This window comes from Peromyscus leucopus, chromosome 6 (assembly GCF_004664715.2).
Source record: "Peromyscus leucopus breed LL Stock chromosome 6, UCI_PerLeu_2.1, whole genome shotgun sequence".
Lineage (NCBI taxonomy): Eukaryota > Metazoa > Chordata > Mammalia > Rodentia > Cricetidae > Peromyscus > Peromyscus leucopus.
The window spans coordinates 22,393,811-22,682,168 of NC_051068.1; the positions used below are offsets into that span (position 1 = coordinate 22,393,811).

The 288,358-nt window shown below is 40.8% G+C and overlaps 3 protein-coding genes across 15 annotated transcripts; 2 read left to right on the top strand and 1 right to left on the bottom strand.

Moving 5' to 3' along the window:
- The first annotated feature begins 31,498 nt into the window (after positions 1–31,498).
- Jade1 (jade family PHD finger 1) lies at positions 31,499–96,873 on the top strand. Of its 6 annotated transcripts, none has more exons than XM_037206568.1 (11): positions 31,499–31,553; positions 56,887–56,964; positions 66,798–66,884; positions 69,484–69,643; positions 71,499–71,686; positions 74,434–74,645; positions 78,336–78,503; positions 80,867–80,983; positions 83,955–84,473; positions 89,606–89,723; positions 93,156–96,873. In XM_037206568.1, exons 2-11 carry the CDS (start codon positions 56,913–56,915, stop codon positions 94,040–94,042), a joined length of 2,508 nt encoding a protein of 835 aa, XP_037062463.1. In that variant the 5' UTR covers positions 31,499–31,553; positions 56,887–56,912; the 3' UTR covers positions 94,043–96,873. The 6 variants fall into 6 exon arrangements, with proteins under 6 accessions (XP_037062463.1, XP_028750894.1, XP_028750893.1 ...); XM_028895061.2 differs by lacking the exon at positions 31,499–31,553 and adding an exon at positions 38,931–39,109 and having other exon boundaries at positions 66,798–66,883; positions 69,486–69,643; XM_028895060.2 differs by lacking the exon at positions 31,499–31,553 and adding an exon at positions 39,150–39,459 and having other exon boundaries at positions 66,798–66,883; positions 69,486–69,643.
- A 10,641-nt stretch (positions 96,874–107,514) lies between these two features.
- On the bottom strand, positions 107,515–218,857 carry Sclt1 (sodium channel and clathrin linker 1). 5 transcript variants are annotated; one of them, XM_028895054.2, is made up of 22 exons: positions 218,353–218,855; positions 212,990–213,043; positions 210,038–210,105; positions 206,051–206,109; positions 205,499–205,571; positions 200,626–200,681; positions 191,595–191,730; positions 188,829–188,951; positions 187,020–187,085; positions 181,361–181,431; positions 165,858–165,948; positions 163,063–163,154; positions 156,309–156,486; positions 154,499–154,597; positions 149,519–149,590; positions 143,931–144,005; positions 141,213–141,358; positions 137,053–137,245; positions 135,358–135,554; positions 112,919–112,997; positions 110,361–110,456; positions 107,515–107,946 (listed from the first exon to the last, which is right to left on the bottom strand). In XM_028895054.2, exons 3-22 carry the CDS (start codon positions 210,041–210,043, stop codon positions 107,884–107,886), a joined length of 1,971 nt encoding a protein of 656 aa, XP_028750887.1. In that variant the 5' UTR covers positions 210,044–210,105; positions 212,990–213,043; positions 218,353–218,855; the 3' UTR covers positions 107,515–107,883. The 5 variants fall into 5 exon arrangements, with proteins under 5 accessions (XP_028750887.1, XP_028750886.1, XP_028750888.1 ...); XM_028895053.2 differs by lacking the exon at positions 212,990–213,043 and having other exon boundaries at positions 218,353–218,856; XM_037206571.1 differs by lacking the exons at positions 107,515–107,946; positions 110,361–110,456; positions 112,919–112,997; positions 212,990–213,043 and adding an exon at positions 126,844–127,228 and having other exon boundaries at positions 218,353–218,857.
- Positions 218,858–218,925: 68 nt separating this feature from the next.
- On the top strand, positions 218,926–240,456 carry C6H4orf33 (chromosome 6 C4orf33 homolog). 4 transcript variants are annotated; one of them, XR_005091753.1, is made up of 8 exons: positions 218,926–219,029; positions 220,785–220,893; positions 227,818–227,998; positions 230,092–230,152; positions 233,385–233,463; positions 234,112–234,163; positions 234,251–234,450; positions 238,563–238,651. XR_005091753.1 is itself a non-coding variant. In XM_028895043.2 (8 exons), the coding sequence occupies exons 3-7, from the start codon at positions 227,818–227,820 to the stop codon at positions 238,672–238,674; spliced, it is 606 nt and encodes a 201-aa protein (XP_028750876.1). In that variant the 5' UTR covers positions 218,927–219,029; positions 220,785–220,908; the 3' UTR covers positions 238,675–238,716; positions 240,343–240,456. The 4 variants fall into 4 exon arrangements, 3 of the variants coding, with proteins under 3 accessions (XP_028750876.1, XP_028750875.1, XP_028750877.1); XM_028895043.2 differs by lacking the exon at positions 233,385–233,463 and adding an exon at positions 240,343–240,456 and having other exon boundaries at positions 218,927–219,029; positions 220,785–220,908; positions 238,563–238,716; XM_028895042.2 differs by lacking the exon at positions 233,385–233,463 and adding an exon at positions 240,343–240,456 and having other exon boundaries at positions 218,927–219,029; positions 238,563–238,716.
- Positions 240,457–288,358: the final 47,902 nt, after the last annotated feature.

A 288,358-nucleotide genomic window follows, 5' to 3' on the forward strand; every position in this document is an offset into this window, starting at 1 on the left:
TGTGTCTTAGTGAAAGCAATCAAGGTAATTCCCCCACTGGCCTGTCTCCCAGGTAATTCTAGGTCTGTCAGGTTGACAACATTAACCATCACAGTAGCCGATTCCTAGCCAAAGACAAAGCTGCAGCCTAATTGTCTCTAGTGTTCAGCTTTTGCATACATGCCCAAATTCTAGGGTGCAGTAAATAGACTAGAGTAAATGAATCAGTTGTAACATTTCTGCCCAGAGCTCCTTCTCAGAGAACCTAGCCCACCTTCAGCTCAGTACCTGTTTCCTCAGTACCTCCTACTTCTTCCCAACTCATGACTAATTGCTCTGAGTCGCTCTGTCAAGTGATCTCTATGAAATCAGGAATTATGACATGAAAACAAACCAATTAGAGCTGGTATAAAATACATGAGAAAGGCCATGGCAAACCAAAACCAAATGGAAGCTTAGACTCCCAGAGGATAAAAATGCTACAAAGAAAAAAAAAGTCTGTTACTCAAAGAAGCTCAAGGAAGGAGACACACAGGTAAAATCCCTGACCTGGAGCTACAGGGCCTCCAGGGTGTTGAAAGAATGGCCATGGATTCTGTATGTCACATTCTGTGTCTCATACCAAGTGTGCTTTGTTTCTACCCCTGCAGATCTATGATCTATTGCATCTCTCCTTAGCTGTCCCAGTGTGAGGGTTCTCCTTCCTGACCAGAGAAGTGGGCATTCAAGTTACCAGTGGACCTAACAACCAATATACATATTGGACGGAGATCTGCTATCATGAAATGCCAAGAAATGATGGGGCAAGCAAAGTCATGTAAGAAATAGTGATCGCTCTGAGGCAAAGTAAGTCTACTGGAGAAAGAGACACAAATAACAACAACAAAAACATTACTCATCTGTAAGGCAGTGTCTGGTAAATGCCATATATGTTTAAGATCTATTTATTTATTTACTTCTCTTTTGAGATGAGAACGCTTGTAACCAAAGCTAGTCTCAAACTCACTAGGTAGCTACAAATGACTTTGAACTTCTGGTCATCCTACCTCTAGCTCCTGAGTCCTGAGATTCCCAAGTATCCCTCACTGGGGATCAAAGCCAAGCCCTGTGCATGCCAGGCACGCACTCCACCAAGTGGTCTAAATCCACTGCCCATGGCTAAGAAAGTTTAGAAGTTCAATTTAAATTCATTTGTATCAAAGAAAATGAAAGAAAATGCTAAGGAAATAATGTGTACTGTTTCCAAAAAAAGTTTCTGTGGTGAATTTTGACAAATAAAACTGTTTTGATCAGAATTATACTTTGATCTACATATTTGAGGCACATTTTAGCAGAATTTCAAAACTGCTAGCCATGAGGCAAATCTCCTCACATGAAATGAATGCTTCTAATGTGCTTTCACAAGGAGCTGATGGCTATCCTCAGAGTACCCAAGAAGCATTTGAGCTCAACAACAAAGGTCTAGATGAAGTCCCTGGTATATCCAAAGTGACATCTTGGTATTTCCTCAGTACGGGCAGAACTAGAAAAATGCACCATTTGAGCTGTCTCTGTGCTAACACAGCATTGGCTCAGAAGAGCAATCTCCAGAGACTGCCCAATGTGAATATATGGAGAGATTAATCTTTTCCGACTAAGACTTGTTGAAATACCATCTATGGGGCTGGGCATATGGCTCAATTGGCTGCAGGACATGAGAACCTGAGTTCAGAGCTCTAGCACCCACATAAAATGCCAGGTGTGGGGCTGGAGAGATGGCTCACCCTTTAAGAGCACTTGTTGCTCTTCCAAAGGACCCCAGCAGTTCCCAGTGGTCACCTCAATGGCTTCACAATTGCCTGTAACTCTGTCTCTAAGGGATCCAAGGTGCTCTTCTGGCCTCCTCTGGCACATGCATACACATGGTTTACACTCATACAAACACACAGACATACACATGAGTTTAAAAAAAAACTCTGCTTTTTAAAGGCAGGCATGACGACATACATCTGCAATCCCACGATGACACAGAAGAATCCCTGGAATTCAATGGTTTAGTGAGAAATTCTGCCTAAAAAATAAATAAGTAAAATGATAAGTAAAACATGGAGAGTGACGTCTGGTCTCCACAGACATGCAAGCAAGCACACATACATATGCATACTTTCATGCATACATGTGCACATTTATGAAATAAGTAAAATCAATAGGTCCAGGGAGGTGATTCAAGGGGATAAAATCAATTACCAGGAAAATCTGATGACCTGAGTTGGATCCCCAGACCCACACAAAGGTGGAAAGAGAGAACCAACTTCACAAAATTGTCTTCTGACCTCCATATGAACATACCTCCAAAAATAAATAAATGTAATCTTTAAAGTTTTTAAATATGCAAGTAATTTTTAAAAAAGAATTTTGGGGCTGCACAGATGGCTCAGCAGTTAAGAGCACTTGCTGCTCTTGCAGGGTTTGATTCCCAGCATGCCTGCTGGGCAGTTCCAGCTCCAGAGGATCAGCAGGCATCCATATGCACATGTACACAGACTTCCACTCCTTAAAAAGGAGTTTGAGCACAGGTATTATGCTGTGGTGCATAGTGCTTCCCCCAGGCAACACAGATTAGTAAATGAAAATCTCAGTGCCAGGGGTGGACACCTCCCTATGAGTTATTGGTCAGGGCACCTCCGGTGACTCCCAGAACAATACAGGTTTATAGCCATTGCTCTCGGTTGCTGTGTTTGTTACTTTTCTGTGGCTATGATAAAACACCCTGACCAAAGCAACTTATAGAAGGAAGGCTTTATTTGGGCTTATGGTTCCAGAGGGATACGAGTCCATCACCAGTGTGTTGAAGAGCCAGAGCAGCAAGCAGTGTGGCTGGAACAGCAAGCTGAGAGTTCACATCTTGAGACCCGAGCAGGAAACATGGAAAGCAAATTGGAAATGCCATGAGTCTTTAAACTCTGGAAGTATGCCTCAAGTCGCTACTTCTTCCAGCAAGGCCACACTTTCTAAACATCCCCAAACAGCATCGCCAACTAGGGACCAAGTGTTCAAATACATGAACCTATAATGGACCCTCTCATTCAAACCACCACGGTTGTCCACCAGAACTGAATGATAAGACCTTGTCACTAAAGACACAACACATGTTGGTTGCAACCTTCCAGACAAGATGCTCTACTGGCAGGAGAGTAGCATGAAAGTCATGCAGTTTGTCAACGCTGTCTGAATGGCCCTGAGGACTGTTGCACTCGAGGGAATCCATGCCTGATGCAGTAGACATGGCCAAAGGACTCCCCAGCTTGGGAAATCATAGGAAAGAATCTGCTGATCGGCCCAGTCCAGCACAACCATTTCAGGGTTCCCCAGTCTGTTTCCACTGAGTGGTTGTGAGCTTCCAGTTTGATTATGACATCTATCTGCGGCTATCTATTCTTTCACTTTTACTTGCTAGACTTAATTAGGTCACCCATTCAAAACTGAATGTATGGCTATCATAGACCACTCTCTGGACTGTGCAGAGCAATGTATAGTGAGTCTACCCGTAGGAAAATATAGAACAGGGAAATCCATGGGGACAGATAGTGAACCCTAGCTCAGGGGATGGTGCCACCCACATTCCAGGTAGCAATTACACCTCTCTGGAAACACCCTCACAAACTCTCCCAGGAGTCTGTTGCCTAGGTGAGTCTAAATCATGACAATCAACATTAGGTAGCTGTCAGGGGTAGGAGGGCAGTTTTTTTTTTTTTTCTTTTTGGTTGTGAGCCTAGCCTTTAGTGGCAGAGGGCCGTCTCTCCAGTTCAATATTTTCTGGCCTGTTTTGGGGTGGTACAGTGATGGTGAGATGTTGGGGTAGTGTGCCAATGGATGGTCCTATTTTCTCACCACTCACTGCCTTCTTTTTCTCTGTATCTACTGTTCTTCTTATTGTTCTGATGTTTCGTTTGGCTTATGATTTAAGAAAAGACACAGTCCATCGCAGTAGGGGAAATACCATAGCAGGAGCATGCAACTGGTCACGTTGCATCCACAGTCAGGGAGCAGGGAGAGATGAATGCCACTCAGCTCTTTTTATTCAGTCCTGAACCCTAGCTCAGGGGATGGTGCCACCCACATTCCAGGTAGCAATTACACCTCTCTGGAAACACCCTCACAAACTCTCCCAGGAGTCTGTAGCCTAGGTGAGTCTAAATCATGACAATCAACATTAATTATCACTGGAGACTATGTCACACACAGTATAAGGCACAAGGCCATATCTAAACGACAGACATGGACCCTCAACATACAGTTAAACTTTTGTTACCTATTATCTTGATCCAAAATGAAAGCAGGGCTGTGAAAACACACAGCATCTGCCAGGTATGGCGCTACACGCAATGGCAGGTGCATCTCTGTAAGTTGGAGGCCAGCCTAGTCTACATAGTGAGTTCCAGAACTGCCAGAGCTATGTAGAGAGACCCCGTCTCAAAAACAAACATGAAACACACAAAGCACAGAGCACATGCAGCCGATCTTGTCTTCTCTTAGAAGGCAACTTGCAAAATTAAGCCCAGAGCTGGAGAAAAAAAAGCAACAGGGCCTTGGCTCCAGGATTTGAGCTCCAAGTAAAGGAAGGGGCTGGGGCTGCAGAGAGCAGGAGGGTTTAACTCTCCCTCTGCTGAGGTGCCAAGGTGGTAAGTAGTAAACAACATCCTTCCTCGGGGTCCACCCAGGCAGAAGCAAATACCTCCAAACATGGAGCCCACACCAGAAGCCATTTATCTTAAGAGTGGTTAATTGATTAGTATCTCCAGGAAACACTTTCTCCGCATACTGAGTCACAACATTGTAGTCACATACGATGCTGGCCTCCAGCAAGACAAAGGCAAAAAGATGCCACCCTAGTCCTCAAAGAGCTCATTGTCCTGTGGGGACACTGAATAAACAAGTAGTCACTGTACTTTCAGATAACTGCTGTGATAAGTGGGGCATTGGAAGCGCAGACAAGGCCAAGGTAAACTCCTCTGAGGGTCAGAGGCCGCTTCCTGTGCCTGCTTGGGTTGGATTGTGGAGAAGAAGGGATGGATGATGAAATCTCTGGACTGGGTAGAAACCAATGACCACCCCCAAGAGGGCAGGACCACCCCTCAGAATGGTAGGAGCACCCCTCAGAATGGTAGGACCACACCCAGGAGGGCAAGACCACCCCCAGGAAGGTGGTACCGCTCTTCTAAAGTACTTTAACATTAACTTTTCTTTCTCTTTCCCTCTCCACCTTAAAGAAGCCTGCCACTCTGGCTTCCTTGCTTTCTCTAATGTCCCTCTCCTCACCGTCTGTTGTGGTGTAACTGGCCAGCCTCCCTCAAACACAAGGCTTCCCTCCCCTCTCCTCTTTTCCATTTTCTTCCTTCCAGAAGCTGTTGAGATTTACATCTTTCCTGCTCTGGGATTTTTCTTGTAAACTGTAATAAAATTAGAGCTTCCGTGTGAATCCATCTTAGAATTCTTTTATTAGTGAGACTGAACTGAGATCCTGATTTCTCCAGTATCACTCAGCAATCACCAAGGTGACTCCCCAAAGTTCCCAGTAACAAGACAAGCAGTAGAAAAGAAACCTTTTAGGAAACCCCCATTTAAACGGGGGTGCGGGGAATGCTGGTATGGGCTAGGCAGTAGTTCTCAAACATTTTGGTTTCAGGAACCCTCAGACACTTTGGAAACTGTTAAAGGCTTCAAGAGAGTCATCTTACCTAACATCATGCACAGACTTGCGACAAAAGAGACATTAACCATTAATTAATTCCTCTGTTGAATGGAGTCTGGGGCTGTAGCTGTGCTGAGAAAGTGCTTGCCTAGCATGCATCAAGTTCTAGGTCTTGTCCCTAGTGCCACGAAACCTGATGTGGCGGCCCATGGCTGTAATCTCAGCACTCGAGAAACGGGGGCAGGAGGATCAGAAATTCAAGGTCATCTTGGCTACAAAGCCAGCTGGAGGCCAGCCTGGGTTACATGAGATCCCATGTCAGGAAAAAGCAAAAGAAAAGGAAGAAACCAAATGATCCTTCCTCAAAACCCACAGCGGACACCCCCCCCCCCCCCCAGTGCTTAAGCTATTCGTGGAAGACAGAGAGCATCCTGTTTGGCTCCGAGGAGCTAGGCTTGGGCCAGTGTCCAGCCTCCACTGCAGCTTAGCGAGGGAGAAAGTGGGGAGGGCGGGGCTGTGGAGCAAGCAGCTGTCAAGAGCAGTTGTGGGCTTCACCGGTGGAGAAGCTGCCCCGCTCGTTTCCTGGTGACACCTGAGCACAGGATGCTGAGGCACATTGACTGGAGGCAGAGGAAGCCCTGAGGGTCACAGAGCAGGACAGAAGAGTGTCTAGGACAAGGGCAGGACCCTGTAGTCACACGACTGAGTGGGACACTCCTATTAGCTCCCGAGTCACAAGGAAGTCCCTTAGATTTTCCTAGACCTCAGTCTTCTCATCCACAAGGTGAGGGGATTAATTATATCTATTTCTTTAGTGTTATTCCAGGGGCAGATGAGAGATGGTAAATATTTTAGCTAGCACGGACACTTAATAAATGAAGGCTGTTAAATCATTAGTTTTAGTATCAGCAACAATCTGCTTCAGGGATGAAAGATAACCAGATGGAATAGAAGTGAAGAGAATGTTTAAAAACGGAACTGACAGTAAATATTGGAAAAGTTGAATATGTTAAGGGCCGTCATGAAAGATGGTCATGACAGACTTGTCCCTGTCACACTTTCAGCCTCTGTTGTCTCCCAGTGGACAAGAAGACAGCTAAATCCACAAGATCGTATTTACACAAATTCCAGCCAAACCAGTTCCTTGTCTCTGTCAAGCTTTGCAGCTGACTGTGGGATTTTCACCCTACCCAGGGCACTGGGCCTGACTCTTGGCTTTAGTCCTGTGTACTGGCCTGACGAGATTGATCTGAATCTTTGATCTATCATTCTTTCATTAGGCGGCTTTTCCATTGTTAATGCCATCTATGTTTTGATGACGATGTCTTGCGCATTTTGTCCACTCTTATAAATTATAGCAGCTAAGAGATAGAAACGTTCAGAAGGAAAGCAAGTTTTTCCTAAGCCCCATTCAGTCTGTAAAATAAAAATAATTATACATATTTCCCATAAACTCATGATGGGTAAGTGACTCCTAGACACACCCCGTACTGTAGCCAGTATTTAGAATGCTTCAGAGTCTCCCGGCTCTCCCTGCCTTCCACTCTGTCTCCTTGTTCTCTTCTTGCCTTTTGCTCTTAAAACGTTGCTTTAACGCATTGCCTTGCTTATAAAGAGACTCTACTGCTAAAAGAGACTGGAACACTGATGTCTCACACTCCTATCTCCCAGAAGTCATCACCACCACCTCATTGTTAACAACAAACAAACAAACAAACAAACAAAAATAGTGCAAAGCTTCAAGCTGGAACCAAAGATAAGACATTAGAGACCAGGTGTGGGGAGTGGATAGAGGGCCTAGCCAGTACGTACAGAGCCCTGGGTTTGATCCCCAACTCAGTAAGCCAGGCACGGTAGCATGCCCTGGTGATCCCAGCATTCACAAGGTGGAAGCAGAAAGATCAGAAGAGCAAGGTCTTCCTCAACTAGATAGCAAGTTCAAAGCCAGCCTGGGCTATATGGACCCTGTCTGTCAAAATGAACAGACAAACAAAGACACAATCCCCATTCATTTGTGAACTAGAAGCAATGTCTCTTCTTGTTAAGATCTAATGAAGTCTCTGTTTTCCAGAAAATTAGCAGTCTTATATAAACAGCAGGGGCAAGACAAATAGAAAAACCTTTCTGGATTGTTGCTCTCCTGCCGGGCAGCACACATCTTGTCCAAACACATATCTGCCAGCAAACACTGATTAAGGCCTTGCTGTGTGGCAGGCATGGTGATAAATGCTAGAGATGCCGTAGTGAGCAAGCGTACCAATTCCAGCCACTCATTGGAGAGGAACACCAGGGGGGAATAAAACGAACAAAGCAAGTGTGACATGGAGAGTCTGAACAAGTGACAAGCTACTGCAGGACTGTATGGCTCTTTTAGACCAGGTGGGCAGAAAAAAAAAGCCCCTCGGAGCAGATGACAGCTGAGCCTGAATCACAAGAAAGAACCAGTCACACTAAGATCTAAAGAACATTGCAAAGAGAAGAAATATGAGTGTGAAGCCGTGATGTGGGGAATCCAGTCGCTGTGTTCAGAGGACCAGGAGGAGGGGCGGTGGTGTGATGATAAAGCAGGAGAGCCAGGGGCCATGGCACATGCCATGGCCTGTGAGCATCTCCCAGGGAGCCGCAGAGCCCGGCAGACCTCCTCCAGAGAGTCCAACGCACTTGATCAAAAGTTCCCCGAAGAGTCCCCTGTGCAGCCAAGTTGAGGCTTACTGAGGTCTGGAGTTTACTCTGATAGCTGGCAGCGTGGGCGTCTTCCTTTTAGGTAGGAAGGGAAGCCACTAACTGGTATTAAGCAGAAGAGAAATGAGATTTGAGTAATTTACTTAAAATATCCCTCTAGCTGCCCTATGAAGATTGGATTGCAATAGGAGAGACGGAATGCAGCTCAGGGGTAGTATCCTTGCTGGCAATTCTGAGGCCCTGGGTTCAAGACCTAGTATGGCCTAAAATGACAAAGAAAAGGAGAGGCGAGAAGAAGCAAACTATTATTTCCTTGCTCTTTAAAAAAAAAGTTATATTCATTTTGTGTGTTTGTGTATGCTTGCTTATCAACACACACACACACACACACACAATTACAGACACAACACAGTATGAGGTCAGAGAACCACTTGAAGGAGTTGATTCTCTCTTTCCATTTTATGGGATCTGATGATTGAACTCAGGTCTTCAGGCTTGGTACACACTGCACATGACTTCATTTCTCTCCAATAAACACCTGGGAATGAAATTTTAGTAACAGTCTAGGACAAAATGTGAATAACCCATTGTGCATGGAGTGCACGCCTGTGACCTCAGCACTTGGGAGGCTGACACATGAGGACTGCCACAAATGTGAGGCCAGCTTGGTCTACACAGTGAGTGTTAGGCCAGCCAAGGCTACATATGGAAACCTTGTCTCAAAAAGCAAAAGTGAAATGAAACACCCCACCCCCCAAGGGGCAAATAAACAAGCATGTCATGCTCATGCCATAAAATATTACTCCACAGCCAAAGCCAAGAACTGCTGACATATGCAAAAACATGGATGGATCCCAAAACCCTTCCGTTGAGAAGAGGGGAAGCTGTCGGCTCGGGGCTTGGTGGCTCCCAGCTGTTAATTCCGGAACTTGCAGCCTGCTACATGACAACAACAACCAAACAAACAAATGAGGGACGGAGGAAAGGGAAGAGGGCCAGGGAGGGAGGGGAAAAAAAAAGGGAAAAAGAAAAGCAGATACGCAGGTATCGCAGAAGATGCTCTGCCTCTAGTCACAGGGAATGGCTGAAGGAGGGTGTTTTCATTTCCCTTGTTTCTGTGATGAAATACTCTGACAAAGGTAACTTAAGGGAATACAGTTCCTCATGGTGGAGAAAACTCATGGACCAGCAGGAGCCGGAAGCTAGGCGGTCACATGGCATCCCCACACAGGAAGCAGAGAGAATGATAAACCCAGCTCTCTTCCTCTGTGTATGTAATTCGGGATACCCTGCCGAAGAACGGTGCCACCTTGGTTACTCAGGAGCCCATCTCCCAGGTGATGATGCTAAATGCTGTCAAGCTGTTGACAAGTAACAACAACTATCGCAGAGGGTAATAACTAGAGGATTTGGGGAGTAACAGAAATGCTTTGTATCTTAATTCATCATTGTAAATGACCATCAGTACCCCAACTTGTGTATTTAGGATCAGAATATTTCAATATTCTGAAATATAAAACCAAAACCAAAACTTCAACCAAAACCATCCCAAAACTAAGGCAAACAAAACAAAAACCTAGTATTTTAAGATGACGTTAAATCTATATTTATATTTAAATATGTATACATATATATGTATACACACACACACACACACACACACACATATATATGTGTGTGTGTGTGTGTGTGTATGTATGTATTTAGAAGGGCCACCAAGCTGGATCACAGGGTAAAGGTGCTTGCTCCCAAGTCTAACCGACTGAATTTTACTCCTGGGATTCACCTGGTGAAGGTAAGCGCAAAGGTGTTCTCTGGCATCCATATGTGTGCTACAGCATACACACAATAAATAATTTTTTAACATTCTTTTTTAAAATGGAACAAAACAAAGAACCAACACCAAGAGCTAGAAAGAACAAGTAACTGTTGGACTCTCGTATGTTGCTGGAGGAGACACAATAAGAAATGACAATCCTGCTTTGGAAAATCGTTTGGCAGTTTCTTATAAAATTAGGTATTCACCACCGGATCTAGTAATGCCTCATTGTAGATAGCTACCTAAGAGAAATGAAACATGGCACCCAAAGACTTGTATGACTGTTCCCAGTCATTTTATTCACTTCAGTAGGAAGGCCATAGCCCTGATGAGGCATGCTCTGGAGCCACAGTGAGGGATGAAGGGACACTACTGGATTTGGGATGTGCTCTGGAGAGAGTATCTAAGCATACTGGAGAAGGACTGAGATGACTCATCAGCTGTGGCTGTGGCTGGCTGTGGTTGTGGCTGTGGCTGTGGCTGGCTGTGACTGGCTGTGGCTGGCTGTGACTGGCTGTGGTTGTGGCTGTGATTGTGGCTGTGGTTGGCTGTGACTGTGGCTATGGCTGGCTGTGACTGGCTGTGGCTGACTGTAGCTGGCTGTGTTTGTGACTGTGTTTGTGGCTGGCTGTGGCTGTGGCTGTGGCTGGCTGTGGCTGTGGCTGTGGCTGTGGCTGTGGCTGTGGCTGTGGTTGGCTGTGACTGTGGCTGTGACTGTGGCTATGGCTGGCTGTGGCTGGCTGTGGTTGTGGCTGTGGCTGTAGCTGGCTGTGGTTGTGGCTGGCTGTGGCTGTGACTGTGGCTCAGTGACAGAGGCTTGCCTGAATGCACAAAGCTGGGTTCAATTTCTAGCACTACTACAATCTCCAGGCATAGTGATACATACCTGCAATCCCAGAATTTGGGGGAATGCAAGAAGATGAATTCAAGGTCATCCTCAGTTACATAGCAAAATTATATCTGGGCTAAATAAGACCCTGTATTCAAAAAAAAGGTGGGGGGGGGACTGGCCAGATGACTCAGCAGGAAAGTCACATCCCACCAAGCCTGACCAACTTGAGTTTAACCCCTGGGACTTACATAATGGGAGGAGAGAATTGACTCCTAAAGGTGTTCTCTGATCTCTACTCAAGTGCTATGGCATGTGGACATACGCACAGAAAGTAAATAAATTAAAGGTAATAAAAAACTTTTTGAAAAAGAATGCCTCTTAAGTTTTGGCATAGGCAACCTAATAATAGATGATAATGTCATTGACAGTATTGTAGATTACTGGAAAGATGTGTCTGGAGTTGAAGGTGCTCCAAAGCTCTGTTACCATGAAGAAGGCTGTGACAGTAGCTGGACTTATGACCATGTTAGCAGCAGATTTCTGACAAAGATGTTTCCCACTCAAATATAAAGTCTTGGAGCTTAAGAGATGGCTCAGCAGTTAAGAGCCATTAAGTGTTCTTCCAGAGGACCCAGGTTTGGTACCCAGCACCCACATGGAAGCTCACAACCGTGTGTAACTCAAGTTCCAGGGGATCTTATGTTCTCCTCTGGCCTTTGCAGGAACTTGGCATACAAGTGTGTAGACAGAATATTTTTGGGCCACCAGCTCCCAAAAAACAACATGGAGACCTATTATTAATTATGAAAGCTCGGCCTACGCTTAGGCTTATCCCGCTAGCTCTTATAACTTAAATTAACCCATTTATATTAATCTACATTTTGCCTCATGGCTTTTTACCTCTCTTCCATCTTGCACCTCCTGTTTCCCCTCCATGACCTCTGGCATCTCTCTTGCACCTAGATATATTTCTTTTTCTCTCTTTCTGTCTGGCAGTCCCACCTAACCTCTTCCTAGCTATTGGCCATTCAGCTCTTTATTAAACCAATCAGAAGGTACCTTGGCAAAGACACATATTCACAGTGTACAAAAACGATTCTTCCACAACACAAGTGGTACACAGACATACAAACAGTCAAAACACCAAATTGTATAAAATAAAGCAAAACACAAACCTTTAATCTAGTCAAGTGTGGGCTGTTGTAAGGAGATGGGCCAGTAGACTGTCAGTCATTGACGGTGTGATAGCAGAGTGAGTGGAGAATTAAGTTTGTAAAATACTGAATTCAGTATAATTTTGTGTCTCTGCGGAATTACAGACAGTTGTGATAGGAAAAATGGGAAAAGAAGGCCCGTGAGATGGCACTGGGGCCTGATGCTTTGTGTTTCATCTCCAGAGTACATGAGGTGGAAGGCGAGAACTCACTTCTGAGGGCTGTTTTCTGACCTCCACACGTGTGCTGTCACACTTGGACACTCAGAAAGAAAGAGAAAAAGGGAAGGAAGGACACATTTCTAAAAAATTAAATTTTTTTTAAAAAAGATAGCAATAGGCAGAGTTCTGTGCTAGAGTACCTGTACTGAGGCCGGAGGCCAGCTGTGCCTACATAGTGAGTTCAAAGCCAGACAGGTCTACATACATAGACCCTGACCCAAACTGACCCAAACAAAACAGGAATGAAAGACTTTAGGATGGGGTGAAATCATAGTCTTTATAACTGTCTGTCTGTCTGTCTGTCTGTCTATCTACCTGTCTGTCTGTCTGTCTGTCTACCTGTCTATCTACCTGTTTGTCTGTCTATCTATCTATCTATCTATCTATCTATCTATCTATCTATCTATCTGTTTATTTATTTTTGAAGTTGCCCAGGCTGGCCTCAGACACCACAACCAACCTTCTGACTGCGACTTTCTAAGTGCTGGTACAACAAGCTTGTGCTGGCACCCAAGCCTTAGGCAATAGTTTAATCAAGCGGATGGTGTTATCCTGAGTGAAGGTTTATAGGAGCTAATCTGCCTCAAAAATTACATAATACAATTTAGATTTAGGGATGTGTGTTATTTATGAGTATGTGATCCTCTTCTGGCCTATGCTGCCGTGTGTGTATGGATATGCCCACTCCCACACCATGGTACCTGTGTGGTTGTGCACCTCCCCCGCCACTGTACCACAGTGTGTGTGTGTGTGTGTGTGTGTGTGTGTGTGTGTGTGTCTGTGTGTCTGTGTGTGTGTATGCCCCCCATGTATGTGTGGATGTATCCCCCTGCCCTGTGCCATGGTATGTATGTGGAGGTCAATGTGGGCCCCCTCTTATGCCATGGTATATGTGTAGCTGTGCACACGCACACACCACTTCTGTGCCATGGTGTGTGTGTGTGTCTGTGTGTGTGTCCCACCCCCATGCCACAGTGGATGTGTGGATGTGTCCCCCATGACCTATGCCGTAGTGCTATGTGGAGGTCACTGTGGGCCCCCTGCCCCAAGCTTTGATGTGTGTTTGAGGTTAGAAACAACTTGCAGTTCTGGACTGTCCTTCTACCACGTGGGTCCTAGGGCTCAAACTCAGGTCCTCAGGCTTGGCAGCAACAGCTTTTGCCCTCTAAGCCTCTAGCCAGCCTTATGTGACCATTCATCATTTAAGTCATTGCTATGTAGTAAATGAACTCCAGAATGTACACCGGGTTTCTATAGATGAGGAATTTGAGAGAACTTTATTGTTTGGATCTTTATTGTTTGGGATCTCTGTGAGGGGCCAAGGGAATAAATTTGGTTAGTTTTGAGTCTCTTGAAATGTGGGCCAGGGCTGTGGTAATCTGAAGGCTTGCTTAGAGCTGGGAATCTGCTTGCTGGCTGTGGGTCCGTGTAGTTCGGACTCTCAGCAGACCAGGCCATAGGGCTGTGTTAGCAGTCAGCTTCCACCAGAACAAAGGATCTAAGACTCAAGGTGGAAGCAGCCGCGTCATTTATGACCTGACCTTCAAAATTCTCGATCCCTCCCACCATATCCAGTTGATTACACCGGGGAGTGACGACTGGGAGGTGAGACGTACTGGGGATCTGTCTTTTCAGAGGCTGCCTGTAACTCCCGTCTGTTTTAAGTCTGCCACACAGTAAGAGAACAAGGCAGAAGTGGCGTACCCTTGATGATCTGACAGACTTAAATGCTATCCACGGCATATAGCCTAGTCCACGCTCTCGATGTTTCTTTGGCTGGCACTTTGTTGATCTTCCACAGCTCGGCGACATCATTAGTGAGGGCCCTCTGGAAATGTCGCTTCTCCTGTTCTGCCTACACTTCTTCCTTTTTTTGTTTGCATTTAATGGACACAGTCTCGAAACATTACAGAGTAAAAGCTCAGGCGTCTTCATCTCTGGTGATTTAAGGGGAAAAAAAAGGAGTCTCAGGGAGTTGGTGTCTAACTCACTTGGTAGAGTTCTTGCCTAGGATAAACTGGGTTTGGTGGCACACACGTGCAATCCCAACACTCAGGAGGTGACACAAGAGAATTAGAAGTTCAAAATTACCCTTTACAACATATCGAGTTCAAGGCCAACCTAGGATACACAAGACATTGTTAGGGAGAGGGAGGATGGAGGGGGCAGGAAGAGAGAGGGGGAGAGAGGGAGGGGGAGAGAAAGAGGGGAGACAGAGAACAAGTGTGCAGGCATGGTGTTACATGTCAGCAATCTTAGTATTGGGGACGCTGAGGTAGGAGGATTACAAGTTGGAAGTCTGCCTCAACAGTGAAATCCTGTCTCAAAACAGGAGAGGGCAGTGGAGGGGAAGGGGGAGGGGAGGGGAGAGGGGAGGGGAGGGGAGAGGGGAGGGGAAGGGGGAGGGGAGGGGAGAGGGGAGGGGGGGGGGAGGGAGAGGGAGAGGGGAGGGGAGGGGAGGGGGGAGGGGAGGGGGGGAGGGGAGGAGAGGGGAGGGAGGGGAGGGGGAGGGGAGGGAGGGGAGGGGAGGGAGGGGAGGGGAGGGGAGGGGAGGAGGGGAGGGGGAGATAGACCAGGAGAAAAAAACCCATGCTGGCAATATAGTATCCTGAGCAAAATATCCCCATATGTCTGTGGTTCCAGGTTTAATGAACAATTCAACCAGTTTGGCAAATAAGATGAGAATAACTTGAAAAAATAAACTTTAAAAAAGCAGCAACTTTTTTTTTAAACACTGGGAAAGTTTATGATGAATATGTAAATATTTAAGTAAATCACACACATTGTATTAGTAGTATTTTTGTATAAAGAAATCTGTATATTTAGTGATTTAAGTATTTAAGTAATATTTCAAAGAATGTGGCCTCTTGAAATATGTTAGACATGCAGCCCTTATTTAAAATGTGTAATCTAAGTAATTGATTTACATTTGTGATTTTAAGTGGAACTATTTCAAAATGTAAATGCAATATTAGACATGTATAAGAATGTAAGATTAACATATTTATAAGATTAATTTATTGGCTATATATGAATCACTTAAGTACTCCGTGAAGATTTGTTAGTCACGCAACTGAAGTACTCAACAAAATAAATTGAATATATTAAATTTATAAATGCAGTTAAAATATTTAAAGAAGGCTAATTAAGGGAATTTGTAAATGTGACCAAACATCAATCAAATGCCCTCTTAAAATGATTGTTTAAATTTAGTCACATCTATAAAATTTATGTTTAATTTATAAAGTAACAGGAAAATTCTCTAAGGTTTTGATCTTGTAAAGTTAAAAAACACTTTTCAACACTAAGTAACAGGCGGAGAGATGTTCGGTAAGTAAGAGCACCTGCTGATCTTGCAGAGCCTTGGAAGTTGGTTCTCAGCACCTGCATAAGGCTCAAAGCTACACATAAATCCAGCCCCAGGGGCTCTGAGGGACTCCAAGACCCTCTTCTGGCTTCTGTGGATGCCCAATCCACATGTGGCATCCATGCACACACATCCACATGAATAAAAATGATTTTTAAAAAATATATACTAAATGTTTTAGAAAAACACTGACTACTGAAAACAATAACAACAACAACAACAGCAAAAACCCAAAAAGCAGCTGGAAAGTGGTGGTGCACGCCTTTAATGCCACTCGGGAGGGGAGGCAGAGGCAGGTGGATTTCTGAGTTTGAGGGCAGCCTGGTCTACAAAGAGAGTTCCAGAACAGCTAGAGCCACACAGAGAAATCCTGTCTTAAAAACAAAAACTAAAACAAACAAAAACAAAAAAGTCTAAGTAACTTGTTTTTGGTTTTGGTTTGTTTTTTTGTTTTTTTGAGACAGGTTTTCTCTATGTATCCCTGGCTGTCCTGGAACTGGCTTTGTAGACCTGGCTGGCCTGGGTCTCACAGAGATCCACTTGAAAGGCATGCACCACTGCCACCTGACTCCAAGTAACTTTTTAATAGTGTTTTTTTAAGGTCTTTTTTTTTTAATTACATGTATTTATATGTGGGGAGGGTGGGTACCACAGTGATCTAGCAGAGGTCAGAAGATGACATTTGGGAATTGGTTCTCTCCTTCTACCGTGTGGTCCTGGGGGTGGGACTCAAGTGGCCAGGCTTTGCAGCAAGCACCTTTATCCACTGAGCTTTCTCACTTTTATGAATAATTTTTCATGTGCAGAAGTCACCTTTGAGAGCTGGGTTGTAGCTCAGGTAGTAGATGCCTGCCTGGCCCGTAGTCCTAAGTTTGATCCCAGCACCGTAGTCCATGCGGCCACTTACGAGGGGAAGGCAGAAAGAAGATCAGAAGTCATCCTTGGCTACACGCTGAGTATGACACCTTGAGCTATATGGAACTTTTTCCATGGATATTCTAGGCCTGGACTGTGTGAGCTTGGCCTGACTCTTTCTCCTCAATGCCAAAGCCAAGGGAGTGAGGAAGGGAAACAGGGAGTCCCTCCCTTGCCTGGCTGTCTGTAATCCCACCTCTTCATCAGTAGGATGCCCCATGTAGGTAATAAGTGAGATACTTTCCCCATTACCAGCTTGCAGCATGGTGCTTGCTCTCCCCAAAACAGCCAAGCACATGGCATAATGGTCTTTCTTTTATCGTTACTTGATTGTCCAGAGGAGTCCTAACTGACCTTCAGGACTAATTGTGGCTGCATTCAGCAGAGTACAGGAAAAAATCTGCAGCGTCCTTTGCATAAAAAGTGCCGCCAGTTCATTACACTGCAGTAATATGGCCAATCACTCAAGACCAAAGTATACCCATTTTTGTTGGTTGATAGTGGGTGCAGACCCCCCACACTTAGTTCTGTAGATTGCTACAAAACCCCTACCCAGCTGGACTGTGGAGAGGAACACTCTTGAATTCCCTATAACCTGTGCTTTTGTGTCTTCCATCAAAATCTAGCTTCTGGCCATGCTGCTTTCCTGGTGCAGACAGAATGTCTCAGAAGTCTATGATGTCTGGAGGATGGAGTGACATTCATTTGGGGTGGTGGATCTTTGCGCACACTGAATAACATAGGTTTTAGAATCCACCATGACTTTCCAGTTGGGATGTCTCCTGGGGGCCTCCTGTTCCCTCCCCAACCCTGGCAGGGCAGCTGTCTGTGGTGCAGTTCTGTTGTAGCCCCCAACCTCAGAGGTTCCTGGTGTGGTCTAAGGCAGTGGTTTCCTTCTAGAACTCCACCCAGGGGGCAGGCCCTAAGTCCAGCAACTTCCAACTGACCATCACTTTGTTTCCTAAGAGGGGGCCTAGCTGTTTATGGAATCTTTGTTTCTCCTTTACTTTCCCTGCCAAAATCTGGAGTGTCTATTCAGCTGTCAGCTTTTGATCTCATAGCATTTCCTCTGCAACTTGGGTAAAAAGCTCATACTTATGTCCTCATGGATCCACCATAGTGATCTAGGCCCTTCATTCCCCACCTGCCTCTGTCTCCTCTTCCTTCCCATGTTGAACAGCTGGGATTCTGGGAGTGACATTTTCCCCCTGGGCACTAAGATCTAAGCCCCAGGGGTAGTGGCTGAAGAAGGCTCTTCTATTTTGTGTCATGTGGCAAGGTACAGTTTGGGTCCATCTATGCCTGGGGCATGGGGGGAAACTACATACTCTGGGTCCAAGATGAGTCAATAATGTTTCTATACATCCCTAAGCTAACTTGTGAGTCAGGTTTTTAAGGAGGTGAACCATTTCTTTCCCGCCTCCTTTCCAGCCAGTGGTTTCTGTGAGAATCGCAGGACTACCCGATCATACCTGCTGATCAGTGAATGCTAGTAGAATTCTCATCGGACAGGCCCATCGCTTCTTCCTTGGTGCTTTTTGGTATTGCAAATGAGAAAAGGCAGTCAATTTCTCTTTGGATATCAAAGGTTGACTCCGGATCTATGGATGGCTTTGATCTTGAGAAACAGAAGAAGAGGAGGTGGGTGGGGGAGAAGAAGGAGAAAAGGGTAATGAAGTGGATACAAAGGGAAGAGTGTCATAAGGCTCAGAGGCATTTCTGCCTTTGGGTTCCCTAAAATAAGGTAAAAGCTTTATCATAATTTTTCTTTTTCCTTAAGCTAAATTGAGGTGGTTTTTGTTGTTTTTGTCGTTGTTACTATTAAAAATCTGCTAACTGATCCAGGTCCAGTGGCTCAAATCTATAATCCCAGCTATTTAGGAGGTTCAGACTGAAGGATCACAAATCCTAGCTCTTCCTGGGCTACAGAGTGAGTTCAAGGCTGGCTCTAACAACTTAGTGAGACATGTTTCAAAATGAAAGCGAATGGGAATAAAAGAAAGGGGGGAGGAAAAGGCTGGAGATACGGTTCAGCCGTGAGTGCTTGCCTAATAAGCAGGGAGCCTGGGGAAAAAGTCCCAATGCTGGGGGACAAGGGACAGAGGACAGGGTGCTTTTTGACCAACTGTAATATAAAATTTACCATACACTCGCTGTCTTAAAACAATAGAAATTAAGCCAAGTGTTTGGCACTGGCCGGTAGACCAGCACTCGCAAAGTAGAGGCAGAAGGATCAGGAGTCAGTGTTACCTTTGGTCACACAGTAATTTCAAGGCCAGACCAGCCTACAGGGAACCACACAACAGAACCAATAAATTAATTATTTCAGTCTAGAAGTCAGGGTGTCAACACAACCCTAATTCCCCTGAATACAAGAAGGACTCTCTAGCTTTGGGCAGCGGTGGGCTGTCCTTGGCATTCCCTGTAGCTGAGTTACTTCATTCATTCCCTGTAGCTGAGTTACTTCATTTCTGCCTTGTCCCTCTTGATGTCTCTCTGTGACTTCCCATGTTACATGCTTGCGCTCACGCTCGCGCGCACACACACACACACACACACACACACACACACACACACATTTCTTGTGAAGATTCCAGTCAATGAGTCTCATCCATCCTCTCAGTGCTGGGATTAAAGGTTTAATCACTGTGCCTGGTCGCTACCCTGATTTTGTTCCTGTGTGCCTTTCTCCTGATTCTCAGCTAATAATTTAGGGAGACAAGAGAGGTATAAGAGAGGATCAAATAGAGCAAAGATTATTGTCATTTATTATCTTTGAATTTTATTTGTATATGCTATTCCCTGTCCTTTGTTACTAAAGTGACCTAGGCTGTCACTAAACTGTTATGAATTCTCTAGTTTTATCTTAACACCGAAGCGAAGTTTCTCATTTTATCAAGGAAAATACAAAGCGCCCTCCATTACCTAGGTAAGCGTCTTGGCTCTGTGCTTTCTTAGATGTAGACATTCAAAGAGCATCAACCCTCCTTCTCGTGGTGCAAAAGAAAATTCAGATCTTGATGCAATGACTATCTGGTACTATGATCTGTGACTGGATAAACAGGAACCGTCTCCGCTTTCCTCTCCTTTCAGCTCTGGCTATTACAGTCCCAATGCTTGGGCCGCAGAATCCCCACGTGAGCAAGGCCTTTACCTAACATTTTTGGTATTCTTGGCCTCGGATGGCAATGGAGTCTCTTAAAACCAAAAGGGCCTTGTTTGCTTTAGTGGAATCTGCCCACCTTGGAGATCTAAAAGTTAACTAACCAGCTCGTTTCTCCCACCCCCTGCCCCCAGAGGGCTTTGCTTTGGTGGCTTCCTGCCAGCTTTTACGGTCACGTTGAAAATAGTTCTTTTTGTCTGTTTTTCTAGAACATAGAATTCATTACCCCTGGATGCTTGCCAACAGTGTCCCTCTCATGTTTTTAAAACTAAGATGACTGTTGCTGCAGGGCCTACAGGCTGGACCCACAGTGGGAAGTCAGGCAGTAATATACTAGATGTCTACACCTATGCTTTGCTCTGCCTAGGGAGGCAGGCAGGTGAATGGGATTCTGGGAACACAGGAGGGCATCCTGGGTGGAATCTCCAGGGCTGGATTGGAGAAATCCCATTAGGGAAAATTTATCTGCACTTCCTGTTGCCCTTGGAAGGTCTTTGGTGGTCTCTACCACAGAAAAGGCACTGTCCCTCGTCCCCATTGGTCGCCTGTGTAGAGACAGAATGTTTGTAAAGGGCTCTGTGTTTTTTCCCTCATTTTCAGCTCCTCTTTTCTGTCTATCTGTGCAGCTCTGTCTGTCTGCTTTCTGTTAGCACTGGACTTTCTGCCCTCTTCCCACAGAGCAGAGGGCTCAGCGGCATGCATCACCACAGCCCATGGCCACACGCTGGGCTCTGTTGACTGACATTGATTGGGTCATTCCTTCACCTTTCAAGTTACTTCCTAGGAATATTTTAGTGTAATATGTATTTAATTGCAGTTCTAATTTTGATGGGATTGTAGATTCACGTGCACTTTGAACGGGGAGATCCTGTGTAGTCTCCATCTAGTTCCCCTCATGGTACCATCTTTCAAAACTGTAGTAAACATGACGGCTGGGATGGCACCATGGATAAGATTGAGACTGATGGAAACCTGGTCATCACAAGGTCCCGCATGATGCTCTTTTATAGCAACATGCCCTTGTCTCCGGCCTCGACTTTCTTGTTACCTCCTGGCTGCCACTGGTCAATTTCCCCTTTCTGTAATTTTGTTGTTCAACAGTGCTGCATAAAAGCAGTCATGTGGTGTGAACCCTTCTGGTACCCTTTCTGCTCAGCACACAACCCTGGGGACTCATACACACATGCGAGCAGGTCGTTTCTGCTTACTGCTGAGTGATATCTGTGCTATGGTGTCGTTTATTTTGTTTTACTATTCATTCATTGAAGGACATCTGGGTTGCCTGGAGTTGGGTCTATTACAATTAAAACTGCTACAAACATTCTTGCTATTGGCTTTTATAGGAATGTTAGTTTTCGTGTCTTTTGGGTAAATGTGGAAGTGTAATTAGCGGGCCATATGGTACTTGTATGTTTGTGTTTATTTATGTATTGCGTTTGTTTGTTTGTTTGTTTGTGGTTCCGGAGGTTGAAGCCTAGGCCTTGAGCATGCTAGACAGGAAGTAAACAACTCAAAATACCTTCAGAAAGTCCTTGAAATTCAATAAAACTTCATCCCCCGCCCCCATCAACTAGAGTATATCCTAGGCTCTGTTTGCTTGGCTTTATTGTATTTTAATTTAAAAAATTATTACTTTTCATTTATTTACCATGGGGGTGGAGAATGCATGTGTGATAGCACATAGGTAGAGGTCAGAGGACAACTTGCAAGAGAAGGTTTCTCTTCTTCCACCATGGAGGGTTCTCTCCTTCCACCATGGAGGTCTCAGGGATTGAACTCTGATCACTGGGCTTGGCGGCAAGTGCCTTTCCCTGTATGTTGCCTTACTGGCCTGTTTTAGCTTTGTATGAAGCTGCCAAAGGGTTTTCAGAGGACCGTTTTTTCCATTCTCACCACCATTAGGAGGGAGGCTTTAGTAAATTTCAAGGACTTCTGAAGGTATTTTGAGTTGCTTACTTCTTGTCTTAATAAGCCTCCCTGTGGGATGCACTGTTTCCATCTTGGCGGGAACTACTACATAACATGGCAATCTACAAAAGAAGGGCTCTCTACAAACCAGCCCTGACCCTGATCATAGACTTACGATCTCCAGTCTGAGAAGGAAAAACTGGCCTCGGATGTTATCACCTTTTAATCTTAGCCATTCTGTGGTGACATCTCACTGTGGTTTGGCCTGCGTTGTTCCTTGATGGCTGAATGCTGAACATCCTTCCATGTGCTTGCTTGCCTGATAAACACTCTGTGGGATGTGCCTGTTCTTAGCTTCTAACTAAATTGTTTGTTTTAATTGTTCAAGTTTTAGTAGTATTTTATATATGTATGTGTGTGTACACACATAATATACATATAAATCACTACTACTACTACTACTACACACACACATAAATTATTTATTTTTTATTTTATAAGTGATCTCCTTATATAGTTCAAGCTATAGTCAAGGATGGACTTGAACTTCTGATCCCCCTGCCACTACCTCCAAGTGCTGAGGTTACAGGTACAAATCCTCACACCCACTGGTGCTGGGCTGAAAGCATGCATGCTCAAGAAGCACTCTATTAATGGACCCATCATTAGCTTCATGCTTTCCTCACCTTTTACACAGGAGTCCTTTGTTGGATTCACAGTTCAGAAATATCTTTACCAATCTGTAGTTTATATTTTCACTCTCCTTTTCCCCTCAGACATTTTACTTTTGAGAGATTCAGTACATTAATATTTTTCCTTTAAAGTCGAGCAGTGGTGGCTCATGCCTTTAATCCCAGAACTCGGGAGGCAGAGACTGAGGCAGAAGCTGAGGAAAGCAGATCTCTGAGTTCAAGGTCAGCCTGGTCTACAGAGGGAGTTCCAGGACAGTCAGGGTTAAACAGTGAAATCCTGTCTAAAAGAAAAAAAAAAAAAAAAAACCTTTAAAGATTGTGCTTTCAATGTGGACTCTAGGATCATTTTTGTATAAGTTCACTTCCACATATTTTTAATTAACCATTAAGTCCTGCTTCATATCTCTGCTGTCAAAAATAAGTCATAGTCTGTGGAGACCTTTCTGTCCTTACAGCCTTCCTCAGCGAGCCACTGAGCGGCTATGACTCAAGTCACTGATATTAAGTTGTGTACACAGCTCCTGATTACGTGATTCTGACTAGGTAGTGAGTCAGTTGAGTGATGTCCTCAAGAACATGGCCTCTGGAGCCAGACTGCCTTGGATCAAACCTGGTGACACCTCAAAATAGCTTTATGATCTTTAGCACGTCACTTGAACCTCTGGACCTTGAATTTTCACATCATATACATCCCTATGAAAATAATAATACTTCACAGGTTTGTCCTGAGAGGTAAATGGAATACTGTGTGTAAAATGCTTAGCACACCGTCGAGCGAATACACAGGAAATAATAACCACAAGCCCTCTTCCCATGTGCCCATGTGAAGATCCCCAGGCACTACTCTTTGCCCAGTGTCCTTTCTCTCTGTCTCTTCTCAATATTTTTTAAGATTTACTTTCATTATTTTATGTGAATGAGTGTTCTGTATGCATGTCCGTGCACCACATGAGTACCTGGTGCCCAAGGAGGTGATAAGCCTCCATGTGGGTGCTGGGAATCGAACCCAGGCCCTTTGCAACAAGCGTTCTTAAGCACTAAGTCAACTCTCTAGCCCCCTTCCTCTCCTCTTTACCTCTTGGTACAAATTAATCTAGTTCCTCCATGAAGCCTTCCCAGTCAACCTCAGCATCCGATGGAATTGCTGATTTCATATTTGTGTGACAGCTTTGATCACTCCCATCTGTTATAATCTCTATATAACCATGTGTCTCCTGTGGGCATACTGTGTCCAGCCCACTTCAGGGTGCAGCTCTACACTATGAAACTCACCTCGTTTCTAACGTACTAATAATGGGGGTCTATTTGAACAAAATTAAACATTTTTACTGCATGTTTGTTCATTTGTCTAGTTGGTTATTTTGTGTTTGAAGGCACGTGTCTGTTCCATGGTGTGTGTGGCGGTCAGAAGAAAGCTGTGGGTTCTGTCCTTCCACTATTTGGGTCTTGGGGATTGAACTCAGGTCTCCTTGGCTGGCAGACACGGTTTCCAGCTGACGTAGCTCACCCTTTCAACATGTTTTGTAAAAAGCAATTTGGTAAAATAAACCTTGAAAACCTTAAACCTGAGGCTGGGGATGTAACTCAGTGGTCCAGTGTTGGCCTAGCATTTGGGAAGTTCTCTCTGGGATGGAAACCTAGAACCACCAGAACAAAACAAAAAAACAAACAAACAAATAAAAACCCTCACTCTATTTGACCCAGTGTTTTACTTTTTTCCAAGAAATTTATAACTGGTCAGACATTTGAAAGAAAAAATATGTGATAGAAATAATTATTTGTAAAAAATAAGCACTTGGAAAACTATAAATGCCAATGATAAAAATATCAGAAATCATGACAAATTCCATTTATATGGTGGAGTATTATACTGTCAATACAATTTTAAGCAAAATTGTTTCATGGATTATATGGCTGTAAAGGCATTTCTCTGTAAATGCAAAAAAAAAAAAATAACCTTAAAGTCCAACCAGTGGAAAAATTAAGTTGTTAAACACAGAATTACAATACCACTTGATGTGTTTAAACATCTGTACATGCAGCCTCGTACACAAACACCTAGGACAGGAGTGAATGGGATGGCAATAGTCTCCCGGTAACAGCTTTTTGGTGATTTTCATTTCAGCCACGGCTTCTCTAGGACACAGCATCTATTGTTTTGACAACAGAAAACAAGATTGAGGCAGGCAAGATGGCGCAGCTGGTGGAGGTGCTTGGCGCCGAGTCTAACTGGGTCCCATTCCTGGAACCAAGGTGGTGGACGGAGAGAATCCACTCCCACAAGCTGCTCCCCGACCTTCACACCAAGCCTCGGCACACTCACTGCCCCTCTCCACACACAGACAAAATAAAAATGAAGGTCAAAAAAATTTTAAGGCAAATAAAAATGAAAGCTATAATCCCTTGTGAGTTTTTATTTGTTGGCTTTTCCCCCTGCTATAGTTTAAAAGCAGGGTCTTACATGTTTGCCAGGCTGCCTTCCAGACCAATTCTCTTGCCCCAGCCTCCAAGTGTTGGGGTTATAGACATGCACCGTGACAGGGGATCATAGTCTTTTCCTTACTATAATTATTTGATTTCTTCATGTGTCACTTTTATGATCTGCATCAAAATGACAAGTAGAAATGAGGCTGTAGTGACCTTTCTGTTTTTAAGTGTGATTTTCACAACCATGTTTTACTTTCATCAGGATAGAGACTTTAAAAATACCTCTTTTTAAAAGCACCTACTTGTTATGGCAGATCAACGGGTGTCTTACGACATTTCGTTCATGTAAATAACATACTTTGATCATATCCACCCATTACCCTCTTTTGTCCCATCTCCCACCTTCCCAAATCATTCACCTTCTACTTTCCTGTCTTTTTTTTTTTAAATCTGCATTTTTGCACAATAAAAGAAAACATGGAGTATTTGACTTTCTGAGTCTGGCTTATTTTGCTTAAAACTAAGGCCAGACAGGGGAATCTATGGAGATATGGGAAGGGAAAGGAGTCTCTCATCCCCAAATCTAGTTGAGGCCTCTAGCCAGCTGAAAATAAGGATTCTAACACAAAACCTGCAGTTCCCCAGGCGTCTCAACAGAACCCCCTTACGGTCAAAGGGCATGGCCAAGGTTGCTTGTGCGACTCCGTGGCTCCTGATTTTATCTTCCCAGATTGCAATTCCACCCAAGGCGCCCTAGGAGCTACTCAGTAAACCCGGTGATCCATGGAGACAGACGAGGGACTGCCTCTAAGGAACTCACTGACTAATCAAATGTCAAAGGTTTCCAAAACCCTACAGAAGGCCATCTTGATGGCACAAATGTGACTCTCCTTTGGGAAGCTCACACATTTCTTCCCTGTTGGCCTCTGTGCCGAGATCTGTGTTAAGAATGTCTTCAGACAACCTCCAGCTGCTTCATGATGGCTCATGCTGGAATTCTTTTCTTCAGCCAAGACAAGAATGCACCTTTACTCTAGTGGAGGAACCCCTCAGGCAGCTGGTGGCAGTTCTTTCTTATCTGTGTCTCCTGCTGCACAGCCATGGACAACACAAGGTCTCTAGTTTTCTCCATTTTCTTACCAACAACACGCATTTATTCTTCATGCTTGAATAGGCTTGAGTAACACTCTACTCTGCATATAGAGACCTCAGACCTTTTTGTTGCTGCTTTTGTTTTTTCTTTCTTTTCTTTTCTTTCTTTTTTTTTTTCTTTTCTTTTTGAGACAGGGTTTCTCTGTGTAGCCCTGGCTGTCCTGGAATCAGCTCTGTAGGCCAGGCTAGCCTCAAACTCAGAGATCTGTCTACCTCTGTCTCTGGAGTGCTGGGATCAACCGCATGCACCACCACACTGGCTTCACGAAGATATTTTAATACAAGCTTTACAGGGTTGGATTTATAGCTCAGCAGTTTAAAATGGTTACTGCTCTTGCAAAGACCTAGGTTTAGTTCCCAGAACCTACATGGTGGCTCACAACTGCCTATATAACTCCATTTCCAGAGGATCCATGCCCTCTCTTGGCGTCCTCAGGCACTGTTCTCATGTGCTGCACATAAAGTCACATGGGCACAATGAATGAAGGAATCAACCCTTTAAATATACATTTAAAAGATATATACATATCTTTAGATATCTAATACATGTAGATTATATCTATCTACATATGCTTTAAGCATGGGGGTTAAGAGAAAGAGTTGCTCAGAAGGATATATGGACACACCCAAGAGTGTGGGTGTCGGCTTCTGTGAGAGTCCCATTAAAGATATTTCGGAGACTAATTATACAAATGCAGCTGTCTGTCATGCCTACCGACAGGCCCAGTGACACAAATGACAAGGTCCTGGAATAAACAATCTAGTGGGCTACGTAAACATCGCTAAACACGGAGGAAAACGAAAACGCAGAAACAAAGCGGAGTGCCCAGGAGGCCAGAGAAGGGCGGGGCTGGCGAGAAGGAGCAGGTGTTTGGTCATGACTGGGCTAAGTTATACCGAGGAAGTCTGTACGGAGGGAAAATGCCCAGTCTCAGGTGTGAGAACTTGCAAAGACTCTGAAAGGTTGGAATTGAAGAAAAGCGACAAGGCTTTAAGCAGAGGAGGGGTCTGGATGAAGGATGAGCAAGATGAAGCAAGAACAGAAAAGCAAAGCCCTCAGAGACTTTGTTGGGGACTTCGAACTTTTTACACTTAAGGTTCCTCTTGTAAGAAAAACGGGTGTGGTGGCAGGAAGCGCCTGTGATGCTGTCATTGTGGAGACTGATTGCAAGTTGGAGGCCAACCTGGGCTATGTAGTAAGACCCCATTTCAAAAAAACAAACAACAATAGCAAAACCCATAAAAGTAATCAGGCAAAAAAAAAAAAAAAAAAAAAAGAAAGAATGAAAAAATGTCAATTGTTTTCAGTGTAATAACCATTTACGATAATGATAAAACTGCATGAATTTTGCTCTAGAAAGATCACACTGACTTCTGAATGGAGGGATGAATCAGGGCAGCTAGGCAGCTAAGGCCACTGAGATGATGGCAGCCATAGGGACAGAGAGGGAGGAGAGCTGGCTTGAATGTGACTTAATGGTAGGTTGGGCTATGGTATAGAGGAAGAGGTGTTGGGAAAACAGGCATCAGTGTTGACAAGTTGGCCCTTAGGATTATCAGTGGTAGGGATGGAGGTTTGTTTGTTTGTTTTTTAATATATAAGATGTATTTTTTTATGCGTGTGAGTGTTTGCCTGCATGTATGCATATGCACCATATGCATAATGCCCGTGGAGAGTAGCGTTGGATCCCCAGAACTGGAATTATACATGGATAGTTGTCAGAACCCGGCTCCTCTGCAAGAGCAGCCAATGCTCTTAACCACTGAGCCATCTCTCCAGCTCAAGAGATGGGGTTTTGTTTTGTTTTATTTATGTTGTTTGTTTGCTTACTTATTTATCTATTTTGTTGGTGTTTTTTTATTTTTTATTTATTTATGTTTTTGAGACAGGGTCTTGTTATGTAGCCCTAGCCAGCCTGGAATTCACTATGTAGATCTGACTGGCCTCAAATTTAGAGACTTCCTGACCTTTGCCTCTTCAATGCTGGGATTAAAGGTGTGTACCACCAGGGCTGGCCAGGATGGAGTTCTTTTTGAGAGACCTCCACTTAAGCAAAATTTGATCCTCAGTCAAACCATTGCTAGAATTTCAGGTCAAGACAACATAAAGCAGAATTGGAGTTTATTAAAAGTAGAGAGTAAGGAATAGCTGAGTGTGGGCTCTTCTTTGAGGAGTCCTGGTTAAGTGTTCCAGCGGTGATTGCGCATAGGTTGGGGATTTTTGAATTTCATTGTTCAGCAGGTTTCTAGGCCCTCTCTTCTCTTTGTCTCTACTTCCTTTATTGATCATTGAGATTATAGAGTGGTTCTAGAGGAGCCTGGGGTAGGATTACAGCCAGATAAGATAAAACCAGAAGTCATCAGGGTTGCACCAGGGGCTGAGGAGGACGTGTCATTTCTGCTGTAAGCGGAGTTTCTGGCGAAAGCCCGGGGAAATGCAGTTAGAGATGGGAAGGGAGAAAGGCCTTAAGCGAAAGCTGCTAATTGTGCTTGAACTCTGGGTTCTCAGCTGGTGACAGAGATGCAGGGAAATCCAGGCCTTTTGTGGCTCCTAGGCTCAGTGATAAAAGAATTTAGCAATGGACTCAAGGGGAAGCTCACAGACAATTTTATTAGAGTTTAAAAGAAAAACCCCAGGACGGGTAAGCTGTAAACCTCAGCAGCTGCCTGGACATGGATGGAGGAGGAGGGAAGGGAAAAAGGTATGTCATTGACGGCAGGCATGGAGGCCAGGCACATGGGCCAACGTGCCGCCCCAGGGTGGGAAGGCAAGTTTTAGAGAGAGTCAGGAAGTCCAAATGTTGTGGGGCAGGGGAGCCTGGAGTGTTAAAGAAAGCATGCTAAGAGATAGAAAGCAGTGAAGTCAACACTTTTCTGAATAATTCAGAAAAGTGACAGGACATGACCCTTAGGTGGCTGTGGTCCCTAAGCTTCTGCACTAAGGTAAGGGATGCTGTGAAGGAGAGTACAGTATCTTATTAAAGGACTAATCATTCAGCTTTCCTCTCTAGCACGACTTGAGGTGAGCTACCTTGTAGAGGTGGTCCTAGGAACTAACTGAACCAGGCTAACTACAATGTCAGGTCTCTAACCTGGGCAGATACTCTGTTCCCTTGACCAGGAGTTTTTCTGCTCAAACAAAAGCCTTCAACTAGATATCAAGATAAAGAAGTCTTTCCCTCCCAGTTCCTGAGGTCCTTTTCTCCTGCCTCAAAACTTGAGATGGTGGATTACCAAACTGAGACAGAGAAGAGATAAAGAGTCATGAAGTGGTCGGTCCCAGCACTCGGGAGGCAGAGGCAGGCAGATCTCTGTGAGTTTGAGGCCAGCCAGATCTACAGAGTAAGTTCCAGGACAGGCTCCAAAGCTATACAGAGAAACTGTCTTGAAAACAAACAAATAACAAACAATAACAACAACAACAACAAAAAAGAGTCATGGAGTGGAAGGAAGATTAATTCTGTTTAGGTAGGCTGAGCTGGCAAGGGGTGTTTAAGAAGCTGTTGAAGATATGAAATGAGCCTCGTCAGCGTAGTGTCCTACCCTTTAATCTGGGCACTCAGGAGACAGGGGCAGGTGGATTTCTGTGAGTTCAAGCCAGCTTGGTCTACATAATGAGTTCCAGGACAGCCAGCATTACATAGTGAGACCATTAAAAAACAAAACAAAACAAATCCGCTTTAAAAAAAAATATTTAAAAAAAAGGTATGAATTGAAGGTCAAGACGAAACTGGTGTTGAAGGAACCCAGGCGATCTAGGATTGGGAAATGACTTAGGAGAGAATCCTAAAGGAAACTAACATTTAAGAGGGTGAGAAAGAAAATGGGCTGGAACTCGGTCTGGGACAGAGAGTTTGTGTGTCATGTAATTCACAACTCCTTCTGGGAAGCAATTAGCATTCTTGATAAAGTGTGTGAACAGTTCTCTGACAGACTTTAATAAGACAGAGAACTCCTTCTGGGAAGGTAGGGTTACCTGCTCTGCCGACTGACTAGTCTAATAATCTTTAACCAGATGTTTTCTTTCCTTATCTCTCTTGTATCCATTATAAACATCATCAGCCAAACATTTTTCTTCTTATAAAATATCTCAACTAAAATTACCCCTTCTTTGACATTTTTCAAAAAGCCTCTTCTCGTGTGTGAGGCTTGGCCAGGGAATCAGCAGAGAGGCAAGAGAGGAAACAGAAGAATGAGCAAGCGGCCGTGGAAGCCAGGGGACATTTCAAGAGGGAACGAACCAGTGAGGTAGCTCAGCAGATCCAGGACCCACGTGGTGAAGGAGAGAACCAACTTTACCACATTGTACTCCGGCCTCTGCATGCCTGTATGGCACATGCACACTGCTTCTCTGTAAGTGAATAATAAAAAATTAATTTGTAAGAACTATCTGCGTATTACAGACGGCAAAATTAAACTAAAAAAAAAAAAAAAGATGAGTTGCAAAGTTTTTGCACCCCATAAGCTTCTCTGCCGACACAGCAATCCAAATCAGACCATATCAGACCTAATTAGAAAAAGCCCCGGTTTAATGCGTAAAGCATTCCCGGGTGATTCTCCAGCACCCCCAGAGAGGAGACAGGGAGGAGAGACCAAAAAACCACGCAACTGTGTTCTGGGGTGTGGTTTAAATACCCTGTGGGAGTGGTCTTGACCATCTCTGGGGGAGGAGCTGGGTTTGACTTTCTGAGGGGTAGGATCTAAGCAGAGAGGTGGGGCTTCTACTAGAACATTCCAGACTCTTTGGGGCTGAGGTGGAGCTCCACCCTAGGCATGCATGAACAATAGTGTCAAATTTGGTGAGGTCCAAAAACTTAAGCACAAGAGACTTTCCTGGGGTCTTCCTTCCTTCCTTCCTTCCTTCCTTCCTTCCTTCCTTCCTTCCTTCCTTCCTTCCTTCCTTCCTTCCTTCCTTCCTTCCTTCCTTCCTTCCTTCCTTTTTTTTTTTTTTTTTTTTTCCCGAGACAGGGTTTCTCTGTGTAACATCCCTGGCTGTCCTGGAGCTCGAGTTGAGACCAGGCTGGCCGCGAACTCCCTGAGATCCTCCCGCCTCTGCCTCTCAAGTGCTGGGATTAAAGGCGTGCGCCACCACCGCCCGGCTGTCCTGGGATTTACCTAGATGTCAGTGTTAGTTCTGTCTGTCTGTGTGTCTCTTTTTGTGTCTTTCCCTCTCTGGCGGACCCACTGTTTTTTCAGAAAGTGTGCGTGTAAGGAGTAGGAGTTCGGCACCATTTTGTATTCAAAAGTACGGGCAAGGAGTCTGTAGCCAGAGAGTGGAGGGTGGAGTTGGAGGCCAAGAAGGGCGGCGGGGAGGGGCTTCGGAGCTTGGGGGTGGGCAGGTGGGTGATGTGATGTGTGGGAAGGTCAGCTCCTCCCACGGGGATTGGAAAGACCAGGGGAAAGAGCCTGCTGGGAGGATCACCTGCACTTTGGGTACTGAAGGGCAGGAGACATCTTGTCCAGTGGCCTGCTACCTCCGAGGAAGCCAGGGACTCCGCTCAAACTACTGAGGTTGGTGGTACAACTTTGAGATGGGTCCTGGGGAGAAGGGGAACTTGGTTAGGGAAATGAGAGTAGCTTCCGAGATTGTTGAGGTAGAAGGTAATGTCTATATCCTAGAACCGGGGAGCCGTAGATCTCCGGCAGTCAGCACGGCTCTGTGACTTCCCTTTCTCTTCTCTCCCGCTTGCTCCACCAACCTTGTGTGTGTGTGTGTGTGTGTGTTGGGGTTTCTCTGCGTAGCTTTGGAGCCGGCCTTGGAACTCGCTCTGTAGACCAGGCTGGCCTTCAACTCAGAGAGATCCGCCTGGCTCTGCCTCCCAAGTGCCGGGATTAAAGGCGTGCTCCACCATCGCCCCGCCGCTACCAAGCTTTGGAGACAAGGTCTCTGGTAGTCCAAACTGGTGGCACAGGCATTGAAGCTGAGATGAGATGGAATTTGTGACGCTCCTGCCCTGGGCCCCGACCTCAGGGGTTGCAGGCACGAACTACCGTACTAATCCGTGCTGTGCAATGGACGGAACACAGGGTTTTGCGTGTTAGGCAAGCACTGTCCCAACCGATGCATCTCTAGCCCCACGATTCTCTCCAGAGCTGCTTCCGGTCCAAATTCAGTTCCATGAGGAACTCTAATATCTTTGGATGATTCCAGAAGAGTCCTCAGGAAGACCGCGGAGCCTTGCAGCTTGCGTGTCTAGCCTAGGCCTCAAACGATCTGTCTCATCCACCTACTACCACAGCCTATTCGTCTCCGGGCTGTAACTCTGACCCCACTGTGCCCTCCGGTGCCGTGCTCCTCGTCCTATCTCTTCTCTACGTGTTTGGGATGGCTAGATGTGTAGTCTGGTGTCACGTAGGAGCCGCAGCCTGAGCCTTCTGCAGCAGATCGGGAGCTTGCAAGGGCTTGGTTGACCCGTCTGGTTTGCCGCTGTCGGCCCTTAGCTTAGAACTCAATGACGATCACACACAGGAAGGCATCCGAAGACCCGGGAGTCTTCGCCAACTTCCTTTTCGTGCTGGTACTCAACTCTTGCCCAACCTAGATGCCCCAGGAAAGCGCTCTCTCACGCTCGCTCTCTTGCACGCACTTCTCCCCCGCACCCCCACCCCAGAAAAGTCTGTCACACCTAGACTTCCCCTCCTTTGCTTCATTAACAAGCAAGCAAGCTAGTAGGAGATGGCTGCCCTTAGAGCTTTTCTTCATCTCCCAACTCTCAGCCAGTTCTTCCTCAGGAAAGGAGAACCCCGTGTTGTGTTTTCATTTGCTAACGAAGTGGGGTCGGGCCATTAAGGTGTATGGTGGAAGAAAGGGACAAAATGGAGCCCTCGGGTGAAGGCATAAGGAGATCACGAAATGGCTACTCCAAAGGGCCCCAGGAGGCCCCAGGGGAGGAGTCTGTGGGAGGAGGAGCCCATTACCTGGGAGGCTCTGCCTAGACCCAGTTCTAACTGGATTCAGCCGCCGCCCCGGCCGCCATTTCTCCTCTGCTTCTCCCGCGAGCACCCCTGCAGTGACCCAGGACCCCTGTGTCAGCGCACCCTCCGAGAAGAGGTAGGAACAGAGAGAACCCACGAGGGGTGGGAAGAGCCCTTGGCAATGCCTTGTTTCCTGGGTGGTTAGCCTGCCGTCTCCCAACCATGACCACTTCCCCACCAGACCCCGTCATCTCTTCTCTGCAAGGACTCCAGACTCCATTCCCGACTTCAGACGGCCCTGCCAGCCTTTCCGTTCTCCATCCTCAAGTCCCAGGGTTCACGAAAAAAATCTAGCGCTCCGGAGGCAGAGGCAGGCGGATCTCTGTGAGTTCGAGGCCAGCCTGGTCTACAAAGCGAGTTCCAGGAAAGGCGCAAAGCTACACAGAGAAACCCTGTCTCGAAAAACCAAAAAAAAAAAAAAAAAAAAAAAAAAAAAAAAAATCAATGTTCGTCTGGGTGTTGTGGTACAGTCCTATAATCCCAGCTTCTGTAGAGGCTGAGGTAGGATTGTGAGTTCAAGGCCTGAACCGCCGAGTGAACCCTAGACAGGCATGGACAACTTAATGAGACCCTGTTTCAAAATCAAAAGTAAAAATAGGGCTGGAAATGTAGTCCAGAGGCAGAGTGCTTGCTTCTCTTACACAGGCAAGGCCTATCCCTAGTTAGGTTGGGGTTTGGCAATGCATATTAGACCTCCATCTTCCTCTGAGGAATGAAAAATAGACCAGACAATTCAGAAAACAGTTGGTTAGATTGTGAGGGGCAGGGGCAGGAACTACAGAGAGTGGTTCTCTGCATAACACAGTCTGGCTCTCCACTCGTGATCCCCCTGCCTCAGCCTCGCAACGACAAGAATAACTGGTGTGCACCACCATTCCTGGGTTTCATGAGATGATTTCTGAAACACCAGTGGGTAAGTATTACCGAGAGGCTTCTGTCCAGTAGAAGGCTGGGTTTAACTTTATAAATCAGGTCTGAGCGGGGTCAACAGGAATGGGTTTCTGACTAGTCGTCAGTGCTGCTTGATGTTAGGGCTGGTTAGTGATCACCTTTTCAATGACGACTTTTCTAGTACGATGATAAGGATGTATGGCAGGCTAGAGTCCTTTCTCAGATTAAAAAGAGCCGATAGGGTGGCACACAAAGGTTTTGGAAGTCTTAAAGGTGGTTGTCAAAAAGGCAGATAATTGAGCTTGATGATAAAAATATCAGACATTTCCACAGGCTCATGAGGTCCAGGGACTGTGAAGTGTCCAGCAGAGAAAAGTATGAACAGAGGTAGTTAAAGACCGGAAGTTAACAAGCACCCACCAAATGGAAGAAGCCTGAACAAAAATGAATACTGTAGGTTAAAAGGATGTTCGGCATCATTCCAGTTTCAGGAAAATGGCATCAAAAAAAAAAAAAAAGTGGCAATGTTTACAAAAGTTACGTCCATAATTGCATTTCTTTCATATTTCTGAAACTTGAAAGTTCTATGATGTTTATAGCTATTAGATGACTTTGGTTATTTTGGACCCCCTCAGCCTTGATCATTTCTACCTGGCTGGATTAAGTTATTCACGTCTCCCGTTTCAGACTTATTTCTCTGGGACATACTGTATTAAAATTATGAAGCACAGCAGAGTTAAAGCGACCAAAACAGCAACAACAGAGAACAGAGAAAAGGAAAAATCTTGAGAAAAAACAAGCAAACTGTAGTTGGAACCTATGCCAACGAAAGTGTTGTGGGTGGATATTGGGGTTATCCGTCATCCCATAGTTGAAAACTGTCATGACCTATGTGGAGTGGCCATAGTTGTTCAGGAATGGTGACCTCATCCTCTAGGCGAGCCAGGAAACTAGTCCAATCTCTCACCCTATCATCTCCTGCTTCTTCTCTTAGGTTTTAGACAGGAACTAAAGACGGTTCTTGACTTGTTAAGAATCCTATACACTCATTCTGCTATGAAAATAGAGCCCTCCTCCATGTAAATATAATCCAAATAAGTTAACAAAGTGATCCTTGTCAGTCATGTAGTGGTCAAGATTATTCTCAAAAATCCCTTTTGTAACACCATTTATTTAAGAAACAAATCAAATTTAAAGTAAAAACAAACAAACAAACATGAATGGCCTTTAGACTGTATCCCATTCTATCTAAGGCTGATCTTGTTTAAAAAAAAAATCTGCGTCATCAGACATACCAACTAGCAGCAGCGTTTGCCTGTAGGACTTGCTCATTTACCTCCCTGAGGGAATGAGGATGCACAGGACTGCCTCTTGTTTCAGACACACACAGTGCCCTTTTTTGGTAGTACTAGGAATTGAACCCAGGGCCTCATGAGTGCCAGGCCCAAGCTCTGCCACAAAGCTGCATTATCCTGAAATATGAACAATTCATCTCTTGCCAAGGCCTTTCAATTCTTTTTTTTTTTTTTTTTTTTTTTTTTTTTTTTTTTTTTTTTTTTTTTTTCGAGACAGGGTTTCTCTGTGTAGCTTTGCGCCTTTCCTGGAGCTCACTTGGTAGCCTAGGCTGGCCTCGAACTCACAGAGATCCGCCTGCCTCTGCCTCCCGAGTGCTGGGATTAAAGGCGTGCGCCACCACCGCCCGGCTTGCCTTTCAATTCTTGACCTGAAGAGAAGTGCACACATGAGATGACCCAGTGAGTGTTCAGAGAATTTGTTATGTCTGGTTTTCTTCACCAGGAGTAGGAATACAAATATCCAAGTTTTTATTTTGTTAGAAAAAATCCACTAATGTGGAAGAACATGGCTGAGCGGTGTCTGACTAGGCATTGCATTAGCACATGAAAACATATCTGCTAGGAAAGGAGCATCTTGGGACTTCTACCACACTGTAGCAGTTTTCGTGAACACCCTTCCGTCTCTGATAACACAGAGGGAGTTCACAGAATGTTCCAGAGACTAGGCAATGGTGATCTGGATGATTTGGCAAGGGGAGAGAGACAGAGAGGAAGGAGAGTTTCATTTTCCTAATTGTCAGTTTCGCACGTACACGCGTACAGGGCTGGCTGCGTCACTCAGAGCAGACCATGTCATCGCCTTTCCCAGATTAGAAGGCAGTTGGTTGTATGAGAGTTTCCTTTGCGGGCTGATGGCAAAAGATGTCTATTATTTTAAGAAATGCCAACTCTGATCGTGAATGACAATTTTTTTTAACCTGTTCCTTGCGGTTTCGAGTTGTCCTCCATTTCTTCAAAGAATTATCACTTTTGTAAGTTTGTTAATCAACTTAGGTAGGTGTGGTGGAGCATAGCTCTATCCCAGCATTGGGGAGTCAGAAACAGATGGATCTCTGTGAGTTCCAGGTCCGTCAGGGCTACTGTATTTCTCTCCCTCCCCCAAAGTCTAATCATCAAATGTTAATGAGGAAAGAGACCGTTAGATATCATCATTCCTATCATCTCAGGGGTGAAAACAGGGTCCAGCGATTTCAGTCCTGAGTCCTAAAGTGGTTGGTGGGGCGCTTCCTACTTCCAGGCGAGGGCAGTGTATAGCCTGAGGTACTGCCTCAGTTGAGTATCCCAGACTAGTCTTGAACTCCTGCTTCTATTTCTGGGATTGAAGGTGTGTATCAGATCCTACCTACCTACCTGTCTGTCTGTCTGTGTCTGTCTATATTCTATGTGGTCATGGGGATCAAATCCTGGTCTTCCTGCTTGCTAGGCAAAGACTGGGCCAGCTGAGCTACGCTCCCCAGCCCTGACCATATTCTGAATCTGTCATAATTGACAGAATGTTCTGGCCACAGCCTCTGTATTGTGGGGAATTTGTGTGCCATTTTACATTTTTTGGTCCTCTACTAATTTAATGTACTTTGATTTTATTGTCTGATGTTTTAGGCATGAGACCAGTCAGGGAAAAAGCAAACAAGCAAATCAGTGGTTTTATTTTATTTTTAAAAATATCCTTCAGTTTATTTATTTTATGGTATGGTATGAGTGTTTTACCTGTATATATGTGCCTAACACCCACGGAGGTCAGAAGAGGATGTTGGATTCCCCGCAGGTGGAGTTACAGGTGATTGTGAATTGATGTGTGCGGCTGATGGGAAGAACCCAGGCTTCTTCATGTTGAGCAGTCTCTCCAGCCCAAACAGAGGTTTTTTAAAAAGTGTTTTTATTTATGATAGAATGAGTAAAGGCTGGCTGGAGCTGAGAATGGTTGCAGTTGGTTTGTCATGGAGAGACGATGAGGAGGTGACGAGGAGGTAGAGATGGCGGTGGGGAAGCAGAGGGCTCCTGTGAAAGCCGACTCCTGGACTCCCACTGGGCTATCTCACTTCTCATTTCTCTTTGTGTGTGTGTGTCCCTCCTCTGTACTCTTTCAATGAACTATTTCCCCAGCCTGCTTTTGACTTTTCATTTTGAGACAGGGTCTCACTGAGTTTCCTAGTCTGGCCTTGAACTCACCCTATATATAATAGGCTGGACAGGTCTTGAACTTGATAATCTGCCTCTGCCTCTCAAAGTAGCTGTGGTGACAGGACTGCACTCCCAGGCCCAGCTTATCTCATTCCTCACACAGTTCTCCAGTTTAAGGGCCAAGCTTTAACATCATTCTATTACCCAGGGGGTGGAAAAGCGAGGCATAGAATAGAGAAGTTCCAAACCCCACTCCATGGCCACACAAAACAAGCAGGCTATGGAGCAGAACTCGATCCAATCCAGGATCTCTGCAGTGTGTGTGTTGTGAAGTAATAGTAACTGTAGGCCACTCAGAACCAGTAAGGGTTCCAACCATCCTTAGCATAGTGCCTCGCCTGTTCTGAGCAGGACTGAGTGAGCCCAGCGGCCCTTCTACCAGGGAGTGAGTCTTTATGCTTCTCTTATTAAGGGAATGGCAGAGGACGAAAGAAAGAGCACACACAGATATTTAGGATTTCCGCTGCTTTACTTTGTTTCCTGAAAATAATTGAAAGGCACAGTTAGGTTTATTCTCCAATTGATCAGACTATGATGTTCTGCATGTATGACTGTGTGAATCAAACCTGTTTTGTTCAGAATTATGGTTCCAGTGCATAAACATGTCTTTTGGGTTCAATATCCGATTTTGTAATTAATAATCATCGTTCCTATTTACTAAATGGGAGTTTTAATGTGTATTTTCTCCCTTTGGATGTTGAATGTGAAATATGTGTATTTCCTCAGGGTCTCCATGAAAATAATTATTCTCTATATAAAAGTTAGCTTGTAGTATGTGAAAAACCAACAACCATTCATTTTTAAACACATGAATCAACATGAATTTTTGGAACTGCTTTTATATTGGTCTAAAGTACTAGTTTTAGCATTAGTCCCAGTCCTATTTGGAAGGAGAAAATATTCAGTTCTGACCAGAATGCTCTGTAACATAAAAATAGTAACAGTTTACAGAGGATGGTTTTCTTTTAAGGTATTAGCGCTAATTTGCAATGAGTTCAATACGAATTTAGGTAAAGCTGGCCTTTCCCCTTCCAGAACTGGATTGTCTGTGCCTAAAACTGTCATTCGAATTAGCAGCTCCTTCAAACCTGTTACTACAAAAACAACTATTTTGTTATTCGGCCTAAAAATAAAACATTTCACCCTAACCATAGTTTAATAACCACCTGATTTTTAATCGACCTGATTTAAAACTAATTTGCAAGAAATGCATTTCTGCATGTCGCCCAGAGTTGGAACTGGGACAGCAGTTTGGAGGGGGTGATTTTAAAACCCTCTCCCTGCTAGGAGACACCTGAAGGGCTTGCTGGGGGAGGGCTCCCGAAGTGGGTGCAGGGGGCGAGCCCCGCTGGCTGCAGTCAGGACCCGAAGAGTTAACGGGAGCGAGCCCCCGCCAGCGGCTCCCCGCCCCACCGTCCCCACCCTCTCCTTTTGGCTGGGGATTAAAGTGCTCCCCCCTGTGGCAGCAGTGACCCAGAAATGAGTCTGCGTCCCCGCGCTTCCTCCGCCGCCAGCCGCACGCCCGACCGGGAGGGCCTGGGCGCGCCGGGCCGGCGGAGCGCGCGGGCGACAGCAGGGGCCCGCCCGGCTCCCCGCGCGGCCTCGGTGGCCCGGACCCATGCGGCACGGCGCGCAGCCCGCGGAGGCCCAGCCCGTGCGCAGCAGGTACGCGGGGGCGGAGGCGCGGGGGCGCGCGGGTCGGGGTGCGCGTCTCAGGCCGCGGCCGCGGCGGCTGCAGGACGAGCCGAGAGGCTCAGCCATATTTGATGGTTTTGTTGCTTTGCTCGGGAGTTCTCGGGAGTAATGTAATGCCGAAGGTCGCTGCCTAGTGGAAATAATATAGTACGTCATTAATATGGCGCCAAAAGATTGGGCTGTGGATCTCTAGCGCGGAGGGAGGAGGCGGCCGCCCGCGCCGCGGCACTATCCCACCAGCAACTTGGGCATCGCCGGGCGGGGGCCGGCGACGAGGCCAGGATGGCCGCGGAGCCCGAGAATTGATCGGTGTCGGATCAGTAAGTTCTATTCCGATTATTATTGTTATTTTCAATCGGAGGAGGGCGAAGGCTTAGAGCTTTTCCTTTTAAATGTGCGAAGAACATGAGGTTTTCAGGTGATTCATCAAACGTTTTCAGCAGCAGAAACCCAGTTTAGTTTATACATTTAAAAAAAGAAAAAGCCAAAGTGCCTTAGGCTGCATGAAAGTGGAAAGCATAGTAGCAACTTGGTAGACAGATGGTTATGGCAGAGCGCAGGTTCGCGTACATATATGATTCCAGAGTGTGTGACAGTGTGTGGGGGGAAGGAGGGTATGAGGGTATGTTTTTCCAAACATAGGTGTGAGGGAGTACATCTGTGTGAAGTGGCCGCAGCCCTGGTTCTTGTCACCGCGTCACCACATGTCCAAAATATTCATTGCATCAATTCAAGGGCAGTGAGAAGGGGGCGAAGGAAAGCTTGGCAATTAGATTTTTCTAGAATGGGTTTCCAATGATGAGACCTTTTACTTCCAGCGAGACTGCTTATAAAGTGTAAAAGACTTCATCGGTGGAATTGGGAAGGACTTCATCGGTTGAGCAAAGTACCTATTAATCATGAACTTAAAACGGATTGCAGATTGCAACCTTTGGCACCATCTGCAAATTGTGGGGGTGGGGTCTCTGGGTCTCCTCGCTGCTTTACGTGCACGTGCACATGCACATGCGGTGTGCACCCCAGGACTGCAAGTTGCAAAATCTTCCCGGTGCACGTGTCTGGTGCCTGTGAGTGTGTTTGCGAGTTGGGTGCTGTTGTTCGGTAGCCGGTAGGCTTTCCGGGTCGGCTCGGCGTGGGCTTGCAAATGCGGGAGAGGGATGGAATGTGGAATGTTGACCGGAGAACCGAATCCTTTCGGAACGGTCCCATTTGCTGGAGAAATTCGATACCTTCCACCTCCTACCCGCCCCCCCCCGCCCCCGCCGCCCGCCTTCGGCAGGAGGCGGGGCCGAGGACGCCGCTGCTGCTCAAAGTGGCGGAGCGCGGCGGCGGGAGGCAGGTGCACAGCACCGCCGGTGGGGGTGCCTCAACTTCCGCGGGCGTTTAAATAGCAGCAGGGCTCCCCTCCCACCGGTAATAGGTGACCTGGCGGCCGCGGGCGGCGGGGGAAGGGACCGGGGACGCCGGGGCACGAGCCTACGCGGCACGTGGGCAGGTGCTGGTTGGCCCGGGGCCAACTTTTGCAGCCCGCCCTCCTGTACGGGCGAGAGGCGGCGGGCGTAGAGACGGGGCCGGGCGGCGGCCCCAAGGCGGCTCCCTGCCGCGGCCCGAGCGTCGTCTAACGGTCCCAGGCGCTCCAGGTCCGCGCGGGGGTGGCCCGGCCCCGTCCCCACGCCGGAGCCCCGCACAAAGCCCGCGGCGCGGGGTGGCCGCCGCCCGACGCCGTCCCTGTTCCCGCGCCGCGGCGGCCGCAGGCGTTTGTTTGTTGCTTGCGCGCCGCCCTGCGCGCCGGATGGCTTCCTGTGACAGAGGTGATCCACAGTTTCCAGAACTGTCTGGGGGCGGGAGCGCGAGCCGAGCCCGCCGCGTTGCTCCGCCGCCGCTCTGCTGCTCCCCGGGCCCGCGGGGAGGCCGGGGAGGGACGGCGTAGCCGTTTGCAGCGGCGCAAGTGGCGTGCGGACGCGAGGGAGCGTTTGATTTGCAACTGGGGCCGAGCGGATTGGTGCAGCTGGCGGCGGCGGGCGGGAGCGGCGGCGGGGGGTGGCCACTTTCAAACGCCGAGGGCGGCGGCGCGGGCGCGGGGCCGGCTGCGCCGCGGGGAGGCGGTGTCATCCCCGCACCGGGGCCGGAGTTACTTTCCCCTCCTCCCGCGCTGTTGTTCCTGTCGCCTCGGGAGGAGCGGGAGCGCGAGGGGGCGGCGCCGCGCGGTGCCGGGCCCTGCGCTGGGCGGGCGGGCGAGCGGGAGGGCGGCCGGGATGCCCGCGGTCCACGGCCCCACCCCGGGTCTCCAGCCGGCTTCCCCACCCCACCTGGGCCTTCCCCAGCCCGGGTGCGGAGCCCTGCACCCCTTGTTTCCGAGGCCCCTATCTCTCCCCTCCCCCATAACCCCTACTTTCCAACCCCTAGAGCTTCCCTCTGCGGGCCTCCCCACTTCCGACCCCCCAATCCTGGGTTCGTGGCCTCCCATTCCGACCTCTCATTCCCTGGCCCGGGTCCCCTCACACACCGAGACCCTTAGTCTGACCGCCTCCGTGGCCCGCGGCTTCCCGGGCTCCGCATCCCCGCTCGGGCTTCACACCCGGGCTCCCCCTTCTGGGCGCGCGGGGGCGACCGCACTCCAGGCGCCGGTGAATTGCTGCCAGCAAACAACAACAAAAAAGCGGGCGATTTAAATGTGCCTTCGAATCCAGTTAGAGCTCGTCATCTCTCGGGGACCCGTTTAAAAGCAGCTTTAGGTGACTTTCTAGAAACGTGGTGGCGAAGGTCTTCCGCCCTTGTGTTGACCCCGGCCTGGAGGGGATTTAATATTTCCTTTTGTGAAATGTTAGTTTTGGCTTGGCCACGGAGTGGAAGAGGACCCGAGTGAGGTCCCCATTCCCGGGAAAGTTTGTGGGGTTCTCTCCCTAAGGCTCCCTTAGGTGGAGTGTTTTTCCGTTTTAGAATACCTGCGGTGGAGGGTACCTCTCTTGGCTGCTTGTTGCTTAAGGCTAGTACCTTTCAAAGCTAATGAACTAGTTTGAAGACACAGGGAATAATTTTCCCGAAAGCCGATGTAAGCAGTGATTCATCGGTGGTTAGACCACACTAGTTAGGAGAGAAGGGCATCTACCTGGAGAAAGGAAGGGTTCATTGGACTTAACCCACTTCACGCTTGGGATTTCTCATGGGTACCGGCGGCGGACCACATCTTCAGGGGAGGTGACATACTCTGCAGCTCAGAATTTTCAGTCTTTTTTATCCCGAAGATTTTAGTCCCGTTCACTATAACCTTTTTACACATTTTAAAATCCTTATTACACTTAATATTGTAGGACTGTGGTTGACTTGGATACTGTCACAGAAAACTGAAAAACGTGGGTGAAGGGGAGGCTGTACTGTGTCTGGTTAGATTCAAACCTATATTAAATGATATAAGTGGCCTCTTCAAAATGTCCAACCGCAAGTGAGTTGTAGCTTGGCCGCTTGCATATGAATATAGCTCCCCCGCCCCAATTCTGTCCCGGAGTCTGGCATTGTTATCAAGTACTGAAGTTAAGAAGACCATTTTTTGAATGTCTGGTGTTTTATGCTCGTTTGTAGAGTTTACACATTTTTGTAAATGTATTTGACTTGGAATTTCATCTAGAACATACATTTTTTTCCAGCTAATGTACCGTTTCCCCACGTCTTTATGCCCATGCTAGCGGAGTGAATGGTTGCTCCCAGAATGTGCAGCAGAACTTGAATTTCGTTCTACTTTCGAGTCCTATGCTGCTTCCTAGCACCGGGATTTTAATTGTCGGAGAAAGCTGGGTGGGGACTGTAGCAAAGAGGAAGAGCTGCTAGCCTATGCTGCACGAAGTCCTAGGTTCAGTCCCCAGCACAGCCAAATGGGGAGGGGGTTAGCCTTTCTCCTACCATGGCTTAAAGCTTTGTAGCCTATAAAAAGCTTTACTCTGGTTACCAAAGTTGCAAGAGTAGGTGGATAGGGAAGGTCATCCCAAGTGGTAACAGACCAGGGAAGGAGTTTAAGGAATTGTCATTTAGAAGCGAAGCTTGTCCAGCCCAATGATGTAACGAACTAAACATGGAGATGCTTCATGTGCCCCACAGGTGGTAGAGGGATAGCCCTTGGGTTAAGAAGTTATTGGGCAATGGTCTTACATGATACTGAGGAATAAGACACATGGCTGTCACCAGGAGTCACCACTGGGTCACTGCACAGATGATGTTTTTGTGTGTGTATGTGCTTGAGTCAAAATAAGGTTTACATGCATACTTTAAGGCACTTTCCCCGTCCCGTAGCTTGGTACACGGTTTCATTGATTACTAAGGCATACTTGGTTTCTTCCTTTGACTCGGATGTATCATAAGGCCAGCTGTTTTGAAACCACTGGCCTTTGAAGGACCATTCATTGCATCTGGACCTAACGTTTTGACCAAACACCTGATACTGACTGAGGCGAGCCTTTGGCCATGAAGTTAATTGAGTTAAAACTGTCAATTCAAATGTCATCATTGCAGTTTGGAAATTTTAGATTTGGAAACCGTCTGTTTGAAAAGTACTGGAAGGAAGTGTGGTTGTCTGATGTGTGTATGCTCAGCTTGCCCAGGAAAAGGGTTGTCGTACATTCCAGTTGTGAGGCGGCTGGAATAGCCTGTGCTGTTCTTGGATGGGGATTGTGTCCTTGTCAGGGTGGGGAGTGAGGAGGGACTAGATGACTGTCTATAACTCCCCACCCCCCCACGGCTCTCCCTGGTGGTTTAGTATTAAGGGCACCTGTCATATCATTACAGTCAGTGGTCTGTCAGAGTTGGCACTGTTTTTCCCACAGGTTTATAGATTGGGTCGTCCCTAAAGGTTGTTGGGACATTGCAGGCAACATTTGAGTGGTTTGAGATGGCATGGAGAGGCTTGGCTTGATAGACGCACTGAGCATCCTAAAGGCCTCCCTTGCCCGGGGGCTCTCACCTGAGGAAACTGGCGCTGTGCACAGTGTTCTCTCCTTGCTCCCTTCCTTTCCCTCATGGCACTGGAGATTGCTTGGGAGTCCTCACTTCTTCAGAAAGCATATGGGCCTCATAACAAACAACATTAATGAGCGAAGTAGTTTCATTGTAATTCCTTGTTTCCCTGAAAGTTTGCTGTGTAAACTTATTTCCTCCCTTTTCAGGCTCTTGCAGCATTCTGACCATGCATCTAGAAGTTTAGGGCTGGATGAACACCTCAGTGGGACAGTGCTTTTCCTAGTGTGGCGTGACTCTAGGCTCAGCAAGGGAGTGTGAAATGTGGGTGGCTGCTGTGTTCGATAACTACTGTGTGGCTGTTTGATTTCTTTTTCCCCTGTGCTGGGCATTGGACCCAAGGCCTTGTGAATGCTAGGTGGTAAGTACTCTACCACTGAAACCTTCCCAGCCCCTGCTACTTTTATGTTTGCGGAATGTATCTTGCACTGAGATTTTGTTGAAAGTGTCTTGTCATTTCTTGGACATTTTTCTGAATGAAGTTAGGCCTGTCAAGTAGGTGTATGTTTTGACTTGGGGGGGCGGTCGGTTGGTGGCACAGCTGGGGAGGTATTCTGCTTTCTAAATGCAGGCTTGGCCCTAAAGGCCCTTTGGCCTGCACCTGACTGTGACACTCAGATTTAGCAGGGTCTGTGTCAGACATGAACACCAGACCTTTTCAAGCCCAGGACTTGAGTGATGACGGGGGAGTTTCTACTCAACCCCAGCAGCAGAAGTGAAAACACTAGCCTTGGAACGGACCGCTGGGCCCCGGGGGAGGGGCTGCACATTTTCATCTTGGACTCCTTTATTAGCACTAGACCAGTGGTAGGCACTGTGCATTCAACAGATGTTCAGAGACCAGTTTGGGAAGAGCCCCTGGGCATCTTGTGGTCTAAGCAGGTGTTCTACCTCTGAACTAAAACCACAGCCCCAACAGCAACCACACTTCCCTCTGGACCTGTCTTTATTTGCCTTGTTGCTTTAGGCTCTTCAGGTAGAGACACAGTCAAGTGACTGAGACTGTTGAAGTCTCTTTATTCTTCGATGACTTTGCAGTTTGCTGCTGGGGGTGGAACTCAGAGCCTCACACATACTAAGTAAGCACTCATCGCGTCACTGAGCCCCACCTCCGCCTGTCCTTTAAGTTGGGGTTCTAACTTTGGGTTCTCTGGGGCTATTTGCTGAGGAAATTAAGCCACAGTTTGCTCTCGTTGAATGCACTCAGTTGGAGTAACTGAAGCAATACCAAGTGTCGGATATGCGGAGTTTCCTTAACCGAGACAGTTTCTGCACAGTTGTTGAAGTGAAGGCTCCGGGGTGGGGTGGGGGGAGAATTCAGGCTGAGGAGCACATCGAGTCGTTTTTATTCCTTCCTACTCCAGGGTGACAGAGCAAGAAATAGAGCCAGCTTAGCGGCTTCTTGAGGCTGCAGTGCCTGGTTTGCGTCTATTCAGCGCGCTCAGACGAAGTTTAAATTTTCTCCGTTGCGCAAGGCTCTCTTTCCAAGCCCGGGCTCCGGGGCTGGTGGCTGGTACCTGGTGGCCTCCAGAGTCCCCCGAGAGGGTAGGAAGCACAGACTTGTGCATGTTCTCTTTGGAGCTCAAGGTCCCTTTCTGCGTTTGAACTCTGGTGACTTTGTAAAGGTTTCTCTCCCTCCCTCTGCCTTCTGTCGTTGTATTGCTATCTGTCTGGAGCGCTTGCTTTTCTGTTGGCAGGAAAATCAGAGAAGCGGTTTGTGGGAGGTTTTTCGTTACAGAGGGTCCACTGGTTCCCAGCAGGAGCCTGCAGGTTGGCCTTTGTGAGAAATTCACAGCATTCTGGATGGCACCTGTGTCTCAGCTGCTCACCACATCCTCGTGTTTGTTTCTTGCCTGTGTTAGTCCAGGACTTCTTATGGACTGAGCATGTTGGGCCCCAGGATCTGGTAATTGATTCCTCTAGCCAGACATACCCCGTGTTATAGACATCACGTTGCCAGCCTGCTGATGGACGGGAAGGGCCAGTCAGAACTTTGGTGAAAGGGCAGGGAATCGGCACTCTAGGTTCTGTGGGCCAGCTTGGCCACCGCGGCTACCGCGCAGCTGTGTGAGAACGGCATGTGGACAGCAATTTGAATCTTGTATCATTTCCCCTTCACTGTTTCAGGTATCTGAAAACAACCCATAATCGAAGCTCTACAACAGGCTGGTGACCTCTTGCCTCACACTAAGACAGTGTTACCTGTCACCTAACACCCACAAAGCCCTGAGTTTGGTCCCAGCACCACATAAAAGTAGGCATGATGGTATGTGCCTGTAATCTCAACATTCAGGAGGTGGAAGCAGGGGCATTAGAAGTTCAAGGTCATCTGAGGCTAAGGGAGTTGGAGACCATTCTGGCATATAGGAGACTGTCTTAAAAAAGTTTGATAAATAGAGAGGCGGTCCTTCTTTCTTTCTTTCTCTGTCACCTGTCAATCAATCATCTTCAACCTTAAATGACTTTATTGTGTAATTTCAGACTGGAGTAACACTCCATTCCATAGTATGGAATCAGTGTACTAGAGTTGTGGTTTTAGGCTCCCTCTTGAGGGATGCTGTATGCCTACATAGTCACCTGTGTGAATAAGGGGTCCCGAGTGAGCACAGACACTCAGATTGGCTTCCTCTGGAGACGGAGGTGATGCCAAGCTGAGTGCATGTGTCCTGCCAAGCGGTCTGTGCCTGCTGCTCTGAGGGCTGGCTTCCTGTGGTGGCTAGGGCTGTGGAACTTCTAATGTACTCTTCCAGCTCTGCCTTGGTCTGCTCCGCTGGGCGGAAAGGCAGTGGCAGCCACCTTTCCCTTAGCTTGCCCAGAGCCATGCTTCATTTGACAGATTGCTGTTTGCATTGCACGCTGCTGGTCTGCCCCCTGATAACACAGTGTGGCTTCGGTCTTCTAGAGAGCCTGTTCTCAACCCAGCAGCCCTCCAGGAATCTGGGAAGCCCAGGGTCCAGGACCCTCCAACCTGGTGAGGGGGCTTTGGTTCAGCTTGTGCCCTCGCCCTGTGAGTTTTCTCTATGCTGCTGGCCCTCTCCAGGATTCCACGTGCTCTCTCTAAAGTTGGGACAGTGCCCCCCATTTTTTAATCTCCGGGGTCCGCTTCAGCTCTGCAGTTACGGCTTTACGGTTTTTGTTTGGGAACTTTCCTGTAGCTGTGTAGTTGTGTTAGGCCTTCTGCTTGAGCCTCATGCTTTGCAGACCTTCTGCGAGGTTTTCAGACCATCTGATGTTTCTGCAGCCATCTCAGCACGGCGTGCGATTGCGATGAAATGTTTGTTCTCACGTGGAACTTGTGATGTGACGTGCGTGTTCGCGAAGTGTGCTGTCTGGGTCTTGGGACACACACACTGCGAGTTTTTCTTGCTTTCTTTAGGATAGTGCTGTAAGGTTTTTTGGTGCCTTAACATGGTTAGTGGTAAATGATCGCTTTTGACAATTGGCTCTAATCAAGGACCAAAGTTCCTTAAAAGCAGCTGCATGTCAATCTGCACAGCATAATTGTCATTAGTTGTTCGAGCCTGGTTTCTGCAAAGGCTGCTTTGTATAACCCCAGTAAGAACATCTGTTTGAGCATTTAAAAATCTTTAAGTTACCCCGTACCTACTGTATCTCTTGCCTTACTCCACTGAGGGTGGAGTAGTGGGTTTGGAATCCTTCCCTACCCTTACCTTGGTTCATTCATTCTTTGCTTAAAACGTGATTCTTTGATCTCCTGGTGTGATAGAACCTGGTTCAGAGACCTCAAGGCAGAATGGAATGGTAGCTTCTGAATGCTTTGGGAAATCAGCTTTTCTCCTGTGTCTTTCTTCCAGGAGCTCTCGAGGGAAGTCTGTAGTGCCCCGTCTGAGGCAGGGCGTGCATGTGTGCTTTCTGTCTAGAGCATGACTGACCACTGCCCCCTTCCTCAGAACCACCGTGGCCCTTTTCCATTTCCCCGAAGTTGCCCTGGAGTATAGAGTATTGTCTGAATCCCTTGCCCTCCTCCCGTATGTAAGCGGCCTCTTTCTTGTTGGAATTTTTATCCCCGTAGCTTGCCTGCTTAAAGTCTGTATGGGCACATCCTTCCATATGTGAGCACGTCTCACAGGAAGGGATTCCCTGTGGACGGAAATAGGACTGGGACCGGTGAGGCCAGGGTGACTACTGATGCTGTTTGGCTTTGCATTCATCTACTTGCGTGTTAAATGGGGTTAAGATATATCATGGCACCAAGGCACCCGTGACCCACAGGGCTCCTGTCACAGCTGCTCTTACTCAGTTACCTCCCCCCCCCCTTTAGTTTTGTTTGTATAGCCCAGGAGGCCAACCTGGAACTCCACTTTATGTAGCCCAGGCTGGCCTTAAACTCCCGTCTCCTTGTTTGAAAGTCCTTTCTTGGCCTGCTTTGGTTCAGAGTCTCAATTGAGTGCTCTGTCATAGACCAGGGGTTTAAAGGATTGTCTTAGGTGTAAGCAGTGATTGAATCATTTATAAATTGGCAAGTGGGAGCAGCTTGTGATTTGTTCTGGAGCACTCATTTATACATTCCTCAAGATTCTCCTCCCAGCTGCTTTTCCTGGCTTTTAAAACCCGAGTTCAAGCTACCAAAGAATCCACGTGAGCTGGTGTTTACAGCTCCGGGGTGGTGGTAATGTTTGAGACACCGGATATAAGAGTGGGTACTTGCTCAGTTGTCCGAGTTCTCTTTCCAAGGATGCATTTATTGCTGACATCAACTCCACTGCAAGGCCCGATGGTAGCTTGGGCAGCATTTTCTTTAAAGTTTCATGCATGACATGCATTCTAAAAAGCTCATTTATTTTTGTAGAAATACTTAGATTGCAGTGCCTGCAAGTTTAACTGGGGTCTAGTTAACTTCCTGATTGTTTTTGAATTAGGTAGAGCTAGATGTGCTATAGCTTCGCCTTTTGGTTAAAAATGGCAAATGTGGTGTGAGCTGTTGGCACCATTAAACTGAGCATATGGATTAATTTTGGTAATTTGGGTATTTTATGTTCTTTTGCTTTAAAAATTAAGATCAGATACCACTTGATTTTTTTTCACATTAATTTAGGGACAGGCAGACAGGTTTCACTGTGTACTTCTGGTTGCTTGGAAAGCTGTACCCTCTTCAGAACAAAAGGTGGCCCAGGAGGAGAACACAGAAGTAATCTGTTGGGGGCTCATTGTTCAACTTGAGAGTCAGTTGTCAAGTAATCCTGAAATGTGTGAATGTGGCTAACAGAGTAGTTGACATGATTTCAGCTTTGTGTAAGGCCACCTGGTGTTTGAAAGCACATTCCTTAGGAGAGTATGTTTTAGTGACAGGATGGAAGGACACCAATAAGTTTCACACTAGCATAACAGATGGTACTCCAGTGAAAGGTCAGTTAGATACCCGAGTGGTGAGTAAGGCGAGCAAGCCTGTGAGCATAGGCCACGACCATGTGAAGGAACTCAGCCCTTTATCCAGGAGGTAATCTCAGTACATCATCCTGAACTGGGTGATATGATGGCTAAGGAAGTGTGTGGAGGTTTTAATTGAGTACCTTCTGGAACTTCTTGCCAGTGACATAAATAACAATGGAGACGTAGTGCATAAAATTGACACTTTGAGGAAAAAGGCAGCCTTTTTGCATATGAGCCATAAGATAGTAAAATCACTGGGGTGTGATCCGTATTAGAACTGTGGAGTTTATGGTCTGATAAATGGTCCCTGCCTGTTCCAGTCCTGGCTGGTCTGTCTCTTCTGTGAGTCCCTTTCCCAGGAATAGTGTTGAATAAACACCCTCCGCATTCTTAATCGTGGGTAAAATTCCTCCTCCTCTTTCCCCAGGGCCACACTGGGGCCACTGAACTCAGTGACTCGAGTGAGTTCTGGATCTATTTTAGGGCGGGTCAGTCAGCTGCTGGCCCTTTCATCTCACTGCTTGGCCACTTCCTCAGTTTCAGTCAGAGGAATGCTCTCACTGTACAGACAGTAGCTTCCAAAGTCTCCCCATCCAGGAAGGCAGCAGTCACAGCTTGTTCACACTGGAGCATCCTCCCTCCTTGGTGCAGTTTTGAGTTGATATGTAGGTAATAACTGCTTTAGTCCACCTGAAAGAGAGGGTTGAGTGTGTTTTGTCCTCTGAACTCTTGCCACAGCTGGCCAGATGTCTTGGCCGATCTCACCCTGCAGTGAACAGAGATGCCAGATGGCTGTTTAGTGGTAAAGCCAGGTCTTTGGCCAGCTACCTCTCCTTAGCTCTCTAAGAAGGACCAATGATGTTCTCACTGAAACCCGACTTCCCGGTGCTCTTCAGGAAATTCAGTCCGCAGTGCCCACTACCCAGAACTTCATCCAGCTGCCGTCTTTCTCACAGCAGGTAGACTCTCTGGGCTCCTGGACATTGGATTCCTTTAAGTCAGGTTTGGTGGCATTGTTAAAAAAGTCACTGTTCTGCAGAAACTGTAATCCTCGGGGGCACTCTGTAGGGAGCGCAGAGGAACACCATAGGCTGGTCGGCAGTTACTCTTTGACCTCAGAGTGCTCTGGTCCTGCCTCTCTGTCCTTGTCAGTGTGTTAAAGGAAGAGATCTTGAGGGAGTAGGGGAGGAAAGGCCAATGGAATACATGTCCCATGAAAGCAGAAATGGAGACTGTTTGGGGGGGGGGACCAGCAAGAGGAGGCCATTGGGGCGCAAATAAAAACAAAGCATAGCAACATAAGTATGGAAGGGCCATAATGTAACCCATTGCTCTGTATGCTAAATTAAAAAAAAAAAACTGCTTAAAACACAGAAAGATAGGCTGGGTGGTGGTGGTACACACCTTTAATCCCAGCAGAGGCAGGCGGGTATCTGGGAGTTAGAAGCCTGGTCTACAGAGAGAGTTCCAGGACAGACAGCCAGGGCTACGAAGAAAAACCCTGTCTTGAAAAACCAAACCAACCAAACAAACAAACCCACCAAAAGATAAATGGGGGATGGCTCAGTGCTTTAGAGCACTGGCTTCTTCTCCAGGAGACCCAGGTTTAATTCTCAGACGCGCAAGGCTGCTCACAAGTGTCTGTAACTCCAGTTCCAAGCAGATCTGACACCCTCTTCTGGTCTCCTCAGCCACCAGACACACAAGCAGCGGTGCACAGACATACATGTCAGCCAGACACCACACACATGAAGTAAAAACGGAGAGTTCCGCTGAGTCAGTCCAGTAAAAGTCACCTGCCCTTATGTTCGGGCACTAGCTGGCCTGGCTGGGCTTTTGAGCTAAGCTTACCAAGTCGATTTAACTAGAAGCCCTTTCCGGAAGTTCCCTCAGAGGCCTTGGCACGGATCCTTCCTTGTTACTCCACTGGACTGTGTGCTGCTCTGGCCTTGACCGCATCTTCTTCTCTCACTGCAGTACTAGCTGGTCCCTTCACAGTCTGCCATGGTCATCTGCTTGGAAGAGATTCCCCTTAATGTCTTTTCTTTTCCATTATTATTATGGTTACTTTTTTTTTTAATTACAGGTGTGTATGTTCATGTGTCTGTGTGTGCATGTGTGTGTGTGTGTGTGTGTGTGTGTGTGTACATACAGTGCCTGCATGTGTGTGCTAGTTCTTTTCATCCACCATGTACGTTCTGGGCTTCAAACTCAGGCCTCTTAGGACTTGGTGGCAAGTGCCTTTACTTGATGAATTATCTTTTTTTTTTTTTTTTTTTTTCGAGACAGGGTTTCTCTGTGTAGCTTTGCGCCTTTCCTGGGACTCACTTGGTAGCCCAGGCTGGCCTCGAACTCACAGAGATCCACCTGGCTCTGCTTCCCGAGTGCTGGGATTAAAGGCGTGCGCACACGCGGCTTGATGAATTATCTTGATGGCCCCAAGTGTGTTTTTTTGAGAGAGGATCTCCGTATTGAGCTCTGACTGGCCTTAAGCTTGGAATCCTGCACCTGCCTCCTGAGTGCCTGGGATTACATGCATGTGCCACCGTGTCCTGCTCGTTAACTGTTCAAGTAAATAATGATCTTGCACAGCAACTTAACAAGATCCAAAAGAGGAAAATTATGGAGCTGAGTGGTGCAGGGTGGGCTGCATGGAATTAGATGGAGGGTGATGTTGACGTCTTTGAACTTGGCCCTGGGGAAGAGGGCAGCAGAGCGGCACCCTTGCCCCGGCTGAGACCTGGGACCCAGATGGCCCATCCAAGGTGCTGTCTTGGGGTTTCTTAGGATGGATGCTTGGGTACAGCTGGGAAGGGTCTGAGAAGCCAGGTTTATTTCCTCCAGGACAGGTTGCAATTTGGCCTTCAGTGTGGACTGGAGAGGGAGGTTTGTTGGTCTTGAGGACATCTGAGGGGCGCTTCCTTTCCTGTCATTGGTTGTGGGGAGGGAATCGAGGTGTTTTAGTCTCTTTCCTGTTGCTACAGTAGAATACCTGAGGCTGGGTAAGTCAAGGGCAGTAGATGTTTATTTATTTAACTTCTGGTTTGGGAGGCTGCAAAGTCCAAGAATGAGGGGCTGCATCTGGAGAGGGCCTTCCTAAAAAGGTAGAAGATAGTTCATGGTGAGTGAGCCGAACTGGCCAAGTTCACTTCTGTGATACCCAGCGTGGATGTAGAAGAAGTATTCATCCAGTCATGAGGGTTCTGCCTCGGAATATCTCCCATGAATCCCCACCTCTCCACACTCCCTCAGACATGTTTTCTTTTTCAGGGATGAATTCAAACCATAATAGTGGTCGAAGACTAAATCCATAATAGGGGGATTTGACAGTTACACAATGTCAATCATTAAACTCTGGCAATCACATATAAATAAGAAGAAATATCTAGGAGCTGTTGCCATGGCTTAATTGTTAACAGCACTGGCTGCTCTTTCAGAGGACCTGGGCTTGAATTCCAGCACCCACATGGTGGCTCACAGTTGTTTATAACTCCAGGCCCAGGGGACCCCATGTCCTCTCTCATGATCTCCTCAGGCACCAGGCATGCACGTGGTGCACACTCATATATGCAGACAACACACCCATACACACTAAATGAAAAAAGAAAAAAGGATTTCTACGGTAAAGGAAAACACCAAAGTCTTGAGTATGGAGAGGGTGTCCCGAGTCATATGTAGAGATGTGCTTTCTGGCTACTTCACCTTGGTGGCGCTCCTTGACTCTTTGAACCTTCAGGGTTCATATAGACTCTTGTGTTCACCACTGTTGAGCACTAGGGATGCTGGATCTCTGTTGTGTGCCTGTATTCATTGAGTAGGCCAGAAGCTCCCGAAGCCCGGCCCCGCCTGTTCAGGTCTTTGTGGGTGCCTCGCCTGCTGTTAGGTGTCTCAGCTGCCTTCTCTAGAGTGGTGTGTGTGAGTAGCCCTTTCAATTGATTATCACTTAGCTCCCTACCATCTGTGTAGGTAGCAATCAGCCAGTGCTCCCGAAGTCAGGGATAGTGACGCAGAGGCTCCTTCTGACTCTGTCTGGCTTTTAGTGGACAGATGCTTGCAACCTGTAAGTCCCCTGTGTGTGTTAAAGATAGTAACTCACACTTTGATTTTTCTGATACAGTAAGTAACCCTGGGTGAGATAAATCAGCCTGATGTCAAGGTTGAAGTACATTAGAGCCACAGAGGAGGGGAGTTTGCTGAACATTAACCCCCACCCCGCCACCCACAGGAAGAGCACACTGTTCTCAGCTCTATCACCCAGGGTCTTTCAGGGCGGACAAGAATGGACTTCACGAGAAGGAAAATACTAATTTTACTTGTACTTCAGAATATCAGTCTCGCTTGGGGGTTTGTCTGAAAGCTGGGAGGAAGGCATCTACATGGGCAGGGATTCCGAGTTCCAAGCCATTCTGTTTAGGGAAAAGAATTGAGTCAAGAGGGGGCAAGCCCTGCTTCCTTGTTCAGCAGGCAAGGTCTCTGGGCTTCTCTTCTGCTCCCGAGATGGTGAACGTCCTTCAGGCTGGGCCGCATCGCACTGTTACCTAAGGAATTCCTCTTTAGGTGGTAATTTTCAATTTTTAGAAAACTCCTTCTAACCTATGAGGCTTTGTAGAACTGAAGCTGGTGTGAGGAATGAGAGGTGTTTCCTCTTTTCTCTGTGCCCCAGGGGAGCAGGGGTGTCTTTCGAAGGTTGGAAGAGGGTGTGGCTGTCAGCACACACAGGTGGCAGGGGAACCCGTCATTGCAAGTGGGGAGTGTGTGTGTGTGTGTGTGTGTGTGTGTGTGTGTGTGTGTGTGTGAGCCATGGGAACTTAGGGCACAAGTGGTCAGGTTGTAGGTTGCTGAGTGTCGGGAGTTATGGGTGAGATATCTCTGGGGAGGATGAATGGGTGGATCTTGGGATAGTGGCGGCCCATTCTGTGAATGGAGCTGTAGCCCACAGATCGTGTCTCTGGAGGTGGCTGTTGGCTCCATTTGGACTCCTGGTGGTGACAGTAAATTCCTTTACTGGTGTGTGACTGCACATGTGTGCCTTTGAGCTGTTGTTTGTTGGCGACAGGGTTTCTCACTGACTGGCCTACCAGGGGGTCCCGTGGGGTCTTGCTGTCTGCCCACAGTGCTGGGGTTACAAGTGAACCCTGCCTTCTAATGTGGGTTGTGGGTATTGAAATGATGTTTGCACTTTTGCTACAAACACTCTATCAGCTAAGCCATGTGTCTCCGAAGTCCCCTTTGACTGGTCTAGAGAATCGGTTGGTAAAGAAAAGCCCACAGACTTTAAATTGGGTGGATTTCTCTGGAGGATCATATAAAACATTGCATTAAAGTTCAGGAGTCTAAATATCTGAGTGAATCATGTGGGTCCATTATTCCAGAAGGGGAAACATACTGCCCTGTACTATGGCTCTGAGAAACTCAATACCCACTCACGGTCACTTAGTGGTAGCCTGTGAATTGTTGACAACAGAAGTCTCAGGAATAAAGGCAAATAAACTTCATTTGTGTGCGTGTGTGTGTGTGTGTGTGTGTGTGCGCGCGTGCGTGCGCGCGTGCGTGCGTGCTGTATGTCACGTTAAAAAAAAGTGAAGACACTCCAAAGGTATTAGATATGGAGATAATAAACTATTGTATTATTAAGAGATTTATTTTTAATTATGTGTCTGTGTGTGGCTATTAGCACATGAGTGCATGTGCCCAAAAAGGCTGGAGCCAGAGTTACAGATGATAGTGAGCAGCCCCTGGTGGGTTCTGGGAACCAAATTCTGCTCCTGTGCAAGAGCAGTATGTACTTCCTCACAGAGCTTTTCTCCAGCTCCTCAGATGCTGTTCTTTAAAAAGAGCAAACATTTTTAAAGGACTAAATAAAGGAAACGGGGGTTTGGACTTTGAGGGAGGCAAGTTGTAGGAAGTTGACCTTGAAGTTTGAATTAATGGTAATTGAGGGTTGTGCATAATTAAGAACTGTATGGTCGGACACCTTTATAAGTGAATTTCCTTTGTAAGGGAATTTATGTCTTGCTGTTGGTCAGGGAGGGAGAAAGAGACTCAAAATAACCCTTAGACCAGAGTGGCCTCTTTCAGCCCCCCACAGTCTGGTGTTTTCTGCCTCTTGACTGCCCTTTTACAGGTCTGTTCAGAGTAGAGCTTTGGGTTTTTAATCAGCACATTGCTGTGGGGTGTTGGCTGTCCACACTGCTCCTCTTTACTGAGTGTTCACTGGAAACAGACCTCATTACACATGTGGTGATGCCCGCAAAGGTTGGTGGGATGGCTAGGTGAAGGGCTACCATTCTTCCGGCTTGAAAAGCTCTCCATTTTTGGGGGGAGTCATTGATCTGGCAGTAAGATCATGGCCCCACAGGTGCTAAGCCAGTCAGTAATTTTAGTTTTGAAAAGCTTTTTACTTTTGTTGAAACAGTGTTGATTTCTCTGTACAGGTTCAGTAACTGTCCCTGTAGTCTCTGGCCGCTACCCTCTTTCGTAAAGGCAGTCTTTTTCTTAACTGAGATGTGCTGGAGCCCTTTACTGAGCTATCTGGAGGCCTGGCTGGGTGGGCTGGGTTTTTTTTTTTTTTTTTTTTGTGTGTGTGTGTGTGTGTGTGTGTGTGTACACACGCGCGCACACTGCCTGATTTTTTTTTTTAAGTTGAATTTGTTCATGCTTGCCCTGAAAAGATTTGGGTAATAAGGAGTGTGAGTTTACTCTCCAGAGTGACCTTGGAGAAGTCACTGTAAAGGGACAGAAGGGGAGGGTCTGGATCAGCGTTCCTGTAGTCCCCTCTAGTTCTAGCTGTGGACCTCTGAGGGGTGGGAGAGTGGCGCCTGTGTCTCCCCGTTACCCCACTGGTTCTTTCTAGAGCCACAGGTTGTTACTTAGTTCATCTTAGCAAAATTTGGGGCTCGTTTGCACAGAATTTGCCGAAGAAGCCGAAGGATGCCCAGTGCAGTGTGTCTGAGGCAGCCCCAGCCCCAGCCCCGCCCCCAACATGCACATCTGCATGGGGCTGTCTGGGGAGGGAGCACTGCTCCTTGCTGTGGACTCTTCTCTGCAGTCCTCCCTGCCAGGGCCCAGGAGACTCTGGAGTAGTTGTAGTGATGTCTGGGGACTGTGGAGGGAAGGGTGGCACCTTTGGGGGACCTGCCCACATGTGACTTCACCCCTCCCCCGACTCTTAACCTGGTCTGTTAATGATTTCAGCTAATTATGTGTCTTTGGTCTTTTCACTGTTTGCAATTCAAATGCTCCTTGAGGCCCTGTGTTTGCTTTTGTTTGCGGCATCCTGGCTGCCATCTGAAGCACAACTTGATGACCGCCTGTTACCGGCTTGGGTTAAGTGCTGTCTCATTGCTTTGCAGGCTGCCTGCTGTCTCCCGGGGAGATCATGAAACGAGGTCGCCTTCCCAGCAGCAGCGAGGATTCTGACGGCAATGGCAGTAAGTCCTGGTTGTTGTTCTCGGAGGAGCCTGCTGGGGTTTGGGTCTGTGCGACAACAGGATGTTCCAGTATAATGCTGTAAATAGCCAGGGCCTTCTGCATGCCAGGCAGGTCGGAGAAAGGCAGGGCCTGGAGAACACCTCTGAGTGCCATACTGCAGGACTGTAACCAGATCTTTGCCGGCAAGGTTGGCTGCAGGCAGGCCTGCTGCAGGCTCCCTGTGTGTTACTACTCAGGGAGAAGAATTCCGGTCCAAGAGCCACCAGTGTGCCTGTTTTCATTAAACATCATTTATGGCACCTCACATTGCTCTCTATGAAGAGGGAACTTAATTCAAGCCAGGTAATTATTAACTAGCTCAACCTGCCTGGGGCTCCGAGGGCAGATGGAGGACTGCCTAGTGTGATGTGAGGGTACCAAGTCCAGGATCTTCAGAGATGGCACATGAGTCCCTGTCCTGTCCCGGGTTTAATACCGTCACTGTCTGCGTCTCAGCTCTCTGGCAACCTCAGATTTTCATAGTGCAGCTGAGAAGCAGGGGTTAGTTGGCTTCCAGGCAGTCAAAATAAATGTCACACGGTGTCTGTGTTAAGGAGCTAACAGACTGCCGAGAGAAGCGCTCCCTGCAGACTGCAGAAGGGAATTTTGTACCTAGCTCAGTGCCTGCACTCTAGCCCATTAGCTTAGGTTTGACATTACACATTAAACTCTGGAAGCCTTGAAAGAAAGCTTGCTGTGCTGGGAGGCGGGAAGGGAGCCAGGCCTGCTTTCTAGGCACTTTGCCTCAGACATTAAGAACAGCTCTGATGTGAACACAGCTATCATGACGTGCTGTAGAAGTGGGATGTAGGAACTCAAGAGAGGAGGTCTGGGGAGAACCAGGCAGGAGGCGGTGTTTGGGCAGTCCCAGGGATGAAAAGCTTTGGGCACATAGGGTTGTTTGGCTGCCTGATGTCTCAGGCGGTCAGCATGGGTTTGGTTATGCTGCTGTGGGGGCCACGTGGACAGCCACGGACAAGGTGGGAGCGCTACAAACCAGCCATGCAGATTTTGACTGTCCGAGCTGTGGGAAGACATGGAGCAGTGGGTATAGAACCGAGCGAGAGTGATGGTGGGCCGGTGTGGAGCTGAGCTGTGGCCAGATGTGACAGCTGGGTGAGAGACTCAAGGGAGCTCCTGTGAAGGGGAAGTGGGGATCAGGGGAGGCAGGAAGTTGTCTCCAAAGGAGGGTTTTTCTCTTATTTCCTAGGGGGCCATTGAGGTTTCCACCATACATGCAGGCAGGTAAAGCCACCTGTGTGAGCTTGGGAACACCAAGTTGGGTGGGAGGCCCTTGACTCCTGCTTTTTAGTTTTCTGGCAAAAGTTTGGTGTTTTTTTCTTTGACTGTCTGTGACGCCTATCAAAGTGCCTTAACCTGCCCCTGTCGCCTTTTGTACACGACTTTGTCCTGAAGCTTTTTTTTTTTTTTTTTTTTGAAAGTTGGTCTTTTTTACGTTTAGGAAGTTCCCCCTGCAAGTGTGTCCAGGGCTGGCAGAGTGGTCGAGGCATTCGCTGCCAAGCTGGGCAGCCCATGTTCCATCACTCAGACCCAAATGGAGAACCCATCCCTGCACCTTGTCCTCTGACCTCCACACGTGTGCTGTGGCAGGTGGCTGTGCATGTACACACACACACACACACACACACACACACACACTCAGAAATGTCCATGCCCGAACCTTGGCTGGGATAGGCCATTTTCTTCCTCCTGCTGTGTTCCTGTCTGTTCATCTGGGAGTTTCTAAGGTAGGATGCGATCAAGCACCGCTCTTGCCTGCACACGGGACTCTGATGGTGGTTGTGGGGAATAGAAATGACAGTTGCTAGGTCACCTGTAATTTTGCCATACAGTTGGTTCAGTACAGAAGCTGGTGGTGCTTTATGACCACCTGGTCAGGCTTGGTGACTTGGTAATTATGGTGAATGGTGATAGTGGTGAGCAAGTAGCTCTTCCTAAATGCCAGGTCCTCCGGCAGTGTCTGCATAGTTCAGCTCTGGACTCTTCCCTCTTTCCCTAGCAGCTAGTTCATGATGTAGGCCTCTGCCACTAAGCCAGTAATTGCATTGGGACCCCTCCCCTTGTGTACACTCGGGTCTGGGGGTGGTAGTGGCATCTTGTGCTCTTGCAGGGAGGTCCACACCTGTGATAGCTTTCCATGTCCTGAGTCTTGTTTACAACAAGGGTCTGTGCAATGGCCTCCTCCCAGCCTCTCCAGCCTGCAGGCCTGACTGGGATTTTGGCAGGATGTCCAAGTGGAGGAGAGGCAGCTGTAGACGTCAGCATGGGGCCACAGCACCAGCCACGGGCGGAGCTGGGCCTGCTGGCTTCTGAGTCTGGAGCCCGTCGCTTGGTGTTCTGGCCTGGCCCAGGGGAATAGCAGTGTGGTATTTACAGTTGGGGATGGCTGGGCCTTTTCTGGGCCAGGAGTGAGCCCTCATCCACTGTAGTTCAGCGTTGTTGGTCTTCCTCCAGCCGCCCTGGAGGCCCAGCCCTGCAGTTGGATGGAATAGTGCTGGGGAGTTTGTAGGCAGGGTCTGTAATTGCTGGGCTCTTGGGACTGGTAACCCAGCCAAAGTCTGAAGTTATACCCTGTGCCTGGGTGTGGCCCGGGGAAGCAAGGCCTTAGCTTCCTGCTTCCCCCAGGGTCCTTGGTCCGTAGGAGCCTGACAAAGGTGGGAATAGGGTCCACCAGATAGTTTTCTTATTTCTAAAGATTTCAGTCTATCTGCAAAGACTAATTAGAAAAACGTCCCCTTTTGGGTAGGAATATTATTGGTTGTCTGAGGCTAACTATAGTTCTGATCTATATCCATCCTTACATATTTTCCCTACAAAAGTTAGAGAAGTTCAATACTGTTTAAGGAGTACTGTCAAACCTGCTTTTCACAAGGTGGGAATAGATTGGACGATGGAGGTTGGCTGCAGGAGCTGTAGCAGGTGTTAGGGTCTCCTCCCAGCACGGACAGCAGGTTGATCTGATGCTGTTGGGTAATTTCAGTTGAGAATTTATGTGGCCATTGCTTTATTTGTCCAGGGCAGTGTGCTAGGTCTGCAGTCTGATGCTGTGACACTGGCCCATGGCACTCAGTATTGCTAGACCTATGTTACATGTTAAGTCGTTTTACTTGTAAGGGCAGAAGCATGTCTCCGACATGGAGAGTGACCATTGGGTTGGTGGGGAGGGCTTTCATAGTCTGTTTTATGGTGGTGTGAACAGAGTCTCTGGTTCCAGAACCTTTCTTGCACAGAACCTTTCTGCTACCTTTTATTTTTGGTGGTAGTGGTAGGGCCTAACTCACAGTCGGAACAGCTTATTACACGCAACTGATCTAAAACTGGGGGGTGGCGTGCAATGTGCATTAGATTACTCCTGAGGCTTTCCCCTTGTTTTATCTCCAGGGCAGGCCAGCAGGGCTATTTTTAATGTTTCAAAGGGGGGGTGTGCTGGCCGTGTCTGGCAGGAGCAGAAGGGGCTTGGTGCCTGCCTAGGCAGGGCCCACTGCCTGCTGTGATCTTGGAGCCTTTTGTAACTGTGCTGGCCCCAAATGTTCTGTCCTGGTGGAAGCTGGGGATAGTGAAAAAGACAGACTCTCCCTCCCATTCTTTTCCGTGTCTGAGATAGTTTAACAAAACTTTTTCCTTGGACAGTGTGCACATAGAGATTTTAAGTCAGATTTGCCAGTAGAGAGGACTTAGCTTTAGGAACCACTTCCTTACCAGGGAGTGACCATCATTTTAGATGTTATTGTCAAGATCATTTCTTCTTGCTGAAGGCAAGCAGAAAAGGGAGCCAAAGTTGACTTACTGTGTCTTTATTTTGAGACTGGGTCTCAGGCTGCCCAAGCTGCCCTCAAACTCTGTGTTGGGAGGATGACCTGAACTCCTGGTCCTCCTGACCGCAGCTCCCCAGTGCTGGGATGGTGGGGTGAAGATGCCCCAGCGGTCAGCTGTTGGACACCGCCTCAGCGAAGTCACTGCAGGGTTTGGCAAATGCCCTGTCTTGCCTGTAGCATGAGTTACCTGCAGACTTTGAGGCTTCTCATTTCCCGGTTGGTACCCCCCCCCCTTCTGAAAAGTATTTTGAACAGTATTTTATGCCATAACCGTTTAATTATTGAGGAATGTAAAGAATTACTGTTACTCTTTCTAGGTTTTTGAGACTGGGTCTTGCTACCCCACTCAAGCTGGCCTGGAGCTTCAGACCCTCCTGCTTTAGTCCCGTGGTGCTAGGACAGCGGAGCACCACATACCAGCTCCAGAGCTGCTGTTGCTTTGGGGGTATTGTAGGAGTGTCCTGGTGATAGCTTCATCAGGTACCGTCAGTCCCACCCCAGGCCTGGAGGGCACAGGGGAGGCTGCTGCCGTACTACTGGCCAGCTAGTGGCTTGGGTCCTTTTGACTTTCAGAAAGTGGTCGATGGACAGGCGTTCCTCAGGACCTGCTGCGAATGGTGTCTCCTTTTCTGGGAGATCAGAGACATCTTTGTCTTAGGTCAAACAGGAGTGTGTCCCTGCACCTGCCGTTGCAGCTCTAGGCTTTCTGTGATAGTTTCCGTAGAGCAACACTCGGTGACTCTTCTGAACGACACTTTAAGTAGACCATTTATCTGCTTTTCAAAAATCTATTTACTGAGGGTATGCGCTCTCTCTCTCTCTCTCTCTCTCTCTCTCTCCCCCCCCCCCCCCCCCCCCGTGTGTGTGTGTACTGACTGGGTTGTGCTCTTACAAACTCTGTGCCTGTGCTTGCGTATTCTCTGTGAGACAGCGACTTGTGTTGAACAGGAAGGTCAGAAGGAAGAGGCCTCAAGCAGAGATACTGGGGCAGGGAGGTTCGCTGGGGTCCCCACCCAAGTCAAGGGTTCCTGTGTGGAAGGTGGCTGGAGTCTTTCTTACTGAGAATGGTGTGCTGTGTTAGTGGTGATTGCCTTCTCATAGTTTCCTGATGGGTAAGTTATGTACAGCAAGCTGCACATATTCCAAGTGTGTACTTTGAGAGGTTTAGCCATGTTTACATGAATTATGTCATCAAAATCAAAATAATCTGTCCCTGCGACGCTGCCCCAGGCAGCCACTGATCTGCTGTCAGTATAGATTAGACTTCATTTTCCTGGACTTCACATCAGTGCGATGTACCTTTTTCTGGTCTGGCTTCTTTCACTCTGTGTAATTATTTCAGTATTTATCCGTGGTACATGAAGCAAGTGTTTCTCACCCATCTGCTTATAATGTGTTCCTTTTTATTGCTGGCTAGTGTTTCATTGAAGGGATGTGTCATAATTTATTTATCCCTTTTCAGTCTGGTGGTGGATTTTTAGGTTGTTTCTGGGTTTATTTATTTTTATTTTTGGGGATCATAATATATTTACACCATTTGTCCTTTCCCTTGTCTTCCCTCCAACCTGCCCATGTCCCCCTGCTCCCCGCTGTCTCTCAAATTCATGGCCTCCTTTTCTTTAGTGTATGTGTGTGTGTGTGTGTGTGTGTGTGTGTGTGTGTGTGTGTGTGTTTCTAAGTGTACAAACATAACCTGCTCAGTCTTTATAATATGAACTTCTCTGTGTGATGTTTTCAGGGCTGACCATTTGGTATAGGATACTCAGTTGGTGTTCTCTTCGCTGGGGAAGCCTGTTTCTACTGCTCTATAAATTCCCTAGTTACCTGCAAATCCTCCTCTGGGGTTGAGGCCTCCTGCTCTTTCCCCATCCACTTGGACATGTCTCTTGTCCTTGTTCAGCTCATGATTTAGAGTTTAGATTGTCATGTGTGACACAGGAGACAATCTCAGAGTGAACTCCCTGGTCCTCTCTCTCCCACCATCTCTGCCCTCTCCCCCACCGTCTCTGCCCTCCCTCTCCCCCACTGTCTCTGCCCTCCCTCTCCCCCACCGTCTCTGCCCTCTCCCCCACCGTCTCTGCCCTCCCTCTCTCCCACCGTCTCTGCCCTCTCCCCCACCGTCTCTGCCCTCCCTCTCCCCCACCATCTCTGCCCTCCCTCTCCCCCACCGTCTCTGCCCTCCCTCTCTCCCACCATCTCTCCTCCCTCTCCCCCACCGTCTCTGCCCTCCCTCTCCCCCACCATCTCTGCCCTCCCTCTCCCCCACCGTCTCTGCCCTCCCTCTCCCCCACCATCTCTGCCCTCTCTCCCACAGTGTTCCCTGAGGCTTAGGTGCTGGAATTGTAGATTTATCAGTTGGGACTGGGCTCCACAGCTCTGCATTTTGATTGGTTGTGGTTTTCTGTCCTGGTCTTTGTTGCAAAGAGGTGTTTCCTTGACGAGGGGTGAGCACTACTGGTTTTTAGTTGTATTGTATGTTGTATTGTGAGCTACTGAAAATATTGTGTCAGTGATAATTTGAATTAAGTTCTTTCTCAGTCTTCCCTTCTGCAAATGGGATAGTCTGTTTCTTGTTCTCATTCTTGTATGATATTGATTGACACCAGATACACTAAGAGGATCCAACTGCTTAAAATGGGGTATCAGGCTGGAGTTACTTCTTGCTAATATGGGGTACCAGGCTTATAGCAGCCTTGGGTGTCTGTTTTTTAAAAAATGAGGTACAAGCAGATTTTCAACATCTGCAGTTTCCTAGTATCATTGCGTTCTAAGCCCACACAATGACAAACTTCAGTGGAAGCTTGGACGGCTTGGGAGGGGTCCCTATATCCCGAGAAGACACCGAGGACCATGAAACCCAAGAATGGACAAATAGTTCATCTGCTTCAACTCTGGAAGCCTAGGGCCTCTTCACTTCCTGTCTTACAACCATGTTTAAAGTACAGCAAAGGAATGATTCTTTCTAAAGCTTTTGCTTTGGTTCTATTCCTGACATATAACTCTTTCCAGAGTAATTTAAAGTCAAGGGTTTAGGCTGGGCTCAAATACTTGCCCCACATTCAGGGCCTGGGCTCCACCCCAGAACCACCCAGAACAGCTGAAGGGACCATCAGTCTCTGCCCATCTCTTGGACCTTCTAGGAATCCCACGCATACATGTGATCCCCTTTACAGTCTGTGGACCTACTAAGGTGTGGCTTCCTAAACAGTGAATTGTGGGTTCTTTAAAATGTTTTCCTTTTTTTAAGTGTTTATTTTATTTGTATGGTTCTTCTGTCTGTGTACTACATGTATGCCTGCCAGAAGAGGACATCAAAGCCCCTGGAACTGGAGTTCCAGATGGTTATGACCCATCATGTGGGTGCTGGGAATTGAATCTGGGTCCTTCAAGAACATCAAGTGTTCTTAACCCCTGAGCAATCTCTCCAGCCCTTAATCAGTGAGTTGTCACCCCACAAGTAACTGAATGTGGGGCCATGAAACATTTGGCAACAGTAAAAGGTTTTTAAATGTGCAATGACAGAAAAATAAAAGAAAGCGAAAGAAAAAAATCAAAATATTGAGCAAACTGAAAATGTAGATTCTCAGTGTTGCGGCATACCAAATATTCAACCAAAATTTAATTCTTTACATAAAAAGTAGCACATTCATTTTATTAGTATGCAGATTTGCTTTAGTCAATAAATAGAGAAAAGGGTGTATACTAATGGGTGTTTTTAAGCTGAATTTCTTTAGTTTATAGTTGGTAAATGTTTGATTTTTTTTAATGCCTATTTTATATACCTGTATATACTTAGGGTTGTGGGTGGGAAGGTGTACGAATCCATATGCTAGAGGAAGGCCCTGGTCCACAGGGAGTCCTCTGTGGACTTGAGGAACAACCACCCAGGCACTTCTTTCTGCTCTGTGGTGAGCAGACTTAGAATTTCTGCAGTCTGCCTCATTGGCAGGGTGCTCACACTAGTGTGTGTGTGTGTGTGTGTGTGTGTGTGTGTGTGTGTGTGTGTGTGTGTTCGTTCCCATTCAGTTTTAATCTGAGTACCATTATTGCTGTGGAGTTGGGACTGGAGCCTGGGGCCTGGAGAATGCTAGGCAAGCACTGCGCACTAGGCTACCCACCAGCCCCGCTTCTGCTCCCCACTTCCTGCTCAACCAGAGAGTCTTCTGAAGCAGTCACAGGAATATCACGAGTCACCTATAAGGACTTGCATTCCACAGAAGGGACAGCAGCTAGATGCCTTAGTAAAGGGCCTCGGACTGCTACTCAAGGGTAGCTCAGTGGCCTTCCTAGCCAGAGCCCACACTCTCCGTTAGTTGTGGGCATTAAGAACTGGATGAGAGGCAAATGTAAAGGATCTGTCCGAAGTCTGCCTCTGTGCCTGTTGATTCTGCCGTGATAAGGGCTTGAGTGACAGGTGATTTTGCTGGTAAAATGGTGGCCTTCTTTGGCTTTTGTTTTTGAACATTGTGGGGTTTTGCCAGTTTCTGAGAAATGATAAGGTAGGTAGATGTTCTGTGCCTGGATGTTGAAGTTATAGACAGAAGGCTGAAAGGAGTTATCAACAAGTTAGGCAGAAAGTGGAGGAGGTTGGGATCGCTGTTTCTGTTCTGGTTGCAGTGTGTGCCCACGGAGCCAAGGCCACTGTGCTTGTCCACCTGACAGACAGGTAGGAAGCAGGGGCAGTGGCGGCGTGGGCCAGAGGAACTAGTGTTCTGAGGCTTTGGAAGGTTGGCATAGGACTTGGCCATTGACTGGCTGTGTTCTGAGCAGGAAGGAGGACAGTCCGGATAACTTGTGGGCTTCTGACCTCAAGTAGAAAAGGTGGTGGACTCGTCTCAGGAGGGATAGAAGAGATCGAAGTAGTTCAAGCGGAGCCTGGACTTGGTTTTTATGTTGCAGAGTTGGCAGACCTTAGACTGATTGAGAAGTTGGTGTCTACCACCAGGGTGATGCTGGGTCTACAGTGAGTCCAGAGGGAACTTAGTCTAGGAAGGTAGCTCTCACAGGCTTGCCTGGGTGTTCTGCTTAGAGACTCAGCTACATAGGAGCTGTTTGGAAATGGAGAAGCCCAGAGAAGAAGGACCCTGGGAAGGAAGGCAGTGTGGGCATTTCAGGCAGGAGGAGCTCTCAGTGTTACAGAGAAGTTTCAGGCCCCCAGAATGCTCAGTCTGCTCAGTCTGGGTGGCACTTAGGAATCCTGGGTTTCCAGAAACCATTGGAGGGGGTTGGAGCATTTCCGGAAAGAGGCGCAGTAGATGATGTTAAAGCTGTGCAGGTTCTCTGCTCTTTAGGGAATGCTAAATTTCTAGGCCTTGTGGAGACTTTTTTTTTTATGTTTTGGGCATGGCCTTAGGTTGAGCCCAGTGATCCTGGCATTGGACACTCTGCTGAAGACTTAGGGAATGTTTTCTTGTTTGCTGTACCAGTGTGGTACAGCCCCCACCCCTGGAGCGTGCTGTGGTGCTCTCTCTTTTGTGTGCTGTACATGAGGCAGAGCACCCCGCACACAGGAGCCTGCTGTGACTGACTGCCTTAGGTGTGTTTGGAAATGACAGGAAGGAACTGTGAGGGCCAGGAGACGGCATTGCAGGTTGTCACTGGAGGTTTATTGTGGGGGTAGGACCCCCCTCTTACACCTCCTTGACCTGCACAGTTTTTTCTTGTATGCTGTGTGTATGCATCTGTGTGAGGATGTGCTCACCTGTGTGGACAGATATGGAGACCAGAGGTTGATGATGGCATGGCTTCCACCTTCCTTCATTAATCCTGAAACCCAGCATTGCAGCTAGACTGGCTGGCTGGACCTGCTTGCACACACCACCATGGCAGCTTTTTCCTTGAGTGCTGGGGATCTGGACTCAGGTCCTCATGCTTCGGCAACTAGCACATCACCACTGAAACACTGACCCTGCGCGTGTTTTTTTTAATGGTTCCTGTTTGGCTCTTTGTTTCCTTAGGCTTGTCAACGACGTGGTCCCAGCATTCTCGATCCCAGCACGGGAGGAGCACCTGCTCTAGACATGAAGATCCAAAGCCTTCTGAGGTACTTCTGAATGCTTGCTTGCCTTGCTCATGTGTGCTGTGATATGTGTGCATGCAAACCTGCTGCCCACGTGCTTGCCTCATGCTATGCAGGTCTGGGCAAGTTGCTTAACCTCTGTGCCCCACTTTATACCCCAGGAAGATGGTGAGAAGCAGATGCGTGTCTCTTTGGAGTCTCCAGAGGAATAAGTGGGCTAATACATGTAGGTCATACATGCAAAGCATGGGGCACGTAGATAGTGAGCAGTGAATGTTAGCTATTATTATTAATTGTATTCTTTTTTCCTTTCCTGTTCCATCTTCGCTGGCTTCCACCAACTTTTCCTCTGGCCAGGAGGTGAGCGGGTTCAGCTGCTGCCAAGTCCTTGTCAGCCTCAAGTTAGTTTTAGCCATGAATTTGTGGCTTATTTGGCAACAACCCAATGTAATTCTGGAAGTTTTGTTTTGGGGATTATGCTTAGGCTTTCCCCCTCTTTCCCAGTTTGTTTCATATTTTATGTTTCTCAGGTGCCCCACATTTTGTTGTTCATTTTCCCTGCTAAAACTGCTTTTAGAGGTATCTCCCTGCTGGCCTTAGTTCGTTGGGGTCCCGACGTCCTGAGGTCTGTTTTCTCTACAACCTTCACTAGACTCTGAGGACTCAATGCCAGGTGTGTCAGCCTGTCACTGGTCTTCAGGGAGAGTTGGGGAAACTACTGTTGGCATCTGTCTCGCAGTTTGTGGGATGACCTCAGTTGGCTTATGGTGCCATGGCCGCACAGGGACAGGTGTTTCTCAGGGGCCCCTCCCAGGTTGCCCTCGGACACAGAGGGGTTTCTTGGTGATGGTAGATGCCTGTTCCAGGATCAGTTCTGTGGGCGGGTGTGGGAGATGCCGTGGGCCTTGTGCCCATTCCGGCCCTCAGTGCTCACTTCATTTTTATAGCATTGGAACATCTCTGCTGCTGTATTTACTCCTCTTATGAAATCCCGAGTTGCCCCGTAATTGCAACTGGACCTTTTTGATGTCCATACTGTATGGCTGTTACTTCAGCCTAGGAGTGTGAGGAGCCCTCCGAGCAGCAGGCGGCACTGTGCTCGCTCGGCCTGTGTACAGCACTCGGGTTATCAGTCCCTCTGCCCTTGTCTGCTCCGGCACCTGAGCTCTGGGCCAGAGCCTCTCCCAGGTCTGTAGGAATGAAGGTGCCTTTTATCATGTCCTTTCCCAGTCTCCTTTCTTTTCTTTGTTTTTTCTTTGTACAGCTTAGCTGGACTCTGTTTTACCAGATTTGCTTTGTGAGGGTATGGACTCTTGGCTTTGACCTTGAAGACCTTTCCCTTGGGGTAGGTGGTACTAGGCCTATCTCCAGGTCCAGGGGCTCTGTGTCTTGGGACCTTGTGTCCTGTGATCTTTGCATACCGTACATAGCCGGGGTGTTGCTTGATGGGCCTGTAGAAGTTAGGGGTGACATCCAGGAGGAAGGCCAGCATTGAAAAATGACAGCCAGAGGAGTGGACTTCTTTACTGAGACCCTACCTCACGCTTTCCTAAGACAGGGTTTGTCAGAGAGGCTGTCAACCTGAAAAGCCAGCAGACATGCAGTGTGACCCGTGCTTAGCAGCACCAGAAAGCTTCCTGTCCTGAGTGAGGGAGTGAGCCCTTGGCTGTGTCCATGGAGGACAGCCTACAGATTCAGGCTCATGCTGTGCCTGATGTACGGCAGGGCCTGCTCATGCCAAGGTCAGGGCTTCCTGGTGCACCCTCAGATGAGTGGTTGAGGATAAGGTTGGAGAGGGAAGCAGCTGAGCAGCCCTGGCTGCCAGACGGGGTGTGCTGTACTGATGGTCAGCCTTGTTGATGTGGATGCCGAGTGCCCATAGTCCACAGAGGAGCAGAGGCGCGGGCCGCCCTTCCTCACTGTCCCTTTCTTTGCTCTGTCTTAGGGTGGGCTGGGTGCTTTCTTGGTAGATGGACACGTGCATTGAATCCTGACTGCAGTGAAGACAGGGTTCTGTCTGTCCGCAGACACTGCCTCCTGGGTAGACGACAGGGCATCCTCTGACTGGGTACCAGAGTGACTGTTGCTTCCCTCCGAGATGTCTGCAGGCCTGCCTTTCTGCCTGGTGTTAGCAAACGTGGACCTTGCTCTCGCTAGCTGCCTGTTCTAAATGCTAGCTAGCACTTGAGAGTGTGGGCTGGCTGGCAAGTTAGTTTAGAAGATAGTGAGTGACCTCCACCGGGTAGTTCTAGGCTTTGCCTTGAGGTTAATTGGCTAATGAAGTTTTGTTTTTAAACATGGGCTCCAAAGGGCACCCCCGACTGACTCGTCATCATTCCCTGAAGGATTTCCAGCAGCCCTTGGTGAATTGAGAGGTCTTAAAGAGGGGAACAGTTGTGTTGATACAATCACTGCTGCCCCTGCTTGTGCTGACTGAGGGAGCTGGAGCCACCCCAGGCCCTGGCGAGGGAGAGGAGTGTCGGGAAGGAAGGGTTTCTGTAGTAGGGCTGACGTACTCTGTGTTGATACAGTGACCTTGTTATGGTAGCTCCATGGTTACCTTGCAGCTGCCAGTGCTCCGTAAGGACTGCAGATACAAATATCCTTGTCCCTCTCTTCCTCCCAGGTGTTTAGGACTGACCTGATCACTGCCATGAAGTTGCATGACTCCTACCAACTGAACCCCGATGAGTACTACGTGCTGGCCGACCCCTGGAGACAGGAATGGGAGAAAGGAGTCCAGGTGCCTGTGAGCCCAGGGACCATCCCGCAGCCCGTGGCCAGGTAGAGCTACCCTGAGGAGACACGTGCTTCTCTCCCCACCACTGCCTTTCCTTCCAGCAAGCCAGGAGGCGGAGAGGAGACAGGTCTTTAGTTAGTAGCGTGGTGACGTGAGACCTGACCAGAAGTGTGGTAGGAACACTTCAAGCACTGGGGAGGGTGAGTCAGGGCAGCGGGCTTCTGACTTCACGGGAGGCATTGCTCTCTTTCTGGAGATGAGAAGGCCCGAGGCATTTTAGGGAATGGCTGCCTGGGGCTGTTTCCCTCTATGTATTCCCTGGGACTCAGTGTGGCTTTGTGGGAGCACTGGTGGCCTGGGTAGTTCCCAGGCCAGCAGTGGCTGCTTTAGGAGATGACAGGGATGAGGAGACCTGCTGGACAGCGTCTTAGATGAGGAGTTTGTTTGGCTAGTTGTGCTGTGGACAGGCTCTTTCGGGAGGCTGGTGCTTCCCTTCGTTTCCTGCCACATCCCTTGCCGCTCACGGCATGTCCTCCCTGACGTTCCGCTGAGATGGGCTGTGGTGTGTTGGTACTTTTTTTACTCTGGTAGCCTTTTGGTGTAGTGTGTCCTTTGAGAGGTTGGAGTGCCCAGTAGCTCTGCTGGCACACCTGGCTTTGCTGCCCTGCTGTCCGCTGGCTCCTTGCGGTGTGAAATAGCCTCTTTTACCAAGGACAGGTACGGACCAAGTTCACCTCTTGACCCTTACTCCATGTCTCTCTAGACACTTGGCTGATTTGAGTGTCATCCTTTTGGGATATGTGAGGTGTATGGAATGCTGACGGGTGTTCAATTTGTATTACAGTCGACTGTGGCCGGGTAGGCATAGGCGACCCCCAGGCGTCACCTCGCGATGTGGGTCTTGGCCGGTGAAGCAGGGCTCATGGAGTGCAGGGTGTGTCTAGTCCTCTTTGACCCGCACTGGCAGGCTGTGAGTCCAGGAAGCCTGTGCTGGATGGTTCCGTGTAGTGCCGAGTCAGGATGGACATGCCTGGATAGACGGGAGCTTTTCACTCGACACCTGTTCTTGCTCAAGGAGGAGAAATAAGTCCCTTCAGCTTGCCCATCTCTGTCCCACAGATAAGTTCATCCCGTCAGTTGCAGGTTTAAACCTCTAAACTCTGGGCACCCTGCTGGCGTGAGTGCCCATGGTGGAAAGCAGCTGTGGAAGTGCTGTGACCTCAGCCTCTCCCGGCCAGAACCCGCGCTCCTCCGCGGAGCGGGTGTGCTTTTTGGCACTGCCCACCAGCTTGGCTAGGGTGATGTTGGAAAGCACTTCTCCGGGTGTTCACAGGTTGTGAGAGAGGTGGAAGAAGGGTTGTTCTGGGGTCATACGTCACGGAGCATGGGCTCTGGCTCTTAGTAATGGCGACAACCCACTGTTCTCGCTCAGTCTTCTTGGGAGGCGCGAGTTCAGAGGTGTCTCCTGTGGTCTGCAGCCATGTGTTGTACACACCTAGCTTGTGACTGTTCTTGCCATCTCTGTTCCTGAGAACTCTGCTTAGCAAGGTCTGTCTGCTTCGGACAGCTTCCGGGGGCAATGAGCATGCCTGATTAACGGAAAGGGATGTAGACACCAACTGTGGAAATACCATGGGTTTTGGAGACATGGATGGTGGTAGGGTCGGGTCATGTGCTGGGGAGGAAGCAGCTTTCAAAGGCTGCAGCATCTGCTTCCGTTCTGGTGCTGGGGCCTGGAAAGATTCTAGCTGAGGGTGTTGTTGATATCTGGGTTCATAGTCTTTATGAGCATAGGGGTGGTCTGGGCTTGAGGATTGGAGGAGGAAGTCGTACCTGGCCGCTGAAACTTCTTGTACATGGCAGAAAGGGTAATCTGGCTCTTGTTTTCTTGCTAAACAGGGTTGTGTCTGAAGAGAAATCTCTCATGTTCATCAGGCCCAAGAAGTACATCGCATCATCTGGCTCTGAGCCTCCAGAGCTGGGCTATGTTGATCTCCGGACACTGGCGGACAACGTATGTCGCTATGACCTCAATGACATGGATGCTGCGTGGCTGGAACTAACCAATGAGGAATTTAAGGAGATGGGTGAGATTATGTGTTATTACATTAACTCACATCGAAGAAAGAGCTGTTTCTGTCCGTAGTGACTCATATGAGTCCTGTGAGAGGTTGAAGCCCACCCAATCACAGGATCACAGCTCTTTGGAGACTGTGTTATCTGGCTTTGGCACATGTGATGCGATGCAGAGTCCACTTGGGGCTTCTTGAGCAGTAGTGGGCTGATGAGGAACGGCTCTCTGGGGTGGAAGCCAGGCTTGTTTTGGCTGCAGTGACTGGATTCCTGGCCCACCCGCTCCCTCTTGATTTTAGCTCTTTACACTCTTCTGGCTTTAGCCCAGACTTTGAAGGTCTCTCCTGGTTGGACTGGCATTTCATAGTGTGGAGGCTGGGATGGTACATAAGGTCTCCTCACATTCCAGCCTTTCTTTCCCAAGGTTGCTTTGAAGGTGTGTCTTGAATGTTTACCTTGACACACTGTGGCCTCAGTGTGAAAGACTACCTTACTGTTGTGGTAGCAGGGTCGGGAAGTGATGGCATGGGCTGTTTGTACTCCAGCACATAGTGAGGAGTCCCGTGTTCCCCTGGAGCCTGCCTCTGCCTGGACTCTGATAGCAGCTTGTCCTGTTGTGGAGCTCACCAGCCAGTGAATGGGACTGACTGTGATGGAGCTGGGAATGTTGCTATTTTCTACTCGTTCCTTACTAGACGTGTTGACTGAGTAGATGTTCCTGCTCTTGTTCCCTGCTTTAAATATTAGTGGTCAGAACAGTAGCAAGCCTGGAGTCACTTTAAAATCTGTTTAGAACACTTTGGGGAATGGCATATTATGTGTGATGTATATATCTGAGTGGTCTATTATGTGTGATATATGAGTAGTATATAATGTGTGGTGTATATATCTGAGTGGTGTATTATGTGTGGTTTATATATCTGAGTGTTATATGTGGTATATAAATGAGTGGTATATTGTGTGTGGTATATATATCCGAGTGATCTATTATGTGTGGTATATATCGGAGTGGTATAATTATGCCGTTGTAGAAGTTTCAAATGCTTTATACTGTCTGTATAAAACCACTCAAAAGACAGTGTGAAGCATTTGGCCGGCTGTAGCTGTCCATCTAGTCCAGGGTCCTTTCCAAAGACTCAACTAAAGACTGGCTTTGCCGTGGTTTAAATCGTAAGAACTCACTTGGCTAGGGCATTAGGTAAGATAAGCTAACTTGACAGAATAAATCATTTCCTTTGATATAAGTTAACACCAGTTTAAAGATGTTTGTCTCAGCTGCTACCTACCTTTTTGTGATAAAGGTTCATTAGAAGGCAAAGAGAAGTTAGGTGTATCCACAAGTTAGGAGGCGCTGGGTGAACAGTGCCCTGTGAAAACATTTCATCATTTTAATCTGTGCCGCGCTTACCACTATATGTCCTCAATATGTTCTTCCTTAAAGAAAAGATTTATCTGTGTGTGCACATGGGAGTATATAGGTATGAGTGCGTGTGGGTGCTTCTTACGGGTTCAGAAGAAGGTGTTGGATCCCCTGGAGTGGGAGTTCCAGGTGGGCGGGAACTGCCCTACGTTGGTTCGAGTACTGAACTCAGGTTCTCTGAAAGAACAGCAAGTGCTCTGAACTGCTTCTCAGCTCATTTCCGAAGTTTTACAACTTGAGAATGTGGTGGTGTTAATTTTTCTAAGAATGCCATGTAAGTTATAGGCTCCACTTCCATCCCCCACCTTTAAACTATGGTTCTCGCTGGCCTGAGACTCCTTATTTATTGTTAAGGAGTTCTTGTATTACAGGCATGAGCACCATGCCTGACTCCTGAGTATTTCTTTAGACCTCCTTTCTTTACAAATGTTTTCACTATAGGCAATTTGGAGAGCCTTTGCAGAGAGAAGAAAATAGTTTTTTTCCCACCACTAAGGCCACAATGACCACTTTTATGGGTCCTTTTTTCTTTCTTTTTTTACAAGGCTTTATTTTAATTACATGTATGTGTCTGTGTGGGTGTGTGTAGGTGCTAGGGTAGGTCAGAAGAGGGTTTCAGGTCTCTTGGGTCTGGAGTTAGAGACAGGTAGTTGTGGGCCAGCTGACATGGGTGCTGGGAATCTCGCTCAGGCCCTTTGCCGTGGCAGTAGCTGCTCTGACCACTGGGCCACCCCCTAACTTCCTCAACGTGTGTTTGATGGTTCTTGGAGAAGTGAGTTGTATTTCATTTGACTCATAGTGAACTGGGCTTCTTTGCTCCAGACATTTCCTCCTGTTTGCCTTTCATGGATCTGATTATGCATTTCAGCTTGGTGAATTCCAAGTGGAGAGGGATAAGCCAGTTAAAGACATTTGGATGTTTGCTGTGAAATCTGCTTCAGGGCACTGTTTTAAGCAGCAAGAAAGAAAATTAAAAACAAAACAAAATAAAAACCCAAAAACCAAAACAAAAACCCAAACACCATAATATATGGTCCTGGCTTTCTAAGTTAAATTAGTGTCATAGCAACAATGGTGCATTTAACAGTGTATGTATTTATATCCTAGAATGCCTCTGAGATGGTTTTCAGTTTTTGCTTCTCTATTCTATCTTCCATAAGGAACACACTGGAATGGAGGTGTTTATCTGTGGGTTGGTCTGAGTCACTGCATGGAAATTTCTCTGGCACTCAGATTTTCTCTTATTTATGTTTTATTTAGGAGTTTAAACAGGCCAGTGTTGTTTCATTACAATAATTGTTAGTGTGCACTTACTCCAGTGTCTGGGATGTTTTCCTTCAGGGATGCCTGAGCTGGATGAGTACACCATGGAAAGGGTCTTGGAGGAATTTGAACAGCGATGCTATGATAATATGAATCATGCCATAGAGACCGAAGAGGGCTTGGGGATTGAGTACGATGAAGATGTTGTCTGTGATGTCTGCCAGTCACCCGATGGCGAGGATGGCAACGAGATGGTATTCTGTGACAAATGTAACATCTGTGTGCACCAGGTAAGTGGGGCAGCAAAGCCCAGAAAGAAGGAGCCTGGGGTTCTGGGGTGAGCCTCTCAGCCAGCCCGTGCTTTCTGTAGCCCAGATGCTTGCCAATGGGACCACACCCTCACAGTTGTGGTTTAGGAACGTCTTATTGCCGACCCCAATCCTAGAGGATAGTTCTCTACCTTTACAACCTGAAGGCACTGGGATCCAAGTGGGAACACTGACGAACAAATCCTGGAGAAGGTGATTAAACCCCACATTAGTTCCCCGAGTACCACCAATGGGGTGACTATCTTCGGGATAGTTCCCCGAGTACCACCAGTGGGGTGACTATCTTCGGGATAGTTCCCCGAGTACCACCAATGGGGTGACTATCTTCGGGATAGTTCCCCGAGTACCACCAATGGGGTGACTATCTTCGGGATAGTTCCCCGAGTACCACCAGTGGGAAGTTATCTTCGGGAACACTGTTTTGTTCTTCCTTGTCTCTTCTTGGCTTATGGTGGCTTCTTGTCAGTCCGTGGTATTCTTGGCTTGAGTACCTTGAGTTCTCATGCTGTTTTCCCTATGTGGCTGTGTCTTCAGGGGTTACCTTCTTAGACCGTCCCTAGCTAGTCCTGTTGGATTGGTGCCTGCCCACAACAAACAGTGCAGTCTCATTCCAAGTAATTCCATGTCCAGTGACTGTTCTAAAGGTCACTTTTTAGGTGGTGGTGGAGACTTCCGCATGTCTTTGGGGATATAGGGTAATCCATAGCATTAATACGTGTTTATGTGTGAACTTGGCTACTGAAGGAGGGTCAGGCATCCTTTTATTTTTCATTTTAGATTTTGTTTAATTTTATGTGTATGGATAGTTTGACTACATGTAATGTCTGTGCACCATATGCATGCCTGGTGCTCACAGAGGTCAGAAGAGCACATCAGATCTGGAACTGGAGTTAATGGATGATTGTAAGACACCGTGTAGGTGCTGGGAACTGAACCGGGGTCCTCTACATGAGCAGCCAATGCTCCTGACGCCTGAGCCATCTTTAACTCCAAGAGCACCTTTGCTTGAGCGTTATTCAAGGAGGCAGTAGAATATGGTGGCTGCTTGTTCCTGTCCTTCCCTCCACTGTGAAGGTGGGCACTGGGTCATTTAGAAAGCTTAATCATAGATGTAGGGCCTCTTATCTCTCATTTCACTTAAACTTATTAGTATTACCTTTTTATGTGTGTATATCTGTTTGAGTGAATGAATGTCTGAGGGAGTCCCAAGAGGAAGTCAGAGACAGTCCTGGAGCTGGGGTTACAGGTTGTGAGCTGCTGTGAGCCAAACATGGGTTCCTGGAAGAGCAGCAAGTGTTTTTACACTGAGCTGTTTCTCCAGTTCCTTATTTCACTTTCAGTATGGTACTGAAGTGGTGTGGATTTGTGGGGGACATGTGCACCAGTATGTTGATGATTTAGACAGGTGTCCTGAGGTACTTTTCTCTGAGGCCATTGGTGATACTGAAACCTAAAGCAAGCTCAGAAAAGTGCAAGGGTGGCTTGGGTGACCTCTGAACTTTGTTTTGTTTTGCTTTTTTGAGACAGGATTTCTTTGTGTAACAGCCCTGACTGTCCTGGAACTCACTCTGTAGCCCAGGCTGGCCTTGAACTCACAGACATCCACCTGCCTCTTCCTCCTGAGTGCTGGGATTAAAGGCATGTGCTTCTACTGCCTGGCTGAACTTTGTTTTTCGTTGTTGTTCTTTGAAATAAGCCCTGGTTCGTCTGGAGTTCAGTGTATAGACCGGTGTAGCCTCCGACTGAGACAATCCTCCTGCTTCTGCCTCATGAGTGCTGAGATCGCACACGCTTACTTTCACACTCTGGAGATCTTGATGATCCTTTCCTCTCTCATCTGCCTTCTACAAAACTGAAGACCTCACCAGCTGAGACCTCAGCTCATCTTCACAGGAGTCTTGAGACCATAATGCTTTGCTTTAGCCCATTTTGTATCTAGACTTTGAAATGGTCCAAAAGGAGTGTCTTCTTGGCCTTTGGAGTCCCTGTGGCGCTGGTGTGTTAGGATGGGAGGCTGGTGCTTCTCCTTGCCCTGGTGACCCTGCAGTCCTCTTACATTTGCTCAGTGACAAGATTTCTGCTGGAAATGGAGTTGTGCTCTGTGCTTCACAAGTGTGAGCTGATGTCAGGGCTGCCTGCCAGTGCCTTAGCACGGAGGTGGCAGAGTTGGCCCTGGTACTCAGGCTTCGGTTTCTTCTGCTCTTGACACACTTAATGTTCACTTCATTTTTCTTTTGGTGAAATCCTTCATGATTTGTCTTTAAGGCATACTTAATTAGTGTAGATAGGCCTTTCCAGTAAATGAAATTCTCTCTTCAAAGGCAGCTCTAGACTGCCTGGTGCAGAACCTTATGTTTGAAGCCTTCAGAGTCCTGTTTAGATCTGCTAACAGAATCTCTTTTTCCAGTAGACTGTTGACAGCGGCTTATTCATGGGCCTGCCAGCACTCTCAGGGCCCCGGTATTAGTGTTCTTTTGCTGTGCTCAGCTCTTCCCTGTGGTTTCCTTTCTTGTGTCCTGGGCATTCAGATTTCATGGTGGTTGTGCTTTTTCTGTCTGGAGAAACAGAGCCCCGTTCCTGTGACTCGCCATCCTGACTTCCAGGTCATTTAAGGATAAAGTTGTGAACAGTTTGGGTTTTATAGGGCTCTGAATGCACTCCTGGTACCATTGTGGTTTTGATTTTTCACTCTGCTTACTGAAACATTTGCCTTTTCTTTCTTCAAGCCAACATAATGACTTCAGTTGTAAAAGCCTTGATTTCTGCAGTTTGTGCTGTCTTGTGTAATTATGCCAACTTGTGCAAAACAGGCTTTGTTTTAAACATCAGTTAAAGAAAGCAAGTCCTCATTCTGAAGTGTCTTGTTTTCTTGCGGCCTTTTGTTCACGTGGACAGTGCTGAACTCTAGTTGGTGGAATGGGTCCAGCTTGGGCAGCAAAGCTCCTCAGGTGGTTTCTCAACTACTGCCACTTTAGCAGTCCCACGAGTCTTGACTGCCTTGCCCCCGCCCCTCACCCCCCGGCCGACTTCCGTATCTTGCCCATCATGATGGCAGACAGGTCTCGTGTACCCTCTCGCAGCCAGGTTGGAGCATGCTGCTCAGTGGTTGGAAGCTTTCTGTGGATGGGTCTCTTCTGCACCACTGGTGACTTTAGCATCTTCCTTTTCAAGTGTTGGGGACTCACTGTGCTCAGTAAGCATGCAGCTTGTCTTCAGAGCTCAGGCACATGGGTGCTCAGAGGAGGACTGGCATATTTCCTCAGGGGTTAGGATCACAGTTAGGTGGACACGGGCATGTCTACTTTGGAGGTGGAGGTGGGTCTGTGGGAATCTTTCTAGGTGGTTTTTAAATTAATTAATAGGGCTCAGCCATAAGAGCACTGGCTGCTCTGCCAGAGGACAAAGGCTTGATTCCTAGAACCCATTTTGACAGCTTATCACCGGCTATAACTCCAGTTCCAGGGGATCCAATACCCTCTTCTGGCCTCTGCAGGCACTGATAATGTGGTGCAGTCATATATACAGGCAAAAGACCTATACACATAAATAGACAGACAAACAGTAAGTAAGTAAATAAGTAACTAGATGATCATCAAATAGGAAACAAGTCTTTTCTCTTTTCCTTCCCTGGTGATGTGCTGTGCCTTACAGGCTTGCTATGGAATCCTCAAGGTGCCAGAGGGCAGTTGGCTGTGTCGGACATGTGCCCTGGGGGTTCAGCCCAAATGTTTGCTGTGTCCCAAGAAAGGAGGCGCCATGAAGCCCACTCGCAGCGGAACCAAGTGGGTCCACGTCAGCTGTGCCCTGTGGATCCCTGAGGTAAGCCTGTTTCCTAATAGCCGGTTAGTTGAGATGGCCCTGGTTTTCACCCGGAAGTGGGCAGGTGGGTGGGAGTGATTCATAGACAGCAGGAGAGTGCCGGATCCTACACACCTCTGTCCCCAAACTGCTCCTGAGCAGTGCTACCACCTCGCCATGTCATCGTATGCAGGTCTTAGAAGGACTGCCTGGAAGCATCAGTGGCTTGGGCTACAAGTTGGTGGTGTCCACAAATCACCCACCAGTCCTTTTTTGGGAGCCCTCACATGGCTGACGCCACGCACAGGGCCAGGCCTGGCACCTTCACAGCTATGTCCGGAGGGTGGCCATGCATTGTCTCTGCCAGTCTGTGTTTGTGGCAAACTACATTTGCAGTACCACGGTGCTCTGGGTCACAGGTCTGTGAGTACATGAGCAGTACACAGTGCTCTGGGTCACAGGTCTGTGAGTACATGTGCAGTACCATGGTGCTCTGGGTCACATGTCTGTGAGTACATGTACAGTATACAGTGCTCTGAGTCACATGTCTGTGAGTACATGTGCAGTACACAGTGCTCTGGGTCACATGTCTGTGAGTACATGTACAGTACACAGTGCTCTGAGTCACACGTCTTTGAGTACATGTACAGTACACAGTGCTCTGAGTCACACGTCTTTGAGTACATGAGCAGTATACAGTGCTCTGGGTCACATGTCTGTGAGTACATGTGCAGTACACAGTGCTCTGAGTCACATGTCTGTGAGTACATGTGCAGTACACAGTGCTCTGGGTCATACGTCTGTGAGTACATGTGCAGTACACAGTGCTCTGAGTCACATGTCTGTGAGTACATGTGCAGTACACAGTGCTCTGGGTCACATGTCTGTGAGTACATGAGCAGTACACAGTGCTCTGGGTCACACGTCTGTGAGTACATGTGCAGTACACAGTGCTCTGGATCACATGTCTGTGAGTACATGTACAGTATACAGTGCTCTGAGTCACAGGTCTGTGAGTACATGAGCAGTACACAGTGCTCTGAGTCACAGGTCTGTGAGTACATGTGCAGTACACAGTGCTCTGGGTCACATGTCTGTGAGTACATGTGCAGTACACAGTGCTCTGGGTCACATGTCTGTGAGTACATGTGCAGTACACAGTGCTCTGGGTCACATGTGTGTGAGTACATGTGCAGTACACAGTGCTCTGGGTCACATGTCTGTGAGTACATGTACAGTATACAGTGCTCTGAGTCACAGGTCTGTGAGTACATGAGCAGTACACAGTGCTCTGGGTCACACGTCTGTGAGTACATGAGCAGTACACAGTGCTCTGGGTCATACGTCTGTGAGTACATGTGCAGTACACAGTGCTCTGGGTCACATGTCTGTGAGTACATGTGCAGTACACAGTGCTCTGGGTCACATGTCTGTGAGTACATGAGCAGTACACAGTGCTCTGAGTCACAGGTCTGTGAGTACATGTGCAGTACCATGGTGCTCTGAGTCACATGTCTGTGAGTACATGTACAGTATACAGTGCTCTGAGTCACAGGTCTGTGAGTACATGAGCAGTACACAGTGCTCTGGGTCACACGTCTGTGAGTACATGAGCAGTACCACAGTACTCTGGGTCACACGTCTGTGAGTACATGTGCAGTACCATGGTGCTCTGGGTCACATGTCTGTGAGTACATGAGCAGTACCACAGTACTCTGGGTCATACATCAGTGAGTTTTATTTAAATTCTTAACTCAGTCTCAACCTTGTTAATTTCAGATCTGGTCTAATTTATTTCCATTCCCAGACCTTAACTAATTTAATTTGCATGGCTTGCAATGAGAATATCATTTGTGATTCAAATTCCAGTATTTTTGGTATGTGATTTGGTGTGTGTGTGTTTTTTCCTCCAGAGGAAAACTGCCTGAGTATGATTTACATTGAGGTTTCACTGGTTCGCTATTAACCAGTGTGCAGTTGAGCAATCCAGACTGAACTGGGACAATACCATATTTATCTTGGTAGATTTTTACTTTGAATGTAGTTGTATGTTCTGATGGAATACGATTAAGTATAGTTTATCTATTTGCTCACTCCAGGATTTAAATACATTCATGATGGGGCTTTTTTCTTGACAAATTCTTGTCAATCTAGAGATTTGGTACACTGTGTTATAACAAGACAGGTGTCTTTGCCATCAGACACTTGAAAGAAGTGGAAACTCGTAGATGAGTTTTTATAGACTGGCATGCTGGAGTCACGTGAGGTTGAGCTCTGGGTTCTCCTGCTGCTAGTCCAGAGGTGGGTCCTGGGACTGTCCTTAGGTCTTGTGTTAGGATTCTGATGAACTGTTTCATCCTCATCTTGCTCTTTTGGATCTCTAGGTAAGCATTGGCAGCCCCGAGAAGATGGAGCCCATCACAAAGGTGTCTCACATCCCCAGCAGTCGGTGGGCACTCGTGTGCAGCCTTTGCAACGAGAAGTTTGGGGCATCCATACAGGTAACAGTTCAGCAGGATGGCTTTGTTTTCCTCCCCTGAGTGGTAGGGAGCAGGACCGGGCCTGGGTGGGCTGACTTTTGCACATCATGGGTTGGTTAGGAGAGGAGAGCTTTTCTGGAAATCCACCTGGGTGTGGAGGCAGTTCCAGTTCGCCTGCCCTAAGCCTAGTGTTCACTTCTTTCCACAAGCAGCCATTCCTGGTAAGAACTGGGTTTTAGATGCTCCTTGGCTGTGGAACTTGAGAGTTGCCTACCTTCCTACGTATAATCACATTACACCACACAGACCCAGAAGTCCTCTGGACTGCTTCCTGGGTATGATGCCAGTAGCTGAGGTGTTGGGCAGGCCTATGCTTTTACACTGAGAAACGAGTCTTGGAGCACTGGCTGGATAGAGGGCATGGGCAAGCTGCTGTCCTGGGTGCTCTTTGTGCGAAGGATTACCTGATCTGAATACAGCCTGGACTGTATGTATGTAAAAATGCTGATTGCATTTGCATGTTCAGGTACAGGTAAGTGCAGGAAGTCCTGAGGTCGGTGGAATTCAGGGGGAAATGGTTTCTGTGCTGTCTGTGTCTTCATATTGTCTGAAACAAAAGAGTAATCAATTTCTGGGACTCATTGATATCTAGTCAGTTATGATTTGAGGCCTGGATTGCCGTGTGTGGCTGAGGATTTAAAGATAAAGTCTGACTCTTCCTTTGGGATGCAGCGTATGCATCAGATATCCCCTCCCATCTGTTGGAATCTGGGGGGCAGAAACACTATCTGGGCAGCTTCTGATGCAGAGAATCAGAGAATACAGCAGGTACAGACATGAACTTGACAAGTGTGGTCCTGGCTTTAAACAACTTACTTCATTTGGCAGAATATGTTATATTTTGGCTGATGAGTGATTCTTTGAGTAAGGTACTCAAATCACCGATTGATGGTATATATTCTCTTCCATTTTTAAAACAAGTCCAAAGTGGTTTTACTTTTCACTATTACTGTTTCTACTGGTATTCAGGCATCCAAAAACATTGATAGAAATATCAGGGCCGGCATAGGGCAGCTAAGGGGATCTGGTTTCAGGACTTTAAAGTAAGTTGGTTTTTTTTTTTTTTTTTTAGGTATCAGTAGAATTTGTTGAAAACCAAAATGATAAAGCCTCTGGCTGAAGTTTGAGTTGGGCAAAAAGAATGGAGGGGTGGTCAGAAAGGACTTGAGTGCTTGTGCATGTGTGTGGCACACACGCACACAGGTTTGCTCGTGGCATAGCTGGGTAAATGGCTGTCCCTGTGCCCGTGTTAACTGCTCTTGTGAGCACACCAACCCTGCTCCATAATTGACGTTTCATGGGAGGCAGATGGGAGTCTTGTTTGTCTTTCACGGAGAGACGATATAATGACTTTCCTATTGCCATTGACCTCTTTTCCCTGAGCATTCATTTGAAGAAGGGGCCAAGGAAGGCTGATGACTTTTCATATCTTCACAAAATAGATTTTTATTAAGAGAATTCCTCTCCGAAATGTCTGCAGCTGGGAAGACTCTGGTTTATGTTTCTGTAACATCTGTTTGCTGAGTCAACCTGAATAGGAAACCCCAGAGGAAGGCTATTTGGCGTCTTTTCAAAGTCCTGTATAAATACTCTGCTGCAGCTCATTTCTCTTGAAGGTTCGAATGCCTGGGTTAAGTGTAGTTTAAGCCAAACACAGATTGTGTCTCAGTCATCTGTTCCCACTTTGACTTCCCACTCGGCTTCGTGCTGCTGGGGAGAAGTCGTGTCTCTTCCTGATAGTGGCCAGGTGTGTCTGCGTGTGTGTTCTGCCACCAAAGCTGATTGCACGTTTCTTGTAATTGAGGTTATTTATAAAGGTACAGACTAATCTTAGTGCATATGTTTTAGGTGATTGGATTGGGGGTGGTGGAGGGGCTGGATTTTTATAGTAAAGGATTAGAATGTGGCTGGCACTGAGCTGTATCTTAAATACTGAAATGATGAGGGGGAAATCCAGCTCGTCTCTACTCTCTGTGGTTATGTGATGCAGGGTCTGTTGAAGGAGTTTAATTAAGCTTTTCAGCTGTCCCAGAGCACAAACTCCTTGGTTGTCTGTGCAGCCCTGGCATGCCCCAGGGATCCCTTGGCCTCACACAATACAGTTGCTTTTACAGGGGCTGGCTTCAGCCTCCAAGAGGTACCTCTTTCTAGGGATTTGCTCAGTGAGATCAGACGGGGAGAAGTTAATCACTTTGCTCCTGCTGGCCAGAGGCTTGTGTCTGGATCAAAGGCACTAAATTGTAGCCCTGTGCAGGCGGGGAGGGAGCAGGGTGTTCAGTGCATCTTGATGAGGCCTGGCCGCCGCCGTGCTGACTTCCCTGGGGCCCACAGGAAGGGAGCCTCTGATGCTGTGGTGATTCTGCACTAGCAGGGGACCTTTCTCCATCCTTCCTGAGCTGGCTTCTTGTCTGCTAGTCTGCCTTCCTCTGGTGTGATCCTGGATGCTGCTTCCAGGAAGTCTGCTTGTGTTTACCTGAGTTGGGACCTTTTCCAGCTGGGGGTCGTACTGAATATTCATTCTTTTTAAAACTTATCAGGAAAGTGTGTGCTGAGGAGATTCCTGTTCTCATTTTTTATAAAACTACACGAGCTCAAGTCTTTGAGAATTAGATTTATGCCTCAGAGTGTACTCTGCACATAGAACACATGTCTTTTGAGGGCTGTACCACCCTCACCTACAGGGGCCAGTTGTACGCCACGCCCAGCCCTGAGATTCTAGTGCCGTGACTGTTTGAAGCAAGCTATAGTTGAGGCTATGAAGGTTTTACCTGCGTCGTGCATTGTTCCCCACCATCCCTGGCCGCCCCTCCCTCTTCATCCTTGTCAAGCTTTTCTGTCTCAGTGAGTGTGCCTTTATCATCCTGTGTGGTGGCTAGCACTAGGGACTCTGGTTGCTGCTGCTCCGGTAACGGTCTCCGTGTGTTCTTTGCAGTGCTCTGTGAAGAACTGCCGGACAGCCTTCCATGTGACCTGTGCTTTTGACCGTGGCCTGGAGATGAAGACAATTTTGGCCGAGAATGATGAAGTCAAATTCAAGTCCTACTGCCCGAAGCACAGCTCACACAGGAAACCCGAGGAGAGCCTGGGTGAGGGGGCTGCACAGAACGGGGCCCCCGAGTGTTCTCCTGGGAGCCCTCTGGAGCCCTTTGCCAGTCTGGAGCAGAATAGAGAGGAGGCCCACCGGGTGAGTGTTCGCAAGCAGAAGCTCCAGCAGCTGGAGGATGAGTTCTACACCTTCGTCAACCTGCTGGATGTGGCCAGGGCCCTGCGGCTGCCTGAGGAAGTAGTGGATTTCCTGTACCAGTACTGGAAGTTGAAGAGGAAGATCAACTTCAACAAGCCCCTCATCACCCCAAAGAAAGACGAAGAGGACAATCTAGCCAAGCGGGAGCAGGATGTCTTGTTTAGGAGGCTGCAGCTGTTCACGCACCTGCGGCAGGACCTGGAGAGGGTAATGATTGACACTGACACCTTATAATGACTTAGAGAAGAAGATGTAAAGAGGCGAGCACTTGCCCAGAGCAAGAGATGATAGCCAGTCATTACTCTCAGATTCTTGTACACACTACAGCATGAGGTCGTGTTGGTTAAATATATTTATGGGCTGGTAAACTCACTGCAGTGTGCAAGACTGCCAGTGTGGGAGCTGCTTTGTGATTATTTTTCTTTACACACTTTCCCATTAATCTTTACTGTTCTGCAAGATCAGATGGGGCCTACCCCCTATCCCCCGCTCCCCCATCATTGTAGAGCTGGAGGGAATTGAGCACCAGGAACACGACCAAAGGGTTGACTCAGTATTGTTTACGGCCTAATTTTGAGAGCTGGGATGTGTCTGACTTACAGGGGAGTGGGCAGCAGTAGGGGAATTTCTTGTTCAACCTGGGGAGACATTTCCTAGGGGCTGATGGCTGGATGAAGGGGGCTCATCAGAGCTAAGCACTGCCTCCCGCCGGCCCGTCTTTGCTTCTAGGCTAATTCACAGGGGCGTTCCCAGCTCTGTTGTGGAGCAGAGCAGGCTTTGGGTGCTGATGTGTGTGCATGGACTTCTACACACACCTGTTACAGAAGACACTCTTGGCAGTGAGGTGCTAAGTCATCACGGAGGTTGTGTACATACAGTGTGTGTGCTTGTGTGTGTGTGTGCATCCCTGTCTGGGTTATGTCTGTGTGTGTGGGTGTGATTCCTGGTGCACAGGGCCATGGGTCTGTCTGTGGAATCCTTAGCAATCTCAGTACACTACATGCATATACACAGACTTACATGTTTATCACACTACTGGGTTGCTGATTAAGTGGCTGTTGGCTGCCTGGAGCCTCAGCTGCTGGCACTTCCTCAGCTGTTTGCTGCTTGGTGCCTCCCCCACTCTCCATTACCTCTGGAGTCCCAGTTTGGACCTCTCTTCCTGCTGCAGGAATAATTAGGAGTGGACTGCCCTCCCCAGGGTCTCCAGCTCCCTTAGGTAGTTTTGACTGAGACTTACTAATTGGGGATGTGTCTTCAGCACCTCTCACACCTACTCCCCTGACTGCTAGCTACCTATTAAATTCATTAGTGTGGCAGAGGTGGGATGCAAGTTTTCTGGCCTGAAGCAGCCTGTGCTCAAAGGCACCCAAGTGGCCTGAAACAGTTAATGCTTATCTCCCTTAAGCCCCTCACTTATTAGAGAGGAGTGATTCATCACCTGCTCGGCAAGAGAATCTGACTCATAGATGATTTGAAATGAGAGTGTAGGCAGGGCAGGGATAGACTGCAGATGTGCTTAGCCAAAAGGATCAGTTCTTACAGAGGCCTCTATCACCTTGTTAGAGATGGGGTAGTTGTGAAAGTAGTGTTAAGTGCTCATTAGAGACCCTTTTAGTACACCATCTAAAGCTGGCTTCTTGTGTTGTCCCTTTCTAGATGATGTTAGGATTCTGGCTAAGGTGGCTGGTGTCAGGCTAAGGGGAGGCAGGAGCAGGTTGGTGAGGCTCTCATACACCCCCTGGTGGTTAGTGCAAAGAACCACATGCATTTGTGGTATGTTACTGAGAAAGGGTTCAGGGTAAATGGGTTTTATGGTGAGAAGCTGCCATCCTAACCCAACAACTGCTGTAATTGGGGTGCATGGAGTCAGATAGTCCTTGGGAGAAGTCTCATGTTTTGACTTGTGTTTGTTTCACAATCACCACAGAATAAAAGTGTAGAAAATGCTTGTGGTGTACTAACTCTCTTTCTGTATTTAAGTTACTGAGATTAACATACACTTATAATTAAATTCTGAACTTTTTTTGGAGTCGTCATTTTGCTTTTAAGTAGAATAATGGCTACGATGTATAAGGGAATAAATCAGGATCTGCGCGCGCCCGCACATGTGTATGTGTGTGTGGGTGGCATTACTTAACATTTATTATTAAAAAGTCTAAAGTTTTAATGAATTCAGTGTCAGTTTAAAAGGGTTTATTTATAATGAAAAGTTATGTTTTCCTCATCTGCTGTGAGGACTGTCTGAAAATGCTGAAGTCTATGTCAGACCCTGGAGATTTGTATAGTGCTTTGCAATTATAAATGAGTATCAGGCCAAGGGCTCATCAGGGCAGGCATGACAAAGGAAAAATCCAACCTCACAATGAACTTGTTTTCTCAGTAAGTCAGTGATCTGCCTATTTATGCAGTATCAGTACATGACAGGCACTCAAGAACCAGTTAACCCAGGTGACTGGAATTGAGGCATGTGGTCATTCCTGAACTAACAAGTGAGTAGCATTCATTAGAAATGCAGGTGACTCAGTGATTATGGTTAATTGCTCTTTCTGGCAAATAAACACCTCGGGGGCCTTGCACACCTGGGTACCAATTCTGGCCCAGAAAGTTAGAGGAATGGATATCAGAAGGCACTACAAAGAGAACATGGTTGTGATGTGATGAGTGGGACTTCAATTTCCATAGGCTGCCACCTCACTCTTAAAGGATTCCTGACCACCTAATTAGCTCAGAAATTGAGTACTACTAGTTCAGATAAAGACATCCTCCCTCTGCACTCTTTGTAGTTGTATGGAAAGGTGCCAAGTCCTGGGGGACAGTCATACATTTGTCACTTAGTGGAATGGAACTTTTTGAAAACCCAGTTGAGACCACAGTTGTCCCCTAACAAAATGCATATAAGGCATGGTGTGGCCAACATTGCTTAGAGTTCAGAAAACACACTGCAGCTATTCCTGGCTGTTAGGCCGCTAGTTCTCAGGATGCGGTTCCATGATGCAACAGGAACATTCTGGAAATTTAAAAGTGCAAACTGGAATCAAGTATCGTCAGCATTGTTTGTTTGTGAACTTGCTAGAAGGGGAAAGTGTGACTTGGATTTAGCCTGGTGTCAGGGGACATGAAGTGTTGGGTGTGGATTCTGGCTGCTAGCAGCTGAGGGGAGGTGAATTGGGGATGTTTGGTTGAGTGGGATCAGTCTAGTTCTCTGGGCAAAGGCCATGAGTAGATTCCTGCCAAGAATGCTTTTTTTTTGGGGGGGGGCTGGGGAGGGGTGTCTACTTTGGGGTACTCAGCTCTACAGTGGTCAGTCAGAGCTGGATCAATTAGGCCTTACTTATCCCAGCTGGAAAACATGGCCTTTTTGCTTTGCGGGTTTATTTAGAAGCTCTTCATCTGAGGTCACTGGAATTAAAGAATTTTTCCTACTTAGAGGCCATGGTAGATTCTTCCCTAGCATACAAGCTACAAAAGTTGAGATCCCCTGGTTTCTCTACTTTTATTTTCCTGGATCAAGAGTTTGAGATTTGTCTGCTTTCCATCTGAGTTGAATATGAGCATAAACTAGAATGCCTGTTTCATGTTTCCAAAACTCAGATTCATCTTTATGTAAAAGCTGTCTTATGTGTACTGTCCAAAGTTTTGAATTTGAGATGAGGATTTAGGTTTGATTTTTTAATTTTTAGTTTTTGAGCTTCTACCCATAATCTCATCTGGGTGGAATATGTCTTATCAAAGAGAATGAATAGCCTGTTAGTCATTTCTAGCCCCATGCTGGTTAAGTTTTATCTAAGGAACACCTACTTCCTTGCCTGGGATTGTGGCTGTCAGAGTTAGCTAGGCCCAGTGATGTTATATTTAACTTACACAAGGAGAGTGAGTTCCTTCTTAATTTTTTAATTAAAGCCTATTTGTAACGGCATTAATAATGTAAATGATTAATGTACAACTAGAAACAGGAAGACCCTGCTAGTGAATCTGTCAGGGTCAGCAATGCCTGGTAGTGTTTCCCTTCCTATCTCATGTCCTCATGTAAACTGTACTGCCTTGAACACAATCCTCTAAATTGTGAGGATTTAGAAGGGTCTGAAGACTGAGCCCTGGTGGTGGTAGGGTATCTGCATAGTAAGTCAGTGTGCAAAATAGCATGGCTTGTGCCAGAGAAGCAGCCTGTGACTTTTGAACTTGGATTTACAGTATGGTACAAAGAGTCTGCTCAAAATGATATATTTTTAGGGTGCCATTGATCATAAAAGGGAGGATGTAGTCATTTTTCACTTCTGCCATTGAGGTTGTTGAGGTTTTTATGGGCATCTTCCTGAAAAGGTTCAGCTATTCAGTGGTGGGATGGAGCTGACATTTTGTCTTTAGGCCCATGTAATCTAGTCACTTTTTGTTTTTTTGAGACAGTTTCTCTGTGTAGCCCTGGCTGTCCTGGGACTCGCTCTGTAGACCAGGCTGGCCTTGAACTCACAGAGATCACCTACTTCTGCCTTCTGAGTGCTGGGATTAATGGCATGCGCCACTACCAGGCCAATCTAGGCAGGAGACTTTAGGACCAAGGGATCAGTGACTTAATTCTTTAGTTTTGTACTTAGTGATGACAGGTGGTTTTAAGAGTAGGGAATATTGATTATGGAATCACTAGTGGATGTGTTCATGATGTGAAGCAGTCTTCTATATCAGACATGAGTGGGGAATCTTAGTACTTGGTCTTTCAGTTACAAATGAACTAGACTGAGGTTAGTGGCAGTTGTAAGCTGACGACCCATAGATTCATAGATTGGTTGGGGATGCTGGGACAGTCCCCAGGCATTTGCATACTCCTCTCGGAACACACTGCACTGCTGGTCTGGCTTTGCAGAGTTGAATTCAGTGGACCAAGCAGCTCATCTGATCTTCCAGAGAGCCTTTTGCAAGGGGTTCCTCTTATGCCAGTGGCCTGGAAGCTGCTTGATAAAAGTGTGTGGGGAGGTTGCTTCTGAAACTCCTCTAAATCCACTGACAGTAAGATTGCGGGGATGGCACTGTTGGATGGTAAGCAGAACTCTTGGGCACAAGGCAGCAAGTCCTGAGTAAAGAGTGGAGGTCTCCTCGATCCTGCAGACTGGTGGGGAGGACTGGGATTCTACGTTCTCCTCAGGGTTTACTCCGTGGCTGCTGCAGACACCAAGGGAATAAACAAACAGAATCTTCCTCGTGGCAGGCTTAAAGCACATTTTGATTTCAAATGTCTGTCAAGGCCCTAGTAGGGCCAGTATGTCTCAGGTAAAGGAAAACTGAAAGCACTGAAGTATCATTACTGTATTGCTCACTTAGAATCTTTATTCTCTACGTTCTAGGTTCGGAACCTCACTTACATGGTGACCCGCAGGGAAAAGATTAAACGATCTGTGTGCAAAGTCCAGGAACAGATTTTCAGTCTTTACACTAAGCTCATGGAGCAAGAAAGAGTTTCAGGTATGCATTAAGCCCTAGAAGGGCAAAATTTAGGGCAGGGGTTTGTAGCCTTAACACTGCTATTGAGGGAAAACAGTTGCTCTTTCTTCTGTCCTGTAGGAAGTTTAAGTAGTACAGCTGTTCATATTTAAAGAACACCTTTAAACATTAAAGGCATTATGTTACAGGGAAAGAGCTGAATTTGGCCTTAAATAGGGTTTGAGACCTATAGCATCTCCCTGCTGACCAAATAGAAGCAAGTTGTAAACCTTACTTTTCTCTCCAATTTCCTTATGTAAAGTGGGGATGCTATTTCAAGCTACTTCTTGTAAGTATCAAGAAATTAAAATGAAAGCGAGAGCACATTGCAGTGCTCTTGATAAACATGGGGACAGCGACCAAGGCATGCATTCTCTAGCCTTTGGATCAACCTAACATGTAAATAGATGGAAAGACTCCTTACTGACCACATAAACTCATTTCATAACACTTATGGTGGACTTCCGAAGCTATAAATGTAATTCGGAGTGTGCCGGACATTTATTTAGTGTCTTCTACATTGTTCTGGCCAGCCAAAAAGGAAGATAAATGTGGGGTATATGCTTCCTCTGCCAGAGAGTGGCTGAGTTACTTGAAGACCATGTGTAATGCTGGGCAAGTGGGATTCATTTGCTCTTTAATTAGTCTGGTGTAGAATCAGGACCTCTGAAGTGTGCTTTTAGCACCAGTGTTCTATGATGGCAAGCCCCAAGAAGTAGGTAATGTAAGAGTTTCTTGGAGGAAGTCTGTCCTGGGAACTTGCTCAACACAAAGACCTGAGTCTTGTGGGTTTTGGGCTGGTGAGTTTTGGGCTGGCCTTCAATGGAAAAGAATGAATGACTCCACTTTGGATTGCCCTTTAAAGTCACAGCAACAGCACACTTGACACTTGGTTGTGTGTTGAGTTGTGGTCGAGTCACTCTTCTCTTTCTGATTTTGTGGTCTTTTCTATAGATAATAATGGAATACAAACAACACATATGTTGTTTGAAACTGCTGAAATCCAAACTCTGCCTTAGAATTAGATACATGTGACTAGAGATAACTTGGTTCTAAGACCAAGGGGAATTTTCAATAATATTCTTAGTAACATTAACTTAGATGTGTTCTTGCTAAGATTAAATATTTTCCGGAGAGATCAAGTATCTTTCATTATCTGGAACTTGAACTTAAGCTGCAAAACTTCAAATGTAAGGTTTTCAAAGTGCAGCTTCATAAGTAAAAGTAGTGCAGTTTAGATCTTTTAAGGCTACCCTCTGTCTCTTCATCCTTCCATTGGAAGCTGCTGTTACCTGGGATGGTTAATGAAGTGTACCTGTAGAGTTCTGCCAGTTGAAGCTTTTGGTACTTGAGGTGGATTCAGTGATTGATTACCCATAAAGGATTTTTGTGTGGCTTGAAAGGAGTCATTTTTTATGGGTATCACAAGCAGCCTCTTGCATCAGAGCTGAGGTTTGTACTTGGGTGAGTGAATGAAATTCTCTTCACAAGGGTAGGATGTATTTTGAGTTATAGAACTGTAGTGTAGATTCATCCAGAATTCCTGCTGCTGCTGAGCATGGTGGGTCATGCCTGTAATCTAAGCATTCTGGGGACTGCGGGAGGAGAAGTGCCAACATTTCTAAGTCATTCTGGACTACATTGTGAGTTCTAGGTCAGCCCAGGCTACAGAATGAGACCGTGTTTATAGAAAACAACAAACAGAAGTACAGAAAAGAGAAGCCAATCTTTCCTTCATTTTGAGTTGAGTAAAAAGTATGGTCAGTTGGAATGACTTACTTTTTTGTGGGAGGCTATAGCAAATGCAGCTAAAGCCCTCTAGGGTGGCTTTTCTTTCTCATTTCTAGACTCTGATGCTTAAGACAGTTTCAAGGGAGATGACCATGACTTTACGTGTGTTCTTTAGAATTCATGGCTCAAACTGTTGTGGTTCTGGAAACAAGTAGGGTTGTTCTGCAGAAGGAGAGCATCTTTGGTAGAAATGGTGCTTATGGGAGGCCTATCATTAGATACTTTTGAGAGATATGGGCTCCAAATCCAGTAGACAGAAATTAAAGTTCAGACAACATTGGACTCTCTTCACCTGTTTCCTGTTGGGTATTTCAGTTAAAAAAACAAACAAACAAAACGTATTTCACGTGTGGCTATCCATTGGTTTTTGAGAAAGCAAGCATTTCCAAGACAACAGCTTGTAAAAAGGACCTCAGCTGTGTTGCTTGTGCCTACATCTGATGGACAGTAAGGTCTTGTGAGGGCTCCTGTGACACACTGGAGCCAACTCTTATTCTCCTGGTAGTTCATATCTTAACAGGAGACACAAAATGTGAGATTTGCTTTTTTGTAGCTGGTCTTGATACTCTTGCAAAAACATGGTCCTTATGAATTCACCAGCAGTTTTCAGACCAGAGTTAATGAGTATGAGGGTATGAGATAAATTTGGTAGGTCATGACTAACATACAAAATACAAAATAAGTATGAAGTAGATTACCAAGTGTCAGGCTGGAGAGATGACTCAGTGGTTAAGAGTACTTGGCTGCTCTAGCATTCAAAGGATCTGGGTTTGATTCCCAGTACCCACATGACAATCCCCAACTATCTATTATAACAAACTCCAGTTCTAGAGGATTTGACACCTCTTCTGGCTTTCATAGGCACTGTACCCATGTAGTACACAGACATACATTCAGGCAAAACACCCATACACATAAAATAAAAATAAACAAAAATAATTAAAAAAATAGGAAGTGTCAGTTTCTATCAAGAGATGAGAATTGATATTATTTCATAAGATTTTACTAGGTTAAGCTATGAAACTTAAGTTTTGTGATTTGCATAAAAGCCTAACTAATCTTTAACTTGGATGGCAAGTTGAACCCAAATAGATTTTGCATATACTGTACTTTTTTTTCATATTACATGTCCAGAATTATGTGAACACCTACCTTTTATTCAGTTTATACATTTACATGTATTTGTCCTCAATGGCCCTTTGGAGAAAGAACCTTGAAAGCTCTAGTTAAGTCTCAGAAAGGAAAGTGATGGATGGTGACTGGTAGATGGTATAATTGCTGCTATGTAGCCAGGTAGAGGAAGTGGCAGCCATTGGAAGGATTCTGAATGGATTCCCCTTTGAAAATCACATCTTTGAATTTTGTTTGTCCTTGAATAGATAGTTCAGAAAATTTGTGTTTTAGTGGTTTTGGGGGAAAAAAAAAATGTAGTATACTGACCTCTTAGATTGAAAGCAGATTCTTGAATCAGGTCATGGCTTTAAAAACACTTTTTTTTTTTTTTTTTTTTACAAAGTGCTGGTGACTCTTGGGTGGGAAGTTTGTGTAATGATGCTTCAGGTCTAGAACTTCATTATTTGGCTTTGCTTATGTAATTTTTCCCTTGTGGTTTTCTGTTTGTAGGTGTGCCTTCTTCCTGCTCCTCCTCACTGGAAAACATGCTTTTGTTCAATAGTCCTTCTGTGGGCCCCAATGCTCCCAAGATAGAGGACTTGAAGTGGCATTCTGCATTCTTCAGGAAACAAATGGGTAGTACTTCCTTGGTTCGTTCGCTGAAAAAGTCCCATAAGCGAGATCCTTTGAAGAATAGTCCTGGGAGTGAGGGCAAGACCCTGTTAAAGCAGCCAGATCTGTGTGGTAGAAAGGAGGGGCTGGGGGTCCCAGAAAGCTATCTGAGCTTTGAAAAGACTTTTTCAGAAGCACGTCTCATATCATCAGCACAACAGAAAAACGGTGTGGTGACACCAGACCATGGGAAAAGAAGAGACAATCGTTTTCATTGTGATCTCATTAAAGGAGACTTAAAGGACAAATCTTTTAAACAGAGTCACAAGCCTCTCAGGTCCACAGACACATCCCAGAGGCATCTGGACAACACAAGAGCTGCCACCTCCCCTGGAATAGGGCAGTCAGCACCTGGCATGAGGAAGGAGATTGTGCCCAAGTGCAATGGCTCCCTAGTCAAAGTGCCTACAACAACACCTGCCAGCCCAGTGAAAAGCTGGGGAGGATTCCGGATTCCAAAGAAGGGTGAACGGCAGCAGCAAGGAGAAGCCCATGGGGGGGCCTGCCACCAGCATTCAGACTGTCCCCACCTGGGTTTAGGCCGAGTTCCAGGCAAAGAAAGGGCAAAGAACAGGTTAAGAACCGACAGTGAGAACGATGGGTATGTCCCTGATGTGGAAATGAGTGACTCAGAGAGTGAGGCCTCGGAGAAGAAGTGTATCCATGCCAGCAGCACCATCAGCAGGAGGACAGACATCATCAGGAGAAGCATCCTGGCCTCTTGATGAAACAGACGGTGTGGAAGCATGTGGCTTGTTGCTGGCCATGCTGAGGAGAGCTCTGACATGGGGGCAAGCAAAAACCCATTATTTCTGAGCTACACAAACATATTTCCTTGCAATTCAGATTGAATTTTTTTCCAGAGTCATTTACAAATCATTTGTTGTGAGAAGTTTGTGTTATTTGCAACTTGTTGAGGAAACAGTAGGTTGTAACCACAAGACACTAAGATTAGAACCTGAACTAAACACTAAAAATGAGGTAACTCTAGAGAGGGCCAGGCTTGAAAGGCACCGTGCATTACTGCCCTCTACATTTTTTCCAAAGCACAAACTCTTGGATACTCTGAGTACAGAATCAGATAGAATTCTGTGTTATGAATAAATCCTATTTATAGAAGCCTTCACATACTATTTATAGCCCACAAAGCTTATTTTCTAGGAATGGTAAATGCTGACAGCATTTTGGCTCCCAGGCTGTTGGTGTGAGTAGCTGGGACTCGGAAGCTTCAGCAACACTGGGATCTTGCACACGTGGCATCCAGGGGAAGAGTTTACACAACAGGCGTTGGTGGAAGGCTGGAGGGACAGAGCAGAGCTGCTCAAGTGAGACTTTGGACCTGTGTAGCAGGTCCTGCGCCCCCGAGTGGGCTGTGGACATATGGTGGGTGGAGAGGATGGACCTGGTCGAGAAAGTTCTGTGAGAAAGGGCAGCTGAGGCCCAAGTGTTACTAGTCCTCTCGACCTTCCTCTTTCCTAACTGCTGGTCCTCGGACCCAATTGGGATTTCCCTGGCTACTGCCAGTACTTGACCACCTGGCTTCCAATAACACAATGACTATTCAAGTTCAAGTGATGAACTTCAGACTCTGGTGACTCACTCCCCAGAGTCGACCACTAGTGCGTGTTTGGGGAATCCAGGCTTCCACCATGAACGGATTCCTTAAGCAAAAAGGAAAAAAAAAAAAAGGTAAAACAGGTTATATTTTAAAACAATAGAAAGGCAATATGTTGCGTCAAGCTCTTATATTGACCAAGGCTATACAGGAAAGAAGTCAGTGTACCCTTGAATAGGTTTTTTGGAGTTGGAGTTCTAAACTCTGATTTGTAACTTGGACTTTCGAATTGCAAATGGCAATAACTAGTAAATTATCAGCAATAATTTACCATTAAATTTGAGTACAATGTTCTGTTTTTGCACTTATGTAGTGCGTATGTATTCAGACAAGTGGATAGTGTTCAAGTCCTGTTATTTTCTTTGGCATTCAGTGTAGTTGTGAATCAAATTTAAGAGAAGGAAATAACAATGAGATTTAGATTTAAGGGTATTTCGAATAAGCCCAGTTTCCCCTAAATTACCCTTAGTTTGTTAATATCAATGTTTGGATTCCCATTCATTTATACATCTGTTTCCATGTGGCAGGGACATTCTGATATTTAATGAGCAATGTTTTGAGTTTGTAGAAGCTTTCAAGTCTTCCAGATGATTGTCAACAACAGAAAAGGCTTATTGAATTCCATCTTGCTATGCAAGTTTTATCAGATGATCAAATGACAGATCTGATGCATCCCATTGTATGTATGACATTTTCAAACCAAGTCTTAACTTCTCAAGTACATTGTAGTAGCTAATTCAGGGGCGGGGAAAGGATGACCCAGGTTTTAGATTGACTATTTTTGAGCTGTGGAGCTCCTTTTGAGACTGCTGCCCAGATCAGCTTGTTGCTACCGGTATTTGAAGGTTCTTAGGAGTCCAAGTTGTACTTTCGCTTGTAGCTTAATTTAAAAATGAGATGTTTTGCATATGAACAAAACCCTTTTGCTGGATACAGGAAAAGGTTGGACTCTATCTAGTTATCTTTTGTTTGCAGCAACAGTACTGGGTGAAAATAGAATTTATAGAGGAATAATTTGTGAAGCCATAGAAAGAAACCCTAAATTAATCTAGTGAGTATATAGCCTCTCACCAGTTTAAGAGGCACCAGATCCATTTGCACTATTAGGAATGCTAGTTTTGTGCAAAAATAATGCCTTACCTGTTTTCCCCCCACATTTAGGTTGAAAAGCTTTCAAATGTTCCAAGTTATGCTGAACCAAAAAACAAAACAAAATAAAAAAATAAAAAAAATTTCCCCACAAAAACAAAACAAAAAATAAAAGCCCACACTTTTTATTACTGCTTTGAAATGCAAATGGTATAGAGCACGGTTTCTGACAGTGTAACGATAGCTTTGTAAGTTAGTTTCATGTCATGCTGGGAACTCTGTATGAGGCGGCCATACACAGCGACAGCCCACCTACCCACTTGCATTCTATTAGTATGGAGCTTTTTTGTTTGTTTGTTCTTTTGAATCTTCCTTGTGCATCCTGACCAAGAAATATCTTTGATTATGATCAATGTATTATGTCAAAATGTAGGCTAGTTAAACTTTTGTAAAGTTGCCTGGAATGTCATTTGTTAGGTTATAAACACAAAATTTAAATGAAGGGTTTTATGTGTTGTGTACAAATCTTAATTATTTTAAAATGGACAAACTTGTCATTACATTTGTAACCTTGTACAGAGGATTTTTCACTATGTGCCTAGCTTGGTGTCCATTCAGCTAAAATTGAAAAGAAAAAAAGGTGCATGAAGAGTTAAAATCAGAAGTTAAACAAAGTATATGTAGAGATGACTATTTTATATTACATGGCCCAATCCTGTATTTATTTCTACCCCCTTTTTGAAAGTATTTATAAAACTAGTTGAAGACAGCTGTATTTTTTTGTTGAACTATTTAGTAGAATTTGTGCCTTTTTGTCTGTATGTGAATAAATGCTGTACATTTTGCAATACATTTTTAAGTGTCTGTTCTGTTAATCTGCTTTTGGTTAAGGGCCCTCACAGTGGGTTTGTCGTCTCACTGTTACATGGACAATGAGAACTGTAGGGGACACACCTACCCAGAGGACATGGAATCACTGGGCTGGTTTCTAGACACTGCTACTAATAGTTGCCCTGTGTGTTGTCCGTTCCCCACCACCCCTCCATGCAGCACTTTGAGCGCTTTCCAAGATAGAATTTGGATCTGAAGCAGTTTTTGAAGCAACACAGACTAGGGTTTAAAGGCCGAGCTGTGGTTTATTACTCACATAACCAGTCAAGTCTTTAATCCTCAGTTTTCTCAGAGGTGTTATGCTTCCTACCTCAACCTCCCAGGCAAGGTGGTATATGCCTGTAATCCTGTAACTTGGGAGGTTGAAAAAGAATCACTAGGTATTATTTCAATGATCTTCAAAAACAGCACCCCTAAAAGACATATTTGCGTGTACCTCCAAAAGAGAACACTTGTCCAGTGTGTGCAAGACCATGTTTCTCTCTCTACTGCTGCAAAGACAAACATTTTGGTGTCTTACTGGAGTTGCAATATTTAGAGCATTTCAGAGATCTTCTGCAAAGCACATACTAGGCATCGAACCATGGTAAGCCATCGTTTTTCACCATTAGGATGCTCCAGGAATCTCTATGATTTGGTAAGCCTGTCCAGGTTAATGCTATTCCCGAAGGCTGTATTTGTGAAGTATGAAGTGCTTAACAGTTTTTCAGAGTAGTTTCATTAAATCCCTTTGAGTACAGAATACTGGAACAGTAGGTCAAATAAGAGGGACTGACCTACATTCCCCAAAACAGGATGTCTAAGATCACAGCATTGGGACTTGGCAAAACTGGGCCTCCCTCAAAGTTTTAGTTTTGAATATTTGCTCTGGGAACAGTCTTACACAATCTGTCCAGTCAAATGCACCCTGATGTTGGGGCGGCAAGCCTGATGTAGTGTACCAGGTTTCTATCTCTACTGCTGCAAAGTGTAGTGTAGATTATGATTAGAAGCAGCGATAGCATGCCATTACTGCTCTACTCGAATTTATAATTTTGAACAGTCTCTTCTAACATGAAGTGACAATACTTGGCTAAACCTTTGTTTATTTCTCCTTGTCCTCCTTAGTGACTATTTACTTCCATGTTGTTTGCTCTCATAAGACTCCAGAGAGAAATAACTGTGATTCTTCCTATAAGGTCTTCAAGTTGAATAATCACAATAGCTCCCTAGGGAAATTAAGTTCCCAGGAGCCAAAGGAAGGGCCCGGTGTTGGCAATTCTGTAATCTGTGACGGGAAATGTGGCACCAGGGATTTGAGTTCATGTTTCCACCCAAATCAAGGAGAAAATGGTTCTGCCTTTGAAACATTAGCCATCTGCATTAAACTGCCGTTAATTGCAACACTGAAATCTTTCCTCCAGTTTCTCTTTAATGCTCAGTACTGCCTTAGACATTCAGCCTCGTCTATGCCAGTTCAGAGAGCTCAGTCTCTGAGAAAGATTAAAAGCCAATCTAATCTGTCCTGTCCATTCCTTGGTTTCTGCTGTTCTCCATGTAGCCGAATTCTTTTTCTGAATGTACTGCTTTCTCAAGGGGGAGTAATTCTCTGATTATACAGATGCTTCAGGTTTGGGTATTCAGTTTTTCTCTCTTGTTTTAGGCAGCGACACCCTGGGAATCCATTGTGAATCCTTTCTTCAATGGCCCATTGTTCATCAAGGTCTCTACCACTCCAACAATTTTCGTTTCTTGGGGTTCCATCACCTCTTCAGGGTTCTTCATTTCTTGCTAGATTGTTGCAGCAGCCTAGTCTTGTTTCCTTGACTCACACTGTGCTGAAATGAACTGTTTCCCCTAATTAGCTGTAACCTTGCCAATGCTATCTCCACAGTAACAACTTCCAAATGGCAGATTCTGTCATTCGGTACAGCTTTCAGAGGAGCCTCCAAACTTGGTAATTAGACTGGGCTTATCAAGTGGCAAGCACTGGTCTGTACTACATATACTCATTTGTTGAGTCGTTGGGCAGGCACTGTTCTCTTTTTGCCAATGAGGAAACTGAGGCTCACCATCTGTGGGGAGATCTGGAAACCATTTCCAGCTAGTCTGAGACAAAGTCTCCAGGCTCTGCTGCTTTCAATATGAAAGTAGTTCACATAAAACAATTCACATGCTCTTGAGGACATATAGCCCTATATATGTGAACTTTACTTCATCAAATCATATATAGTAAAATCAACAGTTTTGGCTTTGTATATTACATTATGAGACTATGAGCATGAAATGACAGAAGTCCAGTCTGTTAAAAACTATGTTCTGCCTTTTGCCAGGAAGAATGAAATTACTTTAGCTATACACCTTCATGTAACACACATACTTATGGCACAACAAATACACATATGAATAGTATTAGTATTCCTAATACTGCTATTAGGAATGCAAAGGATAATTCTCTATAGTCCAACAATGTTTGGAAGATAAAATTATTTAAAATTAGTTTCTGGTATGAGGATTGTTCTGACACTTTAAATTGAAATAATGCAATAATCTCCAAATCAAAATTTTTTTTGTGATATTAGGCATAACAAGCCTAACCATTTCTATAAATGGATGAGCAGTGCTGGCAGGTATGGTGGTGAATGTCTGTAATCCCAGTACTAAGGAACTGAAGCTGAAAGACTGAGTTTGAGGCAGCCTCAAATAAACAAAACAAGTAATGCCAAGTCAAGCAGCAAAGCAAAGCAAAATGAATGGCACGTCGTTCTACTGCACTGCCAGTCTGTTCTGCCAGTCTCCATGGCTAGGCTTGTATATGATAGAGCTTTCTTAGCATATCTACCAACTGTGGGTCAGCTGGCTATTTTACCTACTTATCTGGCTGCTGGTTCTAATTTCAGAATTATTTCCAATGTAAAACAATGTTTATCACGAAGCACACCTTTTCCTCTGTTGTTTCTCATACAGCATCCTCAAAGGCAGACTTTCCTCTTTTCCTCCCTAGTGGTGACTCTGCTCCAGCTCTAGCGTTTGAATTGTTCTTTTTATTTAGAAAAGTAGTGTTTTCCACTACTTGACTGCTATTTAGGATATGGACACTTTGTTTTCTGGGTTTAGAAATATTACCAAATAAGTTCCACTAGATATAAAGACACAGGGAAGTTTTCAAGGTACTAATGAAGGGCTCTTGGATTAGGGTTTGAGTCAGAAAGGGCAGGATATGATACCAAGACTCTTGAAGATGGCAGGTGAATGACATGCACATGCAGATATTTGGGAGCTCCAGGAGACAGGAACCCTGTGAGGTAGATGACAACAGAGAAACCTTGCTTTCAGTAGCAGTGAAAGGAGGGAAACCTGGAAAAACCTGAGAGTTCAGTGTGTACTCAGGAGGGCTCCAATCTGACTGAGGAATGCTTTTCCCCCAGTGAGTGACACAGAGGACAGGGACTTCTGCATATGACAGGGCTTTCAGGAAACCCACACTGCACATTCAATAACAGAAATGGGAGGGGAGGGAGAAGTTTGCTTTCTCCACACTTTACTTGAGCAGTGGCAAGAGGTCATTTAAAAAAAAGAGCCCTGCTGAGTGGGCTAGGCAGACACTGAGGCAAAGGCCCCTTTGGGAGCCCAGACAAGTGTCAGTGGGCCTCTCAGCATGGCCTGTAGAATATAGTTAGCCTGGAGAAGGTATGGCACCTGTACCTAGGTGAGAGATGACATACAGACCTTGGACCTGCACCCAATACTCTTTCCTTCACTTCTGCTCTTCCCTTAGTTAATATCTAATTTAAATTTAATGGATGTGTTTATTGTGGACTATTAATTTAAGATGTGTTACATTTGTTTATGCTGTAGAACATTTGTTTAATGATGCAAAGATGTACTGCATTCTTTTATGTTGCATGTATTTAACTCTGTGAAGCTGTGTTCCTTTGCCTGTCTAAAACACCTGATTAGTCTAATAAAGAGCTGAATGGCCAATAGCTAGGCAGAAGAGAGGAAACAGGTGGGGCTATTGGGCAGAGAGAATATATAGAAGCAGCACGAGAAGAGGAGGAGGAGCAAGAAAAAGGAGGAAAGAAGGATGCCAGAAGCCAGCCACCCAGCCAGCCATGAAGTAAGAAGGGAAGAAAGACATAGAATAAAGAAAGATTAAAAAGCCCAGAGACAAAACAAAGAAGAGAAATAGGTTAATTTACATAAGAAAACTGGCTAGAATTAAGCCAAGCTAAGGCTAGGCATTTATAAGTAAGAATAAATCTCCCTGTATTTATTTGAGTAAACAAACAAACAAACAGAACGACACATGCTGGCTAGTTTTTTTATGTCAACTACACAAGTTTACAGTCATCTGAGAGTAGGGAACCTTAATTGAGAAAATGCCTCTGTAAGATTGGGCAGTAGGCAGGCAAGCCTGTAGGATACTTTCTTAGTGATTGATGTGGGAGAGTCTAACCCACTGTGGGTGGTGCCACCCAAGGCTGGTGGTCCTTGGTGCTATAAGAAAGTAGGCTGAAGCCGGGCGGTGATGGCGCACGCCTTTAATCCCAGCACTTGGGAGGCAGAGCCAGGCGGATCTCTGTGAGTTCGAGGCCAGCCTGGGCTACCAAGTGAGCTCCAGGAAAGGCGCAAAGCTACGCAGAGAAACCCTGTCTCGAAAAACCAAAAAAAAAAAAAAAAAAAAAAAAAAAAAAAAGAAAGTAGGCTGAGCTATGAGGAGCAAGCCAGTAGGCAACACCCCTTCATGGCCTCTGCATCAGCTCCTGCCTCCAGAATCCTGTCCTGACTGCTTTTGATGATGTTACATGGAAATGTGAGTGAAATGAACTATTTCCTTTCCTAGCTGCTTTTGGTCATGGTGTTTCATCACAGCAGTAGTCATCTTAACGACGGCAGTTGACCAGTTTTGACCTGTCTTATTCTCATTTGCCCTTTGTTGTTGGTAAGTTTGTCCAAAATACAGCTCCAGACACAGGAGGTGGGAGCTGGAGGTCTTCCTGCCTCAGCTGCAGTACAGAAGCTGTTTTAAATGCTACCACTGCATCTCTTTGTTCTCTTCCTTTCCCTCTAGCTGGAGCTGTCTTAGCGTCCTCCTTCACTGAGTATTTTCTCTCTTCTCTCCGGAGCTCCAGTACTCCAGTCATGCCCTGCTCACTCCCTTGCCATTCCTATCCAGAGGAAACAGGTATTTTAATATACACTCTACTATCCTTGTTCCTCTACGCCCTCTCCAGTTATTGGAGTTCAAACAATGATGGTTTTTATTGGCTATGATGTATTTTCATCTCTTGGTGTGACAGTTCTGCAATTTGTATGCTGCTCTTGGAGAACAGCTGGTAATCAAGCCTAGTACCCTGAGCATAGATGAGGGTTTAGTTACTGAATTATACCCCAGTCAGCAGAACAACAACTGAGTCTGATCGGAACATCACAGATACACCAAATCAAAGAATATGGGTGACTTGAAACAACAAACAAACACTCAACCAATGAGAGCCCAAATGCCAAGGCAGAAACATAAGAACAAACATAAAAAACCAGGGCAACACGATTCTTCTGCAAATTACTAATTCCACAGTATGTATTCCCATGAGAGTGAGTTAGGTGAAATCTCAAACAGAGAATTCAAAAGAATCACCTTCAAATATGTTCAATAAAACCAAAGATGAGCCGGGCGGTGGTGGCACACACCTTTAATCACAGCACTCGGGAGGCAGAGGCAGGCGGATCTCTGTGAGTTCGAGGCCAGCCTGGTCTACCAAGTGAGTTCCAGGAAAGGCACAAAGCTACACAAAGAAACCCTGTCTTGAAAACCAAAAAAAAAAAAAAAAAAAAAAAAACCAAAGATGACACAAAATAAACTTCTGAATAAATTAAAAGAGAACAAAAGCAGTTGAATGAAATAAGTCAATACAGGATCCAAAAGAGGAATTTAGTAAAGTGATACAAATATTGAAGAAAAATTAAATTTAAGTTTCAGAAACAAAAACCTCAATGTAAATAAAAAACTCAGAGGGAAGTTTCATCAATAGAGTGGTTAAGTGGAAGACAGACACTATGAGGGCTTTAAAAGAAGGTATCAAGCCGGGCGTTGGTGGTGCACACCTTTAATCCCAGCACTCGGGAGGCAGAGCCAGGCGGATCTCTGTGAGTTCGAGGCCAGCCTGGGCTACCAAGTGAGTTCCAGGAAAGGCGCAAAGCTACACAGAGAAACCCTGTCTCGAAAAACCAAAAAAAAAAAAAAAAAAAAAAAAAAAAAAAGAAGGTATCAATACATTCAGAGAATGAAAGATGTAGTAAAAAATATGAACAGGACAGTGGATAACATTAAAAGACCAAATCTATACAAATCATGGGCACAGGTGAGTGTGGGAGTTTAAAGAAGAAATGTCTCCCACAGGCTCATGTATTTAACACTTGCTGCCCAGCTGATGGCACTGTTTGGGGAGGTTTTGGAATCTTAGGAGGTGCAGCCTTATTGGAGGAAGACTGTCACTGGGGATAGGCTTTGGGGGATCATAGCCTTGCTTCACTTTCTATTTACATTCCCTGGTTCTTATGTGCAGATAAAGATGTGACCAGCCAGGTGCTGTACCATGCCAAGAAGTTCCCACCATTATGTACTCTAGAACTGTGAGCCAAAGGAATCTTTCTTCTTAAGTTGCCTTGGCCATGGTACTGCATCACAGCAACAGAAAAGTAAACTAATGATGAGCTGGTACCAGGGAACTGGAGTTTTCGCTCTAAAGAACCAGACTGGTGTTTTTTTGAGGAATGTGATGGACTTTGGACCAGAGACCTATATTTTTGATGAGCACGGACCTGTGACCTAAAAAGAGTGCTATGTTACCTAGTCTCAGAGAACACCCAGATGTGAGTCCTATCCCAGGCACCAAGAACATTTATAAAGGCTACCACTGAATCAATGCCAGCACACACTACAAACTGAAAGGTGCTGTGCTGCAGAGTGTAAGGGAGTCTGGTTCTAAACCCAGCTGTGGCATTTGCCTGTGATATGACTCTGGCAAATATTTAATGTTTGCCATACTTTCCATTATTGGGAAGGAAATCATCTCTACCAAGCAGCAGTGTTGGATTATATGTGATAATAAATGCAAATGCCTACTACTCCATAGATTATCAATAAATATATACCAGTAATATGTATCAGCACATTTATCACAGATCCGGAACAATTCTCCAATGTTACTTTAGGTAAAACTTCTCTAATATTATTTACACTCTATTAGTTTACATGAGAGGAGATGCTAGTCTCTTCCTATTTTCACAGATCTAAGTGCTTCTTCCTCACATATCATACTAAATTCTTCTGACTTTTTCCTTTCAAGAAAGGACTTGGTTACCATCAAGTGAAAATATTGAATGAAAATTTCCTTAATGTCTTATTAAAACAATTAAATGGTTTCAATAAACACTAAAGGAATGAATCACTATGACTAGGATGCTACAAGGAGTTACTAAGAAGACTAGCAATTTTGTTGATCAGGATTATTAGATTAGGCGTCAGAAACATGCCTAGTGTGGCACAAATGGACATTTGCAAGGCCAAGGATGGTTCTTTCTTGGTGTTCTAAGGATAAGGTACAAGCAGCAACAAAGACTGGACTGGAAAAACATATTGAGCAACCATACCTGATGGGCTCTGCTTTGTTATCAAGTAAGGTAACTGTGACTGAAGAGACAACGGGGGTCAGTGTGCATACTGGAGCGCCTGTAGGAATGTGGAGTATGTGGGGGATTTTTGCTTTTAGCAGTACTGGAGACTGAAACCAGGTTCTCATGCACACAGGCAAGTACTCTTCTACTGAGCTATACCCACAGCCCACTGAAAAGTTTTATGGTAAATTCTTGGGCTAAAAGGTGACAGTACTGTAAAAAATTACTTTCAAGATGTCTTTCTTTTCCTATATATGTACATAGTTATTTTTCTTCTTCATATATGATAGTTTTAATATTACCACAAATGCTATAAAATGATAGTATTAATACTACCACAAATGCTAGTATTAATATTGCCACAAATAATACTAATAATAGTATTAATATTACCACAAATGCTTATGTAGTAATGATCAGTAAGAGAAATCAGTATCTTTTTGCTTGTAAAACCTTAAGTATACTCATATGGTTAGGGGAACTAAACACATTTTTATTTATGTTTAGTTTTATGTGTGGGTGCTTTGCCTACACGCATGTGTATGCACTCATTGTATGGATGCAGTGCCCATGAAACCAGAAGAGGGATCAGATCCTCTGAAACTAGAGTTACAGATGGTTGGTAGCTACCACATAGGTACTAGGAACCAAACTTGGGTCCTCTGGAGGAGTAGCCAGTACTGCCCTTAACTGTGGAACCATCTCCTTAACCCCCAAATAAATTTATTTTTAAGAAAAAAGTTTACTACAAATTTATTATTTTACTTCCCCAAATACCATTTTCTTTGTTATTTTTATTTAAATTTTTTGTTTTGAGACAGGGCTCACTCTATAGCTTAGGCTGACTCAGAATTCATGATATAACCAGGTTGGTTTTGCATTCAAAGTCATCCTTCTGCCTCAATATCTTGAGTGCTGGAATTGCAGATGCAAGCCACAGTACTTAGCTAGATTTATTGCTTTGCTTGTTTGCTTTGAACTTTTTATTTTTTTGAGGATTTTTCTACATGAGTACTGTGTTTATATTTTTAAAATCTGTTATTTTTAAAAAAGGATTTATTTTAGTATTAATTATGTGTATGTCCTTGTATTGTTGTGTACACATGAAGTACCCACAGAGGCTAGAAAAAGGAGCTGGGTCTCTTGGATTTGGAGTTTAGACGGTTGTGAGCTGCCCTCTGTGGGTTCTGGGAACTGAACTTGGAGTCCTGAGAAGAGCAGCAAGTGTCATAATTGCTGAGCCATCTCTCCAACCTCAAAACTTGCTATTTTGGAAAAAATGCTCAAATGTGCTCTGGCCAAAGAAGAGATTTATGTAATACTGAAATAATTTTCATGGTGACTGCTTGAGAGTTGCTCTAACAAGGCAGTGCAGCAAGGGAACCATAGCTGGTGAATAAATGAATGGCTGAATTGCTGCTAATTTTCTCCTGAGTGGAGGACTTGGAGTTCTCACCAGAGGAGAATTAGGAGCTACTGACTGCCCCAATTTGCACATTTGTACACAAAGGGAAGAAGCAGTAATCACATCTCCTTTCTTTCTCAGGCTGACATAATAAAAGAGACATGAATAAATAAAATGAACTAGCTATGTGGGCTTCAATTTTAGATTTAGGTAATTTCTTTTCCTTTCCTATTCATTTTCCCTGTCTCCTAAAACACAGTTCACAGAAATGATACTGTCTTTGTAAATGAAGTTAAGACTGACCAATACATGAAATGTTAAAATTCTGCATTTTCACATTAGAAATTATTAACAATTTTGGAGGCCCGAGTGACATACTCACTCTATAGCTTGTGCTCCTCTTGGAGAATACTCGGATATTTAGGGAGAGAGCTAACTGGAGGGTTGTTGTTAGATGCTAAGAGTAGTTCTCAGTTCAGCTAACAAATAGGCCATTCTGCATGACCCTGTCTGTACTTAAAACTTAGGTTTGTGGACAGTTACTCCACACTCTCAACATTCCAGGAACACAGCAGGGTGCTAAGGATATAGTGGTGAATGAAAATAGATGTTAGCTTGTCAGGACCTTCCAAAAGTAAAATAATAATAATAATAATAATAATAATAATAATAATAATAATAATAATAAATAAAAAAAGGCCAGTTAATTACGAGTACTGACAAGTACAATGAGAGAAAAAAAAAAAGCTCACTATTAATAACAGTGTAACAAGAGAGGGTTCACTTAGTCTCAAGTTAGAGAACTCTAATCTGAGGAAATGATATTTGAAATCTGAAGGTTTCATATAAATGCAAAAGCATATGCAGGCTTTGTTGATTGGAGGAAGAATGAGGTACCAACAGAATTAAAGGAGGCCACTAAGTTTAGAGCACAAGAAAGAGGGAAAATGGTGTGGGAAGAGGCTGAAGCTGCTAGCCATATCATAGGAGACTCTGAGGCAAACTCCTCCATTCTCAGGACTTCAATTTGCAGCTCCTTGACAAAGATTCCTGTGATTATGTCAGTTTGTTAGCACCATTCCTAAATTTTGGGGGGTGAACACATATACAGAGGTATTTTCACATTGCTCCAACTCATTTAGAAAACTGTTAAAGCCTTCTAACTGGTTATTCAGCTGTAAACCCGTCTGCTGTACCAGTGTGCAGGAAACTCAAACCAGAAAAAGAGAGTAAGCATAGAGATCTATGCAGCACTGCAGGACTACAACAACTCAAAGCTACACAGACTTGGAATTTAAGATCTCCATCTGATTAGTAAACTTTGAAGAAAAAGAAAGGATAAAAACACCTTCTAAATGTTTAAATATTGTCAAGTTCTATAAATACATAAAACTAGGGTTAAAAATGAGTCATTACAATTATGCATTCAAATACATGACAACATTTTATAAAATACATAATTTATTACATTTATGAGTTATAGTAAAATAGAGAATCTTAAGAACTATAAAAATGACTTAGAAATAACAAAAAGATAGTAAATCTCCAAATCTTAGAACCTGTAATACCAAATTCTAGAGTTTTTATTTAACTTCTTTTGAAAATACTATGTTCTCCCAAGATTAAAAAGGGAATTAAGAATAGACACATTGATGAAGGCAGTGCGTTCTTCTCAGCTGGCTTTATTCTCCACTGAACCTCAAATATAGGATTATATATATATCTATATTTTTACTTACAGGAAGCTGTCACTGTTCTGTTTTCCAATAACCCTCAAAACAGAATGGAAAATGCTTATGCAAAATGACACAAGCTTTCCCCATTCTCCGCAGGCTTCTCCATGTCAATACACTTTGGTACAACAGCTTTCCCAACTCTACGGTTCTGTCAGTGAACTATGAATATGTTTAAATATTTTCCAGATTCATCATGGAGGCTGCTTTTCTTCTCTGCACTGTTATCACACTGAGCTGCAAACAAAATAAACAATCAGTAAGCAGTTTCTCTGCACAAAGCATAGTGTGCTGTATCACAACCACCAGTTATTAGTTAGTCTGAGGAGAAAGGTCTTCAAAGAGGTCTTTTTGGTGTGATCATTCTATTTTACTCTTGAAGCGTCTGAATCACATTAGAGAAATGCATGCCAAATATGACAGTCCATAGCACAGAGTGACACTGTGAATCTCTATATTCCACAGATGGTGAAAAAACATTCTGATAAAAGTTAATTAGCAAAGTGTCTTAAACGCAAATGTGGTCTAGGCAAATATAAAGCAGAGCTGGTAATCAGATCATTACAGATTTTAAGTAAGACAAGTCTAAGGGGAAAGTTTGAATATTAACTGAGGTTAATTATATGTACATATGATAATAAATTAACAATACAATACAATACATAGCATAAAGCAAGTGTCCTTCCCCAAACCGTCCTTCACTCTAGTTATCTCTTCAGATACAACCTCTACCTTCAGTTTATTTATTTATTTTTGAAACAGGGTCTCACTATGTAGTCCAGACTAGTCTTTAACCTTGTGATCCTCCAGCATCAGCTTTCTGAGTCCCAAAACTATAGGTAAAAGCTACTATCTCCAGCTACTTGCAGCTTTGAAGTCTATTTCTTTATATATTTTCTAAATGAGCACACATACCCCTTGGTAGCTAGAAAGTCTGAATCTACTTCCCTTTCCTGCTTAGATGATCTGCCTCAGAAATAACGGCAAATAGACTGACTTTATTTTTCTTAATATCTGCAAACTTCCCCTATCTGAACACAATTTTATTCGTCATTTACTGTTGAGTATTTGTATGATTTTAAAATTAGAGGGAAAGTCAGGTGTGGTGGTACATGCCTTTAATCCCAACATTTGGGATTGACAGACAGGTTAGATGGAGCTTTTTGAGTTTGAGGTCAGCCTGGTCAACACAGTGAGTTCCAAGGCAGCCAGGGCTGCACAGAGAGACCTTGTCTCAAAACTAAAACAAAACCCAACAACAAGAACAAGAACCACACATAGCTACTAGATGGCAGCATGCCATGCCATCAGTAACTAAGAATAATACTGTGATGGTAACAGTACATTTATACCTAATATTAGTTAATAGTATGTTTGACTTGATTTGCTTCGTTGTCATCATTCCTTCCATCCATCCATCATCTGTCCATCCGTCCCTTCATCACTCCCTCTCCCTCCACCCATGCACCCATCCATCCATCCATTCCTCCCTCCCTCCACCCACGCATCCATCCATCTGTCCCTCCATCACTCCCTCTCCTTCCACCCATGTATCCATCCATCCATCCATCCCTCCACCCACGCACCATTCCATCCATTCCTCCCTCCCTCCACCCACGCACCCACCCATCCATCCATCTGTCCCTCCATCACTCCCTCTCCCTCCACCCATGTACCCATCCATCCATCCATCCCTCCTTCCACCCACGCACCCATCAATCGTTCCTCCATCACTCCCTCCACCCACATACCCATCAATTCATCCCTCCCTCCATCCATGTACCCATCCATCCATCCTCCCTTCATCCCTCCTTCCCTCCCTCCCTCCACCCACCCACCCACCCATCCATCCATCCATCCATCCATCCATCCATCCATCCATCCATCCATCCATCCATCCATCCATCTCAATTGTCTAAATGCTCACTGAACTGGTCTCTACTCATTCCTAAAAGGGAGGAGTTATTGCTCCTAATTTAGAAGAAATGGCTCATTTTATTTATATGATGTGTGTACATTATGAGAAATTACTCTTTACTTACTCTAGAATTTCACTGATATACTACATTTTCCAAATTATTTCCCAATGGCTAAGTTTTTATATTGTATTTTCTTTTTATTTGGTTATATACAAGTGTACATTAAATAAAGGTAACTTGTACCTGAAATATTGTTTCTACTTAAAACCTAAAATAAAAGTACAGTTTGAAACATCAGAAAGATACTTTCAAATATAGACACAAGTACCTGACTTTGGACAGAATGTTATGTCCAGTTATTATCAGCAGAAACTTTTGTGCAATGAATAATGTTCTGTACCTGCTCTTTCCAATCTTCCTGTTAGCCAAGTTACCAAACACTTGAAATCTGGCTAGTACGACCTCAAATTTTTATTTCATTTAAAAAAGTTGTCTTTGGTTACTAACTACTTTACTAGAGATGGTAGTTCTAGATATAAGTGTAGATAGAGGATACCAATGTTTATTTCATATATAAACTTTACTTTTCCAACTGCAAGTCCTAAAGAGACTAATTTTGTGGAGGTTAATTGAGTAAAGATCGACTATTAGTTCTCCGGGAACTTCTGAGGACTCTTGTTTTTCATCTGTGAAAGCTGTTTGTCATCTGTGGATAGTGAGGATATTCCCTACCTGCTGGGATGCTGAAGCAGCTCTCTCTTCTGCCTGACTTAGACGTCTTTGAAGTCTGTTGGCTTTTTCTTGATGTTCCAGAATTAACTTTTCATTCTTTTAAGGGGAAATATAAAACAAATTCAAATCCAAATGTGATATGGGCATGTTTTATGGAATAGCCAGTGAAAAATTGGGACATCATTTCATTACTTGTAAAATAAAGATAACATTATCTCCATATTTACATTTTCCAAGTTATGAGCACCATATTACACAGTTGATTTTATTTCTTCCTAAGTCAGTGGTTCTCAACCTGTGGGTCAAGACTCTTTGGAGGGTTGGATGACTCTTTCACAGAGGTCGCATATCAGATATCCTGTATATTAGGTATTTACAGTATGATTCATAAGAGTAGCAAACTTATGAAGTAGTGATGAAATAATTTTATGGTTGGAGGTCACTACAAGATGAAGAACTATATTAAAGGGTTGTAGCATTAGGAAGGTTGAGGACCATTGTCTTAAGTTATTTCCTTCCCTCATATCATCCAAGACCCGATTTGACAAATCTAAAAGCAAACTGAATCATAAATGAAAACAAAACTTTTTGAGTTTTTGGCCTGTTAACCTTGTGGTGCTTGATCATTGATTGCTTAGGGCCACAGAAGCCAAGCACTGGGCCTTATAACCACAGCCTCAGCAAGGGATGAACTCCTTTTGTGTGCTCCCCAAGACATCTGCATCCTGCAGAAGCTATTAGGGTCCAAAGGGTTATTAGACATTATTATGCATTGAATTCTATTCCCCCAAAGGTGCTCCAGTTCTAATCCCTTGTAGTTGTGAATGTGACCTTACTTGCAAATAATTTTTGCAGATGATTCAGTTAAGGGGATTATAGTGGGCCATACTGCATGGCTGATGTCTTCATGAAAATGGCAAATTTGGACACGAAGACAGATAAATACAGGGAAGATACTGTGAAGATAGAGAAAGCACCACTCATAAGCCAAGGAATGCTTTGAGCTGCAAGAGCTGGGAGAAAGGTGGTCAGAGTCTCTCAAGAAGCCAACTATAGACACTTTCTTGCCTCTGGAACCATGAGGACACAGATTTATGTTACTTACACAGCCTAGTTTGTTATCTTATGATATAACAGGAACTATGAGTATCATGCTATCATTATATACTGTCATCCCAACAAATTAAAAACAATTTGTCAACCGAAATGTGTTCTTTTTCTACACTTACCTGCTTGGTACAATACAGCCTAAAAAGACATTTTTGTACAAATAAAATTATTATATAGGTTTTCTGGCATTTAACTGAATCCAGAGAATATAAAGCCAAACAGGAATGGCTAAAACCCCCCTTTTCTATGAAGCACTAGATAGTTGTTTATGTCCTAGCACAGAAGGGTTAGGTTAGAGTGAATGCCATGCCTAGTTACATGTAACAATGAGAAAAACAGCACAGGGTTAAAATGAGCTTATTATAATTAATAGTGTCAACAAGCAAAATTAAATCTACAAAGAGAACTGTATCAGCTGTACTAAACAACCAAGTTGTTTAATTATTAAATTTTTAAATTTAAGTTTTAAATTGTAAATTTTAAAGTTTTAAATTTTAAGAGGCACCTCATACACTAGAGAAAACTTGTGGAGAGATCCCATTATCTACAATAATCACTTTGATATCTACAATGAGACTATATATAATATATCTTTCTATATGGTTACCATAATGGTTAAAACAAAGTGCAGACTGGGTAAATCTGATCTTTTTTTTCCTTTTGATCAAATATTGTTAACTGTACTGTACTGAAAATTGTGTGTGTGTGTGTGTGTGTGTGTGTGTGTGTTTACTTACACAATGTATTTTCAAGTGGAACATATATCAAGGAACATTTCAATATCAAATCTTTAACTATTTTATAAGTGTCTCCTATCAACAATGCCATGATGTTCAAGAGTGATGATCTCACTATGTCTCTTGTAGATGACAATGGAAGAGAGGCCATATACCCTACTAATGAAATTCTACCACACATATCTGAAGCTAGAACATCAATGAAGAATCAGAGCTCTGGGAAGCCCTAAATGTAGAAACTAGTTGCTTTTATAAAGCCACAAGAAAAGAAACGAGGAACTCTTTCTTTGCATACAATTCTAAGGTAGTTCTATCTTAACAGTATTTTTGCATATTCTATTAGACAAAAGTATTTTTGATGTGCCTTCTGTGATGGAGTAAAACAAATGAAGAGGAATTAGGTACATAAGACAATCTTAGAGATTCTCATGAAAAAAGAGGATCCTAAAGTATACAGTCTCTAAAACACTGCACAAATTATACTATTAATACCAAATAAGAATTCTACTTGTAATGTATACAAAAGAGGAATCACTGGTTTTCAAAGCTTTTATTCACATTATATTAAGTGTGAACATTTAGGGGTGATTTGTATGTGGTTATTTCCAAGTAGAGAATTAATTTGGATTTGGTGCATTTAAAATGCTACAGTGTATGTATCAAGCTGCAGTAGAAAGTACTTCTTTGGGGGGAGGGGAGTCATTTTCTTACCTCAGCTACCTTTTCATTTGCCATTTCCAGCTGAGAAAGCAGCTCTTGGGTATGAAGTTTCTGTCGACTCAGCTCACTCCTATTAACCGAGAAGAGGAAGGGAGAATATGAGAACTGATCAAAACATAAAACTAAAACAAAAGGAAGAGTTTGGAAGCATATGCAAATATAAAATATACACTTAAAACTTAAGTTTAAAAAAAGAATAAAAATTAAGAATAAAACAACCTAAAACTAAATCTTTACTAATGAGATATGTTTATATTTTGAACAAAAGCTTTTTTTTAATAGCAAATAACTTACTATTTTTTTTAAAAAATAAAATATGGTGGTTTGAATGAGAATGGCTTCCACAGGCTCATGTTTGAATAACTGGTGCCCAGTTGGTGGAACTGTTTGGAAAGGATTAGGAGGCATGCCCTTGTTGAAGGAGGCGTGTCACTGGGGTGGGCTTTGAGGTTTAAAAACTCACACTATTCCCAGTGTGCTCCCTCATAATGTCCTACTTGCAGATCAAAATGTGAGCTCTCAGCTATTCCTGCTGCCATGCTTCTGCTATGCCATCATGAACTATAACTTCTGAAACCACAGCCCAAATTAAACGCTTCCTTTCATACATTGCCTTGGTCACGGGGTTTTGTCACAGCAATAAAAAAGTAACTAATACATAAAATAAATATACATATATTCTAGGGTAGTTACATTGTGGATATACTTAACACTACTGAACCCAGTAAAAATGGTTCAGAAGGTAAATGTAAATGATGTATATTTTGTTATAATTAAAAATTATATCACAGACAGGTTTAGGGGTACACATTTTTAATCGCAGCACTCATGAGACAGAGGCATGTGGATCTGTGAGTTTGAGGCCAGTCTGGTTTAAACAGTGAATTCCAAGCTAGCTGGAGCTACACTGTGAGACCATGTCTTGGACAAAAAACCAGACAAACAAACAAACACACAACAACAAAACATGTATCATGGGCTGGAAAGACAGCTCAGCAGCTAAGAGTACTTGCTGTTCTTGCCTAAGACCTGGGTTCAATTCCTAGCATCTACATAAGGCAGCTCACATCTGTCTGTTCCAGTTCCAGGGGTTACAATGCCCTCTGTTTGTCTCTGTGGGTACTGCATACACATGGTACATGCAAAAACAGGCAGGCACAAATACACATAATTAAAAATTTTAAAAAAATGGGGGCTGGAGAGATAGCTCAGCAGTTAAGAGCACTGGCTGCCCTTCCCAAGGACTCAGTTCAATTCCCAGTACCAACATGGCAGTTCACAACTGTCTGCTACTCCAGTTCCAGGGGATCTGGCATCCTCACACAGACATACAGGAAGGCAAAACCCCAATGAACATAAAAAATTAATAAATCTTTAAAAAAAATTTTAAAAATTGTTATGCTGGGTGTGGCGACAAATGGACAACCTGTAATGCCAAATATTAGAGGTTAAGGTACAGGATCACAAATCTGAGGCCAGCTTGGAGCTACAAAAAGGAAACCCTGGCTTATACATCCACAATCAAAGACATAAACAATCAGGTCACAATTTAAAAATCACAATTTATCATATGGCAAGTTTATGTATGTATTATATGTATATATTTTGTTTTTACCACAAAAAGACAAATAAAATGATTTAAAGATATAAAGTTTCATCAATTTTATTTTGAGATATTACTAGGTATTAAAATAAAAGTATATCTTGTTAAACACAGTATTTGTCATAAATTCATAAATCATTGTGCTTCTACAGTATTTATACTTGAGATTTACACACAAAGACAAACATGCTTCTAATACTAGGTACTCAGAAGACTGGGGTAAAAGGACCACCTTGAGTTCAAGATCAGCCTGGGGTACAGAGTGACATCCTGTCTGAAAAAGCAAAACAAACCAACCAACCAACCAACCAAGGTTCATGTATAGTGTCTCATGGCAGAGTTTAAATCTTGCAAATTATTAAACATTAAAATGTCATTTGATGTAATAAATTGTAACTGTGTCTATGTACATGTAGCATCTCTTTATCACTATTTATTATGCGTCATAAGATGAAGTTATCTGAAGCACAGAATTGAGGTTACCTCCTCTTCCTCCTCTGAAGCAGGCTCTCACTATGCATCTCGGTTGGCCTGGAACTCAATTATATAGACCAGGCTGGCCTCAAACTCAGAGATCTGCTTGCTTTGCCTCCTGAGTGCTGGGATTAAAGGTGTGCCACTATGCCTGGCATCATCTTTTTGATTTAAACATACAAGCATTATATTGCCCTGGGCCAAGATAATTCCTAAGTCTCAGATTGAGAATAGATATAATGTAGTCATACAAGAATGCAGGGGTCTCTGCAATCTCTAGGCCAGAAGAGTGATAATACATGGGAGGAGGCAAAAGACAGACAGACAGACAGACACACACACACACACACACACACACACACACACACACACGTATTTATACATACATATATACACATATATACATACATATATATGTTTTTGAGACAGGGTTTCTCTGCATGGTCCTGGCTCTCCTGGAACTCATTCTGTAGCCCAGGCTGGCCTCAAACTCAGAAATCTGCCTGCCTCTGCCTCCCAAGTGCTGAGATTAAAAGCGTGTGCCACCACTGCCTGGCTATTTTAAGCATATTTAAGTACAGCACAATTTGGTGAAATATTTTCTGGGGATAACTCAACCCTATGTGCACAATAAAGCATACATCCATCTCTTGAACAAAACAAGCTAATAAAAAACAAAACACCAAAATAAAGACTGGACATGACTACACTGAAACTCTTTGTAAAGTACATGGACACCTTCGAAAAAGATAGGTTCTATAGATTGACTGAGAAAAACAAGCTTATGATGAGGGTCTAGGGGAAGATCTGGTGTGATCTCAGGCAGATAACAAAAGGTCACCAGGATAGAATGCACACATGCTCTCAACTGGTATTACATTTCTTGAAGGAATAACCCTGTGTATAAACATTCTGGGTTCTCCTACTGCTTATCTGTGAGCACAAGGACCTCCATGCCTACACAAGAAGTCAATCAGAACAAATTTCAAATCAATTTTGTAGTATTAAAATAGCTAATTCAGTACTGGCTTTTGTCCTTTAACTTTATATATTTCTAAAATTAAGCAACAAAATAATACCAAATAGCTCCAAATTTTGTATTTTCAAATGAGCCATGTAAACAGTTTTAGAACTCAGTAAGTCCCTAGGGTCTACTATTTGACACAATAGCTGTTAAAATTAGCAAGCTATGTGTCATAAATACAAAAGCAGAATAGATTCGTGTTACCACTAACCAGTTCCAATAATAGTTATTGACCACTTATCACAGGCTGATGTGGGACAAACAGTGGAGTCATAGTGCTCCCACCCCCAAACCCGCATTTTGAAAGACCACTGCTCACGCCCTTTCAATGATGAATTAACTTAGCTTCACAATGAAGAAGGCTCCTAATAGTGAAGTACGTTTGGGATACAACTAGGAAGACTAGTATGTTCTAAAGCCCCACACTTGAAATAGAAATTATTCCTAAGAAGCTTATTTTAAAAAGTTACTTGAGAAAACTCAAACGTATACAGTAATGAGCAGATTGCTTGGTGATACCTAGTTTTTTTTTTTTTTTTGGTTTTTCGAGACAGGGTTTCTCTGTGTAGCTTTGCGCCTTTCCTAGAACTCACTTGGCAGCCCAGGCTGGCCTCGAACTCACGGAGATCCGCCTGCCTCTGCCTCCCGAGTGCTGGGATTAAAGGCGTGCGCCACCACCGCCCGGCTGTGATACTTAGTTTTAAGTGTCTGTTTTAGAATAACCTTGGAGGAACTACAAAGTTCACTTGTTGAATGTCCCACACTCTGAGAAGTGAGAATTTGCACTGGGAAGCAACCAGGATTAAGCTGTAGGTAGGAAATGTGCTGACATGTTCATGTGCTAAGGGAATACATGTGGATGGAAAGTCAGGGGATTAGAGCTGTCTCACCAGAGGAAGTACGCTTGTAAGCTGTTACATGAAAGTTAAACAGAAGTTGGATGGACAAAGGCAGGGGAGGAAGTGTGTAACAGACAATCAAATCCATGTGTACAGCCAGGGGCAAGAAAGGGCAATACATTAGAAAACTGTAGGAGGTTCAGTATGAATGGGACACACTGTGGTTACTAGTGTGTGTGTGTGTGGGGGGAAGATAGAGGTAAGAGGAAGAAACTGGAAATACAGGCCACAAAGGATTTTATATGTTGGAACAATTGGGATTTATTTTGCACACATTGGAAAGGTGCTGATGTTCTTTAAGAAGAGAAGTGACATGATTAACTTCCAGTTTCTAAAAACCTTGCTGATTGCAGTGGGAAAAACAGCAAGGAAAAAAGACTGCAGTCAAATTCAAATAGTAGTAATCAAGATGCTTAATGTTGATAGCCTCAACTACAGTGACTGGAGAGAAACAGCCAGGTTCCAGATACAGGCAGGCGGACTTTAGAGTGCAATAATGACACTCAGAATTCCACTCGAACAACAGGATGGATATTAACATTTATGGAAATGGAACATACAGGATGAGATAAAACCACTGGCCAGGGTTGAGCACTGAGTATATAGGATGAGATAAAAACACTGGATAGGGTGGAACACTGAGTATATAGGATGAGATAAAAACACTGGATAGGGTGGAGCACTGAGTATATAGGATGAGATAAAAACACTGGATAGGGTGGAGCACTGAGTATATAGGATGAGATAAAAACACTGGATAGGGTGGAGCACTGAGTATATAGGATGAGATAAAAACACAGGCCAGGTGAAGCACTGAGTCTGATGCATCAATAGAAATGTTTGATGGAGAGCTGGCCATATAAATGGATTTCAAAAGGCCCGCATTTGGGGCTGGAGAGATAGTTCAATTCCCAGCACCACAGGGTAGCTCATGACTATCTGTAAATCTGGTTCTATGGGATCCATTGCCCTCTTCTGGCCTCAGATGGCAACAGACACACACTTGGTGCACAGTCCTACATATAGGCAAAACACACGTATACATATAATAATAATAATAGTAATAATAATAATAATAAAAGTAAAAGGTCAGCATTAAGTATTTTATAATAATAATTAGCCCCTTTCAATTTGTCTCTAAGAAACAGATATCCCAATCCACACCCACAGAGAGAATTTCTTTTCTTTCCTTCTTTTTTTTTGGTCCAAAATAGGGTCTCACTATATAGCTCTGACTGTCCTGGACTTAATATGTAGATCAGGCTCGTCTCAAACTCAAAGACAGCCGCCTGCTTCTGCTTCCTGAGTGCTGGGATTAAAGATATGTGCCATGATGCCCTGCTCAGAGTATTTCTGTTATTAAGTGAATTTCAATTTTAAGTTGCATTGCTGTGTGCTGTAACTGAGTGATGTGGCTGAAGAAGTACTGGAAAGGAGCCACAGGCAAGGTTTCCCTCCAGTGTAACAGCCTTTTGAAAGTACCACAAATACTATAAAAAAAAAAGTTATATTCCTTAATGCACTTAGGTAAGAGGTTCCTATCTGAAACAGGGGACTGCAGATGGCTCAATGGTGTAAGCGTAAGGACTGGATTTGGATCCACATTATGTAGATTAATGCTGGGTGGGCATGCTGACTTGCCTGTGATTCTAGGGTCATTTCAAAGGCAGAGACAGGGAATCCTAAGAACAAGTTGGCTAGCTAAACTAGCTGAGTATAATTCAGAGACCCTGTTTCAATGAAGGCGGAAAGTGATCAAGGAAGACACTGGATATCAACCTCAGGCCTTCATACATATGCACTTGCACACACGTGGACACACAGACACACATACATGAGGAAATAGAGAGGTCTGCATTTTCAGCCTTTACAAGTCAACTAATCTAATTGTTCCAATCACTACTATTGAGGTACATTTCAAGACAAGGTGGTGCCATGTAGAGTGTGGTTACTACAATATAAGGGAAAAGTCCCCCAGAGCATGAAAACCCTTCCTGGAGACTGAAGATTAAATCACCAAAGGTTCTATTCAACAATGTATGAGAAAATTAAAAACAAAAGGTGTACTATTCATCTTAGGGAAATGATGGATTTGCCAGCTGCAGTAAGTGCTTTCTTTGAAATCCTCTCATGACAATTTAACACACCATTGCCAGATGTTTTTCTATTGAAGTATACTATAATATGCTTCAGCTACTTTTAGTAATTATGCATTTGTAATCTGCCAGTACCTGCAGCTGCTGCTCATCCTGTTAATTAAAAAAAAACCTTCTTTTAAAAACAGTTATAGTAGTCAGACATTACAGATGTACAACCAAAAAATTATGTTTTAGAAAGTAAAAAGAACTCCTTGGGCTCAAATGCTATGTGATTAACTACACACAGACACAGACAGACAAACACACAAAATAGTCTCACAGACATAAACAAAGAGTTGAGCATTTCTAATCTGAAGAACAGAAATCTGAAGTCTTTTCAAGTGTTAACATTATGCATAAAATAGTCCCAAAGCCTGAAAAATAGTAAAGCTTAAGTCTGGGGAGCAGGAAGAGGGAGGAAGGAGCAGGGTAAGAGAAGCTTATACTATACATTTTATCAGCTGTTCGTTCAGTACTTGAACACAGTGGTAATGAACAGCCTGTTTCAATCTCATTGACTGTATCAGATAAGATGTTAGCTTACAGGTCTGTCAAAGTCACAGCAGTGGGTAGTTTCTCCTAAAATTCAGTGACATAAAAAGACTGAGTAGGCTAGTAGGGAGTGTAGTGTAGGAAAAGGAGAGTGTTTTAGGGCAATGTGGAATGTTTTATACAGCAAAGGTGGTATTTGAGTTGGGTCTGGAGAGGAGCTGGGAAAAGATAGGTACAGAAAGCAACAGCATGTACAAAATGGCCCCATCACCTTTTACTCCTAAGTGGGCCTTCTTTTTTCACAGTTTGTCTTTCTGGGTCTGGGTTACTTCATTCACTACTATGATCTTTTCTAGTTCTATCCATTTGTCTGCAAATTTCATTATGTCATTGTTTTTAACAGTACTATTTCACTGTGTAAATGTACCACATTTTCTTTATCCATTCTTCTGTTGAGGGATATCTAGGTTGACTCCAGGATCTGGCTATTATGAGTAAAGCTACTATGAACATAGGTGAACAAGTGTCCTTGAGGTATGATGGAGCATCCTTTGGATATATGCCCAAGAGTGGTATAGCTGGGTTCTGAGGTAGATTGATTCCCAATTTTCTGTGAAACTGCCATATTGATTTCCAAAGTGGCTGTACACGTTTGCATTCCTATCAGCAATGGAGGGGTGTTCCCCTTACTTGACATCCTCTGCAGCATGAGCTGTCACTTCTGTTTTTGATCTTAGCCATTCTGACAGGTGTAAAGATGGAATCTTAGTCTTTTTGATTTGCATTTTTCTGATGGCTAAGGATGTTGAACATTTCTTTACATATTTCTTGGCCACTTGGGATTCCTCTGTTGAGAATTCTGTTTATATCTGTACCCCATTTTTTAATTGGATTTAGTTTGTTGATGTCCAGTTTCTTGAGTTCTCTATATATTTTGGGAATCAGCCCTCTGTCAGAAGTGGAGTTGGTGAAAATCTTTTCCCATTCTGTAGGCTGCTGCTTTGTCCTACTTATGGTATTCCTTGCCTTAGAGAAGCTTTTCAGGTTCATGAGATATCATTAAATAATTGTCCATCTTAGTGCCTGTGCTATTGGTGGTCTGTTCAGAAGTTGTCTCCTGTGCCAAAGTGTTCCAGGCTATTTCGCACGTTCTCTTTTATCAGGTTCAGTATATCTTGGTTTATATGTTGAGGTCTTTGATCCACTTGGACTTGGATTTTGTGCAGTGTGATAGATATGGACCTATTTGCATTCTTCTACATGGCAACATCCAGTTAGACCAGCACCATTTGTTGAAGATGCTTTTTTTTTTCTATTGTATAATTTTGGCTTTTTTGTTCAAAGCCAGGTGCCCATAGGTGTGTGGATTTATGTCTGGGTCTTCAATTGGATTCTACTGATCCACCTCTCTGTTTTTATGCCAATACCATGTGATTTTTATTACTATAGCTCTGTTGTAGAGCTTGAAATCAGGGATGGTGATACTTCTGGAAGTTCTTTGTTTTAGCTGTACAAGATTGTTTTAGCTTTCCTGGCTTCTTTGTTTTCCCATATGAAGTTGAGTATTGTTCTTTAAAGTTCTGTAAAAAATTGTGTTGGGGTTTTGATGGGGATTTCGTTTAATCTGTAGATTGCTCTGCCTTTTGGTTAGTTTGGATAAGGGTTTATCTTGTTGATTTTCTCAAGGAACCAACTCTGTTTCATTGATTCTTTGTTTTATTCTTTTGTTTCTATTTTATTGACTTCAGCCCTCAGTTCGATCATTGCCTGCCATCTATTCCTCTTGTGTCTTTGCTTCTTTTTTTGCTCTAAAACTTTCAAGTGTGCTGTTAAGTTGTTAGTATGAGGTCTCTCCAAATTCTCTGAAGGCACTTAGTACTATAACCTTCCTCTTGGCACAGCTTTCATTGTGTCCCGTAAGTTTTGGTATGTTGTACGTTCACTTTCATTGAATTCTAGGAAGTATTCAATTTCCCTCTTTATTTCTGCCTTGAACCAATAGTCATTCAGTACAGAGTTGTTCAGTTTCTATGAGTTTGTAGGTTTTCTGTTGTTGTGAAGCTTTAATCTATGGAGGTCTGACAGGATGCAGGGGGTTATTTCAATTTTCTTGTATCTGTTGAGAGTTGCTTTGTGACTGAGTATGTGGTCAGTTTTGGAGAAGGTTCCATGAAGTGCTGAAAGAAGGTATATTCTTTTGTGTTTGGGTAAAATGTTCTGTAGATATCTATTAGGTCCATTTGGTTTATAACGTCTGTTAATTCCATTATTTCTCTCATTTCTGTCTGGATGACCTGTCCTTTGGTGAGAGTGGGGTATTGAAATCTTCCACTACCAATGTGTGAGGGTCGATGTGTGATTTATATTTTACTATTTTTTTTTTTTTTTTTTTTACAAATGTGGGTGCCTTAACATTTGGGGCATAGATGTTGAGAATTGAAACATCATCTTGGAGTTTTCCTTTGATAAGTATGCAGTGTCCTTCCCCATCATTTTGATTAATTTTGGTTTGAAGTCTATTTTGTTAGATATTAGAATAGCTACACCAGCTTGCTTCTCAGGGCCATTTGTGTGGAAAATCTTTTCCCAACTTTGTACTCCAAGGTAATGTCTATCTTTGATGCTGAGGTGTGTTCCTTGTATGCAGCAGAGGGATGGATCTTGGTCTGTCTTTTTATTCAAAATTGAGTCAACTGATATTGAGAGGTATTGATGAACAATGATTGTTAATTCCTGTTATTTTGTTGTAGTTATTGTTGGTACTGTGCATGTGTGTGTGTTTTCCTTCTTTGGGTTACAATGGTGTGAGATTATTTATTGCCTGTGTTTTCACAGGTGTAGTTAACCTTCTTGGGTTGTAGTTTTCCTTCTAGTAACTTCTGTAGTCCTGATTTGTGGACAAATATTGTTTAAATTTGACTTTATTGTGGAATATCTTGTTTTCTCTGTCTATGGGATTTAAAGTTTTGCTGGTTATAGCAGTCTGGGATGGCATCTGTGGCCTACAGCACATTTGTCTAGGCCCTTTTGGCTTTTGAGAAATTGGGTGTTAATTCTATTAAGTCTGCCCTTATATGTTGCTTGGCCTTTTTCTCTTGCAGCTTTTAATATTCTTTCTTTGTACTGTGTGTTTAGTGTTTTGATTATTATGTGGCAAGGGGACTTTCTTTTCTGGTCCAATATATTTGGTGTTCTGTAAGCTTCTTGTACCTTTATAGGCATGTCCTTGTGGTGATATACTGTGTACCCAAATAAACTTATCTGGGGATCAGAGGACAGAGCAGCCACCAAATTAGACCTAGAGGTCAGGCAGTGGTGGCACACACCCTTAATCCTATCACTTGGGAGGCAGAGATCCATCTGGATCTCTGTGAGTTCAAGGCCACACTGGGAACAGAGCCAGGCGTGGTGCAACACGCCTTTAATCCCAGCACTAGGAAGGAAGTAAGATGGTAGGGCACAGAAAGGTATATAAGGCGTGAGTAAACAGGAAGTTTCTCTCTTGAGGGTGAGGAATTCATAGAGGTAAGAACATGGTTGGCTTGTTCTGTTTCTCTGATCTTTCAGCTTTCACCCCAATATCTGGCTTTGGGGTTTTTGTTTTTTGTTTTTTTTTTTTAAATAAGAGCATTTAGCAATTTGTGTTACATGCCATTATTTATGTCAGAAAAAATTTCTTCTATTATTTTGTTGAAAATATTTTCTCAGCCTTTAAGCTTGGATCCTTCTCCTTCTATTCCTATTAATCTGAGGTTTGATCTTTTCATAGTTTCCCAGATTTCCTGGATGTGTGTGTCAGTAATTTTTTAGATTTAACATTTTCTTTGATTGTGGAATGTATTTCTTTTATTGTGTCTTCAATGCCTGAAATTCTCTCTTCCAAATCTCTTGTATTCTGTTGGTGATGCTTGCTTGTGTCTGTGGTTCCTGTTCACTTACCTAGATTTTCTATTTCCAGAATTCCCTCAGTTTGTATTTTCTTTATTGCTTCTATTTCCACTTTCAGGTCTTGAAGTTTTATTTGTTTTCTTCATTTTTTTTTCTTGGCCTTCCTGACATTCTTTAAGGGATTTATTGATTTCCTCTAACTTTTTGATTATCTTTTCCTCAATTTCTTTAAGGGATTTATTTATTCATTTCCTCTTTAAGGACCTCTATCATCTTCATAAAGTCGGTTTTAAGGTCACTTTCTTCTGCTTCAGCTGTGTTAAAATATTCCTGTAATGGGATGATGGGGTTATGGTGATGACATATTGCCCTGGCTGTGGTTGATTGTGTTCTTACACTGACATTTTGGCATCTAGATTTGGCGTGATTATAGGTCTAGGTGCTGGTTTCTGGGTTTGTCTTTGCTATAGGGGTGTTTTCCTCCTTGCTTTCTGTTTCCTCTTTGGTCTTCTGGCTGGAGTGGCCTAGTTTTCAGGGAGTTGGCCTAGCCTCTGCTGGGGTAGAAGGCTTCTGCCAGAGGTATGGGTAAGTATTCCTTCTTATCCTATATTCAACTATCAAAGAATCTTTACTAATTCTAAAACAAGACCCAAAATGAATCTGTCTTTCCCTTTCTTCTTCTCAAGATACTACCCCCTATCCATTTTAAACACATATACAAATTGAGAAATTCTAACCTTAAAAGTTTATTTTTGGGCTGGAAATATGACTCAGTGGTGATCAGTGGTACTTGCTGACATGCTTGAAAACATAATTTCAATTCCATTACCCACATGGTGGAAGGAGAGAACTAAATTCTGCAAGTCATTCTCTGACATCTGACACATGGTGCTAAGACATACAAGTACCTCCACTCTCATAAAACACATGAATAAATCAATGTGAAAAGTTTATTGTTCTATTTGCTCTAAACAACTAACTCATAACTGCAAAAAAACCTGTGGGATGGGGAGTGATAATTCAAACATGCACAGTGACCTAATTGTGCTGTGACACAGTGGAACTTACTTCTTGCATGCAACACTTTGGTACCCGTTATCCAACTTTTACCTTCTTTCTCACTCTGCTGCTTGGCCTAGTGACCAATATTCTATTCTCTTCTTACATGTGGCCAAGCTTTTAGCTTTCACATATGAAGTTCTCATGTTCCTTTCTGTGCCTGGCTTAATTCACTTAATATAATATCTTCCAGCAATTCTATAACTGATTTCATTCTTATTTTAGGACAGATTGGTATTCCATTGCAAGCACGCATATAAGTAGACATACACTTTTTATTCATCCATTCAACCACTTGTAGACATTTGAATTGTGCTCACTTAGGTTATTATGGATGATGACCAACACACATGGGACATGGGAGTATAGGACGTCTTTGATATAGCAATTACATTTTATTTCCTTTGGCTCATACTCATTACTGTGTTAGGTGTATCACACTGCACTTCTATTTTTAAGTTTTATGGATGTCCAAGCTTCCCATCATGGCTGCATTAATTTAATTTCCTAAACCACTGTACTCTCTTACTGATGTTCTTTCAATAGCCTTCTAAGGGAGTCCCAAACTTTTCACTTTATTCTTCTTATGATTACCAGACTGAGCTTTCCCAGAAAACAAAATAATCAGATCAGGTGACTCAGCTTCAAAAATTGTCCAACAGCTTTCTTTCATAGCTACAGTAAGGTCCTACATAATCAGGCTCCTGACTGTAGCTGAGATACACATTACCTGTGGTCCATCATTGCCAAGACTCCTGTGCTCTATGCTACAGTGGGTCCAAATGACTGATTCTGGCCAAAGGAGGTAAGAGGAAGTGAGCTGAGCCAGTGAGGACTCACTCCACTTCCATTCTTCTTCCCCTGTATCTGAAATCTCAGAAAAACATGTTCAAGACAGTGGAAGCTGTAGCAGCAGACCTTCCTTAGCCAATTATCTTTTGCATGCCAATGAGGATGAAAAACCTTCTACTGATTAGTTCAAGATCACACTTTGTTTGTCACTGAACTTGGGATTAACACACTCCTGAAAACTGACCTCATCTACCATTTCTGTCTTTATTTTGCATACCAATTCTTTCACATCTGACAAATCAAGCATATGCCTATCCTGGATCTTCAAACTAGCTTGGAATGCTCTCTTAGGATATTTACACAGATACTTTAAGCCATCTTAAGATTCATTTCTTTACAGAAACTTCCTTGTCTACTCATACACAGGAATTTACTCATTCATCATTATATTGGCTTACTTAAAATTTTTGGCATAGCACTCATTTTCTGGTTTTAAATGTATATGTTTGATAGTCTTAAAAAGTGGGGACTCTGGTCTCTGCTAAATCCTTATTATTTCCTGGCCAGTGGCTTTTCAATAAATATGAGGGGAATGAGAGATGTGAAGACTAAGCTACTGAAGAAGGGCTGGCCATTCATACTTGGTTTAGATGTGGTGGTTAAGAGTGGCTATAACACAAGAACACACCAGAGATAGAGAAGCAGAGTACAGGTAAGTAAGGCAGAGGGAAAAAAATCATGAAAACAACAGCAATAAAGCTGTCAAGTAGCCAGGGCCAGGAGCATATTTACTTCTTAGAAAAGCTACTCTGACAGCTGTATAGAAGCCAGAACAGATGTGAGAAGAATGATGGGAGATGAGACTGAAGTAGGTTTGTTTTTTTAAGAGCTGTGGTCAAAGACTGGGCCTGATTGACTGCACAGACAGAAAGTGACTGCATGTTAGCACAAGTTCTGCAACATTATCATACAGAAGGATTTGCCAGTTCACATCTCCAACACTGCCTGCCTTTTCTTTCTTCTCTAAATACTTGCAGACACTGGATGTCAGCTCTAAAAACTGACATTTTGACTAGCTTTCTGTATAAAACTATTGTTTAGGTTTGTATCTTTTCAAGGCAGAGTGAGGCTGAACTTGCCTGGATATGTTTAAAGGTGTCTGCATTTCTTCTGAGAGCTGGAGGTTCATGCATATGTCCATTCTTCTCTTAGGCTACCCACCTTCCTGAAAATTAACCTGTGCTTCCTTTCCCAGTATGCTATTTGTCTTTTGTCTTTATTTAGTATCATTCTTCATAATGGTTTTCAGTTCTACTTTTTTGGCTAAGTTAGTTACTCTTTTCCTTTTTTGGGCTTTCAGTTTTGTTTTGATTACAAAGAATTCTTTATTCTAAGGAAATAAAAGCAATACATCTTTTAATACAGTCTTTTTTGATATTTAGTTCTTTTTTTTAAATTTTTTTTTTTAAAATTATTTTTTATTGATTATTTGGGAATCTTATATCATGTACCCTGATCACATCTCCTAGTTGTTCTGTGTCCAGCCCCCTGTGCCCCTCCCCACCCAAAACAAGTCCATTTCTGTTGTCCATATATTCAGTGGAACATGATCAGATTCCTAGTGGCCAGCCTCCCACAGGAGGATGAGTCTTTCTCTGGCTGGATCGGTGCCAGAAGCCATCAGCTGAGAAGAGCCGTGAGGCGGTCAGTGTCGGGTGGGGCTGGCTCACACACCCACACCACTGCTGGCACCCCCAAGCACATTTTAATAAGAGTGTGCACTGCTCCCACAGAGGTCTCAAATTCTGTTCCAAGCATCCATGTTGGATGGTTCACAACTTCCTGTAACTCTAGTTCCGGGGGAATTCATCATCTCTCTCTGGCATCTTCTGGCCAGATATTTAGTTCTTTAATCCATTTGGAATTTATTTTCTATATAAAGAATAAATTATTTATTATTTCTGTAGAATCATCTTTCACCACTGACTTGGAAATGCTTCCATTACCATGAACAAAATTACCAATTGTATCCAGTTACTGCATTCTGTTCAACACACAAAACACACACACACACACACACACACACACACACACACACACATACACACACATTTTTTTTTCTCCTTGAGACAAGGTCTCATTTTTGTGTCCTAGGCTGGCCTTGAACTAATGGTGACCCTTTTATTTCAGTTTCCTGAGTGCTGAGATTACAGATGTGAGCCTCCATACCTAGCTTCTTTAATGTTTCTCTGTCCTTGACTTTCTTTGAAGATTTATTTATTTTATTGTTTATGTGTAAGAATGTTTTGCCTGAATATATGTCTTTGTGTCATGTAAATGCCTGGTGCTTGTAGAAGTCACAAGATAGTGTTGGATGCCCTGGAACTGGAGTTATGGATGATTTTGAGCAACCATGTGGGTGCTGGGAATCGAACCTTGGTCTTCTGCAAGAACAACAAATGCTCTTAACTGCTGAGCCACCTCCACAGCTTCTATGTTTTATTTTAAAAAACATTACTGTCATTATTAATAAATTGTCTACAAGATTGAAGAGCTGACTTACTCTGAAAATATAACTACATCTAGGGAGAGAGCTCTAGTTACTTTCGCTGTTGATCCACACTGACCAAAATCAACTTGGGGAGGCTTACTACATCTTACAAGCAAAGTCCGTCACCAAGGGATGCCAGGCATCTAAGGATGAAGGAGGATACTAGTTTGTGTGTGTGTGTGTGTGTGTGTGTGTGTGTGTGTGTGTGTGCATGTGCGCGCATGCACGAAATGGAGTTGTACCACACATTGTGATAATGCTCCCTGTACGAGCCACAGACTAACAAATATCCCTAGTGCCAAGCAAGGAACATCTCCCTTCAAGTTATTGGTCCCTTGGATCCCCCAAACAATACAGGCTATTGTCACTAAACTAGTTGTACCCCCAAACTTAAAGGCAAGAACTTTTTGCTGAAGACATCATACACTCTCGACACAGGACTTTGACACAGGACTTGGCGCAATTAAGCTGGTACTGACCTGGAAGTCTTCTTCCTTAGAGCTAGCTTTCTCAGTATCCAAAGGTGCTATATTAAGCTGCCAAGGTAAGAAAGTAATCAGTAATCCTACCTAGCTATAAAGCCCATGACCATAACAATGACAGACCTGGCAAGATACTCCCAATGGTGCAATAGTGAGGGTAATCAACAGTTGTCTAATTGGATTTAAGGCCATTCAATAGGAGAAAATTCAAGCCTGGTATTGTAAATCTAGCAAACTACTCAAGGCTAGAGAGGTCAAAGAATACTAGAAGAGAACCTAATACTGCCATTTTTTCTAAATCAATATAGCTTTTAATTGTATTTCAATACTTACCCTTATACCCCTAGATTAAGTGGCATTCTCATCCTGCATCAAAGCTTCTGTGTGAAGAAGACAGAGGCTACTGCAGAAATCCAAAACGGGTCAAAATGCAGAGAATAAGTGACTGTGGGGTGCCCAGTTCTCACCTGGTGAGATCAAGGGCTGGAAAGATAGTTCCTCAGTTAAAGCCTAGGATCACAACCAAAATGTCAACTGGTCTATCTACAACACAATCCCTATGCCTAGAGCTCAAGAAACACTGTGGAGAGGTGGACTGAAAAAGCCAGAAGATCAGGATCTAAGCTGCAAGACAGTGTCTTCTATACATGACAGGGATGTTGCACTCATGAAATCTAAACAACATGGCTGCCTAAGGAAGACCTACATAATGACCACACCAGTTGTAAGGTCAACACGGGTGGGGGATTTTTCACAAGGTTCAACCCTCAGATGAAAAGCTATAGATGATCAATGGTTGCTGAGAGAGGGAGAATCAGTTTTCTCTAGGGACCAGCTCTGAGGCGGTCCAGTCTTTAGTGGTTAGCCTTGAACACATGTACATACAATCAATGCTAAATGGGACTTAGTACGTTGTAGATGTGTGTGTGTATAATACAATAATAAAGGTCATGAATTTGTGAATGAGCAGGAGTGGGATGACACAATAGGAGTTTGGGGAAGGGAGAGACAAGAGTGGTATAGATGCAGTGTTCATATATGAATCATAGGAATCATTCTCAAAAGAAAAAATAAAGGAGTGCTTTTCATAGCAGGGGTAACTTGGGTTAATGTACCAGTTCTTTATTCCTTTTTTTTTTCCTTTGGACAGGGTCAGACTGCCCAGGCTTCTACAATGAAATTGCTATGGAGCCAAGAGTGACCTTGAATTTTGGATGTTCCTGACAGAATGCATCAACAAATGCCTCCCTAGTTTAAATGTGTAAAACAAACAAATAAAAAACAACCAATCTTACCAATGTTTGATGTGAAGTGATGGTTTAATTTGAAAGAAATATTCTATTTCCTTTTCTCCCTTTCTCTAAGAGGTAAAAGAAATCACCAAATCACTAAAACTTGGACAGTTTTAGCTTACTTAGTGTATTCATTACTTACTATTACTGTGATAAAACACCACAACTTAGGAAACTTAGCTAAGAAAGCATTTAGCTTGACTTACAGTCCATGATGGCAGAGCAAAGGCATGGTGGCAGGAACAATTGAGAGCTCACATCTTGGACCTCAAGCAAGAGGCATACAGCACACAGGAAATGGCTTCTGAAACCTAAGCCCCCCAGTGACACACTTCTTCCAACAAGGGCACACCTCCCAATTCTTCCTAAACAGTTCCACCAACTGGGGACTAAGTACTCAAACATGAATCTAAGGGGGTATTCTCATTTAAGCCACTACATCTTGAGTTTAGCAGGTCATTTAAACAAGATTTGGCTTTAAAGATGGACAGAAAGGAAAGCTTTGAAATAGAAAAACAAAAACAAAGCAAGATCCCAGTCGGAGTTACTGGATTCAAGTATATAGTTAGAGTCAATTGTCTAGGCAGGTGGTAGGCTTGTTACACATATGAACATCTGGGAGTATCTGAGCAGCAATGGTGAAATATCCAAAAAAATTTTAGGCCAAGATTGTATTTAAGTAGGACTGCTCCTTGGAAGGTTGGTTAGTTTGTTTTAAATTGTTTATTGCATGGAGTATTTCTATTTATTTCTCTCTCAGTGTACTTAACTACTATATGATGCTATGCTATTTTTAAGGAACAATGACTTAAAAAGGATGCTTTGCTGGGCATTGGTGGCGCACGCCTTTAATTCCAGCACTCGGGAGGCAGAGCCAGGCGGATCTCTGTGAGTTCGAGGCCAGCCTGGGCTACCAAGTGAGCTCCAGGAAAGGCGCAAAGCTACACAGAGAAACCCTGTCTCGAAAAACCAAAAAAAAAAAAAAAAAAAAAAAAAAAAAAAAAAAAAGGATTCTTTGTATTTAATTGGGACTCCAAGAAAGAGGCATCGTAATGAAACAAAAATGAAATCTCGGGATGACTGGAGAGGCTGGCTTACACTGGGGCCTGGACACCCACTGTGACCGCAGGGAAGATGAGAACAGATGCAAAGAATATAAATGCAATAACACAAACTGAATCCTCTTTTGATAGTGTCTCTTTTCTCAATGAAACAGCAACTGAGGTTATTGTACTAGTTACTTTTCTACTGCTTTGATAAAACACCAAGAGCAAGGCAACTTACAAAAGGGAGAGTTTATTTGATGCTTAGGGTCCAGAAGGAATAGAGTCCTTCACCATTATGGCGGTAAAGTGTGGCAGCAGGCAGGCAGTGACTGAAGCAGAAAGCAGAGAGCTCACATGCAGAACCCCAAGCAGAAAGCACAAAGAGGAACTGAGGATGGTGAGAGGATATTCAGTCTCTGGGGACCTGTGTGGGGTGCTGCGCTCACTCAAGAAACTGAGTATAACCAACTGAAAAACTCCATTTTTCCTTCCCAGATCTGCATCTAGCTTTACCATATGTCATACAAAGTAAAGATTTAAAATATAAGAGCATATTAATATTTTTTAGTCAAAGATCAACTGTAAATGTTCTTTAATTCAAAACAATGTGGCATAATACATGCAACATTAGTTTAAATGATCCTGATATTAATTCCCCATAGTTCTGATAATATTCTGCAGGTATAGTCTATTTTAACTTTCAAGATGCTGCCACTGGCTGGCCACATGATCAAGTAACCTCCAGTTTGTAGCAAGACACATGGACCACTGTACTAAATGAAATGGAATATTTTAAAAAAATTATTTTTACTGATTCTTTGTGAAATTTTATACCTATATACAATGTATTTGAGCAAATCCACCCCATCCCCCAACTTAATGTCTTCTGTCTTGTTCTGAAAAATTCTCAGAGTCCAATTTGTGCCACCAATATATGTACAGGAGTGGGAACATCCACTGGAGTATGGTCTCTTCCTCCCCAAGTAGCCATCAACTGTCAATAACTCTTCACTTAGGAAGGGGAGGCCTCATGAGACTGTCCCCCTCCATGTTGGGATGTTGACCTCAACATTATTAAAATGAAAAAAAAAAAAAAAAGATAAAAATAGCATATCCAAGCCCTAAGATAATGCCTGAATGAAACAAAACTAACAACCAGAAAACCAAGTAGAACATTGGAGCCAGCACTTCCTGTGCCATAGGGTACGTTTGTTTACCACATTTCACACTTGGATGTGGTTTTGTTGTCACTCAGAGAAAGGAGTATAGTGGAGGCATCCTACAATTGACCTGGGGTTCCAGAGGTTTTCCTCTCAGGGAAAAGGTGAGACACACCTGAATCCATGCCCCTGATATACTATGAGGCATGCCAAATAATCATGCAAGTAAAAAGGTACCTCCTATAAACTTATCAAAGTAAACTGGTAACATATACCCTCTAAAATCATGTCAAAAAAACAGGACTGACAACTTATCAACATACACCAGACCAACAGCTAGTGCAATATTCTCACCTGTACTTCAAGAAAGGGACACTAACCATGGAGATGATCATGGCTTCAAGGCCTGACATTTCAGCACTGTGTGTTTGTGTGTGTGTGTGTGTGTGTGTGTGTGTGTGTGTGTGTGTGTGTGTGTGTCTGGTAGGATTCACAGGCAGAGAACTCCTGACTGTCTCTGGGGCTGGGGCCTGGTCCTACTGCTCAATGCAGTCCATTTGAATTTCTGTCCTATCTATTCATCTGTTCACCCATCTATCCAGATCAGTCCTGTATCTCACCGTGAAGGTTCTCTGTCTATGCAGCTCTGCTTGACCCTGCAATCCTGGGGCTCTCTGTCTCCCACAGCTCTTCAAATGGTCTAGTTACTATCTTATTAATACCTGCTGTGGACCTCTTTGTATGTGTACCAGCTCTCTGACTCCAGCAAGGGCTTTGAGCTCTGTGGCTTCTTTATTCCTTTTATAGTCACCTGTAATCTCTGTCTACACACACACACACACACACACACACACACACACACACACACACACACACACACACACACAGAGTGTGAGAAGTCTAATGTGTGATCTGAGAGTTAATATTAGTAGTGATGACTGGAATAAAGTAACCTGGGATTGTCAATGGTCAGCTACAAAAGGAAATGGGAATTATTTGACAAACTGAAGCCAATGAAACTAACATTGCTTGTGAACTTACTGTGAATATTCTGACATTGTGGAAAGACACAAATGTGTTTATATTTCTGGCATAGCACACTCATAATATTCTCATTTTAAGACTTTAAAGATAATGTGTATGTCAATGCTTCTCACCGTAATTTACAGCTTCTGTTGCAGTCCTTCCTCTAATGCTACATCTTTAAGAACAGGTAAGAGCCTGACTTAAATGTTTACTGGGAAGCACATAGTCAACATGGCCTAAAGAAACTTCAGTTATTTTCAACACTTTAAAGCTTAGTCCTGGGGTTGGGAAGATGGCTTAGTGGGTAGGTGCTTACCGTACAATCATAAGGATCTGAATTTGAAACCCTGTACCATATTAAAGAGCCTGTTGTGACTGTGCATCTGTAGACCCAGAACAGTGGGGCAGACAGGAGGATTACTGGAGTTCCCTGGATAACTAGATTAGCCGAAACAGCTCTAAGGTTCAATGATGAGACCTTGTCTCCAAAGTAAGGTGGAGAGTGAATGAGAAAGACACCAATGCCAGGTTTTGGCTTCCAGAGGCACACATGGGCATTTGTGCACCAACCCAACATAAACATTTATATACCACCCTCACACCAAAACTAAACAACCCAGAGCCCCCAAACCAAATCAAACCAATCAACCAACAAACCAAACAAAATCCCACCTCATCCTATACCCTCCTCTTTTTGGGCTATTACAGTATGGGTCTCTTTACCTTTGCACTCACTCTACCCATTATGGTCTGTTTTTAAAACACACTTTATTCTTTTTAGAACAATGTTAAGTTTTCTGCAGTCCATTTCATAGCATCTACTGAACTTTTAAGTGGACAGAAGAAACTCAACAGTTTCATCTTGAAACTCTTGAGTATTCCAGGTCACTGGAACAATCTTAAGATCTTTCTGAGGAAACATCAGAAACCTTTCTGATTATTATAAATAATTATAAATAAAATTATTTATTTACTGTGTGTGCCCTTGGTGTGGCCACAGTGTGTTGGGTCAGAGGAAAACTTTATGGTGTTAGGTCAAACAGCAGGCTCTCCAGAATGGCAGTGCTACTGACAAAGTCCTAAGATGATGGCCCAGGACCTAATCAAAGCCAAATTCTTACCAGGTAACCAGAAGCCTTCTTTTTTTTTTTTGGATTTTCGAGACAGGGTTTCTCTGCGTAGCTTTGCGCCTTTCCTGGAGCTCACTTGGTAGCCCAGGCTGGCCTCCAACTCACAGAGATCTGCCTGGCTCTGCCTCTCGAGTGCTGGGATTAAAGGCGTGTGCCACCACCGCCCGGCACCAGAAGCCTTCTTTATTGGGTAAACAGAAACTCAAACTCTGCATTCCTCAGGAATCCCATGAGGAAATGTGTTCCTAGTGGTTTAGTTCAGTGGATTCACTGCAACTTGCTTACATCTGGTGTCAGTTTTCTCTTCCACCTTACGTGGATTCCGGGGGACTGGACTCAGGTTGCTGGGCTTGTGCACAGCACCTTTACACACTGACCCATGACACTCGCCCATGAAAATTTTCTTAAAGGGCTAGAGAGGAAACATTTCAGGATTCATAGGCCAAATGAATTCTAAATGTTACATGTGCTAAATATATATATGTTAAGAGTCTATACTTCTGTGTCCTCCCCAAGCCACTGTATTATGTAGAATATTCACTAAATTAATAACAACAAGGTATTTTATTTGATTTAGAATGCCAATTTTTTCCTTTCTCTTTTTGGTGTGTGTGTTGGGGGGGGTAACCACATATGCTTTTGTGTATGTGTTCATGCAAAGGTCAGAGGTCAACAGCTGATGTCTTGCTCAATTACTCTGTATCTCTCAGTGAATCTGGAGCTTACTGATTTGGCTAGGCTGGCTGGAGGGTCAAGCCCTATGATGCCCTCTTCTTTTGAGCGTTGGTGCACACCACCATGCTTAGCTTTTGACTTGGGTGCTGGGGATCTGAATTTGGGTCTTTATGATTGTGCAGCGAGCACTTTAGCCACTGAACTTTCTCACTGGCCCCATGCTTAATATTTTATAGTACTTCAGTAAATACTTTCTGAGTAAAAGTACAACATCCAGACTTACACTCCTCGCTGTGTAATATGTGCATGCATGTGTGTCTGTCTGTGTGTGCAGACAGAGGGAATCCATGGGTGTCATCTACTATTTTTTTTTTTTTTTGAGACAGTCTCTCACTGAATAGGAACTAAGTAAATAGGCAAGGATGGATGGCCAGTGAGCCCAAGTATCTATCTGTCTCTCCATGGTATTACAAGCACATGCCACCATAACTAACTTTTTTTCTTTTAATGTGGGCTTTGGGGATCAAATTTGGGTCCCTATGCTTGCTAGTACTTTACTGAGAGAGCAGAACAGTAAACTACAGGTTTAAATTATTTCTTCTGTAAAACATCAATTGTTAAACAATTATTAATAGTAAACTTACGTTGTATTGCTGGTTTGCAAAACAAGTATCAAGCAACTACTGACAGTGAACCTACTTGAGACTGCTGATCCTCATTTCTGCACTTTCGGTAAGTTTCTTTGTTTCTTCTTTCCACCTGTTGGCTGCCTTTTGCTGAGCTGCCAATAGATGCCTCAGTTCAACAACAGAATTCCGATTACTGTCCTCCATCTCTCTCAACTGCACTTCAAAGCCGTGCTCCTTTATTGAGAACTGATGCTCCATTGTGCTGACCTGAGGAGTAAAAGGAACCGTCACTTTCCTCTCAGGATTCTAGGAGCTATGTCAGCCAATGTCACACACAAAAGGAGTAATCCACTGTGCTCGAGATTTAGAAACCTTTGGGCGAGGCATCCAAGTAAGCAGTTAAGCTTACAATTTGTCTCTACTACAAATGAAATCTATGTATACTTTAGTGAAAAATACAACTACCGTGGACTGTAATTTTGTGTGTGTGTGTGTGTGTGTGTGTGTGTGTGTGGTTTCTCTGTGCAGACCTGGCTGTCCTGGAATTCACTCTGTAGACCAGGCTAGCCTCGAACTCAGAGATCCAACTGCTTCTGCCTCTCACATACTGCGAATAAAGCTGTGTGCCCATATATTTTATTTTTAAGTCTGTAAGATAGCACAAATTACTTTGCATATATGGTGTGATGAAATGTCATTTTATCTTTTAAATATGGATCTAATTGGACTAGTATTATAATTATAAAGATAATTCCTTTCCTCTTGAACCACAATGTGCTTCTGCTACAAAATTAGGTCTTCATTAAAATGAAATTTATATCTGGACTTTATTTTGTACTACTGAGCAATATGATTATTCTGAAGTTGACAATACTGTCTTAATTACCGTAGCTTTATATTGATATGGTTCTTTTTCATATTTTACTGAGTAAAAATATCTTTGTAAGACACATGACTATTTTTCATTTAAGATTTCATATTCTTATAAATGCCTACAGCCCTGGATACCTGCAAAAGAAGACAGTCAATAACTGCAGTTGACGAGAACTAGGTCAGTACATGACTTTCTTTCTTCCTTGCAGCAGCAATAAGCAAAGTGAAACAACAGTAGTGCTACTTTACATCCTCACTGCGAGCCTGGAAGATAAGGATCTTTACTATAAAAACCTAGTGCCATTCACAAAAATGGCATGGAATGGAGGGAAAAGAGATGCTGATGGAATACCTGTTTCTTGAAAGTGCCTTAAATGGATTATCACAGAGTAAAAAGAGAAAAGGGAGAGAAAAGAAAAGGTAAGAATTTTTCTCATATGAGCCTTTTGCCCTGTGCATTCTTCTTGCTGCTGTTTTTACACTTGCTAGGAGGGGCTCTCAGAGAAAACTGATGGAACATCCTCTTACTGATCTTGAAGAAATTCAGTGTCTGAGAAGCTGGAGGATAGAGTATGGCAGACTATAAAGCTGTGTAAGCTACAGTTCTGTTAGTGCTGTTTAACTTGCTTTGGCAGGAAGAACTGTTTGCTGCATGGTTGGAAAATGTGTTTTTAAAAATTGTGTATATATAGAGAAGACAATCAGGTTCCAGAACACTTTGCAAGTTCTACTAGTTAGTACTCTGAATTACGATTTCATATTATTTCATGAGAGGTACATGCGTGCCACACGCACACGCACACGCACACACACAGGACCTGAAGAATGTTTTATTAGGACTCTAATGCATATTCTCTATACTTTGAATTTCCCAAGAATACATTAAATATACCTTTAATTTTGCTTTTTTTTGGGCCTCCAGAGCAATTTTTCTTAAATCCTCAGTTTCCTTCTGTAGTTGCTCATTTTCTTGCTGAAGCTTTAGCCTTTGCTCACTGACAAAGCCACAGTTCTCCCTCTCAGACTCTAGTACAGTTTGAAGTTTTTGGATCATTTCATGGGAACGTGATATCTCTTCTGAGGAACTGTTTTTTGTTTTTTGTTTTTTTTTTAAACAAATGAAACAAAACACAAAAGATCAAGACATGCACATTTTACAATTTAAATTTGTTTTCATTATTCTGAGTCATTTCTTTTCACTTCAGCATGATCTTGGAGATTGAACCCATGGCTATATCTACAGCCCTCTTTTTATTTAGAGTAATGTGGTTTCAAAATGTATGTAATACCAGGTAAATGCATCTAATTTAACAATTTTAGGTAAGGATAGACAAGTTGACTTGCTATTACTCTTTTAGAAAATCAACGTGAAATATCTTTCAATTTTTTCCTGGTGTTAAGAATTGCTACACCAAGAGAACAATGTGGACCCAACAGTAGACAGATGAAACAGCTGCTAGTCAAACTTTTACTTAATGTTAGTAGCATAGGAAAACACAACAGCTGACCACCTCACAAATTAAAGTGAAATCAATCTGCAATTTCCTGTTATACACCTTAGAACAGGGCTTTATAAATTCAAATTAAATAAGCTTATTTTAGCACAGGTTAATAAGTTGTTTTCTTGAATTTTCTCAGCCATGGATATAAGATCAGGTATTCTTTAAACATTTGTTTCAATCAATAGCTAATTTTCATTCCTATTTTCTGAAATTTACATCTTTCAATTACAGATAACCAATCACTCTGAACATACTCTGGTTTCTATTTGCAGGAAATATAAAAATGCTACTAATATTGTGATGGCTTAATAGAAATATTGGTGGGCATGGTGGTTCATGCTTGCTATCCCAGCCCATGGAAACCTAAGGCAGGAGGACTGCCTTGTGTTTGAAGCCAACCTGGGCTACATAGTAAGTTCCAAGGTACATATGCTATAGCATGAGACCTAGTCTTAAAATAAAAAGCTAAACAACTCAATTATTGGTTAAAAGTAACTTATAAGGAGAGAAAATTTTAATATGCATAAACAGTTTTTACCTGATGGCAGTTTTACTACCATGAACCATAGTTTATGGTTCTATTCCAACTCTAACTTCCCCAATGCTTATGATTGACTCTGAACTGATTCATCTCTGTCCTGTTTAGAATTTTGCTTTCCTAATTCTTCCCACATTCTTGTAAGTTTTAAGTTCTATATGAAATCATTCATTTCTATAACATAGTTTTAATTCTATATAAAAATTGTTCATCCCTATAACACACATAGCTATGTTTTCTTTTTAAGTAGTAAAGTTCCAATAATCAACTTTCCAATAAAATAGTATACACAGGCATTGGTCATAAAAGGACATTAGTATCGAAAGATGCTGCAACAGAAGCAACCACATGTGTACCTCCTAACAGAAGTTCATAATACCACAACCACCACCACCATCACCACCCAACCACCACCAACCAACCACCAACTACACATCAAAAAGAACATTCAACATAAAAGCATGATTCAACATGTATTCTACAAATGTAATACATTACAGTTATAGATTCAAGAATGGAAATAATGTAGTCATCTTAATAGATGCAAAATAGCCTTTAACAAAGTTCAACTCCCTTGATAAGAAACCAGGAATTCAAGGATCATACCTCAACATAAGAAAAGCTACCCATGAAAAATAGCCAACATTACAGTAAATGGGAAAAGGCTTCATGCACTTCCTTGAAAATCAGGAATGAGACAGTGCCAGCTCTCTCTACTTTATTTCAAAGTAGTGACGGAGTCTTAATAGCAGTAACACAAGAGAAAGTAATAAAAAGGATACAAGTAGAAAAAGGAGCCAAGTTATTTCTATTTGCAGATGTATGATGTCATACAAAAGGGAACATAACAATTCAACACAAAACCTCTTAGAACACTTTCAACACAGCACCATGATACAAAAATCAATGCAAGAAACCAGTAGCTTTTTAATAGACCAATATATAACAAACACTGAGAAAAACATAAGGGAAATAATCCCTTAAAAAAAAAAAAAAAAACCTTAGTAATATAACTAAGCAAGGAAGCCAAAGATCTCTACAATGGAAAATGTAAAACTCTGAAGATACTGAAGATACTAGAAGATAGGAAAAAAAATTTTCAGGCTCATGGATCAACAGAATTAACATAGTAAAAATGACTGACTTACTTTAAAGTCACCTACATATTCAATGCAATCCCCATAAAAACAATTCTACTGGTATTCTTCACAGAATTAGGAAAAAAAATCCTAAAATTCATAGAAGCACAAAAGACGCTGAGCAATGCTAGAAGTATCACAGTATCTTATTCCAAGTTACAGTACATAGTCACAAAAACAGAAACAGCATAGACACGTAGATGAAAAGAATAGAACAGAGAACCCAGAAATAAACTGGTCACCTGATTCTTGATAAAGGTTTCAGAAATATACTTCAGAGGAAAAGAACCAAAACAAATGAAAACAAAAAAACCTCCTGGATAAGTGGTGCTGGGAGAATTGGACAGTCACATGTAGTAGAAGGAAACTAGTACTTTTCTTTCACTTTGTACAAAAATCAATTAAAAGTAAATTAAGAACCTTAATGTTTAAAATTGTTAGGGGAGAACATACAAAAAATACCTCAAGATATCAACATAGCAAGAATTATCTGGAAAATACAGTAATAGCTTAAGAAATAATACTAAGAATTGATCTAAGAGATTGCATGACCTATAAAAGCTTCTGCAAAATAAACTATAAGTGAAATCCAGGCTTCATATTGCACAAAAACATCTGTGCTAACAATTTATCTAGAAGAGGATTAAATCTAGAATCTAGAATACATAAAAGAACCTGAAAATGAATTAAAAACACTAAATAACATAAAACTAATCATCTGATCAGTAAGGTGGTTAATGAACTAAGTAGATCTCAAAAGAAATATAAATGGTCAGTAAATATATGGACAAATATTCAACATCTTTAGCAATCAGGGAAATGCAAATTAAAATCGCTTTGTGATTTCTATCTCACCCCAAGAAAATAAAACAAAAGCTGTCAAGGCTGTAAGGAAGGAAGAGCCCTCAGTCACTGATGGTAAGAATCTAAACTTATGCAACCATTATGGAAATCAGTATGGAAGTCTCCTATTGGAAAAAAAAAAAAAGAACAAATATAATCCAACTTGGAGATATATACATATATATGTACACACATACTCATATTCTAAATCAACATACCACAGAGATACTAACACATTCTTTGCATCTCTACTCACAATAGCCAGGAAGGAAACGGAACAAGCCTAGTTGTTCACCAACAGATTAATAGATAATGAAAATGTTCATAAATACAGTGGTGTTTCATTCAGCAATGAAGGAAAATGAAATGATATTTTCAAGAAAGTTGATGCAACTGGAAATCACTGTACCAAGCCAGGCAAGCTAGACCAAGAAATATATTTATTACTATGTGTATAAATGAGGTGTGTATGTGCATGTGTGTGTGCGCGTGCAAGAGAGATGGAACAGAATCCTGAGAGTGCTAGGAGGATATCTTAGGAGAGGGGGAAGACTATTTAGGGTGTGGCAAGAAAACCAACCATAGGGTAGGCAGGGGACATAGAAGAGGGCAGTGTGGGAGGGGAACAAATTACAAGATTATGATTCATGAGTATGAAAATGATATCACTAAATGCATTATTTTGTATGCCAACTTAAAAACTAATAATAAGAGAAATTATTAAAAAACATATTTGGCTGGGTGTGGTGGTGGTGGTGCATGCCTTTAATCCCAGCACTAGGGAGGCAGAGGCAGGTGGATTTTTGTGAGTTCGAGGCCAGCCTGATCTACAGAGTGAGATCCAGGAAAGGCACAAAGCTACACAGAGAAACCCTGTCTCGAAAAACCAAAAAAAAAAAAAAATAAATAAAAAAAAAATAAAAAAACCACATTTGACTGTTTTAATAAGGTCTATAAAAAGATAAGTAATTCACCAAAACCTATGTGAATGCTTAAAATGTTAACACAGGAAATATAAAAGAAAACTTACTTAATTTCAAGTTGTTTTATTCTATTTTCTGCACTCTTTAGTTTTAGCTGAAGATCATCTTTTGAACGCTCGGCAGCAAGACATCTTTGATGCATTTCTTCCAGTTTTCTGTAATCACCTTCATCCTGTTTGCCTTCACGGTAAATCTGAGGGAGAGGCTTATAAACATTACCTTATAGGAAGAAATTATCTCAATAAACAAAAATAATGTGAGAAATAAAGTCATGACTGTGTATTCATTTCTTCCTACTGTAAGAAGTTTTTTAAAGACACCTATGATTGATTCATTTACAAAATAAAATGCTATAAACTGGCAGCTAAAGAGTTTGAAATCATGCTCACTGTAAACTATTTAACTAATACAGAAATATAAAACAGCTGCTAAAACTTTTAAAAAATGCTTAAAATGCCAATTTAAAAACAAGTAGTAGTTGGGTTGGGTATGTAGCTCAATGGTAGAGCCCTTCCTAAGAATGTACAAGGCCCCAAGTTTCACCCTAAAACATCAAAGAAAGAAAAAAAGTGCAGTAATTAATTAGTGAATATTCTTCAATACAATTTTCTGATGAAATACCCAAAAGGAAGGGTATGTTTTACTGTAACTAGAGATCTTAAAGTTCTAGAACTTTGCTCTGGGTTATCTGGGCAACAACATAGCTAAAATCAGAGTTACCTTTCTCAGGAGTAGTTGTGCTTAAGGTCAGCTAGAGTCTGGGCTTGCTCTTGTAGCACAGGGCTACTTATAGCAGGCCCTGAGGTCCAGGTCACATTTTAGGACAAATAGTTCATCTAACTGCCCTCCCAAGAAGGCTGCTTTGCTGGGTCACCTATGTTGTCCACACTGGCAAGACAGTGCTGTCCTTTCTACAGAGGTTGAATAGCAGTATGTCAGTACTCTTTGCTGGGACATTGAGCACCACTGTAGTCCTACGGTGCTATGGCTTTGGCTCATTGCTGTGTGGACAATAGAGAAGTGGTTGCTGTGCCTTCTAAGTTTTCCACTGCACTAATATAACCTATGCCATGTAATATTAAAAAAAAATCAGCCTGAAGCCTGATATATGTCTGGCAACATTCTAAATAGAACTTACTAAATAGAATGAAGGAAATCTGGAAGGATCTACCTTTAGGAGGGTGGCAGCCAAAAGTGTTTACCTTGGAACACATGTGCATATGCTTTTTTCCCCAAATGAAGCCATATTCTAGGTTCTACTTTGTAAATACTGTTTTACTATCTGATTTTGTCACTATTTTTGACAACATGGATATATCACATACTTTGAATGCCATGGAGTTTGTCTTTCAAAGTTAAATCCTGACTTCAATGCTTAGTGTTTTTTAACACTGTGACTTATTTGGCTTTTTGAGGCAAGTTACTATCATAGTACCTTATATGTGGTAAGTGCTCATATTTGGTTGCCCTTTCTTTCTCAAGGCACTTAAGAACAGTGGGATATTCACTGCTAATGAGAAAGCATGCAACTGTTTTTTTTTTTGTTTTTGTTTTTCGAGACAGGGTTTCTCTGTGTAGTTTTGCGCCTTTCCTGGAACTCACTTGGTAGCCCAGGCTAGCCTCAAACTCACAGAGATCTGCCTGGCTCTGCCTCCCGAGTGCTGGGATTAAAGGCGTGCACCACCACTTCCCTGCGCAACTGTTTTTTTTTTTTTTTTTTTTTTTTTTTTGGTTTTTCGAGACACGGTTTCTCTGTGTAGCTTTGCGCCTTTCCTGGGACTCACTTGGTAGCCCAGGCTGGCCTCGAACTCACAGAGATCCGCCTGGCTCTGCCTCCCGAGTGCTGGGATTAAAGGCGTGCGCCACCACCACCCGGCTTCAACTGTTTTTTTAAGATGTAGTTTTTACTTCAAACATCATTGGGGGAAGTATTTTATCTACTTATTATATTCTTTAAAAATATTCTATCTTTGTGGATTTCTGTGGGTCTCTCTAGTACTTTGCTTCCTCCTATTCCTGTGAGGTCTTCATTTATCATGGTCTCTCTTTTCTTGTTCTCCCTCCCTGTTCTTGATCCAGCTGGGATCTCCCAGTCACCTAAGCTCTCTTTCCCCCGACGCTTGCCCTTCATTACCCACCCTCACGTCCAGTTTGCTCATGTAGATCTCATCCATTTCTCTGTCGATGGGTGATCCCTGTGTCTTTCTTAGGGTCCTCTTTACTAGGTAGCCTCCCTGGAGTTGTGAGTTGCAGTCTGCTTATCCTTTGCTTTACATCTAGTATCCACTTATGAGTGGCAGAAATTCATGTTACTTCTGGGGTTGCTGGCCTCTATATACACATGTATATCTGTGCGCGCGCGCGCGCGCGCGCACACACACACACACACACCACACACACACACACACAAAGGTAAAATTCATAGCAATCCTATGATATTTTGGTTGTATATACCTATTATGCCTTATTCTAACCTCAGTAAGTTGGCATAAAGTTAAAAAAAAGACAAAATGAAAACTACTTTTGGGATAAGGTTAGAGCAATAAATATGGATATTTAAGAAAGTTATACCTTGAAGTTCAAAGTTCAAAGGATATGGGTATTCTTAGAAAGAAATGGACGTAGGTGATAGGAATATCTAAAGGAGACTTTAGTTATATTTGAGTAACACCGCCCAGAGCACTTAGAAGGCAAGTGTGAGCGGAGCAGGCAGCAATGCAGTAGAAGCCTGGAGCCGCCTTAAGGCAGCTGTACTTCCTTCTGACCTTCTCGAGTTCTTCTTCCACAGCTCTTTTCCCTCTGATGGCTCGATCGATTTGACCTTGCTTTTCATCACAGTCCTATAAAATCAAGTCAAAATGCAAATAAATGTATCTGGTGAAACATTAAAGTGAGAAAAAAATGGAAAAGTAAAATGGTTTGTTCATAACAAGAATATTACAGTTAACTCATCAACTAAGTAAGGCCATAGTACTTAGGTACTTATGTAAATACATAGTACTTACAACTAAGTTAGGCTTATTACTGGGCATAGTAATTGTCAACCTTCAAAAAGTGATCTATCCCAGGATTTCATTAATTCCCTTTGGCTTGAGGATATCAAGAAATTAACAGAATAAGTAAGAGGCAGAGACTGGCACACTCATGTGAGAAAAAAAATGAGCTTTTTTTTTGTGTGGATATTATAGGTTCTCTTTTCATATAATATTACCAAATTATCTTGAAAAAGGAACCAGACAGTGTCACAATATGCCAAGGAAAACATTTGGTATACAAAGTGCAGAATTCTAACAATTTTTCTTTACAAAATATCCAAAATCCAGGGAAATCTATTAGCATGAGCATAAAATATTGAAACATATATACTTAAAAGACTTTGTGTATCAAACATTTTACTTAGTAGTTTAACAAGTATATCAACTAATCCAATTATTCTGCCAAGATACTAAAAGCACAAGAATCAACCAGTGAGTTCTTCATAATTATTTTTCTACTTATTTGAGATTAAGCATAGTTTTATTGTGAACCTGCTTTGTTGACTGTACACCACTAGTGATATACATTTTTTTCATAATTATACAAACATCCTCAGTGTTTCCAAAATTTAAAGCCAAGCTTTTAAACTGTGACCCAGAATTGATTACCTTGAACTCTGTTACAAATAATAAGGTAGGATTTTTTGTTGTTGTTAAAATAGGACTCAGTTTGTAGGAAAATCATTTTTAATGTCCTATACATATTCATATATATGATAAGGTACTTATCTATAAAAGGTTTTGTTTTTCTGGGGGAATATTGTTCATAGTCTCACTACATGGCCCAGGCTGCCCTCAAACTTGAACTCAAGATCCTGTCTCTCTGTCTGCTGAGTGGTAGTTTTATGATGCTAACCTGGTGACTTCTGCTATGTTTATAATGCCACTGATGTAACTGGAATACATATGTGTGCTAGTTAGTCTTTGTCAACATGACAAGACTAGAGTCATGACTCTCAACCGAGAAACGGCCTCCAGCAGACTGGCCTGTGGGCTTGTCTATGGGAGCATTTTCTTGATTAAAGAACCACAAATTGTGGGTGGTGCCACCCTGGGGCACATGGTCCTAGGTTGAAAGCAGGCAGAGCAAGTCATAAAGAGCCAGTAAGCAGCATTTCTCCATGGTCTCTGCTTTATATCCTTCCCTGGATTATGGACTATAACCTACAAGCTAAGCTAAACACCTTTCTTCTCAAGTAGTTTTTGTCAGTAATTTACCCCAGCAACAGAAAGTAAACTAGGACAATATGTTAATAACACAGATGAATCTTACTTCTTGATCTGGAAAGTGGCCTATGAAGAAAAGAGTCACTATGCAAATATCTATGCCCCTACTTATATCACGGACATCAAGGGATAGGGGTCCGGCAGTATTTGGTTAACCTGGGTTAAAAATGGGTAAATGAAACAAGGAAGTTGAAATATTTATAATTACCATACTATTATATAAGTTCTATTAAAATGTACTATAATATTAAAATGAACTTTTAAAGTTTTTATTAAAAGCTTTGCTCATAACCCCTGATATACCTGCTTTGGGAGATAAATTAAATTTTTTAGCATTTGTGAAGTATTTCTAAAATCATACTTTATAAAGGGTTAGCAAATATTAAAACTGATAGCACAGAGGCCACACTCACCAGCTCCTATTCAAACAAAATAGAGATCATTAAAAAAAGAGACAGTCTAAACCTCCTCATTTGGAGACTCAAAAACAGCTACACATTTCTTAGAACTACCTGTCTTTGCTATATTCTACAGGCTCTCACAAGATGGACTTTTATATTCATTTGATTCTAGAAAGCTTTAAAGTTCTATGGACTTCTTCAATGGTGTACTTCTTACATATCTGCAGTTTTCTTTGTAATTTCCCTTACTACTTATTTCTAGTTTTATTATCCTATGACTTGGTAAGTATTAAGAATTATTTCAATTATTCTCTATTTTTTAAGAGTTGCTTTATGGACTAAACTGTGATCTATTTTAGAGAAAACTCCATTGGCTGCTGAGAAAATTGTGTGTTCTATAGAAGTGTATTGCCTAATTTACAGTGTAGTTCAACACTGAAGTTTCTTTACTGAATTTCAGTCTGGAAGACAATGTTGATATGAAGTAAGTTCTCCATTATCATTCTATCAGGACCAAACTGTACATTTAATATCAGTTCATGAAACTGGATGCCATGTTTCTTTACTTATTTTATTGATGAATTCTTCCCTTTATAAATATGAAGTGTCCTTCTTTATCCCTTCTATGTAATTTTTGCTTGAAGGCTATTTAGGTCAGATTTGGTTAAGGTACATCCTGCTTATTTTCTGATTCCACTCACTGGGTGCATCAATTACCTTTCGTTCACTTTCGGCTTGTCTTTGCCAGTAAGGTGAGTTTCTTACATTTACAGCTAGTCTGTATCTTTTAATTGGAGAACTAGAACTATTTGCATTTATTTAGGGTTACCAGTGATTCTTGTCATTTTGCCAATTGTTTTCTAATTGGTTTGACCATTACTACTGTCTTTGTCCTGATTTACATGATGATCTTTGGTGGTTTCCTGAGCTGGACATGGCTAATTCTTTCCTACTTCTTATTTGTTTATTCCTCTTACTGAATTCACTCTTTGCTGTGTTCTCCTGAGTTAGATCTCTCCTCTTCTGTGTACAAGTCTCCTTTTAGTATCTTCTGAAATACTGTCTTGGTGGTCATGAACTGCTTTAGTCTTTCCTTGTCATGAAAGGTCTTTATTTCTCCATCAATTTTAAAATGTACATTTGCTAGATACAGTAAAGCTGGCTGGCAGTTACTCACTTTCAGAATATTATCTGAAATACATTGTTTAATGCTTTCCTGACTTCCAGTACTCCTGATAAAAAGCCTTTTCATTCAGGATATCAATTCTACATACCCAGAATAATCTTCAACTTCTGGTCCTCCTGCCTCACCTTCAGAGTGCTGGGTTTACAAGTGTGTACTAACACACAGTTTATGTGGTGGTCATGGCTTCCCACATAGTAGGCATACATTCTACCAACCAGGCTACACTCCCAGCCTCTAAGAGGGTGTTTCTAATCCACCCTAAAAATCTTCCTTTTTTAAAAAAAATAGCTTTAATATTTAAATTAATTTTTAACCAGACAGCACAATTTTTCCATAGAATGAATGTAATATTAGATAATGTTACATATCTTTTAAAAAATCATTCAGGTACAGAAGTATTTGATATATAGTATAAAACAGTTGTTATATAATGAAATTGCCAAAATAGAATATAGTGAGTTTTATAAAGAGTTGGTTGTGGTGGTATTGTGTTTCCCAAAATATTGTGTACTCTAATAAATTTATCTGGGGTCAGAGAACAGACAGCCACTAAATACAAAGGCTAGAAAATGGTGGCACTCACACCTTTAATCCTAGCATTCCAGAGATAGAAATCCCTCTGGATCTCTGTGAGCTCAAGGCCACATTGGAAATAGCCAAGCATGGTGACACACACCTTTAATCCCAGAAAGCCAGCCTTTAATCCCAGGGAGTGGTGGTAGAAAGTAGAAAGATATATAAGGCGTGAGGACCAGAAACTAGAGCATTTGGCTGGTTCGGCATTTGGCTGGTTAAGCATTTGGCTGGTTAAGCATTCAGGCTTCTAGCAGCAATTCAGCTGAGAGCCATTGGGATGAGGACTCAGAAGCCTCCAGTCTGAGGAGACAAGACCAGCTGAGGATCCAGCAAGGTGAGATAGCTGTGGCTTGTTCTGTCTCTCTGATCTACCAGCATGGACCCCAATAACTGGCCTGGGGTTTGATTTTATTAATAAGAACTTTTAAGATTCATGCTACAGTTGGTTGTTATACCATTGTTTTAAAAATCCCTAGTCTTAGACAGTCCTCATTCTTTTTGGAAAACAGAACAGAAAGATTTGTTTTTATACCATTAAGTTGTAAATGGTATAAAACCACCAAAACCACCAAAGATCATCATGTGAATCAGGACAAAGACAGTAGTAATGGTCAAACCAATTAGAAAACAATTGGCAAAATGACAAGAATCACTGGTACCTCTAAATGCAAATAGTTCTAGTTCTCCAATTAAAAGATACAGACTAGCTGTAAATGTAAGAAACTCATCTTACTGGCAAAGAAAAGCCGAAAGTGAATGAAAGGTAATTGATGCACCCAGTGAGTGGAATCAGAAAATAAGCAGGACGCACCTTAACCAAATTAAGTTGTACATGGTATTAAGTTTACAAATTAAAGTTATCTTTGACGGTGACAAAGAGACATTTTTCTTTCCTTTCACAAAGATGCAAGTTTTTTTTTTATAATCTATGAAAAAGAACAAGCAAAATAAGACAATTTTATATGACCAATAGGTCATACTGTATCCCATTGGTTTTACAAACTGTTTCTACATCATTACTATAAGTGAAACTAAGTAAGAAGAAAGTAATCATTCCTGGTTTTTACATCCAGGACCTTTATGAAATGATTAAGGTATAGTAAAGTACACTACATGGTGTGTAGCTTTCTGGAGGTATTTAAATATTATTCTATGGTGATTATTTACTTTAAAATATATTGTGCAAAAATAGTGCTAGGCAACAGGGAAAACTAAGGACAATAAAAGACTCTTACTTTGGGGTGTTAAAATCTATTAGGAGATCTCCTAGAAAGAGCATGGTTGCACAAATCGTTATGTGTTGAACATACATTAACACACATTATTTATGAGAATACACAAAATATTCATAAATTTTATAACAGATTAAAAGTGATGGAAGGATTCAGAAAAGATGTGTGTTTGTGAAGTTATAAGTATCTTTCTAATTCCTAGAAATTCTAGTGTTTGGATCTTTTGGGAACAGTCATTACATTTCATTTCATTAAATCTTAAAGTTAAATTTAAATTTCTAATCTCTAGTCACACGAAAACACTTTTCCTCACCACCCCCCTTTGCCTACTCATCCTTATTTATCTATTTGAGGAAGCTTTACTGTCTTTCTTCTTTCCTACTGACATACATAGCTTTTCTTCCTTCCTGGTCTTCCAGATCAACCCAGCATATGGCAGGACATGCAGCTGGTTGGTTTAGTGGCCCTGTGTTCTGACAATGACAAACGAAATGTGATGAATGCCATTTGTCCTACTCAACTACCACAAGCCAATGACAGCATAAAACACTGCTGTGGACTGTGACTTTCTTTACTAGCACCTAGCACAGGTCATGCTTAACAAATGTATAGGGAACAAATGAATTCCCAATATCATACATACTGGTCATTAAAGCGGGTAATATTTGGAGGAAAGTACAAGATTTTCTAACATACCAGCTGAAGGGCTGAAAGTTCTTCCCTTAATTGTGAAATAAGTACTTCATACTGTTTTTTTGTGCTTTCAACCTGTGAATGAAGACATGATTCAGGGAAAGAATAAAAAAATGATTACTGTCAAAAATTTAGCATGATGAATTTTATTTAAAAAAGAAACAACTTTTATGCTATAAAAGATAAATAGGATATAATGTATGAGCTGTGTGTAGTGAGCATGCACACAGGTGGCTGGGGCAGGGAGATTTTGTTCATTCTGTCTGGACTATATCCTGAGTTCAAAGCTATCCTAAGTTATACAACAAATCATATAGACCAGAGGACTGCACTTGTAGCATTGGTTTAGTATAAAAGGCTCCAGAATCTTCAGCATTGTAAAATAAAGAATGGTCATGAGAACTGAGGATAGTACTGGATGATATATCCAAAAGGACAGTTGCTGTAAAGCATTTGGTCTCAGGATACATTTACACTGTAAAAACAAAGCTTTTGTTTATAATGGATTCTTTTGACCAGCATTTTACCATTATTAGAAATAAAAGCAGGAAACTATAAAAGTTTTATTATTATGTCCCCCAAATAATTTAATCATTACCTTAGATAGAATAAGTAATTTTAATGAAAATAAATATATTCTCCCAATCTAAAATTTTTGAGGACAGTCCATTGTCAATTTTTGTACACTTCTTGAATGTATGGCTGGACAGGAGACAGCTAGGCTCAAAGGCGCTGGTGCACTCCACCTGCTGTGCTAGTGTGCGGCACACAACCTCCGCAAGTAGCACTTGGCACCCGTGAAAGAATGAGTGTGAAAAGCAATGTCTGCAGACTCCCTGAATGCTGCCAAATGTCAGAGAACAAGGAGGAGAAAAGCAGAATCATACACCGAACATGTAATTAGTACCTTTTAAAGCATTTATGTTCTCTCTATAGGATCTTTTCACAATGTACACTAGACACTAGTGGTAAGTAATTGAGTGTTCAAGGAAAGCTTTGAACAAACACTGAGATTTTCAGAAACAGAATAACTGGTGTGCACAGAGCATTTTGAAAAATTCATTATACTTCATCAGGATGTCTGCGACAACCATTTTTCCTACGAGCTTCTCAGGGTCTTTATAGGACTAAGAGGATTACTGATGACGATATAGACCAAAGGGAAACTTCTATGATCTAAAAGCCTTTGGAAACTTTTTTTTTTTTTTGTATAAAATGACCTATTAATGATACAGCACAAACTTTCCTTAGAATACATTCAGTATTGCCTGCTATGTACTTTGTTTGGTTAATTAATATGAGTTATCTTTTTGAAGGCCTGCCAAACAGTGTATGCGGCTCAAATTCACGCTTTACTTGTGCTATAATTTATGCTAGACAAACCAGGGATTAGGACATTAAGGGCTAATCTATTTTGTTTACAGGTCAGTAATAATATGAGCACAGTATTTGTTGAGGATTGCGTGCAGTGTGTACTGTTCAGAATGCTTTATGTGTATCATATCATTGTTCTTACAACAGCCCCATGAGTTATTACCTCCATTACAGATGAGATTAAGTGCTACAGTTTCCAGTTAGTAAAGGCTTGGTGCCCAGCAAGGCCCTACTGGGAGATGGTAGAACCTGTAAAAAGTAGGGTCTACTGGGAAGTCTTCAGCTCATTTGAGGCATGCATTTGAAAGGGACACTGGACCTGTTATTGCCCAGCTATGTGATGAGTGGTTTGGCTCCACCATGTGTTCCTGTCATGATAAGCTGTCTTGCCGAAAGCCTGACAATGGGACCAGCTAATCACAGACCACAGCCACTGAAACTGTGAGCCAAACTAAGCTTTTCTTGTTATAAGTTAATTCTCTCATATTTTTGTTATAGCAATGGAAAGCTGACTTACACAGCAATGGACAGAAAAATTAAGCTATGAATATTTCGTGTAGCATAAAAATTTGAGTTCTTAAAAGTATAGTTTATCTGTCTCCCTATACAATTTCTAAACTGTGTTCTTTTCAGTGTCTAATACTGATACAGGGGTTGGGGATTTAACTCAGTGGTAGAGTGCTTGCCTAAGCAAGCACAAGGCCCTGGGTTCAATCCTCAGCTCCCCCCTTCAAAAACAAATATTGATACAACTAACTTGAAGCTTTACGACAATAATAAGAATATATTTTTAGCTGGGCCATGGTGGCGCACGCCTTTAATCTCAGCACTTGGGAGGCAGAGGCAGGCGGATCTCTGTGAGTTCGAGGCTAGCCTGGTCTACAAAGAGAGTTCCAGGAAGGTGCAAAGCTACACAGAGAAACCCTGTCTCAAAAAACAAAACAAAACAAACAAAACAAAACAAAACAACAATAAGAATATATTTTTAATTATTTTGAAATGCTGCCAAACTCAGCTGAATCAAAGTATACTTTCTGAAAAAAATTTTCTGAGGTAGTAACACTGTTTTATTATCAGTAAGCTAAGACCTAAGGTTCACAGAGAATTTTTAGCAGTAGGATCTGATGAAACAAAATATGAGACTGAGGAAGTTTACAATAGGTAGGACTCTGAAATTTATATAGAGACTAAAATCTCTCTTATCCTATCCCTCTGTATTTCCTTTCCTCCTTCCTCTCTTCTCTCTTTCTAATTTCTTGCCATGTAGCCCAGACTGGTCTTGAACATACAAACCTGTGTGTCAGCCACCCAAGTACTAGGATCATATGCTGTGTCACTACACCCAGTTTTTTTTATACAAACATATAAACATATTTACATAAACATCTTCTTTTATAATTTTATGAATAATAAGGATAGTTGTAAATGAAATACCAACTGACTAGAAACTAATTTTCTACTCAATAAATAGACAATAAATGGTCATATACTAACAATAATGGCCAACATTTTATTTAAAATTTTTTTCATTAAAAAATTGAAGTACCTGAGAGATAAGCCATTTTTGTTCTTAAAAAGCAAACTTTTTTAATTTTCTCATTTTTGTTCAATTTTATAACTAGAACAGAAGTATATGAAAATATGTTCATTATATCTACTATAGTCAATAAAATAGAGACTTAGAGCAATTTTCAACTGCAATAAATAGGGAAATGATTGATAACATGGACATTTTCAAGGAAAATACTTTCAGGTATAGCTAAATAATCAGAAATAAATATACATTAATATTTACAGTGCTTACTATATAAGAAATAGAATATGATTAAGTATAAGCTTTATTTATCAAAATATTAACTATTCTCTGAAATAACAAACACTATAGGAATATAAAGACGTAAATAGTAAAGGCTTTCATGATTCTAATATTTACTTGGTGATACATACACATTTTTGTTTCAGATATACCATAATAATTCAATGAAAACCCAAATAAGAGGCTATTAAATAGTGTAATTTCAATTTTCTTTTGCTGCTATTATTTCATTTCTCCTCAACATGTAATAATTTTTAAAGTTTAGATATAAAAATTGGCAACAGTGTGGAACCTCCAGAAGGCAGAGAACAAATGAAATGCTTGGCACATGGGAAATGTTAAGCAGATACTCCTTGAGTGAATACCTGCCATAGCAGGGGAAGGCTGTCTTTAAGAAAACCAATAGGTACATGCTCGAAAGGAAAGGTCTGGGATTAAGAGAGTATGTTCAGTTAAGACATGATAGACTCAGATATATACCTGGGCTGCTTACAGATAGGAGGTTACTAAGGTTAGGGCACAGACACAAGAGTCTCCGATGTCCACTTGGGCGGTTTATAAGACGAGGGAACACACAAGAACGTCAGGGCAGATGGGGAAGTTACTAGGGCTAGGGTACAGACACAAGAGTCTCCGATGTCCACTTGGGCTGCTTACAAATAGGAAGATACCTAGAGTTTAAGAGGCAGCTACTATAGTTTATAAAGGTGTTTAGAATAAATATTGAGACCACAACACTTTTAAAAAATGCACTGAAATTATAGGTTAACATAAATGAAACTTCAATCAGCCTTAAAAATCAATGTATTTTAATTGATCTTAAAAATGCAACTAGAATGGTAAAATAGGATAAAATACTTGGATAAAATATTGTTACAAAGGTCCTGAAGACAACCAATATTTATTATTAGCCATTTTTTTAATGTCTAATAGTATTGTCAAGAGTATTAAAAGATGTGGTCCAAAGTTAGAACATTCTCAAGCTAACGTATAGGGAACTCTTGCAGGAAGGATTAGAATAAAAAAGGCTTTCGTTTGACTCTGTCTTAAATTTGAATTTTTACTTTGGGAAATTATCTAATTTCAATTCATAATAAAGTGCAGTCACACATCATGTAACAGGGTTTGCTCTGAAACATTATTCAGGTAATGTGGTTACTGTGAATATCAAGAGTGTATTGTATGTGCATAAACCTAGGAGGTTCAGGGTTCACAGGCTATGAAACTATACAGCATGGTAATGTATAGAGTAAGGTACACACTGTGGTATTTGTCTACTACCCAAATGGATTTTAGCCTGAAAGGGTACTGTAAAAATACCAGGCAACAGGTGTTGCAGCTCTATTATAATTTCATAAGATCACCATCATCATATATAGCTTGTCCTCAACCAAAATGACCTTACATGGCATGACTAAAGAATATTTCTAAGGCATGTATTTGCATGGAAAATGAAAGCTACCATTTAGTTGTTAGAAAGCAAATATGTTAACTTTATGCTTTTAAATTATAAAAAAAAAATACTTGAAATTGTAGTCCACTAAGGAGAAAAATATTGAGCACAGAAAATATAGGTAAGAAAACACCCACTTGAAGTCAGACTGTAGTACATTACACTATACCCCAGTTCAGTTTAAAGGAAACAAACACCAGTTTTTAGCCACTTACGCTAATAGTTTCACACGGTCTTTGAGAGTCAGCACACAAGGTTTTAATTTTAAAGTATTTAAGCAGCATTTAGTCTTAGTTAGGACTTAAAGTCTGTATTTGAAGTATAATTTAAAACTCCTCACTTCTTTCCTTGCTTTTAGGGCAGCATCTTGTATAAGCTGGGAAATTGTTTTCTTCATTTTCTCTCTGTCATCTTCTTTTTGCTTCTCTTCAAGCAGAATCTTCAGAAGACAATCAAGGCATGTTAAACATCACATTTCACTGGTAAGGTAACACACTCTTTGACAGCACGGTATCATTCTTGACTTCTGGAATGCTTCCATTGGAAGATCTTGTGTTAAGTCATGAATGATAAAGGATCTCCCCAGCATTGCCTACCTTTTCCCAATTAAATCTTTAGTATTTATTTCAGCCAGAGTTCCCCAACATTTTTCTCATCTCCACAACTGAAAGTCTCAGGGTCATTCTGAACTGTTATTCTTTTTATACATAAATAAAAATAAATAAATCTTTAAAAAAAGAGGAAGAGAATCCTAGATTTTGAACCAGCAACCACAAAATGGAAACCCTCTAGCAGTTAAGCAATGAGTCAAGAGGGAAATTAATACAATAGCCATAGGCTGCTTCGGAAAGCTTTGTTTACTTAGGACTGAAGTGAGACAGGCAATGGTGCCCTGTCTCCTCTCCATTACACACCACACAACATCAGCTAACTTTTTACACAACTATGCTTCAGAGGGTAAAAACAAATGACTTTGTCCTGTTCTTAAATTTTCTAGCTAACTTGGGTATTTAGAACAGTTTATGAGCATAATATGTCTATTGTGGGTAGTATTCTACTTTTGGTGGTACTAAGGATAAAATCAAGGGCTTCACACGTGGTAGAAAAATATTCTGCTACGGAGCTGTATCCCAAGACCTACTGCATACATTTTAATGATTCCAAGAGTGGAGAAACAGAATTTAAGCCACAGATGGGAACACTAGCTGAAAGGCATAAGTGCTTTAGCATTTCTGCAGTTTAGATTTGAAGAGATAATTCCTTATCTTTCTCTCTCTCCTTCCCCCTCCCCTTGTGACAGGGTCTTACTATGTAGGACCCAATGGCCTTAAGTTCATTATCCAACAGCTCCACCTCCCCTGAGTGCTGGGATTATAGATTGCAGGCACGTGTCACCTCATCCAGCTTCCTTTTTACTAGGTTTGTAATATCCAATTTATACTTTTTGCATTTTTTAGTGTCTCTCTTGAAAAATTTACCACTTCAATAAAGAAACCTAAATTAATGCACTTCCTTTATACCCTGTGCACTTCCTATTGGAGTACTCTGCATATATTACACCATTCATAAATGCTGGTATATACATTAATGCTATAATGAGTTCTACAAAAAAGGAGATTAACATTTAAAAAATTATCTACTTTCTGTCTTCTATAGATTATACTCATTTATAGGGAAACAGTACAAGACAGAAAGCATGGTCCAGAATAGTATAGAAATTAAAATGGTTAAGGGGTTGAAAAAAAAAGCACCAGTTGAAGAATCTATCTAATCTTTTGAGCTACATTTAACTTTGTCAATTAGGCTTCTGCTTGATGAGGGAACTGTACAGGTAAAAAGTAAATCAATATGACCAAGAGGTATCTGATTAAGTACACTCTGGTAAAGGACTATGACAGTACAGAGGATGACGGATAGTGACTCAGGATATAGGGACATAACAAGTCTGATATTTAAATACTATTTTTGAAAAATGACTAACATGTGATATTTATGATATTACTCTTACCATCTAAAATATAGTATAATTACTTGATAATGGGAAGTGTAGTACTTTGTTTCCATGCATTAATTCAGAAGCTGATGATCCCTTTAGTGTTAGGGCATGTGAAGATCTTATTCTTTATAAACAAGTTTGCATGTTTTCTTACCTGACTCTTTTTAAGGTTAGCTTCTTCTAAGAGTTGCATGCTATCTCTGGCTCTTGAAATAGCCTCATATTTCTCATTTTCTGATTCATTGCATTTTGCTTGTAGCTCTTTGATTTGCTTTTCCAAATGTGTTTTACCTGTTCTTAGTACGTTGGCTTCTTGAATTGCTATACATAATCTACAAATTAATAACCATAATATGGAAGTTAAATATTTTAAAGAGAAGAAATGACACAGGAGGTTTACTAAACATCACCATAGGGTTGTATTATGACTGTTATTTGTACATGTGTTTCTCATTTAAACCTTGCTCTATAGATGTAGATTTTACTATCTCCATTTTAAAGAAAACCAGCCAGGCGGTGGTTGCGCACGCCTTTAATCCCAGCACTCGGGAGGCAGAGGCAGGTGGATCTCTGTGAGTTCGAGGCCAGCCTGGGCTACCAAGTGAGTTCCAGGAAAGGCACAAAGCTACACAAGAGAAACCCTGTCTCGGGAAAAAAAAAAAAAAAAAAGGAAAACCATACCCAGAGAGCTTCAGCTTTTGATTATCAATAAAAAGAGCAGCAGATCTGAGACTGAAGCAAGATATTTTGACTCTAATTGTGTGATGATATCTATGGTTTTTTTGGTGTCTTTTTAATTTTGTGAAAATTTCATAGATGTATACAATGTATCTTGGTCATATGGATCCCCTATTGCCTCTCTCCAGCTCCACCTCTCCTCCCTCGACCTCCTAATTTCACGTCTATTTTTTCTCCCACTAAGTCCAGTTTGTGCCACCCATATGGAAATGTGTGTGAGATCATTTATTGGAATGTGCTAAGTCTTCCGATGGCCACACCCAAAAAGAAAAGTTAATCTCCCTCTCTTAGCAGCCATCAAATGCCATTAGCTCCCCAGCTAGGGATGAGGCACTAAGAGTCCCTCCCTGTTCTTTGCTAGATTTTTAAACTGGCTTGATCTTGTGTAGGTCTTATGCAGGGAGCCACAGCAACTATGAGTTCTTGTTGTATACAGAAGCCAATCTTTTATGGTACATCTCCTTATCCTCTGGCACTTATTGTCTTTCTGTCTCATTTTCTGTGATGTTCCCCGAGCCTGGGAGTAGGGGTAGAGTAGGGATGTTTATATACTTGTTCTACCTACTGCTGAGCACTCTGAGAAGAACTACTTATTCTCAGAGCTTTGAAGAGTTATGAGTCTGTGCAGTAACCACTCCCTTCTGTAGTGATAAGCTTCTCTGACCAAGGTTGAGAGCAACACAAACCTGTTGGTATATTCAGAGTTGTAGACAATTTCTATGCAAAACAGACTACAATCATGTATTCGACTTTCAGCCATAAATACAATGTCAATTTATAGACTGTGTATTTAATCTTTCATAGGATACTAATTACCATTTTCAAACCCTCAATGGAACATTACAGATCTAGATAGAATAACAAAAACAAAATATTCTAGTATGTTTGTAGTAAGACAGCAATTTAAGACAGAGCTATAGAATATATTTTAAAAAGAAGCTCAACTCTTCAGAGATAATTTAAAAAGTTATTGCTCAAAAAAAAAAAAAAAAGAAAACAACTCGAGGGAAATTATATTTTCTCAAGTACTTTTTCCCTTGTGTAACTACATAGACATAGATCTTTTTAACATATAATTTTTATTCAACTTCATTATCCTTTTATTTTCTGCTTTAAAATGGAAAGAAAATTTGATTCTGAAACTAAGAATGGCTATGCTGCCTTGGGGAAAGGTAAAGGCAGTAAATAACTTCCTTGTATATGAAAAAGATGCCTCACAGTTTCCTGAATTATTCAATATGTGCTTTATATTCTGTACCTTAAGATTTTATTAGCTGAAGTTCATGTTTTGGACATGGTCTGCTATGTATCCAAGGCTAGCATTGAACTCATGACCTCTTGCATTACTTTCCCAGGGCCTATACTGTCTCCTGTACACCTCTTCCTGATGGGGATCTGCATCTGACTTCCTGAAGCAGCATCTGTATTTTCCTCCAGCAACCAAACATCGCAGGATGTTATCAGACAGCACCTGAAACCTGCCTACTGTTTTCATCACTGCATTCCTAAAATGCCTTCATCTACGATTTTCTATTGTTTTATGACTACAGAAGTTTATGCTATCTAGAGTAATCTGAGTATGTTCCTAGGCCATGGCTACTCAAGTTTAGCTCAAAACAGACTCACTCTTATTCTTTTTGATAGGAGAGCTGTGATTTAGGTTGGCAGTTAAAGTTCTTAGTTTATAAGAAAATGTTGTTTCATTGATAAGATGTTTAAAGTTTTATTCCCTAGAGAATATTTAGACAGCTATTATGTGAACTGAATAGTCTACCTATCCACTGTTAATAACTATTTTTTCATTCTTCATTTCAAACCTTTGGTGCACTAGTGGTGTTACACCTGCTGTACCTGACCTTTGTTCTTCCCTTATGTTGATAATGCTGGACTTCATTTGAGGCCTATGCTCCCAGGAAGACAGACACACCTAAGTGTCTTATTCTAAAAAAAACTCCTTTGTTCCTTTCTAGAAAGGGGCAATCCCCGTACTCACGTATGCAAGACCTTTCTGGTGTCTTCTGTAAGACCCATTCCTCATTTGTTTGTCTGCCTGTGTGAAATCTCTTTCTAATTTTGAAAAAGAATTCCCTATTATGAACATCCTCACTACTGCAAAGTCTGATTTGTCTGGTGCTTTTGGTCTTTTACAAGGCTAGAGTCTCCTTAATATACCTAATCAAACCTTAAATGAAAAAAATTAAGATTTTATTTTTATTTTTTAAATTATGTGTCTATGTAGATATCTGTGTGTGGTTATGTGATATGTGTATAGGTGACCACAATAGCTAGAAGAGGGCATTGAATCTCCTGGAGCTGGAGTTACAGGTGGCTCTGAGCTGTCCAATGTGGGTGCTGGAACTAAATGTGGATCCTCTGTAAAAGAAACAAGAGCTCTTAACTGTTTAGTCATCCCTCCAACCTCAACAGAAAGATTTTCAAAAGAAAATTTAATGTTTACATCACTTTCACACTACTGCTCTTAAAGGCAGCAATGTTTTCTATCTCTAAGTGGATACAATGATTATTCAATGAATGTTGAGCAAATGGTTTCACCTGTGAACACAGATGTTGCTTTAAAGAGAGTGTTAAGATTTTTTCTTCAGGGTGCAAGAGATGGCTCAGTGGTTAAGAGCACTGGCTGCTCTTCAAGAGACCTGCGTTTGATTTCCAAAACCCATGTAGTGGCTCCAAACTGTCCATAACTCCAGTACAAGGGGATCCCACACTCTCTGGCCTTTGTGGGCACCAAGCAGGAATGCAGTGCACAGACACATATGGAGATGTACCACCCATATATACAAACTTTTTCTCCAAATAATGAATGGAAAATTATACCTAGTCTCCCTGGGATTTATTTTAATTCTTTCATAGATCTCTCGGCATTATCCCTGCTCTGTAGGCATACTAATAAGAGTTCTAAACACACCTTACGAATATTTCCTGAAGCCATCCAAAACATAACTGTCAAAACAAACTGCTTACCACTTCTCCTTTTCTCTCTCTCAGATACGATCATTATTGATTCCTTTAGTTTTCTTCTGCCTATTTCAGTTATTCTAAATCTTAAATGGCAAAATTTTTAGCATAAACAGTACATTTTGAAGTTAGGATGGGCAGACATATTATTGTCAATTTTATTACCATGAATATGTCAACTATAAAATTTTATTAAACAAACATTGCTCATTTTATAAGTAAATAAAATCATTAAAGTTCTTGGAACATACATATATACACACATATACAATTCAATCTCACATCATTTTTAACTTGAGCCAATTAAAAACTTTAAAGGAATGTTAAAGTAAAAATATGAACTATCAGGGTCTGGAAAGATGGCTCTGTCAGTAAGAGTACTTTCTATACAAACATGAGGACCTGTGTTTGAGCCATAGTATCTACATGAAGGAGCCAGGTGTGGCAGTGTGGTCTTGGAATCTTAGTGCTGTGGAGACAAGGACAGAAGGAACCATGGTGTTTGTCAGTCAGCCAGGCTAGCCACATATGGGAGCTTCAGGTACTATGGGAGACTCTGCCTCAAAAAATAAGCTAGAGAACAACAGAGGAAGACACTTTATGCTGACCTCTGACCTTCACAAATGTGTGCTCATGTGCATATGTACCTACAGAAACAAATATGAAATATCAGAAATGAGTATATATCATTAATCTACTAAAATAATGTTTCAGCTAAGATTTAATAGGTCAAGTATTAAAGTAAGGCTACACCACTAACCCAAGAATACTCAACCAACATCTAAAATAGGCCATCATTTTAGTACTGGTATCATGTTAAAGCTACTTCGTAGTTTTCAAAAGGAAAAATATTTATTCTCTCTACTTAAAGTTTACAATCTAATTTTCAAGCTATGTTGCTCAACTGGTACAAAGAAAGGGATTAAGTGAAAAGAACTCAAGGATTATTTTGATACACCCTTGTTCTATAGTTCAACAGTCTACAATAAGAGGGTATTGACATTTGAGATCTGTGGGGGATCTTTTGGTGGTACAATGGTAAGAGGAACGGCTAGAATTTAGTGGTTGGTGCCTGAGATACTAGGTATCTCATAATTATTGGCACAGTTTCAAAGAATTTTAAAGAAGGCCTCCACAAAAGGTGAATGGTATTGTGTGTGTGTGTGTGTGTGTGTGTGCGCGTGCGCGCGCGCACACTTTAATCTTATACTCTTTGGGGACCCACCACCCAGCTCCAAATAAATACACGGAGATTTATCATTACTTATAAATGGCCTGCCTTAGCTTAGCTTATTTCTAGCCAGCTTTTCTTAACTTAAATGATCCCATTTGTCTTTTGTCTCTGAGCTTTTACCTTTCTATACACCTTTCTTTACTTCTTACTCCATGACTTGCTGTGTAGCTGGGTGGCTGCCTCTGATGTCTCCTCTCCTTTTCCTTTTCTTGCTCCTCAGTCCCCTCTTCCCAGATTTCTCCTCCTATTTATTCTCTACCTGCCAGCTCTGCCTACCCCTTATCCTACCTAGCTATTGACCATTCAGCTCTTTATTAGACCAGTCAGGTGTTTTAGACAAGCAAAGTAACACAGCTTTACAGAGTTAAACAAATGTAACATAAAAGAATGCAACACATCTTTGCATCATTAAATAAACATTGCACAGCATAAACAAATGGAACACAGCTTATTATTCGACAACAGTATTGTCAAAAAATATTACACCATTTTTATAATGGTCAGAAGGGAGAGATCAGTGACTGAAAAGGGGATGAAAAGGGCAATTGGAGATTAGTGTTCCCAAGGATACAGGAAAGACTGGTACTGGCAGCTTTAATTCTAGGGAACAATAAAGTTAAGGACCAATCTGCAGCCTACAGGGCTTCCTGTCATATTGAACCTAAGAAGCACAAATAATCTACAGCATTCAGCTCTTAGAGATAATCCTTGCAGGGTTTATGGCCTAAGAACATTAAAGAATAATTAAAAGCTGACATTTTCATTGCTGTCTGTTTCAATGGTTATTTAGACTTTGACTATATTACTTGTTAAAACACAAAATTATGGAGGATTTGGGGAAGTATCAAATTTTCTCAGATATTATGATTTAGAAATTTTAAACATTTTCCAGAAGGGCTTTCAGTTTTTAAAAATAACTAGAAATACTTCAAAATCTGTAATCTTACTTCAAGAGGACTGAAAATGAAGATGTCTTTGGTGCTATAGTATTGTAATAGAGGTCATAATGGAAACCAGGTTGGTAGAGAAAGTATTTCTCATTACAAACCCAAGCCCCTGGTGCCAACTTACCTTCTTTCACAGGCACCTACAGTTAAATCTACACATTCCTATCTTCTGGATTTAATTTCATCTTTTGTCTAAGTTGTAGTACTGTTAGAGAGTTGCAGAGACAGACTGAAAGTTGCTCCCAGGTTTAGACAAAACTCTTTATCTATCTATCTATCTATCTATCTATCTATCTATCTATCTATCTATCTATCTATCTCTATCAATCATCTATCTATCTATCTATCTATCTATCTATCTATCTATCTATCTATCTATCTATCTATCTACCTACCTACCTATGTACCTACTACACACACACACACACACACACACACACACACACACACACATATCTTTCCATTTACATATTATATATATTTTTTAATGTGGGTCAGTGCTCAGACCCAGAGCCAGATTTTATAGATAGGAGCTCTAACCATACTAACACAAATGGCATTATAACCAAAAGTTTATTTTGTTTCAAAAAAAGTATTAGATTGAATTTGGTACAACTGTGTTCTCTTTCAAAAGTGTGACAAGAATCAATACTTGAGTGTCTAGTGCTAGATGCATTACATAAATAATTTTTTTTTTCTTTTTGAGAGTCTACATACCAGCTATTCTGGGAGTCACTATGTATACCAAGCTACCCTCAAACTAACAGAGATCCTCTTGTCTCTACCTCTTGAGAGCTAGGATTAAAAGTGTGAGCCATCAGGCCCAACTAAATGATTTTTAAACTTATGTTCAAAGTATTACAATACTATATTTAAAAAAAAAATGTTCAGACTTTAAGCCCATGGTTATAGTTTTGATTTGGAATTTATAAAATAGCTATTCTAATAAATATAACTGAAACTCTGCTGTGTAGCACATATATGAAGCGTAGAAACACAGTTAGAGGCATTACCTTGACTCTAACTGTTTTATACTTGACTGCAACTGCTGTACTCGTCTATCCGATGCTTCTTCTTTTCCCTGGGCAGACATAATATCTTCCTCCTAGAAAGTAAAGAACCCGAAGCTTACTTGAAGCATCTGATAATGCAACAAACAAGCACCATTTTACAGCATGATGAACACAGTGGACTACAAAGTTATGTTACTAGAATTCTCATGTGTAAGCTTAAAGATGATAGACTTTGTTAAGTAAACACATATAGTACAAAGAGTTTGGGGGCAAACTTTATCACTATCACATTATACAATCAAAAGAGTTACTGCAAGTACATTTCTGGCAATGTTTCACAATGTTTCCACTGCACATCCAGCAAAACAAGGCGAAGGTTCCTTTGTGGTCACTCTGCTGTTATAATATGTTCTTAACTATTTCTCATGATCTATCAAAGTATCACAGGGCATTCCTGACAGAGTGATGCTTTGAACTATCAACAGGTTTTATTTAAGTCATCTTTCTAGAAAAACTTCTTGCCCATCCTTGTTTGCCTTCCTTTATAGTATATACACTTTTGTCGATATCATTTTTATTGATCCATTGTTCTTAACGGTATCTTTGAAAAAGTGTTTTTGCTCAGACAGACTTCTCCTATATTGTGTGGCTAGTCTGGAACTCACTGTGTAGACCAGGCAGGCCATCAGTTTGGGGCAGTCTTCCTGCTTCTGTTTCCCAAGTGTAGGATTACAGGTGTGCTCTACCATGCCTAGCTTAATAGATTCTTTTAAAATTAATTGTTCCCAGCAGTAGTTAGATGTACTATTTTGGATTTACTATTTGTTGTGGTTTATTTCCTATATCTGAGTTGTTACCTACTACCATTTCCTTTGGCCTCACAAACATCTCAGGTGAAATAAAAGCAGCAGGTATGGAGAAACATGCCTGTAATCCCAGCCTTTGGAGTTTTCAGATGGGAGTATCAGGAGCTCAGACTCCAGTGAGACACTGTAAGCAGCCTGAGCACAGTCTGAGTTCTAGGAGATCCTAACCCAAGAAACCAAACCAACCAAACAATAAATAAACTTCCTTCAGAATGTTTTGAAATTCAAGTCTTCTGAGTACAAATTCCGTTTATTTATTTGGAATGTCTTACTTTCATTTTTTTTTTCTTTCTTTTTTTTTCCCCCAAGACAAGGTTTCTCTATGTAACAGTCCTAGCTGTCCTGGAACTCACTCTATAGACCAGGCTGGCCTCGAACTCATTCAGATCTGCCTGCCTCTGCCTCCCAAGTGCTGGGATTAAAGGTGTGTGCCACCACCGCTTTCATGTTTGAAATGCAGCTTCACTGAATATAGAGCCTGTTGAGAGCTGTTCTCTCCCTCAGCACTTTTCATACGTTGGAAATGTTTTCTGCCTTCACAGCTTCTTGTGGAGAACTTAGCCATGATTCCTATCATCCTTCCTCTCTCCAGGTCACCAGTCTGTTCCTGCATTCAATATCTTTTCTTTAAGGCTGTCTATCAGTGTAATGATGATTCCATAGAGATGGTTTTGTTTGTTTATCCACTTTAGGGTCATTAATATTCTGGCTAATGTTTTCTCCTAACTTCAGGTTGTTTTCTGCCCTTCTCCCTCCTTTCTGGAACTCCAACTGCACTTATGTTGGACTGGTTCATACTAGTCCACAAAACTCTTAAATATTTGAAACTACTTCTTGGACAAAGCAATTTTTAATGTTCTCTGTTGAACTTCCTTGCCTATCCTAAGGTTTTAATCTAGTTTTGGGCCTATCTTGTATGGTGATATATTATTTGTGCTAAAATGTGATTTTATCTGTATATTAGTAAATAAAGTTGCCTAGGGGTCAGAGCTAATAGCAAGCCATAGCAGAAGTCTGGCAGTGGTAGCACACACACTCAATCCCCGATCCCATGACAGGCAGATCTCTGTGTGTTCAAGGACACCACCAGCATGGAGACACACACCTTTAATGTCAATACCAACCATAGAAGACCTGGAGGTCTGTACAGACAGGCAGTGACGAGGAGGTCATGTGGTTGGGTTTACAACCAATGAGAAGGCAGGACAGAAAGTCAATAAAAAGACAGATACACAGGAAGTAGGTCTCTTTCTGAGGGGAAGGATGGCCGCGGCAGCGATGGGTAAGAAGGCGGTTTTAGTCTCAGCTCCTAGCTACTGCTCTGACCTCTTGGGCTTTTAACTCTGCATTTGGCTCTATGTTTCTTATTTAATAAGACTGTTAGATCTACAATCCAGTGAACTTTTTTACAGTTCCTGTAAAAGCTCTAGAATTTTTATTTTGAAATTGTTTTCTTGCTCTCAATCAAAATTCTTTACCTTTTCCTTCACTTAGACTTTATTTTACTCTAATTTAAAAACAAATTTTAAAAAGGAATAATTCCTTGAGCAGTCTTCTTTTTTTGTGACAGTCTTACACAGTAGTATAGGCTGGTCTTAAACCCATTCTGTAGCAAAGGATAGTCATACAGATAGTAGCTATCATAACTAGAATTTCTAATAATAACATCATCTAAATCTCAAGCCTGACATCTCCTTAATACCTTTCTAAAATCCCCCATTGTTTACAGAAAGAATAAGCCTATTATGACAATAAAAACTTGAATAAACAATATAAACTATGGTATTAGATTTTTTCCCTCTGCATAGAACAAGTTAAGCAAAACTTGACTGTAAACTGCATTTTAACGATATGTTTATACTGACTATGATGTTTTAATCCACTAAGTCGATGGAAACAGTCTTCACTAAGTGGTTGCCAACACTATACCTTCTTCAGCATCTGTTCTTGAAGACCTTCAGTCACTTTAGTTAGCTCTTCCACTTTCGTTACTGCAACTCTCAGATCCAACTTGGCTTGCCTGAAAAAAAAGCAAATTCATGTGTTATGTTAGGAGACCATAATGAATGGAAAGTTCATAATCTAAATTTAGTAAAATCATTACTACTGTCTATGTAACTAAAAATAAATCCCAAAGGTAAATTCTGAATGATTTTCTTATTGCTAGTAAAATACATGTAAAAGCAAATAGGAAAATATAGCTAATTATAGAGGGTATAAAGAGGAATACTTTATTTGAACAAATTACATTTAATGTACAAGCAATCCAATGTTTTTAATGAAGAAAAATTTGACCATCTTTAAACAAGAATTTTCAGTATAGTAAGAATTTAACTATGTTTATACTTTTTTCAATTTATATAATTAGAAAAATACTTCTGATTGGCCTCTGTGAGAATGAAATTAAAGCTTGAAATCTATCAGTCCCTGGAGCAGTGATTATAAACTTGGGTAAAATCTGAATACACACAGCAACTTGGTTTTCTTACCTTCAGAAAGATTATAATGCTGCTTTTTCTATTTGTTTCATGGGTTGCTGAACAAGTGAAAGTAAGGTACATTAAAGTGTCTAGTAAACTCTAATCAAATGTGAGATTGAAAGCATTTCAATCTGTTGGGAGAGTCTTAGCATTCGAGTACTGGCATCATGAGTCCAGTGCTGTTACTACTAGGATGAAAGCCATCCGACTAACTGCCTTCAGAACAACAATTCTCTTAGTAATAGAGCTTTTCCTTATTTTGATCTGATTTTAAACAGTCAACTTCTAAACTGTATGTCAAGTTCATAGTTCTGTTTTTATGGCCCAAACTTGAGCACCCTTATCACTTCCAAGGACTGATTCCCTCAACCTCTCTTGGCCTGAAAAATGAGCCTACCCCCAAGTGTTGAAATTAAAGGAAGGTGGCACCAGGCCCAGCTTCAGGCTTAAAATTCCACCTTAAAATTTATTTCTAGATTTCTCAGTCAAAATAGAAAGTTTTATTTTCATTATTTTTGAATGAAACTCTATACTATTGTATATGGAAAAAAAGGTCAATACCAGTCAATTCCAAAATCTCATCTCCTGCCAGTTCCTCCCATGTTCTCTGTTAAACCTTTAACAGAGAACATACAAATCATGTGTTTCCTGAACACACTCTTCATTTTTCCATTTTTATTGTACAAGTCCCTCCCTCTTTTCCTAATTTTTCAACATCTGTCAAATTACAAGTTTTTCCTTGTCAAGTCCTCATTGGTTTTGTCTACACAATATCCCAATTTGCAGTTTGTAGCTGGAGTTTTCTCCAGTCCTGCCTGGCCCACAGTCAGGACAAATCTCTCTCACCTGCCAGTCCCCCAGGTGCTCAGACCCAACCGAGTAAACACACAAAGACCTATAATGCTTACAAACTGTATGGCCACAGCAGGCTTCTTGTTATCTAGTTCTTATATCTTAAATTAACCCATTTCTATAAATCTATACCTTGCCACATGGCTCATAGCTTACCAGTATCTCACATGTTGGTACTAATGGCGGCAGCTGGAAGCATCTCTCTGCCTCAGCCTTCCACTTCCCAGAATTCTCTCTGCTTGTTCCACCTATACTTCCTGCCTGGTTACTGGCCAATCATCATTTTATTTATACAGAGCGATATCCACAACAGCAGTCCTTATAATACTAATTCTTTGTACATTAATAGATCACACTGCATTACAATTACTACTACATGGATTCTTCCTTGTGGAATATGAATTCATAGAAGATGGAATACAACTCAAATGCAGTGACCACACTTTATTAATTTTTAACCCTTTTAGAGACAAGTAAGAGCACCATCAATCAGTGCAAAAGAGAAGATGAAAACATCAGCTATAAGCAGCACTGTGTCTTCAGGTTTTACTCATTCAATGTTCATGTATAGACAATAGTAGAGTAATGATTTGTGGAAGCCTCAAGAAAACACAAACACACACACAATTTCTTTAAAGCAGATCTACTACTATGGAAGTATTGGATCTCTCCTATTAGGCTGGACTGGCTGGCCAGTGAGCCTCAGGATCCACCTGTCTCTATTTTCCCAGCACTTTGATCATGGGTGTGTAGCACCCCTGCCTAGCTGTTTTATAAGGGTTTCAGGGATCGAATTCAGGTTGTTCTCATGCTTGCATGGGAAGACTTTACTAACTGACCAATCTCCTCAGCCCCCTAAACTAAGATCAAAGAAGCAGAGTATCTGTTATTAGCTAGGTAAGGTGGTACATGCATATAATACCAGCACACAGGAAGCTGACACTGGAAGATAACAAATTTGATGCTAGTCACCCTGGACTACTTAATGAGTTCTAGGTCAACTTGGGGCTACAGAGCAAGACCTGGCAAAACAAAACAATAAAAAACCCAAATAAACCACTGACCTAGTCAATTTTGAGGTCAATAAAGCAGATAAATGCTAAATATGTATTTGGGAAACATTATTATTGACTGATATTAATGAACTTAGGTAGTGTAGACTTAAGGAAAGGAGGAGACTGAATAAAAGGGATAGACACTTAAGATATCAATTTTCAGTGGATTGGGTAAGGAAATCAGGAAGACAAAGGAGACCAATAAGTGGCTGCAAAGAAGAAAATCAGAAACAAACACAAAACAGAAGAGGAAATTCCACAGTAAGTAAAATAAACAGATTCTTCAAGGCAATTTCAGAGGATAGAAGAGGAAAAATATAACCTGAGCAACTGTCAGTAAGTTCTGACCTAGGAGGATTCAAAAGAAGCCTGTAAAAGGGAACTAAATCTTAAGCATACAAGGCATAGTATATAGAAATGATATGAGAAGATACTTTCCTACGTAGACAGACTGGATGCTAAAGGAGAATGATGTGCTCTAAGACAGTGTTAGAGCCCACTGTACACTGGAGAGGAAGGCATTTGAGCTCTCCTAGAGATGAGGAAGCTGAACTTCATGCACATAGCAAGCTGTCAAAACCCTCCATCAGTACACAGCTGCTAGTTTGAATACACTTGTCCTTCCACAACCCATATGCTAAAATCCTGGGAAAGTATAACCCTCAGAGAGTCTCATGTGATGGTATTAGGAGGTAGGATGTTTGGGGAGGTGATGATATTATGATTGTGGAGCCCTCAAAAAATGGGATCAGCAACCAAGTAAGAGGCACGAGGGAAGCTGCTTGCCACTTTCACCATGTCAAGAACACCAAGAAGGTGTAATTTGTAAATCAGAGCCCTCACTGGACATGGAACCTGCTGGTGTCTTGATCTTGGCCTTGTCATCTTCTTGATCTAAAAAGAAATAACTTTATGGTGTTTCCAATCTATTTCACTCTACAGTATTTTGTTAAATAGCTGAATGGACTAAGGCAATGCAGGAACAGAATGTAAAAGTAGGGCTGAGCACACAGTCTACGATTCTCACACAGCATACCACAGCAAAGCACAATCTAAAGAGGTGCAAAAGTGCAGAATATTTGCCAAAGACTCTTATAAATATCAGTAAAACATTCTTACAGTCATCTATTAGTAGCTGCACAACTTCTGGACAATGTTATAGAGTTTTGTTTGACCTCTGTCCTACTCCTGAAATAAGAAATCTTAATATTAAATAGTTGTTGCTAAGCTATACTCATGACCCATGTGCTCTACAAGTAAAACAGGATATTCTTTGTTCCTCAAAGAGTAAGAAAAACAAAAATTTAAAAATAATGTATAATAAAATCATCCCTTAGATAACATTAAGGCTAAACATTGTAAAGAGACAGAAAAATGACAGGAAAACCCTATCCTCATCCTGGAACCTGTTTTCGTTTTCTATGCTCAGAAAGATAGCTGCCAACACATAAGGAACTGTCTGGCAATTCTATGACTAAGCACATCTGCTCAAGGCCATTTCTCACATGGGAGAGATTCCAAGAGACACCATGAATCAAAACTAGTAGTACATGAATTCCAGATTTCCACAGCATTTTATAATAGAAGACACAATATTATTCAAATTGAAACATGAAACATCTGAGAAAAATCTGTTATCTCAGTTAAAATAAAACCATTACCTGGCAAAAGTACATTTTAAAAATAAGCAGAATATAAAAGTTACTGGCAACACACTTTTGGAGAAAAAAGTATGCATTTATAAAAATGTCTTGAAATGAACACAATGAATATACATAAACTTCAATTTACATAATTTATATATTACATTCACTATGATAGCATAAAATCAAGAACTGCATTTGTATAACATCAGTTCTTATGTTCTTCAATAAAACCATTTACTTAAATAATTTCATGATCAGTTTTAAAATGTCTGGGATTTTATTTAAATATTGACAGCACTAAACATTCTGTCTTTATCACTCACTGAAGTTTTGAGATTATTGATAATAAAACAGACAGAAAGGGCAATATAGCTTAAAGGCTGGATCTGTAATAGAAAACACAGAATGTCTTCTGATTTGAACGGTACAATGCTTCTGTTTACTATATCAAAATGTTTGATCAGGTGTGCTCATTTGGAAATCACAGGACTAAGCTGTCACACCATTCCTGAGTAGCTAAATAAAGAATATAATACAAAAATTTTCTGAATAATAAAAGACTAAGAAAGCAGTTGTGTCTCTGAAAGTTTGAAGAGCAAGGGACATGAACAGAAAACCCATATAATTTATTTTATCCTTTTAATAAAGGACAAGTAAGTTATTTAATTTGGTAAGTTAATAACTCAATATTTTCTTATCATCTTTCATGGATCCTACAGGTTAGTGAGATAAAAATGTACTAAGTTACATATAATAAAGTGTTAATAATACTATAACAGACCAGCATGTGGTCTTCAACTGTACTATAGAAGAAGCATGTTGGGCTTTGAAGGGATAGAAAGAAAAAGATTTAGAAAAGGTTATCTAGCCGGGCAGCAGCGGTGCATGCCTTTAATCTCAGCTCTCAGAAGGTAGAGCCACGCAGATCTCTGTGAGTTCGAGGCCAGTCTGGTCTACAGAGCAAGATCCAAGGGCAGGCACCAAAACTAGAGAAACTCTGTCTCAAAAAACAAAAACAAAAACAAAAAAAAAGGTTATCTAAAATTAACATGACATTTGAGCTGAACTTTTAAATTGGGATGACATTTGTTAAAGGAAGGAATTTTAGACAATCTGAATAATTTGAGCAAAACAAGCTACAACATGGTTTGTTTGGAAAAGTGAAAATAGTTTAGAAAGTTGAAGTGAGGAATGGCCTAGGGTCAGACCATAGAAGACTGTCATTCTGGGCAGTCATTGACATGAAGGGGCTTTGTTGACTCCCCATGGGAGCCCTTACCCTTTTGGAGGAGGGGATAGGGGAGGAAAGCTGGGGGGGGGAGAGGGATGAGAGGGGGATCTGCGCTTGGTATGTAAAATGAATAAAAAATTTCTTAAATAAAAAAATGAAAAAACATATTTTAAGTAAAGAACACGAGGGGGCGGTGGGATGGAAAGCTTACGTGGGAGAGGCTCAGCAAGGGCAGTGACAATAGTGACAAGAAAGTGAGACACTTTAGGGTTGAGAGGCAGAACAAAGTACGATGTCTCCTGCTTTTCTGAACTAGCAGCTGGATGGCACCACTTACAAACAGAAAAAAGGCTTGCAAGATAAAACAATAAGCTCAGCTCACAGCCCACTGTGGTTTAAGTATCTCGGAGCCCCTGGGATGGTGATAATCTAGAGAACTCTGAGTTAAGAAAAACGTAATGGTATCCCTCTCTCAGGAACTACTGAAGAAGTCAAGGATGAGATGGCCAACCAATGTGAGGGGATCACGTCACATCACCCATAAACTTACAGAACTTTTGCTGGCTTCAGTGATCATGTTACATAGTTAAATCTACAATAATTTTTGGGACTAGTACAAAGGAGTAAACTCAAGGTTTTGCATTTGTCAAATAAGTACCGTATCACTGAATTACATACCCCGCTCCCAATTCTCAGTCAATACTGATTAGCAAGTTATACAATCCTTATGTAAAAATATTATCAATGTATGTCAATGAGTGGCTAAAATTAATTAAAAATATATATATATTATCTGGAGACCAGACGTAGGGCACGTATCTTAACACCATATCAAATCTACAGTTACTTAAAATTATTTTAAATAAAGTTACTTAAAATTGTTTTAATTCTTACCCCCTTTTGTTTTTCTTGTTCTTTCAAAGACACCCACAGGCCAGACTGGGTTCTCACAGTCCAGACTAGCTAAAGAAGACATCCATAGGCCCATCTGGCACCTTGGGACACTGGGTGGGTAGGTGCCATTATGAAGAGCAAATATATGGTGGAGAAATGGGAGACAGAGAAACAGAACAATTGATGTGCTGTGGAAAGAGGCATAACTGAAGAAGCGAAGGTAGTGACGAACAGGCTAAGGTAGGTGGCCTGCTCTTCACCTGGGGCCAAGGTAATGCCAGAGCCTAGGGCTGCTGTCAAAGGCCACTTCTGGGTCCAGATACTGCTACAGGCGGAGTCTGTGTTGACATCCATGACCCATGTTGCCACCAAACGCTACAAGGATGCCCAGGGTCTGGGCTACTACCTGTGACCATTTGGTGTCCATGGGTTGTACTCCTGCTGTGGACCATGCTGATCTGAGTAGTATGTGCTGTCACCCAGGGATGATGACATCTGTACCTGAGCTGCTGCCAAGCGCCATATCTGGGTCCATGGCCCTACAGCAGCTAAGATCTATGTTGATGTGTGGTTTCAGTAACCACTGAAGGCCATGTGAACGCCCAGGGTCTGGTCAGCCATCTGAGTCCATGTTGGTGTCCAAGGGCCATGCTACTGCTGAGACTATGCTGAACTGGATGGTTTATGCTGCCACATGGGGCTATGGTGACATCCAGGCCTGAGCTGCTATCTAGGGCCATGTCTGGGTTCTATGGCCCTGAAGCAGCAAGGGTCTAAGTTGGTGTCCGCAGCTTGTGTTACTACAGGGGCCCTAGGAACTATGCATGTTGAAATCTGTGGACCATGCTAAGCTGGCCTCGCCCTACACTGGCCCTGCTCCTTTCTGGATGCTGCAGCAGGAGAGCTGCCCCCACCCCCCAGCATTAGGGGAGATGGCTGCACCCCTCACCACAGGCATGGGAGAGCTGGCTCTACCCCTTGCCAGAGGGAGGGCAGTCCCAGCAGCCAGGACTGACCAGCTCAGCTACTACCCAGACCCACCTCCTGGGCCTTGGGTTGGTCCACCCTAACATCTACCCTACCTAACATGCATGAACGGGTTGATTGTGCAGAACGATAGCCACAGGATCTCCATGATTCAGGGCAACAGCAGGATATCAGAGAGGAGTTTTGGTGAGGTTCCATTGATGGTGGTGTGCCAGAGACCACACACAGGCCTTGAACCAGGGCAATGACTCACTGCAATGAACATTGGAAGGTGGAGCTGATTGGACATAAGGATATACTACGCGACACCACAGCTACCAATGCCACTAGCAAGAATGAAGAGGTGTTGGAGAGGAGGGGAGATGGAGGATTGAGGTGATTTTTGTTTGTTCTGAATTAACTTTGGGGGGAGGTTTCTTTGGGGGGGTGCTGCAGGGGTGATGGGCAGATATGGAGGGGCTGGGAGGTGAGCAGGATTGGGGTTCATGATGTGAAATTCCCAAAGAATCAATGTGTGTAGCTTGGTCTGCCTAAGGGGCCCCTGGCAGTAGGATCAGGATCTATTCCTGGTGCATGAGCTGGCTTTTTGGAGCCCCGTGCCTATTGTGGGATGCCTTGTTCAGCCTTGACGCAGGTGTAGGGGCTTGGACCTGACTCAACTGAACGTACCAGGCTTTGCTGACTCCCCTTGGGAGGCTTTACCTTTTTGGAGGAGGGAATGAAGGGTGGGTGGGGGGGGGGACTGGAGGAAGGAAGAGAAAGAGATCTGTGGTTGGTATGTAAAATGAATAAAAAATTTCTTAATAAAGAAAAAAAAAGTTTATGTTGTAACACAATTCTTAAAAGGTCTTATTAATAGAAAAAAACCCAAGCCAGATATTGGCATAAACGCCGAAAGATCAGAGAAGCAGAACAAGCCACAGCCACCCTCACCTCACCAACACCTCAGCCAATCCTGTTTCCATGACTCCTCAGACTGAAAGCCTCTGAGTCTTCACTCTGAGCATCTCAGTTGAACTGCTGCTTAGCTCCTGTCTCCTCACACATTATATACCGTTCTCTGCCCAGCCATGTCACTTCCTGGGATTAAAGGCATGTGTGCTTCCCAAGCAAAGACAGGAGATCCCAAGTGCTGGGATTAAAGGTGTGTGCCACCACGTTTGGCTCTGTTCCCAGTGCGGCCTTGAGCTCACAGAAATCCAGACATATCTCTGCCTCCCAAGTAATATGATTTAAGGTATGTACCACCACTGTTTGGCCTCTATGTCTCTCTAGTGTCTGGCTCTGTCCTCTGATCCCCAGATCAGTTTATTAGGGTATGCAATATATCAACCCATTGTTATAAAAATATTCTTTCAAAAATAAAACTAGATCATATCATTTCATGCCAGTAACTACCCAGAATGGCATCAAGTCTTCCATGATCTGACATCAGACCATTCCTCATTTCAATTTTCTGAACAATTTTTGTTATGTTTGAGAGGTTAATATGAACCTGTATGCCAGTGTTTCGGGCCATCTTTAGAGCAAATCCTTTTACACTGATAAAACTCATCATTCCTAAAAGATACACTCAAATGACAATATATATATATATATTAAGATAAGGTCTCACTGTTAGAACTTACTATGTAGTCTAGGCTGGTCTCAAATGCAGAGATCTGCTTGTCTGCCTCCCCAGTGCTGCAATTAAAGGTGTGTGCCACCACACTTGGCTCTCTTTCTTTCAAAAACATATCCAAGATGCAGAATTTGAGCCTACTATGCTGGATATGTATTATAAGCAAATATAATGAAATGAAAAAGCACCTACAGAGAAATAACATAAAATTTCAATTAAATGAGTGAGTGCTAAGTAGATCTGCAAGGATAAAAGGGTAACACTGTGGTGTAATGAAGGAGAACACCTTCCTGGAGAAAGCCAAGTGTAGCCAGAGTACAAATTTTCTGAGAAATAGAGTAATGATCAAAAGGCACAGAGAAGAAAGCAAGAGGTTTTTGAGAAACAGCAAAGTGACACTTGGGGCACTTTACACTACAGGGTTAAGGAGGGCCAGGTGAATAGAGGTTGTAAGAAAACACACTGAACAGTTTCATTTGCTATGGCAGAGTATCACCAAAACTCTCAAAAAGGAAAACAAAAGAAGCTTTAATTATACATTCATATGATTTTAGTTTTTGGAATCATATTATCAGACAACAAATGAAGCTATGTTTCAGTGTAAGTACAAATGTGTTTAAAGAATTTCTAATTTACTTTTTCTTGGCATGGTAATATAGAGCATTTCAAAACTGAATTTTGGTAATGTCAATATGCCCATCATTCAGAATCTGTCAAACTTGAAAGCAACATCCTTTGCCTCAAAGAAGCATCTGCTTATCCTTATGTTCCTTCAAATCCGTGGCAGGAAAAGCAGGCACAGTTTTATGTATACAACTCTCAACTGGTTAATGTTGAGCTATAGAATACCACTGGTAAATATTATGGCAAAATTGGGCAGTGCAACATTCAAGACCTTTTAGGCTTCAGAGTACTACAACTAGCATTATCATTCTCAACTCATTTAATCTCAAGTTATAGTCTTTACACCAAATGTCCAAAAATCAAATGAATCTTCCACACAGATGTCAAAAATCAACATACCCACTCATCATCCTTTCTTTTCCAATCAACTCTCATGCTTGATTCTTTACGGCTGTGAATACTGTCTGAGAGCCAGGCTTAGCAGCTCACTAAGATTAGCAATGAAAAGATTATGAGCTCCAACTTGGCTCTTCCTTGAGTCTGTTGGGAAACCCCGGGTGAGACAGTTCAAGCATTGTTTGGCTTCGTTTCTTTATAACATTAAGAAATTGAAAAAAAAAAAAAAAAAAAAGCTATTAAGATGCTGTCTGCCAGTCCAACTTGTAATAATTTACCTTAACCTCTAGTCCCTAGTTCTCCCATTTTACCTTTCAACATGGGATCTTCCATATCCACTTTTATTTCTTAGTACATGACTGCAGGTCATTATTTCCTCACTCATCTTTCTTCCAGGATCTGTCTTTGCATTCTAAGTCATCCTACTATGCTACAGATGTTTTTCCTTGCAATCTTTTCTGAGCCTTGAATTCAGAGTTAAGCACACTGTTAGATGACTCATTGTTTTCAACCGTCATGACAAAGCTTTCAGTTGTGTTTGGTGGTTCCTTTTCTTTGTTTTTAAGTTCATGTCAAATTGTGATATATGTTGTTAGCACGTTTTTATACTAAAGATCCCTATTTGTGTAATGTAAACATTTTTGATCTATGTTTTAGCATTCAATTATTGATTTATATGAAATACTCCAATGCTTGTTGTTGATGCCTAGTTTTCTTTTCTTTCTTTCTTTTTTTTTTTTTTTTTTTTTTGGTTTTTCGAGACAGGGTTTCTGTGTAGTTTTGCGCCTTTCCTGGAACTCGCTTTGGAGAGCAGGCTGGCCTCGAACTCATAAAGATCTGCCTGCCTCTGCCTCCCTAGTACTGGGATTAAAGGAGTGCATTACCACTGCCCGGCGATGCCTAGTTTTCTATACATGTAATTACCACATTCCCTTGGTAATGAACAAGTAGGCTGCCTGCTGTTGGTGGATATTGGATTGCACTGTGAAGCCCAGGTTTGCATTTGCATTAATTAAATAAAATTAACCTTGGGTCAGTAGGCCGAGTTAGCAACTAGCTGACAGAAAGTAATTATAGGGCGTCAGAGGGCATCGAGAAAGATAGATTAATGCACAGAAGTAGTCGGGAGGGATTTGGAATAGCATGAAAGGATGCTCTCTTTGGAAGACACAAAGAGACAAGGTTAGCTAGATGCTACTGCTATGTCTCTTCTCTGAGCTAGCAGGTTTTCACCCCAGCCTTCGAATCTCTAATCTTTTGTTTGTTTTGTTTTGTTTTGTTTTTCGAGACAGGGTTTCTCTGTGTAGCTTTGTGCATTTCCTGGAACTCACTTTGGAGACCAGGCTGGCTTCGAACTCACAGAGATCCGCCTGCTTCTGCCTCCCCAGTACTGGGATTAAAGGCATGTGCCACCACTGCCCGGCAGAATCTCCAACCTTATTTATAAATAGAACAACAGAGATTTAGTTAAAGCCACCTTTAGTGGCAGCAACAGGGCCAGTGCCTGCAGGAACAGAATTCCCGCCAGACTGTGGCCTGGTCGCAGGCCTCTACCAGAGAAGCAGGTCCTTAACTGCACAGACTTAACTGCTGGCTAAAATAGTAGCCTAAGACATAGCCACTGTGCTGAAGTTAAACAGCAGCCTGCAGTTCCCAACTTCTACAAATAGCCACCATCCACAGAAACAAGGACCAACTAAGTTAGGGATTATAACTGCTGGAAACGTTTTTATTTTAGAAACAAATAAATATATGTAATACATACTTTGTTCTTGTACTATACATACTAAATATGGATACATATCTCTATACCTAAAATGTATTTTCTTACAATGTATCTATGACTTAAAATAAGAAATATTTTCTTACAATGTATCTATGACTTAAAATAAGAAACATTACTCCATGAATAGTACACTATTCATGTTTTAATGTACCACTTAAAATGAATTTAAGTATAAAATTAAAAACAGAAATATTTTCCTAGCAAAATCTTTAGATTTTATTATTAAAAACTCTGTGAAGTCTTGCTTTTTAATTTAGATATTAAGCCCATAAGCCTTTATAAAAAATAATTGTGGAAAGGAAAACTCTTTTAAAACTTTCTTATAGATGGAACTATTCCCAACATGATGATTCCCTACAAACTCATAATGTTAATTCTGATATACTACATTTCCATGAATATGTTTTGTTTGATCAATCTCACACAGTAAGATTTTTTTTTCTATATAATAATCTTGGTAATTGTCTTACTATTTATCAAGGAGAAACTAGATTACCATACCTCTTTCAGTCTCTTTCTGTCTCTCTCATTCATACACACACACACACACACACACACACACATACACACACACACTCTCACTCTCTCTAAATAATTTATTCTAACTTACATTAATTTGAAATATAAAGATGTGGGAAAATATTCTCACTAAATAATTGAAGTTTCAGCCGGGTGGTGGTGGCGCACGCCTTTAATTCCAGAACTCGGGAGGCAGAGCCAGGCGGATGTCTGTGAGTTCGAGGCCAGCCTGGGCTACCAAGTGACTTCCCAGAAAGGCACAAAGCTACACAGAGAAACCCTGTCTCGAAAAACCAAAAATAATAATAATAATAATAATAATAATTGAAGTTTCTCATTCTTGTGTAGTAGTTCTCAATTTTGTTTTGTTTTTAGATTTTCTATATCTTTGCTGAGACTTTATTTGAGATTTTTTTTATTAAGAAATTTTCTATTCATTTTACATACCAACCACAGATCCCCCTCTCCTCCTGCTCCCCAGCCTTACCCCCCCAACCCACCCCCTTATTCCTACCTCCTTCAAGGCAAGGCCTCCCATGGGGTGTCAGCAGAGCCTGGTATATTCAGTTGAGGTGGGTTCAAGCCCCACCCCGCTGCACCAAGGCTGTGCAAGGTGTCCCACCATAGGCACTGGGCTCCAAAAAGCCTGCTCATGCACTATGGATGGCTCTTGATCCCACTGCCAGGGGGCCCCCTAAACAGTTCAAGCTAAGTAACTGTCTTGCCTGTCCAGCTGGCCTAGTCCAGTCCCATGGGGGCTCCACAGCTATTGGTCCACAGTCCATGGGTTTCCACTACTGTGGCTGGCTATCTCTGTACATTTTCCCATCATGATCTCGATGTCCCTTGCTCACAGAATCCTTCCTCTCTATCAAGTGGACTCCTGGAATTTGGCCTGGTACCTGGCCATCTACTGCTGATATGTCTTAATCTATCAGTGCAAATTTCTATTTCTGCAATTTTACTTATTTATTTTGAGTAAGATGTCATGTGTTTGCATATGTGTGTACATAGATATATTTGTCCCTATTCACATGCACACATGTGTAGATGCCAGAGGAGAACACCAAATCTTTTCCTCTACTGCTCTCTTCCTTATTTCTGGTTTCTCAAGAAAGCAATGATCCCCATTTTCTCAGATAGGGTAAAGGCCAAAAACCCTGCCAATTTTCCTCTTCTCCCCTCTCCAATATTGGTGTTGTAGCCATGCATGGCTATGCTCAGCTTTTTTATCTCTGCTAGGGATCTGAATTTAGGTTCACATGCTTGTAAATCTTATCCATTGAATCATCTCCCCAGTCCCTATCACTTAAATTGTTTGAAGTTGTTCCTAATTGCTTACTGATTCATTTTGTTGTGCTTGTTTAAAAATCTTTGCCAAAAAGAAGGCAAAACAAACAAACTAACTAAACAAAAAAGGATAGCCAATTTATATCAATGAAGGAGTCAAGTATAGCAAAAATATGTGCACTCAATATTACCACACCCAGTATGATTAAATCAAAAACTACTGGTCATAAAGGCCCAGACTTCAAAACAACAATAATGGGTGACTTCAATAATATTTCATTCTCATCAATAACTAAATCATCCAGATAAAACAGATGAACAAAGAAACTTCAGAGTTAAACTATACTATAGATCAAATGGACTTAATAGACACCCACAAACTATTCTACCCCAAAGCTGCAAAGTATACATTTCTGAATGATTAGTGAGTCACTAAAGGAATCAGGAAGGAAATAAATTCTTAGCATCGAATGAGAATGAAAGCACAACATACTAGAACTTGAGGGAAACACAAAAAAGCAGTCATAACAGGAAACTTTGTAGCCACAAATGCCTACATTAAAAAATTAGAGATCTCTAATAAATGATTTAATAATAAAACTCAAGGTCTTAGAAAAGTTTATCTCCAAATCAGCACAAAGAAACAAATGATGAATACCAGAGTTTAAATTCATGAAATGGAAAACTAAAAGAACAATACAAAGGATTAATGAAACAAAGAATGGGTTCTTTGAAATGGAAATATAAACTGAGAAATGGTAATCCTTAGCAAAACTAATCAAAAGATCTGTCAATAAAATTGAGATCAAAGGGGGATGTTACATTATAGCAGTTTTCAATGATAATTACTAGTGAATATTCTGAATTTATATTATAGAAAATTAGAAAAATCTAGATGCTATAAAATTACTCGTCTTGAAATCTGTTTGTTTTTTTATTTGACATAGTGTTAGGGCTGAGTGTGTAGCTCAGTGGCAGGGACTAGCCTAGTCTCTGCAAGGTGCTGGGTTTGATCCCCAGCAACTTTATTCCTCCATCCCCAATCCCACCTCAAATCCCATCTCAAAGTTGAAAGTAGCTCTGCTGCGCTAATATTCCTCTCAATAGGTGTATAGTGTTTCATAGATGAAAAACATGCTCACAGGGGGTTGGAGATTTAGCTCAGTGGTAGAGCGCTTGCCTAGCAAGCACAAGGCCCTGGGTTCAGTCCTCAGCTCTGGAAAATTAAAAATTTAAAAAAAAAAAATGTGCTCACAGTTTGTTTTTTTTTTTTTAAATCAACTTTGATACATTTAAGAGTCATCTGAGAAGAGGGAAAATACAGGAATTTCCTCTACTAGATTGCCTTTAGGCAAATCTGTGGGGGATTCTCTTGTTTAATAACTGATGTGGGAGGATCTAGTCTGCTGTGGGCAGTGCCACTTCTGACCAGGTGGTCCTGAGGTATGTGAGAAAGCAGGCTGAGCAAGCCATGAGAAGCAAACCAATAAGGAGCACACCTGCATGGTCTCTGCAATAGTTCCTGCCCTGACTTCCCTCAGTGATGGGCAGTGCCACGGAAGGGCAAGCATTTAAAACAAACCCTTTCTTTCCCAAACTGCTTTTAGTTTGAAGTTCTTTCATAGAAATAGAAAGCAAAGTAGGACAGGAAGTCAATGGCTATCTATACGAGGTACATCTTTTTCTTCCCAATCTCAGTTCCCCAGTCCCTTGCTGGTACTTCCTGTGACTATCTGCTAAAAACAACAGGTTTTGGAGCTCCTTTTCCTCAGGCAGAAGCCCAAGGAAAGACAAGATGTAGAACACTTTTCTAGGGGAGTTAGTTTTCTCCTGTAGCACTGGTTTACTATCCCTCCACATACATGTCATATTGTCTCCTGAGTGACTGCTTTCAGTCTCCTCTCATGGCCAATGCTCATATACACAGAATGTTTGTGGTAGAGGTTTAATAAAGAAAGGAAGAAAACAGATGGGAAAATCTATGGCAATAGAAGGAAGTTCCCCGAATGAATATAATTAATAATAAAAACTAAATTCATGTCTGAAAATACCTAAGATGTTTTCGAAGTTTCTCGATCTCCATATTTTGTTCAGTTACTGTTTTCAGGAAGTGTTGGTTAGTCTGCCATAAGAACAAATCAAAAACATTCAGTATTAGAACATTTATGAACTGTATTTTCAAAGATGAGATAAAGCATATAAACAAAAAACAAAACAAGAAATAAAGTAAGATTCTTGATAATTACGCTTTTTTCAGGGCAAAATGTACCTTTGGGTCTTCCTTTCTTACCTTTACTTCCATGGATCCTGTTCCAACTACCAGACCCTGAATTCCTGTCTGAGGGCTTTCTCTGACTGATTTTTTTACTCATCTACATGTGCGGGAAACTGAAAAACGTTATAGATTTTGGAATGAATGTTGAATCTTCTATAATAGTCTAACAATATTGATGTGACTGAGATATAAGTAATGCAAATCTCTGTGTTCATGGGTGGGATAAAACCTATGTCTATCACTGGGATTAAGCTCTAGAAACATGGCTAATTTAAATGGTTTATTTTTTAAAAAAATGAAAATCACATGTATTTATTGGAGGAAGGCACATGCTACAGCACTTTAAGGTCAAAAGCTAACTTGTGGGAATCAGTTCTCTCCTGTCACATTGGTCTCAGGGATTAGACTCAGGTCTTCAGTCTTGGCAACACTACCTTTTCCACTGAGTCATCTTTCTGGCCCAATTTATTTTATTTTAAAGTCAATTAAAAAAAAACTTGACAGAGTCTTGTTATATAACTCAGACTGATCTCAAACTTTCCATCTTTCTGACTGCTTCCAGAGTGCTATGATTACAAGAATATTCATCTGTGCCCAGCTCATTTGCATTTTTCTGCTTTATTTTCATTATGTGTATTAATTGTTTGTATAAAATAATGGGTTTCATTATGACAACTAAATGTATAAAAAGTGCTTCAATCAGATTTACCCCATATATTATAATTTTTTGTGGGAGCCCACAGAGGCTACTAGTGAGACCTTACTCAGGGTCAGAGAATCTGAACTTGCTTTACTTAGCAAGGTTGCATAATGGGATGATTTGGCCATGGGCATGTTCACCAGGTGTTTGGAAGGGTCTACAGTTGGCTGCATGGTGTGCTTTGATCTTGCAAGGGGGAGGTCTTTTGCCTCTCCCCTTGGTATATTATAAAAAGCCCTTTTGAATACAGAACTGGGCTGTTGGGTATTGACCCATGCCTTCCTGAAGCTATCCTGTGTCTCTGTCTCTCTTCCTTGACGTCTAGGTCTATCTTTCTAATATTTCCTAATTCCTCTCTCCCCCATACAAGAACCCTTTAATAGGTGGGAGCAGGTCAGAGCTGGACTCCAGCAGACTCCCGCAATTTCTTAGTCTGTTTTCTCCTTTACTCTTTTACATCTCTATAATGTCTTTAAAAATTAAAATATGACATCATTTCTTGCCTCTCTCTCCCCACCCCCCATATTCTATCCTGTATATCCCTTTCAAATTCATGGTCTCTCATTCTTTATTATTATTGTTGTTGTTATATGTGTGTGTGTGTAAATGCAATATTCTTTTAGAAATGGCACTTTTGATTAGATAACCATTTAGGGTACTCATCCCTGGGGAAGACAAATTCTTCTCTAATCTCCTTTCAATCACCTGTAGCTATTAATCTAGGGGATATCTGTTAAGTCTATTTGGCCCCTTGTATAATTTCACTCTGAAGTTTGTGTTAACTTTTTCATCTGGATGATCTACCTACTGATATTGAATGGGGTACTGACATTTCCCATGATGATTACATCCCTTTATATCTAGTGATACTTGTTTATGAAACTAGGTACACCAATATTTGTTGCATACATACAAACGGCAGTTACATTTTCTTTATGGATTGTTCCCTTTGTCAATATGTAGAAATCTTCACCTTTTCCGATTAGTTTTGGCTTGAAGTCTACACTGTACATAATGGGTTTTTGCTGTTGTTAATCCTAGAGGGTTGCATTTTTTTTTTCTGAGTTGAACATGCAGGATTTGTTTCTAATTCTTATTTGTTCATCTTTCCTTGTGAAAATTATTCTTAGGTCTCATGATTCTCTTTTCCTCATTTCTGCTTTGGGATAGTTTAAATAGATTCCTTAGTGCTGCCTTAGTTGGCATGTGTTGCTTTCCGTTGTGTTCATCTTGGAAGGGCTTTATTTCTCCATTGATTTTAAATAACTATGTTGGATATGATAATCTTAGTTGGCAGTTATTTACTCTAAGAGACTGAAATAAATCATCCCATGTTTTCTTGGATTAGAGTTTCTCCTGAGAAGAGAGGTCTGATGTAATTCTAATGAGTCTGTCTGTAGGAGCAACTTGGGATTTCACTCTTATAGCTTTCACTATTTTGTTTTTGTTCTGTACTCTTGGCATTTAACTATAATGTGACATGGAGACATTCTTTCTGGTCCGATTTGGAGTTCTTAATGGTTCCTATTCTTGGAATACCATATCTTTTTGTAGATTTGGGAAATTTTTGGCTATAATGAACATGTTTTATACATCTCTGTTTGCTTTTTTAATCCCAGCTCCTTCTTTTTCCCTTAAAATTCTTCAATTTTGCTAGTTATTGAAAATTGTGGTAGTTATTTTTTTAAAATTATCTCTAACTGCTACCGGGAATTAGTTCTATAACTTACCTTCAATTCCTGATTCTGTATTTCTATTTGATTTATTAAGATTTTTAATTCCTCTCTTTGAATTCTCTTCTTTCCTTTGATCTAAACTCCTCCAGTGAATTTGTCAGGTTAGTGTATAGTGCCCTTTAGTTTCATAATTTATATCCAGAATTTAAAAAAATGTTTTCTTTGTTCAAAGTTTATGTTTCATGAAATTTTTTTCCTTGAGCTCAATGAGCATCTTAGTAAGAGTTACTTTTATATTCTCTATCTAATATATCTAGAGATATATATCTAAACCCTGTCCCCTTACTTAGGACTGATTGCTGAAGATTTATGTGGTTACTTTGAAACATCTTTGTTTTTTCACTTTTTTTTGGTGATTGTTGTGTTTTCTAGACATGAAAGAAACTGGAATCATCCTGGGCCTGAACGACCAACGCCTTCCCAGAGAGGACCTCCGCCACTCAGCTGGGGAGGTGGCCAGGACTACTCTCCACCCCCAGAGAGAGTGGCAGCGATAGCATTTGTGTACTTGCTCTGAGATAAGGAGCAAGGCACTGTGGCATGCATCAGTCTATGTCATAACCCTCCATCCCCCCAGGCAGCTACACTGTGCTGGACAAGGCACCAAGACTAACATATTTCTGGGAAGCTTTAAGAAGATAAGGTGCTGGATGCAAAGATCTATTCTTTCCTGCAGGAGGAAGTCAGAGCTGAGCTTTCGTTCATTAGCTGGTAATGAGTAAGGTGATGGACAGGGCCAGTGACATTTACTAGTCCCAGCAGCACCACACTGTCTAGGAATTGCAAGAACTCTAAGACAAACAAGATGGATGGAAGTCAGTCTTTTGAGGCTGAGGCTCTAGGTGTACACACCAATCTCTTATTTCCTCTGGAGGAAGCTGGGAACTACAGAGTCTTATTATATCATCTTATGCTGCTACACTAGGAACCATTCCTGTAATAAAAACCAAAACCAATCCACTAGTTTTACTGAGTCTGGTGACATCTTCTCCTGGGATGCAGGAACTTTTGAATGGGTTCTAGATTGCTGAATCAATATGTTTGTGGGGAAAAGGAGTCAATTCTTTCTACTCTGACACCTTCCTCAGGTTTCACTACAATAAACTTGATTTACCCTACACTTATTACTTTACTGTGCATCTAGAGGAGCCTAGTAAATGATCTTTTTAAATGGGAACTGATCGTCTCTTATAGGGACTTTTGTTTTGATCTTGACTCAGATTTGCTCCTGCAACTAAGCTCTGAATGCTCTTTGATTTGTACACAATTGTTTCAAGACAGTCTTCTTGCTTAGTAGTTAATTGACACTCACTATATACATTAAGAAAACTGGGAGCTGGACAGAATGGTACATGCCTTTAATCCCAGCACTCGGGAGGCAGAGGCACGTGGATCTCTGTGAGTTCGAAGCCAGCCTGGTCTAAAGAATGAGTTCAGGATAGGCTCCAAAGTTATATAGATAAACCCTGTCTTGAAAAAACAAAACACCAAAAACAACAACAAAAAAAACCCCTGTATTTTTGTCTGACACTATCAAGTTTTTCTTTTTATAAAGACAGGGTCTCTCTCATTATGCAGACAAGCATGGTTCTAAACTGAGAGAGAGCTGCCTTTCTTTGCATCTGGATTTAAATGCTGGAATTAAAGGTACCACCATGGTTTACTATATCCCATGAATACTCAAACATCTTTTTCCTATGACTTTCCTTAAAAATATTTAGGGGTTATTGAAACAATAAGGTGTCTGTAGCAGGAATCTTCTACAGTCCTGGGAGATATAGTGAGAGAAATGATAAATAATTCTTACATTGGGTTAAAGTACTAGCTTCCATGTAGAAATAGATTATTAAAAGCCTCTCTTAATTACAGAACTCAGCAATCCTTTTGTCTGGGAACATTTAGCTTGAATTTTAAGGCTCCTCAGAAATATATTGTAATAGAACTAAAAAACAAAAACCACACAAACAACCTATGACTAGAAATTCCAAATATTAGCCAGGTGTGGTGGCTCATGTCTACAATCCCAGTACTAGGTAAAGTGAGGCAAGAGGACTGTCAGGAGATTGAAGCCAGCCTGAGTAAATGCTGTCTAGACCTAGCTAGTCTACAGTATGATCTGATGTCTTAAAATAATACAAACAAACAAACAAACAAAGGAGATCCTAAAAGTTAGCACAAGAGACATTTGAATAAAGGGTAATAAAACAGTGCAAAAAAATGGGATGACTTACTTTTGATGACATAACTCTACTCTTAAGCATAGATATTGTTTCGGGATAAACAAGAATTAACAGAGTAACCAGGGAAGAATGAAAAGCAAAGGAAGGGATCACCCAGAGTGCGATGATTCTATTACTCAACAATGAGTAAAAATAAAATTCCAAGATGGTAAGGAAAATAAGAGAATTAAAAGTGGAACTGAGAGGCTGAATTGTATTTGTTTTAGAAAAATGTAGGTGAATTTATATATATTAGGTTAATGTTGACAGTTAAATTTACAGATAGTTCTTACTATTTTTTTAAAAGAAGCAATTCATCCATTCAATAAAGAGTTATGTTATTTTTATCACATTTCTGGCTGTGGGTGATAAGAAACACTAAAAGTTAGGTTATGTGCATTACATTCAAGGATGTAGATCACTCTATTCTCAAGAGACTTTGTCAAGTACCCTAAGAGAGTTTTCAGATTAGGATGTAGTTCAAATACATGTTGGTTATATCTTTAAACGCTACTACTGTAAAGTATGCTCAGTTACTGAATATGTAAGAAAATCAGAAAAGATACTGCCTATGTTTTTTTTTTTTTGATCTGAGGATCAAACCCAGGGCCTTGAGCTTGCTAGGCAAGCGCTCTACCACTGAGCTAAATCCCCAACCCTGCCTATATGTTTTAATAAATACAACATGATTATTGGCTTGTTGTGAATAAGCATAAATAAATATAGTTACAGTTTCTAATTTATAAAAATTAGGTACAGGAAATGTTTATTTCCACTTACCATTTCTATGTTCTCATTAGCAACGTGAAGTTTCTTGGTTAGTTGTTGAAAATTATTCAGCTGATCCTAATAGGAAAGTAAGGTGAGTCCATAGTGTATTGTTTAAATAAAACTAAAATCAGATTCAAAATCATATACTTAAATTTGTATGACATCAGCATTATATCTTCTATCGTTTATCTTATTATAACTTAGTGTGAAATAAATAAGAAAAAACTTTCAATGATTGAAAATTTAAAAGGAGGCAATGGTTATACTACTGATTTATGTTTTATGTAAAATCATTAGTACAAACTTATCCACTGGTAAATACATTTTAAATATAAAAGACATGCACTTACAAACATTTGTTAAGTGACTAGAAATTTCAAAAGCTAGACAGTACAAGCATGACACTGGAAACCACACATTCAAACACATCCAAAATGGGTAAGATAAACTGTGCAAAGGAACCACTGTGGCTATTGTGCAATGGGTGCAAAGCTCCCACGTTCCCCAATTTAAAAGCATTTGATCAGGTCATAGGGTCCTTTCATTCATTCATTCATTCATTTAGTTAGTTAGTTAGTTTTTTCGAGACAGGGTTTCTCTGTGTAGCTTTGCGCCTTTCCTGGATCTCGCTCTGTAGACCAGGCTGGCCTCAAACTCACAAAGATCCGCCTGCCTCTGCCTCCTGAGTGCTGGGATTGGCACCACCCGGCTATATTGTCCTTTTAAATATTACCTATACAAATAACAAAGTTGGAACAGGTTGTTACCATGTTAGATAACATGATTAGTAGGCAACCAGAGAAATAGAGATGAAGTATTATTTGTAAAGTTATTTACAAAAAAAATGATATAACTACAGTAGAAGAATGATTTTATGTGGAAACAACACAATAATTTAAGAGCTTAGTTGTTGCCTTGAAGAATTTTATTAAAAGTGGTTTATATTAGATCTCAGAAGTACAAGATCTATAGATCAGAACTTACTTCAAACCAGAACATGAATAAAAACTAAAAAGACACCTTGTAAATTACAGTATCATATAAATATCATTAGGATTATTCAGGTAGAAATTCACTATGATAAGAGTATTCACAAACTTGAACTTGGGGAATTTACAACTAAGAGTTAAGAGAACCCACTTATTTAAACAGATACTTCTCAAGATCTACAGAAAACGCTCAGAACTGAAATCTGTCCACAGTACTCAAATGTACTTAGCAGTAAAAGAACCAACAGAAAAACAATGAAGGTAGATTTCCCAATGGGATAGGAGGTCTTTATGAAATAGTTTTGTTAACAGAGGAATAAAACAAAAACTAGATGCTCATTGTAAAAACATTCTTGCTTTAGACAGAAACACGTCCTCAATATCGAATAAAACTTCTTCCTATGATGAAACTATATTATAATTAATTTATAGTCACCATACTGGACATCTATTTTAGTAATAGGTCTCATTTAATAGTGTGAAACTGCTATTTGACAGTGTTGTCACTGTATCTGAGCAAGTTGCTCCATTCACCCTAACTCAATGAACAATTTTTGTTTTGTTTCAAAAAAGGTAGAAAATTAAGTAATTAAAACTCGAGATCAATTTATAAAAAATCTTTTATTTCTTCCCCAAACTAATACATCTTTTATTTCTAATCACATTAAAACAACAACATGCACAGAGGAAGTTCTTTGATTACTCATCTGTTGAAAAGATTCTAAGATATATTTATTGTTAAGTAAATTTCTTCCCAAACTAGTTTTATTTTTCACGATTTTTATGATTTCTGACTGATATTTAAGAAAATCATGAAACCTAGGTTTACCTTTTGCTTTCGATTTTCAAACACATGAATCTGGGCTTCAGTCATATGTTCCTGGTAGAGTTTCTGTACACTTTCCAACTCCTGAGAAGCAGTCTGCCAGAGTTCGAGAGCCCAAGTTTTCTCCTATCAAACAAACAAATATTGATAGTTTATATTAAAGTATCAGCAGGCTATTTAATGATAATATAAATGGATCACATTCTTTTACAAACGGGTTTTTTTTATAAAGTTACAAAGTAAAACTAGAATATATATAAAGGTGGTAGTCATGCATTTTTTAATGATGGGAACACTTTCAGAGAAATGTACTATTAGGGAGTTTAACCATAACAGATATGCTTATCATAAACTACTGTGACTAGTCATCACTAGGTATGTACTCAAAGGGAGTAACATTATATACATAGTCCACCATTGACAGAAAGGGTGTTACGTGGCATGTGATTGTACTATAATAATAAAATGATTTAACACTTTTAATAGTAATTTAGAGAACAAATTTCAAAACTAAAATTTTCTTATTTTGAAATTTTATTTAGAGGTTTAATAGCTAAAATTGTTATCAGTAATACATATTAAAAACTACTCTATTTGTTCTACAAAAAAAGTGCAAATTAAGCCTTGACATTACTAAAAGAGAAAGTTCTGAGAAAGTTAAGTATGATTTTCTGATTGTAAAGAGTGCTAATTGTATAAAATTAGGAAAATATGAAAAACAGAAGCAATAAAGAACAACTTGGAACTTTAGGTATTAGTCCTGGTAATAAATACTACTAATATTTAGATATAATAATCTTTATAAATGTTGACTCTGTTCATGTCTATACATTTTTTATAAGTGTGTTTCTGGGATACAATTTTTTAAGTTTTTCTTTTAGCAAAATTATAATCACATAATATATTATGTGTTACACGTGATGTAACACTATTTCATTTGGCATTTTATAGTGAGGTTTTTTTTTTTTTAAATTCACCAATTAACTTTTTAATACAGTCTTACCAAAGTATGGTAAGGGGGCTCAAGGTTTAAGACTTTCAGAAGATCTTGAGGTCAAAATTAGGCTCACAACAATAGGAAGACATTTGCTATGTCACAGTGGAATTTTCTAAAATATATAATATGTCATTCCTGTGCTGAGGTCTGGTAGAAAGGTCATTCCTGTGCTTATATCACTATTCAAAAAATAAAACCTGTTAATTTACAGTAGACTAAATATTGATAGCTATAACTCACAAAAAGTACGTTAGGATACTATAATAGGTAAGCGGTCTGGGTAGAGTATTAAAACCACAAGGCTAAGAAATGCTAATTTAGTCCACTGAGATCATAAAACAGCAAACAGCCTAGGGTCCTTGCCATGTTTTGACTAAGAATAGAAAACAAAATACAACATTTTCTCTTTGTTGTTAATGGAATGATAAATGTCCCCGTGGGCACCTGTCTGGGCTCTGGGTCCTCAGTTGGTGGTGCAGTTTAGGGAGGTTACAGAAACTTTAGGAGATGGGCCTTGTTAGAGGAAGTCATCACTGGGGGTGGGTTTTCAAAGTTTCTATCTTTGTCCCACTTTCAGTTTGCTGTCTGATTCTGATGTGTAGTTGAGATGAGATCTCTCAGCTTTCTGTTCCTGCTGCTGCCTCCATGGCTTCCCTGCCATTATGGAGTCTAATTCTCTAGAACCATAAGCCAAATAATCCTTTCTTCTTTAAGTTGTTTTTGGTCATTGCACTTGATTACAACAAGAGAAAAGTAACTCATACATTCTTTGTCTCTAAAGTCTAAGCTTTGGAATTCCAGGTGAAGGCTAGGGAATTACTTTTCGTATTCCTGAGTAGGTAGGGCTAAAAGATAGGCATTTTGGTCCATACTGAGTATACTCTCAGAATATAGGATTTTAAGTTTCTATAAAATGATTACTAAAGTATAACATGCAGTCAAAAAGTGTACAAATGATCCCCCACAATCCCTTGATAGTGTCATAAACAGTTTCAAAGTTTTTTTTCTTAACCTACAGAGCTACAAAGTAGAACAGAGATTCAAACTCATACAAGGTCTGAGATACAGGGATGTAAAATTATAAAGTAAAATAAAGTTCCCTTATGTACAAATTCACAAAAAAAAATATAACATTGAAAAATAAAATACACAGGACACACAATATAAGAAATTTCAAAAACTATGAAGGAAGAAAAAAAGCCTGAGGAAGTATAATTTTAGAAGGATAAGTATGTTATAATCTTTGAAAATTGAAAATGGTATCAGAAGAAAACACACAAAACATGTAAATTTAAGGAAATTAAATCACTGATAACTCTTTTCTTTAGAATTTTCTTTTAACATTAATTGTTCTTAAAAGACAAAAATATACAAATGACATATGATTCAATTAAAATATATTTGAAGCTATATTTATAACAGTGAGGGTATTTATTACAAGTTTCAAGTCACAGAAAAATCAAGTGCTATAAATTTTGTTAGTCTGTTCAATACCAAAATGTCAGCCCAGAATAATATATACAAGTGACATTATACAGACTGAACAGGTTATATTTAGAGTGTATATGTATGTACATATATGCATGTAACAATGAATGAAAAAAGGTCATCAATTTCAAAGAGAGCAAGGAAGAGTATATTGGAGGGTTTGGAGTAGGAAAGGGAAGAAGGGAGAAATGATGCAATTATAATATCAAAAATAAAAAAGTCAAAGATTTATACATATTTCTGAGGACTTTAAACTTAGTAATTACAAATAATATGTCACTTACTTGGTTGGCTAGTTGCAATTGTTCCTGAAGGTTCCTCACAGTCTCATCATCTGCACAGATGTCATTTCCTATCCCTGTGCCAAAGGGAAGGGCTTCCAATTGCTTTTCAACAGCATCTTTTAATTTATTGTGCAACCTTTGTGATAAGCAGTTAACATTATACTCATCTTAGTAACAGTATAATTACCACGGGGGTGGGGTCATTAAATCAACATGGGTCACACATAATTCTGTGCACAAAATCATTTAAGTAGACTTCAAATGGAAATAGAAGGGCTAACCATTAAGTATTATGTGAATAAAAATATGAATATTTTCTGTCTTTTTTTTAATTTTTATTATTTTCAAGACAGGGTTCCTTTTTTAAGTTTTGGCAGGGATGGTAAGAATGCAACTTAGTATGGCCACTATTGAAGCTGAAAACAGAACTACTGTATGATCCATCTATACCACTCCTGGCGATATACTATGTTGGGATATAAGTCAGCATATAGCAGATACACTTTCATACCATTTATACTGTGGCAATATTTACAACATCGAAGTTGTGGAACCAACCCATACATGTCTCAGCAGATGACACAAAAACTGAATTTTACTCGGCTTCAAGAAACAAAATGGATGGACTATGACCCACAATAATATTTCAAGTTAAATTTAGATTTTAAAGAAATACGTAAGGCATAAAAATAGGAGAGACTATTTGGGAAGAGGAAGGAATTGTGCACTCCAATATTTGTGAATATTTGCTTTTACTGTTATTGTGAGCAAATACCTGACGAGAAGCAGTTAAAGGAGGAACGGTTTATTTCTGGTTCATGACATACAGGCCATATAACAGTGGGGAAGGCATGGAGCAGGTGGGTCCATGGTAGTATAAGTATAAAGCTATGTACTCAACTCTAAGTAGATCAGAGAAAGCACAGAAATGGGAATGCCAACACTCATCTGGCTTTCTATCTTTCCCTCTTTATTCAGTTCAGAACTCATGAGGTGTTGCTGTGCACATTCAGTGTGTCCCTCTCTGGAGAAGCCTTCAAATAAAATGATCGTAAATCCAATCAATTTGGGAAAGATTAACTATGTATGACTATTTTACTGCTTCACTTAACATTAACTCAAAAGATACACTGTTCTAGATTTCTGTTGCAGCTTAACAACCTTTCCTCAGGGAAGCAAAGGTCTTATCACCTTTTCTTTCTTAGTCTTGCTGAGTCTCTGAAATCTGAGGTGATGGTTAAACAGTTGTCTTTAAGTGTGTGTTCCCTGGTAAGTTAACCAAGCTCCATTGCACACACCCAAGAATCTTTGGGCAGCACAAAGAGTTCTTGATTAGGGGCAGGAGTGTAAAGTTGGGTAAGTAGAGAAAGGAGGTTGGATTTCAGGAGAGCTGGGGAGGAGATGAATATGATTAAAATGCAATGCATAAAGTTCTCAAGGAATCCATTTTTAAAAATTTATTTCTTAAAATTACAAATAAGAAATCAAAAAAATTTGCAAAGCACCACAATAGACTTTGCTTACATTTATTTTACTAAGGGTTATATGACTATCAAAGAAAAAAAAAGGCACTTGTATAGGTAACAAATGATGACTTTCGTACCCTTAATATGTAAACATAAAAAATGAAAACTATTTTCAACATGATCTAAGCTATAAAGAAAAGACATGAAAACAGGACAAAAGAAAGGTATTGTCACTTTTTGTTTAGTATCTTTCTAATAAAAATGATTTCATTATTTATAGTCAGTTCCTATATACTATATATCCTTACACAAACATTAAAATGTTTCCAAAATCCAATACTGTGGCATTGTACACAACTGCATAACCCAAGCCACTGCTAATTTCCAGTATTTAGACCCAAACATGTATCATGTATACTTTTCTTAAAATATTTTCCTTGCCGGGAGGTGGTGGCACACACCTTTAATCCCAGCACTCGGGGAGGCAGAGCCAGGCGGATCTCTGTGAGTTCGAGGCCAGCCTGGGCTACAGAGTGAGATCCAGGACAGCCACCAAAACTACACAGAGAAACCCTGTCTCGAAAAAACAAAAAAAAAAATTTTTCTCCCTCATAATTCATAAGTTATTTTTATTTGGCAACCACTAGCTATGATATGTAACAAAAGTTCATTTTTTTCTCTACAGATATAATTAGCAGAGTTCACTTTCAAACCTGGTAGCATTTTCAAAAGTGCCTTTAATAAACAGAGTCCATTTTTCCCATTTTCCCATCATAAAACCCAACTGCTGCTATGGTTTGGATATAGCTTCTGTCAACTCCTGTGTTGAATGTGATGCTTTTTGTAACATTATTTCAAGATAGTAGAATCTACAGGGAGTGATTATATTTAAGGGAACTAGATATCGAGAACAAACTAGGTCTTTTGATTAGACCGATAGCCATGAAAGTGACTGTTAGGAAGTATGCTGACCAACAAGTCCTTTCTAGTTTGCATTTCTCCACTATGATATGGTAGCATGAGGCCCCGACCAGAAGCCGAATGATGTTAGTGCCATGTTCCTGGAACTCCAGAACTCTGACAGTTAAATAAACATCTTCTCTTTATGAGTTACTCAGCATAAGACATTTTTTATAACAAAAAACTCACATTTAGATCATTACATTACTTTGAACTAAGTAAAAATTTGAAAGACAAGTTTCAAGATATCTGCATATGAAAGGAAGAATGTTCTAAACAAATATACAAAACAACCAAATGGTTATGATCTTTACACCATAAAATGTCTTGTCTTCTCAATACATTAAAAATCAAGTTCAACCTAAGTATATTGGTGATTGAAAAATCATTGTAATATTCTTTACTAGGATATTAAAAGTCTGTTTAACAATAACTATTTTGAAAAAGAACATTAAAGCAAAAAATAGATTTAAAAAACATAATGAATGAAAAATTTAAACCTAATTTAAAAATGTACTCAATTGTAAAACTTAATAAAAATCCGTAATATAAATATAAGAGGGTTCCAAAATTAGAAAGGAGAATTAATAAAAAACATTTTTTAAAGAGAGAAAATGATAACATAAAGTTAAGATATAATTCCATTGGAACTTTATATAATTTTAAAGAACATGTGCTGGTTAGTTTTTTTGTCAACTTGACAGAAGCTGAGGTCACCTGGGAAGAGGGAACCTCTATTGAGAAAGCCTCCCTCAGACTTGCCTGTAAGCAAGCCTGTGGGCAGCCCACTGTACACAGTGCCACCCTGGCAGGTGGTCCTGGTTGTTTAAGATGGCAGACTAAATACATCCTGGGAGCATTCCTCCAGGGTCTCTGCTTCAGTCCCTACTCTAGGTTCCTGAACTACCTGATGCCTATCCTGTGTCCTCTAATGATGGGCTATGAGCTAAGTCAATTAACCCTCTCCTCCCCAAGTTGTTTTAGGTTATGGTGTTTATTACAGCAATAGAAAACAAACCAGAACAACATGAATTCATTTAAATACAAGTACATTAAAATGAATATAACAATAAAACATAAACTACTATACACTATGGAAGAATACAAACAGAAGAAAGTCAAACTTTAAGTAAGAGTCCATACATTGAATGAATTTAGGACTTAAACATGCCTGCTGCCCCCACAACATGGCCATGATATTTTTGGTTTAGTTATAAGTCAACAACAAAAGATATATCAAATTTCTACAGTTTCACATTTCTTAATGTTAAATTTTGGAAACTCATACATAAAATTTAAATATTCTTGATGATCATGTTTTAAAATTCTCTTTAAATGCTCAGAGAGGACTAACTAGTGGAGAGACAAAATAAAGTAATCATAGTGAGGGACTTTACTGCCTTAAAATTTAAAGAAAAAAATAGAAAATTATTTCATTAAATACATCACAATCTGGGAATGGATATTTGAAATATCTATTATCTAGAATTTGCAATGGACAATCAGCACTCTTATTTATATTGCACATATCTGTATCTATATAGTACCTGAGAGTCTAAAACTATATATCCGAGATATCCTCAAAGATAGTGCAGAAAAGACTAAAATTTTACCAAATGAGGCAATTAAAAGAGATGGATATATCTTATTAAGAAAAATAAATAAATAAAAAATTGAGAAATGAGATGAATAAACATTTCATGAGAAAAGTATATGAAAAATGGTCAAATATATTAGTATTTAGAAAATGTAAATTAAGATCATCAGGAGAAATTACTTAACAGTAAAAATAATAGTATTTAAGAAGTTTAATTAGAGCTATTGCTGGAAAATATAGATCAATGTGAATTAAAAAATACCACTGGTGAGAATGTAAACCAGCTGATACAAACAAGTTATAAATTGACATTAAATTACAAACCTATAACCTAGAAATTTCAACTCCTGAATTTTTCATACCTGTGCATGATAGTGAAGAGAGTTAAGTCTCAAAATACTGGATATGATTTTTATAATTTAAAAATGCAAACCTAAACAATATATTACTAAGCAGAATTCAACATAGTGTCTACTTTTAGTAGAGGGAATGAGGATAGTAATTAGAAGGAAACCATGGGTAGAGGCATCAAAGTTGGCAATATTTTTAGCTTTTAAGCTTGTTGTTTGTTTATATTTAATCAGTATGTTTCCTGCTATACATATTTTTACACTACCTTATTTTATAATAATAGTTATAAAGTATTTATGTGCCCTATTTCAAGCTATTCCTTCCTTCCTTCCTTCCTTCCTTCCTTCCTTCCTTCCTTCCTTCCTTCCTTTCTTTCTTTTTTGGTTTTCGAGACAGGGTTTCTCTGTGTAGTTTTGGTTTCTGTCCTGGATCTTGCTCTGTAGACCAGACTGGCCTTAAACCCACAGAGATCCACCTGGCTCTGCCTCTTGAGTGCTGGGATTAAAGGCATGTGCCACCATTGCCCGGCTTATTACTTTATTTCTTACAGTCAGCCCATGAAAAAATGTTCTTCTGTCATAGTCTATTCAACAAAAACCTCAGTATCAAGCATGAGAATCTTCCTTTTGAGACCTTTGTGGTATTGTGTTCCCCAAAATATTGTGTACTCTAATAAATTTATCTGGGGTCAGAGAACAGACAGCCACTAAATACAAAGGCTAGAAAATGGTGGCACTCGCACCTTTAATCCTAGCATTCCAGAGATAGAAATCCCTCTGGATCTCTGTGAGTTCAAGGCCACATTGGAAATAGCAAGCATGGTGACAACGCCTTTAATCCCAGAAAGCCAGCCTTTAATCCCAGGGAGTGGTGGTAGAAAACAGAAAGACATATAAGGCGTGAGGACCAGAAACTAGAAGATTTTGGCTGGTTAAGCATTCAGGCTTTTGAGCAGTAATTCAGCTGAGACCCATTCCGGATGAGGACTCAGAGGCTTCCAGTCTGAGGAAACAGGACCAGCTGAGGATCCGGTGAGGTGAGATAGCTGTGGCTTGTTCTGTCTCTCTGATCTACCAGCATTGACCCCGATAACTCGCCTCGGGATTGATTTTATTAATAAGAACTTTTAAGATTCCTGCTACAGACCTTGGTCAGGGAGTTCAAAGGACACCCCATCCCAAGAACATAGGCTATTGGTGTTGTCCTTTAGTTGTGTCTCAGAATTTGGAGTTAAGTATCTATTGCTGAAAACAATACACATTTTGGACACACAACATGAAGGAATTGAGCTAGAACTGAACTGGATATACTAGGAGGTGCTATGTAAGCTCCCAAGGGGAGGGGGAATCAATAGTCCTATCCAGCTGCAGTACCTATAAAACACAACAATGACCAGTATAACATAGCCCTAAGGGTAAAATAGTAGCACTTCTATCTTGTGAGTAACCAAAAGGTATCTAATTGGACATAGGACCTGCTCTATAGGAGGAAAGATTCAGACATAGTACTATAAACCTAGTCAACTATCTAAGACTGGTGAGGCCAGGAAACCTAGAGAATCCATTACTGCCACTTTCCTAAAGCAGTCTAATCTCTAACTACATTCTAAATACTCATCCTTTCAACCACAGATAAATGTAGATCTCAGCTCTCATCAAAGTTTCTCTTTGCAACAGATAGAGATTACTATAGAAAGCTACAACAGGTCAAAATGCAGAAAATTGACTGTGAGTTGCCCAGCCATGTTCTACAACACTACCTCTATATCTGAGACTAAGGAACAAAAAGGAAGAGGAAGCAGAAAGATTTAAGAGCCAAAGGACCAGGAAACCTGCTAAGAGACTATGTCTTCTATATAGGTCAGGGAAGCTACACTCATGAAGTGTCAACAACATGGTAACCTAAACAAAGATGTGAACAATGACACCAGTTGACATGATGATATGAATAGGGAAAAATCTTACAAGGCTTCACCCTTAGAGGAAGACCTATAGGCTAATAATTAAGGACTACTGAGAGAGGCAAAATTAGTAGTTATCCACTGCCATGTGGTCAACCCTAAAAATACACATGAGAGCAACTCTAAATGGACTCAGTAAGTATGTGTGTGTGTGTATATGTATATATGTATATATACATACATACACACATATATATATATTAAAAATCATATGAACCTTTTGCAATTTCTTGGCGAGATGTTACAAGAGAAAGAAGTCAAAAAACTTGTTTAAAGTCACAGTTAATGAAGCCAATAGTCAACAGAACTTCAAGCCCATGAGTCTGCACTCTAAACCACTGTACTCTATTGTAGCTGGAGTTTTCTCCAGTCCTGCCTGGCTCACAGTCAGGACAAATCTCTCTCACCCGCCAGTCCTGCAGCAGCTCAGACCCAAACGAGTAAACACACAGAGACTTATATTGCTTACAAACTGTATGGCCGCAGAAGGCTTCTTGTTATCTAGTTCTTATATCTTAAATTAAGCCATTTCTATTAATCTATAAGTTGCCACATAGCTCGTAGCTTTCCAGTATCTTACATCTCGCTTTTCATGGCAGCGGCTGCCAGCGTCTCTCTGCCTCAGCCTTCCACTTCCCAGAATTCTCTTCTCTCTTGTCCCGCCCTATACTTTCTGCCTGGCTACTGGCCAATCAGCATTTTATTTATACAGAGCGATAGCCACAGCACTTCCCCTTTTCTTTTTTTTAAAAAGGAAGGTTTTAACTTTCACATAGTAAAATTACATATAACAAAACAGTTATCAAGCAAGAATTACAGTTATCATATCTCGTCTATTTGTATTTGGCAAAATGAAAGAAAATATTGTATCTATCCTATATTTGTGCATCTAAGTTTTCATATCTAACTTATCTTTTATCATAACTAAGGAAATTATAACTATCTAGTCTTCAACAACATCAAAGACCCCAGAAGGATATAGTGTTACCTGAGTAACGGGAAAAGGATGCAAGCAACTTTTGGGAGTCTTGAATGGTAGACAGAGACAGCTGGCAGCCTGGACAGTCACCTAATGTTCCTTTCTCATTAGCATTGAGAAAATTCAAAGCTTTTATTAGCTTTTTTTTATTAGCAATTAATAAAGCATTATGCAGTCTATTTCTGGGGGGGGTTGTTACCTCTTTCTGTTTATTTAGCATATCCTTTAGAGTTCTGTTTAATCTTTCTATAACTGCTTGGCCTGTAGAATTATGTGGTATACCTGTAATATGCTTTATATTGTAATAAGCAATAAACTGTTTCACTTTAACAGAGACATATGCTGGAGCATTGTCAGTTTTAATTTGTGCAGGTATACCCATGATGGCCATAACTTCTAGCAAATGAGTGATTATAGAATCAGCTTTTTCAGAACTCAAAGCAGTTGCCCATTGAAATCCTGAGTAAGTATCAATGGTATAGTATACATATTTTAATTTTCCAAATTCTGCAAAGTGAAACATTCATCTGCCAGATTTCATTCCTCTGAGCACTCTTTGGGTTACATACTTTGCTTGGCGAAATGGTCCTTCAGGTTCCTGCTTCACAGAGGAAACTGCCAGACATTCTACAGGACACAGAGAGAAATGACTGAGAGACTCTAGGCCTGTGGGCTGAAGACAGATGCCCCAACTTTATAAAAGAACTTTGGATGACTGTCCAGGCTGCCAGCTGTCTCTGTCTACTCTTGCAAGACTCCCAAAAGTTGCTTACATCCTTCTCCTGTTACTCAGGTAATATTATATCCTTCTGGAGTCTTTGATGGAGCTGAAGACTAGATAGTTATAATTTTCTTTAGTTATGATAAACGATAAGTTAGAAGAAAAAAAAGATAAGTTAGATATGAAACCTTAGACTCACCAATATAAGATAGATAGGATATCTTCTTTAATTTTGCCAAATACAAATAGATTAGATATTATAAATAGACTAGGGCTGGAGAGATGGCTCAGAGGTTAAGAACACTGACTGCTCTTCCAGAGGTCCTGAGTTCAATTCCCAGCAACCACATGGTGGCTCACAACTACCATCTGTAATGAAATCTAGTGCCCTCTTCTGGCCTGCAGGCATACATGCAGGCAGAACACTGTATACATAATAAATAAATAAATCTTTAAAAATAAATAAATAAATAGACTAGATATTGTAACTGTAATTCTTGCTTGATAATTGTTTTCTATATGTAATTTTACTATGTGAAAGTTAAAACCTTCCTTTTTGAAAAAAAAGAATAGGGGAAGTGCTGTGGATATCACTCTGTATAAATAAAATGCTGATTGGCCAGTAGCCCAGCAGGAAGTATAGGCGGGGCAAGCAGAGAGGAGAATTCTGGGAACAAGAAGGCTGAGTCAGAGAGACGCTGCCAGCCACTGCCAAGAAAAGCAAGATGTAAGGTACCAGTAAGCCACAAGCCATGTGGCAACTTTTAGACTAATAGATATGGGTTAATTTAAGATATAAGAACAGCTAGCAAGATGCCTGAGCCATTAGGTCAAACAGTTTAAATAATATAAGCATCTATGTGTTTATGTTATAAGTGGGCTGTTGGACTGCTGGGGTTTGGCGGGACCCAGAAAAAAAACTCTAGCTATACTCTATGTATCAAAGAAAAAAAATAAAAGTTATCTAAAGCAACAAAAGACCAACTGGCTGGGTTACCTTTCATTTTCAGTGATGACAGTTTCAAGTTGTAGTTTCATCTCACCCATGTGTTTCTACAAGAATAAAACACAGTGTAGTAATACATTCTCCAGACAATTAGATCTCCATTTAGTACTCAATTCACATGCAAGCCAGACAAACTTTTTGATATTTACAGATAAAATTTATTCATGACATTTAACAAGTATTATCACAGGTAGGTAGTTTAACAATGTACCAAACATAATAAGACATTCAATTTGAATAGATTATAAATAAATAAAAACATTTTATGAAATAATTGAGAAATATTTAAAAATATACATCCAGGAAAACAAAGGAAGATACACTTCAGTATAATAAAAATACCAGTTGAGTTGTACATGGTGGCATATGCCTTTCATACCAGCACTTGGGAGACAGAGGCAGGTAAATATCTGTGAGTTGGAGGCAAGCCTGGTCTACAAAGTGAGTTCCAAGACAGCCAGAGCCATTAGAGAAACCCTGTCTTGGAAAATAAAACAAATCAAACAAACAAAAAAGCAAAAACCCAGTTGATTGTTATACCTTGAAAATATATTGCTGTGAGATGTATTTCTGTATACTGTGAATATGTGTGGCTCCCATTGGATAATAAATAAAGCTGTTTTGGCCTATGGCAAGAAAGCTTAAAGCCAGGAGGGAAATTCAAGCAGAGATACAGAGAGGATGGAGTTGAGAGAGACACCAGCTGCCGCAAAAGGAGCACCAAGATGCTAGTGGATGGATAATGCCATGGCTACATGGCAACATATAGAATAGGAATGGGTTAATTTAAGATGAAAGAGCTAGCTAGCAAGAAGCTGAAGCCATAGACCATACAGTCTGTAATTAATATAAGCCTCTGATTACTTTATAAGCAGCTGTGGGACTGTGGATGGAAGAGATTTGTCAGGACCCACGGCTGGCTGGGACCAGAGAAACTTCCAGCTACAATATATCTTGATTAATGTATCTATTTAGGGGAAGCCCATATCAGTATGTAGGTTCTCTCCTACTTCAAGAGGTAAAATGGGAATGCTGAAAGAGAAAATTAAGGTCTTCTTTAGCAATTATTCACTCTCTACCTCACCATCCTTAGCAATTATCTGAACCTGTTCTAAACAAGGTTGCCATGGTAAACAGATATGGTCACTGACATATTTTGCAGGCTAGATGACTTAAAAACCCACTAACTAGAATGCAGTGAAGATTACAATCCATACTGTAATGAGAATGAAAGTTTCACTGATTTTCTCTGAGATAATAAAGAGATTATTAGTATTTCAAAGGGAAAGGAATAGGGAATTTAATAAAAGAAAAATGGCAAAATAAGGAGTCAGTTTTCAAAAAGAGCTAGTTATGGAAACATGTTTAAAACAAAGGTACACTCAGCTCAAAATACATCCATCAGTCCTGATTGTGCACTCAAGGGTAAAGGAGATGAGCCAAGCCTGGAGCAGACCTGGCAAGAGATGTGTGAACAGGCAGCTCTCTAAATCTGTCTGTCTCCTACTCAGAGAGGCTCAAAGCAGCTTGGCTTAAGAAATCACTAACCACCTTTTAATATGAACTTGGCATCAAAGCTGAATTTTTCCCAAGTTCCGGCTAGGCCAGAATTTCAGTTAAACTAAAATGAATTAATGTACTACCAGATAACTGACTATTGATCACATTTGCAAAAATACTCTAACTTGAAAAGTATCTAATACTGTAAATGATTATATAGAAAAATATATATATATTACATAAGTCACATTAAGGACTTTACTATAAAATACTTGAAAATATTTAATTATTTGGAAGGAATGAAAATCTACATAGTACTTCTTATATCATCAAAAATTTCCTATTATACTTTTTTTGGGGGTGGTGGTGGCTATCTTTATACATAGAATTACAGCATGCCTTTCCTACTTTGAAGGTATACTATTTCTTGGTCATGTCTGTAATCCTTTTCTTTCTTTCTTTTTTTTTTTTTTCTGAGACAGGGTTTTCCTGTGTAGCTTTGCTCCTTTCCTGGAGCTCGCTTTGTGGACCAGGCTGGCCTCGAACTCACAGAGATCCGCCTGCCTCTGCCTCCCGAGTGCTGGGGTTAAAGGCATGCGCCAACACTGCCCAGCTTTTTTCTCTTTCAGTGTGTTAGATTTTGTTTGTTTGTTTATATACATATTTATTATTTATTTATTTATTTATTTATTTATTTATTTATTTATTTATTTATTTTGAGAGTCTGTCTATGTAGTCCTGGCTGTCCTGAAACTCTCTATATGTCACTAAGTCTGGCTTCAAACTCACAGAAATCTACCTGCCTCTGTCTCTTGAGTGCTAGAACTAAAGAAACTTACCACTATGACCAAATACATCTATAATTCTTAAAACTAGCTTTACTTATTAATTATATCTATGTGAGTATAGATATGCTATTATTAGAAATAGATATCAACATCCTTTTTTTCGTCTCTAAAAAAAAATATAGCACTATTACTCTCATTGAAGACTCTTGGGCTTTCTTGTGTAGCTTCCTTCTATAACGAATTCAGTAATCACCCATAGGTGGTAAGAACACCAAATGAGAAACTTAAGTCAAGCACTTCAGAAAACAGCTCATTAAAGAGACCCAGGAGTCACAGAGGTTATAAGAGATTTTAAGAGCGTTTAATTTCCAGACAACTAGCTGTTCTGGAACAACAGAAGTACACAATGTATCATCATAGCAATTCAGAGAGTGAATTAAGTAGCAACTTTAAATCTGTTAGTTCTAAAACGAAAAGCAAAACACCATTTACACCAAAAGGACTTTTGTTGTTCTTTAATTGCCCATCTAAAGGAAAAAAGACATTGTTGTGGATGTTTTAAGTCTAAATGGCCAAAGGCTAAAATTCTTTACACTATAAAGATTGGGAAATGAATTAACTTAAGAATTGTCTTAAGATAATACAGATGTACCACTATACCTTCACTTAATTTATAAGTTTACAAAGGAATAAACTTGGAAGTGAAAAGTCTACATAAGTCTTTATGTAAAGAAAATATCTAACTTTACTCTTAGGAGTTGGAAGCGTTGTGTTTTCTTAGTAAAGGTATTATTAATTAAATGTATTAATTAAATGTAAAAAACAATTTAGCTCTAATTCTCTTGTTCTCATCAGCCCTGGGATTTACCAGATATTCAAAGGCCTATACTAAAGTTGAGAATAAAATGCAATTTTATTTTGCATAGACTTATATTTTGGAAGCTTATGTTCAGAGATGGGAACCTGAGAAGAGACTGCATCATAAGGGCTCAAACTTCATCAACAAATTAATCCATAGCTTAATGGACAATTCAGAGACACTGCTTATTTGAACACACAGGTCACCAGGGGTATGCCTTCAAAGACATTTTGTCATGGCACCCCTCTTTCTTCTCTCTGCTTCCCAGGCACCATGAAGTGAGCAGCCCCTCACCATGTTCTCCAGCTACCATGATAGTCTGTCCCTTCTCAGACCAAAGTAGTAGAGCCAGGTATCCTGGATTGAAACCATTTGCCAAAGTCCACCTTCGCTCCTTTAAGCTGATTTTTCTCAGGTATTTTGTAAGAGAGATGGAAAGCCTTCAAAGCTTACTGTGTGCTACACTTTAAAGCACAGCACAGAATCTCTTCCTGTCCATGCAGTAAGAGAAAGTCAATGGGCCTAGCATCTGCCAGTCCCACAGCAGCGTTCTGAGAAAATCAGTCTCCAGGGGTTATTTTTATACAAAGTCATTATGCTTTCTCACATTTGCATCAAATTAACCCTGCTTTCTTTACCATTAGTGAATTGATTCAGGGTTTGGTATCTAAGCCAAATACAATCATTAGTAGATTCAAGCTCTAACAAAGAGCAGCCATTGTCAGCTGGCGGGCTTAGCCTGAGACACAGAAGTTCTGATTAAGAAATACTTCTAAATATTTATCTGCCATTTGTATTTCTTTTGTTTGTGAATTGTCTGTTATTTGATTGGCAGCTTTGTTTTTCATGTTTAATTTTTACAATTCTTCATTCATTCTAGAAGGAAGCAGTAGCAGCAGCAGCAGCACCTTTAGAGAAGACAGTGGGGAAACCAACAACAGAAGTAGGGCAGAGGGCAGGTGGGAGAGGGAGCTAAGGAAAAGTGCAAGTACTCACGGAGGGGGAGCAGGAGGGGTCAACAAAAACAAAGTATGGAGGAAAACCCCACATGGAAACCTATTACTTTGTAAGCTAATTTTAAAAACAAAGTCTTTTAAAAATAAAATACTTATACTGTTATCCTGGCATCAGAAAATTTGGGAGGAAAGGTAAAATACATTTATTTCAATTCAAAGAAATGAAATGTGGGTAACTGAAATAACAATCCTATATTATGTTTCGTTTTACATGACTTTATCTCAGAAGCCCCGAGACAGGCCTGCCTATAGACAGCTTCCCGAGTTTATTTCCATTATTCTTAAGATAAACTTACACTAGTAATAGAAAAAAAAAATCTACTAGAAATGAAGCCTATATTGGAAGTGGGTTAATAATATCTTATCTAAAAGACATAACATAAAGGCATCTGACAGAAATAGATCTGAAAATGGGGGGAAACCATTCTGCAAATAGTGACAAATATGGGTAGGATAAGGGTAAAGTATGAAAGGCTATGAGACTGTTCTGAGCACAGAGATACAAGCAAATAACAATGCAATTATGACACAGCCCCAAGCTTCTAAAAGATGCCTCTGCCAGAGAGCAAGGACAATGGAATACCGTATTTAAAAGGAAACTGAAGCTAATTTCTAAACATAACATTTACAGATGAATGAGACTTTCAAATTTTCTTCTCATAGTAAAACCATTCAAAAGCTTAGCAATTATGACTTTATACCTGGTAATAGGTCAGCTGTCTGCTTAGCTCTTCCAGATGTTTCTCATACTCAGCAATAAGAGGAGGTAAAGAACTAAAGGAAAATACAGAATTAAAAGATGGTGTATTCAGTCCCATTTACTTTAAGTATCTAACAAGTAAAACAAATCCCAAAATAAAAATTTGTGTTTAGTAGGAACCAATAATTTGCTTTTCAATTAAACCCTTAAAAAAGTAGTATTTTGGACTGAACGCTCCTTGACTGTCTGGAAGGGGCGGGAGGAGAGAAGGCTTGAGCACTGAAGGATGACAACAGCTTTTCTGGCTGCCACCCAGGAAAGTCTCACTTTCCACGGGGTTTACTTGTATATATATTACCAAATACCCTGAGGGGCAGGCAAGATCATCCTCCATTACAATCCACTTTTACAGACTCCGCCAATATTTTTATGAACAATAGCAGGTCATTAATGCTTCATTACAGTGGACCGTAAAATAAACATCCCTAAACTAAAGGAACTCTTTCAATGATTAAGCATTTTAAAAAATAATATGTATCTGATAATACTTTACCTTTGGTCATCTATTGAGTTTACTAGTACGTCACCTCTGCCTCCTTTGGACATGCTGTTCTATAACAGAAAATAGGTTTTTAAAAAGGTTTTCTCTATTTAAAAAAAAAAAAAGAAAGAAATGTTTTCTCATATTACTCTAGCTAAAACTGAAACAGGCTTAAAATTAAATGTCATTAAAAGTTTTCAAAAAAAGGGAGAAAAGAAAAACACTGAATTGCATTTGGTAAATATAACAATACAGGATAAAAACTGGCCAACTAGAACTATAAAGAATTTTCTATTTGATGAAATATCTACCAGCCATCAACACTCATTATCGTTATTTGTGGTGAACAAGGGACGCTTACATTAAGTTCAGTAACAATGCAAGGCTGCTTACTATCACTGTTAAAAGTTCTGGTCAACACGGCTGTAAGGAAGATTTAAAGGCAAAAGAACAACATGTGACACTATTATTATGTACAGATAATTTAGTCATTTACCTAGAAAACACCACATAATACAATAAATGTTAGGACAAATTGGAGAATACACTAAGTCCTAGAAAGAAGAAGTTCCTTTGTTCTCACCCTCTTTTGCTTTCTTTACTGTGATTGATGAGTTCTACAAATAGCATGTTTTGATTCTCTTCTCTATCACTTGTGTATCTACGTGCTTTGGCTTTGTATTGAGCATGAAACATACATAAACATCTCAAACTTGTAATAGAGGAAGCTGTTTATAACTGAACTTTTGGAATGATGTAAAAAAAACTTTATATTGTTATTCTCTCCCATACAATTAAAGTTTCCAAGTTACAAACTATTGTTTTTATGTATATTCTTCAGGAAATAATTGTAGCTAAAGTTGCTTTTAGCATTTCTGCCTTTTAAGTTCTATACAAGAATTAAAGTGACCTAAAGAGCACAGTGGCAATAACAGAATATTCTTGTAGGTAAGCTTTACTTTCATAGTTAACATGGTAATAATCAGTGCTATTTTATTTCAGCTTAATCAAAACTGTCTTTATAATTTGTTGCAGTTTTAGGGTTATGAAGTCTCTCAGCTATTCTTTATCTCTTTTATTTCTAATGGGCAGTTTTGACAGGTAAATTCTTAATTGACAGTTTTGTTCTGTACTTGAAATAAACCACCCCACCCTACCTGGTTGTGAGGTTTCTGCTAAAGAATTTACTGACAACCTTAGGAAGTTTAATTTGTATATAGTGAGTCATTGTCTAGTGCTGCTGTTTTCAAAATTCTCTGAATACAAAATTTCTGAACACTCAATTACAATATGTCTTAGGGGTTGAACCTATTTTGAAAACCTATGATCTTGGATGTCTAGATTTATCTCGAGTTTTATTAAGTTTTCCTTATTTCTTTAAGTAACTTTTGCAATTCTTTTTATCCTCCTCCTGATACTTGAAGAAATTTGCATATTATTTTTCTTGGTTGTGTCCCATAAATGTTTTCTTCATTATTTTCTATTTCTCTGAAAAGATAATTTCAGATGTTTTCAAGTCTACAGGTTACTTCTATTTCAAGTCTGATGTTGAGGATCTATTACATTTTAAAAATCTTATGTATTGTGGTTTTTACCTCTAAAACTTTCAGTTTGTCTTTTTATATTGTTACCTTTTGTTACACAGACCCTTTTTCTAAAATTACTGAGGTCCCTATTGGTATGTTTCTGTTGCTCACTGAGACCACTCACTACATTCTTACTCTCACCCACAGGAGGAATCATAGGCTGCCTTGAGGGAGGGCTAATGTGGTAAGGTGAAATAGTTTTTACTATCGTTGATGCCGCTAATCTTCAAGTTCATTTCATTTAGTTTTACTTTGTCTCACAGTGTGCTGTAACTTCTCTATTGAATTCTTGGACTCTTAAAAAAGGACTTAATATTGTCTGTGGATGGTTATAAAAATCTATGTACTACAGAAAGATGATGGTATAAAATTCTCATTCTGACCTTTTACTTATTACCTACTATACAGATTTCTTTGAACTCCAGTCTCCAAAGTTTGTGCACCAAAAAGTGTCCAAATGGGGGATGGGTGACCATAGAGAGCCGGCAAAACACAAGACCACTAAGTTTCACACTGGAGAGGGAGACTAGAAGGAACACAGCACTCTCTGGCTCTCACACTCTGCTCAGCTGTAAAACAGTGTGGGGAGAGGAAGCTGAGGCAGCAGAGTAAACTGCTGAACCTGAGTTCAAGGCTCTCAGTACTGCGGGTAGCAAGCCAAGAGGCAGCAGTCAGACAGCTCCAGAGGCCAAGTAGTCTGAGATCCATGAGTTAGTTCTGTAACCCACTGGAAACAGACTGGCTCCTTGCCAGGGGCTGGGGGCTATCATCCACTATGCCCTCCACAGCCTGCGCTCTGTGCTCCTTAAATTTCTTAGCACATCCATATCTACCTGCTCCCCACACCCCAGCCCTGCTACTTCTCCTGCCTATCTTCTACCTGGCCCTATGTCCGCAAGCTTCACAACTTATGACTGCTCCTTATTTTTGCATCTCTAGAATGCTCCATCTCAGACAAAAGCCTCTTCTCAAGGTAGCACCTATCCAGAGTGTTCTTTGATATTAAGAGCATTGCAATTGCTCTCTTTTCCAATGCTAGGCTACCACACAGGAGGACTTACGGCTTTCAAGAACTGTGGGTTTTACCTGTGGGTAGGACTGCCAGTCTGTCATTAGGACTCCCTGCATACTTTTTGCTTGTAGCCCTAGCCCCTCTACCCTCACCACTCCACTTCTGGCTCCAGGGCTGAATCTGCAGACTGTGTTCTACTTTTCTCCATGCTTTTTAGCTGTACAAGGATAACGAATCTCCAAGGGATGAACTAAACATGGTAAAGATTTAGACATCACTGCTAGAGAGGAGCTCGATACCCATTTTATGTTACCACATCACCTCTGCTCTCACCACTGCAAAGTACACAGGGAAAATCAAGACACCTGTAATGGAAGTCTGGGAGGTATGGAAGAGTACACAGGAGTTGGGAGACAGAAACATATTCTGCCACGAAGATTAAGAAGAGGAATCAAGATTTATGATTTGGTTATAAAAACTGCACATGTAGAAAAGAACCTACACCTGCTAAGGATTAGAGCAGGTGTAGTCTATAACAGTAGGGAAGATGTGTGCCTGACTGGTTTGCTACCTTGAGGTTTCCAATAATTAAGATCACATGCATAACACAGAAACCACTGATGGCTGTCTTGCATTCATGGCTGTGTCACTAGGAAAAACACGTCCACGATCAAGCAGCTGTAGCTTCCAGCGGATGTGCTGCAAAAGCACCCAGAGAGCTTCTGGAGCTTCAAAACTCTCTCTTTTGCTGCTGCTACTGCTTCTACAAGCTTTCAGACCCATGCTATAATATATATTTACCAGATTAAGTTCACCTTGTTGATAAAATCTAAAATCAAAGTAAAAAAGCAACACTTCAGGAAATAAACATTAAAAATCAATGCATATATTATTATTATCTGTGTTAGTTTATGTTTCAGTTATAATTTCTGGGTTTTTTAATTGAGGAGATAGGAATCAAACTTGGGGCCTTACACATGCAGGACACTTAACCAACATTCCCAGCTTTTTCAATGTTATCATAATTTGCAACAATTGAAATAGTTATACAGCTAGCCACATTTCGAGAAATAACTTTAGTATGTTTCAGAGCTTGAATGAATTCCCATTTCAGACCTCAGCTACTTTAACATATATAACATTAGTTCCACAGATAGAAAAAAAAATTGAGCAATTTCTATGGACAAAGAACTTACTTTCAGTTAGCAAAATCAAATTTTCCCTTACAAGAATCAAAGCTATAAGCAAAATTTCAAAGATTATAGGCAACTTCAAATGTGAATAATTCTAAGTAGAATTCATATTGAAGATTTAGATTGACTGTAATCAATAATTCATAAGGATGTAGAATATATTTACAACCAAATTTTAATCTAGTTTGTTACAAATTATTCCACATACCTGCATAGTTGGGTCTTTGAAAATATGTTCAATATGATGCTGTCTAAGAATATCATTTAGCTTATCATCTGAAAAAAGAAAACCAATTTCAATAAGTCTATTTTGCAAAACTAGACAAATAGCAGCTACTATCTGATATATCCAATGAAAGATTTCTAGTCTCTAAGATTGCTTCTCATAAGATGAATCATCAATTTCAGCACATCATTTCAGAATGTAAAATTAGGTCTTTTTAATATTCATAAACCAAATAATGACTCCCAATTGGAATACAGAACAGTTACAAAGAACTAATCTTTTCTTCCATAAGTTTGAATTATCAGTCTTTTCTGGCAGAAGTGGAAACATTCTCCATTGTTTTTTTGTTCCCACTTCTATACTAAAAAGGATTAGGAAGATATGAATCATATTCTTTCTTCTTTATTTCCTTTCTCTTCCTTTCTCTCTCTCTCTCTCTCTCTCTCTCTCTCTCTCTCTCTCTCTCTCTCTCTCTCTTCTTTCTTGAAGATAGGGCTTCACTTGGGCTAATCTAGAACTCATATGTACCCCAGGCTGGCCTGACTTACTGGAATCTTCTGTCTTTGCCTGCTGGGTGCTAGGACTACAGGCATGAGCCACCACCACACCTAGCTGTGGACATTTAAAGTCAGTTGAAAAGATTATCCATTCTATACTGAAAAGAAATTGTAGGACACAGAATGCAATTTCAACGGGAATGTCACGAGACCATGAAAAAGATGGCCCAGAATAAGGCTGAGAGTTCTTACTAATATGCTATATCTGTGTGCACATCAGGAAAGAAACAGGGAAAGCAAGATGGCTCAGGAGATAAAGGTACCTGTCACCAAGCCAGACTACATGAGTTCAATCTCTAGAATCAACAGGGTAGGACAGAGCCACTCCGTCATGTGACTTCTGTGTGCATTCTGCGTGCACGCACACACGCACACACACACACACACACACACACACACACTTACACACAGTCACACATGCACACATCCTCTGTGCACGCCAGCACCTGCATAAATAAATGAAAATTTTAAGAGGGGCTAGAGAAATCACTCAGCAATTACAACACTAGCTTGTTCTAGAGAATCTGAATTCAATTCCCAGCACTCACATGGCAGCTCACAACTGTCTGCAACAGCAGACTCATGGAATCCAACACTCCTTTGGTCTCCACCAGCAATACACGCATGTGATGCATAGATGTTCATGCAGGCATATATATATATATGCATGTACATATATATATATAATTTTTTTATTAAAAAATAAAGAAATTAAAAGAAAACATAATAAGATACTACCCAACAAATACACAATCTTTCAAGATGTACATGCAACAAAGCAAAGCTCAATAACTTTCAAAGAAATAGGAAAAAAAAAAACCTTCATGTTATCTGATTAGAATACTAACTAAAGCTGGGCTGTGGTGGTGCACACCTTTAATCCCTGCACTGGGAGGCAGAACCAGGCAGAGCTCTGTAAGTTCGAAGCCAGCCTGGGCTATAGAGTTCCAGGATAGGCTCCAAAGCTACACAGAGAAACCCTGTCTTGAAAAACCATACACACACACACACACACACACACACACACACACACACACACACACACCTGGGCTATAGAGTGAGTTCCAGGACAGGCTCCAAAGCTACACAGAGAAACCCTGTCTTGAAAAACCATACACACACACACACACACACACACACACACACACACACACACAATATATTAGTTAGATTCACTAACAAAAATAGAAAAAAGAAGTCAATAGGGAGAGTCTACAGATATATGAAAGTTAAAAAACAAAAACCTGCTTTTACATAACCTTTGGGTCTCAGGGAAGAATTACAAAAATATGTATTCTGAATTAAACAATAGTTTAAATGTGATGAATCATAACTTAATAGTATAAAAGTTCTATATCTTTGATTCAGAATTAAATTGCCTTTGTTCTTCAGGTTTAGGAATCGTTTCATAATTTAAAAATATTTGATTAGACTTTATCTGTTGAACACTTCTAATCTGGAAACCCAAATCCAAACTACCACAAAAATCTGTTATCATATTAGCACTCAAAGGTTCCAGATTTTAGAGCATTTTGGAATCTGAATTTTCTAATACAGGCATGCTCAATCTGTATTAGAAAAAAAAAAAAGGCTTAAAGAAAAAAAAAGGCTTAAAGCAAAAGGTTAAAAAAAGAACAGCAAAATAAACTCAAAAAAGGCACATGAAGGAAGCAATAGAAATAAACCTGGTAAATAAACTCACAAATAAGAGGATTAAAAATATAATCATTTACTATTTTATTTTTAACAAACATTTGATGAACTTCAAGATATATTTATTGTAAGTAAGACTAGAAAGACCTTAATAAAACAGATGCTTACACATCTACACACACACACACACACACACACACACACACACACACACACACACGCTCAAAACCAAAGAACTACACTTCAAACATCACACCTTAGGGGAAAAATGTTGAAAGCCTTTCCCTTAGGGCTAACACAAAAATAAATTCTTATGACATTTATTCAACACTCTGGTGGAAGTCCAGGTTAATTAATGCAACATTGAAACAGTTAAACAGATGAGAGGTGTGATGGTTCAATGAAAGAAGAAACTCTTGTGTGTTAACCACTCCAAAAAAGTCTTAAAATCAGGAAGTAAATTTAATAATGTTGTTAGTTACAAGGCCAAAATGCAAAATTAATCATATTTGTATATACTGACACCACAAATTTTAAATAACGAAAGACAGTCATTTCTAGTATCATCAAATATAAATTTCACAAAAGGAGTATAAAACTCCTATAAAAATTTTGTATTTGATAAATTAATCAGTAGAAATTAAAGACCTAAAGAAGTAAAGAGAGAATTCACAGTATGAAGTCTGTCTCCTAAAGCTAGTTTCCCCCAAACTGGTCTACATACCCAATGATATTCGAATCAATATTTAAAAATAGTCACAGGAACTGAAAGCCAATTCTGAAAGGAAATAGAAAGAGAACTAAGACAATTTTACAAAGAACAAGAAGATCAGGCTAGCTCTATCGGATAGCAGCATGCATAAGGTTATAATTTACAGAGCTTGATAGTGGTAAGAGAAAATGTTCCGTCCCTGTGATGAAATCCCCAGGAAAATAACTTGAAGAAGAGTTTTCTGTGGCTGGGCGGTGGTGGTGCACGCCTTTAATCCCAGCACTCAAGAGGCAGAGCCAGGCGGATCTCTGTGAGTTCAAGGCCAGCCTAGACTACAAAGTGAGTTCCAGGAAAGGCACCAAAACTACACAAAGAAACCCTGTCTCGAAAAAACAAAAAACAAAACAAAACAAAAAAAAGTTTACTGTGGCTCATGGTTTTGGCTCAGTTGCTTGGCTCCATTGTTATATGTAAAATGAGCATCATATGTCCTAGCAGGGACTGCAGTGAAGCTGAGCTATCCATGGTAGCCAGGAAGCAGAGGAAAAGAGCCAGGAGCTAGGGACAAAATATATCTTTCTCAAGAAAATTCACAGGCACTAACTTCCTCCTAGAGTTTCTACAGCCTCCCAATAGCATCATCAAATGAGACTAAGCTTTTATGACACAGCCTTTGGGATGCATTAAGAGTCAAACTATAGCAAAGAATAAACAAAATTTGCAAATTAAAAGGTATTTAGAATGCATAAATATAATGATACACACTTATACATACATGTTAATAAGTTAGGATCAAAGAGATAATTCAGAACTGGGGCAGGGGTAGATGTAGAATGTGTTATCTTTTTGCTTATGGATCCAGGTCAAGCAGACAACTGTGGTAAAATAATATCATTCGCAAAAATCAATTCCAAGAGAACTGTAAACTTAAATACAAAATAATAAATTTGTATAAAAGAACCAAGAAATACTTCTATAACCTTAGGAGAAAGACTTTTTAAACTAGAGCAAAAAAAAAAGAAAAAAAAGAAACGAACATTTGTGGTGGTTTGAATGAAAATGGCCCCTCCAGGCTCACAGGATTAGGAGGTGTCACATTGTTGGAGAAGGTGTGTCACTGGGGTAGGCTCTGCGGGCTCAAAAGCCACAGCCATTCCCAGTTAGAGCACTCTCAGCTACTATTCTAGAGCCATGCTGCCTGCCTGCCACCATGTTCCTCACCGTGATGGTTATAACCCTCTGAAACCATAAACTCGCATAAACTGTTTCTTCTGTAAGTTGCCTTGGTCATGGTATCACATCTGAGCAAATATGAAAGTAAGACAACATTTAAAATAAAAAATACCAACAAACTGGACTACATTATAATTAAGAACTTACAAAAAAAAAGAACATTAAGAAAATAAAAACAAAAAGCATAAACAGAAGACATTTCCAAGATATATAATGTATCTAAAATAAAGAACTTCTAATCAGTTGAGAAACAGACAAAATGGATCAGTATATAAAAGTATTCTGAGGAGTTCAGCTAACAGAAAAGGAGCTCAAGCTCAGTAGACATCAGGAAAGCATAAATGAAAACTAGTACAAATTCAAATTCAAGACTGGCGAAAACAGGGCTAGCGGGGGAGTGGCTCTGTTGGTAAAGTACTTGCTTTTCAGACTGGAGACTTGAGTTCAATTCAGAGTCCACATAAGAAAAGTAGGACTTAGTGAAGCACCCTTGTAATGTCAGTGTTGGGGAGGTGAAGATGGGGATCCCTGGGGCCTCCTAACCAACCAGCCTAGGCTATCTGGCAAGTTCTAGTTCAGAGAATGTGTCTCAAAAAAGAAAGAAAACAATACTCAAAGCCCAAGAAAGGACATCAGAGGTATCCTCTGGCCTCCACAAGCACACACATCTGCAACCACACAGAGAACTGGGGAATATGTGGAACAAACTGAATTTCCAAACATTGCTGATGGGAGTTAAAAATCACTAAACTTTAAAATTAAATATAAACACAATTCTTGGCAACATAACCAACCAAAATGTGTGTAACTGGACACAAGAATCATGAAAAAAAAGTACCAGTATTATTCCTAGTGACCCACTAGCTGGAACTATCTCGGATGTCCATCAAAATAATAGGTACGCGATTAATTTAAAAACTGCCAAGTGTGTATGCAATTAAAATGAACTAATTCTATCTATATGTGATGATATAGATAAATTAAAAAATATCATGAATGCCAGCTGTGGTGGCGCATGCCTTTAATCCCAGTACTTGGGAGGCAGAGCCAGGCAGAGCTCTGTGAGTTCGAGGCCAGCCTGGTTTCTACAGAGAGAGATCCAGGACAGGCACCAAAACAACACAGAGAAACTCTGTCTGGAAAAAACAAACAAACAAACAAACAAACAAAAAACTAAAAAATATCATGAATGATGAAGCACAGAAGAATACATGGTTCATGATCTTACTTTTTAAAACTAAAACACAGAAAAACTAAATTAATAAATAAAATTAAAGAGCCACTATGGGGTTAGGGAGAAACCTGGTACAGGGAAACTCTCAGGAATCTAAAGGATGACCCAGCTAAGACTCCTAGCAATAGTGGAGAGGGTGCCTAAACTGGCCTTCTCCTGTAACCAGACTGGTGAATACCCTGTCATTATAGAGCCGTCATTCAGTAACTGATGGAAGCAGATGCAGAGATCCACACCAAGCACCAGGCTGAGCAGGGAGGAGGGATTATATGAGCAAGGAGGGTCAAGACCTTCATGGGGAAATCTACAGAGACAACCAAACCAAACTAGTGGGAACTCCTGAACTTTAGACCAACAGTTGTGGAGCCTGCATGGGACTGGACTAGGCCCTGTGCACAAGCGAGACAGTTGTGTAGCTTCATCTGTTTAAGGGGCCCCGGCAGGGGGATCAGGATCTATCCCTGGTACGTGAGCTGGCTTTTTGGAACCCATTATCTATGGTGGGATATCTTGCACAGCCTTGATGCAGTGGGGGAGGGTCTTAGACCTGCCTCGACTGAATGTAACAGGCTTTGTTGACTCTCTATGGGAGCCCTTACCTTTTAGGGGGAGAAAATAGGGGGTGAGTTGGAGGGGAAGACTGGGGGTGCTAGCAGGAGGAGGGAAGAGAGGGATCTGTGGTTGGTATGTAAAATGAATAAAAAATTTCTTAATAAAGAAAAAAAATGAAAAAAGAGAGAGAGAGTGGTTATCTTTCACTGTCATTGAGGAAAAGGGAAGGATAAGTTTTTAGAGGTTCTAGCCATTTCTCGACTTGAATTGTATTACAAGAATTTTTCACTTTGCAATGATGCACTTGGCTTGTTTTCTCTTGTGTATGTTATAAATAAACAAATGCACATAAATATGCATATGTACTAGCCAGTTGCTTTTGTAAATTTTGGAGACATTGGTGGTATCATGTAATACTCAAGTTTATTAATGTATCATTTTTTTAGTACCCTGAAGACATAAAGATATAATCTTATGGATTTGAAAAAATTAAAGATTTATTGTATTTTGTTTGAGGCCAACCTGGGCTACACAGAGAACTGAAGGCCAGATCTTCTCAAAACAAAACAAAACCAAACGGAAGCAGTGAGAAGTAAGACTGACAGAAATAGAGAGCAGGAGAGGCGGATGGGAGGATGGACAACATTCATCTGTGTCTCAGCAGGTAGTGAGATGGTGTGGTTACTAGGACAACTCACATCTTTAACTGGCACCCCAGGTTTTCATGTCTTCATACACCTTACAATTCCATGCTCCCTTTCCCTAAATATATAAAATTCACGAAGGCTTTGCTGCTTGTTTGAGAATTTCTTTTTCTGCTCTACTGGTCTTTTACTGAACTACCATTCAGTTTTCAATTAAAAATAAATTGTCTTGCTTAGGGTTTGCTAGTACTTGGAACTCAATTTTTACCTAAGAATTACAGTTGCTTTATTCTTCTAAAATTTAGATATCCCTCCATCATGCAAATTCACTCATACAATTCCGGTCCCACATCAGATTGTGGCCGGTTATTCATCTTTATTGATGTGAAGTTTTTCCCACTTCAAACCTAAGAAATAACATCATTGTTGTAGTGTCGTGATTTTAGTGTGTGCGTGTCAGGAAGGAGAGAGACAGGCAGGCAGAGAGAGATACACACAGACAGACAGGGAGGAAAGAGGGGGAGCGAGCACCAGGCATTAAACATGTACTAGTTACCAAGCTAAGGGCTTCATTTGTATTGTCCCAATTAAGTCTCACAACTCCATAGAGTTAGGGTGTTCTTACACTCCTAAGGGAAAAACAACAAAAACAAAACCAGAGGCACAGGAACCTAAGAATTTTGTCCAAGATCAAACTTAAGTGTGAGAGCTTACAGAAACAAATTTAGAGATTATGTCCTTAACCTCTGGTCTATGATACTTCCAACGCCGTGCATGTTCCCCTAAGCTTCCCTGTTGCTCAAGTCAAGAACCCGAGCTGCTCTCTCCTTTTTTTCCAAACCTCTCAGCTTTCAATCTCTGCATCCTCCTTAGGTCACTTCTTACCTACGATGACTGTAGCTAACTGACCTGTACGCCTCTATAAACCTCTATATCCTGTTCGAGCCAGCCTGGCTGTCTTTAAACAAAGCATACTCCCAGTCCCTCCAAAGCTGCAAATACTTGGGATACCTAAACCACTCTGACCAGTGAACACATACTGCTAAGTCAAGTTTCTGTCCAAATCTCCTCTGGCCATGGTTTAATAACTATGTATGTCAATGTTTGTTTAGCACCATGTGTCAGATGCTATTCTCCTTTAGAGCTCAATGTTTACTCAATAATTTCATCAACTCTACTCGGTAACTGAGGCAAACGAGTCAGCTGCTGCTGCTGCTGCTGCGTCAGTGTATTTATGGGATTTATGTATCTCCCTCCGCCAATGGCATGCTTGGAGAGCAAGAATATCTCCATCCTTACATCAGCTATGTTTGTATAGCACCTGGCACGTAATAAAACAGTAGCTCAACAAACATCTTTTCCACTAATGACCAGAGCAGTGCCTGCAGGTCCCTAACTGCACTTGGAAACTCCTCCTGGCCCATCAGCCCTCGAGTTTCTTCGAGCCCCAGAGAAGCATAACAAACCGATTTCGTGTCTAGCCGACTCCTAAGCACGCTTAAGGAATCCACGAGTATTTATCAGCGGTTCTGCTTCGCTAAGTACAGACATAATCTCATGTACATCACCAAGCATTCTGTGAAGCGGACTTCTCTTGAGTTTTTACATATTTCCACGCTGGGACCCAACCACAATCAAAACATATCAGTAGGTCAACGACAGCGACACTGCACCTTGCAGATGAATTTTCCATCAGGGAATAGGGCGCTTACTTTGGTCTTTCAGTAAGTCGAATTCTGTGGCCATTTCGATATTTTAGTTTGGAGTTTTCATCACCTTTATCGATTCCTTGGGGGGGGGCAATAAGATTAAAAACAAAAACAAAAACAAAACCCCAGCCTCCCGCTGTGAGGGAAAGCAAACAGCTAAGGGGTCGCCGTGGCAGCCGAGCCCCGGCGCGGAGGCATCAGCATCCCACTCACGCGGCGGCGCAGCCCGGCCCGCAGCTCCCCCGAAGCCAGGCGACGCGCGTCAGCCTCCGCTCGGCCGGACCCGGGCGGGGGAAGGGGCGGCGGGGCGGCGGGGCGGCGCGCGGCCGGAGGGCGCCGGGCTCCCGTCAGAGCGCGCGGGACGGCGGTCCCGGGACGCGCCAGGCTCGGCCGCGGCGACACGGCGGGGCTGAGGGGCGACGCCAGGACGCGGGGGAGCCCGAGCCGCCGCCGAGTCCACTCGGCCCGCCCTGCGACTTTGAAAGCGGTGCCCCGGACCGTTCCTTGGAGACGGTGACGCCGCGTCCGTCATCACGCGGGCGTCGGCGCCTGCGTCATCGCGCTGCCTCGGGCTCCGGCTGGCCATTGGCTGTCCGTCAGGCGCTGGGCGGATCCCTAAGCGCTCCGGGGGCTGGGTCGCTCGCTTGGCGCCTTCCGCAGTGCCGCGGCGGGTGTCTGAGGTAGTGTGGCGCAACTTGAATTTTTTTTTTTTTTCTTTTTATTTCTTTCTCTTGGTAAGAAACCCGAAGACTGTGACAGGAGCAGGCACTAGATACACATTCTCGTTGCTCCCCGAGTCTTGGTTTCGCAGACACTACGCGTCTGTGGGGCGTGTGCAGGGAGGGCTGTGGGTCCTGGGGCTGAGGCGACTCAGAGTCCCCTCCAGTCAGCTTCCAGCGGTCGCTTCTAGGTCTGGAAGTAGTGACCCTCCTGCTCCTAGCAGAGAGAGCTGTTGTTGAATATTTAACCCTGTCACGTAGTCGGGATTCAGGGTAGCCTGCAAATCCTGCAGGTACGTCAGAGATGTTTCTTCAAATCTAAGGAAGGATTAAAAAAAAAAAGGAAAATTTGTGTTGGTGGATAAATTGCCATTCCCAGGTTTAAGACGTGATGTTGTGCGGGTTTGAGCCGTAGAGCTTAAAACACACAAGCACACATACACAAAAATGCTGGAGAAAATGACATTAGCAAAAAAAAAAAAAAATGTACTTGTAGTTTATTACTGGCTTTATAGAGCCTTTTTAATTGATTATATTCTTATGCATTGAAGTAAAGTTTCACTAAATATGTCCTGGTCCTGAAATGGCTCCGTTTGGTTATGGCGTGCTTGTCTGATTTGGGATTCCCAGCACCCACATAAAAAGCCAGGCAGGGCCCTGTGTGCCTTTAATACCAGTACTGGGGAGGAGCAGACAGAAGGAAAGGGATGCTCTCTGGCCAGCAGCCTAGACAAACTGGAAAATTCCAGGGTCAGTGAGACACTGTCTCAAAAAGTAAGGTCAGGTATGTTAATAAGATTTCTTTTTCTGTGAGAAAATAAAGGTTGGGGAAAAAAGGTGAATAGCATTTGAGAATGACACCCCACCTCAACCTCAGTACGTAAACAGGTGCAAACACACTCTCCCACAGGGACACACATATAAACAAAACAAAAGTCAAGTATGTTCTGGATGAAGTTCTGTTGAACGGCTTAAGTTTTGTAACCTTGTACCCATAAAATAGCATAAACTGTGTTAGCCTTCTTCCTCTAAAAAGACTAGCTTTAAAATGTATATATGTCTGCAATAACCTCACACAGGTTTAAGTTAGCATTGAGTAAGTAGCTATAAATTTAATATTTACACTCAACATTAATAAAATATATTGGTGTGGAAAAAGCAAAGTGTGACTTCTATATAAAAATGAATAGTTTTTGTCTAAATTGAATAGTGAAATAGAACTCTTATGTTTGCACTTGAAGTGTTTGGTTTTATACGATCATGGTCAAAATAAACACAAATCATTTGAACTTTCATACATTGAAAAATCTAACTACTAATTTAACTACTAATTATAGATTACCTGAAGAATATCCAAAGTTGGAGTTTAAGTAAGCAAATTTCAAATGAGCTCATCACACCAAGGATTTGAGCCCAGAAAGTATGATTTCAATATCACAACCTTTAACTACCATGTAATATAAATTATATCTAATGTTTTAATGTTTATAGTTTCTAGTTGAAATAAATGAATTGCTACTTTACATATTTTACTATAATCTCAGTGATTTACAGTTCATTTTCAAATGGCTTTATGTTTGTATTGCTGAATTATCCTAGCCTCTTAAAATAATAAAAGAAGTAAACGCCCAGACTTCAATTGTATGCTTAAAAACCTTCAAATGTTTATAGGTCCTCAAGACATTTTCTCTGAAAAATCCGGTTTGTCACTTTCAGAACTCCAAGTCCCTCCCCCTAGAACGTGTGCTGGGCGGAGCCTAAGAGGGAGCCCTCTTCTTCCACCTGGGCCAGAGACCTCAGCAGAGCTGGAACTGAGAACTTCCAGGTCTGTGTTCTATTGGTATGTCCTTTTATCTCCTCTTTAAAGTCTGCTATAAGCTCGTACTAAAAACACCTTACTTTCCCTCTGCCTCCTGCTGGCACAGATTTCTCTGACTTCCTCCTTCCTTGATTTCTTTTAGAAATGTGTGGTGCTGTGCAGCATGCAAACTAAAAAGAAGTATGCACTGTAGAAAAAGTAAAGGATTTTTTGGTAAATAAAGGAACATGGAAATATTCCTTGAAAATGGTTTTATTGAAAAAGCGTTCTTTAAAACCTTTCTTTTAAGCTTTTTTGTTTGTGTCCTGAATGAATTCTCCAGGAGTCTGTCTTTTTTTTTTTCATTTCCTTATATAAAAATTAAAAGAATTGAATTTTTAAAGTGTAAGTTGAAGAAGATAAGCTAAAGATTAACAACATTGTTTTAAGAAAGCCAGAACAGCTGATAGTAAGATTGCATACTGGGATAGTGAACTCCTAGGTAATATTAATTCTGACTCTGTAAATGTTTCATCGTAGTGCTAGTTAAGAGATTTAGCCTTAAATTGGACTCTAAAATAATCTCAAATTATTCATTTATAATTTTTTATTGTAACAAACTCACAGATAAGCAGCTGCTAAAAACACATAGGCATACACTCCCAGTCTATACATCTCAGTGCAGTAAACTTCAGACATTAGAGTGGCCATTCTGAAGCCATGGATCTTCATTCAAGGTTTTACCCTATTATGATCAATCCACGTGAGTCTATTAAATGAGTAACAGAATTTATTAAGATATAAATTGAGAAAATACACTCACGATTACAAAACGGAGTAGACAGCAGAAGTCATCTTCTGATCTGACCAGGAGTGAATCCACCTGGAAGGCAGGAGCAGAAGGGGCATGTGACCCTTGTCCAACTCCCATTAAGAGGTCACATAAAATGGCAGGAAGCACCGCCTCCTTTGGGTTGTATAGCCCAAGGTCATGGGTGGAACAAATACCACTACATTACCCCTTCACTATCAGTTACTTTTTTTTTTTTTTTAGGTTTTTTGAGACATGATTTCTCTGGGTAGCTTTGCAACTTTCCTGGATCTCGCTCTGTAGACCAGGCTGGCCTCGAACTCACAGAGATCCGCCTGCCTCTGCCTCCCAAGTGCTGGGATTAAAGGAGTGCACCACCATTGCCCAGTTACATTTTTATGCATTCTCCACCACTAAAAAAACAAAACAAAACAAAACCAAAAACTATGACAGTTTAAGGTAGAAAACAATTAGCTTATACCCTCTTTGATGACTCAAGTGGCCTTTTGTCTGTACTCTGTCTTTCCTCATCACTTAGTATTACTCTTTGTTAGTCTCCTTTCTGAATGTTACACAATACTCACACTTACAGCTATTTCCATATATACATGTATACATAAAAGGCTATTCACATATATTATATATAACACATGCTTACAATGTTTACACATATACATGTATATATCACCTATCTTTTTTCTTTCAGAATTTCATATACACATACAATGATTTTGGTCATACCCCTCCCCCTAACTCTTCCTAGATCTACTTCTGCCTCTTTGTCCCCTTCCAACTTCATGTCCTCCCCGCCCCCACCCCAAATAATCACTGCATCCTGTTTGTGCTGCTAATACACTCAGGCATATGGGGCCATGACTGGATCTGAGTCAACATACCAGAGGCCACATCTTTAAAGAAAACTAACTCTTCTTCCTCAGAAACCATCAACTGTCAATTGCTCCTTAGCTGGGGGTTGGGGGCATTTGAGTCCCTTTCTCCTTCATGCTGAAATGTTGGCTGTCTTGATTTTGTCCAGGTCTTGTGCACAGAGCCACAGCTGCTGTGAGTTCATGAGTACAGCAGTCCTGTCATGTCCAGAACACACTATTTCGCTCCTGTTCTCTATGACCTCTGACTCTTGCAATCTTTCTATCCCTTCTTCCTTAATGTTCCTGAGCCTTAGGAAGAGGGTGTGATTTAGATGTCTTATTTTTTTAAATTTATTTATTTTTTAATTACACTCATGATATTCATTAATTACACTCATGATATTAATTACATTTGTGGTATTCATTGATTACATTCACAGTATTCATTCAATAATTATATTTATGGTATTCATTAATTACATTAATTGTATTGATTTATTACATTCATGATGTTATGTCCTGATACTACTGTCCATTTGTGGGGTTTTCCCATCACACAAAACAGAGATTCTGTACTTAGTAAATCATTGATCTGTATTCACTTCTTCTCTATCTTGAGATAACATCTAATTTTTCTGTCTCTATGAATTTGTATATTCTATATATTTCATGTAATACAATTCTATAGTATTTGTCCTTTTTTAATATAAAAATGTTTTATGCACAACTGCAGGAATAATGATACCATCCATGACTGGATCTGAGTCAACATACCAGAGGCACATCTTTAAAGAAAACTAACTCTTCTTCCTCAGAAACCATCAACTGTCAATTGCTCCTTAGCTGGGGTTGGGGCATTTGAGTCCCTTTCTCCTTCATGCTGAAATGTTGGCTGTCTTGATTTTGTCCAGGTCTTGTGCACAGAGCCACAGCTGCTGTGAGTTCATGAGTACAGCAGTCCTGTCATGTCCAGAACACACTATTTCGCTCCTGTTCTCTATGACCTCTGACTCTTGCAATCTTTCTATCCCTTCTTCCTTAATGTTCCTGAGCCTTAGGAAGAGGGTGTGATTTAGATGTCTTATTTTTTTAAATTTATTTATTTTTTAATTACACTCATGATATTCATTAATTACACTCATGATATTAATTACATTTGTTGGTATTCATTGATTACATTCACAGTATTCATTCAATAATTATATTTATGGTATTCATTAATTACATTAATTGTATTGATTTATTACATTCATGATGTTATGTCCTGATACTACTGTCCATTTGTGGGTTTTCCCATCACACAAAACAGAGATTCTGTACTTAGTAAATCATTGATCTGTATTCACTTCTTCTCTATCTTGAGATAACATCTAATTTTCTGTCTCTATGAAATATTCTAATACAATTCTATAGTATTTGTCCTGCACACTGCCACGCCTGAACATAGGTTATAATTTAAAAGTCCAGGGTTATTTTAAACAGTAAAATATTTTCTCTATAGAAAATAGTATAAATTTTAACATTTCCCATTTTTAAAATAAGCCCTTTTGAGCCAAATGGTAGATGAATTATACATATAAATATTGATTAGATTCTGGGACACAAAAGAAACCTATCTTCATCTGTTCAGAGAGCTATGTTTTCCTTAAGTTGTGTAAGTGAGATTCCTATTCATCTTCCTCTTCACTGTTTGATTTATGGCAGACATTTTTCTATAGGTTAATCCATATTCTAAAAAAAATTTTAGCCTCCCCTCCTGAAAGTACGGCCAGCATTTTCTTTCATCAGCTTGATACAATACAAATTCTTATCCTAATAGTGAAATGTTTCACTAAAGCTTGCCCAGTGACTGGGTAAAACCCAAACTTATTATAATAAGTCATCCTAGGGTCCCCCCTGCTAGGTAGCCTCCCTGGATTTGTGGGTTGCAGTCTGGTTGTCCTTCACTTTATTAGATGTCTTATTATATTAATACATAGCTTTTAACAAGTCATTAATGGAACTGGCGCAGTGGGTTTCCCCTGCTTAAAACTGTACACTCAGGATTTTAGTTGTAGACACCAGAGCAGTATTCACTTGACATATAAATAGCTCCTAGTTCAAGCATTCTGGCTTAGACTGAGAGACGATAAATTCATGTCATGTGGTATAAGTTATGTGAATCGAGGTGGGAGAGTGCAGCAGTGATAGAGGATGGCAGGGAGGGTTACTCTGGGTGAGGAAGGCCATGGACAATTAAGATGTCTGTGCAAAACCCCAAAAGACAGTAGAGGTCAAGTCTTAGGAAATGACTAAGAGGGTTTAGAGGAGGTTTAGTTGTCTCTGAGCTTTTGTTAGCTTCAGATTGTTAACAAGTTAGCAAGATTATACATTTTACTTTAATGTTTAAATTGAAAATAGATTTTTCCATATAATATATTCTGATCACAGTTTCCCCTTCCTCTACTCCTCCCAGATCCTCCCTACCTCCCTACCCATCCAACTCCATCCCCCCTTCTCTCTCTCTCTCTCTCTCTCTCTCTCTCTCTCTCTCTCTCTCTCTCTCTCTCTCTCTTTAGAAAACAAACAGGCAAACCAAACCAAACCAAAACAACAAATCAGAATAGAACAAACAGAAAAACAAGGGAGTGTGAAAAGCATATGCAAGCACAGAGACAGATAGAAAACTCACAGGAACACAAAATCAGGAACCATATAAGCAAAAGACCAGTAAGGTTAAAAAAAAAAAAAAATCCCAGATAAAGCATTATAAGACAAAAAACAAACAACCAAAAAACCAAAAACTCAAAAAAAAAAAAAAAAACCAACCAACCAAACACCTTCCTTGTGGGAGCCCACAAAGGTTTTCTAGTGAGATCTGAGCTTGCTCTACACAGCAGGGTTGTATTAGGGGATGGATGGCTTGATCTCATACATGTACACCATGCTGTTTTTATTGCTATAGCTCTGTAGTACAACTTGAAATCAATGGATGGTGATAGTTCTTTTATTATTCAGAATTGTTTTAGCTAGCCAGTGTGTGTGTGTGTGTGTGTGTGTGTGTGTGTGTGTGTGTGTGTGTGTGTATTATTCCTATATGAAGCTGAGAATTGTTCTTTCAGGATCTGTGAAGAATTGTGTTGGAATTTTAATGGAGATTGCTTTGAATCTGTAGATTGCTTTTGGTAGGATGGCCATTTTTATTATGTTAATCCCACTAATCCATGAGTGTGAGAGATTTTTCCATCTTTTGATTTCTTCTTCAATTTATTTCTTCAGTGTCTTTTTATCATGCAATGTTCCTTCTGTTTCTATTTTGTGGAATAATTTGAGGAATATTCACATTAACTCTTCTTTGAAGTCTGGTAGAATTCTTCATGGAAACCATCAGGCTGTGTGTGTGTGTGTGTGTGTGTGTGTGTGTGTGTGTGTGTGTGTGTGTGTGTGTATGTATGTGTGTGGCGGGGGAGACTTTTAATGACTGCTTCTATTTCACTAGGGGTTATAGGTCTATTTAAATTGCTTATCTAATCTTGATTTAATTTTGAAGGGGTATATATTGAGAAAATTATCATTTCTTTTAGATTTTCCAGTTTGGTAAAGTACAGGTTTTTGAGGTATGCTCTTATTCTCTGGATTTTTTCTGTACCTGTTATTATGTCCCCTCCATTTCTAATTTTGTTATTCTCTTTCTTTCTTATACTTAATTTGTCAGTCTTACCGATTTTTGTCAAAAACCAACTCTTTGTTTTATTGAGTTTTTTTTGTTTGTTTGTTTGTTTTTATTGATTCCAGCCCTGAGTTTGGTTATTCCTTGTTGTCTTCTCCTTTTGGGTGTTATTTCTGTCAGATAAGCTTCTTACTGTAGCTGATGAAACCATTGCATAAAGCCACAAATGGTCAAGATGCAAAGAACAACTGGCCAGGAGCTCCCTAACTACCTGATACATCTACAACACAAGCCTACAACAGCTAAGGTTCAGGAAACATAATGGAGAGAGGGCCAGAGAACCAGGACATCTGCTGAGAGATCGTGCCTTCTGGATAGGATAGGGAAGCTTCATCCACGAAATCTCAGTGATGACGGTAGCCTAAAGAAAACCTGAACAATGACATTACCAGTTGACATTCAGATGTGAATGGGGGAAATCTCATAAGGCCCACCCTTGAAGAGCTGTAGGCAATTAATGCTGAGAGAGGAAGGGTCAGTATTCCCAATGGATGAGCCCCCTAATTGGTTATTCAATACCAAGTACTGAGCCCTAAAAACATGTATGAGTATATGAACAACACCAAATGGACTCAGCAGGTAGTGTTTATATATTAATATGTATGCATTAATGTATCAATAATTAAAGAAAAAGAAAATAAGAGAGATAATACATGAAAGTATAAGGGCTTGGAAGTAGAAGAAGTGGAACATTGAGAGGGGGAACAAGATACAGTAATAGGGATTGAAGATGATCAGCATATATTATATACGTGTATGAAATGTCATAATAAATCCCATCATTTTGTACAATTAATAAATGTTAAGAAAATGGAAAAACATTTACAGATGATTGATATACACACACATATAATGTTACCATCTGTTAAAAACAAAGTTGTGTACTAATGAGATGGATGTATTCATTTTTACACGAAGGATTAATCTTGGCTAAATATGGAAAATACATAAACTTGTATCGTTAAGTATATTTACAATTTCTGCAGTGGACTTAGTCATAACATTTTACAATTAATTTTGTATACCACAAATAAACAGAGCAACATCAAGATGAAAAGTCATGAATCTTGGGGCTCCTGGCAGTGGGACTTGGATTTATCCCTGGTACATGAGCTGGCTTTTTGGAGCCCACTCCCTATGGTGGGATACCTTGTTCAGCCTTGATGCAGGGGGCAGGGACTTGGCCTGCCTCAACTTGATGTACCAGACCTTGTTGATACCCCATAGGAGGCTTTACCCTCTGTGAGGAGTGGAATGGGGGGGGGGAGTGAGGAGGGAGGAGAGAAGGGGAACTGTGGTTGGTATGTAAAATGAAAAAAAAAATTTTTTATTTAAAATAAAATAATATATTTTTTAAAAGTCATGAATCTTTTAGGCTCTAGTTGTTATTTTGGAATGGAATTCATAGTCTACAATTTACCACACCCCAGATGGCCTTTTGACTCCTAGGGTCTCGTTCTTGTCACTCTGTTGCCTGGCTGTCTCCTGTTTGACATCACAATTGTCAAGTAAAGGGCACTGTTAAATGATGTTAACAAATGTGTTTTGATTTGCTTCTTCAGATGAATTTTAAAATTGAACACACTTGGGATGGTTTTCCAGTGAGGCATGAGCCAGTGTGTGTCAAGCTGAGTCCAGAGGACAAGGGAGTAAAGCTGGAGGTCTGGGCTCCATTTTTCAATGACCCTCCAGCTCCTCCTGGAGAACCAGGAAAGCCTTTCAGTGAACTGTGGAATTATGAAGGTAGGTAGAAGGATTGTGTTTTATTACAAACATCAATCTTTTTCTAATAACCTCTCAGAGAACTATTATTTTATCTTGCTGTTAGGAAGTAATATGCTTCTGAACAACTGACGTTCAGTTTCTGATCTCGACTACCCATCTATCATTCTGACTCTCCTCCCATTACCAGTGGGCTCAGTGTGCAAGCAGAACAGAGAAAAACGGCAATCCCAAATCCAGGTGCTGCGGTTGCCACCACGTTTCCTTCCTTTACTCTGCTCTAGAAAGAGTTTGTAGTCTCCATTTTGTTTTTGAAGAATCTTTCAATTGCCATCTTTACCTCATAAGCCTCCTGAGTGGAAATTTTAGTGTCTGTTACTTACTGGAGAAATACTGTCAGCCTGAGATTTAATATTTACTTTCTGCTGTCAAGTAATCTCACATATCAAATTAAAGCCCAAAGATATGCCCGGAAATTAAATGGTTTCAGGTTTGTTCTCTGACCTTCTTGTATTATATCCTTATCAAGCTGCAGGGTTCTTTTGGAAATACTTTTCATGATGCCATCCCCATAGATATAAAACACTACATTACAAGAAATTAAGAATTTACCCCAAGATTTCTCACTCTGTATATTAGGATTTATTTACTTGGTTAGCACAGAGCCTTCTTTCTAAGTAATCTCTTTTCCTAAATCCATGTTTTACTTTGAAGCCAGAATGACCTGTCTACATCTCTAAGTGAAAATGTAAATTTATCCTTCAGCTAAAAGCTTTTTAATGCAAAAAAGCAAACTATTCAAGTATGATTTCATGTTTATTTTTTAAATATCTTAAGAGGTACAATCATTTGTAGAAGCTTAGAAAAGGTCTGGCAAGATTTAGACCAAAGTAGAAAGAAAAGGATTTGGGTTTTCACTACATACGTTTTATGCTGTTGTAACTATTTACAAGAAAGATGCACTATATTCACAATTTACTAATTTTTTAAGACAGCTAGTGCTCAACAACCACAGAAATTATAATAAAAATCACCACTTACAAATAACCAGGATTTTTTAAAAATTAGTTTTTTGCCGGGCGTTGGTGGCGCACGCCTTTAATCCCAGCACTCGGGAGGCAGAGCCAGGCGGATCTCTGTGAGTTCGAGGCCAGCCTGGGCTACCAAGTGAGCTCCAGGAAAGGCGCAAAGCTACACAGAGAAACCCTGTCTCGAAAAACCAAAAAAAAAAAAAAAAAAATTAGTTTTTTAAAATTAGTTTGAAAAAAACATTTCCATGCTTGTGGGGGTCAGGGGACTTGTGGGGGTGAGTTGGTTGTCTCCTCCCACTGTGTGGTTTGGGGATCCAGCTCAGGTCATCAGGTTTGGCAGCAAGCATTTGACCTGCTCAGCCACCGTACTACCTCCACCACTCTTCATATTTGTTGTGCTCATGTTGTAGACAGGTAGTCACTGGCACACACATATACATACATGCACATATTTAAATCTCATGTACATTTGGTTCATGGCTCATACATTTAGTTACTGCTCTGTGACCAACCTGCCAATATCATGGAAGTCTTGTCATACGTACATATTTCACTGTCTTTGACTTTAATGGCACCCTTGTATTCTATTACATGAAATGTATGCATTCTGTAACGTACTTAATCAGTTTTGCTGAATAATAGGTGATTTATTTATGTACCAGGAAATAATTTTATGTAAGAAGACATAACTGTATCATTTCTGGTTTTTTGAGTCATACTCTGATGGGTAAATTGTACTTAATTTCTTTTTCTAGTTGTCTGATTTGTTTCCTTGGGATAAATTCCAAGAGGAAGATAATTAGGCCCCAGTCCATCTGTGCAGAAGTGTTGATTTTCCTATGACCTCACCAGCACTAGGCTTTGTATTTCCTTTTAATTTATGGCAGACTTCTATGGAAGAAATTGAGGGTGACTTATTTCCTGTGCTTTTCTTTCTGACTCTGTGTGTTTATTTTGCTCCCTTTCCTATTGGGAATAGTATGATGATTTAAAAAACTTAATAATTCACTTTATTTTAGAAAGGAATAAATAATTTACTATGTAAGCAAAATAAAATTCCCATGTTCTGTCTGTTTTCATAAGTTGTGGAAGCATTTTTCTTGAATGATACAACTGAGCAGTATTTAGAAGTTGAACTTTGTCCGTAAGTATAAACTGTTTTTCTTAACTATTATTACATGATTTGAACATATTTGTTTTCTAGTTATGAATAGTATGGCTGTGGTAAAGCTCACTAAGTTCAGCTAAGTAGAAGTCATATTAACTAGAGTAAATTTTAAATCTATTTAGTGTTTTGTACAATGCATACTTTTAGAATTTATGTTTAGAATATATATTTTGTACATGTTTGAGTATATTATGTTGATGTGATTTTTTTTGGTTTACTGATATAAATGATTTTGTAATAAACTTGATAATTTCTTTTACAAAGTGGAAAAAATTACTGTCAACAAATCATTACTTTATATGTTTGCACTATTATATATTAAGTGTTTAGAAGTAAAGGAAGATTTCCAGTCCCTAATCAAGATATTGTCTATCTCCAGTTCACAGCCACTTGCAAAGGAAAAATTAGTTTTCCTCAATGGAATTTCACTGGGTACACAAACTTCTCTTAAGGACAGTCTCCATGCTCAGCAGTAAATGGCTGACACAAAACAAATTCAATGGTATTTTTGTAGACTTTTTTTTTTTGTCTCCTATTGCTTTTGTTTGTTTTTTGGTTTTGGTTTTGGTTTTTCAAGACAGGGTTTCTCTGTGTAGCTCCTTTCCTGGATCTCGCTCTGTAGACCAGGCTGGCCTACAACTCACAAAAATCCGCCCGCCTCTCCCTCTGCCTCCCAAGTGCTGGAATTAAAGGAGTGCGCCACCACCACCTGGCTCCTATTGCTTTTTTGGGCATTAAAAAAAAATCTTACAGCTGAGTGGTGGTGGTGGTGGTGGTGGTGGTGGTGGTGGTGGTGGTGGTGGTGGTGGTGGTACAAGCCTTTAATCCCCTCACTCAGGAGGCAGAGCCAGGTGGAGCTTTGTCAGTTCAAGGCCAGCCTGGTCTACAAAGTGAGTTCCAAGACAGGCTCCAAAGCTACACAGAGAAATCACTGTCTCAACAGCCCCCCCCCCCAATCTTACTGATCTTTTGCTTGTATCTTATGGTTTCCAATTTTGTGTTTTTATGGGTTTTGTTTTTGTTTGTATGTGTGTCTCTGAGTGTGTGTGTTTGAGTGCTTGCTAGTGCACGAACATGCATTTATTCTAGTTTGTTTTTTTATTTGCCTGTTTGTTTTCTAAAGAAAGAGAGAAAGAAGGTGTGGAGTTAGATGGGTGGGGAATGGAGTGAATCTACCAGGAGATAGAGAAGAAGCTGTAATTAGAACATATTGTATGAAAAACTTTATTTTCAATTAAAAATGAGATACATAAGGAGATAATGAATTACTATCTTACAGAATTTTCTTTTAGATTCTTGAATGATTAAACTTTAATCTTATGTATTATATAATTGTGTATTCATTATTTATTTATTCATTTAGTCATTCATTCTTTTGAGCACAGTGTATCATTTTTGCATTTAATGCCAAGAATATAAATTATACCTGAATTTTCCAAGACTCACAGTAAAAATATTACCTTTGAACTTTTTTTTTTTTTTTTTTTTTTTTTTTTTTTGTCTTCAGACAGATTTGCACTGTATAGCTCTTGCCTGTCTAGAACTCTTAGGGATTAAATGTGTGGGCCACTACACCCAGGTGTCTTGGAATTTCTTTGTTTGACCTTCAATATTTACTTGGGAATTTTGTTTACGTGGTGACAAACTTTATTCCTGAGTAGATGTAAAAAAAGGAAACATATGCTCACCTGTTATCTAAATTATAGCATGCTTTTAATACACGAGATGTTTGTATATATTGCTATTATTTGTTTAAGATGTCACTTAAGTGTTTCTCAGTAATTGTGTCCAATAGTCTTTGTTCCTTTGTAGACTGACAAGGGAGCCCCAATGAATCCACATGAAACTTTAGATCCCCACTTGTTAGTTGTTTGCTTTTTGTTTTGTTTTGCCTTTTGCAAACTCTAACATAGAAAATGCAGTTATTTGCAATTTGTTTTTGTTTTATTTTGCTTTGTTTTGTGAGACAGGGTCTAACTTTGCCACCCTGGCAAGCATGGAACGCACAAAAATCACCTGCCTCTGCCTTCAAGTGTTGGGATTGAAGATGTACTACCACACAAGACCTGCTATTATTTTTAAAATCAGAATAATTGGATATGTTTTCATGTTATCTTCCAACTAACATGGCAACACATTTTATTTAAAGTTATGATTAGCTTTTATAAACTATTATGAAAAGTAGGAACATTTTAACTATCATGTGCTGACTTTTGTCCTACAGCTGAGAGAGAAGGCTAAGACAAATAGTTCTAATTTGACTAAGACAATGAAGAACTTAGATTTACCCAAACTCTCAAATTTAATCTTAGATTTTTTTTATTTTTCTTACATTTTAAAAAGCACTTACTCATTTATTTTAGACATGTGTATTATGTGTTTAGAGGACAATATGCAGGGGTAACTTTTCTCTTTCTACCATGTGAGTTCTTGGAATTGAACTTAGGACATCAGACTTGGCAGCAATCTCCTCTGCCTGCTGAGCCATCTCCCTGGCCTCTATAGTTTTCTTTTATTAGATTGTATTAGATTATTTTCATGAAGTGACAATCTAACATTGAATGCATAAAAAATAGTTTTTCATTAAGAAACTACACGGTAGTCATTGTGTATAAAAGTTTTTAAAATTAAGATCCTCAGGGTAAGCCGGGCGGTGGTGGCGCACGCCTTTAATCCCAGCACTCGGGAGGCAGAGCCAGGCGGATCTCTTTGAGTTCGAGGCCAGCCTGGGCTACCAAGTGAGTTCCAGGAAAGGCGCAAAGCTACACAGAGAAACCCTGTCTCGAAAAACCAAAAAAAAAAAAAAAAAGATCCTCGGGGTAGTTTGCTTTCGTATACATCAGCATAGTTAATAATCAAGAATCATGGTTTTGCCTCAGGCAGTCAATTCCTGTACTGGTTAATTAACAGCTATAAAAGTAGCAAGAAGAACATTGTTTTAATTTGCAAGAAGTTTTACACATCCTAGGATCTTCCTAAAGCCCCATAAAAACAGTAAAATTAATCAGAGGATTTTTAAATGGAAAGGATTACTTGTCTTCTGTTAGAGCACTTCATTGCAGAAATCCTCCCTCCAAAAGCTCACAAAGGACCATCTGGGTGGAAATGGTTGCTAGACTTCCAGATGCAGAAAATTTACTTCATGTAAATACACACAATCCATTGCTTCTTACCGACTCCAATAATCCCACTTATTCATTCCCATTAGAATTTCCTTTGGAGATGTGACATTGGTGCCTGAACAAATGGTAGAAAGCTGGAAAACAGATGGCAGACTGTTGTTCAAGGTTAGCAGTGTGGGAAAAACGGCTATAGGTTAAAATCTGTGCCTTGTTGACCAGTTTTGGTCAATCTATATTTTACATTTTCTACCTTCCCTAATGGGCCTCAAGGAAGTTTCTTACAGAAATAACTGTTAGTGAAGCTGTTAGATTAAAACTTGGAAATCAGCTCTAGCTTTCCTTGGAGTGCTTTAGTTGTTGCAGCTGTTTTTATTTTCAACTCTAAAGTGTCATGATTATCTCTTTTTTTCAAACACTGTGTTATCTAACCAAATGAAGTATTTTATATAATTTCCTATTTAAAGAATATGAAAAGCCGGGGCCAGTGAGATTGCTCAGTGGGTAAAGAATATGAAAAGTAGCATTAGCCAGTGTAATGTTAGGATTTGTCAGCAGTTGTTTGGGAAACAGTTATTCCAAAGCTGCCATTTCTAAATAATATGACACATTGGCTCTCCCTGTAGTTATCCAATATTCTATTGCACTTTTTATTTCTTTGGAAATTTAGCTACAAGCACACACATGACAGATAGAAAAGAAAGTAAAGAAGAAGATAATATTGTTTTTCTTGTAACAGATCAAAGAAATGATCTCGAAAAAATAGACTTAATATTGTTCTTCTTTAACACTCATGAGGAATCTTCATTTTGGCAGACATGGACAGCACTTAGTTCTTTTACTCTCTGGAAGAAGAAATGTTTGGAAAGTGAGTAGACAAGCATATGAAACCAAATCCTATAATGCACAGCAGGTGTATCTCTAAGTTTGAACTTATCTTTTGTGTTTCTCATAGAAAGAGCTCACGTTATCATTCAAAGTGTTCAGGGGAGAGACAAACTGGGAAGGCATAGCTTTTCTTCCTTGGAGTTATTTTCCACCAAAGGTGACAAAATTCAACTCATTTGCAATTCATGGATCAAATGACAGAAGAAGTTACGAGGCCCTTTACCCTGTGCCACAGCATGAACTGCAACAAGGCCAAAGACCTGATTTGTAAGTAGAAAATAAGTGGAGGTGCACTCCAATGACAGAAGTTCAGGAATTAGTTTTGTTTTGTTTGTTTTTCGAAACAGGGTTTTCTGTGTGTCCCTAGCTGTCATGGAACTTGTCTGTAGACCAGGCTGGCCTCAGAACTCTGAAATCCACCTGCCTCTGCCTCCTGAGTACTGGAATTAAAGGCCACCACCCCTGGTGGGAAGTTCTTAGTAGAGCAGTGGTAACACTTGGTAGTTGATGATGACGTATGTGGGAGTACATAGGAAGGGCCCTGTGTTCCCTCATGACCCTCAACTTTTAACCAAGATAGATCGTCTCATTACTTTCAGCAAAGCACTTAGTCTTTTGTGATTATATAGTAAGAGTATTAATCAGTGAGTGTACATCAACTGATACTGATAAGGCTTCAAATTAATTTATGATCCTTTCCCTGATATAATAGCCAGAGGAATCTGTGTTTTGTGGTGTGGATAGAGGGGTTATGACCTCTTTTCTTTGTTACTAAAGAACTTGTACTTAGTCGTGTCTCTGTTCTCTTGGTTGCCTCATTAGAATAAGAGCATCAACTATGCTTCTAGGCAACCATGTTTGTGATAAAATGACATCTGCATTAACTAATTCTGATTGACCTATAAATATATGCTGGAGACACTGTGGCTTAGGGATTCCTCTTTAACAGATATGTTATAGGTGGGGACTCAAGTCTATGCCCTCTGAGTGGTTGTCAGCAGAGGTCGAGGCTCCTGTGAGGCAGCAGATATTTAAGCCAAAGTACCTTCACCACTTGTCCCATTTTAGTTTTGTCTCCTGGCATCTGAACCTGTCATCTAGGAAGAACATAGCTCTTAGTGAGCCTCCTGTATGCTTCATGCATTGCTGCAAGGACTAGTCACTTAAGGAGGAAACTCAGTGCTCACTTAGGGCAAACTTTGGTGCCTGCTGTCTGTCTCTTAGTGTAGTCAGTGTGGTCAGCACTGCAGAGTCTGGATGTTCAGCAGAGCCTAGCAAAGTCATCCTGGTGGGCAGCACCACGCTTGCTAGACATTCCTGCCTTTTTACCCTTAGGATATGACACCATCTTTCTTCTCCACATTTAACTTCTCTTGCTTTTACTTGACTCACTTTTCCCTTCATTTCTTCTAGCAGATGCCTGTATTCTGCTTGACACACTTAAACATCTACTTTTGCCTTTCTCGCCAGTCCTGACTCTTTCTGCCCAGCTCTTTCTCTCTTTCTGTGCCTCTTCCTTCATGGTTGATCCTTAGCTTCTTACTCTGGGGTTTATTGATGTAACTCCAAACTGGTTTATCCTGGCCAGATGCGCAGAAAGGAATAGAAATCTAGGTGCCACTGACTGAGAGCCATCATACCAAGGCAATGTGCCACTCTGGCTTTTCACTTGCTAGTACCTTCCCGGGGAAAAATGAGTGCACATTAGCCAGCGGGGATGCACGGTAGAGTAATTTCCTAGGGCTCAGAGCTTTACCGAAGCATAGATAAAGCCCTTCTTTGCTCATTAAGCCACAAGAGAACACTTTAGGATAATAATGGCTTTTCTAGAAAGAAAACAAGATTATCACTCTTCTATGTTAGCCTCCTTTACATTGGCAAAGGGAGAATACACATCTGTCTCTGTCCTTTATTCACCAGAACTTATCAAAGTTTGAATATAAGAACATGTTCAAGAACTTATGTTGTAGAATATTATTTTAAGGTGTGTTACTTTTGTTTATATTGCATTTGTTTAACTCCATGAAGCTGTTTTACTTTGCCTGTCTAAAACACCTGATGGTCTAATTAAGAGCTGAATGGCCAATAGTGAGGCAGGAGAGAGAAATAGGTGGAGCTGGCAGGCAGAGAGAATAAATAGAAGGAGAAATCTGGGAAGAAGAAAGAGCAAGAGAACAAGGAGAGGAGGACATCAGGGGCCAGCCACACAGCCACACAGCCGCTAGTCATGGAGTAGGAGTGAAAGTAAGATATACAGAAGAAAGAAAAGGAAAAAGCCTAGAGGCAAAAGGTAGATGGGATAATTTAAGTTAAGAAAAGCTAGTAAGAAACAAGCCAAGCTAAGGCTGGGCATTTATAATTAATAATAAGCCTCTGTATGTGGTTTATTTAGTGGGCACCCCTAAAGGGCAAAAACAAACAACTACAAACTTATGATTGGTTTACATCTAAAATGAGTTAGATGTGTGTGTGTGTGTGTGTGTGTGTGTGTGTGTGTGTGTGTGTGTAGATGTAATGGTCTTAGTAAATAAGAAACACAGAGCCAAATGCAGAGTTAAAAGCCCAAGAGGTCAGAGCAGTAGCTAAGATCTGAGACTAAACCCGCCTTCTTACCACCCACTGCTGCTGCCATCCTTCCCATTACTTTTCCCTTCATTCCTGCCTGGCTTCTGCTATGGCTTGCTATTACCTCTGACCCACAGGCAACTTTATTTATTAATATACAAATAAAATCACATTTCAGCACAAATGAAATATCACCGTGTGTGTGTGTGTGTGTGTGTGTGTGTGTGTGTGTGTGTGTGTGCGTGTGTGCGCGCTTGTACACATGTAGATAGAATCCCAAAGATACCTTCATGTGTGGTTCTTCTGGAATACTGCCCACATCATTTGAGACAGGGTCTCTCATTGGCCTGGAGCTTACCAACAAGAGCAGGCTGGTTGGCCAGTGAGCTGAAGGGATCATTCTATTTCTACCTTCCCCGAACTGGGATTACAAGCGAGGACTGCTACACCTGGCATTTTTTTTTTAATTTATTTTTTAAATTACACTCATCACTCATGATATTTATTACTTACACTCCTGATATTAATCACATTTGTGGTATTCATAGATTACATTCGCAGTATTCATTCAATTATATATATATATATATACATATATATATGTATTATTTTAAATGTCAAATGTCATTTCTTGAAGGGGGTAAGAGGTTAAATACAGGCTTACAGCACAATGGGAGGACCCTGGAGGACAGAAGTTCACTACTGATGTTTTACAATCTTGCATCTAAGCTGTTAATGCCCATTATTCAAGATACACAGACAAGGAACTTCCCTTAAGCATTCAGGAGGGTGGAATCTGGCAGGGAATTAGCATTGGGAGGATATCAAGGTCAAAGTCCGCAAGCAAGGCAACAGTTACCCAAAATGGGGGCCAGGGCCCCACAGGTCCCCCTTTTATTAAAAAATGAGCTTCTGACTTGGGTTGTGTGGGACGTCAGCAGGTCACCTTACCTGGCATGGAGACGCCTGCCCAGGCCACACAGGTGCTCTGTCTTAGGTTGGTGAGTGCCCCCCAGGAATTACCTGTCTCTGAATACTCATTATCATACCAGTTCAGTCATGTGTTAGCTGCATGGTTAATTGCTGCCAAAGATCTCAAAGTGACACTGGGCTTGCAATCTGTGTGTTCGATACAGAAAAGACCAACAGAGGTCCTATCTCACCCATAGCCAGTAGGCTAAAGGCAACTGAGCCATTCCCTTCCTTAATGAGCCATACTGTACGTTGGAGTCCTTGTAAGATAGTATCCCAAAAGCAACTGGAACTTGAGTTTATAAGTTTATAATTTTCAAAGCCAATCGAGATATATATAACTACTGAATTAAATTTATCATGCCCAATAGAATGAAAGATTAACTAACTGTGGTAGCTACTTTTGTTGCCAGGGTCTCCACTGTGCTAGCCGTAGTAAGCAATTATGAAATGCTAATCCCAGAAATAGTAGCAGCGATGTGTGCCATTGTTATAACAGCAACAGCTACACCTGGCATTTTTATGTGTGTTGTGATGATTGAATTCATGTTTCCTTAGCAGACACTTTGCTGAGCCCCATGAGAGCTGATATTTACCTTTCCCTGAGCCGTGAGGGATCTATGTGTAGAACTGAAAAAGACTGCTTTGAAATATGGGTGAATTTTTTCAGAATGGAGTATTTGATAGCTACAATGAGAAAATTGTACATAGAGAATACATTTAACAATTGTTATTCCTTAAAATGAAATGTTGTACTATCACCAATGTAGCAAAATAAATAGCTCTATAGGACCACCATTTCACAAATGCATAATTCATTTCAATTTCTTCCTTACTTTTAGCCATCGTCTAGAATATTTCGAGCCTTTCAATTTTAACACACTGCTTGGAGAAGAATGGAAGCAGCCAGAGTCAGGCTTGTGGCTAATAGAGAGACCTGATATGTCGGAGTAGATAAGCAACTATGTCAATCATTTCTCCTCTGTACTTCTTAAGGTAATCTAATAAGATACATAAACACATTTCAACAACGAACGTTTTAGCAGAGGTCACTGAAATGTAGTATCTCTGTGGCAAACTGTATATTTAACAAAGAAATAGAAACTATGTGTAACATAAAATAATTTTTACTTAAATATCCTGTCCATCCTTGAAACTAGTAGAAAACAATCTATTTCAGTTGATGAGACAGTCTATATCTGGTCAGATATCAAGATAGAAGAGTTATTTAACTAGCTATATTTACTGTGTAGGAAGAAATGAGATAGTCTTGATCTGGAAATAGAGTTGATACTTCTACTTACAGATAAGTGACATTTTCTTTTTCTTTTCTTTTTTTTTTTTTTTTTTCCAAGACAGGGTTTCTCTGTGTAGTTTTTGTGTCTGTCCTGGATCTCGCTCGTAGACCAGGCTGGCCTCGAACTCACAGAGATCCATCTGGCTCTGCCTCCTGAGTGCTGGGATTAAAGGCATGAGCCATCACCACCCGGCAAGTGCCATTTTCTTTTCTTTTTTTCTTTTTTTTTTTTTTGGTTTTTCGAGACAGGGTTTCTCTGTGTAGCTTTGCGCCTTTCCTGGAACTCACTTGGTAGCCCAGGCTGGCCTCGAACTCACAGAGATCCGCCTGGCTCTGCCTCCCGAGTGCTGGGATTAAAGGCGTGCGCCACCACCGCCCGGCTTTTTTTTTTTTTTTTTTTTTTTTTGGAGGTGCCATTTTCTTAATGCTTCTAAGCAAGATATCAGGAACCTTCATTTGATTTTTGAAGCATCAAACATTCCTAGTTGAAGATAGACCCCAATATAATAAAGCAATACCCTCCTCTCACATAAATGGATCATGCAGACACACAGCTGCAGTGTTCCACCAACAGCTGCAGAATGAACTTTATTTTCAGGGGCTCGTGGAACACTTTCTAGAATAAAACCAGTAACATGTTTGTTGCAATTCAGATGGCTGTAGCTGCTTGGGTTTATTTATACCAGAAGACTTTTAGATCTGATAGACAGTTTAGCCAAGTGGCACACAACACAGTAAGCATACATGCAAAAATAATAGCTTTTCCACACATCAATAACCACTGAGGAGGAAATCAGGAAAGCATTCCCATTCACAGCAAAAAGAATATCTAGGAACAAGCCTTGTGCATTAGTTACTTTTCTCATTGTAGTTACAAGAAAATTAACAAAAGCAACTCAGTGAAGGAAGGTTTTATATTGGCTCACAGTGTGAGGATACAGTCCATCGTGATGAGGATAACATGACAGCAAGAATATGAGGTGGCTGGTCACATGGTGTCTACAGTCAGAAAGCGGAAATGAGTGGTGATGTTCAGCTCACTCTCTTATTTTCATTCAGCCCTGGACCCTCGCCCATGGAGTGACACACCCTCATTCTGGGTGTGTTTTCCATTATCAAACCTCTTTGAAAACACACTCACAGACATAGTCAGGAGTGCAGCTCCTAGGTGAGTCTACCTCCAGTTCAGCTGACAGTAAAGATTAGTCATCATATCTTGCTGAGGTGGTGAAAGGCTTTTATAATGAAAGTTACAGAACACTGGAGAAAGAAATTGAAGAAGACACTAGAAGATGAAAAGACATTCCATGTTCTTGTATTCACAGATTTAGTATCGGGGAAATGGCCATATGAAGACAAGCTACCTTTTTGGAACCCACTACCTGTGGTGGGACACATTGCACAGCCTTAATGCAGGGGGAAGTGCTTGGACCTGCCTCAACTGAATGTACCAGGCTCTGCTGACTTCACATGAGAAGACTTACCTTTTTGGAGGAAGGAGTAGGGGTGGGTTGGGGGGGGTGAGAGGAGGGAAGAGAGGGGGATCTGTGGTTGGTATGTAAAATGAATAAAAAATTTCTTAATAGAAAAAAAGAAAACAAGCTACCTAGAAGTTCATTTGGTCATATTCAAAATTTGAATGCCATTCTTCAGACAACTCGAACAATACCCTAAAATGTGTATGGAAACACAAAAAAAAACCTATAATAGGCAAAGATGTCCTAAGTAAAGAACATTATTGGTATGGTGATATTTTAATTGTACTGAAATGTGATTTTATTTGTATGTTAATAAATAAAATTGCCTGGGGGTGAGAGCTAATAGCAAGCCATAGCAGAGCTGGGCGGTCACGGCGCACGCCTTTAATCCCAGCACTTGGTAGGCAGAGCTAGGTAGATCTCTGTGTGATCAAGGATACAGCCAACATTGGAGACACACGCCTTTAATCTCAATACAATAGAAGACCTGGAGGGCTGTACATACAGGCAGTGACGAGGCAGTCATGTGGTTGGGTTTACAATCAATGAGAAGGCAGAACAGAAAGTCTATATAAAGACAAACAGACAGGAAGTAGGTCTCTTTCAGAGAGGTCTCTTGGCTGAAGAGGCTAGCTGATCTCTTGGCTTTCTTCTTTGCATTGGTTCTGTGTAACAGTTGGTTACATCTACAATATTATTTCCTTTTTGAGTCTCTGATCTCTTGGCTTTCTTCTTTGCATTGGTTCTGTGTTTCTTATTTAATAAGACGGTTGGTTACATCTACATATTGGAAGTCTACCAATATCTAATTTCAAGTTATACTATAGAACTGTTGTGATAAATGGGACTAGCACAAAAGCAAGCAGTAGACCATGGATTAGACCAGAGAATCTCCAAATTATCCTACACAGCCATAGCTACCTAAGTTTTGGCAAAGGAATAAAGAACATTCATGAGAAAAAGTTTCCTAAAGTGTTGCTGGGAAAATAGGATATTTGCACATAGAAGACAAAAGCTAGATCCCCATGTCCCACCCTGTACATAAATCAGCTCCAAGACTTTAATGTAAGATCTGAAACATTGAAACCAATAGAAGAAAACATAAGGAAAATACTTCAAGATGTAAATATAGGCAGTAACTTCAGGAATACACTCCATTGTCTCTGGAAATAAAAGAATCAACAAATTGGATTTCATCAAATTAAAGATCTGCACAGGAAAGGAGATAATAAAGTGAAGAGACAGTCTACAGCAGGGGAGAAAATCTTGGCTAGCTACTCTTCCTCAGAGGCTTAATATCCAGCATATGTAAAGAACTCAGACAAAACACCAAAGCTAGGCTCAATCAGTAAGTAAGCAGATCATCTACACAGTTCTCAAAAGAATTTGTACAGCTAATGATTATAAAACAAACGTAATGTCTAAGTATTAGGAAAATGCAAGCTAAAACTGCCTTGAGATTTCATCTTATCCCAGTAAAATGGCTATCCTCAAGAAAGTAACAAACGTTGGTGAAGGTGAGGAGGAGAAACAACCCTTATTCACTAATCATGGGAATCTATAGTAGCACTGTCAACTGTGGAAATCAGTATGGAGATTCCTCAGAAACACTAAAAATAGAGCTACCATATGATCCAGCTCTACTAGTTCTAAGTACATCCCCCAGGGGAATCTGAATCGGCATAATGCAGAGACACCTGCATGGCTGTGTTCATCATAAGATGCAAGCTATGGCATCAGTCTGGGTGTCTGTCTACTGATGAATGGATAAAGAAACACACACGCACACGCACACGCACACACACGAGACAGAAATGACATACCATTGAGCCATAACAAGAACAAAATTATGTTATCTTCAGGAAGATGAAAGTAAATTAAGTCAGACTCTGAAAAATGAATAGCTCATGTTTTTTGTTTTGTTGTTTTTCGAGACAGGATTTCTCTGTGTAGCTTTGTGCCTTTCCTGGAACTCACTCTGTAGCCCAGGCTGGCCTCAAACTCAGAGATCTGCCTGCCTCTGCCTCCTGAGTGCTGGGATTAAAGGCGTGTGCCACAGTAGCTCATGTTTTTCCTCATATATGAAAGTTAAAGGAAACAAAACATCTGGATATAATACAGGAGATTTTTTAGGAAAGTGGAAGAGGATTTGAGGAGAGGGGAGAGATGTGAAAAAAAGATGTGGTGGGGAATAAAAATGTTCACAGTTGTATATATGTATGTGTCTGCTAAATTAAAATCCACTATTCTGTGTAATTTATATACAAATTAAATGTCTAGAACTCTCAAACTTTGTACTGTTTCAGAGCTTGCCTTCTAATAGATCTGTGAACTTCTGCATTATTCTTAGTCCTTCTCAACATCATTATCTCAGAGGCAGGCTCAGAGAAGGTAAAGTTTATCACTTACATGGACACTTTCTTGTCTAGTCAACAGTATGGTTTCCCCATCTCTTCTCCCTTTTAAAAAAGATTATTCATTTGTGTGTTTGTTTGTTGTTACTGTATATGCATGCAGAAGACCAGGAGGCTAGAAGAGGCCCTGGGATTCCCACAGCTGCAGTTACAAGCAGTTGTGAGCTGCCTGATGACATGGGTGTTGATAATTGATCTTGGGTCCTTTACAAGAGCAGCAAGTGTTCTTAACTACTTTTCCATCTCTCCAACCCCTCCCATCTTCTTTAATAACAGAAGTTGGATTTTTAGAAGCTTTACTTAGAAATGTTGTTTCCACAAAAACAAAACATCCCCTCATTTTTCCAGTGTCTTTTGCAGGTAGACATGGCCATGGAATGGTTTGTGTCAATGAGATGTACAGTCATGTGCTGTATAACAATATTTTGATGAGTAGCAGACTGCTGGTGCTACTTCCAAAAAGTTCTAATTGAGCTGAGATGTGATGTCTTCTAGTGATAACATAGCCATTGTAATATTATGGTACAATATACTATAGGTCTGTGGTGATGTTTATACGAAGAGGCCTACTAAACTGCTGGTTGTATCAAAATACAACAACACAGTTGTGTATAGCACAAAATGCTTGATAATAATGATAAATGACTGTGTGACTTGTTCATGCATTTAGTATACTGTATGATCATACTTTGTGATCACTTGGAACATATTCCTTCTTATTAAATTTTCTATGGTAGAGTAATATGCTTTGTTATGCTAGCAACAGCTTTAAGTAGCTCATTTTTTCGGGCATTTCTTGATAGCATCAATAGGTCATATAAAGTGATACTGAGTTTATATAAGTGTACACTATAAACTTGCACTTGAGACAAAAATCAAATATAGACATGTCTCTGAGAAAATGCCCATGCTATTAAGTGACATGAGGCTGTATTTGGTCTTAAGTGGGGCTTGAAGGCAGTTATTTCAATCTGGGGGTATACCTCAGTGATATATAGCTAGTCTTGTGCAAGACCCTCATTTCAGTCCTCAGCATGGTGAAAAGAAAAACATTGAAAAAAGAGTTTTTCTTTTTTTTCTTTCATTTTTATTTATTAAGAAATTATCTACTCACTCCACATACTATCCACAAATCCCCCCTCCTCCCTCCTCCTACCCCCAGCCCTCTTTCCCAAGCCACCCTGCATCCCCACATTCCCCCAAATCGAGGTCTCCCATGGGGAGTCAGCAGAGCCCAGCACACTGAGCCTAGGCAGGTCCAAGCCCCTTCCCACTGCATCAAGGCTGTGCAAGGTGTCACACCACAGGCACTGGGTTCCCAGAAGCCTGCCCATGCATCAGGGACAGACCCTGATCCCCCTGCCTGGGTGCCCCTCAAACAGTTTCAGCCTAGCAAATAACCTAGCTGTCATCATAGAGCCTTTGTCCAGTGACTGATGGAGGTGGAAACAGAGATCCATGGCCATTCACCAGGTTGAGCTCCGGGAATCCAATTGATGACAGAGAGGAGAGATACTGCAGGCGAGGGACGTGGAGATCATGACGGGAGGACGTGCAGAGATGACTGGCCACACTAGTGGAAGCCCATGAACTGTGGACTGGTGGCTGTGGAGCCCCCATGGGACTGGACTAGGCCCTCTGGATACGGAAGACAGTTGTTTGCCTCGAAGAGAGTTTTTCTAAAAGCTAAGTCAGTACTCTTTATCCTATGACTTTACACAGCATCTGTAACACTATGGAGACAACCCAGGGGGAGTTTAGTCAGAAGACAGAGGAAGCACAGCAGTGTTATGTGTTATAGCTGGACTGCCTACCAGCAGACTTGCTACATGAAGAATAAAAAGAATAAATGTTTACCATATTTAGTCAAATGAAATCCCTAACTTCCAGTTAGAAAATGTAAGTTGGGTTCTCTTCCTAAAGTCACATACAGTTTCACTTAATATCTCTCATTTAACATTGTATGAAACATTCTAGCCAGTTCCATGAAGGGAGGAACTAGGAATAAAAGACAGGTGTTATAAGGAAATGAGTTAAAATACTTTCAGATGTATTGTTTATATTTTAAATGATTATACTTTAAGACCTGGGGATGCAGCTCAGTGGTAGAACACTTATCCATCATGTCAGAAAGCTCTGGCTTTAAAATCTAGCATGATAATAATATATAATAAACAATCAAATCAGTGGCTGGAGGGACGACTCAATAGTTAAGAGCACTCACTGTTCTTGCAGAGGACCCAGGTTCAGCTCCCAGCACCCACACGGTGGCTCACACCATCTGTAACTTCAGTTCCAGGTGATCTGATGCCTTTTTCTGGCCTCTGAGAGTGCCAGGTACACACATGGTACACACATATATATGTGAAGGCAAAGCATTCATACACAAAATATTAGTGCAAAAAATGATTATAGTTTATAGAAAATTGAGGTGTTTACAACAGATTTCTATAAGTAAAAGTGAATTTAGCCAAGTTGTATCAACACATAGTCAATGTATGAGTATATATTGTATTTCTGTTTATTATAAACAGTTCAGAGTTCAAAACTGCTTATCACAGTATCAAAACATGAAAAAAACAAGACTAAATTTAATCAAAATGTACAGAACCTCTATACTGATTAGAATCAATATTATTAAAATTTATTTGAATTGACTTGTAGATTCTGTGTAGGACCAGTTAGAAATCTCTAAAGATTTTTGTGTTATCTGTTGGTGGAAGAAAGGACCTGACAAATGGATTAAAAAATTGTATGGCAATAAAGAGGGATTAGAGTTGGAGGATTTATATCACCATAGTTCAACACTTTTTAATAAGCTTTGGTCATGAACACAGAATGACATTAAGTTTATACAAATACATCAGTAAAATAACAAATGTCAGATACTGGGAAAACAAGCTTTGATTCCTGTTTAAACATCATATTCCAGAATTAATGTAAATGCGACTGTTGAGATAAAAAAAATCATAAAATCTTTATAGACCAAGTTGGACATTTTTTCCAAAATAATCCATTAAAATCACTAAACAACAAGACAAATTGGACTTCATCAAAATTAAAAACTGATGAACCAGGGAAGTTTTTCAGTCAGTAAAAGTGTTTGCTGCACAAGCCTGCTAAGCTGAATTCAATCCCAGAACACACATTAGTTTTTAAGGGTGGGGACAGACTAGAGAGATGGCTCAGTGGTTAAAAGTATTTGCTGCTTGCCGGCCAGTGGTGGCTCATGCCTTTAATCCCAGCAGAGCAGGGAAGCAGAGGCAGGCGGATCTCTGAGTTCGAGGCCAGTCTGGGCTACAGAGTGAGTTCCAGGACAGGCTCCAAAGCTACACAGAGAAACCTTGTCTCTTGCAGAACAACCAGGTTTAGTTCTCAGTTGCCATATTGGGCAGTTCACAACCACTTTTAGCTACAGCTCAAGGGGATCTGACAACAATGTGCCTCTGCAGGCACTTTTGTACACATGCACATTAAAAATAAAAACAAAACCTTAAATACTGGATACAGTGGCACACATCTGTAATCCCAACATTTCTGTCTGTAAGGTGGTATGTATAGACAGGAGCATTGGCCAGAGCCTTGTGGGCCAGCTAGCATGGAGCATGCTGTGCAGCAGTAGCAAGAATAGACTCTGCCTCAAGGTGGAAAATGAGAACTGAATCCCAAAGATTGTCCTCTGACCTTTACATGTATGTCCTCACTCACAGACATGAATGCATATACATGTACTCATGCACACAATACATAAATAAAAACTAAAGAAAAAATTCATGCTCACCAATATCCACTCTTAAGGAAATGAAAAGGAAGCTATAGATTGGGATGAAAAACATAATATGTATGTAATAATATAGTAAACATATACATATATGTATATATATATGTATATCCAACAAAATAATTTTTATCCAGACCATACAAAGAACTGGAAAACTAGAAAAATGACAAGGCAGTAAAAAAGCAAAGACTTGAACATACATACACTTTATTAAAAAAAATATACAGAAAGTTGTATTATTGAAAGGCTCTTAACCTTAGTCATTGCCTTAGTCAGTGTTGTGTTTTTGTGAAGAGACACCATAACCATGGCAACTCTTATAAAGGAAAGCATTTAATTGGGGCTTGCTTACAATTTCAGAGGTTTAGTCCATTATCAGTATGGCAGGAAACATGAATGCATACAGGCAGAAGTTAGAGAAGGAGCTGAGAGGTTTTTTATTATTATTACATTCTGACTGCAGTTTCCCCTCCCCCTAGTCTCCTCCTACCACCTCTCCTTTCCTCCTGGTCCCCTCCACCTCCCCTCCAAGGGGCATCAACTGAATACAGCATAACAAGCTACAATAAGACCAGGAACACATTCTCACATCACGGCTGGGAGTTTTACATCTGGATCCACAGGCAACAGGAAGAGAGAGTCACTGGACCTGGCTTGGGCTTTTGAAACCTTAAAGCCCACCCCAAGTGACACATTTCCTCCAACAAGGCCACACCTAATCCTTTCAAATAGTGCCACTCCCTAAGCATTTAAATATATGAACCTATGAGGGCCATTCGTATTCAAAGCCCCACAATCATCAAAGAATTCTGAACTAAAATTACACGATACCATGAATCAAAAGTAAAAACAGTGGCTAAAATTTTAAAAACATTGTTGATTGATAAACACAAAGCAGATTCACTGTGCATTACTGGTTGTCAGCCTGATAACCAGTGTTGAGACAAAACACCTAGCACACAACATCTTACTGAAGCAGGCTCATTATTTAGGTAACAGGGGCATCAGGAATCTAGGATTGATTCAGGTGGTCCCTCAAGGCTCAGGAGTGCTATCTGGAGCTGAAGTCTCTTTCTGCATGTGCCTTTCTCTTGGATTGCTTTCTGCTCTGGGCATTATACTCCAGGGACATATGAATCACTGAGTTGAAATATTTCTGGCCTCTTGTTTAGGATAGGCAGAGGCTTAACTAGGGTCTGAGCTGGTTTAGCTATCCTTTCCTATCAATATGTTGCATTTCAGGAACAATCTAGTTATTCTTAAGATATATGAAGAAAAGAAAGAATATTAAGTGTGGTAAAGCCATCAACAAATATATGTCTTGCAATTTATTGAGTCATTTTATTATTTGCTATATATCCAAGAGAAATGAATGTAGACTCTTTATTCATAACATCACAGAGTTATAAACAATCAATTTTCCATCCACAAGAAAATGCAGAAGTTGTGATATGATTGGGATAATGAATGTGTCAGTTTTCCATTACTATGGCAAAATGAAAGATGCCCTAAAAACGTGAAAGGTTTATTTTGGCTCAGTTTCAGAGGAGTTTGTCTAAGATCACTGGATGCTATTGCTTTTGAGCCTATGAAGATTCAGATCACAGACAGAGTGTGTAGTGGAGGAAACTTACTTCTTAGCACATGAAGCAGAGAGAGGAGGGTCAGGTTCTCAGATTTCCTTTAAGGGGATGTTCTCAGTGACTACTCCTTTCCACTGGTTCCCACCTCCTAAAGATTTAGTGGCAATCTTGCATTCAACACATAGACCTTGTGGGGGGAGGGCAGGCATTTAAGATCTAAATGTTAATATAATACTGCTTTCAGAAAAGGAAAATAAAAAGTAAACAAAAAAGATTATTGATATATGTAGCATCCTAGTTGAAGCTCAAAAATGTACATTGAGCAAAATAAACCAGAAATAACCAGATTTACTTTGGGGCTCAGCCTAGCCAAGAATTTACTATATAGCTATCCTAGTTAGGGTTACTGTGGACATATTCCTATGATAAAACATCATGACCAAAAGCAAGTTGGGGGGGAAAGGCTTTATTTGGCTTACACTTCCACATCATAGTCCATCTGATGGAAGTCAGGACGGAAACTCAAGCACATCTGAAACCTGGAGGCAGGAACTGATTCAGAGGTTTTTGGAAGGGTGCTGTTTATTGACTTGTTCCTCATGGCTTGCTCAGCCTGCTTTATTATACAATTCAAGACTACCAGTCCAGGAATGGCACTACCCACAATGGGCTGGGCCCTCCCCCATCAATCATTAATTAAGACAATGCGTTACAGCTGGATCTTATGGATGCATTTTCCCAATTGCCCTTCTTACTCTAATTTTTGTCAAGGTGACATAAAATTAGCCAGCACAATAGTAGAGCTCAATCACACAGCAATCCTCTTATTTCATCTTCTAAAGAGCTAGGATTACAAGTATGAGCTATCATGTCCAGAGTGTTTTTTTTTTTGTTCCGAGACAGGGTTTCTCTGTGTAACTTTGTGCCTTTCCTGGATCTCGATCTGTAGACCAGGCTGGTCTTGAACTCACAAGGATCCTCCTGGCTGTGCCTCTTGAGGGCTGGGATTAAAGGCGTGAGGCACCACTGCCTGGCCAGAAGTTATTTTTATATTAGAATCAGTTATAGGGGCTGGGAAAAATGGCTCAGTGGGTAAAAGCTCTTTAATCTCCAGAACACATGTCTTAGGAGGGAGGAGGTCTTAAATACAGGTTTACAGCACAATGGAATAACCCCAGAGGGCAGAAGTTTGCTACTGATGTTTTACAGTCTTGCATCTAAGCTATTAATGCCTAATATACAGGATACACAGACAAGGAACTTCTCTTAAGCATTCAGGAGGCTGGAACCCAGCAGGGAATTAGCAAAGGGAGGACATCAAGGTCTAGGTCAGCAAGCAACGCAACAGCCACCCAAAACGGGGGGGGGGGGGGCTCGGGCCAGGCCCCTACAGGTCCCCCCTTTTACTGAAAAAATGAGCTTCTGACTTAGGTTGCATGGGACGTCAGCAGGCCACCTTACCCGTTATGGAGACACCTGCCCAGGCCACACAGGTGCTCTGTCTTAGGTTGGTGAACGCCCCACTAGGCATTGCCCATCTCTGAATATTCATTATCATAAAGGCTCAATCGTGTGTGAGCTGCAGAGTTAACTACTGCCAAAGATTTCAAAGTGATGCTGTGCTTGCAATCTGTTTGTTTGACACAGAAAAGACCAACAGAAGTCCTAACCCACCCATAGCCAGTAGGCTAAAGGCAACTGAGGCATTCCCTTCCTTAGACCACAGCAACTCTTAAAAGGAAAATTTAATTGGGGTGGCATGCTTACAGTTCAGAGGTTTAGTCCATTATCATCATGGTAAGACATGGTGGTGTGCAAGCCGACATGGTGCTAAAGAAGTAGCTGAGAGTCCTACATCTTGCAGGCAACAGAAGTGTCTGAGACACTCGGTGGTATCTTGAGCATATATGAGACCTCAAAGCCCACCTCTACAGTGACACACTTCCTCCAATAAGACCACACACCTACTCCAACAAGGCCACACCTCCTAATAGTGCCACTCCCCTTGGAGACCATTTTCTTTCAAACCACCACAACATGTAAAATGCCAGTTGTGGCCATTCCTGTAACTCTAACTCTGGGAGTAGTGAGCACATAGGAGGAACCCTGGGCCTTGTTGGTCACCAGCCTCACTCAAGTTCAGAAAGAAAGCTGGTCTGGCCTTTGTACCTGTGTATACTTCCCCACATACATATACCACATATCTGTGCATGCACTTGTATGTACATGACACATCCATGTGCACCCATATGCATACCACATATGTGTACATATGAGATAAATTGACAGAGACATCAGAATAGTAGTTCTTTTAAGTAAGTGTAGGACATTCCAGTTGTCAAGAAAGGGTTATCTGGGGTGGTTGAAATGTTTAATACTTTGAGATTGCTGCAAGCTGCAGGAAAATGTAATGGAATCCAGCTACTATGACAAAAGCTACTACTTGGAAAGGTCAAGGACCTTTCTGAAGGTCAAGTCATGGTGATATTTTTAGCTTTTGTTTATATATATATTAGCTGGTTCCTACAATGATTTTCTTGTATGCTATGTGTGCTTCCAAGAACTCCTAACCATGTATTTATTTAAAATACTTATCAAGCATCCAAGGCCAAATGATCTCCTGAACTAAGGTAATACCCTCATGGAAACAATGCTTGTATTCTAGGTCAGGTGGATAGCTGTATTTCTTGTGCAATTTAAGCTGAGACCCTCCTTTCATATATAGCCTTAGTGGTATTTATACTAACATTATAGACTACTAACATCTACCTAACCACTTCTAGGAATGTAGATTGAGCACATAAATTCCCTTTTTGATATATTAACTGATTTTAGCTCTTAGTTGACCTCCTTTACCACTCCCCTTTTGGGTTATAAAAGAAAGCCTGATGGTCACTGCCTGAGGAAAACTATTGTCTGCCTTTATGACCCTGCAAGAATCCAAGCCTGGTGATCTTGCTTTAGCTAGAGCACTGCTATTGCATGGGTATATAACTGTAAACCTCAGAGACTTAGAGAGGATTTTGAGGATTTTGACTGGAGAGGGTTTTGACTGGAGAACTAGAAGAATTTGATGGAAGATGAGGTTGAGCCAGATGGGTAAGAACAAGATGAGAAAGACCAAGATGGGGCAGAACTAAGATGAGAGAATTAAGATAGAACTTAGAGGGGACAGCAGATAAATGTAGAGAGAAATCAGGCAAAAAAGGAGCAAGGCATGAGAACAGAACTTTAGCTGTGTAGATAGTATTTTATCCCAGAGGAATAAAGTAGATGGACTAAGAGCTTGGTGTACTTTCGTAGCTTCTCTTCTGGGCCCCTGGGAAGAAGATTATTAAGATTGGTCCTAAATAATATTCCAGATATGATTTATTATTTTATTTTTATTTGTGTGTGTGTGTGTGTGTGTGTGTGTGTGTGTGTGTTATGTGTGTACAGGTGCCCCTGAGGTCACAAGAGGACATGAACTCTCCAGAAGTTGGAATTACAGGTGATTGTGAAACAAACTCCTGATCTCTGGAAGAACTTCAAGTGTTCTTAACCACAAAGCCATCTCTTCAGCCATTAGCCCCAGTGTTTTATAATTTGATAAGGTAACTGTATGAATTGTAGTATTTGTCAACATTCCACAAGACATATGTCAATTTTGCCTTAGTAAAATGAAAATAAAATAAGCTAAAACTTAAATAATACATATAACATTTTAGATGAAGCTCAAAAACTTACTTGAGCAAAATAAGCCAGAGATAACCAGACTTCCATATGTCAAGGTTGCATTGAGTTTGCATTTAATCATTGAACCATCAGTAGTGTTAGTTAAAGGTGGCTTGACTCTTTTCATTTATTGAATATATTGTCAATCTAAAAAAAATTACTGCTGTATTGTGAACCTGACATTTACTCAAAGAACCTTATCTTCATGATTGCATACCATTGTGGTGGTGTTAAGTATCTTAGATAAATTCAGAAGTGTTAAAAAAAATCTGACAATAACAATTAGTTGGAACACTTCTTTAAACAAATGCATTCTTGATTCTACCAAATGCTGCTTTTACAAGATAAAATATTGCTTCCTGTTTTTTTATTTAGTGGTTTTAAACGTCATTCATTTTTTAGTGTTCTGGAAAAATGACCAATACAAAATTTAAAGCTATGATATGAACCAAATTGATTTATGTCTTCTGAGAGTTGACATGCTTTTATTTTTATATTGGACATACCCTTTGGTCTAGAGTAATAAACAAAATCTTCAAATGTGTTATCCCACATAGTAAGGACAGGTGACCCCACATAGTAACAACATATGATTCCATAAAGTAAGTACAGGTGATTTCACATAGTAAGGACAGATGATCCCACATAGTAAGCACATGTGATTGCACATAGTAAGGACAGCTGATACCACATATTGAGAGTAGGTGTTCCCAGAAAGTAAGTACAGGTGATTCTACATAGTAAGGACAGATGATTTCACATAGTAAGGACAGGTGAGCCCATATAGTGAGGAGAGGTGATCCTGCATAGTAAAGACAGATGTTTTCACATAGTAAGGACAAGTGTTCCCACATAGTAAGGACTTTTCAAATTCTGAAAACATTCCATGGGGCTGGAGAGATGGCTCAGAGGTTAAGAACACTGACTGTTCTTCCAGAGGTCCTGAGTTCAATTCCCAGCACCCATATGGTGGCTTACAACCATCTGTAATGAGATCTGGCTCCCTCTTCTGGCCTGCAGGGATAAATGCAAACAGAACACTGTATACATAATAAATAAATACATCTTTAAAAAAATTTAAAAAAAAATTCCATTTTACATTTTGATTGGTAAAGGAGTTTTATGACATTTTTCTGTGAAACACATCTTGTAAATGAAGTCTAGGGGACAGTCCTACTAAGATACATAGATAGGGACAATCCTGATAGCAACTATCTTCTGCCAAAGGAAGTTATTTAGAATGCTTGTGTGCTACCTGTGTCCCCGTCAGAAGAAACATCACAGACCAAGAGCTGCAATCACTCTCCCCAGCCCACTCTCCGATCACAGCCACTATCTCTTGGCCTTGGACTCGTTAGTATTTCTCATTAGTTTTTCAATTGTTTTTTGTGATGTTATCACAAAGGATAAGCTTATTAACTGTCATCATCATCAGGATTTAGTCTAACTTCTCGAAGCGACTTCATGCTCACACTATTGTGTGTAGATCACTTGACATTCTTTTACTATTAGTAACTCAATTATTCTGTCTTATTTCATCTACAGCTGTACATTTATTTATATATTATATATAAATATATACATGTATATTTATTATGTAATTATATGTATAATTTACTATGTTATATGTGCTGCTGGAGGCACATATGAGTTCATGTTTTTTCTAAAGCTAACTTTCCTTTCTTATGCCCAAAAAATTTCTGTATCATAGGAGTAGGAGAGTCAAATCCTAGGAAATTATTGTTTACGTAAGTTTTCTTTTACTTTATGTTTTAAATAAATGCACACAATTTGTTACACCATGTGGTTTATAGAGATGTTAATGTCCCACACACTATAGGACAGTTGATATTTCTGAAGAACAATATTGTTCTTAGCAGTCCAAGTGCTTTCTTCCATGTGCCTTATCTCCTATTACAGAGGTAGTCACGGGAGTCCCCATGCCTACCTCCATCTTTAATTCACACAGAGATTTTTAAACTGAGTGCCACAGGTTGCTGTGGATGTTACTCTGTATGCTGTGAATGTGTTGCTCTGATTGGCTAATAAATAAAGTGCTGATTGGCTAGTAGCCAGGCAGAAAGTATAGGCGGGACAAGCAGAGAAGAAAATTCTGGGAAGGGTCAGGAGTTGCCAGAGATGTGAAGGCAGAACTGAGAAAAGGTACCAAGCCACATGGCTAAACATAAATAAGAATTATGGGTTAATTTAAGTGTAAGAGCTAGTCAGTAATAAGCTTGAGCTAATGGCCATACAGTTTGTAAATAATATAAGCCTCTGTGTTTACTTGGATCTGAGTGGCTGTGGGGTCCGTGGGGCTGGGCAGGACCAGAGAAAACTTTAGCTACAGTTCTCTATGGTTTAGTCATCTAGAACACATTTACCATTGTCAGCAGCCTACAGACTGTAAATATATAGCAGCTCCTTTGAGACACAGAACTCAATTCTTACTTCATTGATAACTTAACCGTTTTTTTTTTTTGTTTGTTTTTTGTTTTTTTGTTTTTTTGAGATAGGGTTTCTTTGTGTAGCTTTGCCCCTTTCCTGGAACTCACTCTGTAGACCAGGCTGGCCTCAAACTCAGATTCGCCTGGCTCTGCCTCCCCAGTGCTGGGATTAAAGGCGTGTACCACCACTACCCGGCAACTTAACAGTTCTTAACTCTGCCAAATTTTCATACTTTGCCCTTCTCTTTTTCTCTAAAGTTTTGTGTGTGTGCATACATACATTTGTTTGTGCATGTGTGTGTGTGCTTGTGCATGTTTGTGTGTGTGCATATGCATGTTATAAAATATTATTTTAAGATGTGTTACATTTGTTTATGCTGTGGAACATTTGTTTAATGATGCAAAGATGTGCTGCATTCTTTTATGTTGCATTTGTTTAACTTTGTGAAGCTGTGTTACTTTGCCTGTCTTTATAAAACACCTAATGGTCTAATAAAAAACTGAATGGCCTATAGCAAGGCAGGAGAAAGGATAGGCAAGGCTGGCAGGCAGAGGGAATAAATGGGAGGAGAAATCTGGGAGAAGAGAGATCAAGGAACGTGAGAGGAAGGAGGAGCACTCAAGGGGCCAGATACCCAGACACCCAGCTACACAACCAGCAATGGAGTAAGAAAGAAAGAAAGATATACAGAAGTAGAAAAAGGTAAAAGCCCAGAGGCATATGGTAGATGGGATAATTTAAGAAAAGCTGGCTAGAAACAAGCCAAGCTAAGGCCAGGAATTCTTAAGAAAGAATAAGCCTCCATGTGTGTGATTTGGGAACTGGGTGACAGGACCCCCAAAGAGTAAAGAGACAAAAGAGTAAAACCAAACCCCAAAACCAGCCAATAACATCTGCATGTGCCAGTGCTTATGCAAGTGGAGAGCAGAGGTCAACAGAGACTGGCTCTCTCACTGAACCTGCTGTTTTTGTCTAAACTGGCTGGCCAGTGAACCTTCTCCCCTTGGAATCTACCTGTCACTGCCTCTCCAGCACTGGAGTTACAGATGTCAGTGCTGTACCTGGCTTTTATATGGGTGTTGGGGATCCAAACTCGAGTCTTCATGCTTGTAAATACTTTACCCTCTAACCTACCTACCCCCTTATGGCTTATTTTTATTTTATTTTATTTTTTTATTGCTAAAACACACAGTCGTCAATTTCCAGACTCAAGCCAGGGTCTCTCATCAGTGCTCTTGGCATGTGCTTTGCTTCAGGAAAGAATCACAGAGCCTGTGGGGAAGGGAAGCTTGAAGGCTTCACCAAGACAACTTAAAACTCTTTTCATTATAATTGCTGTTCATTATTTTCTATATTTTTGTTTGTTTCTTTTGTTTTTTAAAACATATTTTACTTAAAATAGAATTACATCATTATCCCTCTTCCCTTTCCTCCCTCCAGCCCTTCCCAGGTTTCATCTCTCCAACCCCTCCCATGCCCCTGACTCACAAATTTATAGCTTCTTTTTCTTTGATTATTGTTACATATTATATATATGCACATATATAGATATGTGTAATATATAAATATAACCTGCCAAGTCCATTTTTGTTGTTTGTGTGTATATGGCTTTAGGTTAATCACTTAGTATTGGATTATTGGATTACTAATATGTAATCTGAATTGCTAAATGGTCTTATTAATAAAAAAAAACCTGGAGCCAGATATTGGGGTGAAAGCTGAAAGATCAGAGAAGCAGAACAAGCCACAGTCAACCTCACCTCGCCAACTCCTCAGCTGATCCTGTTTCCATGAATCCTCAGACTGAAACCTGAGTCCTCACTCTGAGGGTCTCAGTTGAACTGCTGCAGCCACTAGCTCTACAAAATCCTCAGTCTAAAGAGAGAGAGTTCCTGTTTCCACATACCTTAAATTTGTACCTTTCTCTGCCAGACATTACTTCCTGGGATTAAAGGCACCTGTGCTTCCCAGTACAGGGATTAAAGGTGTGTGCCACCACTGCCTGGCTGTTTCCAGTGTGGCCTTGAACTCACAGAGATCCAGGCGGATCTCTGCCTCCTGAGTGATAGGATTAAAGGTGTGTGCCATCACTGCCTGACCTCTATGTCTAATCTAGTGGCTGGCTCTGTCCTCTGATCCTCAAGCAAGTTTATTAGGGTACACAGTGTATCACCACACTAATAAAGGGCTTATTCCTGGGAGGGCCAGTTCTTGTCCTCCCAGCAGTCACTAGTTGCCTGTAGTTTTTTTTTTTTTTTTTTTTTTTTTTTTAATCTAGGGTGGTACCATGTGACATTTTCTGTTCCACATTAGCATGTCTATTGATATTGCTTTGTTCTAGTCTTATTTATGCAGCTATTTCTAGGTGAGACTGTTTTGTAGCAGTCTTCCTAGTATCCTGTCTCTTACAATCTCTCTGCCTCCTCTTCTGAAATGTTCCCTGGGTCATAGATGGAGGAGCTATGAAATAGTCAGCTTTTGTAGGCACTATTGCGCCCCCAGCGCTGCACCTTTCTGCACTGATTATTCCTCTTTGTCAGAAGGCTTTGCTATGCTGTCCCTACTTAACGCCTCTGACGTTATTCAAGGGTAGACTGATCTATTTCTCAGGATCATTTGATGTGACGGTAGAGACAGTTTTACCAACTTCCTGTAACATGCTATCAGTTATCTTTCAGTGGACTGCACAGAACAACTATTTAGTGTTTAGTAGTTTTCAGACCCTAAACTAAGGGGAGCTTTGCTGTGTAAGCCTGCACTTGATTGCTCTCTCAGCTTTCCAATCTGCATGTGCTCTAGGGACAGGTATTCTAGTGCCAATGGGCAGCTGAATCATAAAGTCATGTTGGGACTTCCTGTACCAACATCCTTGTAAATCTTTCAAGGCTATTATCTCCCAAGGACTTAAACTAACATTTGAAAAGTTATTTTAAAGGTAATAAGATTTTGCCAAAAATCAAACTGCACTGTTAGCTCTGAGCTTCATACTTGCTTGAAGTTCTCTAGGAGGGAATGACTCATTTCTCCTAGTTTGAAGAATAGCTTAAGTTGTTTCAGGAATTTCTCAGATTGAGATGGATATGGAGCCTAGCTGGTTATTTGAATCCTTAACTCCTCTTGATCTTTACTCCTCCTCTAAGGATGCAATTAGCTTGACAGTGTCAATATAGAGCATTAAATTGCTCTTGAGGGTTATTCGGGCCAAGGCACTCACTGACTAGATCATGGCAACATGCCAGGAAATTTACACATTGCTGTGATGACAGTGAGTTTGCACTGTTTTTGTACCATGAATACATGAAACTGTGCCTGGAATGAGAAGGAGATCGATATAGGCTCTACCCATGCAGAGAAGCATTAGGCTCTCTGCCTTTTTTATTTTCTATAATCTTCATCATATTATGTACACTTGAGGCAATCAGAGGAAGCCACCTTATTTGGTCCTTGGCAGTATGTTGTGTATTTTCACTAACTACCTAGATTATGTGGTAGCTCGAAGAGTGATTAAAAAAGAGAGTTAATGGGAATCTAACCTCCCTCTGCCATTTCCTTAATTAGAACAATGATCGATTGTTGCCCTATTACTCAATGACTCATGAAATTCTAAAATTTCTAATTTATTATAACTAATTAAAATGGAGTAAAGAGTCAGTTTAACCATTATCCTTCATAAAGACAGTAATTTAGCACTGAAGTGGTATTTTACTCAATACACATGTCTACTTTTTATTTTATTTGTGTGTGTGAGAGAGGGGGGGAGACTGAATTAGTATGCATGTATGCAATGGCAAATATGGAGGTTGGAGTAGATGAGCTTGAAGCCATTGTTTCTGTCTCCACCTCCCATCTCCACCTAGGAATGCTGGGATTACAGATGGTTATTACTATATCTGTCTTTTTATGTGGGTTCTGTAGACTGATCGCAGATCATCAGGCTTATGATTTCAGCCACTGAGAAATTTCCCTCCCTTAAGGTCCATTTTTATATTCAAAGAATCACAGTGCATGTGTACTAATTTTTGAAGACCGATGTCTCAAAAGTAACTATTAATTTTTTCATCATAAACAGTCTTAGACCACCTAAATACATCCTGTTGAAAGGAAACTTTAGGTAAGGGCTTTTCTGTAGCAAATACTAGTTGGTTTTCCAGGAGATTTGTCACAATCCAATTTATAAGAATGTTTTGACTGATTTCTTTCCTATGAAAGAGGAAAATGGATTACCCTTGTTTTATTTTTGTCAGGTTTCTGTTACTATGACAAACTATATGACATAGTCACCTTAAAAGAAAGAACGACTTGTTCAGGAGCTTTAGACCAGTTACTTAGTTCCATGTGTTTTGGACTTGTGGCCCCATAGTGGTGTAGATATTCCCTCATGTGTTTCTGGTATGTAGCTCTCTCAGTCCTAATTTTTGGCTAGTTCCTTCTCTCATTGTATTTTAAGAAAGGGTTCCCTCAAGACTCAATCCTCAGTCTTTTGTTTTCTATACATGAACTGATTTGGTTACCTCAGACAATATTATGATAAAAAATACATTACATATACTAATGATTCCCAATTATATATCTTAATCTTCCTCATCTGTGCCAGAACATCAAACCTTTCGATTTGCCACTAAGCTTTCAAATGAGCAATATAGATTTCCATGTCCAAAATGAAACACTTAGTTCCTATACCTTGTCTGCTCTAAGTTTTCTCAGTTTAGTAAATGGTAAATTTTCCTGTAGCTCAGAACAAAAAGCTACCAATCACATTTATATGAGTCTTTTTGTGAGCAATAGTTTCTCTTTGGAAAATCTAAGCTTGGACTCAGAGGTCATTTCTTCTCTTCATATTAAGCATTATCATTGAGTTTCTTTACCACTCAATCAATGGCTCTGTTTCCTGCCAAGGGTTTTCACAAGAATGGGGCATTCCCCACCTCAGTACAAAACCATGTAATTTCTTTAATCGTTGTTGGTGGCTTTTGGTCGGACAACTCACCATATAACCTGTCTTTCAACAAACTGGTCACTTAATCTTATTTACACACACACAAACACACACACAGGCACACACACACACACACACACACACAGAGGGAGAGAGGGAGAGACAGACAGACAGACAGACAGACAGACAGACAAAGACAGAGAAATTGAATTTTGGGAACTAGGGAACTTTCCCCTTTTCTTCTATAACACAGAAGTCAAGACATTCAGAACTATACACATAGTCTAGCTATGTTATGATTAGTAAGAAGGGAAAATACATTTTTTGCCATTTCTTCACACAAATTGGAAAAATGTAAATTACAGTCCCAGTAAAGCAGTTGGCTTGAACATGATAGAGTGAAAGAATGAAAGCTATTCTCTTAGAATAGGACTTCATGCTACTCAACATTGAATGTTCTGCTGCCAGTAAAAACCTCTTTCCAAAAGTTTAGTGAAATTTTCTCTGTGCATATCTTTCTTGCTCTATTTCAAAATTTTGAACTTCATCTTATCTAGTAAGTTACCTACCAATTAAATGATAAGCTCCTAAGAGACAAAAATTATGCCTGAATTACCTTTCCCCATACAGGTAAGATTTATAACTAGAAAGTCTTGCAAATAATTTTGAATAAGTGTAAGTAATTTAGTTAATATATTTCCACAATTTTAATGTATAATATATAAGACCAGAGACTTGTACTGAAAATGTTTTTAAACTTATGCAAATATATAGATAAGTAGTTCTTCTTTATTAATAATGTTCTCATTATTTTTAGAGACTAATGAATCTCAAAATAATAATAATTATTTCTATATACTATAAATTACCTTCTGAGTTAGGCTTTGTCTGTCTTATCAGACATGTTGTTCCGATTAAATATTTATCATATATGTCTCTCATGTTGTCAGTAAATAAATGCATCCAAGGATAGTGAATATTATTAATTATAAACTTTGAGTAATTAGTGAAACTTAGTACCATAACCCCAATAAGAGATATAAAAGCAAAGATTTATAAATGAAGATAATCTTTTTTTTCTTCTTTTTTTTTGGTTTTTCGAGACAGGGTTTCTCTGTGCAGTTTTGCGCCTTCCCTGGAACTCACTTGGTAGACCAGGCTGGCCTCGAACTCACAAGAGATCCACCTGCCTCTGCCTCCCGAGTGCTGGGACTAAAGGCGTGCGCCACCACCACCCGGCAATGAAGGTAATCTTGGTCCTAGCTCTTATAGTGTACTGCAGAGGCCCTGAAGAACATTCTTTTGAAAAAAGGTATCTGATTCATTTTTGTCATTTTTGAATCCTGTGAAGTGAAAAAGCAGCTATTCATTAAGAATGACTATAATTCTGTTATTATGAAAGTTCTGCTGACCTTTTCATTTTTTATCCCGTGTTTATAATAAAATTGGTGCAATAAATGTCTTATTTTAGACATAGAAATGGAATATGTTGGCAATTAGAGTGAATACTTCTAATTGTTGCAGTTTTATATAAATACTGGTTTATTGCAGATTATTTTTTTAAAGATGTTTATTATGTGCACAGTGTTCTGCCTGCATGTATGCCTGCAGGCCAGAAGAGGGCACCAGATCTCATTACAGGTGGTTGTGAGCCACCATGTGGTTGCTGGGAATTGAACTCAGGACCTCTGGAAGAACAGTGAGTGCTCTTAACCTCTGAGCCATCTCTCCAGGCTGCAGATAATTTTTAAATGGTTGTTAAATTGGGGTAATTTGTCCTGTAATACCTGTGGAAACTTGTAAAATAATTTCAATTCAGAAGGCAAGAAAAGCGTAGCAAGAAGGTGGCAAATGGCCCATAAGCACCTCCTGCTAGAGTCTCTGAGGATAAAACTAGGTGGTTGGAGAGCAGCTGTGTTATGAGCTTTGTCTTACCCTGTTGTCTTCTCTTCATCCTCTTTCCCTTCCTCTTCTTCTTTTTTTAAAGACTTTAACCAAAGAACATGTATGGCCTTGGGCTGGAGTGGGGGTGGGGGTCTGCCTACCTCAGCCTTTAGAGTGCTGGGTAGTTTTAGATTGTCTGGTTGCATTTCTTTCTTTCTTTTTTTTTAAATATATATATTTTTTAATTTTATTTATTTTATTTTACAATACTATTCAGTTCTACATATCAGCCACGGGTTCCCCTATTCTCCCCCTCCCACCCCCTCCCCTTACCCCAGCCCACCCCCCATTCCCACTTCCTCCAGGGCAAATCCTCCCCCAAGGACTGCGATCAACCTGGTAGACTCAGTCCAGGCAGGTCCAGTCCCTTCCTCCCAGCCTGAGTCAAGTGTCCCTGCATAAGCTCCAGGTTTCAAACAGCCAACTCATTGCAATGAGCACAGGACTTGATCACACTGCCTGGATGCCTCCCAAACAGATCAAGCCAATCAACTGTCTCACCTGTTCAGAGGGCCTGATCCAGCTGGGGGCCCCTCAGCCTTTGGTTCATAGTTCATGTGTTTACATTCATTTGGCTATTTTTTTTTCAATAATTGAGTAAAACCGAAATTTATTATAAGCCACAGTCGTCCTAGGGACCTCCATGCTATATGTATAGCCTTCATGGTTCTATGGGTTGTGGTCTGATTGTACTTTATTTTATATCTAGAATCCACTTATGAGTGAGTACATACCATGACTGTTTTTCTGGGTTTAGGTTACCTCACTCAGGATGATTTTTTCTAGTTCCATCCATTTGCCTGCAAATTTCATGCTTTCATTGTTTTTCTCTGCTGAGTAGTACTCCATTGTGTATATGTACCACATTTTTTTTCATCCATTCTTCCATTGACGGGCATCTAGGTTGTTTCCAGGTTCTGGCTATTATAAATAGTGCTGCTATGAACATAGCTGAGCATGTATCTTTATGGTATGAATCAGCATTCCTTGGGTATATGCCCAAGAGTGGGATGGCTGGGTCTTGAGGTAGTTTGATTCCTATTTTTCTGAGAAACCGCCATACTGATTTCCACAGTGGTTGTACAAGTTTACATTCCTACCAACAGTGGAGGAGTGTTCCCTTTGCTCCATATCCTCTCCAACATAGACTGTCATTGTTGTTTTTGATCGTAGCCATTCTGACAGGTGTAAGGTGGTATCTCAGAGTCATTTTGATTTGCATTTCTCTGATGATTAAGGATGTTGAACATTTCTTTAAATGTCTTTCAGCCATTTGTAGTTCTTGTTTTGTGAATTCTCTTTTTAGCTCTTTAGCCCATTTTTTAATTGGACTGTTCAGTATTTTGATGTCTAGTTTCTTGAGTTCTTTATATACTGTGGAGATCAATCCTCTGTCAGATGTGGAGTTGGTGAAGATCTTTTCCCATTCTGTTGGCTGTCTTTTTGTCTTATTGACTGTGTCTTTTGCCCTGCAAAAGCTTCTCAGTTTCGAGAGGTCCCAGCACAGGGTCTGTGCTGTTGGTGTTTTATTTAGGAAATGGTCTCCGGTGCCAATGCGTTCAAGAGTGCTTCCTACTTTCTTTTCTATTAAGTTTAGTGTAACTGGATTTATGTTCAGGTCTTTGATCCATTTGGACTTGAGTTTTGTGCATGGTGACAGGTATGGATCTATTTGTAATCTTTTACATATTGGGATCCAGTTATGCCAGCACCATTTGTTGAAGATACTTTCTTTTTTCCATTGTATAGTTTTGGCTCCTTTGTCAAAAACCAGGTGTTCATATGTGCATGGATTAATGTCAGGGTCTTCAATTTGATTCCATTGGTCCACATGTCGGTTTTTATACCAGTACCAAGCTGTTTTTATTACTGTAGCTCTATAGTAGATTTTCAAGTCAGGGATGGTGATGCCTAAAAGGTTGCTTTATCGTATAGGATTCTTTTAGCTATCCTGGGTTTTTTGTTTTTCCATATGAAGTTGAGTATTTTTCTTTCCAAGTCTGTGAAGAATTGTGTTGGGATTTTGATGGGGATTGCATTGAATCTGTAGATTGCTTTTGGTAAGATTGCAATTTTTACTATGTTAATCCTACCTATCCATGAGCATGGGAGATCCTTCCATTTTCTGATATCTTCTTCAATTTCTTTCTTTAGAGATTTAAAGTTCTTGTCAAAAAGGTCCTTCACTTGTTTAGTTAGTGTTATCCCAAGGTATTTTATATTATTTGTGGCTATTGTAAAGGGTGATGTTTCTCTGACTTCTTTCTCAGCCCTTTTATCATTTGTGTATAGGAGGGCTACTGATTTTTTTGAGTTGATCTTGTATCCTGCCACTTTACTGAAGGAGTTTATCAGCTGTAGGAGTTCCCTGGTAGAGTTTTTGGGGTCACTTATGTATACTATCATATCATCTGCAAATAGTGAAAGTTTGACTTCTTCCTTTCCAATTTGTATCCCTTTGATCTCCTTTTGTTGTCTTATTGCTCTAGCTAGAACTTCTAGTACTATATTGAATAAATATGGGGAGAATGGACAGCCTTGTCTTGTTCCTGAATTTAGTGGTATCGCTTTGAGTTTCTCTTCGTTTAATTTGATGTTTGCTGTTGGCTTGCTATAAATTGCTTTTATTATGTTTAGAAATGTTCCTTGTATTCCTGATCTTTCTAAGACCTTTATCATGAAGGGGTGTTGGATTTTGTCAAAGGCTTTTTCAGCATCTAAGGAGATGATCATGTGGTTTTTTTTTTCTTTCAGTTTGTTTATATGGTGTATTACATTGACTGATTTTCATATGTTGAACCATCCTTGCATCCCTGGGATGAATCCTACTTGGTCGTGATGGATAATTGTTTTGATGTATTCTTGGATTCAGTTTGCCAATATTTTGTTGAGTATTTTTGCATCAATGTTCATGAGGGAGATTGGTCTGTAGTTCTCTTTCTTTGTTGCATCTTTGTGTGGTTTGGGTATCAGGGTAATTGTAGCCTCATAAAAAGAGTTTGGTAGTGTTCCTTCTGTTTCTATTGTGTGGAACACTTTGAAGAGTATTGGTATTAGTTCTTTTTTGAACGTCTGGTAGAATTCTGCAGTGAAACCATCTGGTCCTGGGTTTTTTGTTTGTTTGTTTTTTTGCTTTTTGGTTGGGAGACTTTTAATGACTGTTTCTATTTCTTTCGGGGTTATTGGTCTATTTAAATGGTTTATCTGTTCTTGATTTAATTTTGGTATGTGGTATTTATCCAGAAAATTGTCCATTTCTTCCTGGTTTTCCATTTTTGTGGAGTACAGGTTTTTGAAGTATGATCTGATGATTCTCTGGATTTCCTCATTGTCTGTTGTTATGTCTCCCTTTTCATTTCTGATTTTGTTAATTTGGGTGCTCTCTCTTTGCCTTTTGGTTAATTTGGCTAGGGGTTTGTCTATCTTGTTGATTTTTTTCAAAGAACCAACTCTTTGTTTCATTGATTTTTTTTGTATTGTTCTCTTGTTTTCTATTTTGTTGATTTCAGCCCTCAATTTGATTATTTCCTGGTGTCTATTTCTCCTGGGTGAATTTGTTTCTTTTTGTTCTAGAGCTTTCAGTTGTGCTGTTAATTCATTGGTATGGGATTGCTCCATCTTCTTTATGTGTGCATTTAGAGCTTTGAATTTTCCTCTTAGCACTGCTTTCATAGTGTCCCATAAGTTTGGGTATGTTGTACTTTCATTTTCATTGAATTCGAGGAAATCTTTAATTTCTTTCTTTATTTCTTCCTTGACCATTGATGTTTCAGGTGGGCATTATTCAGTTTCCATGAGTTTGTGGGTTTTCTATAATTTTTGTTGTTGTTGAGGTCTAACTTTAAGACATGGTGATCTGATAAGATACAGGACATTATTCCAATTTTTTTTGTATCTGTTGAGATTTGTTTTGTAGCCAAGCATGTGGTCAATTTTTGAGAAGGTTCCATGGGGTACTGAGAAGAAGGTATATTCTTTTGTGTTAGGATGGAATGTTCTGTAGATATCTATTAGGTCCATTTGAGTCATAACATCTGTTGGGTCCTTTATTTCTTTGTTAAGTTTCAGTCTGCCAGATCTGCCTTTTGGTGAGAGTGGTGTGTTAAAATCTCCCACTACTAATGTGTGGGGTTTGATGTGCGTTTTAAACTTTAGTAGTGTTTCTTTTATGAATGTGGTTGCTTTTGTATTTGGAGCATAAATGTTTAGAATTGAGACTTCATCTTGGTGGATTTTTCCTGTGATAAATATGTAATGTCCATCCTGATCTCTTTTGATTGATTTTAGTTTGAAGTCTATTTTATTAGATATTAGGATAGCTACACCAGCTTGTTTCTTAGGTCCATTTGCTTGGAAAGCCTTTTCCCAGCCCTTTACTCGGAGGTAGTATCTGTCTTTGAAGTTAAGATGTGTTTCTTGTATGCAGCAGATGGATGGGTCCTGTTTTCTTATCTATTCTGTTAGCCTGTGTCTTTTTATAGGTGAGTTGAGACCATTGATATTGATGGATATTAATGACCAGTGATTGTTAATTTTTGTTATTTTTTGTGGTTGTGTTGTGTTGTCCTTCTTTGGTGTATGTTGGTGTGGGATTATTATATTGCCTGAGTTTTCATGGATGTGTTTAGCTTCTTTGGGTTGGATTTTCCCTTCTAGTGCTTTCTGTAGGGCTGGGTTTGTGGACAGGTATTGATTAAATCTGGTTTTATCCTGAAATATTTTGTTTACTCCGCCTATGGTGATTGAGAGTTTTGCTGGGTATAATAGTCTGGGTTGGCATCTGTGGTCTCTTAGTGTCTGCATAAGATTTGTCCATGATCTTCTAGCTTTCATAGTCTCTATTGAGAAGTCTGGTGTTATTCTGATGGGTTTGCCTTTTATGTTACTTGGTCTTTTTCCTTTGAGGCTCTTAATATTTTTTCTTTGTTCTGTGTGTTTAGTGTTTTGATTATTATGTGGCGAGGGGACTTTTTTTTTGGATCCAGCCTATTTGGTGTTCTGTAAGCTTCTTGTATCTTCATAGGTATTTCTTTCTTTAGGTTAGGAAAGTTTTCTTCTATGATTTTGTTGAATATATTTTCTGTGGCTTTGAGTTGGTATTCCTCTCCTTCTTCTATCCCTCTTATTTTTAGGTTTGGTCTTTTCATGGTGTCCCAAATTTCCTGGACGTTTTGTGTTATGACTTTTTTGTCTTTAGTGTTTTCTTTGACTGATGAATCTATTTTCTCTATTGTGTCTTCAGTGTCAGAGATTCTCTGTTCCATCTCTTGCAATCGGTTGGTTATGCTTGTTTCTGTAGTTCCTGTTCATTTAATCAGGATTTCTCTTTCCAGCATTCCCTCAGCATGTGTTTTCTTTATTGTCTCAAATTCATTTTTCAGATCTTGGAATGTTTCTTTCATCTGTTTAATTGCTTTTTCTTGGCTTTCTTTGATTTCTTCCCATCTTTTGTTCGTTTTTTCTTCCATTTCTTTAAGGGAGCTTTTTATTTCTTCTTTAATGGAGTTTTTCATTACCTCTTTAAGGGAATTTTTTATTTCTTCTTTAAGGGAATGTTTTATTTCTTCTTTAAGGGCCTCTATCATCTTCTTAAAGTCGTTTTTAGGGTTGATTTCTTCTGTTTCTTCTGTCTTGGTATGTTCAGATCTTGCAGGTGTAGAATCACTAGGTTCTGATGTTGCCATATAGGTCTTTATGTTGTTGCCTGTATTTTTGCACTGGCTTCTACTCATCTCTTCCTCTGCTCGGTGCAGGTGGTGTCTGTGTCTGAGAGTGCCTCCCTTGTTCTAATTTTTAGTCTTGGTTCAGTAGGAGTTCTTGGTTAAATTGGTGCTATTGGGCTGTTTCTTCAGGGGAAGCTGATCTCAGTTGATGAAGGTATATACTTATGATTCTGGTGATCTGGTTTGGTGGCTGGGCAGCGCCTTCTTCTGTGTTCCTAGGTCACGTTTTGTTCATTCGTCAACTCCTCAGCTGATCTTGTTTCTTCAGACTTCAAACTGTAGGGATCTGAATCCTCTCCCGGGTGGATTTCAGCTGAGCGGGGTAGTCTCACCAACACCTCCAAGTTGTTGGGTTTTGCAGGATCAGCAGCTGGGCCCTGAGTTGTCCTCAGACGGAGTGTTCAGATTCGTTCTGGTTCCGTCCCACAGAGATAGCTTCTTCCCTGGGTGTTGGGGTTAGAGGCGTCCCTGCCTCTGCTTGTCACTGCTGCCAGGCTCGTCTACCTCTGCGGGCTGCCACCTGGCCTGTATGTCCCTGTTGGCCGCTGCTGCCGGGCCCGTCTACCTCTGCGGGCCGCTGCTGGGCCTGTATGTCTCTGCTTGCTGCCACCGTGTGCCTACCTGCCTCTGCTTGTCTCCGCTGTGGTGCCTGTCTAACTCTGCGGGCTGCCGCTGGGCTCCTATGTCTCTAGAATCTAATTAATCTTATCAGTAAAAACCAAGAGTCAGATATTGGGGTAAAAACCTGAAAGATCACAGAAGCAGGGGAGAAGCCACAGTCACTTCTTACCTTCCTCCAACCAAAAGGGCCGACCCTGGTTGAATTTCTTTACCCCCCCAATCTACCTTTAGCTACAAGTGACTTGATTTTTTCTATCATCTTTATTGTTTTCTTCTTCAATTTACTTTTCCCTCTCCTACTTTTTAAATCTACTGTTCTTAATACTAACCACCAGTCTTATTCTTTTATTTTTACTCCATTACTACCCTTAGTAACTAATGTCTTCCTCTTCAGGCTCCTCCCACCCCACCCCCCTCCACCCTAACACAAAAGAATATACATTCTTCTCAGCATCCCAGGGAACCTTCTCTAAAATCAACCACATTCTTGGTCACAAAGAAAATCTCAACACATACAAAGAAAATGGAATAACCTCCTGTATTTTATCAGACCACCATGGCCTAAAGTTAGATCTCAACAACAACAAAAATTACAGAAAGCCTACAATCTCAGGGAAACTGAATAATGCTCAATTGAATCACCAATGGGTCAAGGAAGAAATAAAGATTTCCTAGAATTCAATGAAAACAAATGTACTACATACCCAGACTTATGGGACACCATGTAAGTAGTGCTAAGAGAAAAATTCATATCACTAAATGCCCACATAAAGAAGTTGGAGAAATCTCACATTAGAGACTTAACAGCACACCTAAAAGCTCTAGAACAAAAAGAAGCAAACTCACCCAGGAGGAATGGACTCCAGGAAATGATCAAATTGAGGGCTGAAATCAATAAAATAGAAATAAAAGAGAACAATACAAAGAATTAATGAAACAAAGAGTTGGTTCTTTGAGAAAATCAACAAGATAGACAAGCCCTGAACCAAAAGGCAGAGAGAGCATCCAAATTAATAAAATCAGAAATGAAAAGGCAGAGATAATAATAGACAACGAGGAAATCCAGAGAATCATTAGGTCATACTTCAAAAACCTGTACTCCTCAAAATTGGAAAATCTAAAAGAAATGAACAATTTTCTGGATAGGTTCCACATACCCAAATTAAATCAAGAACAGATAAACAATTTAAATAGACCAATAACCCCTAAGGAAATAGAAACAGTCATTAAAAGTCTCCCAACCAAAAAGAGCCCAGGACCAGATGGCTTCAGTACAGATTTTCAAAGAAGAGCTAATACCAGTACGCTTCAAATTGTTCCATACAGTAGAAAAAGAAGGAACGTTACCAAACTCCTTTTATAAGGCTAAAGTTACTCTGATACACAAACCACACAAAGATGCAACAAAGAAAGAATTACAGACCAATCTCCCTTATGAACACTGATGCAAAAATACTCAATAAAATACTCTCGGATAACTCTAACTAAGCAAGTGAAAAACCTGTATGACAAGAACTTTAAGTCCTTGGAGAAAGAAATTGAAGAAGATGTCAGAAAATGGAAGATCTCCCATGCTCATGGATATGTAGGATTAACATAGTAAAAATGGCAATCTTACTAAAAGCAATCTACAAATTCATTGCAATCCCCATAAAAATCCCAACATAGTTCTTTACAGACCTGGAAAGAACAATACTCAACTTTATATGGAAAAACAAAAAACCCAGAATAGCTAAAAGAATCCTGTCCAATAAAGCAACCTCTGGAGGCATCCCTGACTTCAAGCTCTGCTATAGAGCTACAGTAATAAAAACAGCTTGGTACTGGCATAGAAACTGACATGTGGACCAATGGAATCAAATTGAAGACCCTGACATTAATCCACACACATATGTACACCTAAGTTTTGATAAAGAAGCCAAAACTATACAATGGAAAAAAGAAAGCATCTTCAACAAATGGTGCTGGCATCACTGGATATCAACATGTAGAAGATTGCAAATAGATCTGTATCTGTCACCATGCACAAAACTCAAGTCCAAGTGGATCAAAGATCTCAACATAAATCCAGTTACTCTGAACCTCATAGAAGAGAAAGTAGGAAGTAGTCTTGAACGCATTGGCACCAGAGACCACTTCCTAAATATAATACCAGTAGCATAGACACTCAGAGCAACAATTAATAAATGGGACCTCTTGAAACTGAGAAGCTTTTGTAGGGCAAAGGACATGGTCAAAAAGACAAAAAGACAGCCTACAGAATGGGAAAAGATCTTCACTAAACCTACATTTGACAGAGGGCTAATCTCCAGAATATATAAAGAACTCAAGAAACTAGACATCAAAATACCTAACAGTCCAATTAAAAAATGGACTATAGAGCTAAACAGAGAATTCTCAATAGAAAAATCACAAATGACCAAAAGACATTTAGGGAATTGCTCAACATCCTTAGTCATCAAGGAAATGCAAGTCAAAATGACTCTGAGATACCATCTTACACCTGTCAGAATGGCTAAGATCAAAAACACCGAAGACAGCTTATGTTGGAGAGGATGTGGAGCAAGGGAAACACTCCTCCACTGTTGGTGGGAATGCAAACTTATACAGCCACTTTGGAAATCAATATGGTGCTTTCTTAGAAAATTGGGAATAAGGCTTCCTCAAGACCCAGCAATACCACTCTTGGGCATGTATCCAAGGAATGCTCAATCATACCACAAGGACACATACTCAACTACATTCATAGCAGCATTATTTGTAATAGCCAGAACCTGGAAACATCCTAGATGCCCCTCAACTGAAGAACAGATAAATAAAATGTAGTACATATATACAATGGAGTACTTCTCAGCAGAGAAAAACAATGACATCATGAGGTTTGCAGGCAAATGGATGGAACTAGAAAATATCATCCTGAGTGAGGTAATCCATACTCAGAAAGACAAACATGGTATGTACTCACTCATAAGTGGATACTAGATATAAAGAAAAGGATAACCAGACTGCAACCCACAGCTCCAGGGAAGCTAGCTAGTAAGGAGGACCCTAGGAAGGATGCATGGATTGCCCAGTGATGGAGAAATGACTGAGATCTACATGAGCAAACTGGGGGTGAGGAGGGGTAATGGAGGGCAAGGCACAGGGGATGAGAGCTTAGGGGAGTGGGAGGTTCGAGCTGGAATGGGAACAGAATGGGAGAGCAAGGAAAGAGATACCATGATAAATTAAGACACCATGGGATAGGGAGAAACAGAGAGCTAGGAAGGTGCCCAGGACTTCACCATAGACTACTGGCAATAGTCGAGAAGGTGCCTGAGCTGGCATACTTTGTTGATCAGATGGCTGAATACCCTAACTGTCATCATAGAACCCTCATCCAGTGACTGATGGAAGCAGATGCAGGGATCCACGGCTGGGTCCCAGGCAGAGCTCTAGGAGTCCAATTGATGTGAGAGGAGGAGGGATTCTATGAGCAAGGGATATTGAGACCATGACTGGAAAAAGTACAGACAACTAGCCAAACTAGTGGAAACATATGAATTGTAGACCAATAGCCGAGAAGCCCCGATGGTACTGAACTAGGCCCTATAGATAAATGATACAGTTGTTTAGCTTGAACTGTTTAGGGGGTCCCCAGGCAGCAGGACTGGGACCTGTCCCTAGGGCATGAGCAAGCTTTTTGGAACCTAGTGCCTATGGTGAAACACTTTGTGCAGCCTTGGGGTAGGGAGGAGGGGCTTGGACCTGCCTCAACTGAATGTACCAGGCTCTGCTGACTCCCTATGGGAGACCTTGCCTTGGAGGAGGTGGGATTGGGGGGTGGGCTGGGGGGGAAGGCTGGAGGGTGGGAGGAGGGAGGTAGGGGAATCCGTGGTTGGTATGTAAAATGAATGGGAAATCTCTTAATAAAAAAATTTCATTTAAAACAACAACAACAACAAAACAAAAAAGAAATAACCACTATATCCATGAATAGTTATATTTTGTTGTCTAATCTTAACATATTTTAAAATGGTGAAAGCTCTTAACTTATTGTGGTGATATTTTAATTGTGCTGAAATGTGATTTTATGTTTATCATAAAGTTTGCCTGGAGATCAGAGGTCATAGCGAGTCAGGGACCACAGTCAGGCAGTGGTAGCCCATGCCCTTAATCCCATCACATGGCAGGCAGACTCTCTATGTGGTCAAGGAAGGACACAGCCAAGCATGGTGACATGAACCTTTAATCCTAGTACCAACCATAGAGACCTGAAGGTCTGTATAGACAGGCAGTGACGAGGAAGTCATGTGGTTGGGTTTAGAACCAATGAGAAGGCAGAACAGAAAAGCAATAAAAGACAAGTCAGGCAGGAAGAAACTCTCTCTCTGAGGAGGTGATGGCAACGAGGTGGTAAGGTAGCCGTGGCTCTTTGCTAGTGCTCTGATCTCTTTAGCTAATTACCTCTGTATTTGGCTCTGTGTTTTTTATTTACTAAGACTGTTTAGAATTTCGTCTACAACTTATAATATCATTACACATGTTTGACTGTTCTATTGAAATGAGGGAAAGGATTAAGTTTGCCATCTTGGAGAGTGTTTTTACTGTTTCTGCATAATCGAAGTTAAACTTCTTGCAACATTAATCACTCTTGCATTGGGGCAAATGGAATGTGTTAGAAGGGCAGTCAAATCTCATGTGTTAGAGATGAGCTGGTGGTAAAGAGAGTGCAAACTTATGCTAGTCACATTGTAAATTATGTTTCATTAGCATCTTTGTCAGCTCTAATGGCACAGTGGCTGATTCTACCTCCTTTGACCTTTGCCTCCCTCTTCCAGTGACTCCTTGCCTCAGGTCATCAAGTATTTTACTGCCTATTAATACAAAAACTTCTTAAGAGGTAAGGTCAATTAGAGTGTTCAGATTTCGGGGTTCATGCTGGCCCCCTTAAAACTTACAGTACCATGAAAGTCATAGCAAGGAACTCATAGCAAAGAAAATCATGGAATTCTAAAATTAGCCAACAACTTGTTCCAGAATATTGACTGTATATTCATAAGCAAATCTATCCTACTTTAGTGAGGAGTGATATAAAAGTTTACATCTTGACCTAAAGTCTTTGTGAAAACATGCAAGTATTTATAAGATTTTAAGCAACTTTGACAGGTGCCACTAGCTGAGAACACTGTCAATCTGCTGAATTGTTGTATATTTATAATTTAAACATTAGATGCTGAATGCTTCCTATCAGTATTTCCTAAAATGACATCTGAACTATTTGCTCATTGTGTTTTTTGAAAGACATTGTTTCTTACTGATTTTTGCCACTAGATGGAAGAAGCAGGTTAACAAAATGATATTTTTGGAGCTTCAGTCAACCCTGCCCAGAAATAACCAGAAAATTATGTTTAAAACAAGGGTATTATCAGCAGTCTTTTGTTTATTTGTTTTTATTGCAGAATTAGTCCTTTATATGAATAATGGACCTAAGAACAGTGCCTTTTTTAGAGGTAAACTTTCTTTTATGTTTTTTAAGAATTATAAATTTCAATGGTAAGAAAAAACAATTGTCATCTGGAAGAGATATAAAATTGTATTTAAAGTGTTGATAACATGTATACCAGAAAGTAATTCTTAGTAATCTCTCAAAGAAATACGCCCCCATGTGATCATTACACCACATTCACTCAATTATTCCTTTATGTCACGGGTGTGTACCAAGCAATTTGCACATTACAGATTCAAAAGAGATTCTGTAAACCACACCCGATGACTTGGGAATAGCTCTTCTTTATGAAATATTTAATTCTAAAAGGGATTTGAGCAAAAGGAAAGGCAAATACGTTAATACATTTTTTAAATTTCAGAAATGGGTAAATACTAGCAATAGATACAATGTTTGGCTGTACATGCCGGGTGGTGATGGTGGTTTGAGTTGTTGTTTGTTGTTTTTATCTGAGAACAACACAGGTCACTCACTTACTGAAGAATCTTGAATTAGAATGGCTCCTGTACGCAAGAGGATCAGGGAACAGCACTCCAGTGAGAGAGGCAGTGGGCTAAGGTACAGATATAAGCAATGACAATATAAAAATATTGAAAAATGAAAGGGCAATAGTTTTAAAGTAATTTAAATAGTTTCATAGAGAAGGCACTATTTTTTAAATAGGTGATGCATACAGGATATGTAATAAGCTAAAACACCTTGCAGAGGAGAATAGAAAGTCCTGGAGACCATAAAACTTCCACTTGAAAATGGAAGCTCACCTAGGATGAACCAGCAACTTCTAGCTTCCACTTAATGGATACCAGTTTTCTGTCAAGGTGCAGGCTTTCTGTGCACATGGGTCTGGAAATCGATGGGCAGATTTCATAGGGAATTATTAAATTCAGACTTGCAAAGGCAGCTTCTTGAGGTCTCTATTCTCCATCATTGCTTTTATGTTGTTTTATGCAAGGAGACCTCAGTATCAGCTGTCATTTAACTACAAGGAACCAGTATTTAACTTTTAAGGCCAAACCTCATACAACCTACCTTCTTAACTCATAGTCTATTCATATGATCATTCTGTTCCAGCCATGGAAAGTGATGGACCTGAACCCTGATGTTATGAGTGGCTATAAAATTACCCACCTTTTAAATCCAACCACGGAATTTGATTTTATAGCCACCTATGGAACTGTAGCTACAGGTTAACTAAAGATTGTGAAGTAATATTTCCTTTTTATAATTCTGAATTGACTGCCTTGTAACTTCAGAGATCACCTTGTTCTACTGTGGGGCAAGCTTTATAGTATTTATAGTATTATAATTTTGTATAACTCAGTGAAGATCTTGTAACTTTTTCTTTTCCTGATTCAGGTTTACATTATCCCTCCAATATTAAATATAATTTATCACTGTTTTAATTGCTAGAAACATAATACAGGAGACTTTATATAATTTTGAAACTATAATTTTAAGCTTCATTTTCCTGCTGTGTACTACTGCACCTATAAGTGTGATGAAGTTAAAATTATTTTACATCTTATTATATAAAAATACTATGCCTTCAATTCTATTTAAATTACATGTATATGTGATACTACAAGGGATTACTAGGCTACACCCAAATAATCACATATATAATTTCTATTGAATATAATTTTTATTACCTTGTATTCTTTCAAAGTAACTCCTTGTTCAAGGCCTGTGAGATAGCTTAGCAAGTAAACCATTCTTGAACATGTCTGAGGTCCTGATTTTGGTACCTACAACCCATGATGGTAGGAGAGAACTGACTCACACAAGTTGTCCTCTGTCCTTCACATGTGCACCTTGGCAGGCACATACACACAGCCCCACACCTACCCACCCACCCACCCACTCACTCACACACACATAAAACTTAAAATTTAAAAAGCAGCTCTAGCTAGAGTTTTCCTGCCTTGCCCACAGTCAGGACAAATCTTTGTCACCTGCCAGTCCCACAGCCGCTCAGACCCAACCAAGTAAACACAGAGACTTATATTGCTTACAAACTGTATGGCCGTGGCAGGCTTCTTGCTAACTGTTCTTATATCTTAAATTAATCCATTTCCATAAATCTATACCTTGCCATGTGGCTTGTGGCTTACCGGTGTCTTCACATGCGGCTTGTCATGGTGGCGGCTGGCAGTGTTTCTCTGCCTCAGCCTTCTGCTTCCCAGAACTCTCCTCTCTCCTTGTTCCACCTACTTCCTGCCTGGCCACTGGCCAATCAGTGTTTTATTTATTGACCAATCAGAGCAATTTGACATACAGACCATCCCACAGCAAGCAGTTTTGTTTTAATTAGTATAGATGCCTATTTTAATGAATTCAAACAATGATTCTAATGATTTTTATTATATCTACAAATGGTATTAGTCCTGCTTGGATCTCATCAGATAGGTATAGTAATTCTATTGTGCTGCCCTTTCATACTATCTATGATTTCTATATTCTTATTTTATTCTTTGAACATTTTACATGTATGCAATATATGTTGGTCATATTAATCCCTTGCCCTTCCCTCCAACTCTTCCTTCCATAACATATCTTCCTCCTTCCATATTTATGAAACATGATTTGATTCTCTACAAGGAGAATGACACTAGTTAGACTTTAAGGTGTTTTTACCTATAATTAAAACACTTTCAAAATTATAATTCATAGTAATATTATATGTATAATATAACTTTAAATGTGTTCATTAGAAGAATAAAAGTTGAATGTGAAAATTTACATGAGTTATGAATTGTTTTAGGCTTCTGTATATATAGCCAAGGTAAGGATAGGGGCAATTCTTTGAAAAAAAGACTGAGAAAACAATATAGAACTCTGTACTTGAAGAAGTGAAACAGCAAGGAGTTTCAGTCCAGTTGTCAAGACTGTGTATTTACTTTGATTCTATTAACCTGATGTAACTGTGTAGCTCTTTGTAACTCTGACAGATGTAGGTAGTAAAACCTAGAAATAAAATTTCCTAATTCTGGGAGGGCTCAGCCCCAACTCTAATGTGACTATTAGTTTCACTTGAAAATCATATGCAATTTTCCTATAGACATACTGATTTTAAAAAGAAATGTTTTTAAAAGGTTGTGCTTCCAGCAAAAGAAACCCTTTAGAAGAGTAGTGTGGTTCTCCTATCGAATGTTAGAATGTCTGTTAGTTGTGGAACAACTATGTTACTAGCAGGGGCACTAAGATCTTCTCAGTAAACACCATTTGAAAAACCAAATAACTAAATGAATACCTCACAAAAATCACTCCATCAGGCCAAATTCTGCACTGTGTAGTGCTGGAATTCCATTAAGGTTTAAGTAGTTGAGTGCTTCATAAATCATTGAACCAATAGTAGAAAGGGGCTGATGTCGTCATGACATCTGTTCTTTAACATCTGCATGTCTAAGGCTGTGTGTGCTGTATGATAGTTTTGTTTTGGTTTTGTACACAAACCTTACATATGAGAAGGATTTCATAAGATAGGAAGCTCTCAAGAATTTTCGTACTTTGAATACTAGAATTTAGAAAAAAACATGTTTTGCTCACATGTATTTTATTTTATACACTTTTGTTGACATTTGATGTTTCTAAACTATATGAAAAACAACAGGAATTTTCTGTTTTAAATTGATATTACTTTGACAGTTTGATTTTTTAAAGGTGTGATACTTTTTCTGAAATTTGTCAGTTGCCACAGGAATGCCTTTGATCATGTTAAGATATTTAAAAGAACATGATCTGTTTATAAAGGAAAAACAATACAGCCATAGTACATTAAAATTATACATAAAAAATCCAAGGTTTTCTGAGGGAAGCTAGCTCAAAGACAGATACAATTTGAGGATGTTTAAGAGCAAAAGAATAGTGTTCTTACTGAATGTATGGAGTTTCAAACTTTTGTAGATTCAAATTTCTCTTATTTTTATGATGGGATCATTTTCTAAATGGCTACTTAAACCTATACCATTCAATGCTTACAGTAATTTATTCTTGGATCTAAAGTTTGCTTCCCCCTCCATCAGAATCACTTTGGTTAATTTTCTGTACAGAATGAGAAATGAATAACTGAAACAACATGAGTATATCTAGCACTAGGAAATTCGAGGAGTATTATGTTACAGAAAGGGAATACAAAGTTACATTGAATTGACTTCAATTCTATTTTTTAAGATCCCTTTCTTTTACAGCATTGGGTAAGAACTACTTGAAATAAAAACTATAGCTTTGGAAATAAAAGCTCACCAATGTAGTTAGGGAAAATTGGGATAGAAAAAAAAAACATTTTAAACAAGACTTCAAATTTTTTAGGGTTTTGTTCTTCCTTATATGCTTCAAAATAGTTTTTCAACAACACAAATCTCACCAGCAAATTCCTTGCTTAATTGCCCTTAGTGTTGTTCATGGTTCCAGCATACGTTTTAACGTCAGCCTCCTGATCAGCATCCCTTCTGTGAGCATCTCTCCTCCCAGCACTCCTCACTCCCCATTGCCTCTTATGCTCCACTCACATCCCAGCTCTCTTGGCTTTCACATGGCTCTGGGCTTTTGCTCATGCTATTTCTTCCTATTGTAAGGTCCACATTTCTGGTTGTGTTCCTAGATCTCCTGTGCAGTCCTTGCTGGCACTCACCACTCTCCCCATTCTAACTGTCTGTGCTGCATGCTGACGAATCTACTAAGGACGTCTCTGAAGGCATTTTCACACTTTGTTTCTGCAGTGCTGTGTTTCCCATTAGACAACAAGCTACTTGAAGGCAAGGAAGACATTTTGTAGTTCCAATATCTACTATAGAGAAGATATGGGTATACAATGCAGTCTTCCTTTATTAATTGGCTAGTGCTTCCTAAGCATTTGATGCATGCCAAATAAGAACAACCTTCTAGTGTATTTTTGGAGGAATTCACAGAAGTCAATGACTTTCATAGAAAGTAAACAATGAAAGTGTATTGAGTACTGGGGAGATGACTCAGTCAGTGAAATTCTTGCTGTGCAAGTATAAGGACTTGAGTTAGAATCCCCAGAACCAAGAGACAAAAAACAAAACAAACAAACAAACAAACAAAACCCCCCACCAAAAAAAACGGAAGTGATAGTGTGTATTTTGTAATTTGGTGCTCTGGACAGGGGGGATCTTCAGAGCTTTCTGGCCAGTTTAGCCAGCCTATGACCTTGGGTTCAGTGAGAAACCCTGTTGCAAAAGATAAGGTGGGAAGGGATTAGGAGATGGCTCAGAGGACAATGTACTTGATGTGTAAACATGCATACCCACAAAAAGTCAGGTTCAGTAATTTATGCCTGAAACCTAGCACAAGAGACCAGCAACAGAATAGTAGGATCCTCAGAGCTCACTGGCCAATGTGGGCCCCAAGTTCAGGAGGAGAGACCTTGTCTCAAAAAAAATAAGGTGGAGAGCTATAAAGGAAAATGCTTAATATCAACTTCTGGCCTTGACTGTGTACATGTATATGCCACACACATTGTACACAAGATAGGGTGGAGAGAGGGAGTGACAGTTAAAGGAACCCAACAATGACCTCTGGTCTCCACATGCATGTGCATCCATGTGCACATACATCCAGTTGCATACATGCACACCTGTATGTTACACCCATAAAAAAATACAAAGGATTGAAGAGGAGATACCTCAGTTAGTAAAGCCCTTGTCAAGTAAGTGTGATGGTGTGTATTTTCATCCCTAGAACCAATATAAAGCTGTCCTGGTGGGTCTGTAATCCCTGTGCTCCTATCGTGAGATAGGAGGTGGAAAGAGGGGAAGACTGGGAACTCATGGGCCAACTAGATTGGCATATGTGAAGGGGAACAGGAGGAAACCTTGACTCAAGCAAGGTGTAAGGCGAGAACTGGCACACATGGTACATATAATGGAATACACACATAGAAACATACACATCGCATACACACATATAACACACAGAGAGGGTAGGGAGCTTGGACTTAAAGTTTACTAATGGATGAATCCCCAGAACTCTTAGGGTTCCAGGAAAACTTTTGAATGGGATCTGGGAAGATGATGTTAAGAGTTATAGACATCATTAAATTCAACTTCTCTGAAAGTAGAGCCTTTGTCTGCGTCCTATGCCAAACTGACACCCACATTTAATGCCTACCACCTGTGGGCATTCAGTGGCATTAATATTTCTGGGAAATCGCTGTGAGCAATGGAATCAGAATATTTGCGTCAGTAATGGATAAGTTGCTTTGATTTTCAATAACAAGGGCTTTGGGATATTACATGGTATTAAAAAAACCATTTTATAATAATAATGTATATAAAATTATCACTTAAACAGTATTAGGCTTCCCTTCTTTGGTTGTGACCGTCTATGAATATTTATTTTCCTTAGTTTTTATTAATTAAATTTCTTAATATGATGCTTGTTTTTAATGTGCAATTGCTGAATTTTTTTTCTTTTTGAATAGTAAAGGCTGAATAATACCAAGAGGTAGAACTCTGTCCATGAGATTTCTTTTGATATAAAGCAAAAATTGTTTACTGCTTTTGACTAACTTTCTAGGTACTTCTGAAAATAATTACATTCTCAAGGTGCAAAATCACACAGAAGACTGAGAAGATAATGTTTTCTTTAGGGTTATCCGCTTCCTGATTCAGGTTCATCATGGCTGATACCTTTTTGTGAAATTAGTTTCATAGATCTCAAAATGGCAGTTAGTGTAGCTGTGATAGGCAAAGTTTTTTCATATTTATGATTCTAATTCAACTCCATTAAATAAATCACACACACACACACACACACACACACCCTGTGCTATATTCACTGTCTTTGAGTCAACAGCAAGCAAAGTTTAGCAGATAATAGCCTAATGCAATGAGGTCTGGGATTCAAATTTATTGCTTTAACTTAAACACTGTAAAGTTTAAAGCAACCTATTTATTTCTGGGATGTCTCCCATTTCTATACAAAGTTTACAAGGATTTTAGAGCTTCTGGCCCTTACCAGCTTTCCCATTTCCTCAGGCATTTGGTGAACAAACACTACTGCTACCCAGAATTGTGTCAGCCCAGGAGTATGACTTGGATGTGGATGGCATGGTTATGCTTTAAAGAAAGCAACACTTTCTAGGTGATCACTTTGATTGTTGAAAACAATTTTACCACATTTAAAGAACACTTAACCCTACTCGGTGCACTTAAAATCTGCCTGCTCATATTGGCACACTGGACTCTTCATACCAATCATCTAAGGACACTCTTGGCCTCCTCTAATTAACCTCCTCCTGATGTCTGTCTCTTACTCTCTGTTGTTCCTTAAGTTATTCATTCTTTCTGTCTTCTAACAAAACTTGCCATATAATTTCCCAAGATGTCATAAGAGAGCCAAATCAGTTGGTTAGAATTAAAACATCAGCTACATGTTTCTTTGATGCCATGATGAAATTAAGTATATTATAAAATAATAAAAGACACACAAAACCAAAAATCATTTGTAATACTGCCACCCAATAATGTGCTTCTTACAGTCATACAGCATATCTGGACTTGTGCACAGCAGAACATGAGATTTTAGGATCATGATGCACTTCTTTCTTGAGTACATTGCCACATTGTTATTCAAAATAAGAAGAATCCATTTGTACCAGACTCTTTCACCCAACTTCCCAAGTCCATAGTTAGTTTCCTTTTTGCTGTGTAACTCTCCATTAGAGGGAAGAGGGCAGCTAGTAAAAGAAACCACCAAAGCTGAGGCTGAAACCAGTAATCAGGAAAGAATGCCTTCAGACTCAATGGCTCCGCCAGCTCTCGCCCCTTCTCATTTATTCTTTTTTAGCTTGATACCCAGTGTCAACTTAGGAGAACTGCTGTTTACCCTCCTCCTGTTCCTCCTCCTTTCCTCACTCCCCTCCTTTTGTCTTCATTTTTCTCTGTTTTCCCTTTTCAGTTTCATTTGATAGACTCTTCAAAAAGCACAGGCTAGCCTGATTTGCAGGGTCTTCATGTTTCTGCCTCCTGAGACTCTTCAGTTATTTGATTGCATGTGTTTCTTTCCTTCTTTTCATTCTATTTTTAGCCAACACAGTCTTATCTACACAATCTCTACTGTTTCCCATGTGTATATATTTCTTCCTTTTCATTTTCTTTGTCAACCCAAAACTAAAAATTTGTCTTATTATGCTTTTATCTTTTCAGCATATATGCACAGTAACTAATGTCTTCACAAACATTGTATTATCAATGTTCCTTTACTTCATAAACTGAATGGAATTGAAGGGGTAATTTCTTGTTATTTTACTATTATTGTGTTCATTGTGTCCCTATTCTTTACAGTGATTATTTTTTGTAGATAATATACTATTTTCAAAATAGTATTAGGAACAAAGCTCAGAACCCTGAGCACCAGTCTAGAAGAGAAAAATAATACCTCAGCCCTAATACAATAACTCCATCTTTATTGAACATTAAAAACACATCCATCAAAATAATAAGTATTCTAAATGTCTAGTTGATAACCTAACACCAGTTTGTGCAATTTCCAGTGTGTAAAATCATAAGTAAAAGGGGAAAAAACAAGGCTACAATACTCCTCTAAAAATTACTAACCCACAGCAATGCCTCCAAAACCAAAACAAACTAAAACTTGGAATAAACCTAAGCAAAGACATGAAAGACCATTATAATGAAAACCTTAAGCTAATGAAAACAGAAAATAGTGTTGTGTGGTGGCAAATGCCTTTAGTCCCAGCACTAGGGAGGCATAGACAGGCAGATCCCCGAGTTAAAGGTAACCTGGTAATGAAAACACTGGAAGAAACGAGTTATGAAACTATGAAACTGGGGTGGTGAGCCAGTAATGAACAGGACTGCTGCTCTTCCAGAGGACCCAGGGTCCTTCCCAGGACCGTGTCAGGCAGCTCATACCTGTAAACTACAGCTGTGGGAGATCTGAGGAGATCTGACAGCTCTCTCTCTCTCTCTCTCTCTCTCTCTCTCTCTCTCTCTCTCTCTCTCTCTCTCTCTCTCTCTCTCTCTCACACACACACACACACACACACTTAAAAGCAACTGGATATAATCATGTTAAGCAGATTGAACCAGTCTCAGAAGACAGATGTTTTTCCTCACATGTTCCTAGTTTTATATAGATACATAAAACCACATAAGCATGTATCTCATGAAAGTAGAAACAAAATTGCCTATAGGAACAAAGGAGACTAATGGAAGAGGAAAGAAGCAGGAGGGCATGGGAATGCAGGAATATATTCAAGGTAATTATGTGTTTTCATAAAATGACCTTATACTTCTATGTACAATAAATGCACATGCAGGGAAAGTTAAAAGAAAAATATGAATTTTTAAAAATGTCTTCATTTGTTATGTGTAATATACTACTATGTACAATAAATGCACAAGCAGTGAAAGTTAAAAGAAAAATATAAATTTTTCTTTAAAATGTCTTAATTTGTTAATTTTTAAAAAATATTTATATTTTAAATATTTTAAAAGCCTCTTCAGGCATTATTTCAGATCACAGGTATACAATAATGGAATAAAATGTTAAAAGTTCTTTCCTTGTGGGGCTTTATTTAATGTGTTTATAGTGCAGGGATTATGGTTGTATTGAAAACAATCTTTCTTCTTTCTCTTTTGAAGCAAGGTCTTGATGCATAGCCTTGAACTTTTCAACCTCCAAGTACTAGACTCACAGACTCGATGTGCCACTACAGCAGTTTAGAACATGTTGTAGAGACTATGCAACTGGCTTGTAACTGTTGAGCATGTCACAAGGTATCTTAAGCAACTCACGTTCATTTTCTTACTGCATCTTCAACTAGGATGGGATTTTTTTTTATTCTACTTCTTTTGTAGCTAAGAAAACTGGGCATAGTATATGACAGGTCAAGGATTTGAACATAGATTTTTTTTCTCAATGAGAAGCCCTCATTTTTAACCACAGCACTGTGTTCTTCCTATACCCAGAACACTGAGACATAAGAGAAAAAGCTCAATAAATAAAAGTATTTCTATTCACATTGCAATAATGGCTTTGGTTTGGGTAGTAGAATTGCCACAAAGATGGGTGAGCTTTAGTTTAGTTTTGTTTTTTTTTTTACCTTATTTGCTTTAATTAAGCTTACTAATAAACTGGAGAGAGCCATTAACTAACTTGCTTGCAAAGTGACAGGATCCTGGGCATAAATATGAGCATGGCAAAAGTCAACAGACAGCCTGTTATAAATTAGGACAGTGAAATTACTTCATGAGTATAACAAGAATCAATCAAGAAGTCTAAAACTGCTGTTATAAATGATGAATGAAAAGGATTTTCAATTCTAATTAAATTAATCTTGAAGTCATGAGACATAATTTTAATTTCTGTATTCTGAATATCAATCTTAATCTCTAAATTCTTAAACATTTAAAAAACATTAGTTTTTTTTTAAAAGATGAAGCCACCTGAGATATTTTTATTTTATAAAACGTAGGGCATTTTTCTAGACATTCTTATTTTCTAGTAATCTATTCCTTGATTATAAATGGGTTAGTTCTAAAAGTTATCCTTTACTTACTGTTGCCTTCTTTTGCCTGTTGGTGTGTAATTTTATATTTATTCTTTATATAATAATAATATATAAATTATTCAATTTACTTATTGTGTGTCTCCAATTTTTTTTATTATTATTTAAAAACTGTATGGCCGTGGCAGGCTTCTTGCTAACTGTTCTTTTTATTTATTTATTTATTTATTTATTTATTTATTTATTTATTTATTATTTTTTATTTTTTTATTATTATTTATTTTACAATACTATTTGGTTCTACATAAGAGCCACAGATTCCCTTGTTTTCTCCCTTCCAGTCCCCCTCCCCTTCCCCCCAGCACACCTCCCATTCCCACCTCCTCTAGATCAAGGTCTCCCCCGAGGACTGGGATCGACCTGATAGACTCAGTCCAGGCAGGTCCAGTCCCCTCCTCCCAGATTGAGTCAAGCGTCCCTGCATAAGTCCCAGGTTTCAAATAGCTAATTCATGCAACGAGCCCAGGACCTGGTACCACTGTCTAGATGCCTCCCAAACAGATCAAGCCAATCAACTGTCTCACCTATTCAGAGGGCCTGATCCAGTTGGGGGCCCCTCAGGATTTGGTTCATAGTTCATGTGTTTCCATTCATTTGGTTATTTGTCCCTGTGCTTTACCAACCTTGGTTTCAACAATTCTCGCTCATATAAACCCTCCTCTTTCTCACTAATTAGACTCCCAGCGCTCCACCCGGGGCCTGGTCATGGATGTCTGCATCCATATTCCTCAGTCCTTGGATGGGGTTTATGGCACAGCTATTAGGGTATTTGGCCATCCCATCACCAGAGTAGGTGAGTCCCGGGTGTCTCTCACTATTGCCAGCAGTCTTTTGTGGGGGTATCTTTGTGGATTTCTGTGGGCCTCTTTAGCTCTTTGTTTCTTCCTTTTCTCATGTGGTCTTCATTTACCATGGTCTCCTATTCCTTGTTCTCCCTCTCTTTTCTTGATCCAGCTAGGATCTCCCGCTCTCTTTCCCTCGACCCTCGCCCTTCATTGCTCCCACTCATGTCCAGGCTGTTCATGTAGATCTCATCCATTTCTCCGTGTCTTTCTTGGGGTCCTGTTTTCCAGGTAGTCTCACTGGTGATATGAGTAGCAGTCCAGTCATCCTTGTTCCACATCTAGCATCTTCCTACGAGTGAGTACATACCATATTTGTCTTTCTGAGTCTGAGTTACCTCACTCAGGATGATTTTTTCTAGATCCATCCATTTGCCTGCAAACCTCATGATGTCATTGTTTTTCTCTGCTGAGTAGTATTCCATTGTGTATATGTGCCACAATTTATTTATCCATTCTTCAGTTGAAGGGCATCTAGGTTGTTTTGAGGTTTTGGCTATTACAAACAATGCTGATATGAACATAGCTGAGCAAGTGCTCTTGTGGTATGATTGAGCATTTCTTGGGTATATGCCCAAGAGTGGTATAGCTGGATCTTTGGGGAGATTGATTCCCAATTTTCTAAGAAAGTGCCATATTGATTTCCAAAGTGGTTGTACAAGCTTGCATTCCCACCAGCAATGGAGGAGAGTTCCCCTAGTTCCACATCTTCTCCAGCATAAAGTGTCTTCAGTGTTTTTGATCTTAGCCATTCTGACAGGCGTAAGGTGGTATCTCAGAGTCGTTTTGATTTGCATTTCCCTGATGATTACGGATGTTGAGCAATTCCTTAAATGTCTTTCAGCCATTTGAGTTTCCTCTGTTGAGAATTCTCTGTTTAGTTCTAAAGCCCATTTCTCAATTGGACTGTTGGTCGTTTTGATGTCTAATTTCTTGAGTTCCTTATCTATTCTGGATATCAGTCCTCTGTCACATGTGGGGTTGGTGAAGATCTTTTCCCATTCTGTAGGCTGTCGCTTTGCCTTGTTGACTGTATCCTTTGCTCTACAAAAGCTTCTCAGTTTCAAGAGGACCCATTGATTGATTGTTTGTCTCAGTGTCTGTGCTACTGGTGTTATATTTAGGAAGTGATCTTCTATGTCAATGCGTTCAAGACTACTTCCTACTTTCTCTTCTAGCAGGTTCCGAGTAGCTGGATTTATGTTGAGGTCTTTGATCCACTTGGACTTAAGTTTTGTGCACGGTGACAGATATGGATCTATTTGCAGCCTTCTACACATTGATATCCAGTTATGCCAGCACCATTTGTTGAAGATGCTTTCTTTTTTCCATTGTACACTTTTGGCTTCTTTGTCAAAAATTATATGTTCATAGGTGTGTGGGTTAATGTCAGGGTCTTCAATTCGATTCCATTGGTCCACATGTCGGTTTTTATGCCAATACCAAGCTGTTTTTATTACTGTAGCTCTATAGTAGAGCTTGAAGTCAGGGATTGTGATGCCTCCAGAGGTTGTTTTATTGTACAGGATTCTTTTGGCTATTCTGGGTTTTTTGTTTTTCCATATGAAGTTGAGTATTATTCTTTCCAGGTCTGTGAAGAATTGTGTTGGTATTTTGATGGGGCTTGCATTGAATCTGTAGATTGCTTTTGGTAAGATTGCCATTTTTACTATGTTAACCCTTCCTATCCATGAGCATGGGAGATCTTTCCATTTTCTGACATCGTCTTCAATTTCTTTTTTCAGGGACTTAAAGTTCTTGTCATATAGGTCCTTCACTTGCTTGGTTAGTGTTACCCCAAGGTATTTTATGTCATTTGTGGCTATTGTAAAGGGTGATGTATCTCTAATTGCCTTCTCAGCTTCTTTGTCCAGTGTATATAGGAGGGCTACTGATTTATTTGAGTTGATCTTGTATCCTGCTATGTTGCTGAAGGTGTTTATAAGCTTTATCAATTCCTAGGTGGAATCTTTGGGGTCACTCAAGTATACTATCATGTCATCTGCAAATAGGGAAAGCTTGACTTCTTCCTTTCCAGTTTGTATCCCCTTAATCTCCTTATGTTGTCTTATTGCTCTGGCTAGAACTTCAAGTACTATATTGAATAAGTATGGGGAGAGTGGACAGCCTTGCCTTGTTCCTGATTTTAGTGGAATTGCTTTGAGTTTCTCTCCATTTAATTTGATGTTGGCTGTTGGCTTGCTGTAAATTGCCTTTATTATGTTTAGGTATGTTCCCTGTATTCCTGATTGCTCCAAGACATTTATCATGAAGGGGTGTTGGATTTTGTCAAATGCCTTTTCTGCATCTAGTGAGATGATCATGTGGTTTTTTTCTTTGAGTTTGTTTATATGGTGTATTATATTGATGGACTTTTGTATGTTGAACCACCCTTGCATCCCTGGGATGAAGCCTACTTTTATATTTATTATTTATATAATATATATTTATTATTTATATATATTTATTATATATTATATATTTATTATATTTATTATTTATATAACAATAGTATATAAATTATTCAATTTACTTATTGTGTGTCTCCAATTTTCTCTCCCATCTTTCTTTCACCCAATTGGCTCAGACTCACAAAAACCAGACCCAGGAGAGAATTCCAGGGCTCCATTTTACTTTGATTCAGTTAGAAGCTCCTCTTGCTGTCTCATTGGAGAAGCATATTACCCAGCTTTCATTTGGAGCTCTGGGGGTGGAAGTCCAAAGCCACTGACAAACACATTTCTAGAAAGCAACTTCCCATTTTTACTGAAAGCTTGTTTTTATATGCATACTAGATGTTGGACTGGTTTTGCCTTTTATATTATCAGAACAATTTTATTTTTTAATCTATTCTCCACAGCAGTCTCTTTCTAGCCAGATTTTTTTTATAATACCGAAACATCACAATATATAGATGCTAAACATGAGTACTAAATAAATACAAATATATAGAGAGATACTATCTGTTCATCTCATTGAGAATGTTTATAAGTTGGGTCAAGTGCTATATTGAATGATAGTACTTGTAGTGGTCATTATAAATGAGCTCCTAACAGTAAATATAAAAGACAAATAAGCTATTCAAAGTTAGTAATTTGATTTTCTTATTTCCAAGTTTGAAACTTATTGACTTATTATTAATTCTTACTTTTAAAACATCATTGAAAAACTTGTTTATAATTTTTAACAGTGTGTGTGTGTGTGTGTGTGTGTGTGTGTGTGTGTGTACACATGTATAAATGTGTGGAAGTCAGAGGACAAATTGTGATAGCTGATTCTTTCCTCCCATTTTGTGGTAGCTGGCTCTTTTTTCTGTGATCTTTTCATAACTGGTAAAGCTGCCTAGTGTCAGACATTAGGTGAGTTTGTAGTTAATGTACAGATTGGTTGAAATGCCTAGTCAATGTGCCAAAAGGTGGTAAACTGTAGAATGGAGAGCCACTGGTACATTGCTACCTCTACTTTGTGAGTAGAATGTGATAGCATAGTAATATCAGATGGTCAACATTCTTAACATGAACCCAAACAGCTGATTTTGAAGATGACATTCTCTTACCTGATAATTAACTTTCTCTGTTAACAGAAAAGCTAAAAAACTGGATAAAGTTTAGCAACATTTGCCACACTGTTAACAATAGCTGAGATGGTTCATATCAATTGTCAACTGAACAGGGTCTAGAATTATTTGGGAGACAAATCGCTGCACATTTCTGTGATGGATTTTCTAGATTAGATTAATTGAGTGGAAGACCCAGCCTACAGGTGGGCAGTAGCATTCCATGAGCTGGTGTCCTGGACTGCATAAAAATGAGAA

What these genes read in the sequence shown, in the direction of transcription:
- Jade1 (XM_037206566.1), top strand. An exon ending in AAGATCCAAAGCCTTCTGAG is followed by an intron (nt 66,884 to 69,485) that starts GTACTTCTGAAT and finishes TCTTCCTCCCAG; the next exon opens with GTGTTTAGGACTGACCTGAT. An exon ending in GTAACATCTGTGTGCACCAG is followed by an intron (nt 74,646 to 78,335) that starts GTAAGTGGGGCA and finishes TGTGCCTTACAG; the next exon opens with GCTTGCTATGGAATCCTCAA.
- Sclt1 (XM_028895053.2), bottom strand. Translation starts at nt 218,386, where the DNA reads ATGGCCACAGAATTCGACTTACTGAAAGACCAAA. An exon ending in AAGAACAGATGCTGAAGAAG is followed by an intron (nt 163,155 to 165,857) that starts GTATAGTGTTGG and finishes TTTACTTTCTAG; the next exon opens with GAGGAAGATATTATGTCTGC. An exon ending in ATGAGGATCAGCAGTCTCAA is followed by an intron (nt 112,998 to 135,357) that starts GTAGGTTCACTG and finishes CTCGGTTAATAG; the next exon opens with GAGTGAGCTGAGTCGACAGA.
- C6H4orf33 (XM_028895043.2), top strand. Translation starts at nt 227,818, where the DNA reads ATGAATTTTAAAATTGAACACACTTGGGATGGTTTTCCAGTGAGGCAT. An exon ending in TTAGAAGTTGAACTTTGTCC is followed by an intron (nt 230,153 to 234,111) that starts GTAAGTATAAAC and finishes TCATTTTGGCAG; the next exon opens with ACATGGACAGCACTTAGTTC. An exon ending in CAAGGCCAAAGACCTGATTT is followed by an intron (nt 234,451 to 238,562) that starts GTAAGTAGAAAA and finishes CCTTACTTTTAG; the next exon opens with CCATCGTCTAGAATATTTCG.